The 285115-nt window shown below is 49.6% G+C and overlaps 2 protein-coding genes and 1 long non-coding RNA gene across 3 annotated transcripts; 2 read left to right on the top strand and 1 right to left on the bottom strand.

Moving 5' to 3' along the window:
• Window positions 1-55248: 55248 nt before the first annotated feature.
• On the bottom strand, window positions 55249-55968 carry LOC115892812 (ubiquitin-like protein 5). The gene is made up of 2 exons (XM_030915222.1): window positions 55820-55968; window positions 55249-55491 (listed from the first exon to the last, which is right to left on the bottom strand). The coding sequence occupies exons 1-2, from the start codon at window positions 55914-55916 to the stop codon at window positions 55367-55369; spliced, it is 222 nt and encodes a 73-aa protein (XP_030771082.1). The 5' UTR covers window positions 55917-55968; the 3' UTR covers window positions 55249-55366.
• A 10347-nt stretch (window positions 55969-66315) lies between these two features.
• On the top strand, window positions 66316-274146 carry PREX1 (phosphatidylinositol-3,4,5-trisphosphate dependent Rac exchange factor 1). The gene is made up of 40 exons (XM_010383869.2): window positions 66316-66684; window positions 147628-147699; window positions 150295-150417; window positions 160650-160754; window positions 169833-169934; window positions 187816-187977; window positions 195311-195444; window positions 203501-203619; window positions 205192-205341; window positions 207490-207637; window positions 215611-215711; window positions 217237-217340; window positions 217588-217637; window positions 221595-221670; window positions 231951-232023; window positions 237465-237607; window positions 239376-239468; window positions 240410-240558; window positions 242227-242312; window positions 244734-244870; window positions 245506-245626; window positions 246639-246826; window positions 247223-247384; window positions 248074-248284; window positions 248700-248976; window positions 252316-252522; window positions 253880-253968; window positions 255915-255997; window positions 256146-256236; window positions 258437-258565; window positions 260539-260580; window positions 261596-261816; window positions 263504-263603; window positions 265805-265948; window positions 266053-266167; window positions 267631-267697; window positions 268773-268945; window positions 270428-270530; window positions 270786-270853; window positions 272473-274146. The coding sequence occupies exons 1-40, from the start codon at window positions 66466-66468 to the stop codon at window positions 272513-272515; spliced, it is 4980 nt and encodes a 1659-aa protein (XP_010382171.1). The 5' UTR covers window positions 66316-66465; the 3' UTR covers window positions 272516-274146.
• Window positions 138665-140410, top strand: LOC115892802. The gene is made up of 3 exons (XR_004052719.1): window positions 138665-138701; window positions 139086-139249; window positions 139836-140410. It is a non-coding gene; the product is annotated as an uncharacterized LOC115892802 (long non-coding RNA).
• Window positions 274147-285115: the final 10969 nt, after the last annotated feature.

The following is a 285115-nucleotide window of genomic DNA, read 5'->3' as shown; positions in this document are numbered from 1 at the left end:
TTAGCGTTCAACAAGTAGTGGGATGACAATAGCTAGTGTGTATTAAAGCCTTCCCCCATGCAAAGCAGGGCCAGGACTAGGGTAAAGCAAGCCAGGCAAAATTTAAGGGAGCGTTAACAAACTTGGTAATTAAGATACAATATTTGTAATGCAATATTTACCAAAATCGAAATGAATACAAAAATCCATGATGAACAAAATGGCAATTTTTTTTTTTTAGACAGGGTTTCACTCTGTTGCCGACTGGAGTGTGATGGTGCGATCTCGGCTCACTTCAACCTCTGCCTCCTGGGTTCGAGAGATCCTCCCACCTCAACCTCCCAAATAGTTGAGGCTACAAGCATGTGCCACCATGCTTGGCTTTTTTTTTTTTTTTTTTTTTTGAGATGGAGTTTCGCTCTGTCGCCTGACTGGAGTGCAGTGCTGCGATCTTGGCTCACTGCAACCTCCACCTCCCAGGTCCAAGCAATTATCTTGCCTCAGCTTTCTGAGTAGCTGAGACTACATGAGCATGCCACCACGGCCAGCTAATTTTTGTATTTTTTTAGTAGCGATGGCCTGGACTCAAGCTATCCACCTGCCTTAGCCTTCCAGAGTGTTGGAATTACAGTGTGATACGGTTTGGCTGTGTTCCCACCCAAATCTCAACTTGAATTGTGTCTCCCAGAATTCCCACGTGTTGTAGGAGGGACCCAGAGGGAGGTAATTGAATCATGGGGGCCAGTCTTTCCTGTGCTATTCTCATGGTAGTGAATACGTCCCATGAGATCTCCTGGGTTTATCAGGGGTTTCTGCTTTTGCTTCTTCTCTCATTCTCTCTTGCTGCCACCATGTAAGAAGTGCCTTTTGCCCTCCGCTATGATTGTGAGACCTTTTCCAGCCATGTGGAAGTCCAATTAAACCGCTTTTTGTTCCCAGTTTTGGGTATGTCTTTATCAGCAGTGTGAAAATTAACTAATATAGCAAATTGGTACCAGAAGGGTGGGGCATTGCTGAAAAGATACCCAAAAATGTGGAAGCAACTTTGGAACTGGGTAACAGGCAGAGGTTGGAACAGTTTGGAGGGCTCAGAATAAGACAGGAAAATGTGGGAAAGTTTGGAACCTCGTAGAGATTTGTTGAATGGCTTTGACAAAAATGCTGATAGTGATATGAACAACAAGATCCAGGCTGAGGTGGTCTCAGATGGAGATGAGGAACTTGCTGGGAACTGGAGCAAAGGTGTCTCTTGTTATGTCTTAGCAAAGAGACTGGTGGCATTTTGCCCCTACCCTAGAGATTTGTGGAACTTTGAACTTGAGAGAGATGATTTAGGGTATCTGGTGGAATAAATTTCTAAGCAGCAAAACTTTCAAAATGTGACTTGGGTGCTGTTAAAAGCATTCTGTTTTAAAAGGAAACAGAGCATAATAATTCAGAAAATTTGCAGCTTGCTGATGCAGTAGAAAAGAAAAACCCATTTTTTGAGGAGAAATTCAAGCCGGCTGTAGAAATTTACATAAGCAGCAAGGAACCGAATGTTAATCCCCAAAGCCATGGGGAAAATGTCTCTAGGCTATGTCAGAGACCTTCACGGCAGCCCCTCCCATCACAGACCTGGAGGCCCAGGAGGAAAAAGTGGTTTCATGGGGTGGGCCCAGGGTCCCCATGCTGTGTGCGGCCTAGGGACTTGGTGCCCTGTGTTACAGCTGCTCCAGCCATGGCTGAAAGGGGCCAATGTAGAGTTCAGGTTGTGGTGTCAGAGGGTGGAAGCCCGAAGCTTTGGCAGCTTCCATGTGGTGTTGAGCCTATGGGTGTACAGAAGTCAGGAATTGAGGTTTGGGAACCTCTGCCTAGATTTCAGAAGATACATGGAAATGCCTGGATGCCCAGGCAAAAGTTTGCTGCAGGGGTGGGGCCCTCATGGAGAACCCCTGCTAAGGCAATGCAGAAGGGAAATGTGGGGTCGGAGCCCCCACATAGAGTCCCTACTGAGGCACTGTCTAGTGGAGCTGTGAGAAGAGGGCTACCATCCTCCAGACCCCAGAATGGTAGATCCACTGGCAGCTTGTACCATGTGCCTGGAAAAGCTGCAGACACTCAATGCCTAGGAGGATGTTGACCTCCTGACTGCCAGTCCATGAAAGCAGTCAGGAGGGAGGCTGTACCCAGCAAAGCCACAGGGGCAGAGCTGCCAAAGACTATGCAAGCCCACTTTTTGCATCAGTGTGACCTGGATGTGAGACCTGGAGTCAAAGGAGATCATTTTAGAGTTTTAAAATTTGACTGCCCTGCTAGATTTCAGACTTCCACGGGCCCTGCAACCCCTTTGTTTTGGCCAATTTCTCCAATGTGGAATGACTGTATTTACCCAATACGTGTACCCGCATTGTATCTAGGAAGTAACTAGCTTGCTTTTGACTTTACAGGCTCATAGGCGGAAGGGATTTGCCTTGTCTCAGATGAGACTTTGGACTGTGGACTTCTGGGCTAATGCTGAAATGAGTTAAGACTTTGGGAGACTGTTGGGAAGGCACGATTGGTTTTGAAATGTGAGGACATGAGATTTGGAGGGACTGGGGCAGAATGATATGGTTTGGCTGCGTCCCCACCCAAATCTCAACTTGAATTGTATTTCCCATAATCCCCACATATTGTGGGAGGGATCCAGAGGGAGGTGATTGAATCATGGGGGCAAGTCTTTCCCATGCTATTCTCGTGATAGTGAATAAGTCTCATGAGATCTGATGGGTTTATCAGGGGTTTCCGCTTTTGCTTCTTCTCTCATTCTTTCTTGCCGCCACCATGTAGAAAGTGCCTTTTGCCCTGCACCATAATTGTGAGAAATTCCCCAGCTATGTGGAACTGTAAGTCCAATTACAGTCCAGAACAACTTTTTGTTCCCAGTTTCAAGTATGTCTTTATCAGCAGTGTGAAAACAAACTAATACAACAGGCGTGACCCATAGTGCTTGGCACGAAATACCAACATTTTATTATTTATTTATTTAATTTATTTATTTTTTTGAGACGGAGTCTCACTCTGTCACCCAGGTTGGAGTGCAGTGGCATGATCTCGGCTCACTGCAAGCTCTGACTCCCGGGTTTACACCATTCTCCCGCCTCAGCTTCCCCAGGAACTGGGACTACAGGCGCCCGCCACCACGTCCGGCTACTTTTGTTTTTGTATTTTTAGTAGAGATGGGGTTTCACTGTGTTAGCCAGAATGGTCTCAATCTCCTGACATCATGATCTGCCCACCTTGGCCTCCCAAAGTGCTGGGATTACAGGCGTGAACTACCGTGCCTGGCAAACAACATTTTATTTTTATTTATTTATACGTTTATTTATTATTTTCAGTTGGGGTCTCACTCTGTCACCCAGGCTGGAGTGCAGTGGTGTGATCTTGGCTCACATCAACCTCTGCTTCCCGGGCTCAAGCGGTCTTTCAGCCTCAGTCTCCTAAGCAGCTGGGACCACAGGTGTGAGCCACCATGCCTGGCTAATTTTTGTATATTTTGTAGAGACAGGGTTTTGTCATGTTGGCCAGGTTTTGCCATGTTTTCCATGTTGACCAGTCTCCAACTCCTGAGCTCAAAGTGGTCTGCATGCCTTGGCCTCCCAAAGTGCTGGGATGACCCACTGCTCCTGGCCACCAACATTTTAAATAAAGTGCTTTCCATGTATTGACTTGCTTAATCCTCATAAGAACTCTAAGAAAGAAGGGGAAACTGAGGCACAGATGTATGTATTAACTTGTTCAAGAGTATGAGGCTGGTCAGTAATAGCTGGGATTTGAGCCTATGCCACCTGCCTCCAGAGCCTTTGCTGTTTATCATGCAACTTTGGGCAAATCACCTACCTTCTCCGGGCTTCATCTTCCTCATTTGCTGTTCCTTCATTGCCATTCCTCTTAAAGATGGTAATACCTGTCCTACCTACCTCCAATGGTTGTTGTGAGGCTTAAATGAGATACTATATTGCTAAAGGGATTTTGTAAACTGTAAAGTACTGTGTACATGGAAGGGAGAATAACAGAGGGATCAACAGGGTCTTGGAGCCAGCCTTCTTGGATTCACAACCCAGCTCTGACATCTTAACAGACTGATTGGTTTTATGGCTACTGACTTAGCCTTTCTGTGCCTCAATTTCTTCATCTGTAACATGGTGATAATACTAGTCCCTACCTTGTGGGATTCTGGCGAAAGTTAAGTGAACTTACGTTTGCAAAAGCTAAGAAGAGTGCAGACACAAGCTTAATGCAATATAAATGTTTGCTCCTGTTTTTGTCTTTTACTTACTTGTGAGACTGAGCGCCTTTGTCCCTTTGGGAACTGATTTTTTCTGCGCCTAGCTTCTGGGGGCTTTCTTTAAAAACGCCACTGCAAGGCCTGGGGAGATCAGGCGTCTGGTCACACATAGAGGCAGATAGTTTGTAAGTGCTTCTGGGTGGCCAGACCCAGCTGAGCAGTGGTTCCATGGGTGGGGGTTATTTGGCTCACTTAGGGTGGCCTGGCTAGTGCCTGGGGGTGTGCCAGGCTTCTGTTCTTAGTTTTGGCTGTGCAAGTGGCCCACTGCCAGGAGAAGGATGTGAGAAGCTCAATCTCTGGATGACCAGTGCTAGGGCACATCAGAGCACCTCCGTGTGACTGGCCTTACCACGGAGGCTTCCAGAATTTCTTCCACTAATGAATAAACTTTATTTTTAAGAGCAGTTTTAAGTGCACAATAGAATTGAGTGGAAAGTAGAATTTCTGTAGAAATTTTCAACATACCCCCATCCCTACATATCACAACCTCCCCTACTACTGACACCCTGCACCACAATGATGTATTTGTTATAACTGGTGAACCTACATTGACACATTATTAACACCCATCATTATCAGCTGAAGTCCATGGTTTACATTAAGGTTCAAGATTGCACATTCTATGGGTTTTGACAAATGTATAATGACATGTATCCACCATTATGGTATCACACAGAACAATTTCACTGCCTTAAAAATCCTCTGTGCTCCACCTATTCATCTCTCCCTTTTCTCTAATCCTGGGCAACTACTAACGTTTTTACAGTCCCCATAGTTTTGCCTTTTCCAAAATGTCATATTGTTGAAATCAGACAGGATGTAGCCTTTCAGACTGAAAGACTTCTTTTGCTTAGTAATATGCATTTAAGTTTCCTCCATGTCTTTTCATGGCTTGATAGTGTCCCCCCTGCCCACCCCCGTTTTTTAAGTTTCTGGTCTGAAAGTGTCACAGTTTATTCATCCATTCGCCTATTGGAGGACGTCTTAGTTGCTTCCAGAATTTTGGCAACTATGAATAAAGCTGCTATAAACATTATGTACAGGTTTTTGTGTGGAAATATGTTTCCAGTTCCTTTGGGTAAATACCAAAGAGTGTGATTGCTGGATCATATGGTAAGAGTAGGTTTAGTTTTGTAAGAAACTGACAACCTGTCTTCAGAAGTGGCCGTGCCATTTTGCGTTACTACTAGCAGTGAATGAGAGTTTCTGTTGCTCAACATCCTTGCCAGCATTTGGTGTTGTCATCTTCCACTTTTAAACCAAAGCTCTACTGTACCCATATTGTCTTCATCCATTCATTCATGTATTCGCTGTCATGTACTTATTCAAGAGCTATTTATTAAGCACCTGCAATATGCCACACACACTCTTTTAGGTGCTGGAGCTACGACCGTGAAACAGGACAATGTTTGTACCAGGGCTGTATCTGTTAGATCCAATGACCTATAGTGATGGTGATGACGATGATATGACTAGTGTTAGACTCCTTATTATGCTCTTCTTTATATGCATTAACTCTTTTACTCCTCAAACATCCCTAAAAGAGGTACTACTATAATTGTTTATAGACGAGATAACAAAAGCAGAGAGAGGTTGAGTAATTTGCCTGAGGTCACACAGCTAGGTATAATGGACCTGAGGGGTCCAACACAGGTGGTCAGGCTCTTTCATGCATGGCCATTATCCAGGTTTAAAATCCAGGATTTGGGCCGGGCATAGTGGTGTTGAACCCCTGGCCTCAAATGATCCATCCGCCTCAGCCTCCCAAAGTGCTAGGATTACAGGCATGAGCCACCATGCCCGGCTGGTTTATTTGTCTTTTTACTGTAGCGTTGTATTCTTTAGATATGCTGGATACAAGCCCTTTATCACATATGATTTGCAAATACTTCCTCCATTCTGTTGCTTGTCTTTTAACTTTCTTGATAGTGTCTTTTGAAACACAAGTATTTAATTTTGATGAAGTCCAATGTATCTATTGTTTTCCTTTTTTTTTTTTTTTTTTTGAGATAGAGTCTCGCTCTGTCGCCCAGGCTGGAGTGCAGTGGCCGGATCTCAGCTCACTGCAAGCTCTGCCTCCCAGGTTCATGCCATTCTCCTGCCTCAGCCTCCCGAGTAGCTGAGACTACAGGCGCCCGCCACCACGCCCGGCTAGTTTTTGTATTTTTTAGTAGAGATGGGGTTTCACCGTGTTAGCCAGGATGGTCTTGATCTCCTGACCTCGTGATCCGCCCGTCTCGGCCTCCCAAAGTGCTGGGATTACAGGCTTGAGCCACCGCACCCGGCCTATTGTTTTTCTTTAGTCACTTGTGTTTTTTGGCATCATGTGTAACAAGGCCTTGCTTTACCCAAAGTCACAAATATTTACTCCAATGTTTTCTTCTAAGAAGTTTATAGTTTTAGTTCTTATCCTCAGGTCTGTGATCCACTTTTACTTATTGTTTGCATATAATGTGATGATGAAGGAGTCCAAACTCATTGTTTGCATGTGACCACTTATTAAAAATATTATATTGTCACATCAAACTATTTTGGTTCCATTGTAATAAGTCAACTGACTAGAAATGTGTACGTGTTTATTTCTGTCCTCTCAATCTGTTCCATTGACTCATCTGTCTATCCATATGCCAGCATCACACTGTCTTGATTATTGTGACTTTATAGTAAGTTTTGAAATCAGGAATTGTGAGTTCTCAAATTTTGTTCTTTGTCAAGGTTGTCTTGACTCTTCTGGGTTGCTTATATTTCCACAAGAATTTTAGGGTCAGCCAACTAAAAAGAAACCGTGGGATTTTTTTTTTTTTTTTTTTTTTGAAATGGTGTCTCGCTCTGTCGTCCAGGCTGGAGTGCAGTGACCTCAGCTCACTGCAAGCTCTGCCTCCTGGGTTCACGCCATTCTCCTGCCTCAGCCTCCCGAGTAGCTGGGACTATAGGTGCCTGCCACCATGCCCGGCTATTTTTTTTTTTGTATTTTTCGTAGAGACCGAGTTTCACCGTGTTAGCCAGGATGGTCTCAATCTTCCGACCTCATGATCCACTCACCTTGGCCTCCCAAAGTGCTGGAATTACAGGTGTGAGCCACTGCACCCGGCCCCAGCTGGGATTTTTATAGGAATTGCTTAAAACCTGTAGATCAGTTTGGGGAGTATTGCTGCATTGATAATATTAAGTCTCTCGGTCCATGAAAATGCAATGACTTTCCTTTTATTTCGGTCTTCTTTAATATTTCAACAGTGTTTTCAAGGCTTCACAGTACAAGTTTTGTACTTCTGTAAATTTATTCCCAAGTATTTTATCCTTTTTGATGCTATTGTAAAAGGAATTGTTTACTTAATTTTATTTTCAGATTTTTTTTTTTTTTTTTTTTTTTGAGACGGAGTCTTGCTCTGTCGCCCAGGCTGGAGTGCAGTGGCCCGATCTCAGCTCACTGCAAGCTCCGCCTCCCGGGTTCACACCATTCTCCTGCCTCAGCCTCCCGAGTAGCTGGGACTACAGGCGCCCGCCACCTCGCCCGGCTAGTTTTTTTGTATTTTTTAGTAGAGACGGGGTTTCACTGTGTTAGCCAGGATGGTCTCGAACTCCTGACCTCGTGATCCGCCCATCTCGGCCTCCCAAAGTGCTGGGATTACAGGCTTGAGCCACTGCACCCGGCCCTATTTTCAGATTTTTAATTGACACTTTGTAGCGATACATTTTTGTATGTTGATCTTATATCCTGCAACTTTGCTAAACTTGTTTATTAATTCTAACAATTTTTAGTGGATTCCGTACCATTTATAATATACAGGATCATACCATCTGAAAGTAGAATAAAATTTTATGTCCTCCTTTCTAAACTGGATGCCTTTTCACCTCCCTTATCTAATTGCCCTGGCTAGAATGTCCAGTACAATAGTTAATAGATGCAATGAGAGCAGACATCCTTGTCTTGTTGCTGATTTTAGGGGGAAAGCATTCATTCACCAAGGTGGACAGATCACCTGAGGTCAGGAGTTCAAGACCAGCCTGGCCAACATGGTGAAAACCCATCTCTACTAAAAAAATACAAAAATTAGCTTGGCGTGGTGGCATGTGCCTGTAATCCCAGCTATCTGGGGGGCTGAGGGAAGAGAGTCGCTTGAACCTGGGAGGTTGAGAGGTTGCAGTGAGCCGAGATCACATCACTGCACTTCAGCCTAGGCGACAGAGCAAGACTTCATCTAAAAAAAAAAAAAAAAAAAAAGACAAACCAACTGAAGGGTGGACAAAGAATTTGAATAGACATTCCTTTAAAGAAGATATACAAATGACAATAAGCTTATGAAAAGATGATTAAATTTATTAGTCACTGGGAAAATGCAAATTAAAGCCACAATGAAATACCAGTCCATATCCACTAATGTGGATAAAATAAAAGACAGATAATAACAAGTGTTGGTGAGGCTATGGAGAAGTTGCCATCCTTATATATTGCTGGCAAGAATGTAAGATACTGCAGCCACTTTGGAAAACAGTTTGGCAATTCCTCAAAATATTAAGCATAGAATTACCACTTTGGAAAACAGTTTGGCAATTCCTCAAAATATTAAGCATAGAATTACCACTTTGGAAAATAGTTTGGCAATTCCTCAAAATATTAAACATAGAATTGCCATTTAACCCAGCAATTCTACTCCTAGGTATATATACCCAAGAGACACAAAAATATACATCCACATAGAAACTTGTACATGAAGATTCTTAACAACATTATTCATATTACCCCAAACCTGGAAGCAATGCAAATGTCCACCAATTGATGGTTGGGTAAACAAAATATATATCAAAATAATGGAATATTCTTTAGCTGTAAAAAGTTATAAAGAACTGATACATGCTGTAACATGGATAAAGCTTGAAGACATCATGTTAAGTGGAAGAAGCGCATCACAAAAACATACTATATGATGATCTGTGTGACATATACAGAACAGGGGAATGCATAGAGACAGAAAGTAGATTAGTAGTTGCCTAGGGCTGGGGGTGGGGGTGGGGAAAAGAGCATGGGTAGAGATGGGGATGGAGTTTCTTTTGAGAGTGATGAAAACATTCTGAAATTAGATTGTAGTGACGGTTGCACAACTATAAGAAACCACTGAATTGTATTGTACACTTAAAGATGAATTGCAGGCCGGGTGCAGTGGCTCACACCTATAATCCCAGCACTTTGGGAGGCCAAGGCAGGCAGATCATAAGGTCAGGAGTTGGAGACCAGCCTGGCCAATAGGGTGAAACCCCATGTCTACTAAAAGTACAAAATTAGCTGGGCATGGTGGTGGGTGCCTGTAGACCCAGCTACTTAGGAATCTGAGGCAGGAGAATTTCTTGAACCTGGGAGGCAGAGGTTGCAGTGAGCTGAAATCGCACCACTGCATTCCAGTCTGGGTGACAGAGTGAAACCCCGTCTCAAAAAAAAAAAAAAAAAAGATGAATTGTATAGTATGTAAATTCTATCTCAATAAAACTATTAAAAATAAGTTACTAAATAAGGTAAGTAGATACAAAGGCCAAAAATACGAGGGAGGAGTTATGATAAAAACCACTGGTCAATTGAACTTAAAAGCAAGTTTATTAAAAGGAGCGTTTTAAAAAAGGAATTGTTGGAAAGGATTTATTGCTGGGTTTAAATTCTTTTTTTATTATGGAAAAATGTTAAATATACACCACGGTAAAGGGAAACATATAACAAAGGAGTCTCCATCACCCAGTCCAACAACTATCAACTCGTGGCCCATCTGGTTTTCGCTATACTCCTACCCACTCCCCCATGCTGCATATTTGAAGCAAATCCCAGAATCATGTTGGTTCATTATTGCAGAAATATTGTGAGGATGTCGTCCACATGTCCCATGTCTTCCTCACAAAGACCTGTGGGTAGAGTTGCTTTTCAATCTCTGTATTGACAAAATAAGCTTTTTTTTTTTTTCTTTTTTTTTTTTTTTTTTTTTTGAGCAATGGTTTGCTTTCTTTGCTTAGATATTACATACACTTAGTATTTAGTCATGGATTCCCCTTCTGCTATCATTACTAGGATTGTCAGAGCCAATTTGGCAGCTGGACACCTTAAGGATCATTACAGTAGGCAGTTTTGTGAACCAGCTAAACGTCTCACTTTATTTCATTTTCTTACCTGTAGCAGAAATTACTAGTGGCCTACGTATTATCCATTTGCCCTTCTTTCCTAGTAAACAAGCCCTGACTTTATTTAGGGTGGCATCAGACACAGCTAAAAGATTACATTTCTCAGCCTCCTTTGTAGCTAGGACTACATTCTGGCCAATTATATGTAAGCTGAAGTTTGGGGCTGGAAATTCCAAAATGATCCTTAAAAAAAACTGGGATTACAGGATTTTTTCCTTTCCTTCTTCTTGCTGCCTGAAATGAGGCTGCAATAGCTGGAGCTCCTGCAGTCATCTTGGAGCACGAGGTGGCCTTTAGGATGGAGGCCACATTCTAAGGATAGTGAGGCACGATGATAGAAAGAGATCGTATCCTCAATTTTGTGGAGCTACCACATCAGCCCTGGATTTCCTCTCTCTAGATTTCATTTGTGTAAGAGAAAAATAAACATCTGTGGTGTTTATGCCACTGTTATTCCTGGTCTCTCTTACCGGCAGCTGAATACAATACCAATCAGATACACTACTCCTTATTTTTCCTTCTCCCTGACCACCTCATGTATTGATTTCAAGGTGTATATGTTTGTATAAACCACTTTGAGTCCTTTATGGACTTAGAATCAAAATAAATAATTTATTAAACTACAACATCACACAATTGAGCACATGGGTTCTTATTTCAAAGAGCAGCAACAGAAAACATTTGCAGACAAAAAGTTCAACTGTGTCTTGTGATTCACAAAACTGAAGTCTGAATCAGGAAGGAAATCCGTGGCTTATTACCAGAAAGATGGGCACCACATGGAAATTCAATTTCCAGCAGAGTGAGTTTTTAACATTTGAAAAGCTGAACAAAAATGGACCATATGTCCCACCATGGAGGAAGGGTTAGGCCAGCCATAGTGTATCAAAACAAAGGAATATCAGATTGCGACTAGCAACGACAAATATGACCATGATGTAGAAATAAGGGTAGAGGCTCTGTAAAGTAACAGGAGGGGGAAAGATAGGACTTGGCCTGGTGCCCATGCCTGCTTTGTCACCCCTGTGCATAATAATGTCGCTGGTATTTTCAGGATCAAAAGAGGTTACATAAGTTATCAATAATTGGCGATTTGGAGGGGAATAAGGGTCTTATTTCATGGAGCTATTGATAATTTAGTGTTTCCACTTAATACAGGCATATTGACGAGTTGACAGATGTACCCAGAGGTGATATTAAAAATATGTAGCATGAATGAGATGCTAATCATAAACAGAGTACAGGAGGCCCTGCTAGACCCGGTGTTAACCTTTTAGGTGCTGGACTGCAGAATGGGCTAGAGGGTTCCAAGAGACGGATTGGGTGCATTCTGGAGAGCCAGAGAGCACACGAGAGATTCAGAACAGTGCTGTTTATCAACTATTATGGATGCATTTCAGTATTTAAATAACCAGTATGGCTACACTGGTCCCAAGTGAATACCAGCTTTGATTATACATACGTTTAAACATTTTTTTCTTAAGTGAAAAATAGAAAAGGGAAACCAGATTTAAATATGTGTATGGAAGATGAAACCGTAAAGTAATAATGACTTCTTCTTTTGGAGCACGTATTGTACTAAACACTTCATATAATTCACCATCTCATTTAATCTTCGCAACAGCAGCCCTTCAAAATGGTCTCTTGGTTACAAGTGACTGCAACCCAAGTCATATTGGCTTGAGCAAAGAAGGGTACCTACTACAATACGTAACTGAACAGTCTAGTGTGATTCAGGCATGGCTGAATCCAGGGGCTCAAAGATATCACCGGAACTCAGTTTTCCTCTTCCTGCTTCACTGCTCTGCTTTCCCTGGCACTGATTTCACTCACAAGTGAGTTTTCTCTCCAGTGGGTGGCTCGGGAGCCTCAATACTTCCATTATCCTTCTAACAATATCAACATACAGAAAGCTTTTTATTTCTAATCATCCCAGTAAAGGTTCAGGATTGAATCTCATTAGATTGAGTTGGGTCACATGCCCATCCCTGAACCACATGCTGTGAGTGGTTCTGGAATGCTGTTGCATGTTCTGATTGGCCAGGCTTAAGTCACACATCCATCTCTGGAACTGGAATAGGTCAATACTTCCTAAAACACATGGAAGGAAGGTGTGGTAGGGCAGATACCAGTGAGTTGCCAGAAAAAGGGGAATGTGGCTGGGCGCGGTGGCTCACACCTATAATCCCAGTGCTTTGGGAGGCCGAGGCGGGCTGATCACGAGGTCAGTAGATCGAGACCATCCTGGCTAACACGGTGAAACCCATCACTACTGAAAATACAAAAATTTAGCTGGGTGTGGTGGCGGGTGCCTGTAATCCCAGCTACTCCGGAGGCTGAGGCAGGAAAATTGCTTGAACCAGGGAGGCAGAGGTTGCAGTGAGCCGAGATCCGCCACTGTACTCCAGCCTAGGCAACAGAGTGAGACTCCATCCCCCCCAAAAAAAGAAGAAAAAAAAGAAAAAGAAAGAAAAAGAGGAATTCTGGGCAGACAAAGTAGCAGGTGTCTACTAGAAGTCTACTAGAAGGGGTCTCATTTTATTAGCAAAGAAACTGAGGCTACTGCATGCATAATTTTTGTGACTATGCAAGGAGAGCAGCCTGGCTGGAACAGAGTGAATGAAGATTAGGAGGTCAGTGAGGAACTGGGGTTGGGGCAGGGTGCGTATTGGGTAGGACCTTGTGGGCCATTGTAAGAACTTGGGCTTTTTTTGTGTGTGTGAGACAGAGTCTCACTCTGTTGCCCAGGCTGGAGTGCAATGGTGTGATCTGAGCTTACTGCAACCTCCGCTTCCTGGGTTCAAGTGATTATCCTGCCTCAGCCTCCCAAGTAGCTGGGATTATAGGCATACGCCACCATGCCCGGCTAATTTTTGTATTTTTAGTAGAGATGGAGCTTCGCCATGTTGGCCAGGCTGGTCTCAAACTCCTGACCTCTGGTGATCCGCCCGCCTCAGCCTCCTCACGCCTGTGCTGGGATTACAGGTGTGAGCCACTGTGCCCGGCTCAGAACTTGGGCTTTTGTTCTGAAGAACTTGAGCTTCTGCTCTGAGTGAGGAGTATTTAGAGCAGAGGAGTCAAATGATTTGTTGTAGGTTTTAAAAAGGATCACTCTAGTTGCTCTATTGTTCAAATGTAAAATGTTTTATTGCTGTCTCTGATCTTTCCTATTTATTCACGTAAGAAATATGAAATGGACATTGGGCCTACACCGGGCCAATCTGTGTAGCCCATTTCCCTGCACAGTGATTGTATCAGAGATCAGCATGTGACCCACACTGATCCAGCCAGAGCCAATTTAAGCAATTCTATTACTATTGGGAGAAAATAAACCCAACTGGTGTTGCTAAGCTATTTTGCCACTGAGAGCCACCGCTGAGTTAGAATCTAACTAGGCTAACACAAAGAGTGCAGAAACAAGTGTTGAGGGAAAAGAAAGTCTGAGCTTGGTGATGTTATTTGACGCCTACATCCAGCCATGCCTGAAGTCATTCTAGACCTGGATTTCTCTGTTCTGTGAGTTAATATTTTTTTGAGATGGAGTTTTGCTCTTGTTGACCAGGCTGGAATGCAATGGCACGATCTTGGTTCACTGCAACCTCCACCTCCCGGGTTCAAGTGATTCTCCTGCCTCAGCCTCCCAAGTAGCTGGGATTACAGACATGTGAATCACCACACCTGGCTAATTTTATATTTTTAGTAGAGAGGGGATTTCACCATGTTGGTCAGGTTGATCTTGAACTCCTGACCTCAGGTGATCCACCCGTCTCGGCCTCCCAAAGTGTTGGGATTACAGGTGTGAGCCACTGTGCCCGGCCTATATATCATACTTTTCAATGAAGCCTTTTTGAGCTGAGTTTCTAGTACTTACAGCTGAAAGAATCCTGAATGAGGTAACAGTTCACTGAGCTGCCCACTACGTGCTTGGGTCCAGATTCAGACACCATGATGGTTCTGACTGGGTTCTGGTTCCCAAAGAGCTCACAGTTAAGTGATAGAAATAGATAAAGATCCTGTAAAAATAAAATATGGTAAATATTGTGCCTCTTTACCTGCCTCCATCTAGATTACAGACTTGTTTTGAGCAATGATAGTCTTTTCCCGTTTTCATCTTCCCAAGAACATTTAGGCCACAATGGAGCTATTTAGGGGAGTGTTCCCTAAATAGTGCCTAAGAATTTGCTTGAGGACGTGACTTCCAACAAGAAAATGTTAAAAATCCAGGGTGGCTGGGAAACCTACCTGCCTGCCAGGCCAGATTACACATCCAAGAGTCGCCCACAACCACCACCCATCCCACAGACCCCTTGCTGGCAATTAATCAGGAAGGAAAAAGAGAGAAAACAAGCAAAGCTCTATTCCCTTTCTTTGGTTCCAAGGAGCAGTTTCTTTGATAAGATAAGCAGTTGGCCACCTCTTGCCATCTTTTATGTTGCATTAGGTTTCGTTGGTGGCCTCCAAAGGGCGGATCCCACAGCCAGAACTGTCTCCAGAGGGCTCTGGTTGGCTTCCGTCCCGCCCACCTGAGTCCGGGTGGATGAGAAAAATACTTCTCCCACCTCAGTCTTAACAGCAGGCTTGGGTGGGAGCCTGCCGGGGAAAGAACTTCCTGACCTCTGGATTGGAGATAGGATTACAGGATCTGTCACCCCCATCTGCCACCGTGGCCTCCCCAAAAGGTGTGTCTTTGTGTGGAGGGAGAGGGGGAAGGGCCCCAATGACTCACTCAGGTCCCTTGGGGTGAGAGAGCACAGGAGGTGAATCTGCCATGTTATTTCGAACCATCTGATCGGGCCACTCCCTGGTTCCTATGTCAGGCATTGGAGGCTCTGCACAGCCAACGCCCAGGTGAATGGTCTAGCATTCCCCTATGCCTTTCTCCTCCAGGAGCCTGAGCTTGGATCCTTTCCACTCTCTTCCCCACACCAGCTGGGCGTGTTCCAAACACCCCACCTTGGCCTTTGCTGTGCCCTCTGCCTGTCGTCCCTTTCTTCCCAGCCTTGCTTAGCAATGTCCCATTTATTCAGCTCACCTGTCACCTTGTGACACCCTCCAAACCCAATCCCTCCCCACTTCTTCCCCTACCCTGCATTGAAACACGTCAGATTTCTCTCTTGTGCCTTTTCCAAACTCCATGAAAGGGCTTCTCAAATTTTGCTATTTGAAACACGCTTTCGAGACCTTGAGGGTTTAGCTGCAGACCCAAACAGATTCAGTCCCCTCCAGAGTCATCACACAGTGTACACAATGCTGACCCCAGCTCTGCTTCTAAGCCACTTACTGTCCTGACTATGCCCTCTTAGATGCCCAGGGAGCCACTCTTCTGTGGTCACTCTGGCACCAGCTTGTGGTCATGTCATACTTTTCCCTAAACAGCTTAGCTCAAGTCCCTGCACAGCCCAGGGACTGCCAGTCGCTCAGCCTTCTCCTTCCCTCCCCACCGTCACCCTTACACTGCTGGCCTCTTTCTGTGTCTACAATGCCCAACCTTCTCCAGCTTCAAGGCTTTCTCACCCGCCGTTCCCTCTGCGGGGATCTCTCTTCCTCTGTTCTTCAGCTGTTTCCCACTCGGCCTTTAGATTTTGGCTAGAATGTTCGTTCCCCAAGAAACTTTCCCTGACACCCAGTCTGAATGAAGCCCCCTGAGCGCACACTCATGCCACACCAGATGCTGCTGGAAACTGTAGCATTTGTCACTGTTACCACTTCATGTGAGAGTACGTTCTTTCTCCTTTCCCTCAGTCTTACCCATTTTCTGGGAAGATGGCTAAGACCTGTGTCCTCCCCAAACTCTGAGCAGGGATACTAGCTCCTGGCTGAGCTCTCTGTCAAGGGACAGCTTTGAGACAGACAGATAATAAAACTTCACATGGGTACCCAAGGCTTAAACTAGCACATCTTGCCATCTTTTCTTTTCTTTTCTTTTCTTTTCTTTTCTTTTCTTTTTTTTAAGACATGGTTTCACTCCTGTTACCCTGGCTGGAGTACAGTGGTGTAATCTCGGCTCACTACAACCTCCACCTCCTGGGTTCAAGTGATCCTCCTGCCTCAGCCTCCCCTGTAGCTGGGACTATAGCCGCGTGCCACCATGCCCAGCTAATTTTTTTATTTTTAGTAGAGACAGGGTTTTACCATGTTGGTCAGGCTGGTCTCAAACTCCTGACCTCAAGTGATCCGCCTACCTTGGCCTCCCAAAGTGCTGGGATTATAGGCGTGAGCCACCATGCCTGGCCACATCCTGCCGTCTTATTAAACTGTTTCAAGAGAGGCTCCTGGTTTCTTTGGCTTGAGGACTTGAGGGTGAGGGCCTTTCCTCCTCTTCATCGTGTCTCCCAAACTCCCGCCACAACACTGGTCATAGTGAATACTCTCCTAAATCACACGCCACCATCCACCCCCTAGACACACACACACACACGCACACACACCCTCCTTCTCTGTGGTCCCAAAGGATAAATGTAGGAGGCTGATAACAGCTTTCGTGGTGCAACCTCTTGTGCTTTTATAGAGGTAGTTCATTGTAAATCAAAAGAATTTTTGGAAAGTTGTGGGTTCGAATTCTGGTTCAGCTACGTAAGAGGTGGGTGATCTTGGATAAGCATTTTAACCCCAGATTCCTCATTTATACAATGGTGACCCCAAACGCCTAATTGTAGAGTCTATATAATAATTAAATGACTAGGTGCTTATAATTGTCAGGTGCAAATACATGTAGAATGATCTCATTGTATAAAGTAAAAGTTTCTGAGCTGGGCTGGTGGCATGCCTGTAGTCCCAGCTACTCGGGAGGCTGAGATGGAAGGATTGCTTGAGCCCGGGAGGTAGAGGCTGCATGGGCTGTCATTGTCTCACTGTAATCCAGCCTGGGTGATAGAGCAAGACTGTCTTGGCACCAAGGGGGCAAAAAAAGCTTTCTCTGTGTGTAAACACCTGGGAAAAGTGTTTACCTCTAGGGAGTGGGGGGAAGATGGTGGGATGAGAAGCATGGTGAAGTATTTTCTGCTGTTGTTGTGCTTTTATGTTTTCTTGCTTGACTTTTTTTTTTTTTTTTTTTTGAGACACAGTGTCGCTTTTTTCATCCAGGCTGGAGTGCGGTGGCACGATCTTGGCTCACTGCAACGTCCACCTCCAATGTTCAAGCGATTCTCCTGCCTCAGCCTCCCAAGTAACTGGGATTATATGCACCTGCCACCACGCTGGCTAATTTTTTTTTTTTTTTTTTTTTGTATTTTTAGTAGAGACGGGGTTTCACCATGTTGGCCAGGCCAGTCTTGAACTCCTGACCTCAGGTGACCTGCCCGTCTTGGCCTCCCAACGTGCTGGGATTACAGGAGTGAGCCACTGCGCCTAGCCTCTTGCTTGAATTTTTAATAAGACCACACTCCTGTATTACGTTTGCTGTAGATTAGACTGCCGTAGAGCAAACATTTCCCTTTTCCCCTTCCATTTCCCTGGAATGAATGGACTTCTCCATCTCTTGTCTTTGGTCTTGGCCATGTGACTTGTTTTGGCCACTGAGATAGTAGTGGACATGAACTAAACAAAGCCTTGAAATGTACAGTGGAGCTGAACTTCTCCCTTGTGTGCCTGGCTTTCATGATACTGAGAACATGCTGACTAGCCCACAAGTCCCAAAGGATGAGTGACACATAGGGCAGATCAGAGCCGAGTCCAGTGGCCAGAGGCCCTCCTGAGCTCATGAGACCAACAGCATCTCCTCAGAAAATCCACAGATCCATGAGCAAGAAATAAGTGAGAGTTTGTTATGTAGCCATAGCTGATTGGTACACGGTGTTATTTTGAAAAGAGAAAAAAAATTAAACAGAAAAAAATAAAATCAGGAAACAGAGTGCCCAGCAAATCGCTGTTGAGTAAATGTTGCTTCCTCTTTCATCCTCTTACCCTCCTGAAAGGGCTGACTCAGGAGCCTCCGGAAACACACTACTGGGGCTCCATTTGAACAGGTTGTCCTTCCTCATGGTACTTTGTACCCTTTGCTTATTTTGTTATTTATTTATTTATTTATTTTTATTTATTTACTGAGACAGAGTCTCTCTCTGTTGTCCAGGCTGAAGTACAATGATGCGATCTCGGCTCACTGCAACCTCTGCCTCCCAGGTTCAAGTGATTCTCCTGCCTCAGCCTCCTGAATAGTTGGGATTACAGGGCAGGGACCATGCCCAGCTAATTTTTTATATTTTTTAGTAGAGACGGGATTTCACCATGTTAGCCAGGCTGGTCTTGAACTCCTGACCTCTAGTGATCCACCTGCCTCGGCTTCCCCAAGTGCTGAGATTACAGGCATGAGCCACCGATCCCAGCCGCTTATCTTGTTCTATCTTGTAAAATACTTAGTTGATCTCAAGCCTGTCTCGCCAACCGGAAGACAATCCCTTCCTTCAAGGAGCATACAATCTAGTTGCATGAACATAGCAAATATAGAAAGGAATTGCTTTACATGTGTATTCAACTTACACATATCCAACTCCATGTGCTCAGTGAAAAAAAACCACACCATGGTGTAACGCGTATGGATGATTCTGCCTGCTGCTCTTGTCTCAGTGAAGGTATGTCATGGAGGAGAACAAGTGAGAGAGGCGCCCTGCATCTTGTCGGCCTTTCACAGCCTGAGTATTTTGGTGAGCTGGACCTGACTCTAATGTTTAAAGGTATATATTTTGTGTCTGCTGTGATTACAAGCACAATTCACAGAAGAGACTGTTATTATCTCCATATTATAGTTAAGAAAACTGAAGCTTAAGAGGGACAAGTAAATTACCCCAAATCATACAGCTTGCAGGAGGTTGAATCAGGACAGGCTCCAAGTCTGTCTGAATCCTAAGCTTCCTCAAGCACTTGGATGAAAGAACAGAAGTAAATATGGGTTTTTTTTTTTTGAGACGGACTCTCGCTCTGTCGCCCAGGCTAGAGTGCAGTGGCACAATCTCGGCTTGTTGCAACCTCTGCCTCCTGGGTTCAAGCGATTATCATGCTTCAGTCTCCTGAGTAGCTGGGATTATAGGCACCCGCCAGTGTACCCAGCTAATTTTTGTATTTTTCATAGTAGAGACAGGGTTTTGTCATGTTGCCCAGGCAGGTCTTGAATTGCTGACCTCAAGTGACCTGCCCGCCTTGGCCTCCCAAAGTACTGGGATCACAGGCGTGAGCCACCGTGCCCTGCCTAAATATGATTTTTATGGTTAGTTGTTACACGACACAAGCTGACATCTGAGAGCAGGGCACTTGTTGGATACAGGGTGGCACCATCCACAGGCACCACCCTCAAGTAAGATTGGAACTTTTTCAACCTTTTGAACCGACAAAGCCTCCACGTGACTTTGCAGAAGCCACAGTTTCTCACTGCCAAAGTTGAGGGATCCCAGAAGTTAGTAGTCAGCTGGGAACTGGATCAGGTGCAGCCATAGAAATCAGACAGTGCAGATTCAAGTGCTGGGTAACTTGAGGCGAGTCACTCAACATTCTGGGCTTTGAAGGGTTGGACTTGGGAAAGCTGGGACCTACTGGCTTGATGTGGCCCACACTGGCATGTTTGTTTGTATTGCACATTATTTTCATTTTGTTTAGTTTTAGTTTTTTTTTAATCAATATTAAGACAGGCCGGGCGCGGTGGCTCAAGCCTGTAATCCCAGCACTTTGGGAGGCCGAGACAGGCGGATCACGAGGTCAGGAGATCGAGACCATCCTGGCTAACACGGTGAAACCCCGTCTCTACTAAAAATACAAAAAAACTAGCCGGGCGAGGTGGCGGGCGCCTGTAGTCCCAGCTACTCCGGAGGCTGAGGCAGGAGAATGGCGTAAACCTGGGAGGCGGAGCTTGCAGTGAGCTGAGATCCGGCCACTGCACTCTAGCCCGGGCAGCAGAGCAAGACTCCGTCTCAAAAAAAAAAAAAAAAAAAAGACAATAAAGTGTTTAATTGTGAAAAAAACAGTCCCTCATACATGGCTGCGGGAACGGATCTAGGTACAACCACTATGAGGGGACAAGTAGGCAAATTGCTTACGTAATAGAAATTCACATACAGAAATTCTAATTTGGAGAATTTAGTTACAGATACATTTGCATATGTGAAAAATATATATGTAGGAGGTTATTCAGGCAGTATTGTTTATTTTATTCAACTTTTTAATTTTACGTTAAGTTCTGGGATACATGTGCAGAGTGTGCGGGTTTGTTACACAGGTATACATGTGCCATCGTGGTTTGCTGCACCTATCAACCTGTCATCTAGGTTTTAAGCCCAGCATGCATTAGGTATTTGTCCTAATGCTCTCCCTCCCCTTACCCCACAACTCCCAAAAGGCCCTGGTGTGTGTTATTCGCCTCCTGTATCCATGTGTTCTCGTTGTTCAACTCCCACTTATGAGTGAGAACATGCAGTGTTTGGTTTTTTGCCTTAGTTTTCTGTTTTCAGCAAACTAACTAGTTTTCAGTTTTCCTGTGTTAGTTTGCTGAGGATGACGGCTTCTAGCTTCAACCATGTCCCTGCAAAGGACATGATCTCATTCTTTTTTATGGCTGCGTAGTATTCCATGGTGTATATGTGCCACCTTTTCTTTATCCTGTCTATCATTGATGGGCATTTGGGTTGGTTCCATGCCTTTGCTATTGTAAACAGTGCTCAACACTATCAATACCTATGCAGCATTGTTTAAAATGCAACAGTCTAGAAAAACAATCGAAATGGGGGTGGGTTAAATCAAATATGGGTCATCCAACCAGGCAAGGTAGCTCGCGCCTGTAATCCCAGCACTTTGGGAAGCTAAAGTAGGAGGACAGCTTGAGCCCAGAAGTTTAAGACTGCATTGAGCCATAATCACACCACTGCACTCCAGCCTGGGCAATAGAGTGAGACACTGTCTAAAAACAAAAAACAAAAAAAAACTGCAAAAAAATAGATCATCCGTATGGTGGAATACAGTTGTGCAACTGTAAAAATAATGAGGATAGGCCAGGCGCCGTGGCTCAAGCCTGTAATCCCAGCACTTTGGGAGGCCGAGACGGGCGGATCACGAGGTCAGGAGATCGAGACCATCCTGGCTAACACCGTGAAACCCCGTCTCTACTAAAAATACAAAAAACTAGCTGGGAGAGGTGGCGGGCGCCTGTAGTCCCAGCTACTCGGGAGGCTGAGGCAGGAGAATGGCGTAAACCCGGGAGGCGGAGCTTGCAGTGAGCTGAGATCTGGCCACCGCACTCCAGACTGGGCGACAGAGCGAGACTCCGTCTCAAAAAAAAAAAAAAATAATAATAATAATAATAATAATGAGGATACTGTCTATGTACTAATAAAGAAAATTCTCGTCTGGCTATGGTGGCTCACACCTGTAATTCCAGCGTTTTAGGAGGCCAAAGCAGGAGGATCACCTGAGTCCAGCAGTTTGAGACCAGCCTGAGTGACATAGTGAGACCTGCATCTCTACAAATAAAAAAAATAGCCAGACACGATGGCACGTGCCTGTAGTCCCAGCTACTTGGGAGGCTGAGGTGAGAGGATCGCTTGAACCCCAGAGGTGGAGGCTGCAATGAGCTGTGTTTGCACCACTGCACTCTGGCCTGGGTGACAGTGCAAAACTCTGTCTCAAAGAAAAAAAAGAAAAAAAAAAGAATATTTAGGATAGGTTAATTAAAAAGCAAGGTGTAAAACAATGTGTTTGTGGCCGGGCGCGGTGGCTCAAGCCTGTAATCCCAGCACTTTGGGAGGCCGAGACGGGCGGATCACGAGGTCAGGAGATTGAGACCATCCTGGCTAACCCGGTGAAACCCCGTCTCTACTAAAAAATACAAAAAACTAGCGGGGCGAGGTGGCGGGCGCCTATAGTCCCAGCTACTTGGGAGGCTAAGGCAAGAGAATGGCGTGAACCCGGGAGGCGGAGCTTGCAGTGAGCTGAGATCCGGCCACTGCACTCCAGCCTGGGCGACAGAGCGAGACTCCGTCTCAAAAACAACAACAACAACAACAACAACAAAAACAGTGTGTTTGTTATGCTCTATTTTATGTAAAATGGGATAAAACACAGAAAAAAGGTATGTTTATGTTACTATTTGTATAATTATAAACACACTTTATCCACAATAAATCAGTAATTGTGGTTACCTGTGGAGTGGGAAACTGTAGTAGGAGGGAGACATTTTCTGTACCTTTTCAACTGTTTTGAATTTTGAGTATTGAAAAGTTAAGTTTAAAAAATCAGGTTTTTCTTACTTTGGGAGGCTGAGGCGGGTGGATCACTTGAGGTCAGGAGTTTGAGACCAGCCTGACCAACATATTGAAACCCCATCTCTACTAAAAATACACACACACAAAAATTAGCCAGATATGGTGACACACACCTGTAATCCCAGCTACTTTGGATTTGGAGGCTGAGGCAGGACAATCACTTGAACCCGGGAGGCGGAGGTTGCAGTGAGCCAAGATCACATCCATTGCACTCCAGCCTGGGTAACAAGAGTGAAACTCTGTCTCAAAAAAAAAAAAAAAAAAAAAAAAAAATTGAGTGTTTTCATATATAGATGATGTAGCATTCCTGCAGGCAAAAGCACATTGGAGCTGATTAGTGACTGTCTCCTAGAAGGGGTTTGGGCTTTCCTGTTTGCCATAGTTTCCACTACTCCCTCTTGTCTTCCTGGCCCCAAGAACCAGTGTCTGTTACCATTTATCACTTTGTTCACTATTGTTTTTCTTAGACAGGAGTATAAGACTTGTTTCAGGAAACTTATGTTCATGTATGTCAAAGGCAGCAGACTTGTTGCATGAAGTGTGAATGTACTTAACACTATTAAACTGTACACTTCAAACGGGTTAATGAATGGCAGAGTGGCTCACGCCTGCAATCCCAGCACTTTGGGAGGCCAAGGTGGGAGGATCACTTGAGGCAAGGACTTCCAGACCAGCCTGGGCAACATGGTGAGACTCCGTCTGTACAGGAAAAAAAAAAAAAAAAAAGGTTAAGATGGTAAATTTTAGGTTATATGTATTGTACACAATTGTTTTTATTTATTTATTTGTTTGTTTGTTTGAAACAGAGTCTCACTCTGTCACCCAGGCAGGAGTGCAGTGGCACAATCTTGGCTTACTGCAACCTCCACCTCCCCGGTCAAGCGATTCTCCTGCCTCAGCCTCTCAAGTAACTGGGATTACAGGCACACGCCAACACGCCTAGCTAATTTTGTGTACAATTATTTTTAAAAAGTGGCAGACTCTACACCTGTGGAGAGATGCAAAGATGGATGGCTCCCTTGACCAACAGAAGTTCTAAAATGGCTTCTCATTTGCCCAGCTTGGCTCAGGTGCCTGGCCTGTGGCCAGTGGAGAGGGAATAGCTGATCTGTGCCTCTTCTAGACATTCCCTGGGGGGCTCTTGAGGGTGTAACTCTGAGGTAGGTGCTTTCAAGGTCTCTCCTGCCTCTATGATTCTGGCCCTGCTTCTGCCCCTAACTTGCTGGGTGGCTTTGGACAAACCATGTCCCCTCTCCGAGCCTCTATTTTCTCACCTGTTATATGAGAAACTTTAAGTGGATTGTCTTGCAGGCTCTTCAGCTCCAAGAGCTTCCCACTTGATTTTTCCTTGAACAATTCCTCTGTTACTGTCTCCAAAGAGAGAATTAAGTGGGCTTGAGCCTGGGCTGGGGAGCAGGAGGCCTCCTTTTCTTGTTGGGGTTTTGTGGGTTGCAGTGGGAGGTTCCCTTTTCTTCCTTACTTTCTTTTTTTAAAATTTCAACCAGAAAGTTATTTTAAACCCTAAGTGGGGAGCTGCTAAAAGTCACACTCCTAGATCTCATGTGCCCCAACCTCTTATGGAGGAAGAGCAAGTGATTCTTTTTTTTTTTTTTTAGACAGGATCTCCCTCTGTTTCCCAGGCTGGAGTACAGTGGGGTGATCTTGGCTAACTGCAACCTCCACATCCCAGGCTCAAGTGATCCTCCCACCTTTGCTTCCTGAGTAGCTAGGACCATAGGCATGTGCCACCATACCCAGCTAATTTTGTATTTTGGGGGGTAGGGATGGGTTTTGCCATGTTGCCCAGGCTGGTCTCTAGTGCCCAGACTCAAGCGACCTGCCCACCTCTGCCTTCCAAAGTGCTGGGATTCCAGGTGTGAGCCACTGTGCCTGGCCAAGCAGTTCTTTTTTTTTTTTTTTTTTTTTTGAGACGGAGTCTTGCTCTGTTGCCCAGGCTGGAGTGCAGTGGCCAGATCTCAGCTCACTGCAAGCTCCGCCTCCCGGGTTCACGCCATTCTCCTGCCTCAGCCTCCGGAGTAGCTGGGACCACAGGCGCCCGCCACCTCGCCCGGCTAATTTTTTTTGTATTTTTAGTAGAGACGGGGTTTCACGGTGTTAGCCAGGATGGTCTCGATCTCCTGACCTCGTGATCCGCCCGTCTCGGCCTCCCAAAGTGCTGGGATTACAGGCTTGAGCCACCGCGCCCGGCCGCAGTTCTTAATTCTTGCTGTTCTCACTTCTCCCTGTCCCCCGCCCCATGGGAGGGGCAACCCATCCCATTCATCCTCTGCTGAGCTGAGTCAAAAAAACTGAAAAACACTTTGGTGGCCTCTATGACTGCCGTCCTCAGACCAGTACCTCTCCAACTTGCGCCTGCTTGTGGCTCACCTGGACAGCGCGTTAATACAGATTCTGCTCCAGGGGCCCTGGGCTGGGGTCCTGCACTTCTAACGGTCTCCCAGACAATGTCTGGGAGCAGCCAGGCCTTGAGCCACAGGGCCCAGGTTGCTGTTAGCTCAGAAAATCCATCTGGAAAATGGCCTGAAAATCGCTTACCTGCTCTTTCTCATTTTGATTTGGCCCTGCTACCCTATTTTAAATAATATTAAAAAAAAAAAAAATTAAAACATGCACAAAGTAAAAAATTAAAAGTTTAGCCAGAGGATCCCTTGAGGCCAGAAGTTTGAGACCAGCTTAGGCAACACAAGGAGAAGACTTTGTCTCTAAAAAAACTTTAATAATTAGCCAGGTAGGGTGGCACACACTTGTAGTCCCAGCTTCTCAGGAGGCTGAGGTGGGAGGATTGCTTGAGCCTGAGAAGTTGAGGCTTTAGTGAGTTACGATCTCACCATTGCACCCCAGAGGGGCAACGGAGTGAGATCCTGTCTCAAAAAAAAAAAAAGTTTAACACTTCGAAAAGGGCGTACACTGAAAAATTGGTCACCCCTTGTCCTATCTCCCAGTCTTCCCAGTGCCCAGATGTAGTGGCCCATTATCCATGTTTTTGTGCCTTCTTCCAGGGAGAGTTTGTGCAGAATGATAATTATTTTACAGCTATTCCTTATTGACCATTTCCTACATCCTATGCACTGAGAAATGCCTCTTGTGTAGATGACTTTATTTAATTTTTCCATCAAGCCCAATTTTACAGTTGAGGAAACTGGAGCACAGAGAGGTTGAATACTTTGATCTTCATTGCACAGCAAGGGAGGGCCAGTACTGGGATGCCAGGTCTCAGGATGCTACAAGCTCTTATGGAGGAACTCCCAGTTCAACACCTCTACAGACAGAGCCCCTGCCCACCTCTTTTTGTTTAATTTTGTTACAATCGGGACAGCATATAATGTTCTGGACCTTTCTTTTTCCCCCTTAACAGTTTATCTTGAAGAGGGCTCAATTGCAGTACATGGAGACCCATCTTCCTTTGAAGAGCTGCCGAATATTTCTTTGCAAGCATGGACCTGGTTTCTTTAACCAGGGACCTGTTGGGGGGCGGGGGAGGGTAGAAGAAAGGGGTCATTCCAATTCTTTCTACAAATTGATGTCAAGTGTAGCATTGCACATACCTCATTTTACACATGTGTGAAGTTATCTGTAGGATGAACCCCCTAGGCCTGAAACTGCTGGTCAAAGGCTGTGTTTCTTTAAAACTAGGTAGCTGACGACAATTGTTTTCTAAAACTGCTCTGGCAGCTTCCACTCCCGGGGGTGTATGGGAGTACCTCTTTCCTCAGAGACTCCCCAGTACCATTTTATAAGCTTATGGCTTCTGCTGCTGCTGATTAGAATGATCCCACAGGAAGCAGGGTTGGGTAAGACCGCCCACCCCACCTCCTTGCCTGATTGTCAAAAACTTTGCCTGAGGTGTGTGGCTTCTCTCTGCCCAGTGACTCTGTTCCCCTGGTCAGGTCAGCCTGCTCCTCTGAAGAGTAGCATGTGTCATCAGGGATTTCATGGCTTAAAAGTAAAGGTGATCTGATTGCACACAGGGTCCTGGCCAGCCATGAGCTCCAAGCCCTTCCCCCTGGTCCCCAGGGACCACAGCTAAGTAACTGGAAGAAGCCACAAAGAACAATGAAGTTTGGCTTCTCAGAACCCTGAAAAACAAGTGTCCGACACAAAGGCGTAAGAAGGTGAAGGTCAGGGATTTCCTGGGCTGTGTCCCCAACCCTCCATCTGAAATGATCTTCCCATATTTTAGAGCAGTGGTTAAGTGTATAGATGGGACCGCCACAACCTGGGTTCAAATCCTGCTCCCCTGACTTCGAGGAGCGATGTGACCTTAGTTTCATGATTTCATCTCTCTGAAGTGTACGTTTCTTTCTGATCTGCAAAACTGAGATAACAGGCTTACTTCCCAGTGTGTTTGTGAAGGCCAAATATCATAAAGTACACAAAGTTTTTCGAACAACGTTTGGCACAAAGAAAGCACACAATAAATATTAGCTGTGATTTCGTTACAAACATGATTCGTTGATTTACTTGGTTGTTGTCTGCCTGGAATACCAATCCCAGTAACAGACGTCTCTCTTGTTCCCAGTGGTGTCTCCTGTCCCAGCATAGTGCCTGAAGGTAATAGATTCTCTGTAAATATTCACTGGAGGAAGAAGTGAATGCATGAATGAATGAACAAGGGGAACCTGTCATTTCCTCTCCCTTAGCCTCAGTTTCTTTCTTTGTGAAATGGGAGATTGAAATTTCATTCTCTGTGTCCTCTTGTATTTTCCTAATCTGCAGTGATCTCATGTCATTGCTTTTTCCAATGGCAAGAAAAATTATGAAAAATGTATAAGCTTTCGTTCATAATTGCCAAAATGTGGAAGCAATCAAGATATCCTTCAACAGACGAATGAAAAAGCAAACTGTGGTATGTCCAGACAAAGGAATACCATTCATTGATTAGAAAAAAAAGATCTATCAAGCCATGAAAAGACATGGAAGAATTTTAAATGCATATTGCTAAGTGAAATAAGACAGTATGGGCTGGGCGCAGTGGCTCACGCCTGTAATCTCAGCACTTTGGGAAGCCAAGGCAGGCAGATCTCCTGAGGTCAGGAGTTCGAGACCAGCCTGGCCAATAAAACCCCGTCTCTACTAAAAATACAAAAATTAGCCGAGCGTGGTGGTGTGCACCTGTAGTCCCAGCTACTCAGGAGGCTGAGGCAGGAGAATAGCTTGAACCCGAGAGGTGGAGGTTGCAGTGAGCCAAGATCGTGCCACTGCACCCCAACCTGAGCGACAGAGCGAGACTGTCTCAAAAAAAAAAAAAAAAAAAGACAATATGAAAAGGCTGCACACCATATGGCTCCAACTATATGATATTCTGGATAAACCAAAACTATAGAGAAAGTAAACAAAACAAAACAAAAAACAAACAAGAAAACTGTGGTTGCCAGGGGTTTGTGGAGAGCGAGCAGGGAGGGATGAAAAGGTGAAGCACAGGAGAATTTTAGGGCAGTGAAACTGTTCTGCATAATAAGGTAATGGTGGATGCATGTCATACATTTGCCAAGACCTGCACACTACATAACACAGAGTCAACTCTAATATAAACTATGGGCCTTAGTTAATAATAATGTACCCATATCAGCTCATCAATTGTAACAAATGTACTGCACTAATACAAGATGTTAATAATCGGGAAAAGTAGGGGAGGGAGAGAGGGAGTATAAGGGAACTCTCCGTACTTTCCTCTCAATTTTTCTGTAAACCTAAAATGCTCTGAAAAAATAAAGTTTAGCCAAGCACAGTGGCTTACGCCTGTAATCCTAGCACTTTGGGAGGCTGAGGTGGGAGGATTACTTGAGGCCAGGAGTTTGAGATCAGCCCAGGCAACATGGTGAGACCCCATCTCTACAAAGAAAAAATAAAAAATGAGTTGGGTGTGATGGTGTGTGCCTGTAGTCCCAGCTGTTACTCAGGACGCTGAGGTGGGAGGATCATTTGAACCTAGAAGATTGAGGCTGCAGTGCACTGTGCTCCAGCCTAGGCAACACACTGAGGCCCTGTCTCAAAAAAAATAATAATAACGTTTATTAGTTTTTATATATATTTAGCCTTGGCTTTTAAAGTTTCACTAGTTGGCTTTTCAACCACACACGCATACCCCCTATCCAGGCAGTGTTGTTTCCAATTTTTCATTCTTTTTTTTTTTTGAGACGGAGTCTCACTCTATCGCCCAGGTTGGAGAGCAGTGGCGCGATCTCAGGAGCCTGCCACCACGCCCGGCTAATTTTTTGTATTTTTAGTAGTGATGGGGTTTCACCGTGTTAGCCAGGATGGTCTCGATCTCCTGACCTTGTGATCCCCCCACCTCGGCCTCCCAAAGTGCTGGGATTACAGGCGTGAGCCACTGCACCCGAACTTCTTCTTTTTTTTTTTTTTTAGTGTATGCTTTGATTTTTAGGAAAAGAGTTCAAGGAATAACAAACTATTTAGACCAGAATGATGACCTTGTACAACTTAGAGATTGAAGCCTGGAGAGAGGAAGTGGCTTGTCCAAGGTCACGTGATGAGAGATGAGAAAGCTAAAGTCTATCTCAGGCCTTCTCACCACCAATGTGCAGGTTTTGCCTCAGCTTTCTTCTCTGTAAAATGGGTTATAATAGTGCCTATCTCCTTGGATTGCTATGAAGATTCAATGAAATAATATGCATGGTGCTTAGAAGAAGGCATGGTACACAGTAAATGCTCAATAAAAGCTATCTTTTATTAGTATCAAATTATGGTGAGGAGGAGTTGGAAGGGATGATAATGTCAGTTCCCGTCCTTCCTGTCTGGGTTGTCATGAAGAATCACAAGGTTTTAATAAGGGCCTTTTTGGTTTTTGCTTTTTTATTTTGTTTTATTTTTTCTTTTGTTGAGACAGAGTCTTGCTCCATTGCCCAAGCCAGACTGCAGTGGGACAATCTCGGCTCACTGCAACCTCCACCTCCTGGGTTCAAGCAATTCTACTGCCTCAGCCTCCAGAGTAGCTGGAGCTACAGGAGTGTGCCACCACGCTTGGCTAACTTTTGTATTTTTAGTAGAGACAGGGTTTTGCCATGTTAGTCAGGCTGGTCTCAAACTCCTGACCTCAGGTAATCTGCCTGCCTCGGCCTCTCACAGTGCTGGGATTACAGGTGTGAGCCATCGCGCCCGGCCTGCTTTTTCATTTTCTCTATTTTTCGAGGGGAGGCAAGGGGGAGATGATTGTATGGAAGCCCCGCAAGGAGGCCTGGAGACTTCCTTTCCTGCTGGGAATCTCAACAAATTGAGAGGAAGCCATGGTGTGGGGTGCCGGTGGGCTTTACAGAGCCTCTTGTGGGGTCTCTCTATTTGGGAAACTGGTCTGAGGAATCCAGGGTTGGAGTTAAATAAGGAGAGGTCTCAGAGATGGTATGTCCCATGATTGAAAACCTCAAAATTGTGTTTTAGAAGAAATCTTCACCCACAAAACTCTGACCCAGCCGTCACTGAAGTTTGAGGCCCCTCCACTGTCATTTTGTCCAGGCTTTGCAAACTCAGCTGCCTGCAGAGTCCTGGCAGGGAAGTTTTGCGCCTGTGGCAGGGGGTGGAACTGAGGAGCATTGGCCCCATCCAAGGGGGAACCCCTCCAGCCAGTGCACTTCCAGACTATGGTGACCTAGGAAAAACATAGCCCCCAGGTGGCCGGACCTTCTAATGGGATATCTCTCAGCTTTTAAATCTTGTGATGGCCAAACACGTCTGGGGTCAGATATAATTCCTGGACAACTTCCGAAGTCCAACCTCCTCACTTGGAAAGATTGGGGAAACTGAGGTCCGGGGAGGTGGAGTGAACTGTTTAGGGTTCCCCAAAGTCAATGTCAGAACTCCAGCTCCATCTCGCTGGACCTCCTTTCACTGTGATGATGTTCTGGGGCAAAAGAGTGTCACTAAAAGTCTGAGATGGCTTGTTTTGGGGTCACAAAGATCTGCTCCAGGCCGTTAACATCTATAAAAGGAGCTGGGTGTGACTGTAATGCTGCTGGGGGCCCAACCAAACCCTTTCCTTCTCATCAGAAAGTGAGATCTCTTTCTGGGCCCCAGGAAGGAGGCAGCGGCATCTTATTTTTTCTTATTAAATTTTTTTTTCCTTTCTTTTGTAGAGACATGGTTTGACTATGTTGACCAGAATGGTTTCAAACTCCCGGCCTCAAGCAATTCCAAAGTGCTGGGATTGCAGGCATGAGCCACTGCTGCACCTGGCCTTGTTTCTTTTTTTTTTTTTTTTTGAGACGGAATCTCACTTTGTCGCCCAGGCCAGAGTGCAGTGGTGAGATCTTGGCTCACTGCAACCTCTGCCTCCCAGGTTCAAGCTGTTCTCCTGCTTCAGCCTCCCAAGTAGCTGTGACTACAGGCATGTGCCACCACACCTGGCTAATATTTTGTATTTTTATTAGAGACGGGGTTTCACCATGTCAGCTAGGATGGTCTCCTTCTCCTGGCCTCATGATCCACCTGCCTCGGCCTCCCAAAGTGCTAGGATTACAGGTGTGGCGCCTGGCCTTTGAAGGAATTTTTAATTGTGGTAAAATATACATAACATAAAATGTAACATCTTAACTGTTTCTGAATGTATGGTTCAGTGGCATTAAGTACATCCACATGGTTGTGCAACCTTCACCACCATCCAGCTCCAGAATTCTTTTCATCTTGCAAAGCTGAACTCCATGCCCATTAAACAACTCCCCATTCTGCCCTCCAGCCCCTGGCAGCTGCCATTTTACCTTCTGTCTCTATGATTTTGACTACTCTAGGGACCTCATCTCAGTGTAATTGTACAGTATTTGTCTTTTGGTGACTGGCTTGTTTCATTAGCATAATGTCCTCAAGGTTCACCCATGTTGTAGCATGTATCAGAATATCCTTCATTTTTAAGGCTGAAATCTATTTCGCTGTATGTAGATGCCACACTTGGTTAATCTATTCATCTGTGGTTGGACACTTGCGTTGCTTCCAGCTTTTGGCTATTGTGAATAATGCTGCTGTGAACACTGGTACACAAATATCTGTTCAAGACCTTGGTTTCTTTCTTTCTTTTCTTTCTTTTTTTTCTTTCTTCTTTCCTTCTTTCCTTCTTTCCTTCTTTCCTTCTTTCTCTCTCTCTCTCTCTCTCTCTTTCTTTCTTTCTTTCGTCTCTCTCTCTCTCTCTCTCTCTCTCTTTCTTTCTTTCTTTCTGACAGAGTAATGCTGCTATGAACACTGGTACACAAATATCTGGTCAAGACCTTGGCTTCTTTCTTTTTCCTTCCTTCCTTCCTTCCTTCCTTCCTTCCTTCCTTCCTTCCTTCCTTCCTACCTTCTTTCTTCCTTCCTCCTTCCTTCCTTCCTTCCTTTCCTTCCTTCCTTCCTCTTCTTTCCTTCCTTCCTTCCTTCCTTCCTTCCTTCTTTCCTTCCTTCCTTCCTTCCTTCCTTCTTTCCTTCCTTCCTTCCTTCCTTCTTTCCTTCCTTCCTCCCTCCCTCTCTCCTTCCCTCCCTCCTTCTTTCTTCCTCCTTCCTTTCTTCCTTCCTTCCTTCCTTTCTTCCTTCCTCCCCCTTACGTTTCCTCCTGAGGGAAGCGCCTTTTCGTTTTATATCTTTCTCCCTCCTTTCCTTCCTTCCTTCCTTCCTTAATTCCATTCACTTCCTTCCTTTTCCTTTACTTCCCTTCCTTCCTTCCTTCCTTCCTTCCTTCCCCGTCTTCCTTCCTTCCTCTTCCTTACTTCCTTTCTTTCTCCTTCTTTCTTTCTTTCTCTCTCCTCTTTTCTCTCTTTATCTCTTTCTTTCTTTCTTTCTTGACGGAGTCTCACTCTGTTGCCCAGGCTGGAGTGCAGTGGCGTGATCTCAGCTCACTGCAACCTCCATCTCCCGGGTTCAAGCCATTCTCCTGCCTCAGCCTCTTGAGTAGCTGGGATTACAAGCGTGCGCCACCATGCCCAGCCAATTTTTTGTATTTTTAGTAGAGACGGGGTTTCACCACATTAGCCAGGCTGGTCTCAAACTCCTGACCTCAGGTGATCCGTCCACCTCGGCCTCCCAAAGTGCTGGGATTACAGCCGTGAGCCACCGCTCCCAGTCAAGACCTTGCTTTCCATTCTTTTGGTTACATACCCAGAAGTGGAATTACTGGGTCATATGGTAATCCTATTTTTAATTTTTTGAGGAACTGCCGTTCTGTTGTCCACAGCAGCTGTACCATTTTACATTCCCACCAGTAATGCGTACAGGTTTGAATTTTTCCCACATCCTCACCAGCACTTGTTATTGTCTGTGTATTTTTGTTTTGTTTCACTTTTTGATAGTAGTCATCCTGATGGGTGTGAGGTGAGGCAGGAGCTTCCTGATTCACGTCTGGAAGTTCTTCCTCAAGGGTGGCTCCAGAAGAGTCACATGGGAGAATCTTCACGGGGCATTTCATGGGACTTGACTGAGTTTCTGTTAAAGCAGCCTTGGCAGACAAACTCACTGGTTCTGTTTCTGGTATTGTTACAAGGTAGCCAGCCTGTTAACATTCACAGGAATCACCAAGTTTTCTAAGAACTTTTTTATTTCCATTTGACGTAGATGTATAAATGAATTAAAATTCTAAAGTACTGGCCAAGTGCTGTGGCTCCCACCTGTAATCCTAGCACTTTGGGAGTTTGAGACAGGAGGTTCGCTTGAGGTCAGGAGTTCAAAATCAGCCTGGGCAACATGACAAGACCTTGCTTCTACAAAAAAATAAAAAAATAATTAGCTGGGTAGGGTGGCACAAGCCTGTAGTCCTGGCTACTCAGGAGGCTGAGATGGCAGGATCGATTGAGCCAAAGAGTTGGAGGTTGCAGCGAGCTATGATTCCACCACCCCACTCCAGCCTCGGTGACAAAGCTAGACCCTATCTCTAAAAATAAAAAAATAAATAAATTAAAATACTCAGTACAGTGAGTAGCACACAGTAAGTGCTCAATAAAAGTGAATTATTATTGTTAATCTCAGGACTTCAGCTGCCTACAATAAAGAAAGATAACACCAAGGAGGGTGGTCTGATGGTGATTTGATGGTAGAGTTAGAACCTGCAAAGGACCACTAGAGGCTGCCCCTGCTGCCTATTTTCAGCCAGAGTGACCCTGGGATCCTGTCTGTCACCTCTTAACACAGGAGTGAGGCCAGAGGAGACAGCTCAGACCTCTGGGAGCCTGCACCCCAGGACAGAACTGATAAGCTCCTCAGGTTATAGCTGGCCTGTGTTCTCTCTGCCTTCCTATCCAGTTTGCAGACTGATTTGCTCCTGAAAGGCCTCTCTGTTCTCTCTTTTCCCCATCCCCAATTTCTGCTGCTGTTGGAGATGGTGGGGGGAGATGCAAATTCATTTGCTGGGGCAAGGGTCCCAGAGAGTGTGACCTGGAGAGGCCGAGGAGAAGATGGGCCTGTGTGTGAGATGAGATTGATGCTGAGTGAGTTTGTGGGAAATAAGGGCTGTGGGAGTCACTTGACAGCCCAAGGCGTACATGACAGAGTCACATGTCTGGAGTATAACCAGGAACTTCCAGGGTTGACAGAGGAAGTCCTGGGACGCATAGAAGGCCAAGGGGAGTTGCAGGCGTGTGAGCCTTGGCTCTGAAGAATGAGATCTGGGTTTTAAGGCCCAGCTTTCCCACCAACCATGGAGGCCTCGACTGGCAGCCACTGCCCTTAGGATTAAATCCACATTTCTTACAGTGGCCGGGAAGGCCTGCAACGCAGCCCCTGATGCTGCCATCGGCCCGTACCCTCCCCAGGTCGGCTCTGCTCTGCTCCAGCCCCACTAGCCTTTACTTTTTGCTGCTCCAAGGTCAAGCTTGCCCCTGCCGCAGGGCCTTTGCATTTGCCACCCCTTGGCCCAGACCCCTCTGTTATCTGGCTCTGGGCATGGCTGCTTGTTTCTCAAGCTACAGGACCCGCTCATATGTCAACTCCCCCAGGACCCTTCACTGATCACCCCTAAAGTAGTCCTGCCAGTCCTACTTTTTTTTTGTTTTGTTTTGACACAGGGTCTTACTCTGTCACCCAGGCTGGAGTGCAGTGGTGAAATCACAGCTCACTGCAACCTCCACCTTCTAGGTTCAAGTGGTCCTGCCACCTCAGCCTCCTGAGAAGTTGGGACCACAGGCATGCACCACCACACTTTGCTAATTTTTGAATTTTTGAATTTTTGTAGAGATGAGGAGAGGGTTTTGCTATGTTGCCCAGGCTGGTGTCAAACTCCTGAGCTCAAGGCTGTTTTTTCTAATTAATTAATTAATTATTATTATTATTATGTTTTTTTAGACAGGATCTCACGCTGTCTCCCAGGCTGGAGTGCAGTGGTGTGATCATAGCTCATTGCAGCTTCAAACTCCTGGGCTCAAGTGATTCTCCTGCCATGGCATCTCAAAGGGCTGGGATTACAGGCACGAGCCACTGTGCCCGGCCAAGCTCTCTGGTTTATTTCGTCCATAGCTGTTGGTGTCCTCTGAAATTGCCTTTCTCATTATGTTATCTTATACGGTTTATAGTCACTTCTTTCACAGAGAAGGTCAGCTCCTCACCGTGGAGCCTGTATGTCTCAGATGAGGTGTGTTTCACTACTCTGGGCCTCAGTTTCCTCATCTGTGGAAAGGGGCCAAAGAGCCCAATACCTCCTCTGACTCTTATGCACCATGGGCAGCAAGGACCTAAGAAATTTAGGGGTAGGCTGGGCACCATGGCTCATGCCTGTAATCTCAGCCCTTGGGGAGGCCAAGGTGGGTGGATCACCTGAGGTTGAGAGTTCCAGACCAGCCTGGCCAACACGGTGAAACCCCATCTCTACCAAAATACCAAAATTAGCCAGGCATGGTGGCGGGTGCCTGCAATCCCAGCTACTCGGGAGGCTGAGGCAGGAGAATTGCTTGAACCTGGGAGGTGGGGGTTGCAGTGAACCTCCCACCTGGGTGATAAAGCAAGACTCCATCACGAAACAAAACAAAAAAAGAAATTTAGGGGAATGTTTTGAAAACCACAAAGGAGAAGTTGAGAAGTCACTTGCTGAGGGCAAAGAGACCCAACTGTGGGAGAAACTGGCCATTTAACGCATTTAATTTGGTTTGCAAACTGTTGTTCTTCCCAGCCCAACCACCCAGCAAAGAGTCTCATCCCCCTCTTGCCCTAGGGAAGTGACAACCTCTTAGGAAGAAAAGAAAAGTGATTTCACTTACTCTCATGTCACCTGGGAATGGGATGGTTCAGTATTTGCTCAGTCTTGGGCCTGATCCTGACCTTGAGGCTCTGGCAGGAACTTGCAAGGTGACCTTGGATGGTTCTCCTGCCCTCTCTAGGCCCTTCTTTTTCCATTCCTTGAAGAAGAGGATGGTAATGTTTGAAGCTTGGGCTCTCTCAGTGCTAGTATTTAGGATAACAGGGACTCACCAGGAGGGAGGAGAAACCCCTTTGTCCTATAGTGCCCCTGACATGGGCCTCGTTCAGTGCCTCCATTAATAACACTCCTACCGGACCCTGTGCAGCCTCTCAGAGCAATTTCCCATCCATTACCTCCCAGCAGCTCTGGGTTGGATGTGGGCCAGCAGGCCGCTGTCCTCACCCTAGTTTGGCAGATAAGAAAAGAGGAGACAGCAAGGCCTTGTCTGCCGCTCCAGACTCATGCCCTACCACTGTCTCCCTTGGTTCTGCCTCAAAGCCTCTGCGCCTGCCACTCCCTGTCTCCACCTGCAATACTCTTTCCCCAGTTACATGCATTTCATTAGCTCTCCTCTCTCACGTCTCCAAGAGGCCTTCTCTGATCACCTTGGTTAAAACAACAGCCGCTCCCTCGGCATTCTCCATCCCTTTACTCTGTTTTATTTTTCTTCATGGCATTTTTTGAAACTTAACATTAGATTATTTATTTATTTATTTATTTAGAGACAGAGTCTCTCACTCTGTCGCCCAGGCTGGAGTGCAGTGGCATGATCTTGGCTCACTGCAACAACCTCCGCCTCCTGGGTTCAAGTGATTCTCCTGCTTCAGCCTCCCGAGTAACTGGGATTACAGGCGCATGCCACCACAACCGGCTAATTTTGTAGTTTTAGTAGAGATGGGGTTATGCCATGTTGGCCAGGCTGGTCTCGAACTCCTGACCTCAAGTGATCCACCCTCCTTGGCCTCCCAAAGTGCTGGGACTACAGGTGTGAACCACCGTGCCTGGCCTCTTTACTTACTTATTTTCTGTCTCCTCTGCCAGAGTGTCAGCTCCATGAGATGAAGAATGTTGTCTGCCTTGTTCGGTGCTGTGTCCCCAGTGCCTAATAGATGACTGGAACAGAGTGTGTGTCCACTAAATAATTGTGGGATTGAATGAGTCTCCCAGGGATGTGGAAATGGAAGTAACCTTCAAAGAGAAATTTCATCTGTCCCCTGCCACCAGGATGGACTTGGTGCCCGGGTGGGTCTCTCTTCTGTGAGAGTCTCTCAGCAGAAATCAAGATTACTAAAACCAAAACCAAAAAATTAAGTGGTTGAAATTATGACCAAGATGGCCGGGCGCGGTGGCTCAAGCCTGTAATCCCAGCACTTTGGGAGGCCGAGACGGGCGGATCACGAGGTCAGGAGTTCGAGACCATCCTGGCTAACACGGTGAAACCCTGTCTCTACTAAAAAATACAAAAAAAGCTAGCCGGGCGAGGTGGCTGGCGCCTGTAGTCCCAGCTACTCGGGAGGCTGAGGCAGGAGAATGGCATAAACCCGGGAGGCGGAGCTTGCAGTGAGCTGAGATCCGGCCACTGCACTCCAGCCCAGGCGACAGAGCGAGACTCCGTCTCAAAAAAAAAAAAAAAAAGAAAGAAATTATGACCAAGATATACGCACTTTCTTTTCTAGCCCTATCTTGCTTTCTTAAAAGGGTTGACAGAAACAGGAAGAAAAAGCAAGATATGTTGATTACATGTTACTGATGAATGATATGGACAAACTGCTTAAGAAAGAGATTTTGATTCCTTCTTGCCCAGGATTAGGGGTTTTCTAGCTGTTTTTTATACCTTGCTCACTAGTACTGGATAATAATCGGTATGATAATCATATTAACAAGGTCTTGTGTGGAGGACGTTAAGTACCTTATTACTAACCCCTAAAACAGCCCTGAGAGGTGGATATGGTTGTGATGATCCTCATTTTAGGGGAGGAAAGTGAGGCTCTAAAATGTGAAGCACAGGAGGGAATCAATTTGCCCAGGGTCACACAGCCAGGTGCAAACACGGTTGACTGTTTCCATCATTTCACTCACTGCACTGGGCCAAATGACCTCTGGACACCCCCTTCAAGGAATGAAATTCCCTGTAGCTGAGAGGTTAAGAGCGGAGGCTCTGGAATCAGTCTGTCTCTGAACCTGGGCTATATGACTGACCTTCATTACCTGTTTTGGGCCTCGGCCTCTTCATCTGGAAAGTGAGGATGATGATGATGGTGATGGTGATACTAGTATCAATGGAGATTCAATGAGTTTAATCTTCGAGGTACTCAGGATAGAGGTTGGCACATGGTAAGTGCTTAGTACATGTGGTTTTTTTAGTTTTTATTTTTTAGAGAGGGTGTCTCACTCTGTTGCCCAGGCTGGAGTGCAGTGGTGTAATCATAGCTCACTACAGTCTCAAACTCCTGGGCTCAAGTGATCCTCCCACCTCAGCCTCCCAAGTAGCAGGGATTATAGGCATGAGCCACAGGTGCCTGGCTAGTTATTTTTAGTATCATTCTTTTGTACACTCTCTGCCCCTCCCTCTGTCAGACACGCATACACATACACACATCCAGTGGACTTCCCAGAGGAGGAATTCTTCCAGACAGGCCAGGCAGCCACTTGAGTTCCGACCTAGAGTCAGGCTTAGATCTCCTCCCCGGAACGGAAATTTCCTACTAAGTGGGGAGTAATCACGTCTTGTGGTCTTTACTACCCTCCCCCAACCACTACACTCACACCAGCTCCACACACAAGTCATGTGCCTGTCCCTCGGCCTGCGGCCTGCATGTGACTCAGCCCAGCAGCTGGACCCGATGGTGGGAGGAGAGTTGGAGATTAGCATTGCCAGGGGTTGTTCGGAGCAGCTGCCTGGCTGCAAAGGTCAAGGGATTGGGTTTCCACCTTGCAGTGACATCCTGAAAGGTGTGCACGGGACCCCATGGAGACAAGGCTAGGGGTTGCCCCATCCAGCTCACCCATCCAGGTTCATATTATAATGAGTTTTTTCATGTGTACGCTTGACAGTTTATGAAGTGTTTTCTCACCACCCAAGGTCTGCAGGGCAGCCAGGACTATTTTGATCATCCCCATCGAGGCTGAGTGTCTTGCTTGATATTACTCAGCTGGTGGAGCTGGGATCCAACTGAGGTTTGCAGAGTTTAAGCTCAGCAGGCTTTCAACACACTGTATTGACTGTCCTTAAAGGTGTATGCAAGTGTGTGTGTGCTCGTACATGTGCATGTGTATGGGATGTATGTGTGCATGGTGTACCAAGGCAGAAGGTAACCTACTGATACAGTTTTGCTCTGTGTCCGCACCCAAATCTCACCTTGAATTGTAATCTCCATAATCCCCACATGTCAAGGGTAGGACCAGGTGAAGGTAATTGAATCATGGGGGTGGCTCCCCCCAGGCTATCTCATGATAATGAGTGAGTCTCCTGAAATCTGATGGTTGTATAAGCCTCTGGCATTTCCCCTGCTTGCACTCACTCTCTCTCCTAATGTCCTATGAAGAGGTGCCTTCTGCCATGATTGTAAGTTTCCTGAGGCTTCCTCAGCCACAGAGAACTGTGAGTCAATTAAATCTCTTTTCTTTATAAATTACCCAGTCTCGGGTATTTCTTCATAGCAGCATGAGAATGGAATAATACACCTACCATGTTACCTGCAGCTCAGCTTTTCTGATGGTCTAAATTCATGTCTGAGCATTAGAAGTATGTGGTGAGTCTTTCTATTTATGTATAATTATAGTTTAAAATTTTTGCTTATTTTTAAACAGGTATCATATTCACGTAGTTCAAAATTCAAATGGGTGCAGTAAAATGTCACCCTCCCTTCCCTGTCAGCCATCCACTCAGTTTCCCTTTCCAGTTACTAGTGTCTTCTACCAGGCAATTCTGTACATTTACAAGTGAATATAAACATAGATATCCCCCACGTACCCACTCAGCCAACACTCTTTATATAAGTGGTTACCCACTCCACTCACTGTTCTCCTCCTTGCTTTTTAAATAATATGCCCTGGAGATCATTCCATACCAGTGCCTAAAGCACTGCCTTGATACTTTTCAAGGCTGTATGATGCTCCTCCTTTCTGGGATGCACCGTAATTTATTTGGCTAGTCTCCTATTGATGGACAATTGGGTTATTTCCCATACTTGCAATTACATACTATGATACAATGCATCAACTTGTACATACGTCACTGGGCATGTGTGTGGGAGATCTAGGGCCTTGCTACTCAGAATGTTCCAGGACCATCAGCTAGGCATCAAATGGGAGCTTTGTTAGAACTGCAGCATTACAGGCTCTATCCCAGATCTGCTGCATCGAGATCTACATTTTAAAAAGATGACCAGAGGTGTGTATGCCCATTAAAGTTTAAAAAGCACTGGTTTAGAAGACAGATTCCCAGAAATGGAATTGCTAGGTCAAGAGACAGGTGCATTTACAATTTTGACAGGTCCAGCCAAATTGATATCTGCAGATATTGATTCAATACATATTCCCATAATGGATAAGCATTTTAGGAGGATCTTGAAAAAAATTCCACCTCCAGCACCAGACCTATGGGAGAGTAGGTTTTGGTGGGTCTAGGTGGGTCTAGGGATCTGTGTTTTATACATTGCTTGAGTAATTTGATTTCACCAGGTTTTGGAACAACTGACCTAAATATATCCTTAACCTTTGACTGTAGAACCATTTTTGGGGTTCCTGGGTGACATGGTTGTAATGGTCTTTAACTCTCCATCCAGGAGTGGCAAACTCAAATGCCTGAAAGGGGAAGATAGATAGTACCGGTGACTAAAGTGGGCTGGGTTAGGTTTACATTGACATCTAAGTTAAAAAAAAAAAATAGGTGCAGACCCAGCAAAACATATTTGGGCTAAAACTTGGTCCATAGTCTGTGAATTTGTGGCTTATGGAATTCTTGAAAAGTCCTTTTAAATATTTTTGGCAAATAATCCCATACTGCCTGGTGAGGTCTTGGATGTCCTTCCTCCACACACTATTAGAGATCATAGGGACCAAGTTCAAGGCTCTCACAGATGAGAAAACTAGACTCAGAGTCATGAATGGGTGGCCTTCAATATTTAAATATTTAAAATATTTAAATCAATATTTACTGCCGATCAGGCAATGTGCCCCAGGCTGGGGGACTGAAGCCTACAGGGCAAGGTTCAGGTCCTTCAGGAAGGCGGGGATAAATGCATAACAAACAAGCGACAGCCAACCGGCATGCACCACGCCATACTCTGACTTGGTTCTCAGTGCTAAAGGGGCTCGCAGGACCAAGGGACAGTCATAAAGACAGAGGTAGTTTTTGTTCCTCTCAAGTAGAAATGTATTTATTTATTTATTTATTTTTATTTGTTTTGAGACAGAGTCTTGCTCTCTCACCCATGCTGGAATGCAATGACGTGATCTCGTCTCACTGCAACCTCCACCTCCCAGGTTCAAGCAGTTATCCTGCCTCAGCCTCCCACATAGCTGGGATTACAGGCACTTGCCACCATGCCCAGGTAATTTTTGTCTTTTCTTTCTTTTTTTGAGACGGAGTCTCGCTCTGTCGCCCAGGCTGGAGTGCAGTGGCCGGATCTCAGCTCACTGCAAGCTCCGCCTCCTGGGTTTACGCCATTCTCCTGCCTCAGCCTCCCAAGTAGCTGGGACTACAGGCGCCCGCCACCTCGCCCGGCTAGTTTTTTGTATTTTTTAGTAGAGACGGGGTTTCACCATGTTAGCCAGGATGGTCTCGATCTCCTGACCTCGTGATCCGCCCGTCTCGGCCTCCCAAAGTGCTGGGATTACAGGCTTGAGCCACCGCGCCCGGCCAATTTTTGTCTTTTTAGTAGAGATGGGGTTTCACCATGTTGGCCAGGCTGGTCTCGAACTCCTAACCTCAAGAGATCCGCCCACCTCAGCCTCCCAAAGTGCTGGGATTACAGGTGTGAACCAACACGCCCAGCCTCAAGTAGTGATTTAGACCAGGGATCAGCAAACGTTTCCTGTAAAAGGCCAGATAGGGAATTTTTCAGACTTTGCAGGATCCATGGCCTGTCACAACTGTTCCACTTTGCCACTGTAGCAAGAAAGCAGCCACAGACAATAGGTAAACAAAGGGGTGTGGCTGTGTGCCAATAAAACTTTATTTATGGAAGCTGAAATTTGAATTTCATATAATGTTCATGTGTCACGAAATAGTCTTCTTTTGATTCCCCCCGCCCTAGCCATTTAAAAATGTGAAAACCATTCTTAGCTCACAAGCTGTACAAAAGCAGGCGGGGGGCAGGGGGCGGGGGGCCGGATTTTGTCGACCCCTGATTTAGAAGATGAAGAGGAGGTTGCCAGGCAGACAGGGGAAGGGTACTCCTGGCAGGGAGGTTGGCAGGTGCAGAGGCACGGAGGTGGCGGGGAAGAAAAGATTCAACAGGGACGTCGGGATCAAAATGCCGGGCTCTTGGCTCCCATTCCAGCCCCAGCTCCCCTCCTCTCAGATCCTGTAGTCAAGGCTCTTGAAATAAGTTTCCCCTCTTAAACCTGCTCAGAGCTTCTCATCCTTAAAAAATCAAAATATTTTCTCTCTCCTTCAACATACGGTCCAATCTGGCCAGGTTTCTCATAAGAGCAGTTGGCGGCTCCTGGATGACTCCCTGGCCCCGGCTCAGGCCCTGTCCCTGTCCCCGTCCCTCTGAAGCTGGCTTCTGCCCCAGCGTTTCTCCCAAAGGTCACCAGTGACTTCCCCGCTGCCAAACTGCAGCCGCCTAATCTGGGTCCACACAGTTACTCCTCTGCTGGAGCTTCCGTTACTGTTTACCAGCCCTGGCTTCTGGAAACTCCTTTCTCTCTTGGTTCCTATAAAGCTGCTCCTCCCTGGATTTCCTCCTCTTGGCCCTCCGCTTGCCCTGGGTCACCCTCTACTCTGCAATAAATGTTCTAGCTCAGTGGATGGGAAAGAACCTACCCGGGCCAGAAAGGTACAGAAAATGACTGAAGGGAGCTGGATGTGTTCCTTAGATGCCAACACCCTTTGGTTGTTGAATAATAATGGTAGATAACACTTAAAGAGTGTTTAACAAGTGCCCATTGATGCTCAATAGACTTTTAATTCTCATCACAATCCTTGGAGGTTACTGTTATTATTCCCATCTTTCAGATGGAAAACTGATGCACAGAGAAGTTGAGTAACTTGCCCAAGGTCACACAGCATGACAGTGGTGGTCATGATTTGAACCCAGAACATCTGGCTCCAGAGTGAGCATAACCACCCCACTACAACTGTGATGCTACCTTTCTCCCCACAACCACCCCCACTTGCCAAATCATAAAGATTCTACCCACTTACTATGATTCCCCACCCGACTCCACCCCTGCCCCCGCCCCAAGTGGACAATGTGTTGACCTCCTTGCAGTATGTGGTGGTAGAAATCCTGACCCTTTGGCTGATTTTACTAAAAGGGATGTAAAAGACATTTTTCATATTCATATCACAGAATATGCTATGCGGCAGTTTACAGAGGGAAATAGAGCTGTTAAGTGCTGATGTGGAAAGTTCTATGAGTTATATTTATAGAGTGAAGCCAGCAAGTTGCAGAACAATACGTCCACTATCCTTTCATTCCACAGATATTGATGCAGCAGCCACCCTATGCTGGACACCGGGAATCTAGCAGTGAACAAAACAAACTCCCTGCCCCAGCTAGCTAACATCCTAGGCAGGGAATCAAACAACACGGCCTGGGTGGTAAGTACCATGAAGAAATATATAATGCAAGATTTTTGTAAACAGAGTCACCACAAAACAATACTATATATATATCCATAGAAGACATCTAGTATTGTTTTGTTTCTGGTATTGTATTTGTTTCTAGTATTGTTTTGTTTATTTCTATGGGGATACATACATACATAATCACACACATATATATATATATATATACACATCCATAGAAAACAGAGGAATACTCTCACATGTTAAGGGTGTTTATCTCTACATGGTGGAAATGGAGGTGATTTTCATTTTCTTCTATATGCTCCTCTGGGTTTCCAAGGTTTCAGCAATGCACAAACATTCCTTTTTTTTTTTTTTTTTTTTTGAGACAGAGTCTTCCTCTGTTTCCCAGGCTGGAGTGCAGTGGCACAGTCAATATATCAGGCCAGGCACAGTGGCTCACGCCTGTAATCCCAGCATTTGCGGGAGGCCGAGGCGGGCGGATCACCTGAAATCAGGAGTTCGAGACCAGTCTGACCAATACGGTGAAACCCCGTCTCTACTACAAATACAAAAATTAGCTGGGCATAGTGGTGTGCGCCTGTAGTCCCAGCTACCCAGGAGGGTGGGGCAGGAGAACTCCTTGAACCCTGGAGGTGGAGGTTGCAGTGAGCCAAGATCCTGCCACTGCATTCCAGCCTGAGCGACAGAGTGAGACTCCAACTCAAAAAAAAAAAGTTATATATCTATACATATAAATGCACAAGAAAAGGTCTGCAAAGATCTGTGAAGCAGCATCCCAAACTGCTGATGGTAGTTATTCTGGGGGGGATCGGTGGGTCCCAGGTGGTTATCCAAAGGTATATTAGCCTTGCAGGAGACTACTCATGTATTACTTGTGTAATTAATAAGTAATAATAGGCCGGGTGTGGTGGCCCACACCTGTAATCCTAGAACTTTGGGAGGCTGAGGTGGGCAGATTGCTTCAGGCCAGGAGTTCAAGACCAGCCTGGGCAACATGGCAAAAATGCCGTCTCTACAAAAAATATATATATATATAAATTAGCTGGGCATAGTAGTGTGTGCCTGTGGTCTCAGCTGCTCGGGAGGCTGAGGTGGAAGAATCAATTGAACCTGGAAGGTCGAGGGTGCAGTGAGCCACAATTTTGCCACTGCACTCCAGCCTGGATGACAGAACGAGAGCTTGTCTCAAAAAGAAACAAAGAAGAAGAAGAAGAAGAAGAAGAAGGAGGAGGAGGAGGAGGAGGAGGAGGAGGAGGAAGAAGAAGAAGAAGAAGAGGAAGAAGAGGAGGAGGAGGAAGAGGAGGAGGAGGAGGAGGAGGAAGAGGAGGAGGAGGAGGAAGAGGAGGAGAAGGAGAAGGAGAAGGAGGAGAAGGAGAAGAAGAGGAGGAGGAAGAAGAAGAGTAATGATATCAAGAAATTGGAACCCTCATACAGTACTGGTGGAAATATAAAATGGTACAACCACCTTGGAAAACTGTTGACAATTTCTCATAAAAGTTAATCATATGAGTCAGTTATCCCACTCTTAAGTATTTGCTCAGGAAAAATGAAAACCTACATTCACGCACAGACTTGACCAATATTTATAAGTGGCTCTTTCATAATAGCCCCAAAGTGCAGACAACCCAAAAGATTCTTGCAGGATGAACACATTGTGATTTACCCACACAATGGGACACTACTCAACAATGAAAAAGAACACGCTACTGATACATGGAGAAATCTAAAACCATTATTTATGTTGAGTGAAAGAAACCAGACACAAAAAAGCACATAGCACATGATTCCAATTACCTGGCAGGCAAAACTAATTTATAGAAATCAGAAGGATGGGGGCTGACTGGAAGGGGACCCGAGGGAAATTTCTGGGGTGATGGGAATGTTCTAGATCTCAATTGGAAGGGTGTATACATTGGTGTAGACATTTGTCAAAATGCATTGAGTCATATATTCCAGACATGTGCATTTCACTGCAAGTAAATTTCACCTTAATAATAACATGAGAAAACACCACCAAAGCCTGGAAAGGAATACTCTGATATGTTAAGAGTGTTTTATCTCTACATGGTGGAAACAGAGGCAATTTTCATTTTCTTCTATATGCTCCTCTGGGTTTTCCAAAGTTTCCGTGATGCACACACATTCCTTTAGAGAGCAGAAAAGAGTTTCAAAAACAACACGGCCAATACATTCATAGATAAAGAACATGTATCTCTTTTGTGTGTCTTTTATTTATTATTAGTCATTTGGGGAGGGTTTTTTGGTTTTTCTTTTTTTTTTTTTTTTTTTTAGAAGAAAAGGAAGAGGGAGGGCAGGGCAAAAAAAGGAATCCTTTCAGTTCTTTCAGAGCACTCTAAAAGGCCCCCTCCTCCATGAAGTATTCCTTGATCTCTCCCTCAAACCTCAAACCGCTGCCTCTGCGTAACTCATCTTAACTCCGCTTTGACCCAGAAGGACAGGGTGCTTTCCTATTCTCTGAGAGTCTAGAGCACAGAGATTTGCACAAGGTGTCTTCTTGGTCTGGGATCCTAGCACTGGCTTCTTAAGAAAGCCCCAAAGCAGGCCCCGGGCCTGGGTAGGTCCCTTACTGGTCATATTTTCCACCCACCGCTGAACCTATCCCAGGCTGATGAGGAACTGAGAGGGTGACCTCCTAGCCCCTGGACGGTGGGAACACATACTTAGGGGACTCCCAGAGGCTTTGTAGAAACTCCTGCCTCCCCTTGAAAGGTCAAGCAGCCATCTCTGGCCTGTCCTCTCCTACTTTTGGGTTTTCTTCGCCTGGAGTGAGGCACGTGGGTGGGTGGGGGCTGCAGCCGGCTGCAGACAGGAGTGTCCTGCCCGCACACGTTGCTTCTCTCCTGGCCCTGTGGTCCCCGAGGGAGCTCTGTTAACACCCCCAGGCGCCCCATTCATGGGGCTGGGAGACTGTGTTGACTGGGGCCACATTTGGCCGGGGAGCAACGGGGCCACTGGCATTGTTTCTGTCTCCAGCAACACAATAGAAGTTTTGCTGGGGTCCAGGGAGCGTCTACAAAGTGCTCTCCTTTGACCGCCAGGAGCGGCTGCCTGGCTTTAATCTCTGGTGTGGAGCGGGCAGGGTAAGACCAAGGTGGAGACTGTTGTACTGTAGCAGGGTCAGGCTGTTCTCAAGGAAAGGTGGTTGTGTGAGATGAACGAGGTGCCAGACAGCAGGATGGCGCAGGAGGGGACAGCGAGGACATCCCCATCTATTAATGTAAGGTGGGCTGGGAGACCACCAAGTCAGAAGTTAAGTTCAAAGACCTGCTGGAGAAAGGAGTGAGAATGGACAGAGGATACAGACCACCTGCAAGTTCTTTCCTCTTCACCGTGAAATTATATGCCGAATCCTCCCTTGTACTTCTCCCCTGGGCCAATGCAAGCCCCGCTGCCTGCAGCCCCCTTTCTGGACATGCACCATAGCCTGTAGCTAGTCTCCCTGTTTCCTTTAGGCCAGGCTCTGATTTATTGGCTATGTGACCCTAGGCAAGTTTCTATAATTCTCTGTGCCTCAGTTTCTTCATCAATAAAATGGGAATGATGATGGTGCTGACCTCATGGGGTTGTTGGGAGCACTTAATGAGTTAATAAATATGGAATATGCTTAGAACAATGCCTGGCACACAATATCTACCATCAAAGTTTAACTGTGATCATTTTTATTATGATGGGCCATCATACACCCAATAGCCTGGGAGACCATTTAAAAACCTAAGTCACATCATGTTACATCCTTGTTTAAATTCCTCCCCTGGCTGCCCAGTGCACTTAGCATAAAATCCACACATCACTTTTGAGACCCCACTGGATCTGCCTGTCTCCACATTACCACCTCACTGGTCTCCTTGCGGCTTCTGGAAAGTTCAAGTTTGGTCCAGCCTTGGGGCCTTTGCACTTGCTATTTCCTCTGCCTAGAAAGTTTTTTTTTTTTTTTTTTAAAAACAAGGTCTTGCTCTGTCACTCAGGCTGGAGTGCAGTGGCACAATCATGGCTCATTACAACCTCAGCCTCCTGGGCTCAAGTGATCCTTCCACCTCAGCCTCCAGAGTAGCTGGGACTAAAGGCACGGACCATCACACCTGGCTAATTTTTTGTATTTTGTAGAGACAGTTTTCGTCATGTTGCCCAGGCTGGTCACAAACTCCTGGCCCCAAGCAATCTTCCTGCCTTGGCCTCCCAAATTGCTGAGATTACAGCGTGAGCCACTGTGCCCAGCCTAGAAAACTCTTCTTATGCTTTGCAGAGTTGGTTTTGGCTGTGCATTTAGATCTCAGCTTATTACCTCCCTATGGGCGCCTCCCCTGATCACCTTATTTAGGTGTGTGCCTCCCTGTATTTCTCTATGAGAACACCCTGTTTATTTCTTAGCTACTGTCAGTCATGTGTTGTTTAATACCTCCCTCTAACCGGAATATAAGCTTCATGAGGGATGGAACTTTGTCTTAGTCATCCCCTATATCTTGCATAATGCCCAGTGTATAGAGGAGCTTAGTAAATGAGAGTTCGTTACATGAATGAATAAAGGAATGGAAAAATGACTTGAAGATCACTCATGACAGAAATCACATAGATGGCGATGCCCTTTATCTGGTGAATAAAAGTATTTTGGGGAATGTGGCAGATAATTGATTCAAGTTGGGACACTTTTTTTTTTTTTTTTTTTTTTTTTTTTGAGGAGTCTCGCTCTGTCACCCAGGCTGGAGTGCAGTGGCCAGATCTCAGCTCACTGCAAACTCCGCCTCCCGGGTTTACGCCATTCTCCTGCCTCAGCCTCCCGAGTAGCTGGGACTACAGGCGCCCGCCACCTCGCCCGGCTAGTTTTTTGTATTTTTTTAGTAGAGACGGGGTTTCACCGTGTTAGCCAGGATGGTCTCGATCTCCTGACCTCGTGATCCGCCCGCCTCGGCCTCCCAAAGTGCTGGGATTACAGGCTTGAGCCACCGCGCCCGGCCGGGACACATTTTTAAGATGCTTGTAGGACTGCTTGGGAAGATGTCCATTAAACATCCCACGTAGGTCTGGAGTGATGTGAGAAGGAAGCTTATGGCTGGAGTCATGTTTCTGGAAGTTTTACCATACAAGTGGTATATCCATCAAGATGACTTTTGCTATAAGTAAATGAAGACTAAACTCAATGTGGTTTATGCAATGTGTCCTGAGATAGGACAGTCCCAGGGTTGGGTAATTCAGCTTAAGAGCAGCATTGAAGATCCAGGTTCCTTGCATCTTTCCATCTACCATGATGGCACAGTCTCCCCTCATGGGTCCAAGTTGGCTGCCATAGCCCTAGACGTTGTGCTGTCACAACAACATCCACAAGCCAGAAGGGCAGAACAAGTCACTTTCCATTCCTGTATCTTGTTTTGAGAAGGAAGAAGACCTTCCCTGAAGCCTCCAACAGACTTCCATCAAATCTTATTGGTTAGAAATGAGTCACAGGCCTCTTCATGATTGGCTGAGTTTCATTATGATTTGCCTGCTGGGGGTGAGAAGGGGTTCATTCTCTCCAGAAGCATATGGTGGCCAAACTTGGGGGTTCAATCAGGAGAAGGGGCAAATATTGCTGGTTTGCAACCAATGGTGTCTTCTATGGGTGTAGAAGATAGAGTCTGAGCACATATCTGCTACCAGAGAAGGCCAGTAGAAAGTGGCTGTGCAAGGGAATGGGGGGGACAGGGTATCCCAAATATTTCCTGCAAAAAGCATGTTTTAAGAAGGAGAGAAATATCACTGTGCTGAGTGCTACTGAATAATTGAATGTGATAAGGATGGAGACACAGCTACTAGATTTTTTTTTGCGACAGGGTCTTGCTGTGTTGCCCAGGCTGGAGTGCAGTGGTGCAATCACAGTTCACTGCAGCCTCGACCTCCCAGGCTCAAGTGATCCTTCTACCTCAGCCTCTCAAGTAGCTGGGACTAGAGTTGCATGCCACCATGCCTGGCTAACTTTTTTTTAAATTAATTTTTTAGATAATATATTGCCCAGGCTGATCTTGAACTCCTAGTCTCAAGCAATCCTCCTGCCATGGCCTCCCAAAGTGCTGGGATTACAGGTATGAGCCACCATGCCAGGTCACAGTTACTAGATTTGGACATGGCAGTCCAAATTTTTGACCTCAATGAAGGCAGTTTCAGCGAAATTATGGATTTCTCTGAAATCCACATCTGCATCCCCACTCTTGCTGTCCAAACTCCATGCCTCACCATTGCTTGTCCGGATCCTTAGAACAGCTTTCTCACTGATCCCTCAGCTTGGAGAAGACAGGTATATTGCAAAGCACTTTCCACACCACGCTGGGCAAACTATAATTACTTTAGTCAGCAGCAGGGAGCCAGTGAAGGTGCTTGAGCACAGGGATAAGTAACTTGATCATGTTTGCCCTTTATAGCATTAACCTGGCAGAGTGTGCAGGAGGGAATGTAGACTGGTGAGTCTGGAGGAGCCTCTCTCAATTCTTTGTTATTGCCTAGCCAGCATCTATTTCTCTTCTTGTAGTACTAGGGCTCCAGTTAACCTTTGGGGACCATTCCTCCCTTCCTTTCTAGTAGAAAATACATGACTCAGGCCTGGCCATTCAGAGTCATAGTGATTGAACACATAACCCAATCCTGACCAATCAGAGACAGCCTTCTGAGTTAGACTCTTGGGAAAGAAGCAGTCTTTGAGCACCTGGATAGAGCCATGCCCCAAGTTAGATAGGCTTAGATGACCCAATATATTCCCTGTTTTCCCTGAACTGGTCTGAGTTGGATTTCTGTCACTTGCATCTTTAGGATCATTTAGTAATATGGAAACTAAGCAATTTGAGGAATTAGAATTCTAGAAACAGACAATACGAGAGTCAAGGTTGACCTTGGAGTGTCTTTCTGGGAGGATGGTGAGGTATCTTAAGATTAGGCAAGTATGGGAAAAATCCATTAATTCGTTTATTCAAAAAACGTTTGCTGATTATCTACATGGTGCCAGGCTCTGTGCTAGCCCCGACCATACAGTAATGAGCAAAGTAGATGAAAAACCCTTGTTTATATTGAGCATATATTATGACTAGTGGCTCAGGAAACATTACCTACCTTTATTCTGTTATTATGATTATCATCATTTTCATCTTCATTTATAGATGCAAAAACTGAGGCCCCCAAGAAGTGAAGTCACATAGCCAGTGAGGGGCCAAGTGGAGGTTTGACTTCATCTCTTCATAATTCCCAAATCAACTCTGTCTGATTTGGTGCAAAAAGCATATTTCAAGAAGGAGAGAGAGAGAGAGATCACTGTGCTGAGAACTACCGAATAATTGAATATGATAAGTATGGAGACACGGCTACTAGATTTTTATTTTGAGACAGTGTCTTGCTGTGTTGCCCAGGCTGGAGTGCAGTGGTGCAATCACGGTTCACAGCACTGCGCTAGACAGAGAGAACATACTCACGTGGAAATGACTTCACACTCCAGAAAGAAAGCTACAAATTTATCGAAAGGAGTAGAATAGGAATTTTCTACACAAAGGCTGCAGGAATACAGTGCAAGACAGAAATGAGATCAGAAGAGCGTGAGAATTAATTTGCAAATCATAGTGGTTTTAGAACTGCTCTGAGAGCTGGTCTTTGAGATTAATCAAGCTTTTCTGAAAAAAGAGGTGTGGCAGGGTCTTAAAAACTGGAAACGGTATTGGTAGGAGAATGTACAAGTGTGTGGCCACCTAAATCACTCTATGTGCCACATTCTTAATCAGACACTAAGTCCATTGTTTTTCTTTTCTTTTTATTTCTTTCATGCTGACAGGCATGGGGGAAAGAAGTCCTGGTTAGCATGACTTGACAGCTTTTGTTGTTGCTGCTGAAATCATTAGCTCCCTGTCAACAGCACCCAGACTTTGCAGGTCTGCAGGCCAGAGATATACACACAATGATGCACTAAAAAAAATTCTCCAACAGGAGCTGTGACTCACACACATTTCTGCTGGGACAAATAAAAATACTGGGAATGAAAGATGGATTAGTCACTGGAACAGTTTGCTGTTAAGAACTGAACCCCCCACCGTTGCCCTTGTTCCTCATTAACTTCTGAAATTCCGAAACTGAGCCCCTAAATGGATGCCCACTAGGGATGTGGGATAAAGCCAGGTAGGGTGGGCGGGGGGTTAGTTGTGAAGAAGGTAGTCTCCATGCAACAGCTGAAGGACAAAGAATGATACTCTGTACTCCGCTGGTTCTGTGACACAGGTTGTCTACAGCTGACTGCTGTTCTGATTGGTCTCTGCCTGGGTTGTTCATTGAGACCACCTCTGAATCAAGGCCATTCATTCATTCACTCATTCATTTATTCATTCAACCAGTCTATTGCAGGCAAGGTAATGTGTGGGGACCCCTCTGTGTGGATAAGAACAAGAGTTTACCAAGGAACTAAGATGAGGAAACATGGCATAAATGTCTACATAGAGATTTAGAGAAAGGAGATGTTTCATTTTTATCTAGCTCAGGGATTAACAAGTTATGTCTTGTGGGCCATTGTTTTTATAAATAAAGTTTTATTGGAACACAGCCACACCCATTCATTTATATTGTCTTTGGCTGCTTTACCGCTACAACAGCAGAATTGAGAAGTTGAGAGGATACTGTATGACTTGCAAAGCCAAAAATATTTATTATTTGGCTCTTTACAGAAGAAGTTTGCCTTCCCCTGAATCTAGCATATAAAAAGGGATTTACAGGCCTGGCGAGGTGGCTCCCATCTGTAATCCAAGCCCTTGGGGAGGCTGAGGCATGGAAGATCCCTTGAGGCCAGGAGTTTGGGACCAGCCTGGGCAACATAGTGAAATCCCCATATCTACAAAAAATAAAATTAGCTGGATGTGGTGGCATGTGCCTGTAGTCCTAGCTACTCAGGAGGCTAAGGCTTGAGCCTAGGAGTTCGAGACCAGTCTGGGCAACACAGTGAGACCTCCCTCTGCACAAATTTTTTTTTTGTTAATCAGCTACTAGCTACTTGGGAGGCTGAGGTGTGAGGATCATTTGAGCCCAGGAGTTTGAGGTCTCAGTGAGCCATGATTATGCCACTGCACTCCAGCCTGGGCTACAGTGTGAGACCCTGTCTTTAAATAAATAAATACATAAAGGGATTTGCAATTGTAAGCAACAGAACTTGCTCTAATTTTATTAACAGCTATGGGAGCTCACAGAATCTCAAGGATGCTTAGAAGGCCAGCCTTAAAGGCTGTGCCAAAAACAATGCCCAAAACACTCAGTGGGGTTCACCTAGCGATGAACCCTTGGTAGCCCCATTAAGCCTGCCCACCCCAACCAGCCATGCTGACTCTGGGTAGCTCAATACGAACATCTCTGCTGTCACTGCCCCACAAATCTGAATGTCTCTGCCATTGCTTTAGTCAGGTAAACAAAATATGTAGAAACCCCATGGCGCAGGCATTCCATTTCTGTTAGCTAACCTGAAAACGCTGGCTCACAGATGCATATGGAAATGTGTATGAGGAGGTTCATCATGGCATTCTTCAAGGAGTTTGGACCAACAGTGTCTAGCACTAGGAAATGGATAAATAGAATATGCTTTTTTTTTTTTTTTTTGATTAAGGTTAATACTTGCCATTGTGGTCAGGCACGGTGGCTCACACCTGTAATCCTAGCACTTTGGGAGACCAAGGCAAGAAGATCACCTGAGCCCAGGAAATTGAGACCAGCATAGGGAACATAGTGAAACCGTTTCTTTACAAAAAATACAAAAATTAGCTTGATGTGGTGGCAAGCACCTGTAGTCTCAGTTACTCGAGAGGCTGAGGTGGGAGGATGGCTTGAGTCCAGGAGGTCGAGGCTGCAGTGAGCCATGATTGTGCCACTGTACTCCAGCCTGGGCAACAGAGTGAGACTCTGTCTCAAACACTAACAAATAAAAATAATTGCAATTGTAATAAAAGGCTTTAAAGCATATAAAGGGTCAAATGTAATGGAAGTTCTATGGCTCATAATAATCCAAGGTGACTGTTAGTGATCAGTAGTCTGGCTCTCTTCCAGGCAGACATTCAGATCCAGACTGAGAGTTGCTCTGCCACCTTCAACCGTGGCTTCCAAGGTCACTGTGGGGGACGTCATCCCTATCAGCTATAAGGGAAAGGAACAAGGAGGAGCAGGTGTGGGAGAAGTTTCATGGGTCAGCACTGGGGTGATGATGCACATCTCACCTAACAGCATCCATGAGTTAAAACTCAGTTACGGGGCTCTACCCACCTGCAAGAGGCCTGGAAAATGTAGTTCGCAGCCTCGACCAGGTAGCACAAGCATGCGAAGGAACACTGAGCATGAAGTTATATCTACAAAGAGCAACAAAGCACAATCTCAGAAACAGGATATTGAGTGAAAAAGGTAACATAGTATGAGATGCGTAACTCTGTACCATTTACGTAAACATTTGAAAACACACATAAAACACTACGTCTTTATCTCTGTATATATTTTCTACTATGCCTGTTTGAATACCCATAGATCCAAACAAAGGTATGGCAGATGGATCGAAAGAACAAGCTTTAAATATATCCTAGTGGGTGTCTGTGGAGGAGCGGGAAATGGGAAGAGTAGAAGATGGGTAACAGAGGCAAAAATAAGAAGTGAAAATAAAACAAAACCTAGGCCATAGTCTAATGCAGTTGATGGTCAAATGGCCCAAGGGGTGTGATCAACTGATTCTGTGCATCTGGGGTTCAAATCAAAAGAGGGGGAAAAGCAGTGTAGTAAGGAATTAAAGCCATATACATCCATGGCAGAAAATGGGGGAAATGTGAAAAAAGTATAAAGAAAACAAACACTCATAATTCCACTCCCCAGATGTAACTACTCTTGTTATTTTAAAATATATTTCCTTGCTATCTTTTTTTTTTTTTTTTTTGAGACAGAGTCTTGCTCTGTCACTCATGCTGGAGTGCCGTGGCGCGATCTTGGCTCACTGCAACCTCCACCTCCTGGTTTCAAGCAATTCTCATGCCTCAGCCTCCCAAGTAGCTGGGATTACAGGCACCTGCCACCACATCCAGCTAATTTTTTAATTTTTAATAGAGATGGGGTTTCACCATGTTGGCCAGGATGGTTGATGGTTTTGAACTCGACTTCAAGTGATCTGCCAGCCTCCACCTCCCAAAGTTCTGGGATTACAGGCGTGAGGCACTGTGCCTGGCCCCTTGCTGTCATTTTCCTATGAATATGTAATACATGTTGACAATACTGGGATCCAGTCTGCATATAATTTATTTATTTATTGGAGGTACATGTTTAACTATCACATATAATTTATTTTCTGCTCTTTTCCTCCCCATTTATCTATCACGAGCATTTGTTTCTATTCTATTAAATATTCTTTGACATCAGACTTTTCAATGACTGAATAATTTTCCAAATTGTGGACATACTATATTTAACTATTTACTTACTTGTGAGAATTTAGGTTCTTTCAAATATAGGGCTATTATAAATGGTGCTCCAATGCATACTTTGTGCATCAAAGTTTGAATGTGTGATTCTTCTCTGTAGTTTAGATGAACAGAATGGGAATAACTTGGTTAAAGGCTGTGAATGTAGGTGTATATATATATATTTATTTATTTATTTATTTATTTATTTATTTTTTTTCAACATCTAAGTCTTTATTAAGGTGAGTTTTTACAAACAAGCATCTATCCTAGTGTGGGGGATAAGGATGGGAGAAGAGAGCGGGGCAGCAGGAAGATGAGGATTCTCATCTATTGGTAATAAAGCTCCAGGTTCATCCCATTGTGGATTTCATAGTCCCCCAGAGACACGTGGTCCTTAAAAATCGTGTACCACTTCTTCAGGACAATCTTGTTCCAACGGGTGCCAGTTTGGGCTGCAATCAGCTTCTTTTTTTTTTTTTTTTTTTTTTTTTTTTTTTTTTAGACGGAGTCTCGCGCTGTCACCCAGGCTGGAGTGCAGTGGCCGGATCTCAGCTCACTGCAAGCTCCGCCTCCCGGGTTTACGCCATCCTCCTGCCTCAGCCTCCGGAGTAGCTGGGACTACAGGCGCCCGCCACCTCGCCCGGCTAGTTTTTTGTAATTTTTAGTAGAGACGGGGTTTCACAGTGTTAGCCAGGATGGTCTCGATCTCCTGACCTCATGATCCGCCCGTCTCGGCCTCCCAAAGTGCTGGGATTACAGGCTTGAGCCACCGCGCCCGGCCTGCAATCAGCTTCTTAAGGTCCCCGATGGTATCATCCGTGTTGCATTTAACGCGGACCTTCTTCCCCAGACGGTCGTTGCAAACAACCTCGATCATCCTAGCTGGAGCTCGAATCGCCTGGAACCAGCCGACGCCACTAGCTGCTTGCGCCAGCCATATATATTTATTTTTAAGGTTTTTGATGCATCTTTAAATTGGGAAACAGAGAACACATAGGGAAAAGTGCGTAAGACATCAGTGTAAAAAACAAATGATTACAGAGTGAATCCCTGTGAAGTCACCATGTGGGTTAAGAAATAGAACGTTTCCAGCCAGGCGCGGTGGCTCAAGCCTGTTAATCCCAGCACTTTGGGAGCCGAGACGGGCGGATCACGAGGTCAGGAGATCGAGACCATCCTGGCTAACACCGTGAAACCCCGTCTCTACTAAAAATACAAAAACTAGCCGGGCGAGGTGGCGGGCACCTGTAGTCTCAGCTACTCGGGAGGCTGAGGCAGGAGAATGGCGTAAACCCGGGAGGCGGAGCTTGCAGTGAGCTGAGATCCGGCCACTGCACTCCAGCTTGGGCGGTAGAGCCAGACTCCATCTCAAAAAAAAAAAAAAAAAAACGTTTCCAGCCCCGCTCAAGCTTTTGTGCAGCTCATCTGAATCCCAGACCCCTCCCAACCGGAGAGGAAACCGCTGCCTCACTTCTTTTCTTTGTAGCTTTACCATCCAGTGCTATATTCACACTGCATCCTCTGAGCACTGTAGTTCAATACTGCTTGCTTTTGAGCTCTGTATAAATGGAATCATACATACATCATGTATAATACTTTTTTGTATCTGTCTTCGCTGGCTCAATATCATGTTTCTAAAATTCATCCATGTTATTGCATGGAGTTGTAAGTAGTTCTTTCTCTGCCACCACTCTTTTCTTTGTTTTTTCAATTTTTAAATTTCTTTCTCTCTCTCTGTCATTAAACTTTTATTTTAAGTTCAGCGGTACCTCTGCAGGTTTGTTATATAGGTAAACTTGTGTCACAGGGGTTTGTTGTGCAGACAATTTTATCACCCATATACTAAGCCTAGTACCCAATAGTTAATTTTTCTACTCTTCTCCCTCCTCCCAATCTTCACCTTCAAGTAGGCCCTAGTGTCTGACGTTCCCCTCTTTGTGTCTAAGTGTTCTCATCATTTAGCTCCCACTTATAAGTGAGAACATGAGGTATTTGGTTTTCTGTTCCTGCTTTAGATTGCTAAGGATAACGGCCTACAGCTCCGTTCATGTTCCTGCCAAGGACATGGTCTTGTTATTTTTTATGGCTTCATGGTATTCATGGCAAATATGTGCCACATTGTCTTTATCCAGTATGCCACTGATGGACATTCAGGTTGATTCCATGTCCTTGCTATTGTGAACACTGCTGCAATGAACATGCATGTGCATGCGTCTTTATGGTAGAATGACTTATATTCCTTTGGGTAGTACCCAGTAATGGCATTGCTGGGTCTAATGGCAGTTCTGTTTTTAGGTCTTTGAGGAATCGCCACACTGCTTCCCACAGTGGTTGAACTAATTTACGCTCTCACCAGCAGTGTACACGCATTCCCTTTTCTTCACAACCTCACAGCATCTGTGATTTTTTTTGGCTTTTTAGTAACAGTCATTCTGATCAGTATGAGATGATATCTCATCGGCCACTACTTCTCTTTGGGTTTCTCTGAATCTATGTAAGTTTTTTCCTCTGCTTCAGTTTCACATTTCTGAGAGATTAAGGTTAGATGGTAGGAGAAGGAACTCCTTTTCACTTTTTCTAGCATTTTTGGGTCTGTAAGGTCTTTTTATGTCGCTGTGTCCCTCAGAGAGCTGGCAGAGCGAGATTCTCGTTTATTTTTATTTATTTTTATTTTTTGAGACAGAGTCTCACTCTGTCGCCCAGGTAGAATGCAGTGGTGCGCTCTCGCTCCGCCTCCTGGGTTCAAGCGATTCTCCTGCCTTAGCCTCCAGAGTATAAATGGAATCATACATGGAATTACAAGCGTGTGCCACCACGACCTACTAATTTTTGTATTTATAGTAGAGATGGAGTTTCACCATGTTGACCAGGCTGGTCTTGAACTCCTGACCTCAAGTGATCTGCCCGCCTTGGCCTCCCAAAGTGCTGGGATTACAGGCGTGAGCCACTGAGCCCAGCCAGAGTGGGGTTCTTAATGTCCTCATTTAACAAAATAAGAAACCGAGGCTCAGGGCTCTGGAGGAAATGACAGAGCCATGGTCATGCCGCTGCACTCCAGACTTTGCCCTCTGCCTATTTCACAGGGGAACATGAGATCACAGGAGAGTCCATTGCTACGTCTAGTCTTAAAGGAGTCAGGGAACACCTGTGAACAATTGGAACTGGGCTGTCCCTCACCTCTGTTCCAGCCTCCGTTCACTGGCTGCCCCACTCTGAATGCTGGTGTGACCCAGAGCTCTGTCCTTGTCCTGTTCTTCATCCACATACCCTCCCTGGGTGATCTCGCCCGACCCCAAGGCTTTAACTATCACTTATATCCTGACAATGGCTACATTTCTATCTCCAGCCTGACCTCTCCCTGGAACCTCAGGATTGTGGATGTGACTGCCCACTCAACATCTGACCTGGGTATTTAGTTTGACATTGAACATGGCCAAAACCAAACGCTCCATCTTCTCCACCAAAGCAGCCCCACCAACCCCGCCATCTTTCCCATCGTGGTTAATGCCAACTCCAAAAATCGTAGATTATAGGTGTGAGCCACTAATAGAGTAGTCATGTTTAACTCTCTATTTCACCCCTAGTTCATCTGCGAATCCTGCTGGCTCCATCTTTACAGCATATCCAGAATCAACTGTTTCTCTCCATCTCCTCTGGTATCACCCTGGCCCAAGTCATCAATGTCTCTTGCCTGGACTAGTGCAGTATCCTCCTCATAGGTCTTACTGCTTCTGACCTCACCCCCCGGTTCGTTTACTTCCCATAGAGCTGTCAGAGGGATCCTATTAGAACCTAAGTTAGGTCATAGCTCTTCTCTGTTTAGAACCTTCCATGGCTCCCACTTCATTCAAAGAAGAAGCCAAAGTTCTATGGTCAACTATATGGCTCATACATCTGGTTTTCCTCTCCTTTCTAACCGCATCTCAACTACCCTACCCCCTTGCTGTTCCTTGAACAAGTGGACACACTCCTACCTCCAAGCCTTTGCACTTGCTGTTCCTGCTGCCTGGAACATAGGTGGGGCCCACTCCCTCACTTCTTTCAGTTCTTTGCTAAAATGTCATCTTCTCAGGGAGGCCTTCACCTGCTCCAGGCATGTGCTGGCCCCAGTGCTCCCTATTGTTTAACCCATTTTGATTTTCTCCGTAACTCTTACCACAATCTGGCAGACTCTGTTTTCAACTTATTGGGGGTCTTTATTTATTGTCTCTTCTGTCCCTAGAACATAAGCAACAGGAGGACACAGAGTTTTTCTTTGTTCACTATTCTAGTCCCAGTACCTAGAACAGTCCCAGGCATTCACGGTGAGGTTTCTCTCAACCTGGAGTCCAAAACATACTGGAGATATTGATTCATTCAACGATTATTTATTTACATGTGCCTGGTGCTGTTTCAGCACAAGGAAACAAGATTCCCACAGCCCACCTGCAACATGTGGGCGGTGGCTTGGCATGACTTGGCAAAGAATCACAGAGCCATCTGGGTGGCAAGATCGGGCCAGTAGGGTGGGAGCAGAAGTGATGTATAAAATTTCCATCTCAGGGCCAGGCAGTGGCTCACGCCTGTAATCCCAGCACTTTGGGAGGGCAAGGCTGGTGGATCACCTAAGGTCAGGAGTTCGAGACCAGCCTGGCCAACATGGTGAAACCCCATCTCTACGAAAAAGACAAAAATTATCCGGGTGTGGTGGCAGGTGCCTATAATCCAACAGTGCTTGTCACAGAGTGAGCACTCAAAAAATGGGTGTGGTGCCTCACACCTGTAATCCCAGCACTTTGGGAGGCCGAGGTGGGAGGACTGCTTGAGGCCAGGAGTTCAAGACCAGCCTGGTCAACATAATGGGATCCCCATTTCTACAAAAAAAATAAAAATAAAATTAATCAGTTATGGTGGCGTATTCTTGGGGTCCCAGCTACTTGGGAGGCGGAGATGGGAGGAGTGTTTGAGCTTGGAAGACTGAGGCTGCAGTGAGCTGTGATTGCACCACTGCACTGTAGCCTGGGTGACAGAGTGAGACCCCGTCTCAAAAAAAAAAAAAAAGCCCAAGCTTTCCCCCTTCTCAACAAAGCCTCCAGGAATGGAATTTGCCCTGGAAATTTGGAAGGCAGGGAGCGGCTTAAATGGCATTTGGAGAGGGTGTGGCTGTTTGTGTTTCTGCCGGCTACAGAGGAAACCGACAGCTTTCAGTAAAAGTTACCACTGGGGTTGCCAGGTGTCTGGATTTGGACTGGGCAGCTTTATTTTCGAGCCTTCAGTTCTGGGGGAAAAAAAATAACCCAGACATATAAATGTGTGTCCAGTATGTCTGTTGAAACCATCTGGCATTCCTGGCTGCAAAATTTCAAGATATTTCATCCAGGTCGATCTCCGGCCTTGACGAAACTGCAGAATTTACCTTCTATGTACCAATCTCTTTCTGAATGCTTTTCTCAAGTTTTACTCCCAATCCAGCCTTCAGGTTATAAACCTTAAGTCTCTCCTCCATTAGGAAAGCAACAGGGTGAAGCCCAGTACCCTTCTGAGGCATTTGCATTTTAAAAGTAGCAAGAAGTCAGGTCAATGCTTATTTGAAAGGCTGGGTCGACCAGGCCCGGCGCGGTGCTCATGCCTGTAATCCCAGAACTTTGGCAGGCCAAGGCGGGTGGATCATCTGAGATCAGGAGTTTGAGACCAGCCTGGCCAACATGGTGAAATGTGGTCTCTACTAAAAACACAAAAATTAGCTGGGCGTGGTGGCAGGCGCCTGTAATCCCAGCTACTTGGGAGGCTGAGGCAGGAGAATCACTTGAACCCAGGAGGCAGAGGTTGCAGTGAGCTGAGATCGTGGCATTGCATTCCAGCCTGGAATTCCAACTCAAAAAAAAGAAAAAGAAAGAAAAGATAGGGTGATCATATGGTCCAAAATGGTATGTGATACATTTTATTATCTTTTAATACAAGAAGTCTAGAGGAAGAGTGGTTCCGTGGTTGGTTAATTCAGGATCTCAATGACATCAAAGATCCAGATTCTTTCCATTTGTCATTCTGCACCTTCAGTTAGTCAGAAGTGTCCTCTCTCAGGGTCTCAAGATGGCTGCCATAGCTCCAGGCATCATGGCTTCATCCACTTACAATAGCAAACACCCATCCAAGGATCAGACAGCATACCATGCACTTCGGATCTATTAAATATTTTAATCTGCACAACAACTCTGTGAGGTAGAAGCTCTTACTGACCCCATTTTACAGACACAAATATTGAAGCCTAGAGAGGTTAAGTCACTTCACAAAGTGACACAACTAGGAAGCAACAGGACTGGGATTTGAAGCCGAGAAGCTGGTCTCTGGTGCTACAGCAATATCCAAAGGCTGGAGAAGAAGTCCTGCATGTTGGTGGCAGAGTGGGATTGGAACTGAGGGTCCTAGATGTTTTCCTCTCTGCTTCCTCAAAGCAGCATCTCCAATGCCTCCTGGCACAAGTATGATTTGGCAAAGCTGTGGAGCCCTGACTTAATCTGATACCTATTATGCTTGAATCAGACCTTGAACCAGAGCCCTCTGGAGAATGTGTTTCCAGCAGCAAGGCTTCCCTTGGAGACGTTTTGACTTGGGCAGCTGGGGGTAGCTCCACTATTAGGAAGACAATTATATTTTGGTCGGAAGAAGGGAACCCTGGGCTGTGTGTCCAGCGTTGGTTTGGGTTGTCCAGTTGCTCTAATTCCAAGGGTGGAGAGGCCTCCCTCTTCTTCTCAGACAGCTGCTCTTGGTTCTCAGAATGAGGAACAGCCCGGCTCTGGGCTGCTGGTCTGACTTTTGAGAACTCATTTGCATTTGGGAAATGATGGCACCCCCGGACGGTGCAGTAACTCACTTCTCAACTGGCTCATTCAACTTGGGACGGGGAAAAAATCACTTGTTGTTTTTCCTTGCTTTATCTTAATTAGTTTTCCTTTTAAACAGAGCTTGGGAAGGGGCCTTCAAATCCTCAGCCTGCAGAAGCTGACAGGGGCTTGTCAGGGAATAAGAAACTCTGATGTTTCCAAGCAGCAGAATCTTCTCCCCCGCAACTGTGAAACTTATGCAACAGAAACGAAATGGTATTTCCCACTATTTGCGAAGTACATGGCAACGGAAACTCTAAAATTGTCCCTGCAAAAGAGAATTTCCCTATCATTATCATCACTGTTTTTTTCTTCCCCCTGAACTGCAAGTTTTTTTTTTTCTTCTTCCTCCCTGTTCTTTCTGAGAACGTTACCCAGCTACCAGCTGCTTTAGGCCCTGCCCTGGCATATACGTGGGACAGACGGGCTCCCCACTAGATATCCTGGACGGATGATGGGGAAGAAGGGAGCAGAGGTCAAAGTTGAAATGGGGATAGGAAGAGATCCTCTCCAGCCTGACTGCTTAGTCATGTTTGGTTCAGGGAGTTGTCTGTGCCAGGATTAGCTGGGAGCCAGCCAGGTTTTGAAGAGAGGGAGTCCCCACTGATCCCGCCAAGGCTGAGGCCCCTGGCTGAATCCTGACACCGGGGTAGTGACCTGAGGCAGAGTCCTGGAGGTGCCACCAACCAATGCTGCTTCCCCAGGCCCATCCCTTGCAGGCCTTAAAGAAGCTGAAAGGATCTTGTTTATTCATTGTCCTTTTCTCCCCGCTCTTGACTGGACACACCAGGAGGCCAGGGACCTTATCTGTTCTGTTCACTGCTGTAGCCCTGCCTAGAGCATAGGAGGCCCTCAGTATATACTTGTTGAATGAATGAGGGGTGGAACTTGTTGCCTTTATCATCGTCCATCCCCCTTGCTGAAATAATGCTGTCCCCCTTGCTGGAATAATGCCATCCCCCCTTGCTGGAATAATGCTGGCACCACAAGGGCCTAAATTGTTGGGGTGCTCAGTGCTGCAATCTCAGGACCTTGCCCAATGCCCAGTGTGTAGCAGATGCTTGTGGCCGACACTTTCAGATGCCCACCTGTGCTAGCTCCTCTTCTCTCGACAACAGATCCCCAAGTTGTCCGGGCAGCCTTGTGCCACGGGACGAAGCAGGTCTTTTCTAAGTTGATGGTGACAATCTATGCCCTTGGTCAGGGACTTCTCAAGGGTGACCAATGGTTTCAGTGTTGACCTGCTGGGAGCTTAAGTTTATTCCCCAAAAGAGAGAAGCACAGAGGAGACAAGAGTCTTCTTCATACTTGTCTTTCCTGCACTGGAGGTGTGTGAGGAGGCAATGTTGCTGTTTCAGCAGCCACTTTGTGCCTTTGAGGCCCTAAAACTTGGGAGAAAAAGCTACCATGCTGAGGATAGGAGGGTCAAAGATGCCATGATCCTTGACAGCATCATGAAGTCCTACACCAGCCTCAGGAACCAATTGCCTCTGGACCTCTTGCTAAATAAATAATGTCCTTATGCTTTAAGCCATCAATAGCCCAGTTTTCTTCTCCTTGCAGCCAAATGCATCCTATTAGGTTCAGCACTCAATCCACACATTGTAAAAGACTTTACTTATTGAGCACTTACTGTGTGCTGTACGCACTCTCCACGTATGCACTCAGGAAACTTGCAATGACTTTATGATGTAGGTACTGGTATTATTCTTAGTTCACAGATGAAGAAAGCAAGGCACAGAAAGCTCAGTATGTTACTAAAAGCTCTATCATCTTTTAGTGTCATAATCACCACTGGGGATGGCGATGGAAGGGGAAAAAGATCCCAGTAGAATCTGAGGAAGCAATGAAGTATAAAACATTGGGGTGGGCCAGGGATGGGACCGATCCACAATGTGGAAATGTTTTTTGGCAGTGTGGGCCAATTCTTGGGTGAAGTGTGGGATTTGTGTGTGAACTTGAGGCTAACCTTCCTTGGTCATGGGCTGAGAAGGGAACTAACATTTGTTGAGCACCTACTGTGTGCCAGCTATCTGTGTCAGGTACTTCACATGAATGGTTCTCAACAAGGGGCAATTCTGTCCCCAGGGATATCTGGCAATGTCTGGAGACATTGTTTCTGTTTGTTCATTTTTGAGGCAAGCGTTATTCTGTTGTCCAGGTTGGAGTGCAGTGGTGCGATCAGAGCTCACTTGCAGCCCCCACCTCCTGGGCTCAAGCAAGCTTCCCACCTCAGCCACCCCAGTAGCTGGTACTACAGGTGTGCGCCACCATGCCCAGCTAATTTTAAAAAAATTTCTGTAGAGACAGGGTCTTGCTATGTTGCCCAGGCTGGTCTTGAACTTCTGGGATCAAACAATCCTCCCACTTGGGCCTCCTAAAATGCTGGGATTAGAGGCCTGAGCCACTGTGTCCAGCCTGGAGACATTTTCCGTTCTCAGATTGGGGAGGGAGAGGTACTGGCATCTAGTGGGCAGGGATGCTGCTAAACGTCCCGAAATGCACAGGACACGCGTCTCCCCCAACAAAGAGTTATCTGACTCCAAATGTCAATAGTCCTAAGGTTGAGAAAGTCTGTATTGCATAGATTTTGCTCTCACAAAGACTCCTCTTTTACAGATTAGACAACTGAAATGACGTGTCTTGGCCAAGGTTACCCTGCCAGTTGGATTTGGACCGGGATACAAATGCAAGCCCGCTTCATTCCATGGTCCATTATGTTCCCACTATGTTCTCCCCTCGTGGTAGACACAATTAATTTAAAGATGAGGAAACAGAGGCTGAGAGAGGTACTGTGACCAGTTTAAGGTCACAAAGCAGAGCTACTCCAGAGGCCTTTATTAGGAATAAAAATATAAATAAAAAACCAGCTACCTTTGGAGACAAATGACTCCACTACCCAAGTGTGACAGGCTCACCTACCTCATGTCCTTTACTCCTTGCCCAGGGGAACTTCACTCAGCCCAAGGCCCAGATCAAATGCTACCTTGCCCATGATCCCAAAGAAAGAAGTCAGAGAGGGCAGAAGCCACCTCATTCTCTCCCTGTGTCCTTAGGCACTTAGAGTATTGAGAGGCCAATATCCTAGGCTTTTGGAACAGTGATAAATAAGCAATAATGTTTCTGTCCATAAAATGACTATAGAAGCAGATACTATGTGAATCACTTCCTGCAGAGACAATACAATCTCTGCTCCGGAAGGTTGATTAGGAATTGTATGGGCCATTCGAGAGCGGGGCCAGGCCTAGAGGGCCGTTCACACACGCAATAATATTAAGAACAAACATTTACAGAGAACTTTCCAGGTGTTGGGCGTGTGCTAAGTACTTCCCATGGAACCCCAGGAAGGACTTTGGAGCTAGGTACCATGATCATTCCCATTATACTGATGAAAACACCGAGAATCTTGAGGCAAGGAAACCAGCCTAAGGCCACCCGGCCAGCAAGTGGGGAGCTAGGATTTGAACCTGAGCAGCTGACTCTAGGCCCCAGAGCTTCCTCCCTTCTCCATACCTCCCGATAAGGCGGGTGAGGACATTTGCCAAGCGGTTTGATGATGATCCACATCACCCAGAGCAACCTGACAAGAAGCTGGGTTTCCCAAGGCCTTATCCCAGAGGGTGGGTGGATGGAAGTGGGAGCAGGCAGGGTACCTGCCACTTGATCAATAACTCGAGAGCAGGTAATAATTTCTTCTGGGAAAGGTGGAAAGGGCAGGGTCGGGGGCAAAGAAGTTCAGAAAGAAAAGGAAGGAGGGAAAGAGATGGGAAAGGGAACGGAAAAGAGAAAAGTGAGAGCGAGCGCGCGCCACGCATATTCCTTCCCAAGGTCGTGGCAGCGCCGAGGGCACCGCGAGGGCCCGGCGCTCCCGGGAAGGGCCTTCACTGCCCAGGCAGCGGCCGCCCCTCTCTTCCCGGGGCCGCGGGGGCGCGCGTGGCGGGGCTGGCTTGCCCCCGAGCGGCTCCGCCGCGAGCTTGCCCAGCCCGGTGTTTACTCCGAGCGGCGGCCGGACCTGCAAGCGGGAGCCTGCGCGCGGCGGGTGTCGCGTGTGCCGTGTGGGAGTGGCGTAGCCCGCGGTGGCGGCGGGCTGGGGGGCGCCACGCGTCCGGGTGCGGAGTTGGTGAGCTTGGCTCGGCGTGCGCGCGGCCTGGGACTCCCGGCTCCGCGGGGCCCTTCCGGAGGTTCCCGCCCGACTCCCGAGCTTGCGACGGAGGCGCCAAGCGCTGCGCCGCGTCCCCAGGGGCCCCGTGCACGCGCAGAGCGCCTCTGCGGCCGAGCGCGGCGTGGCACTTGGCAGACGCTCCCTGGCGCGGGGGCGGGGGGCCCGCTGTCTGGGAGCCCCGAGGGCCGCCTCCTCCCGCCCCTCGCCCGGCCCCCGCGCGCAGCCTCCGCCCCCGGCCCAGCCGCCCGGCCCCCAGTCCCGCCCGCCTCTTCGGGAGCCCGGCCCGCCGCTGAGCCCGGCCCGCCGGCGCGCCCCGTCCGGGATGGGGCGCCTGGACGCCTGAGTTGCCGCTCGGCGCGACCTCCGCGCGGGGAAAGGAGCCGGCGCCGCGCGGCCGCGCGAGAATGGAGGCGCCCAGCGGCAGCGAGCCCGGCGGCGACGGGGCCGGGGACTGCGCCCATCCGGACCCCCGGACCCCTGGCGCCGCGGCGCCCAGCTTCGGCCCCGGCCCGTGCTCTGCCGCCCGGGAGTCGGAGCGCCAGCTGCGCCTCCGCCTCTGCGTCCTCAACGAGATCTTGGGCACCGAGAGGGACTACGTGGGCACCTTGCGCTTCTTGCAGTCGGTTAGTATCGCCCGGGAGCGCGGGGACAGCTTTCCCTCCAGCCGCTCGTCCCGCTGCGTTCCCCACAACCTGTGGCCGTGGTCCCCGTGGGTGGAGAGAGTCGCCTGGGGGCGCCTCGCGGGGCGCGCGGAAAGCGAGGGGGATCCAAGCTCCTCCAGAGCTGTCCCGTCGCCTCCTTCCCTGGGCGGCGCACGGTCCTGCTCCGACCGGGGCTCTCCCGCACTCCACTTCCCCGCGGCGCGCGCTGCCCTTTTGTCTTTTCTTTCCCCTCCTCGCCTTTCAAATAGTTTTAAAATTAGTTACATCCGCGATGCAGGGGCTTGGGGACCCCGGCGCCGGGAGCTCGCGCTCCTGCGTCTTTTTCCCAGGAATAACTTCGCGCCCGGTGCACCACTCGTCTAGGACAGACCGTAGGAGCCCCAGAGCCCAGCGTCCCTGTGCGTTGGTGGAGTAGGATAAAACCTGAAGTTCAGAGGAGGGACGGGGATTGACAGAACCCCAGAGTAGAACCCACCATGCACAGGTTTTTGCTGGAGTTCGGGGAGAGTGAGTTTCGAACTCACGACTCGGCAGTCCAGGCTCCCTAACTGCATCCGCCCCCCAACTCCCCACCTCCAAGTGCAAAACCACGACCTCAGACTTTGTAAAATAACAACCGAGCACTTACTATTTGCCAGGCACCTTAAATGTGTCATTAATTAGCAGGTTTAACCTTCACAGGCGTCCTATGAAGTAGGGACGAATATTTCCCCTATTTTTAATTAAAAAAAATTTTTTTTGAGACGGAGTCTCCCTCAGTCCCCCAGGCCGGAGTGCAGTGGCGCAATCTCGGTTCACTGCAACCTCCTCCTCCCAGGTTCAAGCAATTCTCGTGCCTCAGCCTCCGGAGTAGCTGGGATTACAGGCACGCGCCAGCTACCACGGCCGGCTAATTTTTGTATTTTTAGCAGAGAGGGGGTTTCACCATGTTGGCCATGCTGGTGTCGGACGCCTGGCCTCAAGTGATCCGCCGACCTCGGCCCCCAAAGTGCTGGGATTACAGGCGTGAGCTACTGGGCCCTGCCTCCTTCCGTTTTTAGGATTGGGAAAGTTTAGCTCCAGAGAGGCCGAGTAGCTTGCCGGGGATCGCACAGCTGATTAAGTGGTAGTACTGGGCTTTGAACTAGGACGATCCCAGCTAGTGTTTTAAACCCCTATTCTATGCTGCATTTTGCTTTTGCTTTTTTTTCTGTGAGAGGGAGGAAGGGGCCACTTCCCTACTCTCCTAGGAAGTGAGAAAAGTGGCTAGGGGGTGGAGGGGGTGGGACAGGGCAGAGCCTTGGATGGAAGTTAGGAGACTATAAAGGCTTTAATCTCCGTGCCTCCTGCTGGGGCCTCATTTACTCCCCTTCTCTGCTCTAGGAAGTCTTTTAATCCTGGTTCAGGAAGGGCTGGTGTGGGGGTGGCTCTTTCAAAGACCCTAGAGCCCGGCTCTGTAGCTTCCAGTCTTTGGGAGAAAGAGGGAGACTCTGGAGTCCTCTGGGGCTCCCCATGGCTTAGGGGTGCAGCGGAGGCTGTGTGAGATCAGAGTTCCAACTCAGGGAGAAGAGAGCCCTAGACTAGAGCCCTTCTGCCTGTGAAAGGAGATGTACTGGGGGAAGGGGGTTGTGGGAGAGGGGGTTGTGCAGAAGCATTGAAAACCATTTGGCCGAAGGACGCTTCTAGAAAGGGCTGTAAGAATAAGGCAAGATGGGCTTTCTTTTCCATCCCTTCTTCTCTCATAGTTTCGGGGGGTGGGGCGGGGTGAAGAATTTGTTCAGTTAGAAGCTGGCAGTTTCTGAATTAAACGTGTAGATAACCCTGGTGTCTATGAGCAATGTCAAATTCTAGGGAACTCCTGACTTCTCCTTCTGAGCCACTCCCTGCTCCTCTGCTTGGAAGAGGAACAGGAAATACAAACCAATTTTTATATTAATGGGAAAGAAAATATACCTCCCCCTCCCACGCCCCTGCCCTAGATGGTTTGTTTCATTTTAGAACAGATCTAGATTGTGTTTGAGTTAACTGTGGTTTTAAATCGTCCACGTGTAGAGTCGGAGGAAGCTGGAATAATGGAAATTGATTGGAGCCAACCGTTCTTATTATTCAAGAAACAGGAAAAAAAAAGATTTCTCTGCTTTCACATTATCTCTTTGACACTTTATCTTTGCTGACTTTATCACATTTTTCTTTTTGTATCTGATGTGTTAGTTCCGAGATGAATTGATTCTGACTTGGATGTGTGTCTTGGACCAGTCATGCTGCCTGTCCTGACCTCAGTTTCCACACCTGTGAAACAAGGAGGGGGGATCCGGACTTCCTTTCTGCCTTGTCCTTCTGTGTGTCCCCAAGCTGGTGCCAGAAACAGACAGATTGTGTAACCTGACCAGCCATACGTTGTTTGTGAGCCACCAGGAGTCCTTTCTCATCTTGGCCCCTCAGGAATGGCCCCTAAACATCCCAAGGCATTTTCGTTTTCAAAACTAACCTGGGGCTTAGAGCTTCTGGAACTGCTAATTACCAAGGCTTTCCATGGCTACAAGGCTGGCAGCCTCAGGTTGTGATTGTCTTCTGTCTTCCCACTCTCTCTTCTCAGCCTTTATATTTGCTAAGGGATTTTCTCCGCTGTCTCCTGGCTTGGAAGAATGCACGGTAATCCCTCCCTGCTTTTATTTCCATGTGGTTAGAGGCAGGCCTTAAAGGACCACCCTGGCCTCCGTGTGTCCCTGGTGTGAAGGCCCCATCAGCCCATGGAAACCGTGGAAACTAACCCCCGTGATAGGGGCCATGTGTGACTTCTGTCCTCAAGGAGAGGACAGTGTAGTGGAGGGTGGCCAAATGGGTGTTTTTAAGAAAACAATTCAAGTACAAGGCTCTGGAGCCAGACTGCTTGAGGTTAAGTCCTTGGACTTGTGACCTTGGGCAAACACCTTAACCTGTTTGAGCCTTATTTGTAAAAAGAGGGATGGTAATAGGTCCTATTTTATAGGTTTTTAAAAGAAGATAAATGAGTTATAGAAATTGATGTAAAGCACTTAGAACAGTGTCTGGCAGTAGGGTATATAAATATTTGTTATTATTGTTGTTATAGGAAAATTAAATAGTACAGATAATTAGGGTTATGGAACCTCAGCATCCAGAGAGCAGAGGTGATCAGGGAGGGCTTCCTGGAGGAAGTGAGGTCTGAGTTAAGTCAGCACTGAGAGGAGGATGGGAGCTCTGGGTGAGTTTCCGTTTGACTCCCTAAACTCCGGCCACAGGAACCAGTGGTTTTGTTTGGTTCCAGGCCGAGGGCTTTGTGGTTCCTCCAGAATCTCTCCATCTTTCCCCATCTCCTTCAGGAACTGGGTTGCACTCCCTCCCTCATCTCCAGGGGGTCCTCTGAGTTTGGTGTTTTGTGTGTGTTTATTAAAGAATCTTGAAGCGGCAAGGACAGCCCTTTCATAGAGATGCTGGATCAGTCTTGGGGGAAACAGTGCCCGGGGTTTTGACTCAGAACCTTGGCTCGAATCGTTTCGAAGCCCTGGCTATGTGGGGGTACTCCCCGTGTGCTTTGGGCAACGTTAGTCATGATGAAAACAATGACAGTCATTGCTGTGCAGGAACTGCTTTGATTCATCACTTGCCATTCTAAGCACTTTGCATGTGTCAGCTCATTTAATTTTCTCTACGAAGGGGATGCTGTTTTTATCCCCATTGAGAGGTGAGGAAACCGAGGCAAAGTGAATCTAAGTGAGCTGCCCTGGGTTAGGTGGACACCATTGCCAGGATTTGATCCTACGCTGCCTGCCCCAGAACTCATGTGCCCAGCCACTTCATAGACTGCCTTTGGCTCATCCAAGAAGGGCTTGGCACATGATTTATTAAGGTGGCAGAACAGGGATTTGAACCCAGGTCTGTGTGATGTTTCACCTCTGCCTGCGCTTCCTCCTGTTATTACCCCTCTGTGACTCCCGTTCTTGTCTCCACTGAATGGGCAGAACTGTGGACGGATAGAAATGGCAGGCTGCCGAGTTCTTGCTCTGGGCTTCGGGGCTGTTCATGGCATGAGGGTTGAGTGAAGCTCTGGAGTCAGGCTGCTGGTGTTCAAATGCAGGCTTTCCCCCACTGGGACTGTAGGTGACCTTGGGCTGATCACTGACTTGCTCTGTGTCTCAGTTTCCCCATCTGTCCAATGGGCACAGTGTAGCATCTGCGTCACAAGGATGTGGTGAAGCTTGGATGAGCCTGAGGTCAAAGCTGTTAGAACAGTGCCAGGCGCACTGGGTGTTTGGAATGCTGTGCGGTTATTTTGGGGGATATGCAGCTCTTTGGAGCTCAAAGGACCCCCCCACTCCTCTAGAAGAGGCTGAGTAGGCCTTGGGCCCACCTGCCAAGGGGAGGCACCTCAGGGGCAGGTGCCAGTCACTCCCATGATGGGTGTGTCAGCTGGGGAGTGGTCAGAAGGGAAGAGAGGGCCTGGGTGGGTGGGCAGAGGCCTGTGGGTGGGAGTCAGTCAGCAGCTCCTCAAAGGTCTCCCCGTGGCTGAGGACAGAGAGCTATAGAGACATAGAGGGCCTGCCCGGAACCGACCGGGATGGGGTCTCTGAGGAACAGGGATTGTGGGCAGAAAGCTCCCAGAACGCTTTCTGTGGTTCCGCTTTTTGGAGGGAGGAGACCAAAGTTTTTCTTCTCATTGGAGCTCCGCTTGCCAAACAAACTGTGGTTTTTTGTTGTCACTATTTTTTTCTGTTTTAAAAGATTCTGTACTCCTAGTCTCACACTAGGGAGAAATGCCACGGGTGGTGGGGGTGGGGGCAGGTCTTTGATTCCACAGTCATTGAGGCAGAGGGATCTCCCCAGTGACTTGGGGGGATTTCCACGTGGTCTTCATATGAAAAGTAGGATGCTGAGAGGTATATGTAACACAGTTCTTTTGGAAAATAAACAGTAACCATAATATACACATGTGTGTTGTATGTATAAGGTGACAGCAGGTTGGAGAAAAGGATGGAAGGATACGTATCTTAGGGAGAAAGGCAACCAGGAAGATAAGGAAGTAAAATCCTGTTTATAATACCCTTTTCATATAAAATTATACATATGTATGTGAATATATTTTTTAAGAAGCTCACAGGAAGAATTGTATTTTCAACATGGTTTTTAGATTAATGCAATAGTAATAGTGGTAACAATTTGCTAATATTTGTATACTTGCAAGCCCTGCTCATAATTCCTTATGCATTAACTCAAAAGTTGCAGGTATTCTTATGCTTCCTGTTTTACAAACGAAACAGAGACACAGAGAGGCCGAGTCAGTTTCCCAGGGTCACACAGCCTGACAGAGCTGGCAGTTGGACCCAGGTAATGAGGCTGCCTGGCCCACATTCTTCACCACTATCCTAAATTGTGCCAACATGAGGCTGTGTTCATGAGCAAAGTTACCGGCCCTGTGAGACCTCCGGGCTGCCCAGGTGGGCAAGAATTAAGTCAAAAAGTCCACCTTATTTCAGTTTTCAGATGCCAGAGAGCCTGGGACAGGCCACCTTGTGTTGGACTCATCATCGTCAGGAAGTCAGTGAAAATCTTTTGATGATAAAAACCTGAGTGTCAGCAGGATTTAGATGGGTGACATTTTTTTTTAATGTATGGCAGACAGAGAGCTCTGTACAGGTAAAACCATGAAGATATGAGACTGCTTTTCTCTGTGTGCAGGTATGTACGGAGCATCTGCTGTATATCCTGGGCAGTGTTCTGGGCCACGAGAATGAAGTCATCAACAGGTCCCTGTCCTTATAAGAAGGACAGCCCCATGGGGATTCTGTGACTCATTCTTCAGACGAGCCTTCTGGAAGCCTACCTACTTTTATTCTGGTGTTTGCCCTGGTAGCAATTTAACTGTCACTTTTAAGAAGAGGTGAATGGGGTTGGTGTCTCTGGCTTTTGAGACTTCAGGGCACCCCCTTCTTGGAGAGAAAGATACTCCTTTATCAGTTCAGAGAGCTGAAGACCTGTTGGGCTTGGGGCCACTCCCTTTGATAAAGAAACCCACATCCTATTTGCTTCACAGCCACTGTCCCTTAAAGGTTTTGCAAGAGTTAAGTGTTTGAAGCAGGTCATGCCTGGCTGCAGGAGAACCTGACCTCTCAGATTTTTGGGGCGTCTTTTCTTTTTTTCCAGCAGACGCAGGCGTGCTGGCTGGAATACTGGAGGGAGGTGGGCGACAGGGCGGGCTGCCCCTCAAACCGGTGTGCTGTGTCCCACAGCATCATTCCCCAGACATGGGGCCAGATCAGAGCTGATTCCTGCCCTGCATTTCGGAGATCTTGAACAGAAGCCAGGTGGGTCATTGGGTCTGAATCTCCTTGTTTTGCAGGTGACATGAGTTGCATCCCCGGAGGGGAGGTGAGCTCCAGTTAAGGGCAGTAGCCACTCAGTTTGTTAGAGTTCCATCCCCAGAGACCTGGGAAGAGAGCTTGGTGGCCCACATCCTTTTCAGGGGTTTGTGTTTTAGCCAGGATCAAAAATCCCTCTTTTTTTTTTTTTTTTTTTTTTTAAGATGGAGTCTTGTACTGTTGCCCAGACTGGAGTGCAGTGGCGTGATCTTGGCTCACTTCAGCCTCTGCCTCCCGGGTTCAAGCTGTTCTCTTGCCTCATCCTCCCGAGTAGCTGGGACTACAGGCACGTGCCACCACGCCCGGCTAATTTTTGTATTTTTTAGTAGAGACAGGATTTCACCATGTTGGCCAGGCTGGTATTGAACTCCTGACCTCAAGTGTTCTGCCCGCCTTGGCCTCCCAAAGTGCTGGGATTATGGGCATGAGCCACTGTGCCTGGCCAGAAGTCCCCCTTGAAGAGGCTTCACAGGGGTCATCTGTGGCCCTAGCAGTTGGTCTGGAGTAAATCCCACTAGTCTCTAAGCCTTCAGCACTATCGACATACGAGGCTGGATCATTCTTTGCTGGGGGCAGGGGTGGGGGGCGCTGTCCTGTGCATTGTAATGATGCTTAGCAGCATCCTTGGCCTCTACGTACCAGATGCCAGTAGGACCCCTCTTCCCCAGCTGTGACAACCACAGATGTCTCCAGATATTCCAAGTATCCATTAGAGGTGGTTGGGCATGAAGAATAGCCTCCAGTTGAGAACCACTGGGCTAAAAGCTCCTTTGACTACCACCTCTGCTCTCAGACTGTATAGGGGCATTAGCATGCCTGCGTAGAAATACGTGAGATGTGTTTACGTAAGTAGCATAATACGGTTTGCCCTTTTCACCCAGCAGAGTGTCTGGGAGGCTCCCTCTCTTGCGGTTCATGGTTTAGAGCACAGACTCTCGAGCCACCTGGCCTGGGTTCAGTTCCTGGCTCTTCCCCTGTGTGACCTTGGGGATGTTGCTTTGCCTCTCTGAGCCCCGGTTTCCCCATCTGCAAAATGGGGATGACCCCAGACCTCCTAGGGTTACTCTAGGGAGCGAGTGCAGTGATGGTGTGTGGGCTCACCCCTCCTCCCGGAGGAAGTCCCAAGGAAGAAGCGGAGCCCTCCAGCCTCCCAGCCCTGTGTGGATTTTTAAGCTTATTTTTATTTTCTTGGCTCCTTGAGGACCAGAAGGGTCTGTCTGCTCTTCTTTTGTCTTGTGGTTGGACACTCAATCTGTAAACACACCCGCCTGGTTCCTTCCCCAGGGTGGAACTGACAGACGATCCCTTGATTCTGGGCCAGGGGAGGCGAGGCTATTTCAGGCTGGTGGAACTGGGGCCGCTGAAAGCTGGTGCAGGCAGGTGGCCATCGGCCGTCAGGACCCAGCGTCTTGTGCTTCCCCGCTTGCTGGGAAGGTGGGTGGCTTCTGTAAGGAGCATCTCTCAGGAAGAGTGAAGCCAGGGTTGGGGTGTGGGCAGTTGATGCTTTCATCCACTAATCGACTTATTCATTCAATAAATGGCTATTCAGCACCCACTGTGTGCCAGGCACTGTGCTAGGTGCTGGCATGTGGCTGGAACAAGACAAGGTCTCTGCCCTCAGGGAATCTGCAGACATCGCAAAAAGAAATCCCTTGAGAAAAGTACCAGAGTTGTCATAATAAGGACACCCACTGAGGCCTTGCTGTGTTCCAGGTACTGTGTCACATGCTTCTTGAGCCCTTGCAACAACTCCCTGAGGTCAGTTTTGCAGATGGGGAAACTAAAGCTGGGAGAGGTTGAGTAACTTGCTCAAGTCCACACAGCTGGGGAGTGGATGCAGACAGAAGGAAATAAAATGAGGTTATGTTTGTGACAGGGATGGTCGCATCTACTTTAGATGGGATGGACAAGGAAGGCTTTTCTAGGGAGATGACATTTGACCAAGTCCTGAAGGAAGAGAAAGAGTCCCTGGTGGAAAGAGTGGAGAAAAGTGTGTTCTAGGCAGCAGGGGCAGCAGATGCAAAGGCCCTGAGGCAGGACTGTGCCAGGCTTGTTTGAGGAACAGTAAGAGGCCAGGGTGGCTGGAGGGAAGAGTAGGGGAGATGAGATTGGCATGTTACAGGGTCCAGGTTGCATGGGCCTCAGTTGCATGGTGAGCAGTTTGGGTTTTATTCCTGGTGGTGTGAGGAGCCACCAGACTGCTTTCAGTTGGATATGGCATAGGTCATTTGGTGACATGGAAACCAAGACTGTACAATGGTCTTACTAAGGTCTCAGAGGGGAATGGGTGTACCTTTCTCTCCCACAGCAGATCCCCTGCCTGCTTCCAGGCTGTTCTGTGACTTACGACTGGTTCTGTCCTCTCTTTGGATGTCAGCTTTCCTGTGGCTACTGTGTCACCAAGTAACCAGGGCAGGCTTCCTGGAGGAGGCCAGTGCAGCCAACCACACCCAGAGAGGAGTTTGGGCTCCCATCTGTGGCCAGAATGTGGATGAGATGTGAAGGCAGCTGCCTCTAGGCTGGGAGGGCTGTTGATGTGAGATGAACCTCTGCTTCCTGAGACAGAGGAAGGTGCCCCTTGTTTTCTGTTCAGGAAACTCATTTGCATAATTAAAAACTGTTTGGCGGGATCGGTACTCCACCCTCCGGGCATAGGCATCATAACAGCACTTCATCATCTGTTAGCTCTCACCTCTGCCCTGTGGGGGAGGGATTTTTCAGGCCCACTTCTTGGGTGAGGAAAACAGCTGCAGAGAGGGGAAGTGGCGTACCTGAGGACACGCAGCTGGGAATGGCCAGGACCATTGCGGTTGACTGTTTTGATCTCTCCCTGGCCTCCCACATTCTGTTCTCCTTACGCAGTCAGAGGGATCCAGTGAGACCCTAATCAGTTACATCTCACTCAGAGTAAAAGCAGCCCTTAGTCTGGCCTGGAATGTCACACAAGACCTGCCTCTCTTGGCTCTCCCAGCTCTTCTTTCATTACTCCTTTTTCCCCCATACAGTTTCAAAAACTGAGATATGATTCACACATCATAAACCTCACCCTTTCAAAGTGTACGGTTCAGTGGTTGTGAGTATATTCACCAAGTTGCGCAGTCATCTCCACTATCCGATCCCAGAATCTTCTGGGTAGCTCTTACCCCCACATCCACTTCCTCCAAGCGCATTTGCCTTTTCTCAAATGCACCAAGCATGCACCTGCCTCAGGGCCCTCGCACCTGTGCTATCTGGAATGTGCTCCCCTCCACCCCGCAGTGTCCCTGTGGCTCGACCCTCCCCCTCCTTCAGGCCTTTGCTGAAAATCCTGTTCTTGGCTGGGACTTTTCTGACACCGCACATCCCCACCTCACCATTTCTTCCTTTTCTTGCATTGCTTTTTTCCTGCTAGCTAACACACTAGACATTTTACTTATTTATTGCTTATCGTCTGCCTCCCTCACCAGCGTGTCATGTCATGGGCATGCCAAGAGGATAGAGATTTTGATCTCCAGCACCAACAACAATGCCTGCCACATAGTAGATGCTCATTAAATAATTTTTGAATGAAAAAATTGCTTCTATACGTGCCTATGTTTTGTTACGTGATGTGATTGTTTTGAATTATGTAACTGCTAAGCATTTTTGTGCAGACTTCTGGGGACTAAGATGGCCTGGTGTCTTTTGACCATGTGGGTATGTGTGAGCTGGAGGATTTGGCACAGGAGAATTTTTTACTGTGTTGTATTGTGCTCAAGTGCCAGGGGCCTAGCCAGATTGTCTGGGTCTGAATCTTATCTCTGCCCCTCAGCAGCTGTGTGACCCTGGGCAGGAAACTTTCCCTCTCTGAACCTTGATTTCCTCATCTATAAAATATATTGAAACACTTGGCTCATTGCCTGGCACCTGAGTAGGCCCCAGTAATTAGTAGAGGTTATTTTTAAGCATTCTGTTTTAGAATCTTAGTATTTCCCTACTTTTTGCACAGGGACAGTTATAGCATCTCATCTTGAGCACACTGCCTGAGATCCTTCCTGGGACTTGAAATAAGTAACTGAATTTATTTTGACCAAGTGGTCCCTTGCCCTGGACATTGGTCTCTGCACTCTGAAGGCAGTTGGGAGTAACTGGGATGGCTGTAAGTTGGAGCTAGAAGATGCTGTTCACTCTCTTCTCCAAACAACCCATCCGAAGATTGAAAAAACAGATTCGTGTCTCAAAAACACAAAACGCCACCTTCCATTGCCCTGCTGTGAAATCCCTCCATGAAGCTGAAAGGGCACAGAACATACTGCTCCCCACTTTCTGGGTGAGGCTGTTACACATCCTGTGTCGTTTATAGCCTTGCAGTTTTGCAGATGAGGAAACTGAGGCCCAGAGAGGGTGAGGTCACTTGCCTGGGATCACACAGAGATGGCATATTAGTTATCTGTTGCTGCCGAACAAGTTACCACACATTTAGTGGCTTAAAATAACGCCAGAAGTCTGGGTGCAGTGTAACTGGGTTTTCTGCTCAAGGTCTCATGAGGCTGCCATCAGGGTGTTGACCCTGGCTGTGATCTCATCTGATGCTTGGAGGGAGGGGGAGTGGGGGCATGGGAGGGATCTGCATGGGGTTGTTGGCAGAATTTAGTTCCATGTGTTATGGAGCCGGGGTCACCATTTTTTTCAGGGTATTGGCTGGTTATCACCCTCACTTCCTAGAGGTGCCCTTGAGTCTTAGGGGTGTGGTCCTCCCACAACATAGCCACATCATGGCTAGCAGGTGAATCACTTGCTCTGAATCTCTTCCTTTAGGAAGGGCCTAGAAGTGTGCTTGTACTCTTCTCCCTGCTTTATCCCCCACAGGCGTCTTTTAAGGCTTTACCTGATTAGGTCAGGCCCGCTCAGTCAGCTGATTTTGGACCCTAATTATATCTGCAAAATCCCTTCGCCTCTTCCTTTACCAAACAGTCAGCACTAACAGTCCCACTTACATGAAATAGGAAAGGATCCTCCAGGGTGCGGACACAGGGGACAGTAATCCTGGGGCCATCTCAGGGTTCCACACACCAGTGATGGTCAGTGGTGGGTTTGAACTCAGGATTGTTCTACTCCAAAGCGCATATTCGTGACCACTGTGCTTTACTTTATTTACTCCTTCTCTGGCCCTGCCCAGAGTGACCCCTGAGTAAGGTGAACTGATGGGCTGTTGGCCTCATTCTGGCTCATTCTGAGTGAGGCAGGGCAGGTGGGCTGTATTATGGGGTATGGTTTCCTCTTTGGTAAGATCTGGTCTCTCCAACACAGTACACAGACCCCCACCATCTCTCTTTTTTCTTTTTTTTGAGACAGAGTCTTACTCTGTTGCCAAGGCTGGAGTGCAATGGTACAATCTTGGCTCACTGCAACCTCCGCCTCCCAGGTTCAAGCCATTCTCCTGCCTCAGCCTCCCGAGTAGCTGGGATTACAGGCGCATGCCAATATGTCTGGCTAATTTCTGTAATTTTAGTAGAGACAGTGTTTTGCCACATTGGCCAGGCTGGTCTCAAACCCCTGACCTCAGGTGATTTTGTCTGCTCGACCGACTCCCAAAGTGCTGAGATTACAGGCATGAGCCACTGTGCCTGGCCACCCCAGCATCTCTTGAAATGATTTGCCAATTGGGTTGTTGAGGTTGAAGCCAGGGCATCTACCCCAGCCTGGTACTCCCTTTACCTAGGAGTGTGGGCTTAGACCTGGCCATGAGACAGATGCCTAACTGCTTTCTCCCAGGGGACTTTTGTGCCAGATGTTGTCTGCGCTGTTTACTCTGAGGGTGGGGTGGGGAGTGAGGAAGCCATCTGATTGCATTGATCTCCACATTTTAGGGCTTTTCCAGATAACTCATTGTTTAGTGATTTCCAATTTAATTCTCTTGTGCTCAGAGAATATAATCTGTGGGTTTTCAATCCTTTGAAATTGATTGAGACTTGGTTTATGACCCAGCAGGTAGTCTACCTTAGGGACCATTTCATGTACATTTGAAAAGAATGTGTCTTCTGCTATTTTGGGGTGCAGTGTTCTACACATGTCATTTGGATCAAGGTGGTTGGTAGTGTTGTTCGGATCTGTGTATCCTTACTGATGCATGGTCTCCTTGTTCTGGTAGTTATTGAGAGAAGGCTCTGGAAGTCTCCATCTGTGACTGTAGATTTATGTTTTTCTCCTTTGAGTTCTGTCAGTTATTACTTTTTGCATTTTAAAGTTCTGTTGCTGGAAATATGTGTTTATGGTTATGTCTTCCTGACGAATTGACCTGTTTATCATTATGAAATATTCCTTTTTATCTCTGATAAGGCTCCTTGTCTTAAAGCCTATTTTGTCTGATATTGCTATAGCCATGTCACCTTTCTTCTGCTTACCGTTTCCGTTTTTTTCCTTTCTGCCTCTGTGTCTTTATATTCCAAGTGCATCTCTTACAGGCATCATATAGTTCGGTCTTGCTTTTCTAAATCCATTCTGACAGTCCCAGCCTTTTAATTAGATGGTTTAGCTTATGTATATTTAATGTAATTACTGACAGGGTTGGGTTTAGCTCCAACACCCTGCCATTTCATTCTGGTTTGTTTGCTGGGGACATGAACAAGCACAAGGAGTCCTCTTCCTCCCCCATCCTCGCTCTGCTGGAGGTGGAACATGGAGGTTAATCGAATCTCAGCTCCTTATGATGGCTTAGAAGGTATCATGTGATCCAACTTCGGCTCACTGTGTAGACCTTGTCTCCCTGCCTAGTTCGTTCTGTCCTGCCCCGACCAGATTTTTTTCTGCTCTTGCACTATATTCAGCTGGTTCTAGCCTCTAAGCCTTTTTCTTTGCTGTTCCTATTACCTGGAGCTCCTGGAACCCTGATTTGTACCAAGGGCCCCCCTTTCTCTTTCAGCTCTCAGCTCAAGTGCCACCTCCTCAGAGAGCCTTCTAGTCCCTTTCTCTACACCACTGCACTGATTTTCTTCTTGACCCATCACTGCCTGGAATTATCTTGTTGATTTATTTGTTTAGTATCTCTCTCCCATTAGAATATAAGTCACATGGGGTCACAGCCCTTTTCTGCTGTGTTCATGGCCAAGTCCCTGACGATTTTAATGGGGACTTTGTTAGCATTTGTGGAAGAAATGAATGCATGAGCAAAAGGGGCTGAATGGGGCCCACTCTGTGGCAGAGGCCTTCCTGGCCATGACTCTGTCTTGGGAGCGTGAACCCCCCGTGTGGGGGCAGCCGCAGCCTGGGCTCCTTGGCCTCCTGCCCTTACCACACTGGGGAGGGCAGAGGGATTGGAAAGTTTTATTTGCCACGTCAGGGAGCTCTGGGTGGTCTCAGCCACCAGCCAGTGGCCCACCAGGATGTTGATTGGGTGGTTTTAAAGATTTATTTCCCCTTGAACACAAAGGTAGTAAATACAGTGGAGGTGTGAGTGTCAAAAGCACATTCCCTTATGTCTATTCAGCTACAGGCGCTCTTATGAAACTCAGTATGGTAAAATGATATTTTGTGTATATACCTGGCTGCATATATTATTCATTTCTACATACATATGGTGCTCTAGGCACAAAACCAAACATGTTGTATTTCTGGGCAATTTAATACTTTTTTTGGAGTTAAATTTTTGGTAACTTTTTATTTGATCACTCCCCCTCTCCCTTTCCTTTCTTTTCCCCTCTCCCCCTCATGTACACATGCATTATTATTATTTTGATCCATTTGAGAGTAATTGCAGACAGGATGCCCCTACAGACTTTAGCATGCATCACTTAGGAAGACAGACATTCTCTTGTGTAACAACAGTGTCTTGAACAAAATCAGGGAAGTCAACGTTTATACTAAATGATACAATGCACAGTCTATATTCAGATTTCACCAGTTTCTCCCCAAGTGTTCCCTCTACCCATCTCCTCACCCATCCCCACCACCAGTCCAGGATCTAGTCCTGGATCACGCATTGTATTTGGCAGTCCAGCTCTGGTGATTTCGATTGTCCTTGGTAGAAAGTCTCCACTGAGATGTGCTCATGCTTGTCCCAGATCCAAGCTCTGTGACCAGCTCTGTGACCTCGGGAAGCTGATTCTTGGACATCGGTTTCTTCAGCTATAAAATGGGGAAATCTCTGTTCCTACCTCATAGACTTGTTCCCTTGTTCCAACACATTGTGTTAAGCACCTACTGTGTGCCTGGCCCAGATGCTGGGATACAGCAGGATGCAGGGCAGGCCGACATCTGGGCCCTTGGGGGTGGAGTATAGTAGGTGAGTGCTGGTTGCGGAGCCAGCTCCCTGGGACGCCTGCCACGTCTGGCTGTGTTCGCAGTTACTGCACTCATTTTAGAAAATTTGGGAATTAAAGATGAGTAAAAAGATCTTACCTTTCCAAATAACTGTTTCACCTTTGGGTGTATTTCCTCTTTGTTCCTTGCATTTGGTTTGAGCCTGGTACACGACAGCAGATACTGCTTGTGCGTACTTCCTCGTGTCACTGCTAAACGCTCTCCATCAGCAAGCCTTTGATGGCTTCGGAATGAAATGTGGGGGCTGTGTGATGGCCACTGTCCAGTTCAAATCCTGACTGCCTGCCTGCTGTGTGGTGAGTGGCCAGCTGCTCCATCTGTGTGTGCCTCAGTTTCTTCATCTCCTAAAATAGCGCTCCCATCTTAGATTGATGGGGAAATTAGGTGAATTAGGACCTGCAAAGCTATCAGAACAATGCGAGGGACATATTAAGCATTCCATATGTATTAGTTATACTTATAAGAATAATTATACTAATACATAATTTAGTGATAGCATTCTAGTAAAATTATTATTACTTACCCATTCCTCTTGTATTGGGGCATTTAGGTAGTTTGCAGTTTTTCACAATGACAGTCCATGTGCATCTTTGTTGATTGCTGCCGGTTCTTGGGTCAGTTTAGTAACTGAGGGCTGAAGAAACCTGGGTTTAGGATCCTTTGGTCCTTTCTAGCCCAAAGAAATTATTGGCGCTAGAATCCTGGAAACAGGCTGTTAGAGCTGGAAGACACCGAGACATCATCTCATCCAATCATCTCACTTTTCAGAAAGGGGACATTGAGGCACAGAGCCGTTCGGTCACTTGGCCTGGGGTTCCCAAGTGAATTTGTGGTTGAGATGGAACTGAAGCCCAGGTTTTCTGACCCCTATCCCATGATAGTCTGCTTTTATCCAACAGCTGAGACTCCTTGGGGGATAGGGAGGGAGGTTTAAGTTGTATCCAAATGAGTTGGATAAATCTTTTGTCCTAGGGGATTCCCTTGTCTCTGGGAAACTTCGCTTTCAGATTCTTTGACTTCAGTGATCAGTAGTGTGAGGGGGGTGTGTGTGTATCCAGGTCTGGTCAGTAGTGTGATAGACACGTGTGTGTGTGTGTGTGTGTGTGTGTGTGTGTGTGTATCCGACTCTGGTCAGAAGTCATTGATTGCACCCTTACTGTGGGCCAGGCCTTGTACAAGCTACTGAGGCCACAGATGTGATGAAAGCAGAACCCGTCACTTTACTTATGATCAGAACCACTGGTTCAAAACCCAGGGGTCCTAAGGCCAGGTTAGGCCCATACGTGGATTTTGTCAGCCTGCACAGGATTGTTTTAAAATTTTTTGTTTAGGCTGGGTACGGTGGCTCAGGTCTGTAATCCCAGCACTTTGGGAAGCCAAGGTGGGTGGATCACCTGAGGTCAGGAGTTCGTGACCAGCCTGGCAAACACAGTGAAATCCCATGTTTGATAAAAGACTAAAAATTGTTATTTAGTTGCCAACAATGAAAAATGAAGACATTTCATACAAAAATCTATTATTTCTGGCTTCTTAGTAATCAGAAGATGTGTCACTTGCACTTTTCCAGGCAACGTTTGGTTTGGCTGGACCTGAAGAGCAGTTGCCCCTTCTGCAGGGCACAGGGCTTCAGTCTTCATTTAGCCACAGTCTCCACCCCTCCATAACATGTTCCTAACACTGAGACCAAACATTGGTTGCCATTTATTATGGCACTTGCCCTATTGGTTTTCAATTTTTTTCTTTTCTTTTTTTTTTTTTGAGGAGTCTGGCTCTGTTGTCCAGGCTGGAGTGCAGTGGTACGATCTTGGCTCACTGCAGCCTCCGGCCTCCTGGGTTCAAGTGATTCTCCTCCCTCAGCCTCCTGAGTAACTGGGACTACATGTGTGCACCACTACGCCTGGCTAATTTTTGTATTTTTAGTAGAGACGGGGTTTTGCCATGTTGGCTGGGCTGGTCGCAAACTCTTGACCTCAGGTGATCCATCCACTTCGGCCTCCCAAAGTGCTGGGATTACAAGAGTGAACACCACCACCCCTGCCTTTTTTTTTTTTTTTTTAAATTGAGGTGAGATCTTGCCTTGCTGCCTAGGCTGGAGTGCAGTGGTGTGATCGTAGCTCACTACAGTCTCCAGCCCCTGGGCTCACGTGACCTTCCCACCTCAGCCTCCTGAGTAGCTGTAACTACAATTGTGTGTCACCATGCCCAGCTAATTGAAAAAAAGGTTTTGTTTAGAGATGGGGTCTCACTATGTTGCCCAGGCTGGTCTCGAACTCCTGGGCTTAAGTGATCCTCCTGCCTCAACCCCCCAAAGTATTGGAATTACAGGCATGAGCCACTGTGCTAGGCCTGGTTTTTAATTTTTTTTAAGTGTAGAGTTAAGAGGACAGAGGAATGTTTCTTCTAACTCTTGCATATATCAGATGGAAAACTGAAAGACCAAGAGAATTACATGTTTTAAGGTGAGTGGAGGGTAGCAGGTCTCTCTTTGGAAGAGAGGAGTATTCCTGTGTGTTTACTAGATGAAGACACTCTCCGCTGTTAAAAGGATACAATAGTCATTGCTTTTACTAAGGAGACACACACAGCATCCCCTGTCACCTGCCCAGGTCCTATAGGGGTTTTAAGTTGGAGACTTGTTTTTCAGTTTGTGGGTGGTCCTTCTTGTTCTTTGAGATGAAAAGGGGAGAAGGTGGGTCTCTCTTAGAGGGTGCGATTCTGTTACCCAGACTTCCACTTCCTGTGGCCTGTGGGCAATGGCTCCCTTCTCTTTTCTGCAACATCAGCTATTAAACAGGAGGTTCCCACATGGTCCGTCCTACTTTCTGCACTCATGCCCCTTTGGGAGACCCTGGGAGGAAGTAGTGGGTTCCTCCAGGGGCGTTAGAGGGTCCCTGCCTGGGCCTCTTCTTGGGTTGCAGGACCCTGATACCATCCCGCTCAGGCTTGGTGTCTTCCGGCTGTTGGACAGCCTGTTGGTGGCCTCTCCCCTGGCCTCGTTTGTCCCTCGTCTTGAAGATTTTGAAATAACAAGAACAATAATAAAGACAATGGCGTTGCTGCCGCTGCTGAGATCGGCAAGAGCCGGCTGGTTGTCAGGATCCTTTGGTTGCAAGTGACAGAAAACCCATCTCAAACCACCTTCAGTAAGAACGGGAATTTCTCTCTGTGTCCCTGGGGTGGCTGCCTCCTGGGTGAGGGACCTAGCTCTGCCACATGGTAGTCAGGGGAGGAGGGCTTCCCAGAAGGAAGCCCCCAGAGTGCTGGGGCCAGGAGACAGGGAGGGACGCCAGGTGGGAGCATCTCTTCTCCCCTCTGCTGGTGCGTCGATCCCAGATTGGAAGGCTTTGCCTTCCCCCAAGTCTTGGGCTCCCTCCCAGGGGAGCCCTGTTGGCCCATGGCCTGCTTGCAGTGGCTCTTGGCCTTTCCACGTCTGACCTCAGAATCCTTGCTTCTATCCTACCTACCTCCTTGGGAGGCCTTCCTTGACTATTCCGGCTCTCCCTGTGGATGTCATTATAACACTGGTGCCCACATGTGTGAGGAACTGTGCCCAGTGGACACTTTCCAAGCACCATAGCCCCCCAGGAACCTGGTGGGGAAGGTGTTCCTGCATTGCCTGTTCATTGTGTCGATGCGGAAATAGAGGCTCCGAAAGGTTCCCTGACCTGCCCAGAGTCACACAGCATCCTTCTCTCTTATTGAAGACTCAGCTGTGTGCATTCTGTCTTCTCTGAATCCAGGCTCTGCCTCTTCTAGGGGTGTCACATCAGGAAAAGGACTTTGCCTCTGTCTTTATGGGGAGAGAATTCCAAGCATGGGAAATAGCAAGTGCCCTGAGGCAGGAGCCTGTTTCAGGATGCACAGGGAGGCTGGAGTGGCCGGGGCAGAGCAATAGGAGATCAAGTCAGAGAGGTGGCAGTAGGAGTAGGGAGGCTGGTGGGCAGATCGCACAGGGCCTTGAGGGCCATTATAAGGGCTTTGCTTTCTATGCCGAGTGAGGTGGTTGCCCTTGGAGCGTTTCAGCAGAGGAGGGGCAGATCTAACTCAGTTTTCGCAGGATCCCTCTGGCTACTTGTGGGGAGTAGATGATAGGAGATGGGGTGGAGGCTGAGGACGAGGCCGCCACAGCAGCCTGGGCAGGAGAGCCTGTTCTGCAGGTGGCTAGATGGCAGTCTGCCGCCCCTGCTTTGTGCTCCTGTGCTGCTCACGAGCTGTGTGACCTCGAGTCCTGGCTGCTTTTCTTGGAGCCTCTGTTTTCTCATCTGCACAGTGGTGTTAACGATGTGAACTTGCTGATGGGGCTGTGGGGATGAACTGTGTGAGTTGATAAATGTAAAGTGCTCCCGGAGCGCCTGGCACAGCCCAAGCTCTCAGCAAATGTTTGCGGAGTGCACCAGTGAGGGGATGGCAGGGAATTTGGGGCCGCTCCAGCTCTGCCCACGGTGCCTGTGCCTGAGGTCAGCCCTGGAGCAGGAAGCACCCTGTTGTTCCCCAACTCTGCCCTCCCCATCCCCACACACAGAGCTTTGAATGAACAGGATCCAGAATGTTCCAGCAACAGTGCCCCCCTCCCCTTTCCTACTGACAAAGCCATCTTTGTTACGCCCGGGTGTGAAATCCATTTCAGAAATGAGGATGGTGCAGGCTCAGGGGTTGGCTTGCAAGGATGGGGAGGAGCTTGGGAAGAAGGTGTCCCCATCTTGCTCAGGGCCCCCTAGGTGGACAGCCTGCTCCCCCACACCCCTCTAGCCTCATTTGGGTCCAGAATGCTCTGGAATTGGCAGTGTTTTTTGGAACCGTGTGGAGCTGCATTTCTGCTGAGAAACCATGTCAGTCAACATCACCTTCCATCCCTTACCATCGTCACACGTACACAAGAGGCATAATGCCCAGCGCTGGCATGGCTGCAGGCAAGCGAGCAGTCCCAGAGGACGCTGGTGGGAGTGTTCATGATGGCTGCCTTGGGGGAAAAATACGTTGGCAATGTCTTTAGAAATAAAAACCCACGATACCCTTTGATTCAGTTCCTTTAGGAACTTATCCTATAGAAACAAGAAAAAAAAAGTAGGTAAAGATGTTAGTTACAAAGATATTTATTCCAGTTTTGTTTCTTATAGCAAAATAAATCGGCAACCCTGTGAGTGGTGATTAACAGAGGAAAATCTCACTAGGATGGTTGTTGAGCCACATGTTGGGGTATCGGACAGCTGTTGGAGAGAATGAGGTTGGTCTCTATGGATGTGAGGGGCTGTACGTGCTGTACCTTTAAGAAAGGCTAAGTTGCTGAGTAAAATGTAGAGCGGGACCCCAATTTTGTAGGGAAAGAAACACAAAAAAGGCTCTGTCAGTGGGTATTTATGAGCTTGGAGAAAGATACTGCAGGATGCACACCAGATGTTAGCCTTGGTAGCCTCAGGCTGAGAATGGGGAGGAGTGTAGAGAAAGATTTTTCACTTTATCTTTGTATACTTTTTTTGCATTGCTACACGAGTTCTAATTAACACACTATTTTTTGATTTAATATAGACTAACAATAATTTAAAAAAGACAGTTCCCTGCCAGTTGTCTTTTCCCTCATGTCAGCATGGCTCACTTCCATCTTCAGCCATGCTCTGTTGAGATGTTGCCTTGTTTAAGAGGCCTTCCCTGACTGTTCCATGAATGAATGGATATTGAATTCCTTTGAGCTGTCCCTATACCTCCTCTGAGAAGCCATTCCTGCTACTCTCATGCATCTCTGACTTCCTTTCCCCCAGCCCCAGCCCTCCATACTGGCACTGAGCCCGCTCTACCTTCTGCTTGCTGTTAGAGCTGCTTGGGGGCCACCTTGACCTTGGTATCCCTGATGCTGAGCCCAGTGCCTGGCACACAGTCAGTGCTCATTAAATGCTTGTTGCTTCCTTGTCAGGGAGCTTACCAATCTGAAAGCCCAAAGTCTGAGAGGCCCTGGTATATTATCTTTCAGTCCCGGCTCCTCCTCTTATTGGGGGTGTGATCTGGGGCAAGTCATTTAACATGTTTGAACCTTAGTTTTGCCCTCAATAAAGTGGGAGTAATAGTAATCCCTTCCTTCTAGGATCATTGTACATCTGAAATGAGCCATGGTGTGCAAAAGACGTTTCATTTGGTACCTGGCACATAATAAATGTTTAATTAATGTTAGCTGTTATTAATAATAATGAACCAAGCCTGGAGTTTAGAACACACAAACAAAAATGACCATTTAGAGACACCTACTGTGGGCCAGACTTGTATGTAATATTGGGTCACATAAACCCTCCCGTAGGCCTTTGAGAATCAGGATAGCAGGTGTCTGAGCAAATTGTGAAACCAGGTCCCTTAAGTTCAAATCCAGGCCCTAGATTTGATAAGCGGACAAAGATTTTTGTCCTCCTGGAGCTGACGCTCTGGTGGGCGCAGAACGGTGGTTCTCAAACAAGGGCAGTTTGCCCCTCCCCCAAAGGGGACATATGGCAATGTCTGGAGATATTTTTGATTGTCACAACTGGGGCGGAAGAATGTCTGGACTCTTACCTGCTACTGTCATATAGGGAGAAGTCCTGGTCTAGAGCAGTGTCTGGCACATCCTGAGAGTTCAGCGCATGTTCACTGCTTTGACGACAGTGATGACGGAAGTGTTTCTGTATTTGCCACCTGTGTTGCAGTTGAGGACATCGAAGCTTGGAGAGGCGTCACAGCTGGTTTTAAGTCTCATTGTCAGTTGGCACTGGAGCTGGGATTTGAACCTGGGTCTTGATCCCCGAGGCTGAGCCCTGTGGCCGAGGTGGGAGAAGGATGCCCCATCCCTGGTGTCTCTCTCAAGAGTTGGTGGCTGCTGGAGGGCACAGAGGGGTGAGGTGGGATTCTGGGCTTGGGACTGGCCTGTAAGTCCAGGAAGAAGGGAGTCCCCGGTGCTGAGGGGACCCTGGAGACCCAGCCCTGTGTGTGGTGCTGGCTGCCTCTCTTGGCTCCCTAGCTCTCTGCCAGCTCTTGTTGTCTGCCAGTCACTGTAACACTTTGGGCCAAGACATGTTCTCAGCCCCTCCCCATGTGTCAGGTCTTTGGCAGCCGCAGAAGGCAAGGTGGAGGGGCGTCTCTCTGTTTCTGCTCCTGAAGAGCTGCACTTGGCAGAGAGCACATGGTGTCTGCAGCCTGGCCTTGGCCGGGTGGCTCAGCCAGCTGAGTTAGCCTGGATCACCTTGCACCCGCCTGCCCTTCTCTGACTGCGCCTCAGTTTCTTATCTGGGTGACGGGGTGGGGTGAGGAATGCTCATTCCTGCCCTACGTACCTCTTTGGAGCAGGCTAGACGGTGGATGTGAAACTCCATTGTCCACAGCAAGCTGTTCTAGAACAAGGAACTGATGTTCTGTTGCTGTTCATCACCCTTTCTTCTCCCCGGCGCATAGCTAGGAGGCTGGTGGGCACTGGCAGCCCGGTGGTAAGGAGATGGGGACCATTTCTTCCCTCTCTTCCTCTGTCACTTCATTATCATTGTGTGGTTGAGCTCATCTTGCTCAATCATTTAAAATGCCCTCTCTTTAACAACATTTCTCACATTTATATTGCTTGCCCTGACCTCTATCCTGACCTCTAGATCATGGCCTGACATCTCCATGAGGGCATTCAGCAGGCATCACAAACTTGCTGTCTCCTCCCTGCCACTCCTCTTGCAGCCCCCTCCTTCCAGTCACTCTGGCACCTCCTTGGGCCATCTCGATGCCACTCTTCCTCTTACATCCCACATCCAACCCATCAGGAAATCCTGTCCGCTCCAACTTGGACAAGCAGCCAGGATCTGGCCACTTCTCACCTCCCATGGGTAGCCCTGGGTCTCAGCCACCATGGCCTTCTGCTGGGACCCTTGTAGTCGCCTCCTCCCTGGTCCCATGCTTCCACCCTTGCCCGATGGTTGGTTCTCCACATGTACACTACATAAGTCAGGTCACATTCCTCCTATCTGAGCCCCCAGTGGCTCCCACCTCACTCAGAGGAAATCCCAAGGCCCTGTAGTCTGCAGTCTTCTGACTCCATCGTCAAGCCCAGCAGACTCTTGCCTCAGGGCCTTTGCACATGCTGTCCTGTTGGTCGGGCACATTCTCCAGGTATTCGTGTGCTCATGACCTCTTCAGGTCTCCGGCCTCTCCCTCTCAGCCTAGCCTTTCCTGGCCTCCCATTGAAAGTTACCCTTCCTCCCATGCTCCCCCTGTCTCTGCCTCTTCTCCATGGCACTTGTATTTGATTCACTCCTCTGCTTATTGCCTGTTCTTCCCTTTCTAGAATTTAAGCTCCCAGAGGGCAGGGGGTTTTGTCTCTCTTGTTCCCTGTTGTGTCCCAACACCCAGAACAGTGCCTGGCACATAATGGGTGCTCTGTAGATATTTGTGGAGTGAAAGAAGGATGAGCTATCCAGTCATTGTTGCGTATTCCCTGAAGATTATATTATATCCCAGGCCTTCTTCTGGGCGTCAGAAATGCAGGTGACTCAAACAATGGTGTGTCCTCAAGGGCTCCAGTGCAGGGGAGAAAATGGGCACGTAAGTGAAACATTACAGGGTGATAGGTGCTGTGACAGATGTATCACTCAGGACTGTTTGGGTTGTAAGTGACAGAAACCCTAACTTGAAGAGTCTGAAGCAAACAGACAAACAAAAAAAGACTTTCTGGGCTTACTTGACTCCGGAGTAATGGCCTCAGGCACAGTTGGATCCAGGTGCTCCCTGGCCTGACCCTGAGGTCATGGACCCACCCATGAACCGAGTATCACCCATGGAGAGGGCCCCAGAGCTCTGATTGCCCACACCTGGGTCACAGGTTCGTCAGTGTAGGTGGGGTGAGATGCCGGCTACTCCACAACCACATGTACCCAGAGCAGGACTCAGAGCGTGACTTCCAGGAGATCAGACCTCGGGAAGCCGCAGAAGGGGTGATGCTGTGTGGATCACAAGCTGTTTTTGGGGTGTGGGCCTGTGTGTTGCAGGTGGTGGGGAGGTGGAATTGGGGAGCTGCCGGTCTTGGTGACAGATGGCCCTCCCTCTCCCTATACACATCTCTTTTGCCCCCTTACCCCACTCCTTGAAAATACTCCTGGCTCTCCCTCTGTTCCCCTTCCCTTTATCACAGAGGGGCTCCAGATGGCATGGCTCTCGGGGAGTCTGCCACGCAAATCTGTTGGGTTCGTCTCCCCGTTCTCCCTCCCCCACCCTCATATGCTGGCTCTGAGCTTCTTGGATCCTATTTTGGGTCTGAGGGAGGAAGGATGCTTGGGGTCCCTGGATGGGCCTCGATGGTCTGGCCTGTGCTGCTGGGAAGCCACGTTTTGCATGAGATTGGCCTCGTGGGCCTGCCATGAGCCTTTTGGTTCCCAGGGATGCCCTGAACCAGCCATGCCTGCTATTACCTACTTATCTGGGGGTTTGAACCAGGATATCGCAAATCTGACTATACCTCTGAACTACCCGTGGATCTAGTTCCAATGCAGATTTTGGATCAGCAGGTCTGGAGTGGGGCCTGAGATGCTGCGTTTCTAAGCAAGCTCCCAGGAGATGAGATGCTGATGCCGTTGGTCCAGGGAGCACGCTGGGTGGTGGGGGTCTAAGGCACCTTCTCAGGAAAGCCCCCCTTGGCTTGCCCACTCCTCACTCCCCAGCTTGGGCCAGAGGCCCTGTTACAAGCTCGCAAAATGGCCTGGCTTCTCTCAGAGCCCTTGTTGCAAAGGGAATGTGGGATTCCCACACCGTGTCAGGCATGCTTAGAGCTCCAGGAATCTTGTTTTCTGCTGTCTTCATGCTGTCAGCAGATACTGACTAAGGTCCTACTGTGTGCCAGGTGAGGGGGAAACAGCAGTGATCAAAACAGACACAATCCCTGCTGTCATATCTCTGATGTTTGGGTCGGGGGAGATGAATAATGAACAAATAACAAATGAGAAAAATCTTGCAAGTGACAGGTACTATGCAGACAGTAATGCAGAGATATGAATTAGAGTCGGGGGGTGTTTTGGATCTGATGATCAGGGAAGGCCTGCCTGTCTGATGAGGTGGCCTTTGAGCTGGGACCTGGATGCTGAGAAGACAGCCATGGGAATTAAGGCAGGAAGAGTAGCCTGTGCAAAGGCCCCGAGGCAGGGATAAGCTTGGCCAGTTTCAGGATCATCAAGGAGGCTGGTGTGTCTGGGTAGAGTGAGTGAGGGGTGAATGGGTGGGAGAAGAGGTCTGAGCACCACGTAGGGGCTGCCTTGGGCAGGGTCTTGGAGGCCACGGCAAGAGGTCGGGCTTTTATTGTAAGAGATAGAGAAGCTGCAGGAGCTTAGGCCAGACCGTGACAGTGAATGACCTACCTTTTAAAAGAACCCCTCTGGCTACTGTGAAGAAAGTAGATGGGTTTGCCGGGGGCGTGGGGGTGGGCTTAGTTTGTTTTCTGCTGCTTATAACAGAACACCTGAAGCTGGGTAATTTACAAAGAAAAAAGATTGATTTAGCTCACAGTTGCACAGGCTGGGAAGTTCAAGGGCATGGCCATGGTGTCTGATGAGGGCCTTCCCGCTGCATCATGGCACGCCAGAGAAGGTCAAGGAGAAAGCAGACATGAGTGAAGAGACAAGACCCGAGGGGCATCCCGGCTTTTTAACAACCCACTCTTGGGGAACTAATCCAGACTTCCCAGAGTGAGAGCTCACTACTGTGAGGACGGCACCAGCCCATTCATGAGGGGTCCGCCTCCATGACTCAGACACCTCCCACTCGACCCCGTCTCTCAACACCCCCTCACTGGGAACCAGATTTCAACATGAGTTTTGGTGGGGACAAATAAGCCATAGCTAAACCATAACAGGGAACAAAGATAAGTGGGGAGACTAGTGAGGAGGTGACTGCAACAGCCCTGGGGAGAGACGCGGGTGGCCTGGCCCAGGGTGGTGGTGGGAGGAGAGGAGTGGCTAGATGCAGGATGCAGGCTGGTTTCTCCACAAAAAGCCTGTTTCCACGGAGGTGAAACTGTGCCTTGGCCCTTACCTACTGAAGGATGGTGCTCTGGCCAGAAGGGACTCCATTACAGGATGGTTTTGGGAGGCTCCTGGGGTGTCTCCGCGTGGTAGGGCTGGGCTTGCTTCAAGATGACTTAGGGCAGGCAGGTGTGTGGGTGTCAGGCCTGGTGTGGTCTCATTTTCTCAGCAAGAGGGAGAGCCCGGCTGGCCAACTTCTCAGAATTAGACATTCAAGTGTCGCCGATGCCTGAGGCATGGAGAGTTGCGGAAAGAGGAGATGTTCCTTGGTGCTTACCCAGCTTCCTTGGTTTCCACAAAAGACCATGTTGCATAGATGCTAATGCCAGCGTGAATACTGCTGCTAGTAGCTGGTTTTTCACACAAGCTAGACCATGTCTTAAGCTCTTCAGTTGCACAGTCCTGTGGGATACTCACTGCTACCTGTGAGGGAAGGATTCTTACTATCCCCATTTTATCCTGGTGATAGGCAGGAACTCTCCAAAGATTACCCAGCTAGTAGCTGGCAGATTTTAAGCTAACATATTTTTAGAAATCCCGTAATTATTTGCCTCCACAGGCTGAGTGCAGTGGCCCACACCTGTGATCCCTGCACTTTGGGAGGCCGAGGCGGGAGGATTGCCTGACGTTAAGAGTTCAAGACCAGCCTGGGCAACACAGTGAGATCCTGTCACTACAAAAAAAAATATATTAGATATTTGCATCCAGAGTGGTTTGATCATGCGTCATGTATGTTAAAGGCATTGGTCTCATTATAAAGGTCCATGTTCAGTATGTACCATGGTTCTTGGGGCCTTGTTTTAGCCCTGCCCGAGAGCCTCAGAACATGGACAGCTGGCTGCTCTTGCTATCTGAGAGGCTGTGCTCCTTTTTACGCTGTGTAGGTAAGTTCTGCAGCTTACGAGGAAACTGGTCCGCAGTTTCCTCGTCTGTGACATGAGGGAGGGAAAGAGGGAACAAAAACTCCTACCTCACAGGACCACTGTGTGGTGAGGCTTTGGGGTTTGCATGGAGCCGGGCACACATTGTAAGTGCTCAGGGATTGTTGCCCGCTGTCACTGTTACTATTATCATCTTTATTCTCACTGATAAGTCGAGTGGTAAATAGAGTGACCAAGTGCCCCGGTTTGCCTAGGACTGTCCTGGTTTTAAAACTAAAAGTCCCACATCTCAGGAAACCCCTCAGACTTCAGTAAACTGGGGCTGTTGGTTGTCCTGCTGATAACGGGCTTATCAATAAATCCAGGCCCTTAATGTCAGCTCAGCCTGCGTTTGAATTAGCCCTGCCACTTCCCAGTGGTGTGACCATGAGCAGGCTACTTAGGCTCTCTGTGCCTCAGTTTCCCACTTGTAAAACGTGGGGTAATTATAGTACCTACCTTAAAGGTTGTTGTGAAGTTTGAATGAGTATAAAGTTTGGTGAAATAGCTTTATTCAAATTGTCCAGAGTCCCACATGGACAGGAGAGAAGCTTAGACTGTTTTGAAGCCCCTCAGGCTCTCCCCTCCCCCACAGCTGGCCCACAAGTCAGGCTGGCTCCATCCTCTACCACATCAAAGCTCCCCAGGCCCCCCTTTATGGCAGGGGTCTCCTGGCCCCTGGCGCAGAGGTAGATTAGAGTGAGATCCTATCTGGATGGGTGGAGGTGCCCAGCTGGGGAGAGGCACTGGTGGCCACTGATAAGCCCGGCCCTTGTGCCCACAGCCCCTGCCCCCTCACCCAGGAGAACAGTGCTCTCTTCTTGGGTTTCAGCCCAGCTGGCCCCTCTCTGGCCCTGTTATGGGGGGACAGAAGCCTGCTTGCCTGCAGGACAACCTCTCTGTCCCCCATTTTCTACCTATCTAAAATGGGGCTGGAAAACCCTCACCCATGGGGTGCACAGGAGGCCGAGGGCCCTCCAGTCTTGGGCTGTATTATTAACAAAATGCATGTAGGATAAGACTGGGGCCCCGGAGGGTGGCTTTTGAAATATTTAACTTTGAACCAGCTAACGCTTTTAGCACATGCAATCTCCAGGGTGATAGACGGTACTGCTCGGGGCAGGGCCACAGGGTTTATAGGAGTCGCTCTTCATTTTAGGATGCTACTGACAGTGTGCTTGGGTGGACACAGGCTCAGAGTGACAGCGTGCTTGGGTGGACACAAGCTCAGAGGGACGGCGTGCTTGAGTGGACACAGGCTCAGAGTGACAGCGTGCTTGGGTGGACACAGGCTCAGAGGGACATATTGAACGTTTTCCTCTTCCAGGCCTGTCTGTGTGTCCTTGTGGTGGGCAGTGGGGATCTCACTTGGGGACTGTGAGGGGCTTCCATGCAGTAAGCCCCTGCCACCCTCAACCAAGTATACAGGAGAGTCTTGAGAATTAAATGAAAGAAAACATGTGGGCACTCAAGAAATGATAGCTGTTATATTTTAAATTAAAATGCTATTTATTCAGGGCCAGGTGGGGTAGCTTATGCCTGTAATTTCAGTGCTCTGGGAGGCTGAGGTGGGTGGATCACTTGATCAGGAGTTCAAGACCAGCCTGGCCAACATGGTGAAACTCCGTCTTTACTAAAACTGTAAAAATTAGCTGTGGGTGGTGGCGCATGCCTGTAATCTCAGCTACTCAGGAGAATTGCTTGAACTCGGGAGGTGGAGGTTTCAGTGAGCCAAGATCTCGCCATTGCACTCCAGCCTGGGTGACAGAGCAAGACTCTGTTTCAAAAAAAAAGTTATTTAATTCATATTTACAGATTTAAGTCAGGGTCTTGCACGGATCTGAAGCGATTCCAATTTAATCCCAACAGGAGGGTCAGATATACAGTTCCTTATAAATTTAGCAGATGACTGTAACACCAGGAGATGAATTTTACTGAGCACCTGCTGCATGCCAAAGCTCCTCCAAGTGTGCTCCAGGGACTTGGCAGTATCACCGTGGGAGCTTGGGCTCACCCCACATCCACCGCAGCAGAATCTGCTTTTGACAAGGCCTCCAGGTGATTGACAGGTACACTTCAGTTTGCAAGTGCACAGGCTGGGAGGTGGGAAAGGACTTGGCAGAGTTGAAGTGCAGCGGGGAGGCTGGTGTGGAGGGAGGGAAGGCTGTAGGGTAAGGAGGGTAATGGGACACAGCATGCAGGGCCTTGCAAGAAGAGGTGAGGAGCAGGGACTTCCTCCTGGTGTGGCAGGGTGCCGGGGAGGGCTTTAAGCAGGGCAGAAGAGTGGTCTGATGGATGCTTTAAAAGGGACCCCCAGGTGCAGGTATGGAGGCTGGACCATAGGAGGAGCAAGATTGGTTAGGTGGCTGCCTCAGTGTCCAGTGAGGGATGGTGGTGGCTTGAACCAGGAGGTGGATGGAGATAGAGCTGGGTTGGACTTGAATTGGTAGTGGAGGAATGTGGGTGATGAGGTTTTTCAGTGGAGGAGGGGAAACTAGACCTTGACCCATATAACCTGGAAGGCTTCCTGGAGGAGGTGGAGACTTTCAGGATAGATGCAGCAGACTTGAGGACATTCCAGAGGTAGGCACCCCATGGGCAAGGGCAAAAGTGAGTTCATGCAAAAGGCGGGAGATTGACTTATGTGACTTCTTCCCAACCCTTGAAGGTTACAGATGAGCTCAGCGTCATCCCTGGAATTGCAAAGTTAGAGAAGAGATTAAGGGTCAAAGGCTTTGGGCACCCCCTTGAATGGGGACAAGAAGGCAGCTTAGGGAAAGTCACAGAATCCAGGCTGAGGGGTTTTTAGGGTCTGAGCACTGGCTCTGTCAGGACTGCAGGCCTGTCATCGACTCTCCTGGGCCTCAGTGTTCTCAGGCATCAGTGGGGTTACAGCAGGGTGCAAAGTGGGTGTGCCGCTGGCCTGGAAAGTCGGAACAGAGCTGCCATTGCAGGCCTGGCACCCTGTGCCAGGGCCACGAGCAGCTTGCTTTGCCAGACTGTGCTTTCTGGGTGAGAACAGGGTTGTTTGAGGAAGGCGACAAGCGGGGACCGAGGGGGTGTCGTTCTCTTTCTCTCTGGGGAAGATCATTGAGAAAGAGCGGGCACACAGAGGGGCAGTGAACAGAGACAGCGCTGTGGGCCTCTTTTTTTGGGGGGATGGGGTGGGGAGAGAGAGCTAGGTCAGCTGTATGAGCCACTTAATACCCATGAACTTGCAATTAAATGCGGAAGTGAGAGACAAGAGGGGTGGTCAAAGGGGATATTGTTCCCAGCTCCTGAGGGGAGGGGGCTAGAGCCCTGGGGAAATGGCCAGCCTCCAACATGAATGGGCTTCAGTGTCCTGGGGGGGGTCTGGGGGGAGCAGGGGGCCGGCATTTGGCCCTTTGTCCTGCTCTGCTGGACTCAACCACAAAGGCCAGCTTGATTCCCATTTGGCTTTCTTCTGGGGAAGAAGTTGAGAGAGGGGCTGGACCCTAGCTTGGCCACCTCTCGGGGACCCAGGCAAAGAGCTCCCTCTGGGAAAGGGGGATGATATAATTTAAAGAATTTCTGGAAATGCTTTCCACCATGATCAGTCCTTTTTCTGCCATTAAAAATTTTAAATTGTAATTATTTTAGGTATATCTTGTATGCAAAATGTATGATACACCAAGTATACGACTTGGTGAGCTTATAATAAGATATATCTGAGTAACTGGCACTCAGACCAGATATTGCCAGCACCCTAGAGGGTGTCTTCTCCCAGTCAGTATCACAAAAAGTCACCACTGTTCTAATTTCTGTCTGCGAAGATTAGTTTTGCCTGTTTTTGAACTTTATGTAAAATGGAATTATATAGTATATGATCTTTTGTGTCTTTTAAATTAATTTAAAATGTTACAACTATGCATGTGTATATAACTATATATGTGTATGTAACTGTATGTATAACTATATATGTATATATAACTAGGCATATACATAAACTGTTTTATATACATTTTATATCACATCTGTTATATATACCATATATGACATATGATACATATAACTGGATATGTATATATACTGTATATATGTGTCTGTGCATATATAGATATATAAATACATAAACGTGTAATTATTTTCATGGTTCAGATTAAAAAGCATACAGTGATGTAGAATGAAATGTCGGCCTCCAAGTTCCCTCCCCAGAGGCAGCCGCTGGCCCTGGTTTCATACAGGCCCCTTCAGATAGTGTGGGTGTACCCCTTTTGTTGTACAAGTGGGGCCCACTATACACATGTTTCTGCATTTTGCTTTGTACCTATATCATGGCGGTTGTTCCATGATAGTACATGGAATTGCCTCATTTCAAAAATGATAGCTGCATAGAGTTCTGTTGAATGGAGGTACTGTTTTTTTTTTTTTTTTTTAAATAAATTAGTCCTCTGTTGATGGACACTGAGGTTGTGCCCATCTTTTGTCATTACAAATCGTGGTGGGACAGACTCAGGCCACCTCATACCTGTGAGTTTATTTATTTCTGGGAATGGAATTTCTGGGTTAAAGAGTGTATATGTTTGTAATTTTTCGTTAATGTTTCATAACATGACAAATACAAATGCATTCTTCTTGTAGAAAATTAAAGCGTTGTGGATGAGGTAACCTACCCCTTGGTGTTCCTGGTTGCCTCCAGCCCCAGTTGCTCTTGTTACCAGGCTGGTGTACAGCTTTCCAGATCTTTCCCTGTGTGTTGCTCATGTCGTTGCCATACATCGATGTGAACCGGCAGCAATGACATAGCACGCTTTCGAGCGTGTGCTTTTGTTTTGGTAAAAGATACAGAGCAGAGGCCTCTGGAGCAAGTGGTTACATCTGTAGGCTTGGGGCTGAGCTCCTGGGTTTGAATTCTAGGTCCTTGAGGGTCAACGTAGGATCACCTAGCATTCTGAGCTGGCTTTGCTCCTGGAATGTGCACGTCTGGATAATCTTGTTATGTTGTTTTACACAGTTTCAGGCCCTTCTTTCTCACTTCTGCCTACCATTTTGCAGGGCGATTCTGCTGGGGTTTATGCATTCATTCCCTTCTTGGTGGGCATCTTGGTGGTTCCTGCCTTTTTCTTTTTCTTCTGGATTTCTCAGCCTCAGCTCTAGTGACATTTGGGACTTTGTTGTGGGGGACCATCCTATCCTGTGCATTGTAGGATGTTTAGGAGCGTCCCTGGCTCTACCCACCAGCCCAAAACACCCTCCTCCTCAGTTGTGGCAAGCAAAAATGTCTCCAGACAATGCCATATGTCCTCAGGGGTGGGGGGTGGGAAAGCAAAATTGCCCTCATTTGAAAGTCACTGGTCTGTACTAAGCAGTGCTGCAGGGAGCATCCTTCTCTGAGCCTCTCTGTATGTGGGCAGGGTCATCATCGTTGTATTCCACAGATAAGGACATGGAGGCTTGGAAAGGTTGAGTCATTTGCCTTGGGTCACACAGCAAATATGTGGCAGAACCAGCATCCCAGCTCACGCTTCTTCCCATTTGTTGGGTACCCACCAACTGCCAGGTATAGTTCTAGGCTGAGCTGAGTGTTTAGTGGGAGATGGAACAGACTGAGCCCCTGTCCTTATGGATCTAACCCTCTGGTAAGGGGCAGACAGTAAGCCAGTCATCAAATACATACATGACACATCAGGTGTCATGTTAGTGGGTGAGGATAAGGACACAAGAGAATTACGTTAACATTGTCACCTGACATTGTTACATTTTGCGATATGTACAATACCTGACATTGTTACATTTTGCGATATGTTACATTTGCGATATTATCAAATGTAATGTCACCATTTTGCGATAATAGTTGACACGTGAGGGTTTCAGTACATTGGGAACTGTACTAAAGAGTTGCACTTGATCAACTTATAGACTAGTCACAAAAGCTCCTGTGAGATACTGCAGGGGCTCGCTTCTGTGCCTCAGTTTCTTCATCTGTAAAACAGCTTCCCCACAGGACTGGTGTCTGGCACCCAGCAAGCACTCGATAAATGTTAAATAGCACTGCTGTCTCCCCAGCATCCACGGCCCAGTCCCCGGGGACTGTAGGCAGCCGGGGCCCCTCTTGGGGACCCTGTCCCTGGGCCTCTCATCAGCCCCTCTCTTTGTCTCCGTGGCCATGGCAACCTGGCTCGGTGCTTGGCACTTCCCGGCCCAGCCCCCAGCCTGACCAGCCGGCTTCCTCCTCTGCGGAGGCTGCCCTGGCAGGCTCCGGCCTGGCTGAGAAGCCACCCTTCCATCCACTGATGGGGGCTCCTGGGCCGTGCTGGGGCTGCCCTGCAGTGTGGGAAGGACCTCTAGCAAAGGCCCCTGCTGGGCCTCCTCTCTGCCTCCTGGCCTCTTTCCTTCTGGAGTGGAGAGAGAGCTCTTGTTTTTATTGTCCTGGTTAGCTCTCTCTTCCCGGCTCTGCCTCCAGCTTCCTTTGGGACTCTCCGTCTGCCCCTTCCCTCTCTCCGTTTTTCTGTCTCGGTCTCATTCTCTGTGCCCCTCTCTTCCTCTCTTTCTCCCTCTCACTGTCTGCCTTCTGATACTTCATGCACAGGCCGGTCCCTGCATCTGAGAATGAGGTGCAGGTCACCTTGAGGTCCCTTCCATGCTCAGAGACAGGGCCTTGGTTTAGAGGGGCTCGTTTGCAGCTCCCGGTAGCTCAGTGAGAGCCTGCTGCTCCAAATTATGGGGGTGTTCATAAGGGTTCCTCCCACTCTGTGAGGTGGGGGTCCTCTTGTCCCATGGGGGCTCCTAGTGAGTGAGGGGATCGTTTAGCCTGGTGATATCATCTTCTGCCTGGTGAGTAAGGGGTCCTCCTGACCAGACACTTGGGAGGGGATGGGCTACTGAACCCCTTGCTCTGCCATCTGAGCCAGCCATGTGAAGGGCTTGGGCCTAGAAAACCCAGAATGGTTTCTTCCCATTCCCCTGGGAGTGGACCACTGTGAGTCGTTAAAATCGTCATTTATTAATGGCCAGAACTGACCCTATACGTATGAATAGGTAACGCTTCCATGTAATGCTCTAGACTTGTAGGGGCCTTGGGGACCTGAGAGGATCTAGATTAAGAAAAAAGCCATTCCTGTCTGGCCTTTGCCTCGGGCTCAGAGAGAGTAAATGATTTGCCCCGATAAGGGCTGCAATTCCAGATCCCTATGGCTGTGACCAGTAAAGCAGCCAGGTGCAAGAAAAATCACTTAACCCTCTCCCCCTGCTTTTGTCTCTCTACATAGACATGGATATAGAAGAACATCTCTTTACCCTTAATCTCTCTGTGCCTTGGTTTTCTCATCTGTAAAATGGGGATAACAAGTATACCTATCTGATAGGTGTTTCTCTTTTTAATTTTTTAATCGAGGTATAATTCACATGTCATAGATAATTCCCCAAAAGTGTCCACTCCAGTAGCTTTTAGTATATTCACAAGGTTGTGTAACTGTCACTATCTTCTAATTTCAGAACGTTTTAGTCATGCCTGAAAAACAACCCAAACCCACTTGTAGTCACTCCCCATTATTCCACTCCCTCAACCCCTGGAACCATTAGTCTATTTATTTATTTATTTATTTGGAGACAGTGTCTTGCTCTGTTACCCAGGATGGAGTGCAGTGGCACATTAGCAGCTCACTGTAGCCTCTGCCTTCTGGTTCAAGCAGTTCTCGCCCCTCAGCCTTCCAAGTAGCTGAAACTCCAGGTGCATACTACCATGGCTGGCTAATTTTTGTATTTTTAGTAGATATGGAGTTTTGCCATGTTGGCCAGGCTGGCCTTGAACTCCTGACCTCAAGGGATCCACCCACCTTGGCCTGTCAAAGTGCTGGGATTACAGGCGTGAGCTACCATGCCTGGCCCACTAATGTACTTGCTATCTCTACGATTTGGACATTTCATATAAATGGAATCATACTATATATGGAATCATAATATATATATATATTTTATATCTGGCTTCTTCCACTTAGCATGACGTTTTCAGGGCTTATCCACATTGTAGCGTGTGTCAGAATTTCATTCCTTTTTTATGGCTCTATCATATTCCATTATATGGATATACCACATTTTGTTTATCCATTCATTAGCTGGTGGACATTTGGGTTTCGACTGTTTGGCTACTATGAATAATACTGCTATGCACATATTATTGTGTACAAGTTTTTGTATGGAGGTAGGTTTTTATTTCTCCTGGGCATTTACCTAGGAATGGTCTCACAGGTTTCTTGGGAAGATTGAGTGAGGTCATGAGGTACAACTCTCAGAACAGAGCCTGGCACAGTGCGGGCGCTAGATGTGTGTTAGCTCTTGTTTTTTTGAGATGGAGTTTCGCTCTTGCTGCCCAGGCTGGAGTACAATGGTGCGATCTTGGCTCACAGCAACCTCTGCCTCCTGGGTTCAGGCGATTCTCCTGCCTCAGCCTCCTGAGTAGCTGGGATTACAGGCATGCGCCACCACGCCTGGCTAATTTTGTATATTTAGTAGAGACCGGGTTTCTCCATATCGGTCAGGCTGGTCTTGAACTCCCAACCTCAGGTGATCCACCCACCTCGGCCTCCCAAAGTGCTAGGATTACAGGCACGAGCCACTGCGCCCAGACTTAGCTCTTAGTTTTACAAAACGATGTCTCGAGCCCTGGGCCTTGGATGCTGGGGAGACAGCAGTGCTATTTAACATTTATTGAGTGCTTGCTGGGTGCCAGACACCAGTCCTGTGGGGAAGCTGTTTTACAGATGAAGAAACTGAGGCACAGAAGTGAGCCCCTGCAGTGAGTCCCCTGACCCCAGTGCCTTCTGGAGCATATGTCCCATGTCAAGCTAGCAGCCGCCTCTCAGCCCCAGGCAGCAGTCCCCGTGAGGGAACTTGAGCCCTGTATTGCCAGATCTCTTGACTTCTTAAAGACATTTTCCAACAGCCGGAAATGTGGAGTTTTCGGTATGAAATCACTCGATTTTTAAAAGTTGGCAACTCAATCACATTTTTAACAAACACTTCATGGGCCAAACCAAACATGACTGTGGGCCAAACCTGTGGGTTGCCAGTTTGCATGCTCTGCCCCCGGGTTGACTTGTTGCTGGTGGCGAGGGCTTTGCTGGACACTGAACTTGATTTCAGACATTTCTGAACCTTGGGCACCCCTCTTCCCTGGGGAGTTCTGGCTCATGTTCGTTTCAGTCATGCTGAAACCTGACCCATCTTTGGGACAGTGGGCTTGTTGAGGACCCCTGTGGCAGCTGGTCATCTTGGTATTCCTCCCTGTCACCCCCCAGGGTCATAAAATGTGACTTGCTCAGGTTGGGTGCTTACTCTGTAGTCCTTGACTTTACCCCTCACCAACAGTGTGACCTTGGGGCAGATGACCTCTGTGCCTTGGTTTCCCCAGCTATTAAACAGGGGTGATAATAACACCTCCTCTGGGTTTGATGCAGCACTTAGGACAGCGTCCAGCACATGGTAGGAGCTCAGTAATGTCAGCCACCGTTATTATTACACACAAATGCACAGACGTGCAGACATGGCAATTGCCAGGCTCTGCCATCTGGCAGCAACAGCGCTAAGGTAACAATTTATTTCTGTGTGCTTTGTCTCTCTGTGTTTACTGAAGGGAGTGATATTAATGTGTGTGTGTGCATGAATCTGAACAGTTCCAAGCCAGCTAGCTGGGTTGCTGTTTTCTGCATGCATACCTCCCTTCATAGAGTGTATGCATTATTCGTGCACATGCACACACTCTCACCCTCTCACACATTCCCAGGAATAAATACACGTTGGGGTTCTCGGGTGGTGACAGCAGCCACCTGAGCAGCCAGTAATGTTTCAACTGACTGGGGAGGGTGGGAGCTGATGGGGACAGGGTGGGTAGAGGTAGCAGATGTTCTGGAGAATCTGGGTGGTTGCTGCTGGGGATGTTGGGATGTGGCAGGGAAAGTGTTGAATGCACTGAGGGCTGGGCTGTGGGACTTGGGTGCAACCCACAGCTTGTGGCTGTGGCTGTGGGGAAAGGTGCTGGGATTCGACTTTCACTGTCTTGGCATTCAGTGTTGGGGTGGACAGAACAGCCAGGCTTCCTCTAGGGCGTGCCTAACGGGCCGCTGATCCTTCCTCTGCCTCCCTTCACCTTCCCTTTCTTCTCTTCAGCATATTGCAGGCTCTAATTTAGGCAGAAACTCCTCAGAGTCTAAGAAAAGCTGAAGCATGCAGAATGAGCACAATAGAATTTAGCTATCCTGAGAGGCAGCCTGGACCATTGAATTTATCTTTTTTTTTCCCCCCACTCACGTTGAAGACTTTTTTCCCCTGTTAAACTTCTTAAATTGCCTTGCAGCCCTCCACCCTCTTTTTTCCTTAGAGCCTAGGGGGAGTGGAGCCTTTTGTTCCCTTGTTTCCTCTCTTCCATTCCTACTTTCAGGGGAGGCCCGTGGAACTTCAGGTTGCTTCTGAAATAGAAAGGTGGTTAGACTGGGTCAGCCCTAGAATGGATTTAACAAACTTACTCATCTTACTGTTAGCTGACACTTATCAAGCACTTAGGATGCATCTGGCGGTGTCCTGAGCGTTCTGCATACATTAACTCACTTATTTCTTCTGGCTGCCTTGATGGAGGTGTTCCTATTGTCCCATTTTGCAGTCCAGGAGACTGGGGCCCAGAGAGGTTTTGTCACAAGCCCAGGGTTCCTCAGCAAGGAAAGGCTGAGCCAAGTCATGAACCAGCAGTCTGACTTCAAGACCCACACACTTAACTACAGCACTCTACTGCTTCTTTGCTAATGGGTTCATTCAGCATATTTGTTGAGCACCTGCTACGCGCCAGGCCCATTTTTCTCCTTCTTTCCTCCCCTTCTTCACTTCATTCTTTTTCTCCCTTCTTTCCTCCTTATCCATCTGACCATCTACCCACCCATCCATCTACCTACCCACCCATCCGTCCATCCATCTATCCATCCATGTGTTCGTCCGTCCGTCTGTCCATCTGTTCGTCTGTCCGTCCGTCCGTCCGTCCGTCCAGTGTTTCCTGCAATATACTCATTTCAGTATCAGTCTTATGATTTGTGTCATATTCAAATGCCACGGCCGGGCGCGGTGGCTCAAGCCTGTAATCCCAGCATTTTGGGAGGCCGAGACGGGCGGATCACGAGGTCAGGAGATCGAGACCATCCTGGCTAACACAGTGAAACCCCGTCTCTACTAAAAATACAAAAACTAGCCGGGCGAGGTGGCGGGCGCCTGTAGTCCCAGTTACTCGGGAGGCTGAGGCAGGAGAATGGCGTAAACCCGGGAGGCGGAGCTTGCAGTGAGCTGAGATCCGGCCACTGCACTCCAGTCCGGGCGACAAAGCGAGACTCCGCCTCAAAAAAAACAAAAACAAAAACAAAAACAAAACAAACAAACAAAACAAAAATCAAATGCCAGTCACAACATTGTCTATTTAATATTTTTACTCAATCTGAACCTCCTCCCTTTTTAAAAACTTTATAGTCTCAGCTTAATAATGTTCATGTATCATACCAAATCATGGATTTGATATGATAGCCATAGTTACTCATACCAACATAAAAATACTCATTTCAGGTGGCTGCGTGGGGGCTGGCTGATAGCCTGGCCCTGCCACAGACAAGCTGTGTGACTCTGGGCAGGTGACTCCGCTCCCTTATCTGTAGCATGGGGAGACTAATGATACCCACTGCTAAGGGTGTTGTATTAAATGAGATACCATATGAACATGCTTAGAGCAAGCCCACTGGCCCATCTTGAGCTCTCAGGAAGCCCTGACTGTTTATGTTATTATTACCATCATTATTATTCGGAAAAGCTCTGTGGTGAGGAGCAGAGTCAGGGCCTGAGGCTCTGCAGGTTGTCCTGTGATGAAGGTGGAAGGAGATGTTGAGGAAGCAGATGGTAGATCGCACTGTGAGGTTGGGTGAGGCTGGGAACCTTCCATGACATTGGAGGAACTTGCTCCATTCTGAATTGGTGGTTATTTGTAAGGGGTAGATGTGGCTGAACTTAGAAGGTTCTAGCTAAAATCAGGGTTTTATTTAATCCTTGCATGGTGGGCTCCCTGTGTGAGTGAGTGTCTTTGTCTTCTGTTGCTCATAGCAGAATACCTGAAACTGGGTAATTTATAAAGAAAAGAAACTTTCTTCTTACAGTTATGGAAGCTGAGAAGTTCTAGGTGGAGGGGCCACGTCAGGTGAGAACGTTCTTGGGGGTTCTAAAGAGACTCGAGGCAGTTTAGGGAATCACGTGGCAGGGGGGCTGAGCACGCTAACATGCCAGCTCAGGTTTCTCTTCCTCTTCTTATAAAGCCACCGGTTCCACTCCCGTGATACCCCATTCATCCATTAGCCCATTAATCCATGAATGCATTGATTCATTCATGAGGGCAGAGCCACTTATGATCTAGTCACCTCTTACAGGCCCTACCTCTGAATCTTGCCACGGTGGGTATTTGTTTCCAACATGTGAAATGTGGGGGGTACCTTCAAACTGTAGCAGTGACTGAAAACCCAAACCAGTCAGACTCATATAAGAGAAGAAGTATAATAGCCCATGAAGCTAGACCTTCAGCTTCAGGTAGAGTTTGATCTAGGGGCTCCATGTACAAAGAATTGGCTTCATCCTGTGCTCTGTGTGCCTCAGGTGGGGGATGAGCAACACCTTTCAAGCAGCATCAGGGTGCTTTACTGTCAAATGAAGGAGTAGAAGCTGGTGGTCAAAGAGCTGAAGCCTGCCATCATCGTCAGGGCCAGAGCTTCTTGGAAAGAGGGGAGCTTCCTGTTTGAGGGTGGTAGGTGGGCATTTGGGTCCAAGCTCTGTGTTCTGCCACTGAGATTTCTAAAGGACATTTGAGGGCTGCTTTCATGACTCATCGTTGAATGAATTCACTTCACCCAGGTTACATCATATCTCCAAACATCTGCCTCTATCCTGCAGAAGGCTCGAGGACACTGCCCACCTGTTCCCTCGGTGGCGGGGCTTTCTTAGCAGCAAAATGTTCCCGGCTTACGGAAAACTTCCCACAGGCCTTTTAAATCCATCAAGTGAATTACAAGTTCAATTTGGGTTTGCACACATTCTCTCATGGTTCCCCGCTCTATGGCTAGATGTGGCTGATTCCTGGGTGTGTTCGTCTCAAAGCCTCTGCCATCTGCAAGTGAAGTTTAGCCCCCACGTCGGCAGTTTTCCTGCCTTGCCTTTGCTTGTGTATATGTGACTTCCCTAATTTTGAGGTTTCTTAAAAACAAAGAAAATAAAACAAACCACAGCCATATTTCCCTCCTCCAGCATCTGGTGGCCACTTGTAATTTGTAATGTTTGGAGAAAAAAAGTGTTTTGATCATTTTTCAAAATTAGACTTAAAAAAATGTATTATTGGGTGTTCCTGTGTTAAAAGTTTGTTTTTTCTTTTTAGAACATTTTGCAACCAGACTTCTTTAGGGGTTTCCTTAGACCTTCTCCTGTTCTCCAGGTCTGCTTATAAAATTCCTTGCAAAAATGTTTTTTTTTGTTTTGTTTTTTTGTTTTATAGTTGCTTTTTTTTTTTTAATGTAAGGGGGACCCTCAAGTCTTCCCCCTTACATAAATCCATAATGTGGGGAGCAGCAGAAAGAAAATGAGCTCGAGAGTGCTCAGGCCTCTGAAACACTCTCTCGTGGACCCCGGCTGACCGGGGGCTGTTTGCTGCAGTGGGCATTCGCTGTTGCTTCAAACACTTGTAACGTGTGATGTTTTGGAATCAGCCTTTTTTCTTTCTTTCTCTCTCTCTCTCTCTTTCTTTCTTTCTTTCTTTCTTTCTTTCTTTCTTTCTTTCTTTCTTTCTTTCTTTCTTTCTTTCTTTCTTTCTTTCTTTCTTTCTCTTTCTTTCTCTCTCTCTCTCTCTCTCTTTCTTTCTTTCTTTCTTTCTTTCTTTTGTTTATAAAGGACCTTTATAATGTCTTTGAACAGAAATCACTAGACAGAGCCAGCTTTTACATGATTATGAGATTTATGTATTCATAGGTGCTGTGTCGTCCTGGGATCGGGCGAAGCAGACACGAGTGTCAGGGTCTGTTTCTAGGGCTAGAAGGAAGAATCCTCCCCAGGCCTTCTTAGGGAGGGCCAGGGCTGAGGGGCGGTGGGCACTGGCACCTGTCACCATGGTGAGGAAGGAGGGTGTCAGGAATGGCCTTCCAGCCTGCTTCTCACAGCCTTTGCTGGACATTTCTGGCCACCAGTGAGGGCGAGAGAATGTGTCCCCAGAGGGTCATCAGCATCTTATTCTCAAGGGGGCTCCTGAGAGATTCTTGGAGTGTGTCGTGGTGGTGGAGGGGGCGGTGGCTGGGAGGGTCAGGAGTCGCATCCCTGTGACCTCTTGTCCTTCCCATGCCTCTTGCTCTTTTCCTCCCCTCCACCTCTCCCTTTCCTCTCCTCCCCATCCTCTTTTCCTTTCTCGTTTCTCTTTTCTTTTCTTTTCCTTAGAGACAGAGTCTCACTTTGTGACCCAGGCTGGAGTGCAGTGGCATGATCTTGGCTCACTGCAACCTCTGCCTCCGGGATTCAAGTGATTTTCCCACCTCAGCCTCCCAAGTAGCTGGGATTATAGGTGCCTGCCACCACACCCAGCTAATTTTTGTATTTTCAGTAGAGGTGGAGTTTTGCCATGTTGGCCAGGCTAGTCTCGAACTCCTGACCTCAGGTGATCCACCTGCCTCGGCCTCCCAAAGTGCTGGGATTATAGGTGTGAACCACCCTGCCTGGCCCCCACCCTCCCTTTTCTACCCTATCCCATTTCGCCTGCACTTTCTTTCTCTCCTGCTCTCCCTGTCTCCCCATCCGCTTCCTGAGTCTCCTTGTTGGTCATGTCTTGGGCCCAGCTGCTAGGGTCTCTGTCGGATGGGTCCCCAAGGGGTAGGTTTGCCTAGCCCTTTAGAAAGTCTGAAACCTCCATGCCCTGAAAGGAGGCAAATAGATTTGTTGCTCATTTGTCCTCTGAGGGGGTCCAGCTGCTTACCACTCCCCCCGCCCCCAGCACGGCACCAGGACCCTCCCAGGGAGTTTTGTTCAGGCCTAGATTCCGGGTTCAACTTCGCCTCCCCGACTCACCCCCTTTCTCTGCCCAGAGCCATCCTGGTCCCCTGGCCGCTCCTCAGATGCTCGGGTCCAGCCCAGCCCCATTCTCTTCCTGCTGTGATCCATGAGCCCGCTCAGGCCTCACTGTCTTCATGGACCCCCCTCATGGCCTTTCCTGACACCCCTGCCGGAAGGCACCGGCCTGTCTATCCCAGCTCTTTCTGCCCTGTGACTTTGCCTACTGGTGTGTTGTCTGTCTGCCTTTGCTAGAGGTAAGCTGTGTCTTCCTGTGCCCTCCGTCTCCACCACCTGCCCAGTGATGGGGCTCGTCAGTGTTTGTGGAATGACATTGGTGCACTTTTTTTTTTTCCTGCTGATGCCTTGGATCAGAACCCTCTGAGTGCGCAGGCTTTCTGAGGGAAGGCAGAGGGGCTGCTGGCACCAGTGGAGGTGGTGACATCTTGAAAGTTGGAGGTAAAAGCCCAAAGAGACTGGCCAGCTGGAGCAGGTACTTCTGTGGGGTGAGAGGAGGTGTCCCCGGAGTCCAAACATCAGCAGTGAGGCCTGAGTTCAACCCTGCCTGGCCGCTCTGCTATCTGGTGCCAGGCTTTGTGGACGAGTTTGGGGAGCCTTGGGTGGTCACAGTGGCTGGAACCAAGCCTCGGCACCACCAGGGGGTCCCACCCAAAGCCAGTTTCTTGGGCAGAGTGGACAGTAGTGGAGGCACCAGTGGCGCTCAGGTTCTCTGCAGCTTTGATGAGTGGGCCCTAAAGGTGCCCTCTGGGCTGGTGTTGGCCCCCACCCATCACAGTTGTGGGGGCAGGGAAGCCACTGCTGGTAACCCTCCTGCAGGCTTGTCAGAGGAGACCCCAAGCAGGAAGTAGGCTGACAGGCAGGTCAATACTTTAAAAAAATACGCTTAATCAAAATAGAAATTATATGTGGCTGGGTGCGGTGGCTCACACCTGTAATCCCAGCACTTTGGGAGGCTGAGGCAGGCAAATCACCTGAAGTCAGGAGTTCCAGAGCAGCCTGGCCAACATGGTGAAACCCCGTCTCTACTAAAAATACAGAAATCTTAAAGTATAATAATAAAAAAAAATACAAAAAAATACAGAAATTAGGTGGGCATGGTGGCAGGTGCCTGTAATCCCAGCTACTTGGGAGGCTGAGGGAGGAGAATCGTTTGAACCTGGGAGATGGAGGCTGCAGTGAGCCGTGATCATGCCATTGCACTGGCAACAAGAGTGAAACTCCGTCTCAAAAAAAATACCAGAGAAAAATAGAAATGATATCTAGAAAAACCTACCTGTTATAAGTATATACCTCGATGAGATTGTACAAGGGGCCGGGCGCGGTGGCTCAAGCCTGTAATCCCAGCACTTTGGGAGGCCGAGACGGGCGGATCACGAGGTCAGGAGATCGAGACCATCCTGGCTAACACGGTGAAACCCCGTCTCTACTAAAAAATACAAAAAACTAGCCGGACGAGGTGGCGGGCGCCTGTAGTCCCAGCTACTCGGGAGGTTGAGGCAGGAGAATGGCGTAAACCCAGGAGGCGGAGCTTGCAGTGAGCTGAGATCCGGCCACTGCACTCCAGCCTGGGCGACAGAGCGAGACTCCGTCTCAAAAAAAAAAAAAAAAAAAGAGATTGTACAAGGGCAGGTCTGCTGGCTACACACGGGGAGCTGTGGCCGCTTCTGCCCAGCCAGTGGGGTAGGAAGGAGCTGCTGTGGGCTCAGGTGGGGTCAGGAGGACCCAGGACATTTCATTCCCAAGGTTTCATGCCCAGTCGCCCACTTGCCTTTCTCTTCCGGTGGGTTCCCAGTTCCTGTGGGCAGGTCAGCTTCTTGCCCCCTAGAAGAGGGGCTTCTTTAGGGAAGGGGGGGGTCTTTCGGTCCAGCAATGTGCAGATCAGGATGGCCTCACTGTCACAGAATAATTGTCACCAAAACGAGGCCTGCTGCTGAGAACTCATTGAAAATGGGCCCTAACGTAGCAATATTGAGAATGTGGGGTGGCGGGGGTAGAGGCTAGATGAAGCCTTCACTTTGAAGAAGAAAACCACAATTCTAAAAATAGGTGGAATTTTATCCTGTCAGTAATTGTATTTAGAATGTAATAACAACATTGTATGAATTCTTAGAATCAACAAGGAGGGAACCAAGTGTTATTTTTTACTGTTGGGGGTATGTGTAATTTTTCTGATAAAATTAAATGATTACATGGTGCCACATCATTCATGTAAGGTTTCACTTTATAGCATGACGATGAAGAGTCATTTTGCAAAACCCCTGGAGCCTGTTTTTGGATTTCTTTTGCACTCTCTGATGGTCAGAGAAGTTCCTTTGGAACTTCTTATGTGGTCTTCCTGGGCTTTCTTCACTCTCATTGTGAGCCAGTGACTCCTGGGTCTTCATTTGTTTACAGCTTTGCCTGGCACCCAGCTGTGGTTCTCCAGCATCACTTTCACCGATGTCATAAAACCCTGCATCTTTTGCAGGATTTGCACTTTCCCTTTGCAACTGATTTGCTTTCCGTTCACCTTGTGTTATGACTGTGGTATGTTTAGGAGCGTGAGATCCGTAAAGACATGGAGGGGTCATTAGCAGGTGAGCTGTTTGAGCAGGAATCACTTTAGAAGTGGCCAGCTCATTTGGGGTATTTTGAAGACAATGGCTTTTCTTCCTTGGGGTACTTGGGTAACAGGTAGTGGTGAGTGGATACTGAAGAAGCATTTTAGGATGTGTCTTTGTTCTGGGAGACGTTGCTGAGTAGTCGAGACCAATCTCACTCCTGAGACGGGATGATTGAGACACGGTGCCAGAGTGCTGTGGGCTCTCAGTTTTCCTCCCGTGCCTCTGCTTAGTTCCTTTGTTATTTCTCCTCTGCCTCCTGGGCTCCGATGGTTTGGGAGTGCCAGCCCCCACCTGTGGGCCTCTTCTCTTCCTGGTGATGTCACTTGTGTCCTTTGTACCATCCCCAACTCTGGATTGCACCCGGGTATGGCCACTGTCTCTTTGCCATTGCTACTTGGATCTAAAATAACACCTGAAACTACACATGTGCTGAACCAAATTCCTCATCTTGCCCCTGTAACTGGTTCCTCCCTATCTCTCCCATCTCAGCTAATGGCACCTCTGTTCTTCCACTTACTCAGGCCAAAAACTTTGGAGTCACTCTCCATCCTCTGTTTCTGTCTCACCATCCCATCCAGTGGCCGGTCTCATTGTTCTGCCTTCCAAGCCTCTAATCCTCACTACCCTCTCTGCCACCACCCCATCTAACAGACCTTTCCTCTTTCACACACTTCACAAATGATATTTTCTTTAATCTTCATTCAACCATATCAGGCTTGTATCCTCCTTTTTCATTTCACAAATGAGGATGTTGAAGTTCGGAGAGGTGAAGCCTCTTGCCCAAGATCACACAGCTGGTGAGTGGCAGTGCTGTGTAAACCCAGGCCACCTGGTTCCAGAGGCTGTGCTGTTAACCAGCACTCCAGTTTAAGGCCTTCCCCTCTTTTGCTTGGCCTGTTGCTGTAGCCCCGTCACCTCCTACCGTCCTTTTTGTCCACAGCAACCAGAGGGATCTTGCTAACCCCACCTTAGACTATGACACTGGCCTGCTCACCTCTTCTCCTTTGTGATGCCCCTCCTGGGGCTCCTCATCACACTGCAGTGAGAGCGAGAATCCTTTATTGACCTGCTGTTCCATGGACCCTCTAAACATGACCCGGCCTCTAGGCTTTTGACTGTGCTGTTTCCTCTACCTGGAAAGTCCTTTCCCCAGATCTGCCTATGGCTTGGTCTCCTCATCATGCTTTCAGTTCTGTGCTCAAATTTTCCCTTCTCAGAAGACCTTCCCTGGCCAGATATTATTTTAAGCCAGATCATCCCAAGCCTACCCTCTGCATTTAATGAGACTTCCTCACCTCTTTAACAGGATATGTTCATAGAAATGGATATATAGGTGTATTAGTCCATTTTCACACTGCTGGTAAAGACATACTCGAGACTGGGGAATTTATGAAGGTAAAGAGGTTTAATGGACTCACAGTTTCACGTGGCTGGGAAGGCCTCACAATCATGGTGGAAGGCAAAAAGCATGTCTTAGGCGGGCAAGAGACAATGAGAACCAAGGAAAGGGGTTTCCCTTTATGAAACTGTCAGATCTTGTAAGACTTATTCAATACCACGAGAACAGTATGGGGGAAACTGCCCCCATGATTTAATTATCTCCCACTGGGTCCCTCCCACAACACATGGGAATTATGAGAGCTACAATTCAATATGAGATTTGGGTGGGGAAGCCAAACCATGTCAGTGAGCCAGTCTGACTTTCTCCTTTGCTAACTGTTGACTGAGTCACCTATGAGGACCCTGAGACTCAGCAGGAGAAGGGCTTGCCAGACATCTGTGGCCAGGTAAGGCACAGGTGGTCCCAGAGTCCAAATCTCCTGAGCATTGGCCCCCTTGATTTTTGTGTAATACGAATTCATCACCATCTATATAATAGGGTAAGTCACTTCCTCAATTGTAACATGTTGCTGTGGTTTGAATGTGTCCCCCAAGATTCAATTGTTGGAAATTTAATCCCTCATGCAACAGTTTTGGGAGGTAGGGCCTAATAGGAGGCCACTGGGTCATGAGGGCATGCAAATTCGTAGCAAATTCACAGCCAGACATTCTCATCTGAGCTTCGTAATAGTCCCTGGAGGTGGACCCCTACCCTGTTTTCACAAGAGAAAGGGGGAGTCCCTTACCCAGGATTCCACAGTGAGTTTGTGGTAGGGCCTGGGTTCAAACCAGGCTGTGTGTTTTTCTCGCTGTAGACTCTTGGTGTGGCCATGAAAAACAGATTAGGGGATGAGACACGGGTATCTGACTTGGGGACTCTTCTCTGCACCAAGTTCAAAGTTCTTCTTGAGTCTCCTTTGGGGAGGAGTGGAGTGTCAGCTGTAGACCAGGGGCTGCATACTTGTGTCCCGTGAGTCACATTCCTCGTGGAGCTGTGCATTGTCTGGCCAGTAGGTGATTTGGTTTGGTCAGCACAGGGCTTTAAGAAACTTTTTACTTTGAAATAATTGTAGACTTACAGAAAACTTGCAAATATAGTACAGAGTTCCTGTGCATCCTTCACCCAGCTTCCCCTTACGTTGACATTTTATATTGCTGTAGTATAATTACCTAAGTACGAAGTACTTCTTTGTCGTAGAAAAAACTTAATCTTGATACAGTACTATTAAATAAACTATAAAATTCAGTAGAATTTTGTTAGTTTCCCTACAAATGTTCTTTTTGTTTTCAGGATCTAACCTAGGGCACCATGTTGCATTTAGTTAGACAGCATGGTTCCTGGGTCTCCTGTAATCTGTGAGAGTTCCCCAGTCTTTCTTTGCCTTTCATGATCTTGACACTTTTTTGAAGAGTCCTGGTTGGGTATTTTGTAGACTGTCTGCCACTTTGGACTTGAGCTTATGCGTGATTAGGAGGGGTACCCCAGGAGCGATGTGTGCCACCCTGTGCGTTTTAATCAGAGAGCATGTGATGTTGATATGTTCCAGGGGAGGTGTTAACGCTTGATTAAGATGGTGAAAGCCAGGATACTCCATGGTAAGGTTACTGATTTTCCTTTGTAATTACTAGACATTTTGGGGGAGATTCTTTGAGACTATGGAAATACCCTGTTTTTGTTTGAACCTTTGCCCACTAGTTTTAGCATCCACTGGTGGGTCTGGCCTCTGGTAGCTCTTACTGTGGTCTTCCAGTCGTGGCTTTCTATTTCCTTCACTCCTCCTACTTTTATTAACTAAAATCCTTGTGTAAAAATAAGTCTCCCTTATTCATTCCATTATTTTTATTATCATAAACCAGTATTGTCATCATTTATTTTGTTGTTCAAGTTGTCTCAACCTTGGCCATTAGGAGTTCTTTCTGGTTGACCCCGTGCCCTTTTGACATGCCTCTTTTTTTTTTTTTTTTTTTTTTTAACTTCTTTCTCTTTTTTATGAACATTTAAAAAAATTGTTTTGTAGAGATGGTAGAGATGGGTCTCACTGTGTTGCCCAGGCTGGTCTTGAACGGTTGGTCTCAAGCAGTCTTCCTGCTTTGACCTCCCAAAGTGCTGGGATTGTAGGTGTGAGCCACTGCACCTGGTCTCTTTTATGCATTTCTTTACTAGTTGAAATCTTACCACAAGATATTCTGGCTCATCTTGTATCTTCCCTGCCCCAGCCCTGAAATCAACCAGTTCTTTAAGGACCGCTAGCTCTTTTAATTGGAGAATGGTATTTAGAAACCTAATCTGGGCCGGGCGCGGTGGCTCAAGCCTGTAATCCCAGCACTTTGGGAGGCCGAGACGGGCAGATCACGAGGTCAGGAGATCGAGACCATCCTGGCTAACACAGTGAAACCCTGTCTCTACTAAAAATACAAAAAAAACTAGCCGGGTGTGGTGGCGGGCGCCTGTAGTCCCAGCTACTTGGGAGGCTGAGGCAGGAGAATGGCGTAAACCCGGGAGGCGGAGCTTGCAGTGAGCTGAGATCTGGCCACTACACTCCAGTCCGGGTGACAGAGCGAGACTCTGCCTCAAAAAAAAAAAAAAAGAAAGAAACCGAATCTGGGCACTAGTTACGCTCATTGTTACTAGATGCCGTGGTATCCAGGAATAGATGAATTTTAACACATATGTAGAGGTATATACTTGCCACTACAATCTGGATAGAGAAGACTTCCATGACCCCAAAAACACTCTCATGCCTCCTCTTAGCAGTCACACCCTCCCCCATCGTTACCCCTGACAACCACTCACCCGTTTTTTGTCCCTATATTTTTGCCTTTTATGAAACATACACATTCCATGTACATGGAATCATGCTGTACACAGCCTTTTGAGACTGGCTTCTTTCAGTCAACATAAAGCCTTTGAGATTCATCTGCATTACTGTGTGTATCAACAGTTCATTCCTTTTCATTACCGAGTAGTACTCCATTGTTTGGATGTACCACAATTAGTTTATCCATTGACATGTTGAATTGCTTGTTTCCAGTTTTTGGTGATTTTGAATAGAGCTGCTGTAAATATTTATGTATGGTTTTTTGTGTGAACATAAGTTTTCGTTTCTCTAGGGTAAACACCCAGGAGCAGGGTTGTTGGGCCATATGGTAAATAGATATTGACTTTATGGGAAGCTGCCCAAAAACTTTGTGGGAAGTTTTCCACAGATGCTGCACTAATTTACTTTCCCCACAGCAGTATAGGAGAGATTCTGTGGTTCCGCATCCTCATCAGCACTTGGTATTGTCAGGTTTTTCAAAAGCCATTTAAGTAGAAGCATAGAGGTATCCCTTTGTTGTTTTAACTTACATTCTCCTAATCGCTAATGATGCCGCGTGTCTTTTCATGTGCATATTTACAATTTATGTACTTCTTGGGTGAAGAAAATGTTCAAGTTTTTTAATCCATTAAAAATTTTGGTTTGTTTCCTTTGTTAATTTAGGGTTGTATTCTGAATATGAATCCTTTGTCAGACATGTCATTTGTAAATGTTTTCTCCCCATCCGTAGCTTGTCTTTTCATTCTCATGACAGTGTATTTTGCATAGCAAAAGTTTTCATTTTTGGTCTAATTAATCCCTTTTCTTCTTTTACGGATCTTGCTTTTTTTAATGTGACATCTAAGAACTCTGCCTAATCTCAGGTCACAAGGATTTTCTCCTGTTTTCTTCTAAAGTTTTATGTTTTGAATTTAGATCTGTGATCCATTTTGAGTTAACTTTTGTGTAAAGTGGGTAGTTTAGGTTGAGGTTCATTAATTTGCATATTGTGTGTGGTTGTTCCAGGATCGTTTGTTTAAAAGACTATCCTTTCTCTCTGGAATTGCCTTTGCATCCTTGTTAAAAGTCAAATGGCCATGCTTGTGTGGGTCAATTCCTGTACTATCTTTTCTGTTCCATTGATCCGTGTGTCTCCCCTTTCACCAGTACTATATCATCATAATTGTTGTAACTTTATAACAATTTTTTTTTTTTTTTTGAGATGGAGTCTCGCTCTGTCACCCAGGCTGGAGTACAGTGGCACCATCTCGGCTCACTGCAACCTCTACGTCCCGGGTTCAAGCGATTGTCCCACCTCAGCCTCTGGATTAGCTGGGATTACAGGCGTGTGCTGCCATCCATGGTTAATTCTTTTTTTAAAATTTTTTGTTTTTAGTAGAGACGGGATTTCACCATGTTGGCGAGGCCAGTCTCGAACTCCTGACCTCAGGTGATCTGCCCACCTTGACCTCCCAAAGTGCTGGGATTACAGGCAGGAACCACTGTGCCTGGCCCTAATAATTCTCAAAACTGGATAATGTGGGCCGGGCGCGGTGGCTCAAGCCTGTAATCCCAGCACTTTGGGAGGCCGAGACGGGCGGATCATGAGGTCAGGAGATCAAGACCATCCTGGCGAACACGGTGAAACCCCGTCTCTACTAAAAAATACAAAAAACTAGCCGGGCGAGGTGGCGGGCGCCTGTAGTCCCAGCTACTCGGGAGGCTGAGGCAGGAGAATGGCGGGAACCCGGGAGGCGGAGCTTGCAGTGAGCTGAGATCCGGCCACTGCACTCCAGCCTGGGCGACAGAGCGAGACTCCGTCTCAAAAAAAAAAAAAAAAAAAAAAAAACTGGATAATGTGAATCCTCCAACACTGTTCTTTTACAGAATTATTTTGGCTATTCTAGTTTCTTAGCCTTACCGTGAACATATTAGAATTAACTAGCACAGGGTTTTAAAAGTAGGAAATTTTTTTGCAAAAGTATGGCTTTCCAATTTCTCTAGGGAAACAGAGATCTGGCTGTACTTTGGCCTGACATTTGATTGGAGCACAGTCACAGCTTACCCTTTAGATGGATGTCTGTTCTCCAGTTTGCCACAGTCCCCACCCCTCCCTTTTGTGCTACTCCTGGCCCGATTCAGTCACTCACTTTCCTTGAATGGCTTCTGTTGGCATTGGTGTTTGTAGCTCCTGGTGTAGATGTCTTGGGCACCTCTGGCTGTGGGATCTGAAATACTGATAATCCTGATGATGCTGCTGCTGCTGCTGCTGATAGCAACTCCAGTTCCAGTCAGAGCTGTGTTTTTGGCATTGATCTTCGTCCTTGATTGGCAGCCTCTCTGCAGGTCTTTGTCACTACCGACTACTGCTGTCATTATACCCATTTTACAGATGTGGACGCAGAGTCTCAGAGAGGTACAATTGCTGGCCCCAGGCCATACAGCTTGGCTTTGCTGTGACCCTTAAGTCTTGTGGTCTTTATATCAGAGTCCATTACGTGTGGTTGTGGCTACCTTGAGACCTTAACCTCTTGAGGGCAACAGCATTTCATGTTCTTACCTCCCTGCCTGACTACTCCAGCTGTCAAGTTTTGTTCTCAGATATTTGTGATGTGACATTAGGGAGCCTTGGATTCCCCTGGAGGCCCTATCTGTAGGCACTTCTGGGTGGTAGGCATGGGATCAGCATCAACCGTAATGGTCAGTTCTGAGGGTTGCTGGGGTTGAACAGCCTTCCGTTGACTGTCTGGGTTTGGGATTCGAGCGAAAGCCTTCACGCCCTCAAGAGAATGGTGGTGTGTGGCTGGGGGCTCCTGGGCCTCATGCTGGAGGCTGGAGAGTTAGAGAATTGGGGGCATGACCAGCTCATGTTGTTCACACCTGGTCTGGTGATTGTGCTGGTGTGGTGTGGTGTTCTAGCATCAGAAAGCCTGTATTTGGGCTGCACTTCCCCCCTCCCCAGTGTGCCTTTGTGGGCCCCTTACCTCACTTCCTCATTGCTCATAAAAGTTAGCTCACTTCCCAGTTGCTAAATAGTTGCCAATAAACATTGGCAACTATTATTATTTATATTGATGAGTGGAAATACTTGTTGACTGGACCAAGGGGTGGGAGAAGCCCCTCGGGCCCTTCCCACATCACAGGGTGATGGAGTGGTTACGAGGCCGGAGCGGAGGTCGGTCTCTGGCTCTGACACTCGCTGTGTGTGACGCTTTACCTGTGAGTGTACCTCAGTTTTCTCATCTGTAAAATGGGATTAACAGTAATACCACTGACTCTAGGAGGAAAACATAGCACAGAACCTGGGACGGGGTAGCTGCTTCCTGAATGCCTGCTGTTCTGATTTTTTGTGTTTAACGCTGAATCCTCACTTGTGCCCGCATGGTAGGCATTGGTCTCCCTTCCGGAGAGAAGATTGAGTGGCCATGGGAGCAAATCCCTCAGTGACTGGACGCTAAGTAGTTTCCAGGCAGAGAGCAAAGCAGAGGCCTGTAGCCCTACAAGCAGTGTTCTGGAATTCAGGGTCCTGCTGGGTTTTCTGAGGGCCTGTGAGTCATGTGCTTTAGAAAGGGGCCTGAGAAACTCTGTCCCCAGCCCCGCCCCTGTGGACTCCCCCTCTGAAGTGATGCCTGGCCTCCAGGCTCCAACGGCTGGTTGCCAAGGAGTCCAGCTGCCATCCCCTCCCACAGCTGCTAGGCAGGCATCTGGTTGCCAGGTGCCACCTCCTTGGACACCTTGGCTCTCAGAGCGCCTGTCTCAGCTGTCTGAGGGGGGGCTGGGTCTGTGGGGGACGTTGGACTTTAGAACCTGGGAGGCTCATAGGGTGTAGGGGCCAGAGCAGCCCTGAGGTTGTGGTGCAGGATGACCCAGACTCCAGCTTCACTCTTTTAGCCATGTTCCTCATTAGACGCCCCTGCAGGAGGCTGGGCAGGACTTGTGTCCACATTTTATAGAGGGGGAAAATAAGCTTCAGGGGGTGAGGGGAGGGTCTGGCTGGGCCTTGGAGTCCTCTACCGTCCAGGGGAAAGGGCCCTATGCTCACCTCCATTGGTGAGGATGTGATGCTTGTCTCTTCCCCCTCCTTGTCAGATGTGAGGGCCCTCCTTCCTCAGGGCCTTGCCTGCTGCGCCCACAACAGAACCCTGTCTCTTTACCTGCACCTCTGGCCCCCGCCTACCTTCTTGCCCAGATTTCCAAAACCCCCTGTATTAGTCCATTTTCACACTGCTAATAAAGACATACCTGACACCGGGCAATTTACAAAAGAGGTTTAATGGACTTACAGTTCCACGTGGCTGGAGAGGCCTCACAATCATGGTGGAAGGCAAGCAGGAGCAAGTCACATTTTACATGGATGGCAGTAGGCAAAGAGAGAGCTTGTGCAGGGAAATTCCACCTTATAAAGCCATCTGATCTCGTGAGACTTGTTCACTATCACGAGAACAGCATGGGAAAGACCTGCCCCCATTTAATTACCTCCCATCGCATCCCTCCCACAACATGTGAGAACTCAAGATAAGATTTGGGTGGGGACACAGCCAAACCATATCACCCCCTGCCTGGGTCCCCTTTCCCAGTCCTTACTCTCACCTGTTTACTCTGCTTCAGCCACGGTGGTCTCCTTGTCCCTGTGCACCAAGCGGGCCCCTACTGCCAGGCCTTTGTATCTGCTGCCCCACTGCCCATGCTGTGCTCTCCCTTGGTAACCCATGGCTCACCCCCTTACCTCATCTGGGTCTCATCTGGACGTCTTATCAGGGAGGCTTTTCCTGGCCACCACATTTAAAATAGCACCCGTCTCCTCATTTCTGTCTCCCTTTCTTGCTTGATTTCCTCGTAAGGCTTCCGCAGTCTATTCTGGTGAATCTCCCTGGTTCCAGCCCCCACCCCTGTAGAATATCAGCTCCGTAAGGGCAGGAACTTTGTCTCTTTTGTTGATGCTCGTCCCCAGGGCCTATAGCAGTGCCTGTCCTTCAGGATGTGCTACATGCATCAATTGCTGAGAGAACGAATGAGTGCCTGGTGTGGTCAGGGATGCAGGAGCAGTGTGTGTGGTGGTGGAAACAGTGTAAGCAAGGGTGTGGTTCAGGTGCCTGTCTCCCCAAAGCTGAGGCCAGAAGTAGGTTTCTGTCTCCCACTGGCCAGTCCCCACTTCTCTTTTCAGAGGGTAGTTGCCCCTGCCACCCCGCAGAGCCATTTAACGCTGAATCCAGCCTAGCTCTGTGGAAAAACACCTTGCCCCATGGCAGGCTGAGGCTGTGCGTTTCCATGGAGTTCCTGTTTTGACCTGATGGAAAATCTCTGTGAGCCACTGTGTGCCTGGCCAGGGCACCAGAGGGGCTGGAGGCTCGCCTGGACCCGTGACCTCAGCCAGTGGTTTCAGCCCTGCGGGTCCAGCCACTCCCTGTCCTGTCTCCTTCCAGCTTCCCTGACAAAGCAGCTTCTCACTGAGGCTGGAAGGAGGTGCCCAGGTTGGGGGAAGAGAGGTGGGCATCATTATCTGGGGTTCCAGAGCCTGGCACATCCTGAAAACATGGCAGAATCACCCTCTTTTATGGATGTAGAAACTGAGGCACGGAGTGGTGAAGGCACCAACTTCAGGCCATGCAACAAGAAAAGGGTAAGTCTAGAATTTGAACCTAGCTGTTTCTGACCCCAGAGCTCTGAACCCCAGAAACTACACTGCCTTCATTCTTGGGCTCTGTCCCCACTGGATGTGAAGTGGGAGGTGAAGTGATGAGGAAAGTGGAAGACCCACAGAGGTAGCAGCTTTCAGCCCCTCCCTCATGTGTCCCCAGCTCCTCAGCCTTCAGGCCTCCACTCTGGTGTCCTCCTCCAGGCAGCGTTCCCTGAATGCCTCCACCTGGGTCACCCCGCCCAGCACTCAGCACGATTGTAGTTGAATCCACATTGTGCAAGGATTTGCTGACGGACGGTCTGTCTCCTTCACCAGACTGGCTTGCGTGAGGGCAGACTTAAAATGTCCCAGATTGAACTCTCTACCCCGCCCCCCAAACCACAGTCTTCCTGTCTCAATAAAAGTGGCCTTCATCCTTGCCAGTGACACAGGCCAGAAACCAGGGAGTCGGCCTCGACTTCCCTCTCTCTCATCCCCCACATCCCACCTCTCAGCAAATCCTGTGGGCTCTGTCTTGGAATACCTCTGGATTCTGACCACAGCTCACCACCACCCTGGTCAAATCCTCCATCACCTCCCTCCTGGATGATTGCAGGAGCCTCCTCCTGAGCTCCCCACTACAGTCTGTTGTTGACACACAGCCAGATGGCCCTTTAAGAACAGGTCAGATCCTGTCCCTCCCCTGCTCATTGTGGCCCATGAGGCACTGCACGTTCTGGCTCCTGGTTAAGTCTCTCACCTCAATTCTTCCTGCTCTCGCCTCGCCCCCTCTCTGCTTTCCTTGCTGTTCTTTGAACACACCGGGCTCACTTCTGCCTCAGTTCCTCTGCAGGTGGTATTCCCACTGTCTGGGACAATCTCCCCTAGATAGCCACATGTCCCCCCCACTTCATGTCAGTCTCAGCTCTTCTGCTTCTCAGTAAGTACCTGCTGAATGAATGAATGAGGGCCCAGAGATTCTGTCCCAAGACAGTTCCTTGCTGCTCTGTGTGGTGCATTGCTGGTACATCACATGCTTAGCGGTGATCAGGAAAGGGGCTAGTGTGGGGCATTTGGAGGCCAGAGGTGCCTCTGGTGGATGTGGTAGCTAGATGCCAGGATGAGAAGCTTGAACTTAATAATTGGTACGGACATTTCTTTTTCTTTCCTTTTTTGAGACCAAGTCTCACTCTGTCACCAAGGCTGGAGTGCAGTGGCGTGATCTGGGCTCACTACAACCTTTGCCTCCAGGATTCAAGCAATTCTTCTGCCTCAGCCTCCCGAGTAGCTGAGATTACAGGCACCTGCCACCTCGCACAGATAATTTTTGTATTTTTAGTAGAGACGAGGTTTTGCCATGTTGGGGAGGCCAGTCTCGAACTCCTGACCTCAGGTGATTTGCCCGCCTTGGCCTCCTAAAGTGCTGGGATTACAGGCATGAGCTGCTGCACCTGGCCAGTTATGGACATTTCTTGAGCACCTACTGTGTGCTGGGCCTTGTGCTGGTAAGCACTTTACAGGTCCTCTCTTACTTAAATCTTTTTAGTAGCTCTTGATGTGGATCCTGTTTTGCCCATTTTACAGATGAGTAAAACTGAGGTCAGTGAAGGTAGTGACCTGCCCAGGGATATGTAGTCCCTGAATACATTTGTTTTAATTTATCCAGACAACTTCACTGTCGGCCTTGGCATTCAGCCATGCGGCCATCCTGGCTGGATGGCAGTGGACAGAGCGAGCCCTAGCCCAGTCTGCGCTGCCCCTTCCTCCTTCCTCTGCCCTCAGTTTCAGGGCAGTGAATTTCCTTAGCAGACATGAAGCGTTTTGTGTACTGTCGCCTTTCATCCCGCTGAGCTGCCGACTTCCTTTTCAGCTTGATGTGGTGGGAAGTTCTGCAAAGAGAAAAAGGGAACTGCTGGGTCTGTGTCCTGTGATTGGTGGCTGGGGCAGTATTTGGGGCATTGGGGTGCTATCCTCCTATGGCACTGCTTGGGCTGTGGCATCTCTTCTGCAGGCATGGCCATGGACACGTCTCACCCAGTGTCACAGGGACAAGGGCCGGCCTGATCTACCAGAAACAGGGCTGCCACGGGCTGTGCACCTGTGCCTTCTTTGGGGCATGGGCACCCTGCTGGGCCATACCTGTGCCACCCAAGAAACCTGGCTCAGCTTTCTGGAACCCCAGTTTTGCTCAGTGATGTGGCTGGACACATCATTTTAATTTTTTTAGTTTTTATTTATTTTATTTATTTATTTTGTGACAGAATCTCGCTGTCAACCAGGCTGGAGTGCAGTGGCTTGATCTCAGCTCACTGCAACCTCCGCCTCCCAGGTTTGAGTGATTCTCTTGCCTCAACTTCCCGAGTAGCTGGGACTACAGGTGCGTGCCACTATGCCTAGCTAATTTTTGTATTTTTGGTAGAGATGGGATTTCACTATGTTGGCCGGGCTAGTCTTGAACTCCTGAACTCAGGTGATCCGCCCACCTCAGCCTCCCAAAGTGCTGGGATTACAGATGTGAGCCACCGCGCCCAGCCCTAGACACATCATTTTTAGAGGAAAATCAAATGCAAGTAATAATACTAGCAAAATGCGTGTGCTGAATGCTTCCTCTAAGCTAGTGCGTGGCATCAGACCCTGCCCACAGGGCTGTGCTGAGGATTTATGGGTTTCTGTTGAGAAAGCACTTGGAACAGTGTCCAGCATGAAGCATGAAGGAATTCTTAATTCGTCAGCTGGGCCTCGGGTTCCTCCTCTGGACGGTGATGGGGCTGCACGGCTGATAAGGCTTGAACTTGTTGCTTTTTTAAATTTTGAGGTGGAGTTTTGCTCTTGTCGCCCAGGCTGGAGTGTGATGGCACAATCTCAGCTCACTGTAACTTCTGCCTCTGGGTTCAAGCCATTCACCTGCCTCGGCTTCCCAAAGTGTTGGGATTGCAGGCGTGAGCCATCACGCCCGGCTAGAACTTGTTGCCTTTGGCATCATTTTAGAGCAATAAATTGGTGCAAACCCTCTGGCAAAACACTTAGCAGAGACAACAAGAGACTTCCCAACAGTGATTCCCCTGGAATTGCAGGGGATCCCACTGCTGAAAAGAATCCTAAGCGTAGCTGGGAAAAACCCCAGATACTTTTATGTACCAGGTTACTCATTGAAACACCACTGTGAGTACTCAAAATCGGCAACAACCTAAAGGTCGGATAGGGAAATGGTTAGGGACATGAACCACACCCATTTCCTTAGCCACTGTGGACCACTGGAAAGGTGACATGCAAAATTGTGTGCAACCTGTAATGACAGCCATGCCTAAAAACTGCAGGAGACACCATGGAAGGTGACATGTTGAAATATCGACACTGGGTACTGTCGGAATGTGTGATTTCCAGTTTTCTTCCTGTGATTTTATTAATTTTCCTGATGAAAGGCAACTGTACGTACTGAAACCAGAAGACTCAACCAGCACCTTCTAAACCTAGTGCCCCATCGCAGGCGCCTGGGGAAGCATGTTAACAATGCAAATGCCCAGGCTCCTCCCTGTCCCACTGCATTGGAGCCTCTCAGTCTTCAGGGCCCAGGAATCAGCATTTCTACTGAGTGCCCCAGGTGATTCCGACGCCTGCTGTAGCCTGAGAGGTCATGGATTAAGGGATGCCAGGGGGTTGCCTTGTAACTCCAAAGGTTTGCAAATCTGAGTCTCCAGTTTCTCTTCCTTTCTCACTTCTGCATGGCCAGATCTTTTTTTTTTTTTTTTTTTTTTTGAGATGGAGTCTCACTTTGTCACCCAGGCTGGAATGCAGTGGAGCAATCTTGGCTCACTGCAACCTCTGCATCCCAGGTTTAAGTGATTCTTCTGGCTCCCCCTCCCGAGTAGCTGGGATTACAGGCATGCACCACCATGTCCGTCTAATTTTTGTATTTTTAGTAGAGATGGGGTTTTGCCATGTTGGCCAGGCTGGTCTCAAACTCATGACCTCAGGTAATCCACCCGCCTCAGCCTTCCAAAGTGCTGGGATTATAGATGTGAGCCACCGTGCCCGGCTGGCCAGATCTTGCCTGTTTTGTCAAGGTCATGCTCAGGGTCCTCCCTGACCTCCTTTGAGCTGCTTTCCTTGCCCCGCTGCCCATTCTCGGGTTTGTGTACTTCCTGGAGCCCTTCAGGGTTATCTGGGAACTTTGGAAAAAATGCAGATTTCCTGACTTTTCCAGACCTCTTGAGTCAGACTAACACTTCCTGGTACACCTCTTGGGCAAAACATGTTTTTTGAAAAGCTCGACAGGTAATTCTTATGCCTGCTTCCTGGGCGTTGGACCCACTGACCTAGAGATGGCTCCCACCTGGCTTTTAAAACCAGATTTCTCATTGTGCTTTTTAATTGGTAAAGATAGCACACGTTCTTAGCAGACAATTGAAATCCTGAAGAAAATTGTAGAAAGTCCATTCCGTAATAAACCTCACATTTACCTCTTTGGGGTTACAAGTGATTTGTGGAGCACCTGCTGTGTACCGGGTGTCCAGGCCGCAGCAGTGCACAGTACAGACAAAAGCCCTCCCCCTCACCGTGTGTGCAGTGAAGACAGACAATGAAGGTGTCAGCCAAGGAAAATTCGTAGTGTTCTCAGGTGATAAGTGCTATGGAAAAACATGAAGCAAAATTAGAGGGGTGGGCTGCTGAGAAGATGTGGCAGTTTTCAATGGTGTGGGCAGGGCAGACTTCACTGAGGAGGTGACGTTTGAGCAGAGACCTGAAGGAGCAGAGTGAATGAACCACGTGGTTACCTGGTGACAGGCGTTCCAGGCAGAGGGGACAGCCCGTGCACAGGTCCTGTGGCAAGAACATATCTCATGTGTTTCTGCACCTTCAAGGGTGCCAGTGTGGGAGGAGTTGAGGGAGAAGGGAGTTGGGTAGGAGGTGAGGTCACAGCGTGTGAGCTCATTCTGACAGCACAGGCTCTGTTGGAGGGTTTTAAGCAGAAAGGCAACATGCAAAGGCTCTTTGAAGTATGAGGCCAGCCCCATGCCTGGTGGGTGCTGGGGCTCCTAGAGATGCCTCATTGATGACTGCAGAGCAGATGTTTGTGGATGTCCCTGTGCCTGTGGTGGGCGGGGGACACCTGTCACACACCCGGAGAGGATCCTCTCAGGATTTGAGGCATGTCTCATTCAATGGGGGAGCCCCCCGCCTCCCCTCCCCCGCACCACCACTCCCGGCCTCTTTGCTCTTTGCTTCAGAACCTGAGAGCAGACACAGGCTTCCTGTTGCCGAATCTTCTCAGAAGCAGGGTTGGGAGGCAGCGAGGGTGCGTATGTGGAGGGTGGCTCGTCTCTTTGGCAGCGGACCTCACAGAAGCCAGGGCTTCGTGGATGTACGGTTGTAGAAGGAATGGGGATGGGGTCTGCCTTTGCCTGAAGCCAGAATGATGTATTGACCCTCAGGGCTTGAGCCGGAACAACCCATGCGTGGACAGTAGACAAACCAGGGTGGACGGTGACAATCTCCTTTTAAACCCTTTGCTGAAGAAAAATGGGAATAGTTTCTGTTGCAGTAGAGTTACAAACAATGAAGTGTACAAGCTTAAGTGCACAGCTCCATTAGTGATTACCTATGCATCACCACCAGGTGAAGATCTAGAACATCTTTTTTTTTTGAGACGGAGTCTCACTCTTTTGCCGAGGCTGGAGTGCGGTGGCACTATCTCGGCTCACTGCAAGCTCCGCCTCCCAGGTTCATGCCATTCTCCTGCCCCAGCCTCCTGAATAACTGGGACTACAGGCGCCCGCCACCACACCCGGGTAATTTTTTGTATTTTTAGTAGAGACGGGGTTTCACCGTGTTAGCCAGGGTGGTCTCGATCTTCTGACCTCATGATCCGCCCGCCTCGGCCTCCCAAAGTGCTGGGATTACAGACGTGAGCCACCGCGCCCGGCCTGTCTAGAACATTCTTTGCTTCCAGAGTCACCTTGAGCCCCTTGCCAGTCATTATCCAGCCTTGAGTGACGACTTTTCTTTTTTTTTTTTTTTGAGACTGAGTCTCACTTTGTCACCCAGGCTGGAGTGCAGTGGCACGATCTCAGCTCACTGCAACCTCTGTCTCCTGGGTTCAAGCCATTCTCCTGCCTCAGCCTCCTGAGTAGCGACCACACCTGGCTAATTTTTGTATTTTTAGCAGAGACAGGGTTTCATCATGTTGGCCAGGCTGGTCTCGAACTCCTGAGCTCAAGTGATCGCCCACCTCGGCCTCTCAAAGTGCTGGTATTACAGGCGTGAGCCACCACGCCTGGCCGAGTGAGGACTTTTCTGACCTCTGTCATCAAAGAAGGGTCTTGCCAGTCTTGGGACTTTGTAGATGTGGAATCCCACAGGTTGCTATACCCTTTTGTGTCTGACTTCTTTCCCTTGGACCATGTTTTCGACATGCGTCCAGATTGCTGTGTGTGTTAGCAATTTTCTTTTGATTGTGGAATCATGTTCTGTTGTGTGAAGACGCCACCATTTGTTCATCCATTCTCCGGTTGATGGACACGGTGATTTTTAAAATTTGACTTTTTATTGTGTGCCATTCTCTGTGCTAAGCACTTTATGTTTTGTGTAATGTTTCCTTGAATCCTCAAAAGAACCCTGAGAGATAGAGGCTCTTATCCTGTGTTACAGATGTAGAAATGGAAGCTTGGAGGCTTATGGAACTCCCTCTCCTTTCCCCTCTTAACCAGTATTCATTCAGCATCTTGTGTCTACCTCAACCCATGCTGTGGATTCAGCAGGAACCAAGCAGCCAGAGATCCCCGCCCTCATGGAGCTGGCAGTGCACGGAGAGGAGGACTCTAAATTAGTGAAATGCACAAAAGAACTCTTTGTGTTACCTGCGTTACAGGGAATTAAAGCAGATTGTTGAGGTAGTGGGTGACTTGGGAGTGATTTGCAGCTTGCTGGAGGCCGCTTCAGCCAGGATGGTCAGGGGAGGCTCTCCATGGAAGTGATATTTGAGCATCCTGTGCGGTGACGATGAGGGACGGGGGACAGCACGTGCAAAGTACCTGAGGTAGGAAAGAGCCTGGGGTGACCTAGGAAGGGCAGATTAGGCAGTGGGGTTGCAGTGGAGTGAGACACATGACTCTGGGGAAATGTCGGGAAAGTACAGTGTGGTCTGTATGTTGGAGGGGGTTCTTTTATCTCGATGCACTGACAGATAAGAGCCCCATCAGTGATGGTAACATAAGTGTTGGCATTTCACTCTGGTGTGACTCTGAAGTTGGGGTTCGTTATCTGTTTCCTCCTCTGAGTTAGGTGGAAACTGAGGTTCAGAGGCCCGCGTTCCCTCCCCCGCTGACAGGTGGGGACTTGAACCAGCTCTGTGTGACACCAGAACCTCCACCTTCCAGCTCTCAGCCATCCCCTCTTTGGGGCCCGCATTTGAGGGGGCTTCTCCTTGCGTCTCTGGTCCCATCATCTCCCCTCCCTCCTTGGGGGCTCTGTCCCATAGTCAGGTCCCCCAGGGAAGGAGCCATGGAAAGACTCCCTTGCAGAATCCCTGGTGGCCTGTCTGTGGTGTGGCTGACTGTCACTGGTCTGGCTGGAAGGCAGGGCGTCGAGGTGGTTAGAATGTGTGGGCCTGACCCCCTAGCCCCAGAGCTGGGGAGTCCTTTGAGATCCTCTCATCTGACCACTGTTCCCTGTTTCACGGAAGAGGGAACAGAGTGTGGGAGCAGCTTCCTCAGGGTCCCACAGAGTCTGTGGCAGGGCTACATTTGGCAACCAGGTCAGCAGGTCCTGAGTGGTGGGCACTGTGCAGATGGGGAAACTGAGGCCCAGAGAGGCGGACTCAGTCATCCGAAATCATCCAGCTAGTGTGTAGCATTTCATGGATTACTCTTTATGGTAATCCATGAAGCTGGCAGTGTTATTACACAGTGTCTATTTTACAGGTGAGGAACTTGCCCCAGAGAAAGGGGTCTCCCTCCGTCTACCCATCCATCCAGTCACTCTCCAGAAATGAGCATATATGAAAGAAGATGGAAACTGGGACTAAGTGGGGCCTCTGAGAGGTCTCAGGCTGGTGGGCAAGCCTGCTGTTAATTGAATCATCACATGGTTAGTTATAGCCATGGTGGCACTAAGTATGGGAGCCTATGCATGGGTTTCCTGGGCCCTGACTGACCTTGGACCTCACTGGGGAGGGCAGGGAATGTGAGACTTGAAGCACTTGGCAGGAGGGAGATGAGTATTGCAGGTGGAGGGAGCACCTGTGCCGAGGCCTAGGGGCAGGAGCAAGCTGGGTGTGTTTGGGGAACAGCTGAGGAGCCTGGAGGCTGGGCTGGCTGCAGCACAGCTTGGTGGGGGCTGAGGTCAGGTCCTGCAGAGCCCTTCTGGAGGGGGTTCTCAGAGAAGTGGGAAGCGGCTGATGGGCTGGGCAGGGCAGTGGGTGACCACATTTGCATTTTGTGATGATCCCTTGGTGTCACTCCACCCAGGGATGCCTAAGTGATCTAGGCCAGGGGTCCCCAGCCGTTTTGGCACCAGGGACTGGTTTCAAGGAAGACATTTTTTTCCCACGGACCTAGGGTTGGGGAAGGGATGATTTCAGGATGATTCAAGCTCATTACATTTATTGTGTTACTTTGTTTCTATCATTATTACGTTGTAACATATAATGAAATAATTATTCAACTCACTACCATGTAGAACCGGTGGGAACCCTGAGCTTGTTTTCCTGCAACTAGACACTCCCATCTGGGGGTGATGGGAGACAGTGACAGATCATCAGGCATTAGATTCTCATAAGGAGGGCACAACCTAGATCCCTGGCCTGGGTAGTTTGCAGTAGGGTTTGTGCTTCTATGAGAATCTGATGCTGCTGCTGATGTGACAGGAGGCGGAGCTTAGGTGGTCATGTGGGCAATGGGGAGTGGCTGTAAATACAGATGAAGCTTTGCTTCTTGCTGGCTGCTCACGTCCTGCTGTGCGGCCCGGTTCCTAACAGCCCACTGCCCAGGGGTTGGGAACCCTGATCTAGGCCTCCCAACTCCTGGTCTTCCCACGAGGCTACGCTCTTCTCCTTCCCCTAATTCAATTCTCCCAATTTTTGAACTGAAGAAGCAGTATAGTCCCGTGGGAAAGAGACTTGGCTCTGAAGCCATTGGGGCCTGCACTTAGATCTGGCTCCGTCCTCCTTCTCTGCATGACTTGGAGCAAATAACTCTGTTCCTTGTCTGTGAAATGGGGATGTAGGAGTCGCTTCCTCCTATATGTGTGGTATTGGCATGCAGTAAGCACTTAATATGTGTTGTGGCTGGTTGTCGTGTCCACGCTCCATTGGAAATACAGGCATTATCTAGTTCTGACAACTTAGTATCCCAAGGTTTCCCTTCTCTGATCTTTCTAAATGGCTTCTTGCTTTCTAAACTCAGGAACTGAATAGATCTGAATAGTGAAAGATACTTGATGTTGCTGTAATTATTATAGTAATTACTGTTATTAGACCATTTGTCCTTAATGAATATTTGTTTGTAGAGACTTGTGGGTGGGGGAAGAAAGCATTTTGCAGCTTACTAAACATATGCCAATGTATGAAATGTATAGCTAGACTTTATGATAACATCTGTTTTGTAGTAATCATAATAACAGAATATTAGGATTGTGCTTGGCCATGATTAATGGAGATACGACAGGTTTGGTTTTTTTCGTGTACATGTTTCAAGCTAGCAGTCCTATTAGTTTCTTGTGACTTCTGTAATAAATCGCCACATATTTGGTGGCTTTAAACAGCACAGATTTATTATCTTACACTTCTGGAGGTCAGAAGTCTGAACTGGGTCTTACGGGGCTGAAATCAAGGTGCCGGCAGGGCTGTGCTCCTTCTGGGGGATCTGGGGAGAATCCGTTTCCTTGCCTTTTCTGGCTTCCAGAGTCCCCTGCATTCCTTGACTTGTGGCCTCGTCCATCTCCCAGCCAGCAGCATAGCATCTTCCAGTCTTCCTGTGACCCCTGACACTCACTCTCCTACCTCCCACTTTTTCTATTTTTTTTTGAGACAGAGTCTCACTCTGTCTCCCAGGTTGGAGTACAGTGGCGCTCTCTCGGCTCCCTGCAACCTCTGCTTTCCGTGTTCAAGCAATTTTCATGCCTCAGCCTTCCATGAGCTGGGACCACAGGTGTGCACCACCACGTCTGGCTAATTTTAAAATTTTTACTAGAGATGGGGTTTTGCTTTGTTGGCCAGGCTGGTCTCAAAATCCTGACCTCAAGTGATCCACCCACCTCGGCCTCCCAAAGTGCTGGGATTACAGGTTTGAGCCACTGCACCCAGCCCCTCTTTTCCTTTTAAGGATCCTTGTGATTATGTTGGGTCTACCTCAGTAGCCCAGGATAATCCCCCCCATTCCAAGATCCCTACCTTAATCACGTCTGTGGAGTCCCTTTTGCCATGGAAGGTGATGTATTCACAGGTTCCGTGGATTGGGATGTAGACATCTTTGAGGGATTATTGTTCGGCCCACCACAGTGGTCAAGGGCTGTTGGGGCCTCTCTGAGAGTCCTTTGATGTCTGCAAGCTCTGGGTCCCTTCTGTCGTGCAAGTTCTCCGTCCTTTCACGTGGGACTAGAAGGCCTGGCACTGTATTGGGCCCCAGGGACAGAGGTTTCTTCCCTTGTGGAGCTTGGGGGTCACAACTTCAATGATGTGGCCCCATCACTAGTGGGAAGTGAGTGGGTGGTCAGCGAAGCTGAGATGGCAAAAGAGGGTCAGAGTGGATGTGGCAGAAAGTCAGAGCCTGGACTCTGATGGCCTCGAGGTCAGAGGCCAACTTTGTCTGCTTAGCTGCATGCTCTGAGGCTGCCGCGTCAGCCACTGAGAGCCTCCGACTCCTTTTTTGTAAAATGGAGATGAGATTGTCTAGGATGAGGCAATTGTGGGAAGCATTGGGTACATAGTTGACATGCCCTAAACTGAAGTCCCTAAGCTGCAGCCAAGCAGCAAGTGTCTGTACTCCTAAGACTGGCCCTTCTGTTGCCAGAATTCCCTCCCTGGGGCCCGAGCAGGCGCTGGGAAAAATCAATGGGAGGAAACCTCCATGGCTGCACTTCCCTCCCCCAGGCCCAGGCCCTGAATGCCACTATTTTTACATTCTCTCACTTTTGTGCATTGTTTCCTGACTCTGCAAATACAATCCTTCACCAGCTAAGCGGGGGACTGCTCACCCTCCAGCCCCAGGAACAATTGTTTGGGAAGATGGAAACAAAATAGTTGGACTGAGGAAAAAACAAAACCTCTTGAAAGTCATTGTCTTCAGATGTCAAGTGTCAGCCCCACAGAGAGGAGACCGCATTCCACTCATTGTCCTGTTGCAGACAGGCCCAGGGACCCCAGGACGTCCAGCTACCCCGCCCTGCATCCTGGGGCCCCGAGTGACTTGGTTCTCTTTGTCCAGGACATTCCGGCGGGAAATGCCACCCAAAGCAGGGCCTGTTCCCAGCCACCACTGTCTCCGTCACTTGAGGCTTTTCCTTCCAGCCACACGCCCTTGCAGGCCCCAGATGGGCGAGGGCTGGTGCTGAGGATAAGGGCTACGGTTCGTACAGTGCTTCCTAGTGTCCTTTATCCTAACCCATCAAATTCTCACCATGCTTCTGTGATGCAGGTATCTATCTTTTTTTCTTCTTTTGGTGTAATAGTGTGAGATATAATTCAGGTACCACTATACAGTTTACCCATTTGAAGTGTACAGTTGAATGGTTTTAGGTATATTCATAGAGTTGTACCACCATCTAATTTTAGGACCATTTCATCACCTCAGAAAGAACCTTTATATCGACTGGCCACGATGGCTTACGCCTGTAATCCCAGCACTGTGGGAGGCCAAGGCAGGTGCATCACCTGAGTCAGGAGTTCGAGACCAGCCTGGCGAACATAGTGAAACCCTTTCTCTACTAAAAATACAAAGATTAGCCAGGTGTGGAGGCAAGTGCCTGTAATCCCAGCTACTTGGGAGGTTGAGGCAGAAGAATCGCTTGAACCCAGGAGGCAGAGGTTGCAGTGAGCTGAGATTGTGCCACTGCACTCCAGCCTGGGTGACAGAGCGAGACTTGGTCTCAAAAAAAAAGAAAAAGAAAAATAGAAAGAAACTTCATACTATTAGCAGTCAGGTACCATTTTTATATCCCTGTTTCATAGAGAAGGAAGCTGAGGCACAGAGAGGCTGCTTAGGGCCACACTGCCAGCAAATGTCCAAACCAGGATTTGAACCCAGAATACTTGGCTCTGTCTAGAGTCCATTTTCTTAGCTTTGCTGTAATGCAGTGTTCTTAACCAAGGATGATTTTGCCTCTAGGGGACATGGGCAATGTCTGGAGACATTTTTGATTGTCACAACTGAGGAGAGGAGGGTTGTTATTTGTATCTAGAGGGTAGAAGGCAGGGAAGCTGCTGAGTGTCTTATAATACACAGGACATCCCTCACAGCAAAGAACTATCTGCTTAACTGTCAGGATACCAAGGTTGAGAATCTCTGCTGGAATCCCACTCTGATGAGCCCATTCTTCAGGAAAAAAATCAACACCTGAGGAGCCCAAAGGAGTCGGGAGAAGTTGGGGTTTGAATGGGAAGGATTTTAGACCGTTTCTGACAACAGTGAAGGGAGATAAATTCTGAACGGTGTGGAGAAGACTCAGCAGGAAAAAAGATCTGCACTCCATTAGTGATGTCTGCCCTGGAAGAGGGTAAAGGTGAAGCAGCAGGTTTCAGGTTTGCCTTACCTGTGTCTAGGACAGAGGTCTCATATTCGGGTGCTCACAGGATGCAGCAGCAGGCTGGGTGGTGGGAAATTGAGGAGCACTTGTCCTGGGTGAAGGTGATGGCTGTGTCTCTGCTCTACAGCACCTGCAGCCCTGTGGGCATTTGAGACCCATGTGTCAGTTTTTTCAAAAGAAGCAGGGAATTTGGATTTTAATGGGAAATCTGATATTCAAACTTAGGCCCAAGTTTCTCAAACCCCTCTGCAGGCCAAGTGAACGATGCCTGTGAGTTACCAGTTTGAGACCCATGAGGTAGCCCTATCATGTAGAAGAGGCTCTGCATAAATCTCTGTGTTGAAGGAAGGATGGGTTGTTGGTGAACTCAGGGAAGATTGTAGGCCAGGCCCCAGCCCCTCGATAGGGGCTGCAGGAAGAAAAGCGTTGGGTTCCTCTCAGTGTCCCCCACTGCCTTCCCCCACTGTTGCATCAGACTTCTTCATGACAGGTTATTGCAACTTGTTTTTTACATCAACTTCCTCCCCCAATGTGGTGGGGAATGGGGCGGGGTGGGGTGAGAAGTGGGCACCTTTTACCAGGGCCTAGAAGCTGGGCGGGGGTGGGAGTAGTCTGCTCTAGATGATTGATTGACTAATTAATTAAACACATCATTTTCGAGGGTTTGCTGTGTGCTGGTTCTGATCCTAGGCTCTGGGACACCACAGTGACCTAGACAGACAAACATCCTTGCCTTCCTGGAGGTGAGATTCAGGTAGGCTAGATGGATAATAGAGTGATAATGAACACACATAATGTCCGCGGTGACACGTGCTGTGAGGAAAGCAGAGCAGGGTTAGACATTTTCGATAAGATTGTCTTGGAAAGACTGAATGTGCCTCGGGGGCTTTGTCCCGGCTGTTGACCCTGCCCATGATGCTGTGTCCTCAGATACGCACAATGCTGTTTGCTGCCTGTGTCTGCTCAAATGCCATCTTCTCAGAACGGCTTTCTCTGAACATCTCCTTGAAATAGCTTTCCCACCCTATCCTTCTCTGTTTTCTTATCCTGCTTTATGTTTCTCTGTAGCAATCATTCCTACCTGCCATTTTATTTTAAAGTCAGTGTATAGTCTATCTCTGCCACTGCTTTGTGAAGATATGGAGTTAGTCTGATTTGTTCATTCACTGATGTGTCATTGGCTGTTAGCACAGTGCCTGGCACATAATAGGTGTGCAGTAAGTATTTGCTGACTAAATAGGTGAATGTAAGAATGCATAAGCCCTTCCATGGCACGGTCATGGCTTTTATCTGTGTCTCCAGCACCCAGCTGGGTGCCTGGTGCCTGGCAGGCCCTGGTTAACACTTGCTGGGATGGTTGGTACTCGGAGAGGGCTTGTGGACCTAGAATATCGTCATAAGCAACTTCCTGCCCCCTTTCCTAGTCCAGCCTCCGTCTCCTGGCTAAGCCTCTCTGTCACTTTTTCCAGGAAGCCTTTGTAGTTACGAAGTGTTCACCTGCATCATTTCACTTAAACCTCAACAACTACTCCTCCCCCCGTTTTTGTTTGGTCCAGGAAATTGACTCAGAAGTGCGGTGACTTGCTGAGGTCATGTGGTTGGCAGTCAGCAAAGAGGATGGGGCAGGACGGAGGGGTGCGCTGGTGGTAATGAGGATGTGGGGGGCTCTGCAATTTATAAAGCCTTCCCCTTCTCACCTCAGGAGACTCGGAAGCAGTCAGTCTATAATAATAGAACTGTTTGCAGGATGGAAAAAACTAACAACAATAAGTAAAAATAATGTGGGATAAACGTGAGTGTGCTTGGTGCATGTACAAGCCCTACAGTTGAAGTTGATTCCAATCCAGGTTTCCTTAGGAAGCACCGTGGGTTCTGTCTGCCTACACCAGGGCTTGGACTCCCTGCAGACACTCTAGAAACTCAAGATGGAGAGATCATAATAGCCAATGCTTTTTTTTTTTTTTTTTTTTTGGAGGCAGGGCCTCACTTTGTCATTCAGGCTGAAGTACAGTGGCGTGATCTTGGCTCACTGCAACGTCTGCCTCTTGGGCTGAAGTGATCCTCTCACCTCAGCCTCCCAAGCAGCTTGCACTACAGCTGCGTGCCACCACACCTGGCTATTTTTAAATTTAATTTTGTTTTTTATTTTTAGTAGAGAAGGGATTTTGCCATGTTGGTTGATTGATTGAACTCCTGGGGTCAAGCAGTCAGCCTGCTTCGGCCTGCCACAGTGTTAGGATTACAGGTGTGAGCAACCATGCCTGGCCAATAGTAGCGAATGTTTTTGAGCACCTACTATGCACCAGAGACCATTCAGGTGCTGGTTATGTGTGTTAGCTTCTGTAATTCTCATTGTAATCCTGTGTACTCATTTTGTCCCGTTACAGAGGAGGAAATGGAGGCAGAGAGAATAAATAATTTACTTCAGGTCTTACAGCTTTTAAGCAGCAGAGCTGGGATTTGAGCCCACTTAAATGCTTTGCCTGTAGTATTTCTTTTTTTCTTTCTTTCTTTCTTTCTTTTTTTTTTGTTGAGATGGAGTCTTGCTCTGTCGCCCAGGCTGGAGTGCAGTGGCGCGATTTCAGCGCACTGCAACCTCTGCCTCCCAGATTCAAATGATTCTCCTGTCTCAGCCTCCTGAGTAAGTGGGATTACAGATGTGAGCCACCATGCCTGGCAAATTTTTGTATTTTTAGTGGAGACAGGGTTTCACTATGTTGGTCAGGCTGGTCGCGAACTCCTGACCTCAGGTGATCCACCCATCTCAGCCTCCCAAAGTGCTGGGATTATCACTGCGCCTGGCCTGCCTGCATTATTTCATATCAGCCTCACAGTAGTCCATGAAGTCAGCAGTTTTATGGTCCCCATCCATGTTATAGATGAGGCCCGGAGAGATGGACTCAGTTCACAGAGCTCTAGGTCACAGAGCAGTAGGTGGCTCTAGGTCACAGAGCAGTAGGTGGCAGGGGCAGGATTTGAACCAGGTGGCTGGTTCTAGCCTTTGAGTCTCGTCCACTCTTACATTCTGCTTGCTTAGGAGATAACAGTGGCCTTCTAGCAAGGAGAAGGGAGAGTTTCTAAGAGCAGGGGAGTCTTCTGAGAGTTAGGGCATGGGAGGAGGAGGTGCAATGCTGGCCATGTCTTTGGCCTCTGCAGGGGAGCGTGTGCAGGTTCCCTGCAGATGCAGCCTGGATTTAGGTGGGCTAAATGGATAATAGACTGATAATGCACACACATAATGTCCATGGTGACAGGTGCTGTGAGGAAAACAGAGCAGGGATAGACGTTTTCAATAGGATTGTCTTGGAGAGACTGAATGTGCCTCTGGGCCTTTGCCCCAGCTGTTGACCCTGCCCATGATGCCGTATCCTCAGATACACGCAATGCTGTTTGCTCCCTGTGTCTGCTCCACGTGAAGCCTGTCTCCGTGTCTGACCAGGGACTGCCTGTGGTTCCACAGCCACCTCCGCTGACCTTCAGCCCTGTACATGTAGAGATTTTTCCCCATCAGCTCAGAATTATTTTGGTGTTTTCACAGGCAGCGAGGTCGTCCTGGTGTGTATTAGGAAAACATCTGCTGGAGTGCCTGGCCTGTATGGCTGTGGTGCTGCAAAGCCCTGCCTTTCACCCCCCATGCTCGGGGGGCCCTATACCCTCTTTCTTTTTAAGGCTGCATTGCGACACCTCAACCACTCTAGGACACACCAGATGGGCGCTCCACTGCCAGCACCTGTGCTCCTCTGCCTGATGGCTTTGTCTGCTCTGAGCTGCTCTTTCAGGGAAGTGAGTGCCTCACTGCCCTTAAACCAGTGACAGACAGGACCGGTGTACAGACTCCCCAGCCTCCTTAATCTCTGAGGGTGGCTCTGAGGTGTGCATTTGACACAGTCTGTCTGGGGCCTCATGGTGGTAACTTGGTTGGTCTCGTACCCTTCGTGGGCTGCCTCCCCTTCTTGGTTCCACCTCCCTGCTGGTGTTTCCAGGGACCACCTCCCACCTCCCACCTCCCACAGAAACTACTTGTACTCCACTTCTTGCCTCAGGGTCTGCTGCATCTGGGGAACCACCCCAAGGCTCCCGTCATGGTAGACCTGCTAAGATGTACCCACGGCACATACTCCCTGCATTCTCTGTGCACATAACCACGGGCAGAGTTGGTTGGTAATTTTGTAGACATTTAAATCAAGATTTATTCATTTTGACAATACAGTTTTCATTTTGTATTTGGAGCCAGTGCACATATTTTTAAAGGCCTCCAACATTTCTGTAGGTCCAAGGAATGTGCCCAGGGGAGGGGCCTGGTCTGAGCTGGTCCAGGGGCTACATGGAATTAAAAGTGCCCACCCCTTCACTGGACATTTACTGAGGATTTATGGGGCACCTTCTGTGATCCTGGCTGGATCTTGGGAGCTGGGGGCTCCCACCGTGGGGCAGAGGCAACAAGCGGTTTACAAGCAGTGTCAGATGTAATCCTCGTGTCAGCAACTTGCAAGGTGAGGCTCCATGACACAGATTTTGTAGATGAGGCAACGGAGGTGCGAGGCTGGGCTGACTCCAGAGCCTGTCATGTGATTCATGCCTTGTTTTCCTCTTTCCTAAAAAGGGAATGCAGTAACGTACCTTGTGGTGTTGTTATGCAGGACAAACAAGCTGACCATCAGTCACCTGTTGAACCCATTGTTACTGAGCATCTGCTCTGTGTCCAGCACGGTTCTAGGCCCAGGGGGTGGACACTGCCCAAACAAGCCACCACCCTCCTGGGACTGACATTGTAGGGGACAGAGGAACAATAAGTGAAGAAACAGCTCAGTGCAGGTGGAGGGCAGTGCTGTGGGGATGGAGGAGGATGAGATAGAGCGTGCAGGGGAATGGGTGTCTCTTTCAAATGGGGCAGTGGGGGAGGGCCTCAGAAGAACTGGCATTTGATTCTAGAGGGGAATTGATATGGTTTGGCTGTGTCCCCACCCAAATCTCATCTTGAATTGTAGCTCTCATAATTCCCATGTGTCATGGGAGGGACCTGGTGGGAGGTAATTGAATCATGGGGGCGGGTCTTTCCCGTGCCGTTCTCGTGATAGTGAATAAGTCTCACGCGATCTGATGATTTTATAAAGAGGAGTTCCGAACGCTCCAGAAACTCTCTTGCCTGCTGCCATATAAGACATTACTTCTCATTTGCCTTCTGCCATGATCGTGAGGCCTCCTCAGCCATGTGGAACTGTGAGTCAATTAAACCTCTTTGTAAATTACCCAGTCTCTGGTATATCTTTATTAGCAGTGTGAGAACAGACTAATACAGGAATTAATTGAGGTCAGGGCCCTGCAGATATCTGGAGAAAGAGTCTTCCAGGCAAAGGGAACAGCAAGTGCAAAGGCCCTGGGGTGGGTGGTGCCTTGGTATGTTCCCAGGGGGTCTCAGTTGTAGGTTCTTTGTATGCTTTCAGGAAGACATTAGCCTGTTAAAGATACAATTCAAAGCAATATGTTTGTGCTATGGACTATATAATGACACAAATTATTGATACATATATGCACTTTGTAAATGTGCCATGGGAGTAAAGGAGTAGTAAGTCTGACTTTGTTTTTTTTTTTTTTTTTTAAAAGCTGTCTCTTCCCAGTCCTCTCAGAGTCTGTGACTGAATGAGTCAGTGGTGGAATCCTTCGAGAGGATGTTTCAAATCCAAAGTTTGGGCCTTTTGGGAAAGCCTCAGTTGGTTCTGAGCCAATGGCTCTCAGCTCCTGGCACGGACCTGATGAAGGAATGCTAGGTGGGAACAGAGTGGAGAGGGTTTTAATCTCAGCCTGGGCAGTGGTGTGGGCTCTGGGTGGTGGACATTCTTGTGTTCTGGCCTAGGCTGTGGAAGCTCCAGGCCAGCTTGTGGGGGTCCCCAGGTTTCCAGAGTTGACACAGAGAAGGAGGGCTGGTCAGCAGCTCAGAGGCTCTTCTGCAGAAGGAAAACCTTTCTATCTCATATTTGCCTGGCCCCTGCTCTGTTGCCCACTGGCGGGCACTGCCTTCACTGCACAGGGATACACATGCCCAAGGAGGAGAAGGGAGAAGCCAGGGGTCCTGATGATTGGGGTGGGTGATGGGGTGGGCAAGAGAGAGCCTGGTGTGTTTAGTACCCCTCCCTCCAGAAAAATAAAAACATGCATTTATGTTAAAAATGACGTTTGCTTAAAAAGTAGCATGTTCATTGTAGAAATCTGGAAAGGGAAATAAGAAAGAAGAACATGGAAATTCTTTAGAATTCCCCTCTGTCAGTTAGAATTAGGTTCAGTGGCTCTTGATAAAACCCAAATAACAGTGTCTTAAATGTGATGAAAGTTTATTTCCTTCTTCTGTAATTATAGGTGACCCAGGGCGGATATGTTGGCTGCACCATCACTAGGAACATAAATGCCTACTGAATGCTGCTCTGTCTTCCCCAACATGTGGCTTCTATCTCATGGTACAAGATGTCTGCTTCACTTCCAGGCATCGCATTTGTGATCCAGTCAGTAGGAAGAGGGAATAGCAGACTAGATTCCCTACCCCTTCCTCCCCCAACCCACAAGGATACTTCCAAGATGTCGTACATAATACGCCATGTATGCTGTACTGGCCTGAACTTAGTTGTGTGGCCACACCTAGCTGCAAGGGATGCTGGGACATACAGTCCTTATTTTTAAATCAGGAGTTCTGGTTTCTAAAGGAAAAAGAGAACGATATTGGGAGACAGCTAGTAATTTTGGCTACATTCCTACACAGTTTAGGGTGTTTCCTTCCATACTTCATTTTTCTATGCCTAGGGAGAGAGAATTTATTTAACCAAAGATGAGATTATATTTTACGTACTTGTCTGTAACTTGATTTTTTTTCCTAGTTAAGGATACATCAATAGCCCTTTTCCATCTTATTAAATAGACTTCTGCAAACTATTTTTAGCGTGATCATTCCTTGTTGAGCTGGATGGTAATTTATTTAACTAAACCCCCAGTGATGGAATTATAAATCAGATGTTGAAGCTAAAGCTTCATGACACGTATGAGATTTATTTTTCCCTGTAGGATAAATGCCCAGAACTTGGATGGATGGAGCATAGGATTTGGGCATTTGAAGGGGTCATTGGGCAATTGGGGAGCTCCCCAGACTCTGGGCTGTGTGGGGCGGCTTGCAGCAGGCTGTGTAAGCCCCTTCTGCTGTTACTATAGCGATTTTATTATCATCACTCAGATTCCAAGGCCCTTGCCGTTCCATGACACTTCACTTCTGACTCCCCGCCACCCAGATCATGTTGGGGATGGGGTCCTCAGGGCACCCCCTTTTCTTTGTCTTTGCTGTGTTCTGAAGCTCCCTCCCACCTCCTCACAAATCATTGCTTCCCTTTGCTCCCAGCCCATCCCCTGGCCCTCTCAAGTTTCACCATATGTCTGGTGAGGTCACCCCAGCCAAGGCAGAGGTGTCCTTGGGGGCAGTCGGGCCCCCTCCCCAAGCAGATCAGGTTGCCGGCATCAGTCTCAGGGAGTGACTTCAAGGCCTCTTTCTGTCCTTTTTATCTCCAGGGAGAGATTTATCCTCCCCAGGCGACAGCAGCCATGGGTTCCAGGCAGATGGTAGCTCCCCAGGGGCACCCCTAAGGGCAGCTGCTACCTGTTTTAAAGGCTGATGTGGTTCACTGTCCACAGTCACTCACCGATGGTGTGTGATTGGGTGTGTTGGGGACACGTTACCAGTTCAGACTGTCTGGGTTCAAGGCCCAGCTCGTTCACTTACCAGCTATGTGGCTTTAGATAAGATCTTCACTGTGCTGGGCCTCAGGCTCCTCTGTGGAATGGACATCATGATAACAATGCCTGCCTCCTGGAGTTTGAGGATTAAAACACCTAGAGCAGCACCTGCACATAAGGCCCAAAGGTGTAGATAGTGAGTTAAAAAAGGTGTTCTTCTTCTAGTGGCCTCTCCCAGCTCAGTATCAGTTTACTTTGTGGAGCCTGTTCTCAGTTTCTCCCCGTCTCTCCTATCCTTCCTCCACAGACCAGTCTCTTGAGCACCGGCTGTGTGCCAGCCTCTGTTCTAGGCACTGCGTAGACGGCCAAGGAAACTGTCTTCTGCCCTGAGGGAGCTGATACTTTAGTGAGGGAGACGATGCTGAATGATCAAACCTATCCATACTTAATTGATAAGAGCACAGCCAATAGCGGTGACATCTATGAAGGGTAACAGGGTTCAGGTGGCTATGTAGTGGGTGAGATCCTCTCTTATATGGGTCCAGAGAGGAGGGACCTCCCCTGCCAATTGAATGTCTTGGGAAAAGCTCTGTAGGTAAAGAACAGCACGTGCCAAGGCCTGGATGGTGGGGTCCTGGTATGTTCAAGAAATGAAAAGGAGACCAGTGTGCCTGCGGCTGAGCCAGTGGGGTGAGAAGAGCCCACATTAGACAGTCTTTGGGCTGTGGAAGAGGTTGAATTTTTTCTAGGTTTTAATCAGAGCCTCTTGTAAGGCAAGGATTTCTTGACCTTGGCACAGTTGTTTGCGGTCAGCTGTGTCTTTGTGGGGCTGCCCTGTGCACTGGAGGGTGTTTAGCAGCATCCCTGGCCTCTACATACTAGATGCCAGGAGCACCCCGTCCTCAGTTGTGACAACCCAAAATGTCTCTAGACATTGGCACATGTCTTCTAGGGGGCAAAATCACCCCAAAGTTGAGAACCACTGGGCTCAGGCTAGGTGGGACCGGGGTGGGACTAGCCTGGCATTGGGAGACCTGGTTCTAATCTGGGTTTTGTCACCAATTTGCTGTTTGACCTCAGACCAGTGTCTCATACTCTTGGTTTCTCCATCAAGTGGGAGCTTGTTGGAGATGGCAAACTCATAATCCTTCTAACCTTCTCCCTGCCACATCCATGGCAGACATCACTAATCAATCATGATGTGGCTTCCTGCTAAGTCTAGAGCTCTGGGGACCATGGAGACACTCAGGCCGGGAGCCGAGTAAACAGCCCCTCTGGTCCTTCTCTTATGCCCCAGAAGACCTGGGTATATACTTAGAGGAACTTGAACGCCTGGGCTCGAGGAAACCTGTGCATCACCTAGAGGAACTTACCCCAGTTGACTACAGCTGAAGGAACTTATACCTGAGCGCCACTGTTTACAGTAAGGATGCTTGAAACAAGTGTCTGCAGCATGGTAGTGATTACCTTATGCTGTAATTTTGACTAGTAAGCAATGAAGTGAACAACTTGAGGTCTGTCTTGTTGTGGATTCTCCAAAGAACACGTCCCGAGACTATTTCAAGGGCAAGTAGCGTACTTGGGAGGTCACCCAGGAGGCATCAATAGGAGAGTGGGGGAGTGAGGCAGGGAGGAGAAGGCAGCCAAGAAGGGTGTGTCATCAAGTGGGTTACCATGGGGGCTGCCGGAGCTGAATCCCATCAAGGCACTCGGGGAGATAGTGTCCATCGAGTGCCTCAGTTTCCTCATCTTTCTTTTCATGCCAGGTCCTGCTGGCCGTCACTGAGGGCTGCTCCCAGGCAGTCTTACTTCTTCAGCACTTCCGGCCTGCCCTGTGCATGAGAGCGGGGCCTTCAGGCCCAGAGATGCAGGCACTGGCAGCTGGATGTGGTGTGCGGTAAGGGTAGGGTCTGGATGGCAGATGCTGCCCGGTGTACATATCAACATGGGTAAATGTGGAAGATGTGATGTTGAGTGAGAAAATCAAGTTGCAGAAAGCACGCTACTTATAAAAATGTTGTGAACATGCAAAACAGTTTTCTCTCTTGCTTATAGATGCACACGGGCTTGGTAAGTGGGCAGAGGCATGTGTGGGAATGAGGAGCACCAGCTCCAAGTAGCTTGCAGGGAGGGAAGGTGCCCAGTGGCTCACCTCTCTCTGTAACGATTCTTTTCTGCCTTTTCTGTTTAATACATTGAGGTTTGATATTTGCATGGTACTGTGGGTAAACTGAACTAATCTCAAGCGCATACTGCTGGGGCTTTGCATATGCAGCGACCTGTGTCACCACTGCTCAGATCAAGATAGAGAACGTTTCCAGCACCCCCGAGAGCCTCCTCATCCCCTTTCCAGTCTGTGCCTCCCCCAGACTTGGTGAATTTCTTTTTGCAAATGGTCTCAAGCAAATTTGGTGTAGTGTTAAGATTTGCCAAAGCTGCGTAGTGATGAGTTTGTGGGTGTTTGTTGTTTCTCTCTATTCTTTTCTGTATCCTTGACGTACTTCATCATCATATTCATACAATGAGGAGGAGGACTTGGGCAGATGTGAGGACAAGTAGTCCAGGCACGGGCAAAGCTTCTGAGGCTGGAGGAGTTTCTCAGGCAGCCCTGGAAATCCTGAGAACAGTATTGAGTCTAAGGGAGGCTTTGGAGATGAGAGCTGCTTTTGACCTGAGTGTTTCAAAGCTGTCAAGCCTTGGACAAAGGAAGAGTCACGCTGGAGGGTCCCTTTCACCATTCCTGCCAGTGCAGGGGACACTGGTGCTGCCTGGAAAAGCCAGTCGTGCCTTGGGCAGCAGGAGGGCTGGGCCCAGAGCCCCTGCTGCCCATTCTTTCCGGGTCACGAGCTGCCCATTGTGGCCTTCACACCGGCTTGTTTGCAGTTCCTCAGTGGGTGGCCCGAGCCTCCCATTGTTGCAGCACAATAGCGGTGGCAGAGCTCGTGTGAAGAAACCAGGACAGGAAGCCCCAATCTAGGCCAGCAGAGTGTGGCACTCCTAGCTTCCTGCCCTCCCTGGCTGTGCTGGGCGAGGCTGTCTTTGTCTCCCTCTAGTCTGGGGAGGCTGGAGACTTGACTTCCTGTCAGTATCCCAGGCCCTGTTAAAACATCCTCTAGGAACCCCGTCCTTATCCCCCCCACCCATTGTCATTTAAAAAACAGGATCCGCAGACTTCCAACGAGCCTGAGTCCAGGTCTCTGCCATGTGTCAGGTACTGTGCCAGGCACATTCCATACCTTCCTTTGATTTTCAAGCACCTGCTGTTTGCTGAGCACTACATTTGGACCTTCAGGGAGCTTCCATTTACTTTATCCCATGACATTCTAAAAGGTGTTGTATTCCTATAATCTCTACTGGCAAGAGTAAATGAAGACTCAGAGAGGCTAGTGCACTTCCCTGAAGTCACACAGCAGGAAGGACCCGTGGTTGAAACTCAAACTCACCAGTTTCCAAACCTGGCCTCTGTTGTTGGATTGGGGGTTATGGTTTCATCCCAGCCATGATCCCTGCTTGTCCTGGCCATTCCCTTAGGATCTTGTATAGATTGCTTAACCTCAGTTTCCTCATCTGTCAAATGAGCTCTTAACGCAAGATGGGAAGATAGGAGTTTGCATTAAGAAGAGGAGGGCCTCTTGGTGGAGATGACGTTTGAACTAAGGCCAGATGGATAAGGAGGCTGCTCAGGGCAGAACGGGGGAGAACATCTTGCCAACAGGAACAGCATATGCAAAGGTCATGAGGCAGGAGTGTATTTGGCAGGTGGATAGAATCTAGAATGACAGTGTGGCTGAAGATTATTTATATTGAATTATGTGGGAGGATGAAGTACTAGAAGATGAGATCAGAGAGGTTAACAAGGACAAGGTCATGGGGACCATGGAAGGATTTGGATTTTAAGTGCAGTGGGAAGCCATGGAGATTTTAAAGGCGTGGATTAACTGATCTTTTGTACATATTTAAAGGGATCTCCCTGGCTGTGTGTGTAGAGAACAGACTTTTGGGAGGGTGAAGGGGACCAGGAGGGAAATGGCTGTGTTAGTCCAGGCAGGAGATGATGATGGCTTGGACTCGGGGGGTGGCTGTGGAGATGGGGACCAGTGATTGTAGTGTTCAGGTAAAGCTGGTAACATTTGATGTACTGGAAATGGAATGTCAGAGGAGAGGGACTAAGGACTGCTGGTGGGTTTTGGCTAGAGCCCTTGAAAGGCAGAGGTGCCATTAATCGAGTGGGGAAGAGCTCGGTATGAATTTGGGGAAGGTCAGGAATTAAGTGTTGGACAGGCTGAGTTTGGACATCCCGGTGGAGACATTGAATCAGCAGCTGGAGATAAGAGTCTGGGGTTTCAGGGGAGAAGTCCAGGCCGGGGATATAAACATGGGGGTCATCAAAAAAAGGGGATTTAACCCATTTATGCCAGAGGTTGCAATTTTTTTTTAAATAAAAAATCAGACCTTGGCAATGACCTTGAAGAGTAGGATATAAATAACTCCCACAAGCTTAGTGTTCCAGTAATGGAACTCTAGGCATAGATGGGTTAAAGCCCCAAGACTGGCTGAGATGGCTCTGCACTCTGTGTGGACAGAGACAAAGCTACCTTCCTATGTCTTGCCTTTTTCTGTGACTCGCCTTGTGGACTGTCATTGCACCCCCTCCCAAGAGGCTTGAGTCTGGGCAGGTGGCTGGGCTCCTGGGGGCAGGCATGGACGTGTTGTGTCTCTGGGTGATGGAAAGGATCTGACAGCCGTGTGTGGAGGGCCACCCTCCTCTCTGCTTACCTGCCCCGCTTCCCCTGACCCCAGCACTATCTTGGGCTGTCCCTGCCATCTCTCAGAGATCTCCCCAGACAAGCGTGGTGGGATGAGACAGGCTCTCGCAGCCCCTGTCTTAATCAGCCTGCACCTGGGTTCTGTGACAGGAAGACCAGGTGCTCACCTGGACCAGCCCCTCTGGGGACTCCCAAGCTGTCATCTGTCTTGGCAGGGCAGGTGACTGATAGGCCCCACAGCTCCCCATGGCCCTGCGGCTGTACCAGCAACGTGAATTCCTTTTCCCAGGGGTCTCCATGTGGCTGCTTCCAGGTTAGGCTACAGCCAGATCCCACATCCTGGAGTTGGGGCAAACCAGGCGGAGGTGGCTGTGGGTACTGGGCCTTGGTCTCCCTTAGGTGCTGACTCTGCTGTCTCTCCTTCCCCCAACATTGATCGCTGTGACTCTCTCACCCCATCCGTGTGACCCCTTGACAGCTCTTCTTTCTGCCATTTTTCCACCCACACCACCTGGTGCCAGGCCACCGTCATCTCTTGTTGGCACCACTGCACCCTACTGCCCTGGTCTCCCCACTTTTACACGCAACCCCTGAAATCCAGTTCCTTGCAATAACAGAGAGCTCTTTCACCAACACTTCAAAACTGGGAGATTTCTCTTTTTAAAAAAATTCTAATTTCTGGTTTCATTAAAAACAAAAAACAACAACAAAAAACACCCAAATCTGAACCTCTGGTGGTCCCGGGCCTGCGGCCTCCCCACGTGGCCCCACGTGAATGGTGCACCCTCAACTCCTGCAGCCCCTGTCGCTTCTGCCCTGGTATAGTCACACTCATCTGCTGCGTCTCACGGAGGAGAGACGTGATTTGTCTGTTCCAAGCTCCTGAAAGGGTGGTAGAAGGACTGTGGTCCATTCAAACAGTAGATTCCTGGCATCTGGAAGGAGGCTCTTCGTGAGATGATCTGGAGGGATCTCTGAGCTATATTAAGTAGAAAATCCAGGTGCAGGTCATCCAGTGTATGTTGCTATTTTTTGGTGTGTAGAGAAGTTAAAAAAAAAAAAAAAAAAGGAATAGATGTGTGTGTGTGTGTGTGTGTTTGTTTTTGCATAGATTTTTTGGAAGGATACTGAAGAAACTAGTAGCTGGGGTTCCTATAGGGGTTGGAGAGGTACTCGATGGTTTGGGCCTGGGGTAAGGAGACAGACTTTCTGTGTTTTTGCCATTTTATATTTTTGACTTTTGAACCATGTGACTGTGTTATTATTCAGAAGTTAAATTGTAAAGCAAAGTAAAAAAAATTGAAAAGGGAAATGAATTAGAGTCTGAGAGGTGCCCATGGGTGAGGAAGCAGGTGTATATCTCTTGGGGCCAGAGGTTCCTCGAGGGCAGGGGCTTTGAGATTTTCTCTGCTGTTTCTTCAGGGCCCAGCGCAGGGCCTGGTGTCATAGGTGCACAGTGTACACCCCTGGTTTCAGTGTGGAAGCGAGGGCTGTTCCAGTGTGTTTAAGGTGTAAGCAGAGCACGTTTTTCTTCATCCCCTGCCTGTGTCCCTGGACCCATGGTACCTCTCAGATCCTAGTTGGCATTTGAACTTGAGAGCCTTCTGTAGGGCCTTCCATGGGAGAGCTGGAGACGCAGACACTCACCTCTCTCTGCTTCTCTCCTCCAGGCATTCCTGCATCGCATCCGGCAGAACGTGGCTGACTCAGTGGAGAAGGGCCTCACGGAGGAGAATGTCAAGGTGTGGATGCTCGGACTGGCCCCTTTTCTAGAGCATATCTGTGTTGCTCTATGCCTTGCTCTTCCCATGCTCAGAGAGTGTGCATGCTGGCAGAGGCGTGTCACCCGCTGACTGCTGGCCACCAGCTTTGCCCTGCCCCAGCTTACTCCCTGTAGCCCCTGGAGGCCTCTTGTCCTGTGAGCAAGCTGTGCTTGGTGGACGTCAGCATGAATCAGCCCTGGGCCCCACTTTCCAGCCCAAGACTTCCCCTCTGTGCTCAGTGTGACCCGCCCCCCGTCTTCCGGGCTCCTCGTGTCGGGCCCTCAGGCTTGGAGCCAGTGGAAAATCCTCTCCCAAGTGCCCCCGGGAGCCTGGCACCTCCAGTCCCTCTTCTGGCAGCCCCGGCCCCCGCTCCCGCCCTGGGCATCCAGTGTCCAGGCAGGGCTGATGAGTAATTGGGTCCAGTTTGGCCTTGGCCGTGGCTCTGGGGAGTTTGAGGAGGAGATCAATGGGCCTTCTGTGTGCATGGCTCGGCTCCAGCCTGGCTCTCCAGGCCTGGCTTTTTGTGTGACCTCACTCTCTGAGCTGCCTTTCAGGCTTCGGGGCTCTAAGGGTCCTGGTGTCCAAGATGCCCAGTATTTGCAGCACACAAAGGACTCGGTCATAGAAGACATTCCCCCCAAACGCCCTGGTTAATCTGGACGGTGGCCTTGCATGTTGACAATGCTACACCGAATTATTTGCATAAGAAAACTGAGTCTTAGAGATGTCAAGGACTTGCTCAAGGTCTCTGCATGGCTCGTCCTGGGGGTAGGGGGTGTGTGTTCATGCAGTGGGATCCTAGGATCTAAACTCTATGCCTGCATTCATTTGTTCACTCATTCATTCGGCAAATATGACTGAGCACCGACTGTTGACTCCACTTATTTATTATACTATTTATTATAGTTTAAAAATCATTCATTATAATTGTAAACTGCGACTTAGTACAGGTTTTTTTTTTTTAATGAGGTCGAAGTGTCGTATAGTAAAGGGTGCAAATCCTTAGTGCTGAATGCAGTGTGTGTCTCCATACACATGCACCAGTGTAACCGTGACCCAAATGAAGGCAGAGAGCATTTCCCAGCCCCAGCTACCCACTCTGGGCCCCCTCAGTCAGTCCTCCCTCCCTAAAGGTAATCCCTGGTTCCAAGTACCATGGATTGATTTTGCCTGTTCTTGAAATTTATGTTAAAGTGAGCTCTTTCGAGTCCCTGCCTGCCTGTGGGATTTGCCCGTGATGTTGTGTGTAGCTGTGGTTCCCTCTTTTTCCTTGCTGTATGGTGTTCATTGTATGAATGCAACACAATGTACTTATCCATTCTCCTGGGGATGGATATTTGAGTTATTTCCAGTTTTTGGCTGTTACAACTATTCTTAAAAAAAAAAAAAAAAAAAAAAAATACGATCATGAGGGCTGGGCGAGGTGGCTTACACCTGTAATCCTAGCACTTTGGGAGGCCAAGGCGGGCAGATTGCCTGAGCTCAGGAGTTCAAAACCAGCCTGGGCAACACGGTAAAACCCTGTCTCTACTAAAATACAAAAAAAGTTAGCAAGGCATGGTGGCATGCATCTGTATTCCCAGGTACTTGGGAGGCTGAGGCAGGAGAATTGCTTGAACCCTGGAGGTGGAGGTTGCAGTGAGCCGAGTTCGCGCCACTGCACTTCACACTCCATCCTGGGTGACAGAGCGAGATTCCGTCTCTAAAAAAGAAAATAATAATTAAAAAAATACAATCATATTGTATTTTTAAATAATTGCTCATTGCGGGGGCTGTCCTATACATTGCAGGAAGGATTAATAGTATCCCTGGCCTCTGTCTATGAAACACCCCTTTTCCTCCCAATTTGTGACAACCAAAAATGTCCCTTGACAGTTGCCACATATCCCATGTGTGTGTGGCAGGGGTGGTGGGTAAAATTGCCCCTAGTTGGGAACAACTGATCAGAAGGTTAAATTCTAAAATGTAGAATTGCTGGGTCAAATTGTACTAGTGTTTTACACTTTTAGGTTGATGTGGGGAAACAGGGAATCTCATATATTGTTTGTGAGAGTTTAGGCAGCGTATTTCTAACCTCCTTCCTTACTGTGTTTTCTTCTACCACGTCGTTTTAATGGGTGCATGGAAATATACTCGTAATTTCAACATCCATCCTGTGGCTGGACACAGCAGTTGTGTCTGACTGTGATGAATGTCTGCATACTAAATGTGGAACTGCTTGCAAGACTTTGACCTTGGGAATATTATTTTATCTGAGCCTTACTTCTTCATCTGTAAATTGGGGATAATCGTAGTTTCTATCTCATGGATTTACAGTGGGGATTAGATTCCATGAATGCATGTAAAGTTCTTAACACAGAATTAGTCACTAATCCCGATGATAGTAAATAAATGTTGGCAATATTTCTGTGATTACAATGATTTCTATTAGTGGTAAACCAGTTCCGGTGGTTGAGAGTTCTTCTTTGACTACAGTGTCACCTGCACCGAGGTTTGTATTTTTTTAATGCTTGGCTTTGCTCTCCCTCCGAGCCTTGATTCACGCTGTCCCTCTGGCCTGTCTTTTCCTCACAGATCCTGTTCTCGAACATTGAAGACATCCTGGAAGTTCATAAGGATTTCTTAGCCGCCTTGGAGTATTGTTTACACCCGGAACCACAGTCTCAGCATGAACTTGGGAACGTTTTCTTAAAATTCGTGAGTACCATGCCACTGCCCCTGGTGGACTCTAGCTTTTGAGAAGTGGGCTTCTCCCTGGGTCCCTGCCCCAACCCCTTTCACCAGCTTCCTCTGTAGGTCTGTCTGGGAGACGGGGTAGCAAGTTGGGCAGGTGGGCCCAGTCTGCATCCCCGGAACTATGGGAGGTGGGTCAGGCCCAGCAGACTGTGGGCATTTTTAGTGACTCTCCTTTCCCTCAGTTTCACATAGAGGGTGGGCCCTCACTGAATGCATGTGTCCTGGAGTCCTGTGACCTCCTGGCCTGGCGGGGCCCCTCTGCCACAGTGACCATCAGAGGTAGCTAGTGGCCAAGACTTGGCATCAGACAGACCTGGGTTTGAGCAGCTCAGGTACCCACTGGCCAGTAAGGGTGTCTGATCCTTGGGTACCCCATTGGGCTGTTGTTCAGAGAGGCTGACGCTTGTTGCAGTAGCCTCTCTCTTCCTGCAGGATTACTAACGCATTTGGAATTGTGGGTGGTAGGCTGGAAGAAGGAAGGCAACTGCTTTTCCATAGCCTCTTTTTCTGTACTACCTGGGACCCCCCTCACAGATAGAAGAACTAGCCTCACGGGCACGAGATGTGAGCCAAACTCCTTTGCCTCTCTGAGCCTCTATTTCCTCCTGTGATTGCGAAGTAGGGATAGTTCCGCCTACCTCCCAGGGTTGATGGCAAGACTCAGAGGTAAAGCAATAGGATAGAGAGCCTAGAGCAGAGCTTCTCAGCTGGGGCGATTTTGGCCCCCAGGGGACATTGGACAATGTCCAGACACATTTTTGGTTGTCCCAGCTCTGGGGTGCTACTGGTTTCTAGTAGGTAGAGGCCAGGGATGCCACCAAACATCCTATAATGCACAGGACAGCCCCTACAACAGAGAATCATCTGACCTCAAATATCCATGGTGCCGAGGTGGAGAAACTTTGGTGTATCAGCACTCGGTCACTGTTCAGACTGTCATCACCATCATGATCATGATCATCATCACTAACTCACTTATCCAGGGGATCACATCTGAGTGACCAGAGCCTAAGATGATGGAGCTGTGTGACTCTGCCCTCAGAGGGCAGTGGGGGGCAAGTCTCATGTGCGATCAGGCGTGCAGAGTACCCCAGGATGCAGTCATTCAGCCAAGGGCCAGCCACTCTCTATGTGAAAGTGAGGGCAAGGAGAGCTTCTGGCCAGGCTGCTGAGCGACTCATGAACTGTGGTCCTCTCAGCAAGTTGACTGAACTTGTCTGTACCTCAGTTTCCTTTTACCCTTAAATGGGGTATAAATCCGTGACATTGTGAGGATTAAGCGAGATAATACAAGGAGCCTGCTCAGTGCAGCACCTGGCACAGTAAGTGCTCAATAAAGGTCGACGTTATCTTCCTGTTCACATGGCAGATGCTCCTCCATCTTTGGAACTGGACAAATAAGAGCACAGTGGGGCGCAGGTGGGCTGGGTGCTAGCGGAGGGCATTGGGCAGAGGAGGGACGTGGTCCACTTTGGGTTGCAGGGACCCTTTGGCTGCTGTGAGGGGGAGCAGGTGTGGAGGGAGAGCCGGAAGCAAGGAGACATCTAAGAGGTTACCCTGCCAAGTGAGGTGACAGTGCCTCGGACCAGCATGGTAGCAGTGGAGGTGGTGAGAAGGGGCAGGTGGCCACAGTGGTTCAGTAAAGGTGTTTGAATAGGAAAATGAAAAGAATGGGAGGGACAGTCTTCCCTTCGGGTTCAGAGGAGACAGGAAGTGCTTTTTTCTCTGGAGCCAACAGCCAACGTTCAAATCCCTGTTCTACTGCTCGCCAGCCCAGTGACCTTGGGCGAGTCCTTTCACCTCTCAGGACCTCAGTCTCCAACTCTGTAAAATGGGGGTAATGACAATACCTGCTCCAGGGGGCTGTCATGAGGATGAATGACCTGACTCAGCACCGAGCCAATGCCGTGTGTCAGCTGTGGGTGTTATTCCGGCCTGCTTCCTGGAAGGCATGGCCTTGGGGCTGGCTGTGACGTGATGATCTGAGCTTGGGCAGGATTGTCTGTACTTAGCAAAAGTGGGAGAAAGGATCCTCAAGGTGCACTATCCAGTTTGCCAAAAGCCCCGGCCCTCCTCAGGCCTTTTGGCTTCTCTGCCTGAGTCCCAGAGGCTGTGGGGAAGTGGGTTTAACTCGCTTGTCAGAGAGGAGCCCTGGACCTTGAGGACACAGTGGGGCTATTCTTACCTCTCTCTGTAGGATTCCTGACTTGCTCAGAGATACAGCAGAGGGCTGGGGGGCTAGGGGTGGGAAGTTCAGTGTGCATGAAGCAACCTCTTTTCCATGTCCTCTCTTCTGCTACCTGGGACCCTCCTCATGTAGCCTCATCAAACTAGGTACCTGGTGAAGGCTGCACTTGCCATCAGAGTCATGACATGTGGAGGGTGGACATTTAGGCCTTTGTGGGAGGATGTTCTGGGCTGGGTTCTTGCTGGTGTCCTCCCTAGGCCTGGGAGATCAAGCATTCTAGAGCCCAGCTGCCCGACTTTGCATCCTAGCTCTGCTACTTCCTTGCTCTGTGATCCTGGGAGAATGACCTTACCTCTCTGTGCCTCAGTTTTCTCATCTGTAAAGTGGGTATCACAAAACTCACCTTCTAGGGCGGTTGAGAGAATGAATGACGTTGGTAGAGCCTGGCACATAATAAGTGCCCAGGAATTGTTTCTCACTTGGGTTATGTGCACATCTGTTCATGTGATCCAGCGCTTTCTGGAACCTCCCAGTCTTCTCTGGAGTGTGACTTTGTGCAGGGTCCCCAGGCCTGGGATCACTGGACCCCATTCCAGGTGATTTATCATGAGCCCCCCTGCACCTCAGCGGGGCTCCTGTCCTTCCAGCCTCACAAAGCTGCTATGATGCCCAGGTGCAAGGATGCATGTAGGAGGCTTTGACAGAGATGAAGTATTTTGGAGATTGGTTCTCCCCTGAGCCACCAGAGAGAAACATCAGTCAGGTCTCTTCAGCCCCCGTCCCGGCACCCTCCAAAGGTTCCTGCGTCATTGGAATAAAATCCCCACACTCCGCCATGCCCTGTCCATTCCTTGGAACTCACTCCCCTGGCTCCAGCCACACAGGTCTCCTCGCTGTCCCAGAATAGGGAGCCCATTCCTGCCCCAGGCCACTACCTCTACTGGACCAGTTCCCTCAGACATCCCTGCGGCTCTCTCCCTCCTTGCCTTGAAAGCTTTTCAGAAATGCCGTCTTCTCCGCGAAGGCCTCCATGCCCTTCTGTTTAAGTTGCTGCACTCCTGTCCTTCCCTGCCCCTCCCCTGCTCTTGTCATTCTCAACAGAACGGTCCGCATCGCCCTTTGACACATCGGATCTTTTGCTCCTTTTTGCTTATTGTCTGCTCTCCCTAGAATGTAAACAACACGAGGACAGGGACTCTGTCATGCTCGCTGTTCTGTCTGCATCAGAAAGATTCCAGCCCCTTAGCCGGGCATGGTGATGTGTGCCTGTGGTTCTAGGTACTTGGGAGGCTGAGGTGGGAGGATTACTTGAGCCCAAGAGGTTGAGACTGCAGTGAGTTGAGATCAAGCCACTGCACTCCAGCCTGGGTGACAGGGTAAGACATTGTCTGAAAACAAACAAAACAAAACAAAACAAAAAAAATCCAGCCCTGAGCTCACTTGTCCTCTGGACATGCGAGCAAACTGAGAGAAAGGTTAAGCTCAAGGTCACAACTGTGCCAGCCGCAGAAGTGGGCTTTCGACCTTCCTAAGGGCTAAGCCAGGGTTCCTCAGTTCATTAGCTTACGTGCTAAGTTTGGAATTTCAGCTATATCTGAGTATCCTTTGTAGTATTACTTGTTTAATGCTTTAAAAAATTGATTCACTTAACACAACTTCAATAAACTTATTTAAAAAGAGAAGTTTGCATCATCATTGAAAATAGAAAATGAGTGCTGTAAATAGAAGGTAATTGTCAAAATAAGTGCGGTAGAAACCAAGCGGTGTTACCGCATTCTATCTAGAAACTATTAACTGCTTGAGCCTCTCAGCCTGAGGCTGGTTACATCACACCAGCTAAGACCCTCCTTGAGCTAACCGGACCTATTGAAAAAGGAGCCAGCGTTCTCAGTGTGTGATCCAGTGTTTTTAATTTAAAATCATCTTTTTAATTAAAAATTAAAATCATCACGCCTCTTCCTGCCTGCTCACGGAGGACAGGCTGAGTCAGTCTGTCTCAGGAGTTTTGAAGGCCGCCCCTCTGTATGTTGGGTTTCTGGAAGCTGGCGATTTGCACACAGGTGGCCTCTTGGAAGCAGCTAAAGGAGAGGTTGCGGAGACTCCACCCCAGCTGCTGATAGTCCCATCTGGAAAGAACTCTGGAACTAGGATAGCTCTTCAGATTACGCACAATTGTAGCAAGTGGGCAAGGCCTTTGCACCCTCATTGCCTGGTGGGCTGTCCTCAGGAGTGGGTGTACCACTGCAGACAGGCAGCCCTCTTAGGCTGAAGGCAACTCCAGGGAAGGGCCTTAGCTAAGGGTCATTGTCAGCCCCCACTCCCAGCACCTGGGGTAAGGGGCATCTCTCTCTCTCCGTGACAGGCATTTGAGGAGTGCACCATGGCATCCACTGCAACCCCAAAGGAAAAGCAGGTCTCAATTTTTCCTTTCCACTCTCCTTCCCCGGCTTGTTTACTCCATTTACTCCCTGCCTGGAAACATTTTCCCATGGCCATGGCAGCATCTGGGCTGGTGAGATGCTAATTGGGAACAGAGCTCTGTAGACAGGCTCTCCAGGAGAGGAAGGGGCCCTGGCCCACAGTCCAGCCCACTAGTGCCACCTAACTGAACAGATGGAGGAAGAGTCCCTAACCCCTGTTCCCCAAAACCCAACCAGTAACTACTGAGTTTATCATAAACTAGCACTGAGTGGACATTTTCTTTGCACTGGGTCCTGTTCTCTGTGCCTTACAGATATGCATTCATTAAAACTTCACAACAGTCTCTAAAGGTGGTTACTATTATTGTACCCATTTTACAGATGAGGAAACCAAGGCCCAGAGAGATTAAGTTATAAAGCAAACTTACCGAGCTAGGAAGCATCAGAGCCAGGATTTGAGCTGACACATTCAGGCTGTAGAGTCTGTGGTTTTCACTGTCTTATGTGATAAGGTCTCCTGAAATACATACTAAGCATCTCCTGTGTGCCAGGCACTGCACTAGACCCTGGGGATGCTGTACTAAATAAGACAGACTTGCTCCCTGCTGCCACACTGCTCGTAGGTGGGTGAAACAGAGGGTAATTTAACTGGTTAGGTCATTTCAGATGCCAGTGCAGACTGTGAAGAACGTAAAATGCAGATGTGGTGAAGAGTGACTCTGCCTGAGGTTGCTTTCAATCAGGAGGTCAGGGCCAGGGCTGCCACATTTAGCAAATGAAAACAAAGGACACCCAGGGAAATTGGAATTTTAGGTAAACATCAAGTAATTTTTTTAATGGAAGCATATCTTATGGAATATTTGAGACATACTAAAAAAAAAAACATGTATCTGAAATGAACATTCACCTGGGTGTCCTGGGTTTTATTTTGTATCTGGCAACCCAAGGGTGGGATGGCCTTTCTGAGGTGGTGAAATGGGATGATTTTGGGGAGGGTGATCTGGACTGAGGGGAGAAAGGGCGGAAGCCCTGAGCTAGGAGCAAGCTTAGCTCATTTGAGAGAAGAAGGGAGACCAGTGTGACCAGAGCAGAGTGAGTGATGGAGAGAGTTTGAGGGTGTCATAGTGGGGGCAGGACAGATCCTGTAGGGCTTTGCGTGCCAAGGTAAGGACCATAGATCTTATTCTGAGGCAGTGGAAGCCACTGCAGGTTTTAAGCACAGGAGTAGTGTGGTCTGATTTATGTTTTAACCCCTCTCTCTCCGCAGCTGTGTGGATGGGTAAATAAGTTGAGGAGACTGTTGAAAAATTGAGACCTGACTCTCACTTCTCTTCTCCCCGTTGGAGGATATGTTTGCATGGGCCAGCTCCTTCCCTTTTCTGGGTCTCAGTCTTGCTGGCTGTGAAATGAGTGGTTTGGAGCTGATGGTCCCTGTGGAACCACTGTCACCTGGGTATCGTGGACAGCAGCTGCCACCTCTCACAATCCTTGAGCCCTTCCTGGGGGTGAGCTCCCCTCCCCTGGCTGTCTCCAGCTGGCAGCTGTCCCCTTCTCCCCCTTCTCACCCCAAACCCACAGCCACATGTTGCGCACCCACTACATCTGTGTATGCACAACTAATTGTCCGTTTCTTCCTGGCAAAGCAATCAGAGCCCCATGTGGGGCCCCTAGGAGGAAATGGAACACTTGGACTCTGAGCTGTCAAGAGCAGCGTTTCCATATTTGCAGAGTCTCAGGCCTGCGATGCAGCTAGGGTCAGGCTGGATGAAAGGACACGGGTGTGATTGAACTGGGCACGGTGCTGCAGAGGGGATGTTGTCCTTTGCTAAATTTAACTTCTCCAAGCCTCAAGCCCTGGGCCCCTGCCCTTCCCACAGGCTGAAGGAGAGGAAAACACTGCAGACTGTGTTGTAGAGGGGGCTCAGGGGATGAGGAATGACAAACCAGTGGTGAGCTTGTTACTTACTCCCTCTCCCGCACCTGTGGCAGACATAGCTAATCAATCACAGCATTCTGCCTCTGGGCTTCCTGTGGGACCCCAGAATCCTCCTCACTAGTGTTCAGTGACTGGGGTTGGCATGTGGGAAGAAACCAATTTGTCCCTGCTTTCTGGCCCAATCCCTTGCCTTCATCTCTGTGGAGATGGACAGAGAGTCCCTGTCACCTCACTAAGATTTGGGTCTATGTATTTCATTTTCTCCCTTTCAGAGTGTGCACATATCAAAACTGTCTTTGCTGTACGTGACAGAAACACCAATTCAGATAGGCTTAAACAAATCAAGGACTTTACTGATGCATGTCAGTGAAATTGTTCAGGAGTGTAGGTCAGCTTCAGACATAGCTAGATCCAGGACTCCGTATGATGATTTCAGGACCAGGTCTTTCTCTGATCTCAGGCTCTGCTTTTATCTGTGCGGTGCTGATTTCACTCTTGGAGAATGGGAGAGGCTTATGGGGTGCGTGCCTCGCATGGTGGCAGGGGTTCAATAGCAGCTCAAAGAGAGTTTCTCTTCCCAGTGATTCTAGCATGAGTCCTTGCGGACTCTCGCGGCCCAGCTTGGGTCACATGGCCACTGTTATTAGGACGGGGAACTCTGATTGGTTTTGCCTGGGTCATGTGCTCACTTGTGGTTCCTGGGGTGGGGTGGAACCAGCTTGGGAAGAAGCACGGAGCTGGTCTGAGGGGCCCTTGGCCTCTCTTAGTTCCTCCTTCTGTTTTCTTGCTTTCATTCATCAAATAGTCATGATACCTGCTCTCTGCCAGTGGCTGCTGACCCCATTGACATCACAGCAGTGACCTCAACAGATGCAAACGCTGTCCCCATGGAGATGACAGTCCCAGGAGATTCAGGGGAGAAGGACAGTGCACAAATGAGAAGTAAAACATCCTGGGGTCAGGGACCAACATAATTCCCAAAATCTGCCTGGGACCCTCCCAAGGCTTTCCCTAAACCCACAAGTCTATCCGCTACCACCTTCCTCCTGACTCTGCCTGTCTTTTTTTTTTTTTTTTTTTTGCTGTCAGAACCTTCCCACCTACCGCCCTACCCTGTCACAGACCAGTTCAATGAAAAAGATAATGAATTTTCTGAAACAATCATGCTGGTGATAATAACAACAACATTAATAAGCAATAATGATACTAGTTAATATTTAGTGAACACTGACTATGCACCGTTGCAAGCACTGTAATATAAATTCACCTGCCAATCCCCACAACACCATTATGGTAATGATATCATTGTTGTCCGTACTTTATAGATGAGAATGCAGAGGCCAAGAAATGTTACTTGTCTTGACCAAGAGCTAGTGACCAGGAGACTTGGGCTATGAACCTAGATGGTCTGGCTGCAGAACTTCTCCTTGGCACTTACAAGGTTGATGCTGATAGTGGTTGGTGAGAGTGGTCATGGGGGCTTTTAACGTCGGTGCAGGTCTTCTCTGCAGGAGCAGGTTTCCAGACAGGCCAGTTCCTGTCACCTACAACAAAATAGTTGTTCTCTTCCTCTTCCTCTTCCTCTTCCCTGCAGCCTGCATCACCACAGTCTGCAGCTGAAACCCTGATTCCATATGTGCCCAGCAGACCCTACTCACAAGGTTTTACCTATGGCTGGGTGATCCCCTGCAGCCCAGATGCCTCCTCACCCAGCCCTTTTGGCCTTGATGGCCCCTTAGGCTCATTTGAGACAAATGGAAGTAGAAAAAGGTCTGCTTGGGCAGTGTTGGGGGTGCTGGGGGTCCCCTCTTCTCCTTCCTTGCCTTGTGGTTGTGTGTGTCTTTGTGTGTGTGTGTTGGCATCTCAGTGGACTGCAGATATTTGATGAGTGAATTGTGCTTTGTGACTCAGTGCATGTGTCCGTGTGCATGCTGACGTCGGTGGTGGTGTTTGGAGCCTGTAGCTTGCGTGCTGTGATGCTTGAGGTCATTGGGTGGTTTCTTGGAGTATGCATCAAGATTGTTTGTCTTGTGGTATGTGTGTGTATATGGAGGTGCACTGTGGGTCATTGTAACATGATTTGTCTGATATTTTCCCCCATTGATCCATGTTTATTGAGTATGTTTATGTTTGTAGTAATATTTGTAGAGTACTTTGAAGTATTGTACGGTGCTTATTGTGTGCCAGACACCGTTCTACTCATTTCACATATATTATTTAATCCTCCAGCAGCGTAAGTGTTGAAGGTCAGTTATGATGTCCGTTTTGCAGATGAGGAAACCAAGGCCTAGGGAGGTAAAGCACTTGCCCAAGGTCACCCTCTACTTAGGGAACGTGGAACTGGGTTTCTGGAGTCACTCTGTGCCCTTCAGTATTCTGATGCAGTACCCTTGGGATGCAGCTTAGTCCAGATTTGTGGCTTGAGATTTGTACCCTGGGTATTTGCCTCCCACTCCCAACCCTACCCTGTGCCATGACCTTGAGCTGATGTTGTCACTGGGGTTAAGGGAGTTTGAGTCCTGGTTCTGCCACTGCACTAGCGGCGAGACCCTGGGGAAGCAACTTTTCCTTGTTTTTTTCATGGCTATGTGGGTTTCTTACAGTAGTTGCCATGTAAGGCTGTCGTGGGGAATGAGTAAGTTAACCCCCATTCCAGGAGAGCAGCATGCAGCTTGTACTGTGTGATGGGCAGTCTGTGCTACGTGCTGGGTGTGCATTTTGTGTTAGCCATCAGCACTGACCTGGGCACTTTGTGGCTCGGAGTGTCTGCTCAGACGATGCACAGGGAGCCCCCAGAGTGAGCTGGAGTGGGCTGGGGATGCCCGTTCATTCTAAACCCATCCTCCCTTCTCTTTGGTTTCCTATTTCCTGCAGCCTCCCATCGGAAGGCCATCTGGGGGCTTGTTTAGAAACAAGATGAGCTGCTTGCTGTGTGGACCCACCTCTTCCTTCCTTAGCTTGTTCGGGTCTCCTGCACACTCCCACCCCTAGCCCAGGGTTGAGGCCTTGCAACCCTTCCTCCTCCAGTGACCTCACCCACGGCATTCTTGCTTAGGGTTTGGCGGGTTCCGTGAACCATTTGGAACCAAGAATGCTCATTTGAGAGCTTCCTGCTAAGAAGGCTCCTGTCTCTTCCAGTTCCGGAAACCCTGACTGATGGTTCTGGAACTGGTGACCCACAGGTGACCTTTAGGCTGGAAAGAGTCCATCTTTGGGCTCAGGGGTGTCTGGAGGTCAACAGAGCTAGCCCCCAGCCATAACAAGTCTGACTTAAGGACTTTTATTAATTCTACCTTACAGATGAGGAAACTGAGGCACTGGGAAGTCAGGTAACCTGCCCAGGTTCACAGGAAATACAGAGCCATGGTGCAAGCCCAGGCCACTCTTCTTGAGTCTATGCTCTTGACCCCCAAGCCACACTGCTTCCCAAAAGGTTATTCAGGCTCCTGGGTGCAGACCTGGGGCAAGAGTGGAGACTGGGAAGCTGGTAGTGAGTGAAGCCGCTCTACCCGAGATTCCTCTTGCTGTAGCCTCTCCTGGGTCAGGGGAGCCCTTTCCCACTACCCTGCCAGCCCAGCGGTAGGCACATGTCAGGGAACCTGCCTTCTACCATGACCTGCCTCCCACAGGCTCTGTCCTTGTCTTGCAGAAGGACAAATTCTGCGTGTACGAGGAGTATTGCAGCAATCATGAGAAAGCGCTGAGGCTGCTGGTGGAGCTGAACAAGATCCCCACCGTGCGCGCCTTCCTTTTGGTAAGTTGACCCGTCAGCCCTGGTGCTCCCTTGCACTCGGCCTCAGCCTTGGGCATCTGGGCACAAGGGGACTTCATGCTGCCCCATGGTGCCAAATCCCTTCCTTGGCTGGGGTGATCTCCTGCCTAAAGCAGGGATCGCCAAGCCTTTTCCATAAAGGGCCAGCTGGGGAATATTTTTGGCTCTGCATACCGTACAGTTCCTGTCACCACGACTCAGCCCATGCTGTTGTAGCATGAAAACAGCCATAGAGAATGTGTAGAGGAGTGGGTGTGGCTGTGTGGCAATAAAACTTTATTTACAGAAACAAGCAGAGGGCTGTATTAGGGTTGACTTTGCCCATTCCTGGTCTAAAGTAAGGGTTCTAATAAAAATGGCAGCAAGAGTAGTAATTATTAATACTATTGTCATTATTACGATGATTATTATTAGGATTACTAGTATTTTTAGGATTATTTAATTATAAGTGAAAGAAAATCCAATTAAAACTGGCTTAAGCGGCCAGGTGCGGTGGCTCACGCCTGTAATCCCAGCACTTTGGGAGGCCGAGGTGGGTGGATCACTTGAGACCAGGAGTTCAAGACCAGCCTGGCCAACGTGGTGAAACCCTGTCTCTGCTAAAAATACAAAAAAATTAGCTGGACATGGTGGCACATGCCTCTAGTCCCAGCTGTTCAGGAGGCTGAGGCAGGAGAATTGCTTGAACCTGAGAGGCAGAGATTGCAGTGAGCTGAGATTGTACCACTGTAGTCCAGCCTGGGAGACAGAGCGAGATTTTGTCTCAAAAAAACAAAAAACAAAACCTCAAAAACTGGCTGAAGCAAAACAACAAACACCACCACCACCACAAACTGAGGGATTCACTTTTCTGGGACGTTTAAGACCTGAGAGGGCTACAGACATGGCAGAGTCTGGGTGTTCAAATGATGTCATCAGGAATGTGTGTCGCTTGACTCTCCTTTTCTCTGCTGTGGCTTCATTCCAAGGCAGGCTCTCCCCAAGTGGTAACAGGGTGGTCCCCAACAGCTCCAGGCTTATACCTTTGATAGCTGAGCAGCTCCAGGATAGCTGAGAGAACTTCCCTTTCCCTATAGTAACAGCAAAAATCCTAGGTCTGATGCTCATTGGCTAAAAACCTCATCCCTGAACCAATTGCTGTAGACAGAGTAATTGGTGGTGGTGTTCTGATTGGTCACTTCTGGAGATGGAGGATGGGGTCAGGTCTATCCATACAGTAGAGCCTAAGGGTAGAGTGGATCCCTAAAGCAGTTGGTTTGCATTTGTGGGAATACAGGTAAGTTGGGAATGGATGTTAGTCAGGAAAAACTGTAGACATCCATGATGGTGTTCCCTACACTTGTAGAGAGCCTCGCTTATGTATAAAACGGATTCTTATTTGTGACCTCCTTTGAGCCTTTCAAACCACTATCTGTTGCGTATGAGTCAAGATAAACATTTGTCTGCTTTGTCAAAGGACAGTGCTTTAAACAAGGTGGACTCTTACTTCTCCCTCTTGTTAACAGTGTGAGTGCAGACTGTCTGGGGCTGGTATAGTGGCTCCAGTGTCAGGGGCTAAGGCCCTAGGGTATGGTGCTCATTGACCTGGTCTCAGATGACCTTTGACTACATCCCAATTCCGGGTGGTGGGGTGGAGGGAGGGCGGGAAGGAGAGCATACCCTTCTCATTTTCAGGGCGCCACAGGAAGCTGCACACATCTCCTCCCCTCACGTCCCATCGGCCGGCACTCAGCCACATGGCCACCCCTAGATCCAAGGAAGGCTGGGAAATATAGGCTTTATTCTGGGCAGCCATGTGCCCAGCTAGAAATGTGATTGCTGTGGAAGAAGAATACATTAGGGGACACTGCATAGCCTTTGTCACAGGTGATTTTGATGACTTCACAATATTAAGTGACTTTCTAGGGGTCCATCCTAGAAAAGTGGTTGAGCTTATCCTGGGTTTCAGTCCCAGTCTTTCACCTCTGAATCCCTTCTCATTTGGTCACAGGCATCTCTTCCCCCATACAGTTTGTTCTCCCAACAGCACACACCGAATTCAGCACATAAAAGTAGAACAATAAGCTAACATAACATACAGAGTGTGAACCACATTCCTACAGTGCTAAACTATAAAATAATATTCCTAATTGCACTTTTCCTTCACGCACAGTCTCCAACAAAGTGTTTCCAGAATTTCGATTCCAAATGTATGTTTCCTTCACAAGTGAGTTCATGTTGCTTGGCCCAGCTCCAGTGAACATCTGAGGAAGGGCAAATTGGCGGACTGATTTACTGATTTCCATCTTTCTCCCAAGTGAATTAAGCTTTCAGCACTGTTGCTTTTCATAGCCGGTATCTACATCTTCACATTTCTGTGTTTGCACTTATATTCATAAAATAGTCTGGGCAGAATGCAAAGACGAAGTCACGTTAGTGCAAACCCCACATGGACAGAAATGGCCATGTCTGCAGTGACCTGTCGACTTGCAGGCAGCACTACCCTGCGACAGTCCCTGCTGCCCAGGCTCTGGGCTCCCTGGCTGAGGGTCCCACCCTCTGAGGGTATTCCCTCAGGTTCAGCTGGGTCCTGGGAAGCAGAAATATGTGGGAAGGGTGTGGGAAGGGAAGGGAAGGGCTGAATTTTCTTTCTCTTTCTTCCTTGCCCTGCCCTGCCCTGCCCTGCCCTCCCCTTCCCTTCCCTTCCCTTCCTTCTTTCCTTTTTTTCCTTTCTTTCCCCCTCCCTCCCTCCCTCCCTCTCTCAAGCAGTCTTTCTGGTGGGTCACACTGCCCTGTTCCTAGCAGCAGCTGGGTGGGCCGGGCTGGGCAGGGGAGGATGCGTGGGGTGCCAGCACATGTGCCATCTGTCTCCCTCCTTGCTGGCGTCTCCCAGCTTTTGGCCACCTGCAGAAGAGCTGTCTTGAGTCTGTTATGGGACATTAAGGCTTTGGGAACAGACAGAATCTGGTTTTCCATCCACGTTGTGCTGGGCACCAGCTGAGTGATGGAGACTGGTGGAGCAGTGGCTTTATTTTTCTCTGCCTCAGTTTTCTTGTGTGTAAAATGGGGATGATTTTTCATTTACTCATCCAACAACTTCTTACTAAGCACTTATCATGTGGTAGGGATCATTCTAAGGCCTAAAGATCCGACAGTGAACAAGGCAAGAAAAGTCCCTGTTCTCATAGAGTGGCTATTCTAGTTGGGGGAACTTCAATGATAATGTGATGTTAAATTCTCTGGAGGATGTAAAATAAGGGTGACAGGATGTTTTGAGGGAGTTAGGGTGGTGGCTGCCGTTTTAGATTGGTCTTTGGGAAAACTGCATCTTACGTAACATGTAAGCAGAGATGTGGATGAAGTGAAGGAGAGAGAGAGAGGCAGAGGCTATGTAGCATTTCAGAGAGATAGACGACCTGCATGTGCAAAGGCCCTGAGGTAGGATTGTGTTTGAGGAATTGCAAGAAAGCCAAGGGAGACCAGAATGAAGGTCATAAGAGAAAAAGCAGGAGGAGATGAGGTCAGAGAGATTGAAAGAAGCCAGATGATGAAGGAGCATCTAGTCAATGGAAAGAGTCTGACATTTTTTGTTTTGTTTTGTTTTTGTTTTTTGAGATAGGATCTCACTGCATCACCCAGGCTGGAGTGCAATGGCACCATCATGGCCCACTGCAGCCTTAACATCCTAGACTCAAGCCATCCTCCCATCTTAGCTTCCTGAGAAGCTGGGACTATAGTGTGCACCACTATGCCCAGCTAATTTTTAAATTTTTTTTTGTGGAGTTGGGGTCTTGCTATGTTACCCAGGCTGGTGTTGAACTCCTGGGCTAAAGTGATCCTCCTGCTTTGGCTTCCCCAAAGTGCTGGGAGTACACTCCCAGGTGTGAGTCACTCTGCCCAGTCCAAGTATGAGATTTTAAAAAAGCTTTTTAATTAAAGTGTAGCATCCGTGCAGTAAGTGCACCTCCAGGGTGACGAATGCTTACATATGTCTATAGCATGGAACCACCAAGTTCGAAGAACATTCCCATCACTCCAGAAGGTTCCCTCTTGCCCCTTTCCAGTCATGGCCCCCAGACCTCCAGAATCCCTCTGCTAGTTTCTCTTACCAAAGCTTAGTTTTGCCTATTCTAACATCATCTGTGAACGGCATCATTCAGGATACGGTGTGTGTGGCCGCTTTTGTGCAGCATGATGTCTGTGGGATCGCTCTGTGGGATCCCTTCATGTTGGAGCTCATGGCATTGCCTTAGAGAATGTTCCGTTTTAGGCTGGGCACGGTGGCTCAAGCCTGTAATCCCAGCACTTTGGGAGGCCGAGACGGGCGGATCACGAGGTCAGGAGATCGAGACCATCCTGGCTAACACGGTGAAACCCCGTCTCTACTAAAAATACAAAAACTAGCCGGGCGAGGTGGCGGGCGCCTGTAGTCCCAGCTACTCGGGAGGCTGAGGCAGGAGAATGGCGTGAACCCGGGAGGCGGAGCTTGCAGTGAGCTGAGATCCGGCCACTGCACTCTAGCCCGGGCGACAGAGCGAGACTCCACCTCAAAAAAAAAAAAAAAAAAGAGAATGTTCTGTTTTATTCTCAGTGGGTTGGGAAGCCGTGGGAGGGTTTTGAGCAGAGGCATGACTGGAGCTAATTTGCATGGTAAAAGGCCCCCCCTGTCAGTATCTGGGTAGAAGTGCAGGTCCAGGCCGGGCACGGTGGCTCAAGCCTGTAATCCCAGCACTTTGGGAGGCCGATACGGGTGGATCACGAGGTCAGGAGATCGAGACCATCCTGGCTAACACTGTGAAACCCCGTCTCTACTAAAAAATACAAAAAAAAAAAACTAGCCGGACGAGGTGGCGGGCGCCTGTAGTCCCAGCTACTCGGGAGGCTGAGGCAGGAGGATGGCGTGAACCCGGGAGGCGGAGCTTGCAGTGAGCTGAGATCCGGCCACTGCCCTCCAGCCCCGGCGACAGAGTGAGACTCCGTCTCAAAAAAAAAAAAAAAAAAAAAGAAGTGCAGGTCCAGGGAGGGGCTTGTTTGCATTTCCTAGGGGACCGGGACAATTGCCACAGATGGGGTTGCTTAAAACAACAAAATTGATTCTCTCTCAGTTTTGGAGGCCAGAAGTCTGAAATCAAGGTGTCAGTGGGTGCTCCCTCCTGGGGCTCCAGGGAAGGATCTTGTCTAGCGGCTGCCAGTGCTCCTTGGCTTGTGGCAGCATCGCTCCAGTCTCTGCCTCTGTCTTCACATGGCCGCCTTTTGTGTCTTTCTCCCCTCATAAGGACATGAGTCATTGGATTTAGGGTTCCCCTCTAATCCAGCATCACCTTATTTTAACTAATTACCATACATCTGTAAAGACCCGATTTCCAAATAAGGTTGCATTCTGAGGTTTTGTGGGGGCCTGGCATTTTGGGGAACACCATTCAACCGACTGCAGGGCTACTGCAATGTCCGGGCAGGAAGCGATGGTGTCTGAGAACAGTGTGGTCATGGTGGGAGAGGTGGTTGGATTCACATAGAGCTTGAAGGCCTGAGCTGACACAATTTGCCTGATCATTGACTTTGGATATAAATGAACGAAAGGAATCAAATATGACTTTAGAGTTTTGTGCCCGAGCAACTGGAAGAATGGAGTTGCATTTTCCCAAGAGGGTGCAGGCTAGGGTAGGACAGGGAAATAAACATTCCCTTTTGGATGTGTGAGGTTTAAGATACCTGCAGTACATCCAGGTGGGGCGTTGGGTGGGCAGCAGAGACTCTAGTCTGGATTTTAGGGGCTGGAGAGATAAACCTGAGTGTTTTCAATATAAGGAAAGATGGTGTTTAAAGCCAAGTCAGGCCAGGCGCGGTGGCTCACACCTGTAATCCTAGCACTTTGGGAGGCCGAGGCAGGCAGATCACCTGAGGTCAGGAGTTCAAGACCAGCCTGGACAACATGGTGAAACCCTGTTTCTACTAAAAATACAAAAAATTCGCTGGGTGTGGTGGTGTGCACCTGTAATCCTACTCAGGAAACTGAGGCAGGAGAATTGTTTGAACCTAGGAGGCGGAGGTTGCAGTGAGCTGAGATTGTACCACTGCACTCCAGCCTAGGCGACAGAATGAGATTCTGTCCAGGAAAAGAAAGAAAAAAAGCTGAGTCAGGGTGGGATCAGCCGGGGGGCAGCATGGACAGAAAGGAGGACTCAGGACAGTCCAGGAACGTGCTGCCATTAGGAGGTTGGGAAGACCATGAGGTTGACGCCTCACCTGAATCACTTCTGTGAATTTTGGGCATTTAAGGACTTCTCAGAAATTCTTCCCATAGTGCCTGAAATGTAATGAGAAGAGTGAATGCTAGCTCTGTGTGTGTTTGCCTGTTTTTTTTTTTTTTAAAGAAAATAAAGTGAAACAACAATCTAGAGTGTTTGCTGGGAAGTGTCATTGGTGGCTGTGAAAATCCTGTGAAAACTCCTTGATCCTGGACCCTTCTCTCGCCAAGCCCTGGGGGCTTCTAGAAAGCACTTCCCCACCCCCAGGCACCCTGCACTCTGCCCAGAGCTGACATCACCAGGGCAGCTTGTGGCAAGTGCTGGCTCCTAGGACAAAGGCCTGAGTGTGAGCAGCGTGGGGCCCGGCATCTCCCAGCTGCCGCAGCCTCAATCCCCCATCTGTGCCGGGGTAAACATGGGTGGGGGCCATTCAGCTCAGCTAGAGCTGGGACCTGGGGTCCCCAGAATTCTGCTTCTCCAGGCAGAGCCTATTGTGATCCCTAAGAGGCAGTGGAGGGAGCTCTGAGACTTGGGCCAGCTCTTTGTGCCATGGTTTCCCCGTGTGTGGTAGGGGACAGTGGTCCATGCTTATTTCCTTAGGCTTTTGGCATGAACTTTGTGTGTATGTGAAGCACGAGGCACAGTGCCTGGCACATGGTGGGCACACGGTATGGGTTCTTACGGTCTTATTTTCACTTGAATATAAGCAGGGAATTTGTTTCGTTGGGCAGCCCCCCTGTGCTTGGAACTGTGCACAGCACACAATGTGTGTTTGTTGAATGAATGAATAAATGATAGGATGGGGATCCCTTTTCCCAAGAGTCTGGATTCATTTCCAGTTTGCCAGGGTGGTGTCAAGGAGGAATGGCTGGATGCGCTGGTGGGTTGTTCCTTCATTAGTTAGTTGGTTAGTTCATTCACTTACACATCATGGGCACATAGTAAGCCCGAGGGACCCAGGACTGTGAGGGGCATGGCAGGGAAACACCGCAGAACTCATGGTTCCTGCCAAACAAAAACAGATTCTTCAGTTGGAGCAACAGTGCCTGTAATGTGATTGAGAGCCCCATGGAACAAATGGCCACCTATGGAGGCTCCAGGAGGAAGAAGTCTTGGGAATTGAGGGCAGGTTGGGTGGCTGGGCTGGCCTTGGTGCATGGGTGGGCTTGGGGTAAGGGCACACGGGCATCATGGTTTCAATCCCAGATTCTGTATCAACCCGCCTGGCTCTAGGTCCCAGTTCTGTGACTCACTTTTCTAGGGTCCTCTCAAACCCCAGGGGTCTAAGCTGTGAAATGAGAATAATCATAGTTTTCAGTTCATAGGGTGGTTGGTGGTCAGGAGCCCTAGAGGCCTGCTGGAAACATGATTAGCTCTTGGTCAGTGTTCCTGATGGATGATGGTAGTATTATTATTATTTTTATTATTATTGGGGAAGAGAACACATTCCAGACAAGAGACATGGAATGAGCCGAGAGAGGCAAGGGGGCTGCAGGGCAGAAGTATTGACATGGACGACACTGAATTGATTCATGCGGGCAGGAGCTTGTGGGTGAGTGTGGGAGTTAGGGTAACGGTATTCCATTCCTAAGAGAGCTGCACTTTTTAACTCTGCAAGCCAGAATAGAGGTATGCATATGACAGAATCACGTACACTCCTCCCAGGTAAAGAACTAGAACATTTTCAGTAACAGATGAAGATTCCCAGTTCACTTTCCAACCCGAAACTCTCCCTCCACAGAGGGAACCCCCGCTGGAATTGGGTGCATTCCTTTAACACGCATGTCTTTATATTTGACCTCATACATGCTTTCCATAAACAGCACCTAGTTTTATGTTCCATGTCTTTAAAAGATTTCTTTTATTTATTTATTTATTTATTTATTTATTTATTTATTTATTTGAGACGGAGTGTCGCTCTGTGGCCCAGGCTGGAGTGCAGTGACCGGATCTCAGCTCACTGCAACCTCCGTCTCCCGGGTTCATGCCATTCTCCTGCCTCAGCCTCCCGAGTAGCTGGGACTACAAGCGCCTGCCACCTCGCCCGGCTAGTTTTTTTTTTTTTGTATTTTTTAGTAGAGACGGGGTTTCACTGTGTTAGCCAGGATGGTCTCGATCTCCTGACCTTGTGATCCACCCATTTCGGCCTCCCAAAGTGCTGGGATTACAGGCTTGTCCACCGCGCCCGGCAAAAGATTTCTATAAATGGTTTCATATTGTACATATCCTTCTTTGTTTTGCACAAGAGTATATTTTTGGGGTTCTCCCGTGTTGCTACTCGTGTCCCTGGTTATCTCATTTTCACTGCTATATAGCTAGCTACCGTTGTATAAATCTGCGCAAACAGACTGAAACAAAAATGCAGATGTTTCCATTCTCAGGTGATGGATATTTAGGTTGCGTCCCATTTTTTACTGTTGTAAACAAGGCTTTTTGAGTCTCCTGGTGTGTATATGTGAAAGCTTCTCTAGAAAAGGAATGGGTGAATTTTTCTGCAAAAGGCCAGATAGTCAGTATTTTCGGTTTCTCCGCTATACAGCCTTTTTTTCAACAACTCAGCTCTGCCTTTGTAGCTTGTAGGGGGCCACAGACAGTGTGATGGATGTGGCTGTGTTTCTAATAAAACTTTACCAAAATGGGGAGTAGGCAAGATTTGGCCCACTAGGCTGTGTGTTGCTTGTACATGATACACATTTTCACTTATCCTAGGGGGTGCTAAATTGCTTCCCAAGTGATTGTAGCTGTGCTCTGAGAGCGTTTCCCATGGTTGAGGGTGGCCATGTCCCTGTGCTCTCCTTGGTGGGTTTCATGAAGGTCTCCTGTCCCTTTGCAGAGCTGCATGCTTCTGGGAGGCCGGAAGACTACGGACATCCCTTTGGAAGGCTACCTGTTGTCTCCCATCCAGAGGATCTGCAAGTACCCGCTCCTTCTTAAGGTGAGACTTTCCCATATTTGAAGTGACAGAAAACACGTTGACTTCAGCATAACATAAAATTTGTTAGTTCAAGTATCTGAGAAGTCTAGCAGCAGTACCAGCTTTGGGCTGGGCTGGATTTAAACCAGGACCTTGCCTCTTTCTCTCTTGTTCACTCTGCTTTGCACCGTTCAGGCTTATTTTCAGTATGGCAGCAGGTAGGTGGCTGTGGTTCTCCTGGCCTCACATCCTCTCAAGTTTAAGGTCAGTGGGAAAGAATGAACCTCTCTACTAAGAGCTGAGGAAAGTCCTGAGATTCCTTCTGTCTTTGGCCATCTGCGGCCAGGGGAGGGTCATATGCCAAATGGTTTGGGCCCGAGTCATGTGCTTTGACCTGGACCAATCACATGAAACCTTTGCACGTATCATTTATCATCCTCCAGTCAGCTTAGACCCGTGCTTTACCCCTGAACCAATCACCTGTGCTTTACCCCTGAACCAATCACTATTGCTGTGCTCTGATTAGCTGAGACATGGTCCCACACTCCACTCTGATCCAATGACAGCGAGCAGGGCAGTGTTGTATTCTGATTGGCTGAAACCTGGATCAGGTGCTGCACTCTTGAACCAATCATTCTGAGCAAGAGAATTCTAATTGGCTCAGACTTGGGTCATGTGCTCCAACCTTGAACCAATTACTGGGTCCCACAGGCCATGAGTGAGGACAGGTGAACCCCACCTGCCCAACCTCTGAGCTGTTTGTGGAAGGCAGGGTGAGGGCAGGCGTAGGCATTGACTGGGCAAATGCAGCCATCCATACACTTGCTGTTTCCTTCCCTGCCACCAGCCCTGGCTTTGTCTTGGCTCGGCAAAGCAGGGAAGGTTTGCTGCTTGTGTGGGAATGGAGAAGTCTTGATTCTAGGCTTCATGCTGGCTGCTGGACAGTTCCTGAGCCCGTGGAATGGCTCTTCCACCTTCCTCTGTTCTCAGCCCGGAGTTTCAGCCCTTGGAAATGGCTGAACAAATGGCTGTTGGCTGGAGCCTGTCCTGGCTCTGTCCTGAAGGCAGCTGTGTTCCGGGTTCCCCGGGGGATTAATTTGGCTGGTGGGGCCTCATTCACACACCTGCTTACAGGGGCCTGTGTATTTTTGCTCCATGAACTGGAAGCAAAAGGGGAGGGGAAGAGTATCAGGGCATTCTTCATCTTGGTTTTCTGCTGGAGAAAGTGGGTGATGCTGGAGCCTCTGAGCTGGTCCAGACCCTGGGGCCATCAGCTCTGCCCACGAACACACACCTTTGCCGTGCACACCCACGGGGATGGACAGACGCAGCTCTCCCATGCCTCCTTTGGTCTGCTCCTGCTGTTGATCTCTCCAGCAAACTCGAAAGGAACTTCAGCACTTGTTCTTGCCATGGCTTTGATCCCTAAATAGATCTTGGAAATGCTGTAGCTCAGGTCTTCACCTGGGTGTGGAAGAAGCTTCGGGTGAAACTTGTAAACTGGTAGCCTGTGGACCAAATCGGTCCTGCAGATGTGCTTCGTGTGATCTGTGTGGTGTGTCTTTCAAACTCGGATTAGCTGCCAGCATTAAGAGACAGTGTACTGTAGTGGTTAGAGACAGGGTTGACAAAACTGTGGCCTATGGGCCAAATACAGCCCATGGCCTGTTTTTGTATAGCCTGTGAGCTAAGAATGGTGTTTACTCTTTTTTAAAAAGGGTTGTTCAAACAAACAAGCAAAACCCCAGAAGAATATGTAGCAGAGAGTGGATGTGGCCAGCAAAGCCTACAATATTTACCATCTGGCCCTTTACAGCAAAAATGTGCTGACCCCTGGGTGAGAGCCAGGCGTTGTAGCCATAAGCAGTCTGGGTTTGGATTTCTCTGTCATTTACGAGTGTGTGACCTTGGGCAAGTCACTATCCTTCCGTGTGCCTCAGTTTCTCACTGAAACATAGGGTTTGTGTTAATGGTACTTATGGGGTTGTTATGACAAGTAAGCATGGACTTAGTTCTAACAGCAACTCAGCAAGGTAGGCACTGTGATTAGCCCCCTTTTGGAGATGGGGCAACTGAGGCACAGAGGAAGGAAGTGGCCTGTCCAAGGCCACATAGTAGGTAAGCAGTAGAATCATGATTAGAACCCGGGCGTTCTGATTCCAGAGGGCCACCCCTACCCATATGGCTCTACTGCCTGTTGAGAGCATTTTGGGAAGTTAAACTGCCAGAGTGCCGGAGTATTAGCAATGCTGCCCTCTCAGTTCCCTAAATGGGGTCTAAGGTCGGTGGCCCTGTGTTTTGAGACTGGTCTCCTTCTTCTCTGGGTTTCAAAACCTTGAACATCTGACCCATGAGAAGAACCAGCAGCCATAGCCCAGAGCCTGAACTGAGGTTTGGTTTCTGGATCTTGCGAAAGTCTGGGTTCCAGCAGGCCCTTGGAGCTGCAGCTTCCGTGACATATTTTAACACACGGTGTGGCTGGACCTGTGTGTACTGTGGACTCTAAGCTCAGTGTGAGGCCCGGGCATTTCTGAGGCCTGTTCGCATCTCCCCAGGCGCCAGAGTTTGGTCTGGTGGGATTCCTGGGCTCTGGATTCCCGGGAGAACAGAGAGAGGGCAGGGGCAGAACCGCCCGGCGACCCGTGGAGGAAATGGCCCGCAGGAAATGGCGATGCGGTGGCCGCGGTTCGCTGTCCTGGCCAGATGGCTGTTTACCCTGCCCGCTTGCGCTTCGTGGGGGCACGCCTTGTTTCCTTGGTCTCTAGCTGTGTTTATCAAGTAGGAGATTGCAGGGTGGGGGGTGCTGTTTAGGAGAGAACAAGCAAGGCCTTAGACTCCCGTTGGGGCCATGCCTTGCTCCCTGCCTGACAGAACTGCTCAGTGTGCCCGGCCTTTGGCACCAGAGCGGGAATATTTGCATCAGCAAACACCCGGGGCTGAGGGGAGTGCTGTCCCCCGGCCTCCGGAGTTCCTCCTTTCTGTCACATTTTCCAGTGGATTTTCAAAGATGATCCCATGAACTTGAAGCAGCTGAGCTCAACCCCTCAGCCCACCCCCTCTGGCTTCTCCAGATTCCGATGCCCTTGCAGGGGTCCCCGTGGCCCTCTGAGTCCCCTTGTTTGAGCTGAACTCCCACTTGGGGTGGGCACACAAGGTTGAGGAGCCTGGGTAGGAAGAGGGAAGAGGCAAGAATAAAAGCCTTTTTGGGAACAGCCCCCAAAAGCTGAACTTGAACATTGCCTAAGAATAGCCGGAACATTCTATCTCGACTCTTCAGCCCGGGCGCGGGATAGACAGTTGGCATTTCAGGCTTTGTTGGCTTTTCCGTTCACGTTGCCAGGGAGATGATTCAGGTTTGGGGTGATGCCCCTGGTGCACAGCTGGCAGGTGCCTGGTGGGGGCCCCGACTGTCACTGATCCTCTTAGTTATTTTCTGGTGATGCACACATCTGTGTTGCTGCTCGCTCTTCACAGCTGTGAACAAGACAGACCCGGGCCCTGCCCCTTGGAGCTTCTAGCCTTGGGCTGGGCCCTGCAGGGACTTGGAGTGTGTGGCAGGGGCAGGGGCCATCCTGGGGCCGACTGCAGGGGGCACATCCTGTCTCAGGGGGCAGCTGCCACCTTTGCCCCCAGCTCTCCGGCCACTTGCTCTTGGTCTCCTCTACTGCTTCCTCATCTCTGGGGCCTCTGAGGAGAGATGGGCCCCAGGCTTAGTCCTTAGGCCGTTTACCCATCTAGACTTGCTCCTGTGGTGGCCCTTATCCACTCTGTGGCCTTTTTAAAACAAAGTATACTCAAGGGTTGTGCAACTATTACCACAATAATTTTAGAACATTTCCGTCACCCCCAAAAGAAACCCCAGACCTATAAACGCTCACTGCTCATCCGCCCCTCCTCCGGCCCCTGCTGGCCACTCGTCTACTTTCTGCCTCTGTCAGTTCTTCGCCTATTCTGGATATTTCCTCCAAGTGGAATCACACAGTGCTGCTGTTTCGTGCCTGGCTGGCTTCGCTTAGACTCATGTCCTCAAGGCTCAGCCACATTGGAGCGTGTCGGTGCCTCCTTCCTTTTTGTGGCTGAATCATCTTCCGTTGTGTGGCTGGACCACGTTGTGTTTATCCACTCATTAGCTGATGGACATTTGGGTCGTTTCCACTTTCTGGCTATTGTGAGTCACGCTGCTCTGAAGGTTCCTGTATAGGTTTTGTGTGGACATTCCCATGGCCTTAAAGTCCATCTGCATGTGGATGACTTCAGCCTGGACCTCTCCCCTAGACCCTGGACTTGTCTTCCTGCCCGTTGAGTTTCTGCATTTGAGTGTCTGGCAGGCATCTCTTGTCGAGCATACTCATGCCTTTCCCCAGACCACCTCCCCACCAACCCCTCCATCCCCAGCTCAGCAGACAGTCCCTCTGTCCTTCTGGTTGCTCAGGCCAAACCTTGGGATTACGTTTGGTGTCCCTCTTTCCCCGCCCCTATGTCTCGCCATGAGGAGGTCCTGTCGGCTCTGCTCTCAGACTTTGTCCAGAGTCCAGCTGCTTCCGAATGCCTTCAGTCCCTGCGTGCTGGGCCACTGCCACAGCCCCAGCCCCAACCGGCCTCCCTGCCTCTTCTTGTCCTCTGCAGGCTACTCCCAGCTCAGCAGCTAAACCGAAGTCAGTTCATGTCACTCCTCCCCAGACGATCCTCCCAGGGCTCTCTGCTCACTCCAAATAAGGTCCAAGTTCTTTGCCATTGCCATCTGCAAGGTCCTACGCGATCTCACCCATGATCCTCTCTGACCGTCTCTGCTCAGCCAGGCTTGCTTCCTGAAGCTCTGTGAACACAACAAGCAGGTTTCTGCCTAAGGGCCTTTGCACTTGCCCTTTCTTCTGCCAGGACATTTTACCCCATGTCTCCTGAGACGCGTTGCTCATCTTTGTCAGGCTTCTGCTGCTCCAGTGCCTCCCGCCCGAGCCCTTTCCTGGCCACCTCTGCGATAGAGGAGCTGCCTCTGCCATTCTCTGTCCCCGTCACCTTGCTTTTATCTTTCTTCATAGCTGGCTCACATTCTGTCCTGGGACGCTTGGTGTCCTGATGGATTTTGTGATGTCAGCTCCTCAAAGGCAGGGATTTGGGCCTGTATCCCCAGTGCCTGGAATGGTGCCTGCACAGGGTAGATACCCCTGGTCACTTAGTGAATGTGTGGAAAGGCCACCCCTGTCTTCTTGCCAACTGTTTCTGAATCCAGAAATTGGGACTTTTATGGTGAAAGTTAGTTATGTCCAAGTATCAGCTTGATTCAGAACTTGTTAAACATTGTGGGCCCCAACAGGGCACATCCTGGGACCTGTCTGTTCAGAACAGCTGCTCTCGTGGGGTTGCGTCCAGGGATGTTTTCTGCAGAGTAGCTGCTTGGGGTAAAGCCTTGGGTCTGGTGCACAGCCGCTGGTGTCTCCTGCACCTCCCATGTCTGTCTGTGGGTGATGCAGCTGTCACCCAAGTGCGGCGCAAGGACCTTGTCATTCGGCGGCTACCTCTGTCTGCTTGGCTGGGAGGAAAGTGGCCGATACTGAGGTCAGCACTCCTGGGATGGACTGAGTGAGGTCCATTGCCAGGGAGGTGTTGACCTCAATTCTCAGTGAAGGGGGACAGCTGGGAGTGACATGTTTCCCAGAGCGTGGACGTGTGCTACTCATAGCTTTCCAGAAAATTTTAGGCGACACCAGAGCAAACTTTATGTGGGATGGGTAGGGGGGGCGGGGAGAAGCCAACATTAAAAAGCAGTGACTCACACAGTAGAATACTACTCTCTTAGCAAATGCCTTTCCATCTTCCTAGTGTCCTCCGAGAGAGCCACAGTTGATGCTGCAGTGTTTAGGGTTTTTGAAGCCATTCATTCATTCACCACCTATTTATTGAGCAACTATTATGTGTCAGGCACTGCTTGAGGTGCTAGGGGTACAAAGTGAACAAAACCAACTTGAACCCCTGTCCCCTTGGAACGGACATTCTTCTTGGGGGAGATGGTGGCAAATGAGTAAGAAATGTGTGTGCTTGTTTAGATGGAATATTTGGATGCTGCGGGAAAAATAAATATCAGGTTCAGAAGATCAGTAAGGACCAGGAGTCACTCAGGAGGTTGCAGGTTTAGATAATGTGGTCGGGGAAGGCTGGACTGAGAAGGAAACATTTGAGCAAAGACCTGAAAGAGGTGAGGGAGGAAGTCAAGCAGGTACCTCGGGGAAAATTGTTCCAGAGGGAACAGCCAGTTCAAAGGCCCTGGGGCAGGACTGTTCCTGGTGTGTCTGGGGAACAGTGAGGAGGCCAGGGTGACTGGAGAGGAGAGGATAGGGAGAGAGCGAGGGAGGAAGGTTAGAGAGGTAATGGAGCCAGGTCAGGGCCTTTGTGAGGTCTTTATTTGCCATCTGGGTAAGGTGGGAGCCATGGCAAGGTTCTGAGCAGGGAGGAACAGGATCTGCCTTAGTTCTAACAGGGTCCCTTTGGCTGGGTGTGGAGGATGGACCGTGGGGTGGTCAGGGTGGAGTCAGGGAGACCAGGAAGTACTTGGCTTCAGTAGTTCTGGTAGGAGATGTCTGGACCTGGTGGTGGCAGTGGAGGTGGGTGCATTTCATGAGAGTTGCCTTTTCACATCCTTTGCCGGTTTGCTATTGGACAGTTGTCCTTTTGATTTCCCAGAGTCCTTCTATTATTCTGGATACTTTGGGTTATCTCTTTGGAGTTTTTGTCTGACTGATGTTACACAGCGAGTTCCTCATCTGCTGGGCATTGGGCATTGTCACTGTCTTGCTGAGAAAGTACAGGAAGTCAGAGATCTCTTCACTGCAGCCCCCTCTACCCTGACCCCATCCTTCCCCAACCACAGTGCCCACCCCTTCATCCTGTCTCTCGGGCCAAGCACCAACACCTCGCCCACAGCTGCTCCAGAGACGCAACCTGTGTCAGCCTGTGCTCAGGCTCTTTCCTGTGTGGTGAGCACTAACCTCGGGACACCCCTTGTTGGGGAGTTGTTAGTGGGGGGGCCCTGCCATCACCTCTTCCTTTCAAAGCCATGCTCAGATGCCCCATCTTCGAAGGAGCCTTCCCAGATCACCTTTTGTGGGGTCCAGCCTGGATTCTACTTTCTCCTACACTGTGTGTGGTTAAGAATGAATACAGAAATCCAAGTCTACCTCTTCTTAGCTGTGTGACCAAGGGCAAGTTGCTGAACCTCTCTGTGTCTCTATTTTCCCATCTGTAAAATGGGCATGGTAGTTACCTTCCAGGCTTGCTGTGAAGATCAGATGAGACAATGCATGAGAAAACTCATGAAAGCATTTTGCATATTACTGAGTAAATGGTCATGCTTGTTAAATGTTGGTGACTCAAATATTGTAATGGTTTTTATGCTTTTCAATCCTAGCTCCTGACCTTATTAGCATTGCCTCTTTGAAATCTGACTTAAACTCTGTATGCCTCAGTTTTCTCCTGTGAAGTACTGCCTTAGTTACTGGTTATTATAAAGATGAAATGAAAAATGTCTGTAAAATGCTGAGATGTGCTTAATATTAGCTACTTTTATTGTTTCAGCGTCTTTTTTTCCAATATTAATATAGCTACGTTAAGTTTCTTTTGACTAGTGTTTTCCTGAAATATCTTGTTTCTCCTTTTGTGGTTGACCTATCTGAATCCTTAGGCTTCAGGTGCTTTTTTTGTTAACTCCATAGAGTTCAATTTAAAATCTGATCTAATAATATCTTCTAACAGGAGCATTTAGTCCACTTATATTTATTGTGTTTATTAATTTATTTGAACTTGGTTCTGCCGTCCTTCTTTTTGATTTCTATGTATCCTCTTTTTTTGATGCTTTTGCCTCTTTCCATGTTTTATTTTGGATTGTTTTAGTTTTTTGGGGCTTAGTTGCTCTTTTTCCTTTATTTCTTTTATTTTTATTTATTTTTGCTTTCACTAAGTTGGAATTTATAGCTATCATCACCACTACCACCACCACCATTACCATCACCATCAATCACCACCATCTCTTACCATTTTACCCTTTTCTCTAGAGAAATGCCTGTATAGAGCCTGGAAGTGGGAACAAGAGGTATAGAACTTTATGGTGAGCCATGCTAGGGCCTCTTTGAAAGGCTGGATATAGAGCTCCTGAATGTCAGAGCCTGGAGGGTCAGTGGAGACCTACCAACCTAGGCTCACAAACACAGATACCTGCAGGGCAGGTGCAGGAAGTGAGTGAGTAGCTTGGTTGTAACTTAGCGAGGTGGGTGGGAACTGTGGCAGACTAGAGGGCACTCGTCCCTTCTAAGGAGCAGCCACCGCTCAGCCCAGCCAACTGTTACGGTATGGTGGAAACGCAAGCCCAGGGTGGCCAGAGCTTCTGCTTTGTTGACAGAGGCTGGCGATAACATTTAGCTTAGTTTCATCACTACCTTGCATAGCCAGGAGGCATAGACACAGAAAGGGAAGGCAACTTGTCCAAGATCACACAGCACATCCTCATCAAAGCCAGAACAGGAACTTCCTGATAGAAGCCCTCTTCCCACTCTACCCACCTTTCCTCTGAGTAGAAGAAAGGAGTTTTTAAAACCCACAAACATTATTTCCTTTCTCCTGCTAATTCCTAATTGGTGGGACTACAGTTTTCCTAGACATGCAGCAGAGGCTGAAATTGTTAAAATTGGAAATACATTTACATGAAATCTGCATATGATTTGCATGCACGGAGGGTGTTTGTGGTTTTTTTTTGCAATGCTGGGCAGCTCTTCACTTCTGGGTTCTCTTGGACTTTTTTGGACAGATGTTTTTCGCTTCTTGTTTTCTTTTCCTTTTTTTTTTTTTTTAAGTGGTGGTGGGTATCCTTAGCACCTCTTCATTTGCATTCTGCTGTCACCGTAGGTATGGCCGCAGGGGACTTCAGCACTGTGGGTACAGGAGCAAGCCAGGCTTCTGAGCTTAGATGGCAGGGCCTTGGGCAGGCCTGTGTGACTGGAGGCAAGTCACTGAGTGCAAGATCAGCCCCTTCCTGGAGCTGGCTGAGGTGTCCCCAGAAAGTGGATGTTGTTCTCCTTGACCCAGACTCCGTTGGTGACACCACCTCCCTGCCTCCATGAGATGCCTTTTTCTGTTTGTGGAGAGGACAGTATGGCTTTCCAACCCCACCAACCCCAACTCACAGGGAATAGTGCGTATTGTCACATCTTCCAGTGACAGTCGCAGCTTTGTTTTCACACTGTGGGTTTATGGATTCATTTTCTGACAATTTTGCTTGCCAGTGACTGAAAATCTACTTTATTGTTTTTATGAACTTATTAATTAAACTTGCGTTTTAAAAAAGAGTAGAAAACAGAAAAGACTGAGGGTAGGTCTGACTTCAGGCACAGCTGTATCCAGGGCTCAGGCGATACTGTCCTGGCTCCATTTCTCCATATCCTGCTGTGTTTCCCTCAGTGCCAGCTTTGTGCTCAGGAGGCTGCTTTCTCACAGTGGCATCGTTGGTCACCAGCAGCCTCAGGCCTGTGTGTGACCAGCATGCCCACCCAGGAAGAGGAGAGCATGCGTTTCCCAGCATTTGCATAGGAAGTCCCAGCCTGAGGCCCACTAGCTCAGGATGGATCCCACACCCTCCTTGTGTGGCTGGGAGAATGGAAGGTCAGGCTTTAGTCACAGATCCGCACTGGGAGCTGGCTGGGGTGGCCTCTCCTGGACTCCATGGCCCGAGAGAGGAGCAGGTGGAAGCAGTAGGCCTCTGCAGCTCGTCCTCCTCTCTCCTTGCCACCTCCTCTTCCTCTGAGCCCTTTGTTCTTCTCCCAGTCCTCTCCTGGGCCTTGGGGTGAGGCTGAGTGATCTGGGCCTTGGGCGAGGCTGAGTGAGCCAGTAGGAGCTGGCCTTAGCCACGCTTGTTTGTTGCCCTGGAATTTGAGACCCTGCGCCTCAGGCTGCCTCTTATGGCTATCTTGGGGGCTGAGTACACAGTTTTGGGGACATGAAGGGGCTGCTCAGAGCGGGCACCTTTGGACATCCTTTGAGTAAATGTGATTGCAGGGGTGAGAGGGAGGTGAGGCACCTCGCGGAAGCCCAGGCTTCTCTGCGCCGACATCCTCTCTTCTAGGAAGCCTTTGCCTGGGGCCTCACTCGCGAAACCACATAGGGCTCGAGGGGCGGATGCTGGGGAAGGCCACTCAGCCTGGCTCCTGGAGGGGTTAGTGCTGCTGGTTCACAGGGTAGCCCTGGCACACCTCGCCCTTCCCCACTCGCAGTTTTTCTGAAGGGTCCCCAGGACCTGCCCTGCTCAGACATTTTGTATTTTAAGAGTCTGATTTGGGGGTGTTCATTTCCAGCTATTACTATTTCTAGAGGGGCCTGTAGATGTGGTTGGCATCTGCCAAGTCCCACTTTCGGTCTCTGTGGCCTTGGGCAAGAGGCTTTCAACCTCTCTGTGCCTCAGTTTCCTCATATATAGAGTTGGATGATAATAGTACCGACCTCACTGGGATGATTCGAGGATGAAATGACTTAATACACTTAAATTTCGAGCAGTGCTTGGTGCACAGTAAGTACTCGGTAGATGCTGGCTATTAGGACTATTACCATGACTTCTGTTTTCACTATTACTCCTTCTATACAGAAATCATAAGAAATAGTCACTATTACCACAGACATAACGATGATGACGATGATAAATATTGTGTCCTGGCCGGGCACGGTGGCTCACGCCTGTAATCCCAGCACTTTGGGAGGCCGAGACGGGCGGATCACAAGGTCAGGAGATCGAGACCATGGTGAAACCCCGTCTCTACTAAAAATACAAAAAATTAGCCGGGCGCGGTGGCGGGCGCCTGTAGTCCCAGCTACTCAGGAGGCTGAGGCAGGAGAATGGCGTGAACCTGGGAGGCGGAGCTTGCAGTGAGCCGAGATCGCGCCACTGCACTCCAGCCTGGGCGACAGAGCGAGACTCCGTCTCAAAAAAAAAAAAAAAAAAAAAAAAATATATATATATATATATATATATATATATATATATATATAGTGTCCTTACTGGGTACCAAGATTTTTGCATTCATCACTCCATTGGATCTTTACATTCGCCTTAGGGGGTGTGTCTTAGCCTTTTTCACGGATGTACACACTTGGCTTTAGAGAGGTGAGGTCACTTGTGCAAGGCCACCCAGCTGAGATGTGGTGGAGGCGAAGTGGAGACCACGCCTCCCTTTTCCCAGCACCCATTCTCTTGACCACAGGGCTTTCCAGTTTCATGATCTGATACTGGGTTTGAGCTAGAATAAAGCATTAGTGGGCCTGAATCTATCATTGATACCTCTATTGATGAGGAACTTACTACCTTACAAGGTAGCCCCCTCTCTTATGAGAAAGCTCCAAGTGGTGTAAGAATGGATTAATCCAAACAGTGGTCTCTTGCATGGGTCCCGTAGGACTCCTTGAGGTCTTACAGATCTACTGGGCCTCTTCATCATGTAGTTCTCCCAAGATGCTTAGCGAGCAAGCAAGCATCTCTTGGGTTCCTTCCAGAAATGCTCTTCTCTGGGCCAAGTCCTGGAAGTTCACGTATCTGTTCCACTTTGGATATGGATTCCAGGGTTTTCAGTACCATAGTATGTCTCTTTTGAACGTGACTCTATTCTAATTTATTAGGACAGTCTGTTCAGTTCTGAATTGGGCAGGAGCCTCCTCACCTCCCTCCTTTCACATGTTAGACCTTTGTTAGTATCGCTCAAGCTCTCGTTAGCTTTGAAGATACCCACATTTTATGCCTGTCTGAGACTAACTGGGACACCTTTGAGATTCCATATCTGTGCACTCTCTCTGAGACTGTGAAACAGTAGCAACGTTTTCAAATAAGAGATGGAAAAACTAGCCCACGCCGACTTACACAACATATATATGTAAAATATAAATAGGCTCACATAAATGAAAAGCCATGGATAGATGGCTTCAGGTATGGCTGGATCATGGTGTCACAAGGGAATTGCCCAACTGCTTTCCTAAGCTGCTGCACCATTTTAGATTTTTACCAGCAATGTAGGAGGGCTCTGTTTTTTTCATATCCCCACCGACAGTTGTTATTCATGTTTTGGATTATAGCTGTTCCAGTAGATGTGAAATGGTATCTCAGTTTGGTTTGTTTTTGCATTTTCCCAAATGATGTTGAACATCTTTTCGTCTGCTTACTGGACATTTGTATATCTTCTTTGGAGAAATGTCTGTTCAAGTCCTATGCCTGTTTTTTACTTGTATTATTCATCTTTTTGTTGTTAAGTTGTAAGGGTTCTTTGTATATTCTGGGTACAAGTTCCTTATCAGATGTGTAATTGATACTATTTTCCTGCATTGTGCAGATTGTTTTTTCCCTTCCTTTTTAATTTTATTTATTTTTTGGCTTTCACATTGGGATAGTATCATTTGAAGCACAAAAGTTTTAAATTGTGATGAAATTCACTTTATATTTTTTTAAGTTGTTTGTGCATTTGGTCACATCTAAGAGCACTTTGCCTAACCTATGGTCATAAAGAGTTTACCCCTATGTTTTCTCTGACAGTTTCATAGTTTCAGCTCTTACATTTAGGTCTGTGATCCATTTTTAGTCCATTTTTGTGTGTGGCGTGAGGAAGGGGCCAGCCTAATTTTGTTGCACATGGATATTCGGTTGCATCATTTGTTGAAAAGACAGTTCTTTCGTCCATTTAATTGCCTTGGCGTCCTTGTGGAAAATTAACTGATCATAAATATAAGGATTTATTTCTGTACTCTTAATTTTTTTTGATATGCATTGATTTTTACTTTTGATTTTCTTTTTTTTTTTTTTTTTTAAGTTCTGGGCTACATGTGCAGTATGTGCAGGTTTGTTACATAGGTCTACATGTGCCGTGGTGGTTTGTTGCACCTATCAACCTCCCCCCCCTTTTTTTGATTTAAAGAGATAATAGAGACAGGTTTATTCTGTCTCTCAGGCTGGAGTGCAGTGGCCCAATTATAACTCACTGTAATCTGGAACTCCTGGGCCCAAGCGATCCTCCCACCTCATCCTCCCAAAAGCTGGAACTACAGGTGCACATCACTGTGTCTGGCTAAGTTTTTAAAATTTTTTGGTAGAGAGGGTATCTTTCTGTGTTGCCCAGGCTGGTCTTGAACTGCTGGCCACCGGCTACAATTCTTTTCCATTGATCTCTAGGCCTATCTTTGTACAGTACTATGTTACCTCTTTTTTTTTTTTTTTTTTAAAATGATGGAGTCTCACTGTATTGCCCAGGCTGGAGTGCAGAGGCATGATCTTGGCTCACTGCAACCTCTGCCTCCCGAGTTCAAGCGATTCTCCTGCCTCAGCCTCCCAAGTAGCTGAGATTACAGGTGTGTACCACCATGTCTGGCTAATTTTTATATTTTTAGTAGAGACGGGGTTTCACCGTGCCGGCCAGGCTGGTCTCGAATTCCTGATCTCGTGATCCGCCCGCCTGGGCCTCCCAAAGTGCTGAGATTACAGGTATGAGCCATGCTTGGCTGTTACTTCTTCAGATCTTGAGAAGGAGTGTGCCGGGAGAGGAAACACCAAGTCCAAAGGCCTGGAGGCAGGAATGGGCCCTCATTTTTTGAAGCTCAACAGAGTGGAGCCAACACACCCCTGTGAACCAAGACACCAAAGCTAACACTTCCCCTGTGGGTTTGGTCCAGCCTTGGGCCTGGCCAGGCCTTGCTTGGTTTCAATTCCCTACCCCTACCACTGACCTAGAGCAAGAATAGAGATAGAGGCAGCCAGATAGAAAACGGAAGCAGCCTTTTTTTCACTTTACTAACTGCTGGGTGTTGGCAGCCCCACGGGGAACCACTGGAGGAGAATCACTGAGATTCCAACATCCAGGGTTTGGGAGGAGCAGATGTGGCGGCAGTGCCCGTCAGAGGGGTGCCGTGGGCCCGTCAGGTGTTAGTTTCAAGAATAAAAGTGGTGAGGGCTTCCTACTTGCCGGAGGAGGTGGGAAGTGGCCCAGGGCCTCAGGCTGGAGAATCACAGAATAGTGATTCAGAAATGTGAGCTTTGGGGCTGGACCATGTAGCCGCTTAGCTGTCCATGGCCTTGGGCAGGAGACCTTGCCTCTGTGTGAGCCTCAGCTTCCTCGTCTGGGGATAGTAGAAGCACCTGCCTGCTAGGGCCATTGGGAGGCAAAGTAATTTCACTGATGGCCAAGCTAAACAGAGCCAGCAGAAGGAAGAACGCGGTTTCGTGGTGAATTTATCCCAAGTGCCACAACACAGTGGGGTCTTTTGTACTAGGATATGTTTTAGCTGCAGTGGCAGAGCTCCGAAACAACAGTGGCTTAAACAACGTCTAAGCTTCTTTTTGTCAAGGCAGTCCAGGGCAGTATGGTGGCTCCATGCTGACAGCACCAAGTTCTGCCAACCCTGAGGAGTGGCCCTCACCACCGGGGTTTCAGGTGCTCACACAATGCCCACATTCCAGCCAAGGAAGAGGGAAAGGAGAAGGGAAACTGCACCTGGCACTTCTGCTCACAGTCCATCCACGAGAACCTAGTGTCCAGGCGGACTGGGTGTGTGGCCTTTATTCCAGGTGCCCTCATGCTCAGCTAAGAATCAGTTCTGTTGCTTTTAACAAAGCACCAGCAAACTTTTCCATTAAAGGACCAGCTAGTAAATATTTTAGGCCTTGGGGTCCATACAGTCTGTCATTGTAGTGTAAAAGCAACCACTGACAGTATGTCAATGAATGAGGATGCTGGGTTCCGATAAAACTTTTTTTTACAAAAACAGGTGATGGGCTGGACTGGGTCCTCAGACAGTCATTTGACCCCTGCTTTGGATGAAAGGGATGATGGGTAGAACCTGGGGCGGGGTCTCATTAGCTGGCAGCCTCTGTTCCTGTCCACTGGGAGCTGACTAGCCACATTCATTCCCTGGCCTTGGCTGGCCTCACAGAGGTCCAGATGCCAAAAACCACTTCAGGGAACCTGGGTCTGGGGTAGCTTTGCTGAATCGAATGGAATTACTGAATACGGTCATTAGATCACGGTCTTGTATTGTAACTTTGTGGACATGCCTACAAGCAGGCTGACGACTCCAGGAGGGCTTAGGGGAGTGTCTGTCGTCATCTATGCACAACAGAGAGCCCACATGGGGCCAGGTACACTGGAGCCTGGCTGAGTGGATACATGTGTGCACGGAGTGAATGAGGCACAGAGCTTCTGTGCCACCCTCTGCTCTTGCCTGGAAGTTGGCAGTAGCCATAACTGGTCTTCCCACTTTATATTCACTGCACATTCCATCCCGTGCATCTTCCTGTCAGCAGCCAGGGAGGTCCTTTAAAGGGTGAGAGGATGGTGTCAGGTCTCTGCTCATACCCCCATCACCTCCCCATGCTCTTGGGAGGAAACCCAGACACCCCACTGTGGCCTAACATTATCTTGCCTTGGCATGCTTGTCTGAATCCATGGTCCATCCCTCTCTCTCGCTCGCTCCACTGCAGCTCCGCTGGCCTCCCTGCTGCTTCTCGCTGCCTCAGGGCCTTTGCACATGCTCTTCTCCTTCCTGGAGTGCTGTTCCTGCAGATGCGGTGCGGCCTGTGGCCTCACCTCATTCAACCTTTGCTCACAAGCCTTCTCTCCAGAGAGACCTTTTCAGACCATTGCACTTCCCTCACTCATTATCCCTTTAATTCCTATAAATTATATATTTATTTGAGAGGAAAGTATTCATACTTCACTGTCTAAAAAGTTGTAAATAGCATGGGAATTTAGAGCACAAACTCTGGAGTTAGACTGGGTGGGCTCAGATGTGCTGTGTGATCTTGAACAAACAGCCTGACCTCTCTGTGCCTCAGGTCTTGGATCTGTCAAACAAGAAGAATAACGGTGCCTACCTAATAGGGTTGATGTGAGGATCAAACGAGGTTGACAGGTGCATGAGGGCTCACTGAATATTAGCTGTTGTTACTGTTGGTAGTAGTAATAGTCATTACCTTGTTGACTGGTCTGCTCTTGACCATGAGCTCCCAGTGGACCGTCTTGTTCTCTCCCCAGCCTCCATGGCTCAGGCTCGCACCAGTTGCTCAGCCAGTATTTGCTGAGTGAAGAATGAGTCGAAACACACTCTGCATTAGCAGAGCTGGCCCTGGGTGCCCTGCCTGCTTTCGTGTTGCTTCCTCCTGAAGCCTTCTGGGCTTGCTTCTCTGATTGATCACCAGCGTTTTCAGCACATGGCGCTGCTATCTGGGCCTCTCTCAAGCCCCCAGGGAAGTGCCTTTCCAGCCTCATTGCTGGGGCCTCCAGAGGAAGAGCAGGGCTCCATCTCCCTTGTTTTGCATCCTTTGGGCACATTGCCTGGGTGCATGACAAGACCTCAGCAAAGTCCCAGGGGCCTGATGATGCAGACCAGCTGGGCCTTGGGAATCTTAGGACCTGGTCTTCAGAAAAGAGGACATTTGTTTTCAGGCAGGGCAGAAAAGAAGCGAATGGAGAAGGGATGTGTTTGGAGTTTGTTTTCTCCAGGGAGTGCTCAGAACAACACCCTTTTGTGGCAAATTGCTGTTCACGGTTACAGCTAGCCTGTTGTCATACGGGAAGGAGAATGCTAATGGCTCGCATATATTGAGTGCTTACTATATACATACTTGATACTTTTCCTATAGTGCCTCATTTATCCCTTACCACAACCATGAGAAGTACCAGACAGCCTGGGTTCAAATCCCAGTTCCTCCTTGTACTTCTTTGAGGCCTAAGGCTTTCTTTCTGTGCCTCAAAACGGAAGCTACCTTAAAAATGTAGAGCAAAGGCTCAGTAGACATTAATTGCTGCCTTCGTCATCACCATCATCCTCATCATCATGGGTTTGCAGATGATGAAGCCGAGGCCGAGGATGGAGAGAGGACTGGCCCAAGGTCACCCAGACAGTGAGGGGCAGGGTCAGCCCTTGAACCTACGTTTGTGCTCATAACTACGATGCAAGAGTGTCACATCTGTGGGGACATTATCTAGATCATCAAGGGAGCAGAGAGAGAGGGCGTAGGAGAGAGACTGGAGCTGTTAGGCGTGTTTCTGGGTCAGATGATTAAAGAAACTTCTCTCTGCCAGCACAGTTAGGGATGAAAGGCTGGCAGGGGCGGTTGGGTGATTTGGGTAATTTGGCCTGAAAAATATTCCCTGATATCTCAAGTCCCAGCTAATCCCTTCCTCCTCAGTTCCTCTCCCATCACACTTAGTGGCTGGAATCTTCCATTAAGACTGGCCTGGCCTTTGCAATGTCCCAGCCTGTGTCTGAGTTGGGAGTGAGCTGGCAGTGGGAAGTGGTGGGGGCAGGAGGCTTCTCATGGATTAAGAGCCACTTTACATGCTCAGTCCCATAGCCTTGTGAAGGCGGGGTATTTTTTATACCCATCTTACAGATAAGAAAACCGGGCCTGGGGAGAGGCAGTGTTGGGGCCACCTCCGTGACTGTGGATCTCTGTTTTTCTCTCTCTCATTTACTCCACTCCAGACACACTGCCTGCTTTCTGTTCCTCATTACATACCAGACGTGTGCCCGCCCTGGACTCTTTGGACCACGGTGCCCCCTGCCCGTCAGGTTCTCCCCTCAGGTGTTTGCAGGGCTCTCTCTCTTGCTGTATCCAGGGTCTTTGCTCAAACATCCCTCCAGAGAGGGGCCTCCCCTGACCTCCCTGTGAAACAGTGCTTCTCTCTCCGTCATTCTGATTTGTCTTGTCTTTCTAGTGTTTACCACTGCTTGACATTGGATTCTATACCTGAGTTTTCTTTGGCTCATCTCCTTTGCTAGAATGTAATGTCCACCAGGCAAGGAGTTTTTTTCTGTTTTCTTGGGTTCAGCTCTGGCCTGGGTCTCCTCTGGACTGATGTCTTGCTTTCTTCTCCCCACCTCTATTCTACCCCAGGAGCTGGCCAAGAGGACTCCCGGCAAGCACCCAGACCACCCCGCGGTCCAGAGTGCCCTGCAGGCCATGAAGACCGTTTGCTCCAACATCAATGAGACCAAGCGGCAGATGGAGAAGCTGGAAGCCCTGGAGCAGCTGCAGTCCCACATCGAAGGCTGGGAGGTGTGTACAGGACAGGAGGGGCCCTCCTGGGCTGCAGGGGGCCAGGAGGTACACAGCTGCAGGCATGAACTGAGGCCTGGGCACCTAGTTCAGTCTGCAGTGTATTTTGTTTGGCCTACGGAGTGTTTGCAAAAGATTGCTTAATTATTTTTCAATTAAATCCAAATAAAAAATCACATTTCAAGTTTCTCTTAAAAACTTGGTGACATTGGGCCCCTATATCTCATGGAAATAGTCACTTTAGCCTCTAGTTTCCTTCAGTCCCCACCATCCCCTGTTATCTCCCCACCCCTTCTCTTTCATGCATTACCTGGTATGTGGAGGCCTTTGAACTATTGATGCCAACGTCAAGGGTAGTGTTTTAGCATCCACTCCAGGACAGAATTCTGGCTTTGACACTCGTTTGCGGGGTGACTTTAGGCAAATGTCATCACTTCTCTGAACTTCAGTATCCTCATCTGTACCTGGTACATAGTAGGTACTCAATAAGTGGTAGCTATTGGTATTACTATCATGATTATTAGGGGATAGGGTTCTTGAGATCATTGGATTTAAGTCCCCATGCCTTCCTTAGATTATTAGAGGTTTCCTGTGAATCCGTAGAAGGAAATGGAAAAATATAAATAAATGAAAAAATCTGTATCAGAGTAAATACAGCTGGAATGGGAGATTAAGAGGGAAGATGAAAGGCTCTCGGGCAGGGATTGTTACGTGAATCATACGCCTTAGGCCCTTTGGATTTTCTGGCCTTTGGAGGCACTTACCATATTTGGGATTTCTAGTTATTTTCTCTGTGCTGGGGAATCCTAAATGTGAGGCTGTATTGCTGTGAGGTTATGGGTTTGGCTGCAGAAAGGAGAGGGGCTGCGTTCAGGGAGGGGTGGGTATTGTGGATCGGCCAATCCACTTGCCATGTCCCCCGCTCTCCTTCTGCTGGGCCTTCCTGCCCAGCCGAGGCTGGAGAGTGAAGAGCTCTACTTCCCAGCTTCAGTTTGGGATATGATTTGGGGTCTGGCCAAGACCAGATCCAGCTGCTTGAGATTTGGAAGGTGGAAGTGGGGCGGAGGCTACCCCTGTGCTATTTTTGCAGCAAAACATAGCCATGGTTGTGTCTGGCTTTCTGTGGTAACATTAGGAGAGGGCCCGGGCGCTAGCTTCCTGCATGTCAGATGCATGGCCTAGGCATTCCTTTTTTACTGTTGGTGGGACAGCAGCCATGGGACGGCTTTGCAGTTGACAGTTGAGGCCACAACTACTGAATCCTCGATGCCACCTGGGCCGCCTTTTCCTGGAGCCTGAGCTTGGACAGGTGATGTTCTGATTTTCCTTTCCCACCTGGGGCAGGGCAGTGGCTCCCCTGGTGGGTCAGTTCTGCAGTGAGGTTGGTTTCCTGGGACCCTTGGCCTGGATTCCTGGCTCCTCTAGTCCCTTCAGTGAGTAAGTAAAGCCCCTCCTTCCTTTTTGCTTAAAAGTACACAGCTTGGTTTCTGTTTCCTGCATCTGAAAGTTGCCTGATCCTCAGGTGCGTCAGTTAGGATGCATCCTCTAAGACTCTCATCTCAGCCTCATGATGTCAGAGCTCTGATTTGGTCTCTGGTGATCCTCTTCTTCCCCTCATGCTTCCATGAAGGCGGCAGCTCCAGGCACCATGTTTTCAAAACCGGAGGAGACAGGGGCATGGCCAGGGTAGTTAGTGGGGAGCTCTCTTCCCTGGTGGAGGAAAGCCTTTTCTGGAAGCCCCATGCAGGTGTCCCCTTTCATTACATTGGCCAGAAATGGGTCACATGGCCACTTTGAACCTCAAGAGCAAACAGAGGTGACTAATTTAAACATCTGTCTATTTGGGCTTTGAGTTTCCTAGAAGCCAACGTGAAAAGAGCAACACACATAAGTTACCTAATATTGTCCGAAAAGGAAGAAGCAAAGCAGTTCTTCTGGGAGACAGAGTTTCCTGGCACTCGATTGGAAAAGAAATTTCTCACATGGGCCCCGGAGGAGAGGGTATTGAGCAAGCTCTTCGGCAGCTGCACCAGAAGTGATTTCCAGATGCCTTTTTTTTTTCCTGGTAAGGGCCTAGGGAAATGGGAACCAAGGGTCTCTAAAACCCTTTGTGACCCTGAACATGTACAGTTTGAGAACTCAGTGGCCCTCAGTGGCCGGTGTTTCTGGATGCAATAGGAAATAAAGTGACCTAAAATAAGAATTGCTGGCAGTTATTTAGCACCTGTTATGAGCTTCCAACCCTACAAGGGAGGTGCTGTTATCCCCATTTTACAGATGAGGCGGCTGAGGCACGGGAACTGGGTTTTGAGGCCCAGCCCTGTAACTTACAGACTGCCCTGCCTCAGGTCAGTTTGTCTTGCCTGGTGGGCCTTATTTTCTCCTATTTGTTTAATTTTAGTGATAATATCTCTGAAGTTATGTTTTGGTTTCATTTGGAAGATAAAGTGAGATATGGAATATGAATGTCCTTTGAAAAACGTGAAATTGTTTTCTATGAAGTAGAAAGGTTTTTAAAATACAGTTTGTTTCTCAAGGTGACTTGTGAAAATAATACATTCTAGCTAGACAAATTAATGTCTAATAGTGGAGCTGCTTCCATGCTATCTGTTAGTTGTTACAGTCTCTGAGGACAGCATGACTTAGGGGGCAGTTCATGTTAATGACAGTGATTGCACGTCTTTATTTCAGATATTCTTCTTGGTTATTTCCCATCTTTCTCTGTGACCTCTTACTGATCTGATCCTGTGGCTGTCATCTTTCTCTTGAAATATGTCTGACAAGGGGCTTGTTTTTGGAGCAAGGGGAGTCTTGTCTTGGCCACTTTCTTGCTGTTTGCTTGAGGTTGCATCATTCATGAGTTCGATCTCCCATATGTGTGTTTTTTACCCCCTGATCGTTTGTGAGCCACTGTGTGTTGTGAGACTGGTTTAGTTAAAACCAGGTAAGTTAATCTGCGAATCCATTTTGCTGAGCACAAGGAAATGGCAGTGTCACAAAACCTTGCAAGTGAGTGAATGAGACAACCGCCTCTCTGGGGAGAGACTTCTTTGCCTCAGTTTCCCCATCTGCGAAGTCAGGATCATGGGAGTACCCCCGTCATGGGTCACTTGAGGACGGGGGAGTTGATGCTTGCAGAGTCCTCGGCAGTGCCTGGCTCGGAGAAAACGCCCAATACATGTCAGGAGGAGCCCTGGCAGCAAAGCGGGATCTCTTTATTTATTTTAGATGGAAAAAGCATCCAAGAACTTTGACTAGAACGTGTGCCCAGTGTGGGCTGCACCTCCTCAGAGGCACACTGCAGACACAGCCCCATGGACTTCCGTGTGAAGCTCACAGTGACAAAAAGGAAATGTGTGCTCTTAAGAAGAAAGAAACAGTCCTGGTGCAGTGGCTCACACCTGTAATCCCAGCACTGTGGGAGGCCGAGACGGGTGGATGACCTGAGGCCAGGAGTTTGAGACCAGCCTGGCCAACACGGCGAAACCCCATCTCTACTAAACATAGAAAAATTAGCCAGGTGTGGTGGAGCGTGCCTGTTAATTCCAGTTTCTTGGGAGACTGAGGCTGGAGAATCGCTTCAACCCAGGAGGCGGAGGTTGCAGTAAGCTGAGATGGTGCCACTGCACTCCAGCCTGGTCAACAGAGTGAGACTCCATCAAAAAAAAAAAAAAAAAAAAAAAAAAAAAAAAAAAAGAAAGAGAGGGAGGCAGGCAGGCGGGCACTCCACTTTCTGGCTCTGGATCCGGTTTAGGAGATGACCAACTGTTCACTCACCCACAAGGGAAGAGAAGGAAACAGGATTGAGGAAACAAAATCACTACAAAGCTCTCGTAGTTTTTTCCTACCCTCCCTGGGGTGCTTTGGGCCCCAGTGGGACAGGGTCTCTCCCCTTGGGGACTCCTGCTCTAGACTAACGATTGCAAAGAAAACTCTTCAGGTTGTCCTCGAAGAGCGGCCTGAGTTAGGGGTGAGCGGGTGGGGGAGTGGAGGCTGCTTTTCTGGGTTCAAGTTCCACCTCACGGCCTTACCACCTATGTGACCATGAACGAGACACTTTACCATGCTGTGCCTCAGTTTCCTCATCTATAAAATGAGAATTGTCCTGAGGATTAGCTGAGTTTGTGCAAGATATTTAGAACAGTGCATGGCATGTGGCCACCCCATGCATGTATTGGCTTCGCGTGTTTAAGGTTTTGTCATCTCCATCTCTGTCATGGTTGAGTGTGCATGTCTGGAAAGAAGGAGGTCTTGAATCCTGACTGGTCCACATCTCTTGGTGCTTAGCCTCTTGCCTGTGCATCCAACCCCTAGCACCACCCTTGACCTGGATTCAAAGATTTCAGGGAGCTTGAGAGTACGGCTGGGCTTCTCAGCAGGGCTGGGGTGGAGGGGGTATCCCCCTGTAGTGTGCTTGGCATTTCAGCTGCAGTTGGCCGGGTGGTGATTGGCCAAGGCTGGAGAGGCAGCTTCCCAGGCTGGGCACACTTCCTCTCCTAGGTCCCCCGAGATGGCCTTGGCAGCAGGGTTCAGGTCTAGGGCTGTGTGACCTTGGGGTTTGGCAGTTGGGCCAGGTACCAGATTCTTCTTCAACTGCCCCTTTGGAGCCTAGAAGGGTTGGTGGGTGGGCATGAGGGAGCCAAGGCAAAAGGAAGGAGAGGCACTTGGGCTCCAGGGACTGCCGAACCGATGTCTGCTCTGTGCTGCCCATGGGCCATGATGAAGCTCCAGGGAGTCCCTGTCACCCGGTTTGCGAGGATGCCTGGGGTCCCAGGGGCTCTTCCTCATGACAGCCCTGAGTCTTGGTGCAGCAGGCTGCTGCCTCACTGGAAACCCGAGATCTGTCTGTGGGCATGCAATCATCCATGCTCACCTGGCCTCTAGCCAAGCCGAAGGCCGTGATGTGTGATAATGCGTGCAGGCTCCTGTCCCGGCTGCACAGCTCTTCACTACAAGGAAGCTGCTTTCCCAGTCTCCAGAGGGGTCTCTGGCACTGTTGAGTGAGTGGGTTTGTTGTACCCAACTGGACCATGGGCACAGAGCAGACCAGCTCTAACACCAGCGAGAGAGTCCCTTGTAGGCCGTTAGCAGACAGCCTGGCTTCTCAGCTGCCAGAACCAGTTCCCCTTACTGGATCTCAGAAAGAATTGAGTCAGCAGATCCCAGTGGGGTAGGAACTCCATGTTGGTTCTGGGTGTTCAGTGTTTGGGGAAGGAGATTCTGTGAATAATTATCCCTCTCTCCCCAAGTTCATTTCCAGGCAGGGACAACATCACTTCTTGTTTCTTTCTTCAGTGTAATCTGCCGGTCTGTCACATGAAACTCCCTTAAAACACTGCTTTTGCATAATATTCCTTGGGCCTAAATGTCCGTGGCACCCTGTTGTCTGTGCTTTATTGTATTAATTAAAGTCCGCGGTTGACTGCTGTAGGGAAGCGATGCAGCGGCCTCAGGGAGGTGGCTCATTAGCATTGCAACGCAGTTCTCATTAGCAGCACAGAGGCGGACAGCCAGGCTAGGGTGGGCAGCTCTGCTCTGCCAGGACCCAGTTTCCCTCCAGCTCCTTACCCCACCATCTGCTGCAGTGTATCCCACCACCCCAGCGTGTGGAAAGAGGAAGGGGAGGGAAGCCATTTTCTTTCAAGGATGTGCCCTGGCAGTGAGGCACATTGGTGATAGCTTAGTCATGTGACCACACCTGGCACAAGGGGGACTGGGAGATGTAGTCTGTGGCTGGGCAGCCAAGTACCAGGCAAGACTCCATTCCCCAAAACGACAGAAGAGGGACGTGGATTGAGGGGCTGCCTCATTTGGCATTCGGTGCCCACCAAGGTCTCTTTTCTTCTCTCTTGGGGATCTCTCTGCTCTTACCTGGGTCCTCTCGGCTTCAGGGAGACCTGTGTGATCTCAGGCTCTGAAGATCCCTCCCAGCCAGGACCTTCCCATCCCTGCCCTCAGCCTCTTTATCTGTTTTTTTTTTTTTTTTTTTTTTTTTTTTTTTTAAGATAAGAGTTCCGCTCTGTCACCCAGGCTGGAGTGCAATGGCGTGATCTCGGCTCACTGCAACCTCTGCCTCCCAGGTTCAAGCGATTCTCTGCCTCACCCTCCTGAGTAGCTGGGATTACAGGCACCCGCCATCATGCCCGGTTAATTTTTGTATTTTTGTAGAGATGGGGTTTCACCATGTTGGCCAGGCTGGTCTTGAACTCCTGACCTCAGGTAATCCTCCTGCCTCAGCCTCCCAAAGGATTACAGGCATGAGCCACCACGCCCAGCCAGCCTCTTTATCTTAATTTTTGTCTTCCAAGGTCTGCTGGCTCCTCCCTGATGCCTTTCCCAGCCACTCTGCCCGGATGCTCACTGATGTTCAGTGAACTTCATGCACGTCTTTGTCACCCCTTCCCCTGCCGCTCAGCATAGGTGACCAGGTTTGGGCTTGACATGTACATCTTTAGCTTAGCTAGGTGGAATGCCCACAGGATCCTGCCCCTGATGTTTTACACATTGCATTTGTTGAGCACCTACTGTGTGCCAGAGAATGTTGTGGGTGCTGGGCATACACAGGGCACGTAGTTGATTCGGGCCCTGTCCTTACAGAAGGGGCATTCAGATGAGAGATATCTAGTAACAAGTCAAGACATAAATAAATAGTGGGGAAGGAATAGGTGAAAAAAAAAAAAACCCACAATAAAAACTGAATGAGGCCAGGCGTGGTAGCTCATGTCTGTAATCCCCGCACTTTGGGAGGCTGAGGTGGTTGGATCACTTGAGGTCAGGAGTTCCAAGACCAGCCTGACCAACATGGTGAAACCCTGTCTCTACTAAAAAAATACAAAATTAGCTGAGCATGGTGGTGCCTGCCTGTAATCCCAGCTACTTGGGAGGCTGAGGCAGGAAGAATCCTTTGAACCCAAGAGGCGGAGGTTGCAGTGAGCCGAGATCGCGCCATTGCATTCCAGCCTGGGCAACAAGGGCGAAACTCCACTTCAAAAAAAAAAAACCCAAAAAACAAAAACTGAACCAAAACATACCCAGATGCTGACTAGGACCTACTATTAGCTGTATGAGCTGGGTGAGTCATTCCTTCCTGAGCCCCAGGTTCCTCTCCTGTAAAAGGGACATGCAGTCACATCAGTGTGCCCTCCCCAGGATTTTCCTGGCATGCTCAGCAGATGGAAGCCACTAATCACATCATATTGATTTTCTGTCCATTGACAGGCTTGCTGGTGGAGTTTTTGGCGTGCGGCAGGTGGTAGTAGTAGGTTCTGTCTCTGGGAAAGGAAGGGGATGTTTCTGGGTAGGCCCATTCACTGCGTCCTCATTGCTCTCCCAGGGTTCCAACCTCACCGACATCTGCACTCAGCTCCTCCTGCAAGGGACTTTGTTAAAGATCTCGGCGGGCAACATCCAGGAAAGGGCCTTCTTCCTCTTCGACAACCTCCTCGTCTACTGCAAGCGGAAATCCAGGTGAGTGGCCAGGACACTGGGATGGGGTCTAGCCTGCTACCTTCTCCGGGTGATGCCCTGGGCTTGTCACTCCCCTCTCTGGGCCTCCCTTTCCTGTGAGGTGAGGGATTTGTTCTAAATCAGTGCTGTCTAATAGAAATACAATGCGAGCCACATGTTATGTTAAATGTTCTAGTAGCCTTTAAAAAATGTAACAACTCAAGACATAAATAAAAAAGTAAAAAAGTAAAAAAAAAGTAAAAAAAATTTACTTTTTTACCTTTAGAAAAGTAAAAAGAAACAGGTAAAATGAATTTAAATAATATATTTTATTTAACCTAATAGATCCCCAAATATTAGAATATTATATTCAGTTATAATTATACATGTAATTATTATTTAAAAAATTATTAAAGAGGTATTTTGTGTGGTGGGTTTTTTTTTTTACACGAAGTCCTCAAAATCTGGTGTGTATGTCATACTCACAAAACACCTGAATTTGTCCTGGGCATGTTTGAAGTGCTCAGTAGCTGCCTGTGGCTCTTGGCTACCATATTGGATAGTGTAGGTCTAGATGCTTGTAGAAACTGGGAGGTTCCTTGTGACACCAACATCCTGTAATTCTAAGATCTAAAAGTTGAGGGTTCGAGAGGAGTGAAGCTCTTTCACTGTTCAGTTTTTGGAGGGTCGGGATAGTTTCTTCAGCTTCTTTGTGTCTCTCACTGGTGCTTCTTGCAGTCTGTAGAGTCTAGGAGTAAGTGGATGGATGACTGAGTAGGTAGACAGAGGCAGGTGTATGTGTGATGGGAAGTGTGGTGACGGGTTGTGTGGGCACACGGGATGAGGCACAGATGGCTGGAGGTTTGGGAGGTGAATGGATGGTAGATAGAAGGAGGCAGGGAGGGAAGGAAGGAATGTGGATGGATGTTGGAATTGACGTGTGGGTGAGTGAATGAGTGTTTGAATGCTTGGAGGTTTAGGAGACGGCTGGATGGAAGAATAGATGGAAAGCTGGGGGCATGTGTGGATGTTCAGGCAGTTAGAGAAATGGATATGAAGATTGGCAGATATGTGTCTAGATGAATGGTAGATTGGGGTCTTCTGGTATGGTGTATTGAGTGAATGGGTAGATGGATGGATGGATAGGTGGTTATATAATTGGGAATGTGGGTGGGTGACAGAGGTTTGGAGATTAGTGGATGGATGGCCAGTTGGTTGACATCTTGGTGGATGGGTAAGTGTTTGGTTGATAGTTGCCGAGGTGGTTGGGCTCTGGAAGGGAAAGTGGGACAGTTGGATTACTGAGTGGGTGGATGGGTGAATGATTGGAGAGAGGGGAAATTAGGAGGTAGATGTGGGGGGTGGATGCCTGTAGTAGTTGGTGGGAACTGATGGTTGGATGTGTGAGTGGGTGGGTGGGTGGATTGGCACAGAGAGATTCCTGACTTTAAGTTTTCATATTCAGCAGTTATAGGATGGTCTCAGCTGACCCCTGCAGCACTTTTCAAAATCTCTTTGCTGTTACTTTGTGTTAGGGACAAAATAGTGATGTTTCAGAGGCTTCTTAACTCCTCTGTCTAGCAAAGACTAGAGCTGAGGCCTGAGGTCCAGGCCCTAAGCCCTACCTTCAGCATTTCCTATAACTTGCTTTGTGGTCCAGGCCATCCCACCGATCATCTCTGAGCCTCAGTTTCCTTGTCTCTCTGTGCTGGCCTCCTAGGGTGTAGTGAGAAACCTTACCACTGGATGAATAATGGATGCTCCATAGCCATTTGTGGGCTTCCCACTGTCCTCCTCTTCCCGTGGGCCTCTCTGAGCCTTCATTTTCTCTTCTGTAAAGTGGGGACGATCAGACCCTCCTTGTAGTAGAGTTTGGTTAAGAGCTAGGCCCCCCATTGGATCCCTGTTTAGCCGCCTTTGCAGCTCTGTGACTTTGCCTCTCTCTGTGCCTCAGTTTCCTCTTTTGTAACACAGAGTCAATGATCATATGTACCTCTTAGGACCGTTGAAGATCAGATATGTGAGTGTGCCTGGCATATAGTGGGTGCACAGCATAGTAGCTGCCAGCACCATTGTTGTTAACTTGGCTCTGGTGTGGTCACACAGGTACAGCTCCTGGTGCACAGGAGGCTCTGAAACCACAGGGCCTTCCCCATTGCCCTTTCCCCCCTGTTCTGGGCTTGGCCCTCCCTGTGAGGGCCTGGGCCTCCTGCTTCTGCTCTCTCCCAGTGGCTGGCTCAGCATGGCCCTTTCTCATTTGCTCCTTCATTCCCGCCCACTCCTTGAGGTCTGTCTGTCTCACGTCCTGCTGTCTGCTCATGAACGCCCCCTTCTCCTCTTTCCCTGCCTCCTTTCTGGTCTCTCTGGGGCTGTCCTCAGAGTCCTCCTTGGGTAGTTTCAGGGCTGCTGCCAATGTCCGCCCTGAGCCCTGCCCCACCACTCTGCCCCGAGCAGTCTGGAGCAGGCACTTTTCCCAGAACACTGGGGTTTGGAAAACAGAACGTCCCTTTAGGCCTCTGTGACCTGCTCCCAACTTTTAGCTGAGTTTACTCAGCCTTTGGCTTCCGGGTGCAGGCTTTGCCTCCTCTGAGGCAGTCTCACCTGTGCAGGGACAGCAGCTGATTCTGATAGTACCGGATTCCAAGTGGGCTCCCTAGGGCCTTCCTTGTGGGCGCCCTGAGCCTTTCAAGGCCATTCTCCACCTCACTTCCACAAGCGAGCTGGGCCGGCTGCAGGGAAAGGGCACATCTGTCTCTTGAGAGAAGCTGGCAGGCGGCCAGCATTCCTGCTTTTGGATGGAGAGCCAAAGGGCTGAGCTCTGAGAGGCCCAGGAGGTTGGGCAATGGTGAGTGGATCTCCCGGCCTGAGTCCGATGTGGGTGCAGGCAATGCCTGGAGTGGCTTGGTGACTGTTGACTGTGTTTGTCTTTGTCTGGGTCATGCAGGGCACCACCCATCCAGGACATGGGTCAGGGGAGGTCTCTGACTCACAGTGCTTCTGGGTGAATTCAAAAGCAGAGGCTCCTTGGGTATTTGAAGTGGAAAACGGGAAGGAGTGTTTTAAAAACCCACCTCCCATCCTCCAGAAGGGGAAACCAAGACCCAGAAGAGCAAAGTCTCATGCATCTCAACCCCCTGCTTAGCATCTTAGAGGCAGCAGTAGTGTGTCGCCATTAAGAACACAGAGGGCCGGGTGCAGTGGCTCATGCCTGTAATCCCAGCACTTTGGGAGACCGAGGCGGGCGGATCACAAGGTCAGAAGATCGAGGCCATCCAGGCTAACACGGTGAAACCCCGTCTCTACTGAAAATACAAAGAAATTAGCCGGGTGTGGTGGCATGCACTTGTGATCCCAGCTACTCGGGCGGCTGAGGCAGGAGAATCGCTTGAATCCGGGAGGTGGAGGTTGCAGTGAGCTGAGATGGTGCCACTGCACTCCAGCCTGGGAGACAGAGCGAGACTCTGTCTCAAAAAAAAAAAAAAAAAAAAAAAAAAAAAAAAAAAAAAGGAAAAAGAAAAAAGAACATAGGGGCTGTGCTTACTATCTGTGTGACCTTGAGCAAATGATGCCAGCTGTGTGCGCCTGTTTTCCTACCCGTTATATGGGGATAAAAGTAGTCCTCATTTCATGGGGTTGTTTTTACAGAGTAAAACATGTAAAGGGTAGACATGTAACGTGGTTAGAATAAGGCCTGGTACGTGGTCAAGTGGAAGAAATAGAAATATGTATCTTTATTTGGGTGTCTCACACGTAGCTCACACTTCAGTTGTGTCTGAAAAGGGCTCTTCTTTTTTATCTTACTTCTGCCCCTTGGATCTTCCTCATTACCAGTAAATGGTACCAAAATTTGTATTAAGTCAAGGTTCTCCAGAGCGACAGACCCAATAGGGTATGTGTGTGTGTGTGTGTGTGTGTGTGTGTATGTGTGTGTGTGTAAAGAGATTTAAATAAACAATTGACTCGTGATTATGGAGGCTGACAGGTCCCAAGTTCTGTCATCCGCAAGCTGAAGACAAGCCAGTAGTGTCATTCTGATCCTAGGATTGGCAGGCTCAGGACCCAGGAAGAGCTGATATCTGCTTGAGTCTGGAGGCAGGAGAAGAAATTTGCCCAGGAGCTGAAGCCAGAATCTTCTTGATTTTGAGCTATCCTTGTCCCCATACCTACTTCATCAGCAAGTCCTTTCCATCCTGTCATCAAACTTTGTCCAGAACCTCAGTGCAATTCCAATAAGTACTCTAGGAGGGGGTTTGTGTACGTGTGTATGTATGTATGTGTGTGTGTGTGTATGATCAGCGGACTGTAAAATTTACAGGAAAATCCAGAGACAGAAATAGCAAAGACAATTATGAAGAAGGTCAAAGCTAGGGGACTGTTATTACCAGATTCCAAGCCCTGCTGTAAGGTCATAGTAATTAAGACAGCGTGGTATTGGTATGAAAACAGACATGTAGAGTAATGGAATCAAATAATGAGTTAGAAATAGACCCACATGTAAGCAGTCATTTGAATTTCAACAAAAGCACTAATGCAGTACAATAAATGGTGCTTGGTCAGTTTGATATCCAGTGGGGGAAAAAGTGATTCTTGACCCTTACCTCATACCAAACACAAAAATCAACTTCAGCTGGATCATAGATTTAAATGTAAACGGTAGAACAATAAGGCTTCTAGAAGAAAGCAAAGGAGAATATCTTCATGATCTAGGGGTAAGCAGATGTCTTAAATAGGACAAAGAGTATAGTTGTGAAGGAGAACTAAATTCATTAGACTATGTTAAAATTAAGAATTTCATTAAAAAAATACTGTGAGGAGAGTGAAAAGACAAGCCACAGACTGGGAAAAGGTTTTTATAGTCTGTATAATGGCTAGAGTGTTCACATCCAGAATATATAAAGAGGCCCCGTAGCCAGATTTGGCCCTGTGCCCATTTTTGTCAATAAAGTTTTATTGGAACACAGCTATACCCATTTGTTTATATACAGTCTTAGCTGCTTTGATGCCATAAGAGCAGAGTTGAGTAGTTGTAACAGAGACCGTATGGCCTACGAAACTGAAAATGTGTACTATTTGGCCCTTTTCAGAAAAAACAATTGCCAACCTCTGCTTTAAATAATTAAGAAAATTCAACAATAAATGACAAGGGACAGTCATTTCACAAAAGAAGGCACCAGATCACTAATAAACATACAGTGGTGTTTGAGGTTATTTACTTATCAGGGAACTACAGATGAAATGTTAATGAGCTACTACTGTATACGTACCATAATGGCCAAAATGAGAAATAAAATACCAGTTATAGAGGATATGGGACAACTGGAATGTTCCTACACTGTTAGGCGTGGGAAAATCGGTACAACTATTTTGGAAAACAGCTTGGCAGTATCTCCTAAAGCTGATCATGCACATTCCTTATCACTCAGTAATTCAGCTCCTCAGGTATCTAGCCCAAAGAAATGCGCACACATGTCTCTGTCAGGCACGTGCAGGAATCTCACAGCAGCACCACACTGGAAAGAAGCCCAGTGTGTGGCCATGTCACTCCACCCGGCAGCACCAGTAACTCTCACAGCCGTGAGGCTGAGTGAAGGAAGCTGAGCACAAACGTACACACTTGTGATTCCATTTCTGTAAAGTTCAAAAACAGGCGAAGCAAATCTATGGGGTTAGACATCAGGACAGTGGTTGCCCTTGTCAGGGGAAGAGGACAGTGATGGGAAAGGGGCATAAGGGGGTGCGTATGGGGAGCTAAACATGTTGATACAGGTGTGTTCCCTTGCAAAAATTAATTGAGCCATATTAATGCTTCTTTGGGCATTTTGTTTTCTGTGTGGATTTTATACTTTAATACCAAGTTTACAAAAATATGTGTATGCACATGTGTATGTATATGTTTATAGGTATGTGTATACACACACAAACACACACATACACACCCTCATCCTTTCTCATCTTGATGATTGCGGTGGTCTCCTCTCTGGTTCTAGTCCCTTCTCCATCAGCAGATACAGGGAGTCTCTTGAAACAAGTCCATCCCATTCTGCCTGTGGTCCAACCTTCCGTGGCTCCCATCTCACACACACAGCAGAAGCCCACATCTTCACCCCTTACAACTTAGTTTTCAGAGAGTTAAGTCTCTTCCACATTCCTGAATCCTCAGCTTATCTCATATTTCATTTACCCACTTAGAGTAACAAGTACACATCAGCCAAGTCGGTGTGGGAACACCCCCATTGGCTCTTGGTGAGCATACGGCCCACCTGCTGGAGCAGAGGCCTGTGCACACCACCAAGTGGCCGTTGAGCTCTGGGAGTTCATTTTCTGCCATATCTTCACCAGAGCGTTTAGCGCCTTTGATCTAACATATGGTTTACCTTACTTAGGGACTGTCTCTGTGTCCCGCCTCCAACCCTATATTAGAAGTTGAGTTCCCATAGACGTTTTGTTCAGCCATGCAGCCCCAGTACCTAAAACAGTGCCTGGCACATTCTCCACGTGGCTTGTTGGATACACAGATAAGTGACTCCCCATGGCTCCTGACTTAGTATCCTCCTCATAGGAAGCTCTGGCCAGATGTTTGTTGAGTGACTGTTTTAGTCCCTTAGGCTGCTATAACAAAATACCAGAAACTGGAGGTTTTAAACAACAGAAATTCGGGCTGATCGTGGTGGCTCACACCTGTAATCCCAACACTTTGGGAGGCCGAGGCGGGTGGATCACTTGAGGTCAGGAGTTTGAGACCAGCCTGGCCAACGTGGTGAAACCCTGTCTCTACTAAAAATACAAAAATTAGCCGAGTGTGGTGGCACATGCCTGTAGTCCCACCTACTCGGGAGGCTGAGGCAGGAGAATCATTTGAACCTGGGAGGCGGAGGCTGCAGTGAGCTGAGATCACACTACTGCACTGCAGCCTGGACGTCAGAGCGAGGCTCCATCTCAAAAAAAAAAAAAAATAAATAAATAAATAAAATAAGGCCGGCATGGTGACTCACACCTGTAATCCCAGCACTTTGGGAGGCCGAGGCGGGTGGATCTTGAGGTCAGGAGATGGATGGAGACCAGCCTGGCTAACACAGTGAAACCCTGTCTCTACTAAAGATACAAAAAATTATCTGGGCATGGTGAGACATGCCTGTAGTCCCAGCTACTCGGGAGGCTGAGGCAGGAGAATCACTTGAAGCCGGGAGGCGGAGGTTGCAGTGAGATAAGATCATGCCAGTGCACTCCAGCCAGGGCGACAGAGTGAGACTCCATCTTAAAAATAATAAAAAATAAATAGAGTGAAATAAAGTAAAAACAGAAATGTATTTTGTACAGTTCTAGAGGCTGTGAAGTCCAAGATTAAAGGTGCTGGTAGACTTGGTGTTGGCGAGGGCCTGCTTTCTGCTTCATAGATGGTGCCTTCTTGCTGTGTCCTCCCATGGCAGAAGGGGCGAGCAAGCTCTCTGAGGCCTCTTTTATAAGGCCTAATCTCATTCATGAGGTCCTTTTCCCCCGACCTCTTCATCTCTCAAAGGCTCTGCCACCTAATACCGTTACCTTGGGGGTTAGGATATAACTTATGAATTTTGGAGGGACACCAACATTTAGACTGTAGGAATGGGTGAATGATAGAATTCACCTGAGTGAATGATTGAACTATGGGAAGGTGGATGATGGATAGATGGATGGATGGATGAATGGACCACCAAGTCCAAACCTCCTTCCATTCTGGTCCTATTTCAGGAAGTTCCTGTCTTTGAGAAACTTAATGGGCCTGTCCCCATTTTCTAGCCAAGAAGATTGGGTTTCTGTTACCTCCTGTTGGTCTCCCATGTCTCCTCTCGGCTGAAAAGTAGCTCTGTGGGGTCAGGAAGGCTATTAGCCTGTTTTCCAGATGGGGAAGCTGTGGCTGGAAGAGAAGTGACTTGTTCAGGTTACCCCAGCACCAGCCAAACACGCCCGCTCCTGAACCCTGCCTGGGGCTCCTCTCTATCCCCTGGTCTCCCCTCAGTGTTTCGTTCCCCTTTGTGCTATTGAAAACAGTTGCATCTGGGAGGTGATGTGCAGAGAACACTGACTTCTCACTGTCTTTCAGGGTTACCGGGAGCAAGAAGTCCACTAAGAGGACCAAATCCATCAATGGCTCCCTCTACATCTTCAGGGGTCGAATCAACACTGAAGTCATGGAGGTGGAGAACGTGGAAGATGGGACAGGTAGCCCCTCCCCCAGCCCTGCCTGAGCCCTCCCTGCTCCCTCACACTCTCTCTGTTTCATTTAAATATACTTTTTCTTTTATCATGAGATGTAACCTACTTAATAGAAAAGTGCCCAGAGCACAGATGCATGAAGCAAACATCTGGGTGGTTAGCATTCAAGTTAAGAAATAAAACACTGCACCCCAAATCCTTCCTCCTTGCAATGCCTTCTTCCCCCTGAAAGTAACCACTGTCTGAATTTTGTGATGATCATTTTCTTGCTTTTTAAAAACATTTTTATCTCCTAAGCATTTATGACTAAACATTTTAATTAAAATTTCTGTTTTTGAACCTTATATAAGTGGTTATATGATTACATGAGTTTAAGTGGCTTTACATATATGTGATTATATATACATGTATATATATACAACCCACCTGGTCATATAATGGTCATGACCATTTTACTTAAATGGTCATAAAATATGGTGGCTGGGTGTGGTGGCTCACGCCTGTAATCCTGGCACTTTGAGAGGTTGAGGTGGGCAGACTGCTTGAGCCCAGGAATTTGAGACCAGCCTGGGCAACATGGAGAAAACCTGTTTCTACAAAAAATACAAAAACTAGCTGGACATGGTGGCGTACAACTGTGGTCCCAGCTACTGGGGAGGCTGAGGTGGGAGGATTGTCTGAGCCCAGGAGGTCGAGGCTGCAGTGAGCCATGATTTCACCACTGCACTCCAGCCTGGGCGACAGAGCGACACCTTGTCTCCCTGCCCCAAAAATATGATCTACATTTTTTAAACAAACTGTTTCTTTCACTCAACGCCACGTTGGTGGGGTTCATCCATGTCTCTGCATGTAGCTGTTTGCAGCCTGTTGGTTTCCGTTGCTGCAGAGTGTTCCATCACGTGAACGTTCCACGCTTCATCCATTCTTTGGGTGATGGACATTTGGCCTGTTTCCACTGCTCACGGTCATGCACAGTGACGCTGTGAGGGCTCATGTGAGCATCTCCTAGTATGTGTGCTTTTGAGCTTGTCCACAGCAGGGGTTCTTGCTTGGTTTTGAGCCACAAGCCCCTTTGGCAGTCTCATGAAGCCTGTGGAGCCCTCCTCAGATTCAGGCTTTCGCTTCCCTAGATCATGCCAGCCTGTTTGAGAGGTTTTCCAGGTCCCATCCCAGCCAGCATTGGGTAGGGGTCCCATGTTTAACTTGGCTTGTCAGTCTGGCACTAAGGTTTTAAGTAACTCCAGTGCCCGAGTGAGATGGGAGGAGCCCAGGAAGCATTTTGGGGCTCCAGGCAAGTGTCTCCCCATGAGTCACTGCTGTGTTTGTGCCTAGATGCAAAGTCTTAAAATGAAGTCCCCTGTCATTGAGTGGTTGAGAGGGGTCTTTGTTTGCATAAGGTCTTCCTTGTCCACTGGACAAGGATAAGAAGTGAGTGAGTAAAGGGCTGGAAGTCCAGCTCCCCATCCTGATGCAGGCGAGGGCCCTGCCCTGTGCTGGGATGGAAAGGCTTGGTAATGGGGAGAGTTGAGGGTCACGCGGCTGAGTGTCTGCTGCACCTTTGCCTCCTGCCCCCACCAGCGGATTACCACAGCAATGGCTATACCGTCACCAACGGCTGGAAGATCCACAACACGGCCAAGAACAAGTGGTTTGTCTGCATGGCCAAGACGGCGGAGGAGAAGCAGAAGTGGCTGGACGCCATCATCCGCGAGCGGGAGCAGCGCGAGAGTGAGTGGCGGCTTTGGGGGCTCGCCTGGGATCCCTGAGCTATGCGTGGCTTCTTCTGAGTGGGGGCTGTGTCTAGGGAAGAGGCATAGGGTCCTTTTAGGGAGGATCAGAGCTGCAAGAAGCAGGTATTTGAAGGGACATGGAGCTCTGGGACTGTTCCAGCTTGGTGGTACCTCAGAGATTGCCCATTAGACAAATGGGGAAACTGAGGCCCAATAGAAGGGTCTTGCTGAAGGTCTTCACCCTTAAGGATTAGGACTCAAGATGCTCCCCTTTCCTGCACATAGCCCTATGCCCTGCACCTGAGGTTTTCTTTGACATTCACTGAATTTAATTCTAGGAGGAGGGTCCATTGGAGCTGCCCATTAACCTCAGTCAGGAGTCCCTCTGGGCATAGGCACCCCTAAAGCAGTTCATATGAGGAAGTACAGGGGCTGGATATAATTGGAGGGTGGGCTTGGGGGTGGGCATGCAACAACTGTGTGGAAGCACCGGGCTGTTTTGTGCAGAGACCACCAGGCTGGGAAAAGGAGGCTTTGGTGTGTTTTGGGACAAATTACTCCAGCTTCCCAGACCTCAGTGATCTCATCTGATAAATGGAGATCCAAGTTCCTGCTGTAGAGGGTTGTAATGCTGCTACAAGAGGTCTTGGATTTGAGCACATTTCAAAATCTGACACATAACCCTAAAAAACCTCCCCACCTCCCAGTTTTACTGAGGAGGAAACTGGGCCTCATTTGCCTCCAGATGTATATCCTGCTTCCTTGAAACTGCCACTTGGAGGTGTCGCAGATGCTCATACTTGCTGTGTCTAAATCACAGCTCTTCATTTCCCCAGGCCTTCCGCCCCAAACCTGCTCTTCCCCTTGACTTCTGTGTATCAGTCAGTGGCTCCTCCCTTCGCCCCACAGTTCCGAGTCAGACTGTTCGTATCATCCCTGGTCTCCCCTGCAACACCTGCTCCTCAAATTCAATAGATCAAGTCCCTTTAACTCTGCCTTTCGCATATATGTCATACCCATCCGCTTCTCCTCTCCTCTCCCTACTTCCACCCAAGACAAGCCACCACCCTCTCTCAGGAATATGGGCTCAGTGGGGCCAAATCCATGGATTATTTGTCTAGAGAAGCTAGACATCTAAATTTTTAGGTGACATTTTCTGATCCTAAATGTTGCATCAACACTTATTAAAATGATATTAGGCCAGATAAACCACTGAACTGGGGGCCTGGTTAGGCAGGGTTGTGACCTCTGAAATTGATCAGGGCTGAGTGTGTGGTCAGGACTGGGATAGGGTTCAGGGATGTGGCCTAGGTGAGGCCGATCAGTATCTTTGTGGTCTTTGTTGGGCACATGGGATCATGGGTGGGGGTGTGGCCCAAGTGGGTCTTGGTGGTTAGAATTGGGTGTTATCCACATCCTGAACTCAGGACTGGGTTCACAGTGGTCACGAGCACGAATCTGGAACCAACTTCCTGGGTCTAAATTCTGGTTTCACCACTTCCAATTGGGCAACCTTGGGCACAGAACTGAACTTCTCTGGACCTCAGTTTCTTCATCTGTAAAATGGGGATAATTATGGCACCTTATTATTATGGGTTTCTCATGAGGAGTACTGTCACGTAGTAGGTGCTATAAAAGCATTTGCTGTTGTGAAAATTAGATGGGAGTCAAAATAGAAAAATGTGGGCAGAGATTAGGGTCAGGTCCTGTGAGTGTTGGCTAGAAGAATGACCAGACTTTTATCACTGGGCTGGAATGAAGATACTGACAAGTTTTCTGATAACCTGTGAATCTGGAAACCCACCCTCGGGTTGGGGAAGCAACATAGGAAAGTGATTAAGAACATAGCTGTAGAGCTTGATTCCTGGGTTGAAGGCATGACCCCCTATTATCCCAGGACTTAACCTCTGTGGGTCTCAGCTTTGCTGTCTGTAAAATGGTGTTTTTGAGGTGTCATTGGCAGGTGTCTAGGGCAGTGACAGTCGGTGCCCTCTAGCTGCTGCTGGCGTGGTGGTGGTGGGGGGCAGGTGGGGAGCCAGGTGGCAGGCCAGCTTTCAGGAGCTGTGGGCCTGCCCCTTGTCTCCCCCCGACCCCTCCCTGCCCTGGGTCTGGTGCTCTCTCCAGTGCTGACCGTGCCCCTGTGCAGGCCTGAAGCTGGGCATGGAGCGTGATGCCTACGTCATGATTGCGGAGAAGGGGGAGAAGCTGTACCACATGATGATGAACAAGAAGGTGAACCTCATCAAGGACCGCCGGAGAAAGCTGAGCACTGTCCCCAAGTGCTTTCTTGGCAAGTGAGTGGCTTCACCCTGAACTCCCTGGGTCCCTGGGCTCTCCGCTGGAGGTGGGGCAGATCATCCCCATCCACCCATGCAGCCTGGCCCTGCCCAGGGGCCATCCTGGCCAGAGCCACAAAAGGACCTGAATCCTCATGGAGCAGCCCTCAGAGGTCAAGAAGGCTAGTGGGGTCCCTAAATCAGGTCTTTCAACCCGCTACCAGACATAAGTTTTCCACTGTGACCTGGTACGCCCATTCATGTAATATATGATTGAAGCTGAGGTTTCACAGAGCTTACTGTGCTTGATCCCACTCTGAGAATATCTGTTTCTATTCTGTTCTATTCCTTCTGTTCTGTTCAAGTTGCTTCTTCATTCATTTCAAAATTAATGCTGGCAAGACCCATGACATTGTTTCACAAAGCACCAACGGTTTGAAAAATGCTGCTGTAGCACTTGGGAAAAGAGAAGCCACTCTAGGTATTTCAAGCAGGGAGGTATTGAACACAGGTAATTGATTACAAAGGTGTTTTAAGGACTGGAAGAATAAAGGTAGGCACCCCCACCCCATTTTTTTTTGGCTGGGGCTGCCATAACAAAGTCGCACAAAACTGTGTGGCTTAAACAACAGAAATGTATTGCTTCACAGTTCTGGAGGCTGGGAGTCCCAGGTCAGGGTGTCGGCAGGGAGGGTGTCTCGTAAGGCCTCTCTTCCTGAGTTACATGTGAGGGGCAAGGGAAGCTTCTATAACTTTCTCAGTGCTCAGAGCCTCCACTTTCTCTGTTTGGGAAATACAGCCCCATTTTATAACTGGGGTTCAAAGGGGTCAGAACACAGGTGTGACAGGCTGGCTCTTACACTCAGGTCACCTCAGGGTGAGGGCTGGGGCATGGGAGAGGCAGAAGAAATCCAGTCCTTGTAAAATGACCAGGCTGTTTTGAGGCCCTACAACGTACTAGACACTCCGGAAAGGACAGTGCCAAGGACTTGCAACCTCATGAAACTTGTGGTGCAGCTGGGGAGAGAAGTTTGCCGGCAATGCGGGAACTTTATTTAGAATGTAAGGACTTAAACTGCCTCCACTTCCTAAAGCCTTTGCAGAGGCCTAGGGTAAAAGCTGCCGTTTTATCACAGTGTTGTGGACCAGGTGAGAGGTTGCGTGGGCCATGCTTGAGCCGGGATGGTCATTGTGGACGCGGGGAGCAGTGGCTGTGTTTTGGATAACTTGGAAGGCAACAGCATTTGCTGATGGGGTGGAAAAATAAAGGGAGTTCAGGACTGCGAGGCACTGGAAAGCTGGAGTTGCTCCTTTGAGAAGGGGAAGAAGACGGCGGGAGAAGCAGGCTGCAGGGGGCAGTGGGAAGCCCACCAGTGCAGTTGTGGACAGGTTACGGTCAGACTGATAGACACCCAGGTGGAGATGTGGGCTTGTTGGTTGGATGCAAAATCTTGACTTGGGGAGAAAGGTCTGCACTGGGGACCTACACATGAGATATGGCGTTAGATGGTCTTTAAAGCCACGAGATGGCCTGAACTGCACAAGGGAACCTGAAGGGAGAGAAGAGGCAGGCCTGGGCCCTGGGGCCCGATGATGGCATTGGAAGGAGGAGGGGGCAGAGACCCTGAGTGGAGCTGCTGGCGAGAAGGTGGTGCTCCTCCAGAAGATAGGGGGAGGAAGAGGCGGGGAGGCAGGAGCAGGTCCCTGGGAAGGAGCAGGAGCCCGGTGGAGATTGAAATGCTGATAGACATTCAGGGTGCAGTATGGATGTTGTGCAGGCCACGGAGGCCAAGTGCGGACTTGGGGACAGCTGGCACTCATGGCCTGAGGTTTGTGGTGGAGGGGCAGCAGGTGGGAGGGTTCAGACCTGCAGGGTGCCTTGGACTCAGTGCCCTGTTGCCCTCAAGGATCAGAAATTCCAACTCTGAGCTTCCATGGAGAGGAGAGTTTGGGCCCTGGAGTCCTGCTGGCTGGGCCAGGCGGGGCGGGGCGGGGCAGGACGGGGCAGCCTGGCTGGCCTTTTCAGCCAACTCCTAATCCCACAGGAAAGGAGGTTTTTCTCTCAGGAGGGGCCTGCTTCCGGGCCCCCTGGGGCCGGAGAACCTTCCTATCTTCTGCCAAACTGCCCAGTCCGGACCGATGAGGCAGCTTGTCTGTGATCAGAACTTCGAGGAGTGTTCTGCCTCCTCAGGAAGGATTAGAGAGATTTCTTTTACTGCCCATTTGAAATGGAGCCAGGATTGCAGCTTGTTTTGTAACTGCAGGTCTGAAAGGGCCAGCCTTTCTGCAGGAGATTGTTCTGATAAACGCTTCTTCCTGCACGGCTTTGCTCTACACACAGCCCTAGGGTTTGTGATCCTGCTACCCCCGCCAGGGTTCCACTACTGAGTCTTCTTGTCCAAGATGCCCCCCTGGTCCTCCGGGGTGGAAGGACTTGGTAGCCACCGAGATAATGATCAAGCCCTTTGCTGCATGTACTGGTGTTCGCCCCTGTCTTTTAATCCCCACACAACACCGTGAAACAGGCACTGCCATTATCCCCATTTTAAAAGTGAGGAAACTGAGGCACGGAGAGGGGAAGGGTTCTGTACAAGATCACAAAGCCACACTGGTGCTGTCTCCCACTGTACTCTGCCTCGTCTATTCATTTTTATTTCTACTCAGCACATTTTATTTTTCCCTAGCAGTTCCTCTCTCTACATCTGTCTCCACCATTAGGGAACTGCATGAATATAAAAAGTGTCTGATTTATCTTTTGGTTTTTGGAGACAGGGTCTCGCTCTGTTGCCCAGGCTGGAGTACAGTGGTGTGATCATAACTCACTGAAGCCTCAGACTCCTGGGCTCAAGCGATCTTCCTGCCTCCTGAGTAGCTGACTCTACAGGTGTGTGCCACTGCGCCAGGCTTCTAGAGCAAATTTTTATTATTTTTTGTACAGATGGGGGTCTTGCTTTGTTGCCCAGGCTGGTCTCAAACCCCTGGCTTCAAGCAATCCTCTCGCCTTGGCTTCCCAAGGTGCTGGGATTACAGGCCTGAACCACTGCACCCGGCCTAATTTGTCTTCATCACCCTCAAGGGTTGGGCTTTGAGTTAGATTTGGACTCAAGTTTTGGTTTGCTCCCTTTCTAGTTGTGTGACATTGGGCAAGTTTCTTAACCTCTCTGAGCCTCGGTGAATGATCAGTTAAAGGGAGATAATAAAACGTGCCTCTGAGGACTGTCAGAGGATGCAGTGAGAGAACACACGTGACTTGTGCAGCACAGTGCTGGTGAAACACGTGGGAATTGTACTGGCTGTGCATGATGAGTGTATGAAGGAGGGGCCTCTTTCTGCCCCGCTCAGAGAAAAAACTCTTAGATGCCACATTTAAAAAGCAAGGAATAAAATCTGTGTATTAATGTGGAGGGTGTCCTTCGGGGAGCACTGTGCCCTCTGGCATCCTCACATTAGCAGGGGAGACAAAACAGATTCACTCATTCATTCATCACTCAGTGTTACCGAGTCCCCGCTATGTGCCAATTGGGAATAGGACAGATGAAGTCCCTGCCCTCATAGAGGTAAGCATCCAGTGGGGGAAATCAGACAACAGAAAAGGAATCAGAAAGAAGGGAATTTCAGCCACTTGCTGAATGCGCTAAGAAAATACTTAGGTGAAGTCAGGACAAGAGGAAATGGGGCTAGTTCAGCAGGGTGGGCAGTCAGGACCTCTCAGGGGAAGTGACATTTAACCACGATCTGAAAGACAAGCAAGAGCCAGCCATGAGAGGGTGTAGGGAACGACATTCCTGGCTTAGGAAGCAGTAGGTGCAAAAGCCCTGAGAGTGGGGTAAGCTGTGAGTGATGGCAGAACAGCAGGAGGCCATTGTGGCTGGAAGTGAGTGGTCAGAGGGGCAGATGTGGCCCCAGCAGTTAAAGGGGGTCACCTCAGGCAGGGCCTTGGCAAGCAGCTCACATTTCCATCTTGGTGCTCTGGGAAGCCACTGGAGGAGTCTCGGTAGTGGAGTGAGTTGAGGATGTCACTCGTCACCCTGGCCCAGATTGAGGGTGCTGGTGGAGCTGTCGGAGCTCAGGGTGACCAGGTGTGGCGAGGCGTGTCTGGCAGGGGCCATCAGGAAAAGCTTCTTGGAAAAAGAAGGCCTTGGGTTTCACCCTTGGCATAGATTAGATGCCGTTCGGTTATGGATGTCTGCCAGAGGGAAGGCTCCAAGGTGGAAGGGGCCTTGGTGTCTTGGTCACCTGTCCCCACAGGTGCAGGGTGTTAGCATGCACGAGAGGGTCGGTAAGGATTTGTCCAACATTGTCATCTCCAGGAGGCATCCCTGAGCTGTGGAGTCACAGGGATGGGTATTCCAGTGGGTACCCCCCAGTCCCTACCCTCTTGGAGCCCACGGCCCATGGAGGGATCAGGCAAAGAAAAGGGGATTCTTGTGCTGGGTCATAAGTGGTACCTTGGGCCTGAGCTCAGGCAGCTTTCTTAGGAAGACTGCAGAGACATTTCACTGTGTATTCCCTGTGCCTTGCCCTGGCTGTGGCGCATGGTAGGCTAAGTAGATGTTTACTGGGTGAATGATTCTAGGAGGTGGGAAGGAAGGAGGGATGAAAGCTGACATATCCTAACTCTCAACTCACCCCGCCATCCCTGACTCTCAAACTCCCCATCAAGCTAGATTGCCTTCTCCCTGTGTCTCCAGCTCTCCTCACACTGTCCCGAGCTGCGTCTTTCTGGGAGCTTGGACCTAGCTGCCCTTTGCACCCCAGCACCCCTCCCCACTGGCAGATCGCTGGTTTCCTGACCTTACCTCTCAGGGCCTCTCTGCGCACTGATCCCTCTGCCCAGAACACTCCCCTGTACCCCAGAGGTGGCTAGCGGTGCCCCACTGACCTAATAAAGTTAGCAGACATGTGTTCCTCAGCCCATGTAGTGCTTTCAGAAAATGTTGGACTCAATATGAACATTTAGTGATGGGGAGATTTCACAGGAAATGCTGGATTTCCTCACTCTCCTGAGAAGCTGTTAGATGCGTTCATCTTCTAACATAATGGGCCACGATGGGCTACACTGAAGAGTAACTGCCAGCTTTAGACACAGCAGGTGCTGGCTGGTTCCGCACAGTCTCCTCTTGGCCTGTTTTGCTTGTTGACAAGTTTGAGACCCCTGCCCTAGAGATGAATTTGATTGGGTTTTTGCATACTGCCTCCCAGCTCAGGATTGCATATGACTAGAAATTTTGCCTGCTAAATCCAGAAGGTGACTGAGCGAGCCACTTGCCAGGTGAGCCTTGATGAGGCCCAGAGAGATACAAGGACCTGCCCAGCTTTGCCCACCTCCTTGATCCACCAGAAGGTGGCAAGACCCAGTTTGGGCAGAAACATAGGGCAGAGTTGCTATCCTCTGGGCTGTCTTCTTCTGTCCCAGCAGCTGCTGTGGGATACTTCCTGGCCCCTAACCCTGGCTACAGAGTTGCTGATCAGTGCCAGACGTGGCCCCCAATTAGACAGCTGGTGGGCCACCAGACGCTGGGTCGCCAGCTTCCGAGAGTGGGCACTCAAACCTCTGTTCCCCTCCTTCAGCTGCTGGCAACATTCTCCCTGTCCCTGAGTTCCAAGACTTTGAGAATGGAACTGGGGGTGGTGGACAGGACCCAGAACAATCCCCTCCCCACCCAGGGCCCCTGTCCCACAAAGCAGATGCATTTCTTCTGCACCCCACTCTGCCTCCAGCCAGGGCATTCTGAATGCTCCAGCATACACCGCTACCTACACACCGAGACAGGTCTTTGCTCTGCCAAACGCTAGGAAGCTAAAAATAGCCCTGCCCCCCTCTGGCCCTGTAATTGGAGGCAGGACAGCTGGTTTCGATAAGCAGGGTGCTCAGGCCCTGGCCAGCTGCCACCTGCTTTCATTGAACACAGATTGCCTCGGCGGAAACAGTCCCATTCCAGGCTCTCCCTTTTCCTGCTGAGTTTTTGAGTGGGTTGAGCTCTGGGCTGAGCCTGAGAAGCACCCGCAAGAGCTAGGACCTGGGGCCCCGGCTGAGCCTCTCCCCACCGGGCAGTCATGTGGGAATTGGAAAAGCTGCCTATTTTCCTCTGGCCTGGGAGCACTTCTGTCTCCCCGAGACCTTCCTGCTGACCTCAGAACATTGCTTTCTTTTTCTTTTTTTTTTTTTGAGACGGAGTCTTGCTCTGTCGCCGAGGCTGGCGTGCAGTGGCTCAATCTCAGCTCACTGCAAGCTCTGCCTCCTGAGTTCATGCCATTCTCCTGCCTCAGCCTCCCGAGTAGCTGGGACTACAGGTGCCCACCACCACGCCTGGCTAATTTTTGTGTTTTTAGTAGAGACGGGGTTTCACCTTGTTAGCCAGGATGGTCTCGATCTCCTGACCTCGTGATCTGCCCGCCTCGGCCTCCCAAAGTGCTGGGATTACAGGCGTGAGCCACCGCCCCTGGCCCAGAACATTCCTTTCTGTTGGATGGTTCGTTCCTTCATTTGTTCCATAAATGATCATTGACTCCCGCTCTGCACCAGGCCCTCTGGTAGATGCTGGGATAGTGCCATGAATAAGACAGAGAAAACGTTCTGTTCATGTCATTACATTCTTGTTGGGGGAGATGAAATAAATCTGTAAACAAGACCACTTCAGACAGTGAAAAGTGCGAAAAAGGAAGCAACACAGAGATGTGATGGGTGGGATAGGGGTCGGGGACCATTTTAAATGAGGTAGTCAGCGAAGGCTTCTCTGAGGAGGTGATGTTTGTGCTGAGACCTGAAGGATGAGAAGAAACAGTTGCATGAAGAGCTGAGGAAGGGCGTTTCCAGGCAGAAGGAACAGCAAGTGCAACAGCCCCGAGGCAGGGAGGAGTCTGGTATTTTTGAATAAGAGAAAGATGATAGGTGTGGCTAAGGCGTAACTAGTGAGAGGTATTGGGGGTGAGATCAGTCAGGGTGGGAGTGGGTCATGCTAGGCCTTATTTATGTCCATGTGGGAAGATTTGGAATTTTTTTCTGAATAATGAGCCTGTGGGAGGCTTTTGAATATGGAAATGACATGGTTTCATCACTGTTAGCTCTCCTGACTCCCCACCATCATCCTTCTGGCCCCCCTATTATTTCTTCCTGCATATTTGTCCACTCCCTCTGTTCATCTGTCCAGCCACCACCCCATCCAGCCATCTGTGATCCATCCCTGACCCATCCACCCATCTGCTCACTCTCTTCTTCATCCACCCCATATCAAGTCGTCTGTCTGTTCAGTCATCCACTTACCCACTTACCTACCTGCCCATGTGCTGGCTGGCTGTCTGGCCGGACATCCATCCATCTATCCATCCATCCAGTAATCCGTCTATCTAGTCACTCATTCACCAACCTGCCTGCCCAGCCTCCCTCCCTCCCTCCCATCCGTCCGTCCATCCATCCATCCGTCCGTCCATCCATCCATCCATCCATCCATCCATCCATCCATCCAGTAATCCGTCTATCTAGTCACTCATTCACCAACCTGCCTGCCCAGCCTCCCTCCATCCCTCCCTCCCGTCCGTCCATCTGTCCGTCCGTCCGTCCATCCATCCATCCATCCATCCATCCATCCATCCATCCATCCAGTAATCCGTCTATCTAGTCACTCATTCACCAACCTGCCTGCCCAGCCTCCCTCCATCCCTCCCTCCCGTCCGTCCATCCGTCCGTCCGTCCGTCCATCCATCCATCCATCCATCCATCCATCCATCCATCCATGCATCCATGCATCCATCTATCCAGTGAGCCTGACGCAGACCTGGAATCTGGTCACACTCTTCTCTCTGCTATTGGTAATAAGAGAAGCATGAAGCCTCAGTAAAACCCCAAGGGCTATAGACTCCTAAGCTCGGCTTCCCTGTGGGAAGGTCTAGCTGTCATTCCCAGGGGTGGATGTGGCCAGGCCAGCTGAGTGCTTGTCCCTGTGATCCCAGCATTGGGAAATCCTCTCAACCACATATTGTGTTCCTGGCAGTGAGTTCGTTGCCTGGCTCCTAGAAATTGGTGAAATCAGCAAGACGGAAGAAGGAGTCAACTTGGGCCAAGCCCTATTGGAGAATGGCATCATCCACCATGGTGAGTGGAGGACTGGGCCCAGCCGGGCTAAGCGGTAGGAACAGGTCAGACCCCAACTGTGCCACGTTTCCAGTAACTCAGGCGGCTCCTACCCTTTCGTGCAGCCACCTTGTTTTCTGGGCACAGTGCGGCCCGCAGGAATGTGGATGCCCTTGTAAAATTGCCTCTTAGGCACCAGCAAATCAGGGACACCTCAGAAAGCTGGGGACAGGGGAGTAGAATCTTTTATCCTTTCAAGAAATGTCAAGAACCCTTTGGTTAACTTTTAGTTATTCAGCAAATATTTATTGAGTGCCTATAATGTGGCAGGCACTGTTCACACCACAGAACGGGAGGAGGACAAGCTGTCGTCATGGAGCCGACCTTGTAGTTGGAGGGGACGATAAGATCTTTACAAAGCAAGATAGTAAAACATGATAGGTGCTAGGGAAGGAGGGTAAAGAGTGTGGTGTTGGGGTTCACATTTGAATAGGGGAGATGGGGAAGGCCTCACTGAGATGGTGCCATTGGAACCAGGACCTGAGCCACCAGTGAGGGAGGGACCCAGGTGGGCAGCATGGTTCCAGGCAGAGGGAACAGCCAGTGCAAAGTCCTCAGGCAGAGTCTAAGTGGGTTGTGCAGGGAATAGCATGGAGGGAGTGTGGCTGCCTCAGAGTGAGGAGGGGGCATGGTAGGAGACGAGGTCAGAGGGCACAGGACTGATGGGAGAGTCCAGGAGGCGAGAGCAGATCCTATAGAAAATTGTAGGGTCTTTGGCTTTTACTCTGAGTGAGCTGTGAAGCTGTTGCTGACCTCTGCATAGAGGAAAGTCCTGCTTGGATGAACATGTTAACAGAATTCCTCTGGCTGCCCTGTGGAGACTGTTGGGACCAAGGGTGACAGCAGGGAGCCACGCAAAGAGGCTGCTGTGATAGTGCAGGTGGGAGGCGAAGGCGGTTCGGGCCAGTGTAGGAGTGAGGTGATTGATATCTTGAGGGTTAGGGCTTTATAGGCATTGCTAATGTATCTGAAGCATCAAGGATGACTTTGTGGGATAGAGATGGCTCCGTAAATCTCAGCAGTGTGGTCTCAGGCCCCAGCATGCTTGTCCCCACCCATCCATGGGTGATCTAGATACAAGGACATGCTCAGCCAGAGGGGTCCCAGTGCAGGCTGGATCGGGGCATTTCTGGGTCCCTCAACCCTGCAGATGCCCCACCCCAAGCTGTGAGTCTCAGCAGGGCCCTGCACGTAGCAGGAGGATGGCGTATCCTCATGTGCAAAATGGGGAAGTCATAGCACCCACCTCGTGGGGTTTCAGTGAAACTGCCCAGCATAAAGCCTGGCCAGCAGTGATGGCTGAGGCTGGTGGGTGTGGCTGGGAGGGGCCGAGGGTGCGTGGCGGGCAGTGAAGGCTGATGCTGGTAGGCAAGGCCGGGAGGGGCTGAGGGGGCGTGGCCGATAGTGTGAAGGCTGATACTGGTGGGCGTGGCCAGGAGGGGCCGAGGGGGCGAGCCCAGCCTCACAGGTCCTCCTCTCTCTCCAGTTTCCGACAAGCACCAGTTCAAGAATGAACAGGTGATGTATCGTTTCCGCTACGACGATGGCACCTACAAGGCCCGAAGTGAGCTGGAGGATATCATGTCCAAGGTAGGGGCCCTCCGCCCCCATGACCCTGACTCAGCTGGCCTCGTTTACCTCCACTCTGAGTTCACCTCGGAGCAGAACTGTGCCCCTTGGCTTGTTTGCCTCCTCCACTGCCCCCACCTCACCCCTGCCCTCATCACCCTGCCCTGCCCCGTCCTGGTCCTGGAAGCCATCTCTCCCATCAGCCTGGATTTGGAGGCTCATGAAGGATGTGGCCTGATCCCAGAATACCTCCCCTTTTTTCTTTCAGGGTGTGAGGCTTTACTGCCGTCTTCACAGCCTCTACACCCCGGTGATCAAGTAAGTTACTCTTTCCAAGCTCCACTTTCACCTCTACCTCTTCTCAGCTGTGTGGCCTTGGGCCGGCAACTTAACCTCTCAGAACCACAGTCTCCTCCATTAAATGGGGCTTGCAATGGCACCTATCCTTTAGGTTTGTCGTTAGGATTAAGTGAATTAAATTATGGGAAGCACTGCAGTGCAGTGATGCAGGGTCTCAGTTCTGGAGCCAGACAGACTGAACTTGAACCTGCCTCCTAGTTAGCAGCTGTGTGACCTTGGGCAGAGTTACTTAACCTCTCTGTGCCTCAACTGTTTCCTCTGTGAAATGGGGATAATAATGGGCTCCACCTCAGGGCCTTTGTGCCTGCTGTTCCCTCTGCTCAGGATGCTTTTCCTCTGCATACCTTCATGTTGGTTCCCTCACTTCCTTCAAATGCCTGCATATCACAGGGGTCTTCCCTGCCCACCTTCATAAAGTGTCACCAACCTGGTACTTTATGTCCTCTGTATTAGTGTGTTTTCATGCTCCTGATAAAGACATACCCAAGACTGGGTAATTTATAAAGAAAAAGAGGTTTAATGGATTCACAGTCCCACGTGGCTGGGGAGGCCTCTCAATCATGGAGGTATGTGAAAGGCATGTCTTCCATGGCAGGCAAAAGGAAAATGACAGCCAAGTGAAAGGGGTTTCCTCTTATGAAGCCATCAGATCTTGTGAGACTTACTCAGTACCACAGGAACAGTATGGGGGACCTGCCCCCACGATTCAGTTGTTTCCCACTGGGTCCCTCCCACAATATATGGGAATTATGAGAGCTACAATTCAAGATGAGATTTGGGTGGGGACACAGTCAAACCATAGCAGCTCCCTTTCTTCCCTTTAATTTTCTTCTTCTTCTTTCTTCTTCCTCCTCCTCCTCCTTCTTCTTCTTCTTCTTTCTTCTTCCTTCTTTCTTCTTCTTTTTTTTTTTTTTTTTTTTTTTTTTTTGAGGCAGAGTCTCACTCTGTCGCCGGGGCTGGAGTGCAGTGGCCGGATCTCAGCTCACTGCAAGCTCCGCCTCCCGGGTTTACGCCATTCTCCTGCCTCAGCCTCCCGAGTAGCTGGGACCACAGGCGCCCGCCACTTCGCCCGGCTAGTTTTTTTTTTTGTATTTTTAGTAGAGACGGGGTTTCACCGTGTTAGCCAGGATGGTCTCGATCTCCTGACCTCGTGATCCGCCCATCTCGGCCTCCCAAAGTGCTGGGATTACAGGCTTGAGCCACCGCGCCCGGCCGTCCTTCTTTCTTCTTCTTTCTTCCTTCTTCCTTCTTTCTTCCTTCTTCCTTCTTTCTTTCTTCTTCTCCTTCCTTCCTTCCTTCCTTCCTTCCTTCCTTCCTTCCTTCCTTTCCTCCCTTCCCTTCCCTTCCCTTCCCTTCCCTTCCCTTCTTCCCTTCCCTTCCCTTCCCTTCCCTTCCCTTCCCTTCCCTTCCCTTCCCTTCCCTTCCCTTCCCTCCCCTCCCCTCCCCTCCCCGCCCCTCCCCGCCCCTCCCCGTCCCTTCCCGTCCCTTCCCTCTTTTTTTTTTTTTTTTTTTTGACAGGATCTTGCTCCCCAGGCTGGAATGCAGTGGTGCAATCACGGCTCACTGCAGCCTCAACCTCCGGGCTCAGGCAGTCCTCCCACCTGAGCCTCCCAGGTAGCTGGGACTTCAGGCATGCACCACCATGCCTAGCTAATTTTTTTTTTTTGGAGACAGAGCCTTGTTCTGTCCCCCAAGTTGGAGTGCAGTGGTGCAGTCTTGGCTCACTGCAACCTCCACCTCCCGGGTTCAAGCAATTCTCATGCCTCAGCTGCCTGAGTGGCTGGGATTATAGGTGCCTGCCACCAGGCCTGGCTAATTTTTGTATTTTTAGTAAAGATGGGGTTTTGTCATGTTGACCAGGCTAGTCTCGAACTCCTGGCTTGAAGTGATCCACCTGCCTTGGCCTCCCAAAGTGCTGAAACTACAGGCGTGAACCACTGCACCTGACCTTCATATATATATAAATATATTTATATATGTATTTATATTATATATATACACATATTTATATATGTATTTATATTATATATATACACATATTTATATATGTATTTATATATACACATATTTATATATGTATTTATATATACACATATATTTATATATGTATTTATATATACACATATATTTATATATGTATTTATATTATATATACATATATTTATATATGTATTTATATATATATATTTTTTTGAGATGGAGTCTTGCTCTGTTGCCCAAGCTGGAGTGCAGTGGCACGATCTTGGCTCACTGCAAGCTCTGCCTCCTGAATTCAAGCGATTCTCCTGCCTCAGCCTCCCAACTAGCTGGGATTACAGGCGTGCACCACCATGCCTGGGTAATTTCCTTATTGTTAGTAGAGATGGGGTTTTACCATGTTGGCCAGGCTGGTCTTGAACTCCTCATCTCAAGTGATCTGCCTGCCTCAGCCTGCCAGAGTGCTGGGATTACAGGTGTGAGCCCCCGTGCCTGGCCTAATTGATTGAAATTTAAATTAAAATGGCTACCTATTGGAGAGTGGAGGTCTAGGGACTCAGTAAAAGCTTGTCAGTGAATGTTGAAAGATGATTAACTTCTTTTGCTTCTGTTTCTGCATCTGTTAAGTGGACATAAGAATAGCTCTCACCTCTTGGGTTGTTGTGAGGATTAAATTCACGGAAGATGCTTTGAATGGCTCCTGGCATTGTATAATGAATGCCAGTGATTGGTTATTCTCTTTACCACAAAGCTCACAGTTGTGGATGAAGGGAGAGAGGGTGACCTGATTCTTATCCCAGCTGCAGATTTTTCTGTTCCTCTGACCTGATAGCTCTTATCACCTCTCCGAAGAGTGGAGAGGAAGGACCATTTCCTGGCATTTGCTGGCCCCGTGGGAGGTCAGGCGCAGGGAACCACTTTCATCTGCCATCCTGCCTCTGCCCTCCCGGGCTCCTCTGCTGCTGCTCTTATGCAAGCCCCAGAAGGCAGGTGGGGCTCCTCTGCCAGCCTCAAAGAAAGGAGCAGCTGGGGAAGGTAGCAGACACCCACCAACTGCACGTGGGGCCTGTCAGACCCCCCCCACCCAAATCCTAAAACCTGAGAGAAATCCTCCAACAAGACTTTATCAGCCTTGACATGGACTGGCCACAGAAGCTCATTTTTGTCGGCTTCAGAGGCTGAGAAATTGTTGCAGTTTGGCTGCAAGGTTAGCGGAACCCATGGGACCCAGGCTAGGCAGGGATTCAGATGCTGTCACAGGCCAGGGCAGTTACCTCAGGAAAGAACCGTGAAACTCACAGGCTTCTGCGCTGCTCGGCCCTGATAGACCACACCAGCCCCTTGCAGGGGCTTTCCATGTCGGTTTGGTTTAAACACATCAATGCCAACCACAGAACAAAAGGAAAAAAGGAAAGGAAAGAATGGAGGGTCTCCCCTGCCACTCTGTGAGAGTCAACATGGCTCCCCAGCCTCGGCGCCGGTGGTATCTTAACCAGGATAAGTCTCTGTTGGGGGCTGTCCTGGCTTTGTAGGATCTTCAGCAGCATCCCCAGCCTCTACACACGGGATGCCAGCAGCACCCCTGCCCAAGCCCCTGCAGGTCATGACAGCCAAAAATGTCTCCAGACATACCCTGAGGGCAAAATCACCCCCAGCTGAGATCGCCTGGGCTAGAGACAGAAAGTTTCCAGAGCCCTGGAGCTGCTGCCTCCTGCCTCCCACTCTGTAGGTGGAAGGACGCCTGGTTTGGAACAGCCCTGCCCTTGGTCACACTGCAAGTGACGTGTGAAGTCTGGGCTGAGACTCGGACCCCTGCCCAGTGCCTAGAGAATCTGGAGATCCTTGATTCGTGGGCACGTCCAGCAGGGAAGTCAGGACCACCCCCACCTCTGTCCTCCCTGCCCTGCCCTGCTCACTGTGCGCTCACCTTCTCCACAGAGACCGTGATTACCACCTGAAGACCTACAAGTCGGTACTTCCCGGGAGCAAGCTGGTGGACTGGCTGCTGGCTCAGGTGAGGGCCTCCTCAGGGGTGTGCGACCAGTGTTCTGCTTTGTCTGTCAGTGTGGGGCTTTTTGTTTTGTTTAAAAATTTTCTATTACTGCTTTTAATTGTGGCAAACTGCACAGAACATAAAATTTACCACCTTGATCTTTTTTTTTTTCTTGAGATAGTCTTGCTCTGGCACCCAGGCTGGAGTGCAGTAGTGCAGTCTTAGCTCACTGCAGCCTCTGCCTCCCAGGTTCAAGCAGTTCTCCTGCCTCAGCCTCCCAAGTAGCTGATATTACAGGTGCACGCCAGCACACTCAGCTAATGTTTGTATTTTTAGAGAGACGGGGTTTCACCATGTTGGCCAGGCTGGTCTCAAACTCCTGACCTCGTGATCTGCCCGCCTCGGTCTCCCAAAGTGCTGGGATTACAGGCATGAGCCACTGCGCCCGGCCATCTTGATCGTTTTTAAGTGGATAGTTCATTGGCATTAAATTCATTGATAACGTTGTGCAAGCGTCACCACCACCCATCCATGGAGCTCTTTTAATCTTCCCACACTGAAGTTCTGTTCCCATTCAACTCCCTACTCCCCCTCCTCCAGTCCTGATGAGTACCATTCTACTTTCTGTCTCTATGAACTTGACTACTCTGGTTACCTCATATCAGTGGAATTGTACAGTATTTGTCCTTTTGTGCCTGGCTCATTTTACTTAGCATTCATCCTAAAGGCTCATCCATGTTGTAGCGTATGTTGGAATCTCCTTCCTTTTTAAGGTTGAATAATATTCCATTGATTGTATGTTAGTCCATTTGTGCTGCTATAACAAAATACCTGAGACTGGGTAATTTATAAAGAACAGAAACTTACTTCTCGCAGTTCGGGAGGTTGGCAGTTCCAGACCAAGGTGCCGGCAGCTTTGGCGTCTGTCAGAGGCTGCCGTCTGCTTCCAAGACGCCGTCTTGTTGCTGTATCCTCCCGTGGGGAAAGGGATGGGGGAGCAGACTCCCTGCCTCACACCCATTTCTAAGGGATGCCTAATGCCCTCCTGACTCAGTCCCCTCCTGATGGCCATACCTCTCAATACGGTTGCATTGGGGATCACGTTTCAACATGAATTTTGGAAGGAACAAAAAACATTCAAACCGTAGCAGTGTGTCTGTACCACATTTTGTTTATCCATTCATCCCACAGTAGACCCCGGAGTTGCTTCCACGCTAGGGCTTTCTTTCAGTTTTAAAACTGGGATGGTCTTGGGCAAACTAGGCCAAGATAGTTATATCCTGGTACCAAACTGGAGCCTCTGTTTGGGGTTGGCCAGGTTATTCCTTTCAAAAAAGTTCCCAGTGGGTAGGGGCTGACCAGAAGCTTAGAAAATCTATGCATCAGTTTTGGTGCAATATCCCAAAGGTGTTTGCTCTGTTCAGGTGCCGCATACAGGCCTGTTGCCTGTCTCTTCTCCTTTATTGCTCAGGATCATGGATGCTTACCTGGATAAGGCCCCAGCAGGCATTGTGCGTTATCCTGTTGGGTCCTCTAACCTACTTGCAGATGGGGAACTGGGCCCAGAGAGGCAGAGTCCCTGGTCCAAGGGTGCACAGCTTCATAGTGGCGAAGCTGGGACTCATCCACTGTGCCTCGGTTCTGTGAATTTTTCAGGGAGTCCTCAAGAATGTCCATTTGTGGTCTGTAAAAAGAACACATTGGCTCCCAAAGATGAGAAGAAACCTGTGAAATAAAAATGGATAAATGTTTAAATATCTACAGAGTGCAGCTTTATGTTGGCCTCAATTGTTAATTAAGCATTCGTAAAAACTTCATTCGAAAACAATTTGCTGACTGGATTTTCTCGTGTTGCACAAATTCCCGATATGTCTGATAAATCACAGCCAATTTTTAAAGTGAATGTTTTTCGGCACCAAATAACTTCAAAAGAAAGTTGAGAAACATCCTTGAAAATAAGTTGTCTAGCCCAAAGAGTATATCAAATGTGAAATATGGGTGCATTTTAATATGTTTGCTATGATACGGGACCCTGTGTCCTGAGAGGTCTTGAAATATCTGGATTTGAATTCCAATTTGCATGTCTGTGAAGCACAGAGCTGCTAACCATTGTACTGCACTGCCCAGCCCTCCTGAGAATCACATGCAGTCAGCCCAGAGCTCATGCTTTTATAGCCAGACAGATGTGGGTTCAAATCCTAGCCCCGCTACTTCTAGCTCAGTGACCTTGGACAAGTTGCTCAGCCTCTCTGGGCCTCAGTTGTAGAATGAAGCTAAAACCAATATCTTCCCCTTTAGATTGTTTTGAGGTTTCGATGAGATAATTGTGTAAGTGCTTAGAATGGTGCCTGACACAGAGTAATTGCTCAATAAATGTAACTATTACTATGATTGGTCATCTCTTTCACAAAAGATTCAGGGTGGCCCACGATTACATGCAATATAGAAGACTAAAGAAATTGTGCAAGGATTTGGGGACCACCAGACCAGTAAGACCAGGAAACAAACAGAGGTGGGGGGGTTTGGCAATCTGCACAGAGTCCCGCCTTCTGAATGGGCTGCACACAGGTGACGGGGTGCCATGTGGGAGCTTCTTTCATGGTTTAGGGGCTTCAGTCAGAGCCCAGAGGAGCCTGGGTTCCAGGGCTCTCAGAGCTGCTCACTTCTCACTGCTGTGGATGTCTCTGAGGCCTCTTATTTCTCAAGCTCCTGCGGTGCCCAGAGCTGCCTGTTGGTGTCAAAGCACAGGGGAGGCATTGCTCCCAGGGGTGAATCCCATGCCTCACTCAGGGCGGGTGGGCTCACAGAGACAACAGGACATTGGGTCTGAGAGGTATTTGGAGATGGAAGAGATGGGCAGCACTGCTATGGGAATGGTTGAGAATCAAGGATGAGCCCTGGGATTTGGGTGCAGTAGGCCGATGGAAATACCGTTTCTGGAGATGGGAAGATGGGCAAGAGTGTGTGGGGAAAATGACTTTCTCCTTGGGCACGTGAGATGCCATGGGGATTTCCATCGGATGGGCGGGGAAGAGGGTAGGCTTTATATATACACACACCCAGACCTCAGGTGCCCCCCACTGCAGAGTCCGCTCCTTGTCAGCTCTTGGGTGATATCTGAAACAGGTTAGAAGAGAGTGTAGGGAAATTAGACAAGAAAGCTCATTAGCTTAACTTTTTTTTTTTTTTTAAATTATTTTTGAACACCTGCCATGTATCGGGGCTGTTTTTGGTTCTAGAGACACAGCAGGGAACAGGACAGACAGAAGCTCCTGTTCTCCCAGATCTTACATTCTCGTGAGGATAGGAGAGACACTTAATAAATAAGAATAAGTGGAATACATTACATGCCCGCTGGTGCTAGGTGTGGTGTGGTGGAGGGGACGGTATGGGAGCGGGGGCAGGGGATCGCCCCCTCACATGGGCGGGATGGTGCAGTTTACACAGAAGGTCAGGGACGGCCGTACTGAGCGGGGACATTTGAGCAGAGGGCTAATAAGGGAGGGGAGGAGCGAGCCCGGGCCACATCTGGGGAGCAGCAGCTCAGAAGCTCTGAGGCAGAGCGAACCGGGTATGTCTGGGGAGCAGAGAGAGGGCCAGGGTGACTGGATGGAGTGAGAGGGGAGAGGAGTGGTGAGGAAGCCACGTGGGCAGACCATACCAGGCCGTGTCCATCCCTGGAAGGGTCTGGACCCCTGTAGGGCTCTGAGCACAGGAGCAGTGCATGTGGCTTCAGTTCATACAGACTCCCCGGCTCTGTGTGGAGACTTTAGGGATGAGGCTGGCAGCAGGGAGGGCAGGAGGAGGCAATGCTAGAATTTCAGGCAGGGGAGGATGCTGGCTGAGAACAGGGTGGTGGGGGTGGCGGGAGAAGTGGTCAGATTCTGGATGTTTCGAAGGTGGACCTAATGGGTTGCTCATGGGTGAGTAGGGCGTGGGAGGTGAGAGACAGAAAGGAGCGGAGAATGACTCCAAAGCCTTTGGCTTGAGCTGCTGTTGACTGAGCTGGGAGGCTGTGAAAGAGGCAGGTATGCGGGAGGCTCAGGCCTTTACCCTGGAACACTCCAGCATTTAGACTGGAGGAGGAGGAACCAGTAAAAGCCACTTCCAGTGTTGGCGGCTGGTGCTGGGCATGCCGGGGGCTTTCTCGTGGCCTGTGCTGGCTGAGGAGTTGTGGGCTTGGCCAGAGGCCCCTCGGAGTAGCCTGCCTCACTGTCACTCTGTTCTGAGCCCCCCAACCCCAGGCACCTGCATCTTGTTGCTAGTGGAGGCAGGGAGAGGATGTGGATCAAAGGCTGTAGCCGACCATGGAATGTGTCCATCCACTTCAGCAGCCTGTCTGTGGCTTGGCCTGGTGTGGGAACACAGGATGGGTAACTAGAGCCCACGCAGGAGGATGACTTCCAGGAGATGGTTGGAAAGGCAGCTCACCTTCGGCTTGGGTCAGGGAAAGGGGAGGAGGGTGTGCCTGCGTGGGTCTCTTTGTGCGGGAGAGATCTGTGACAAGGATGTGACCTTGGAGCATGGTGACAGCCTGTCTTGACTTCAGGAGGCACCCCCCACCTTGTACCTTAGCAGGAAAGCAGGAAGAACACATAATTGTGTACGGCAGGAAGGTATTTTTGCTTTGGACACGTCTTCATTTCTAACTCTAGGTTTTTCTACCGCTTAAAATAAAATGTTGATTTAGTCCCTGCTGAATCAGTTACACATGCGTTTGGCTGCACATAACACATAACGGGAAATCTGACTTATTTATTTATTTATTTTTTTTTTGAGGTGGAGTCTCGCTCTATCGCCCAGGCTGGAGTGCAGTGGCCGGATCTCAGCTCATTGCAAGCTCCACCTTCCGGGTTCATGCCATTCTCCTGCCTCAGCTTCCCAAGTAGCTGGGACTACAGGTGCCCGCCACCTCGCCCGGCTAGTTTTTTGTATTTTTTAGCAGAGACGGGGTTTCACTGTGTTAGCCAGGATGGTCTCGATCTCCTGACCTTGTGATCCGCTTGTCTCGGCCTCCCAAAGTGCTGGGATTACAGGCTTGAGCCACCGCGCCCAGCCGAAATCTGACTTATTAATAAGATATTCTTCTCTCACATAATTCATTGTCTGGAGTTCGTGGTCCTAGAGCTCAACAATGCTGTCTACCCAGGCATCTCCTGCCTTTTTCTTCTGCTATCCTCGTATTTTCTCATGAGTTGCCTCACAGTCACAGGTGGCAGCCATGGCTCCAGACATCACATCTGCACAGAACTATGGCCAAAGGCCGTCCTGTTGGAGAACATTTATTCTTTCTGTGTATTGGGGAGGAAACTTCCTACAGTCCTCCCTTCCCCTGCATGGTCTTTTCCTTAGGTCTTATTGGCCAGGTGGGTCTGACATACACCCCCTAAACCAGCCGTTGGGGAAGAGAACCAGGATTGCTGATAGTGGCTTAGAATTCCTTGGGATTCATTTCTTGTGACTTCAGGAGGGGGCTTGCTAGGCATTATTCAGACAATCAGAGTTCTTTAAACTCTGAGGATGAGGTGGGCATTGGCCCTTGAAGAGACAACTTGCACTCTCTTATCAGCTCCGGATCGGTTTGGTGCATTATCTTCTTTAATCCTCAGAACAACTTGAGACAAATGCAGTTGTTCCCATTTTATTGATGAGGAAACTGAGGCTTGGGTTGTGGAACTTGCCCCAGGGCACACAGCCATCAGGATCCTCTGTGTGTATGTGTGTGGCAGGGGTTGTCCTGATGCCTTCATATTCAGTAACAATCATAACGCTCTGTATTAATGATCGCTGATTGAGTCTGAGCAGAGACCCCTCTCAGGGGTGTCAGAGGCCTAGGAGAATCAAGGGCAAATCTGAGAATGAAATAAAAATATGGGTGAGGAAAGGAAGCTCAGAGAGCCTTAAGTGATTGCCCGAGGACATGGCCAGGGCAGAGCAGGGCTTTGAACCGGGGGAAGCCAGCTCTGGAGTTCGCTCTCTTTGCCTCTCCACTGGGTGATTTCTGGGTCTGTGTCATTTGGGCTCCAGGACGCCCCAGGCTGTGACTGTCACATGCAAGGCAGGGGGTCAGAGTGGGAGAGAGCAGAGGCGGGCCAAGGAGCCAGGTGTGGGGCGGGCACAGATTTGCAAGCTTCCGTGCTGGCTCTGCAGAAGTGCACCTGGAACGCCCGCCACGTGGACTTCTACGACCAGGCAGATGGCAGGTACTGATGGCAGCAGGGTTCTCAGCAGGGGCAGGGGCAGAGAGGGGTCAGGGTAGGAGAGGCGGGGGTCAGGCTTGCAGCTTGAGGTACTGGGAGAAGAGACGCAGGAGAAATGGGAACAGGAAACTTGGCTGCAACCCTAGACAACTAACCTCCCCTGTCAGCCTCGGTTCCCCTCTCCATGGCATGGTGGTGGGGAGTGTCCAGCTTTGAGCGGCCTCCGCTGTTACTGTGTAAGCTTGAGCAACTGCCAAGTCTGTCTGTGCCTCTGTTTCCTCCTCTGTTGAGTGGAGTTAATAAGAGTGATTGTCTCCAGGTCAACCGTACAGTCTGAGTGAAATCTCGCAGCCCCTTGCACGTGGTAGGTCAGTGAGAGGCATCCTTGGGCATCTTTATGGGGTCTTGGAATTCATGGGTAAAGAGGCTGTCAGGGGTCCTGTATAACTCACACCTCTCTCCCCCATTACTCTGTCTCTCCGCCCCACTTTGCCTCCTCCATCTTCATTCCTCAGTGGTTCTCTCCAGTGAAAAAATAACTAATCAGGAACAGCTAACATTTATCAAATGCTGCCTGTGTGCCAGGCTTTGGGCCGAGGGTCTTGCACAGAGCGTCTCATTCAATCCTCACGAGAACTTGGTGGGATGGAGACACTCTCCCCACCACTTTAGAGAGGTAGAGGCCGAGACAGGGAGGTGAGTTCAGAATCAGTTTCCAAACTAGGTCCTCTCTTCTCCCTTCTTTCTGTCCCTCCTCCCTTCTCCCATCAATCCCTTTTCTTCCCTTCCTTCCACTTTTTGTGACCCACCAAGTACTAGACTTTGGGTTTTGATGTGGGATGATGATGTGAACATGGCAGGCAGCGTCCCTGCCCACATGGAGCTTACACCCGGTGGACAACAGACCTTAAGCAAAATGTATACATGAGTGAGGTAATTTCAGACTGCGACAGGGTGGCACGGATGCCTTGCCTGAGTGCGTGTGACCGGTGAACGTTTATTGAGAGGACGGGTGGAGGAAGATTTGGGGCACTACTTTCGGGTAGTTAAGAATGGCACTCTCTGAGGAAGTGGCACGGCCCTGAGACCTGCAAAGCCGGGACAGGGCATTCCAGGTGTGCAGGAAATGATGAGTGCAAAGGCCTTGAGGTGTGCAGAGGGCACCTGAGGGCGGGTTGGCAGGTGGGGGTGTCAAGGCAGGGAGGCATGGCGGGGGAGGTTGCAGGGGTCTTGTGTACGGCGGCTTCCTCTGGGAGGGGAGAAATTGCATCCTTCCGAGAGGGCTGCAGGGAGGTGGCAGGGCTTCCTGTTCAGGTGACACTTCCAGGCCTTCTGTATCTCTGTTGACCTGAGAGTCCCTACTGGCCTTGCTTTAGGAACTCCAGGACCCTGTGGGGAGGCTGGGACTGTGAGTGCCTCAGAAGGCCAGGTGGCTCCAGCTGCCTGCCGGGCCTCCCATCTGCAGGGCAAGGCCTGCCTCCCCACGCCGCCCCCCCAACCCGGCCCCAGCCGGCCCCTCACAGCGGGGGGCAGCTGCCCTGGATATGGCCTGTCATAGCCACCTCCCCTGGCAGGGTTCCCAACCACTGGCTTGGGGTCCTGTGGGAGAAATGTGTCTTAATGGAGTCAGCCACTGGCTTGGGGTCCTGTGGGAGAAATGTGTCTTAATGGAGTCAGCCACTGGCTTGGGGTCCTGTGGGAGAAATGTGTCTTAATGGAGTCAGCCAGGGCAGGCAGTGTGGTGAGATGCCAAGGCCAGAGGCTCTGCCCAGGGCCGAGTCCTGCTGCCTCTGAATAGCACCCCTGTCTCCTCTGGTGGGAAAATCCCCTCTGGCTGTGGACGGGAGGGGACAGGCGGCCTCTCAGGACTCCTCATTCTGGGAGGTGTTTCAGTGACAAGAGGTGGTGCCTGTGGCTGTCTCTTCGGAGTTGAAGCTCATTGACCTGGCTGCGAGCTCCTACACGATCTGGCCCCTGCTGACCACTCCTTTGTTCAATCAGCAAACAGCTATTGAGCAGGGACTCTAGGTCTGCCCCGTTCCCAGCACTTAGGATTGAGATTGAGTGGGGGCACAGCGGTGCTGGCTCCTGGCCCTCATGGGTCTGACTCAGCTTGTCCTCCCCCTGGCCGGCCATGCTGCCTTCTGGTTTTTCTGCGCTCCAAGCTTCTGCCCATTTCCAGACCTTTGCCCCTACTGTTTCCTCTGCTTGACAATCCCTCCCACCATCACATGCGTGTGCACACGCACACACACGCGTGTCACACACTTGGCCTGGATGTGTTGAGAGTATTTGGTTTGCAAGCAACAGAAACAGGCCCTGGCTAATTGATGGGGGAATAAAAAAGATGACTCACTGAAGCGGGGGTGGGGCACTCACAAAGTCAGGGCAGGCCTAGGAGGCCTTAGGAAGAACTGGCACCCAGAAGTGCTGAGAAGCTAGCACGTGGGGGCTCTGTCCAGCACACCACTGCGGGGGACAGTCAGCACTGCTGTTCCTTGTCCTTGGGGTCCTCCACTGAATTGTCATGTTCCCGGGGCAGGGAGCATCCCGTTGGCCTCAGCCTGACCTAGGAGGGCTGCAAACCTTGATCGACTGCCCCACCAAGATGATATCCCACCTGGGAGAGTTGGCCCCAAAGGCCAAACCCGCAGGGCCCAGCACATGGGCCGTGCCTGTTCATTCTTCACGTTTCAGGTTGGATGTCACTTCCTTGGGGAAGTCCTGAGATGAGTCAGATCGCCTTGGTTCAGATTGAATCAGTTTGGAATATTTTCATTTGCCGGGATAACAAACCCAACTGAACAGTGACTTACACAGACGCCATCTATCAAGAAGCATGGAGCTAGGTGGTTGCAGGGCTGGTGTATGGGCTCAGTAGCAGACAGAAGAACCTTCCGTTCTTCACCCCACCATCCTCAGCATCTCAGCAATGTCACTATCTTGCCTATCAGGGAGCCACTGCAGCCCCCAGCATCACTTCCTCATACGACTTTATCCCAGGCAGGGAGGGGTGGTGCTGCTTTTCCCTTTTACCTGGAGAGTGGGGGAAGGTGTTTTTCAGAAGCCCCTGGTAGTCTTCCTCAGTTGTCTTATTAACTGGTGCTTGGTCAGTTGGCAATTGAACTTGATTTCTAGTATTAGAGACACAATTATGGAGGCTGAGCCTAATTAGGGTTTGTGTTTCTGTGGCATGAGAGAAGTCCAGAGATGGGTAGTTTGAGCTGCCAGAGTGTCTCCTGATATCTTTGGGGACCACACTCTCTGTGTCTTTCTGCTCTGCCTTCCTTAGTGAGTTTCCAGCCACCAGGGCACCTTGTAGTCTAAAGTGACTGCAAGAATTCCAGCCATCACATCTTTGTTCCAGGCAGGAGGAAGAGAAAGAAAGGGCCAGGGACAAGGGGTTTTGCCAGAGCATCCCACCGGTGATTTCTGCTTATAGCTCATTGGCCACCTGTAGCTGCAAGGGAGGCCGGAGATGGATGAGGGCCTCCCATTCTCAGGGAGTAATGGGAAAGGTGTTGCTAGGCAACCAACATTGTCTGCCACTTAAAATCTCCATGTTTTCTTTGCGGTGTTGATCACAGTACAATAAAATAGTCTTGTTTGGAGTTAATAATAATCACAAACGGGGCCGGATGTGCTGGCTCATTCCTGTAATCCCAGCACTTTGGGAGGCCAAGGCGGGCGGATCACGAGGTCAGGAGATCAAAACCATTCTGGCTAACACGGTGAAACCCCATCTCTACTAAAAAATACAAAAAATTAGCCAGGCATGGTGGCAGGTGCCTGTAGTCCCAGCTACTTGGGAGGCTGAGGCAGGAGAATGGCATGAACCTGGGAGGCGGAGCTTGCAGTGAGCCGAGATTGCACCACTGCACTCCAGCCTGGGTGACAGAGTGAGACTCTGTCTCAAAAATTATAATAATAAAAAATAATAATAATCACAAACATGTTTTGGGGTTACTGCAGTAAACAAAGCAGACAAACCCTGGCCCTCATGGAGCCTACTTTCTTGGGTGGTTGTGGGCTTCTTGCTAGCCATGCATGGCCTCTCGGATGCTGCCCACCTGACACCCTCCCCTTCTTGTTCCATTCCAGGGAGACTGCCAGACTCGGGAGGAAGCAGTGGCGCTCGGCGTGGGTCTGTGCAACAATGGCTTCATGCACCACGGTAACCGCCCCCACCTGCAGCCCAGCCCTCGGGACCTTGTTCCCTGGAGCTGATGGTTTGGGGGAGTATGGGAGGACTGAAGCCAGGTCTGTGGCTCTCTAGACCCCCGGGGGTTTGGGGTGGCTCACGAATCCCACCTCCCTCCCCTTTCTGTTCTGAACCGATTGAGAAATGGTTTCTGGTGTCCACTGGGAACCAAAATGGCTGGAAGGACATGGGCTAGATTTGAAGTCCAATCCATGGGTTTCCTGTGCCCTTCCTCCTGGGCGGGATGTGGCCTTCCAGGGTAGACAGTGAGGTCAGATGAGGCAGGCCTGGCCCGAAGGCCTCCGTGGGGAAGAAGGAGCTGTGCCCTGTGGGACAGTGGGCAGGTGGGTTGTGACTTTGAGAGGCAGGAAGCCCTTCCTGGGATGTCTGCCTCTTTCCCCAGCCTCCTCCCTCAGATGAGTGGCTTTTTTTTTCACTGGGAGAGAGGCAGGTATTGGGGAGCGGGTTCTGAGATGTTCCTGAAGCAGGAAGGTGGCAAGAAGGAGGACGAAGTGGCTCCATGGACACCGGTTTAAATTACAACAAAAGTTAGTGTTCTGTGTGCCTGGGCTCTTTCTAGACACTTCACGTGTATTTATTAGTTTAATACTTTACAGCAACCCTTTGATACGGGTATTAACATCATCCCCATTTTATAGATGAGGAGATAGAAGCTCAGATAGTTAAGAAACTTTCTTAAGGTTGCATGGCAAGTAGAAGTCAGGATTAGAACCCAAGCTATCTGGAGTCAGGATTAGAACTCAGGCTATCTGGAGCCGGGATTAGAACCCAGGTCGTCTGGCTTTACAGGCTACACACTCAACTGCTGTGCTATGTAGCATCTCCCCTTGAGGGCCCTGGGGGAGCTCTGAGTCTCCTGTCCTTTCAGCAGGACAGGTAAACCTTTAACCCCTGCCAAGGTGCCATTTTCCTGTTTCTAGAACATTCCTCAGAGCCTTTGCACTTGCAGTTTCTCTTGCCAGGGTGCCCTGCCTGCCTCATCCCTGCAGGTGACTCAGTGTTTCTGCTCAGTCAGCTTCTCCCCTGTGGGGGCCTCCCCACAACCCTGGCTAAAATAGCTCCTCCCTGTCATCACTCTGCTCCTAGCTCAGATTCTCTCTCTCTGTCTTTTTTTTTTTAGACGGAGTCTCGCTCTGTCACCTGGGCTGGAGTGCAGTGGCGCGATCTCGGCTCACTGCAAGCTCTGCCTCCCAGGTTCACGCCATTCTCCTGCCTCAGCCTCCCAAGATGCTGGGACTACAGGCGCCCGCCACCACGCCTGGCTAATTTTTTGTATTTTTTAGTAGAGATGGGCTTTCACCATGTTAGCCAGGATGGTCTCGATCTCCTGACCTCGTGATCTGCCTGCCTCGGCCTCCCAAAGTGCTGGGATTACAGATGTGAGCCACTGCGCCCGGCCGGATTCTCTTTTTTTTTTTATAAGGGGCTGTTCTCTCCCTGTTAGGCGGATCCCATCCCGCCTTTCTGTCTTTGTTCATTCTGACATCACGCGTGGTGTCTTTGGTGTTCCAGGCACCATGCCAGGCTCAGGGAGCAGAGTGATGACCAGGACAGATAACAGTTCCTTATGTCTGTGTGTGTATGTGTGTGTGTGTGTGTGTGTGTGTGTGTGTATGCATGTGCATGTGGTATGTGCAGGGGAAGGAAACAGGGATGCCAGCAAGGAGGTGGTCATGATAGTCCAGGGGAAGGAGGATATGGCTGGGACTTGGTGGTTGCAAGGGGTTAGAAGTGGTCAGATTCAGAAAACCCTGAGCCACAGGAAGGCCCTTTGGCCATTTCTCCTTTCTGATGTTGGCTTTTTTAGTTCTAACTCAGAGATCTGCAAACTCTGTCACAGCTGCTTAACTGTAACTCTGCTTTTGTAGCACAAAAGCAGCTACAGACAGTATGTAAGCAAATGGGCGTGGTTCTGTGCCAATAAAACTTTATTTAGAAAAGCAGGTGGTGAGCCATAGTTTGTTTTCTGAGACGAAGTCTCAAAGTCTCTCCCTTTTGTCACCCAGGCTGGAGTGCAATGGCATGATCTCAGCTCACCACAACCTCCGTTCTCCTGGGTTCAAGTGATTCTCCTGCCTCAGCCTCCTGAGTAGCTAGGATTACAGGCATGGGCCACCACACCCAGCCAGGCCATAGTTTTTTGAGCCCTGGTCGGCCTGCTGGATTTGCGGTTCCCTTGGCAGAGTGCGCCATGTGCTGGAGAGCTGAGAGGCCTTTGGGTCTATCCCCTGCCTTGTGGCCAGCAGGTCCCTGACTCAGCTGACTCCCAGTCGACCCATGTGTCTCTCTGGGCCTCAGTTTCTCCAGTTTTCCATTGGAGGCCTTGCATTCCCCTCCTCTGCACTCAGCATGCCCAGTGTTCTGTGGGAATAGGACTCACTCTTTAGCTTCCAGTTTCCCCAGCTGAGGTGGGCAGGGCAGGGCCAGTGTGGACGGCCAAGGGCATTTTCACGCATCTACCTCATCTCACCAAAGTCCTTCATTCCCAGAAGCTGCTCTGTTTCCCTCGGGGCCCTCTGACAGCCCCGAGCCTCCCTCCAGTCAGTTGGGCACAACCTCTCATTTGTGGGTGAAGGTAATTAGGGGTCCTCTCCAGCTGCTATTCCGGGAAGGCTGCTGGCTGTGGACATTCTGCTGGGCGGTGACTCCCAGGCAATCCTGATGTCCTCAAGGCCTCTGAGGGAGAGAAATTGCAGGGCGTGGCCCTGCTCCTCTGTTCCCTGCCACGAACTCAAAAATAGGCTAAAATAGGAAAGGGCCAATTCCAGGGTTGTGCCTTCAGCAAAATACAGGGTGAGGTGCAGGATGGGTGACAGGGAGGGGCCTCTGTGGTACCTTTTGAGGCACCTCAAACTGGGGCTGAACTGAGCCCACAGACCCTAAGGTATTCCCCCCTTAGGGCTGGCCTGGGGTCTGGCCCTCTTGCTTTAGGCACATATGGGGAAACTGAGGCTTGCCATTTAATCCCCACAGCCACCCCAGCATGTTGGTCCTGTTGTTACTCTTGTAGACGAGGAAACTGAGGCTCGGAGAGGCTAAAGGGCACGAAGACAGGAAGGGGCTGAGCAGGGATTTGAACCCAGATCTGAGAGTATCCTATAAAGCCGGACCAGCAGCCTTGAGGGAAAGGTATTGAGGTCGGTAGCTCGCTTGGCTGAGCTCATGGATTTGAGGGATTCCACGCTGTTTTCCACAAATATTTTGGTCAATATGCAACATTGCAATTCTTCCTCCCACTCCTGGGATCTTCTAACTTAATGTTTATAGTGGAGTCGAAGCCAGCGGCCCCCTAGGGCCTGGCTCCCCAGCTCTGGGGAAAGTGGCAATTTGTGTGTCTGTTTTCTTAAAAAGGTAACAGGGGTGGCCTGAGAAAGGGGCTTACAAACAGGTAGAGTTCCAGGTGAAATGTCCCGGAGAACTAAGGAGAAAGAAAGAAACGCCCCCGGCTGCTTTCCACTGAGTCACCACATCCAGAAAAAGCCTCTGTCTTCAGGGATAAGGGGGATGTCTCATGGCTAAGGCAGCTGGTTTCCCTTGTTTCAGGCACCCACTGGCCTCCGACAGCTGCCTTTACCTCTCCGAGCCTTGATTTCCACCTTTGTGCACTGTTTATACTCAGCCCTGCCTCATCTAACAGGCCTGGCTGGGCAGTGTGGGAAGAGGAGGAGAGGAAGGAGGCTCGATGAGGACCCTTCTGCTGCCTGCTGCCTGCTGGCTCTGTGACCTAGGGGTCTGAGTCTTAGTCTCCCCGTCTATGAAAGGGGCACAGCAATTCTTTCCTTGTTCAAGGAGTGGTGAACTTAGCATGTCTCCCCAGTGTGCCTGGCACTGGGAGGTGCCTGGTTAAGTTGTAAGTTACAGAGATCAGATCACCAATTGGTTGATACTGGTTATTTTTATTCATTTTCCTGGCTTGTCCTAGAAAGGGGTCTGTGTGTGTGTGTATACACATAATATATATATTATATATATTATATACATGCTATATATTATACACATATAAAAATATATATATGTATCTTTTTTTGAGATGGAGTTTCGCTCTTGTTGCCCATGCTGGAGTGCAATTGTGTGATCTCACCTCACTGCAACCTCCACCTCCCGGGTTCAAGCAGTTCTCCTGTCTCACCCTCCCAAGTAGCTGGGATTACAGGCATGTGCCACCACGCCCAGCTAATTTTTTATTTTTAGTAGAGACAGGGTTTCCCCATGTTGGTCAGGCTGGTCTTAGACTCCCGACCTAGGGTGATCTGCCCTCCTCAGCCTCTCAAAGTGCTGGGATTACAGGTGGAGCCACCATGCCTGGCCAGGGTCAGTATATTTTTGTATGTAAAGGGCCACTTAGTAACAATTTAGGCTTTGTGGGCTGTACAGCTTCTGTCACAGCATTCAGCTTTGTCCTTGTGGCTCAAAAGCAGTCACAGATAATATAAGTACAAATACAAATCACTGTAGCTGTGTGCCAATAAAACTTTATTCGTAAGACCAAGTAGTGGAGCAGATTTGGCCTGCGGGGACTGAGTTTGCTAACTTTTGGTCTAAAGTGTCAGCATCATTTCATTCTGAGAGGTCTGAACGTCTTTTCACAAATTGCTGCTCATTGGAGTTTGCTTATGTTAACTAACTGTTGATATCCTTTGCCCATTTATCTGTGAGCTTCTGAGCCTTTTCTGGTTGATTTGTTAGAGGTTTTATATATTCTAAATATTTATTCCTGTTGGTTTTGGACACTATAGTTATCTTCACATCTACCATCTACCTATGGAGTTGTTATCAAATGGAGGTCCTTAATTTTAGTCTAGTACAAGAGGGTCTTATACACAGACTCCTTTTCTTCTCTAGGACAAAGATGTCATCCTATTTTTAGTTTTGTTAGCTTCAGTTTTACTGTTCATATGTAGGTTTTTAATCCATTAGGAGTTTATTGTTGTATATGGTGTGAGGTAGGGATTCAATCCCCCCCCCCCCCACCCGCAAGTCAGTTTTCCATGCATCATCTGCAGAATACCCTGTGATCATGTATCATCATCACAGACTAAGTTCCTGCGAACAGTTAGTCCTCTTATGTGATTTCTATTCCCTTCCACTGGTTATTGATCTGTTTCTACTGCAGTTCCACACTGTGTTTGTTACTATGGCTTTGTAACATATTAATATCTTTTTATAGCAGGTGAGGCAAGTTCAGGCTTTTCAAGAGAAGTCAGAAAGCCAGATCACTTTGTGAAATATCCTAATATGTTAGTGTTGGCATTTGATTCCATTTTAATAGAATAGTGTTTGCCAAACCAAATGTGTCCATGGCCTAGTTCCAGCCTGTGCCTGCCAGTTGGCAAACATGGCTGAAACTTTCCCACGTGAATCTGACCACTGAGTGCACATCTGTGGATCTGCAGTGCTGGAGAAGAGCGAGTTCAGGGATGAGTCCCAGTACTTCCGCTTCCATGCTGACGAGGAGATGGAGGGGACCAGCAGCAAGAACAAACAGCTTCGCAATGACTTCAAGCTGGTGGAGAACATTCTGGCCAAGCGCCTGCTGGTAGGAGCACAGCTGAGCTGCTGTCCCTTCCTTGCCCGAGCCCCTTGCAGGCATGGGAGCTGGGTGACCTTCTGGCTATGCACAGAGAAGGGGGCTCAGCTTGGAGTACCAGAATAGGTGGATTCTAGGTGTTAGGGGACAACTCTGCAAAGAGGCCAGGCTGTATCACTGGCTGAGACTACCCTCCTAACAAAAGAGATTGGGCTTTCAGGTCTCCCTTCCTGTTCCCTTGCCTCTCCTGTCCCCTCCCCGTACATTGTATAGAGAGGTTGGCCTCCTGAAGCAACTCATCCCGCATACCCCACGGCAGCCCCCATCTTAACACTTGGCCTGCAGCAGGCAGTCAAGACAGACGCTTAGAGAAGTTAGGTCTCTGGCTACCGCCAGGATTGGAGCTGAAGCCTGACTCATATGAAGATGGCTCCATTAACTTCTATCCCGTAGTACTGCAGGGACTGCTGTTCCCTCTGATTTCATTCCTCTCACTGTAAAGTCCCCCAGTGCTTCCTGTCACACTTAGGATAAAATTCAACCTCTCACTCCCCTCCCCTCCCCTTCCCTCTTTCCTCTTTCCCTTCCTGCTTCCTTCCTCTCTCTTCTTTTCTCTTTTCTTTTCTTCTTTCTGTCTCTCTTGCGCCCTTCCTTCCTTCCTTCCTTCCTTCCTTCCTTCCTTCCTTCCTTCCTTCCTTCCTTCCTTCCTTCCTTCCTTCCTTCCTTCATCCCTCCCTCCCTCCTTCCCTCCCTCCCTCCTCGCCTCCACTTTCTTTCTCCCCTCGCCTCCCCTCCATTCCCCTCTCTCCCCTCCATTCCCCTCTCTCCCCTCCCTTCCTCTCTCTCCCCTCCCCTCTCTCCTCTCTCCTTTCCTCCACCTCCCCAGTAGCTAGGATAATAGGCCTGCGCCACCACACCCAGCTAATTTTTGTATTTTTTATAAAGATAGGGTTTTGCTATGTTGCCCAGTCTGGTCTTGAACTCCTAGGATCAAGTGATCAACCTATCTTGGCCTCCCAAAGTGCTGGGATTACAAGCATGAGCCATTGTGGCTGACCTCCTGATCTCTTTTCTTACTCTCCAGTGCCTTGGGGCCTCCCTCAGGACTTTTGTATGTGTTGTGCCTGCTGCCTGGAGCATGTTCCTGCACTCTTAATGAAGTTTGTTTTTCATTTCTTTTAGGCCTCAGCTCCGGTAGCACCTCCTCTGCCTGCTTGCCGTGCCCTATCCCATTAAGTGCTTTAATTCCAACTATGTGTACTCCCTGCATCACATCCTATGTTTCTTTGTTTATTCGTTTATAGTCTGCCTCCCCGACTAAGCCGGGCTGGGCCTGTTTGTCTTGTTCTAAATGGTGACTCCAGCACCCATGAGAACTGCCTGGCTTGTGTGATGGGCAGCATCTCAGTCAATCTCTGTTGACAGAATGAGTGCCTTTCCCTGTATCCCCCCGACTGGGGAACCCCCAGACCTGTTTCCAGCATGCCTGCCATCCTGCCCTCGGGTGGGACCGCTGCTCCCTGAATTCCCTAACTCCACATTCTTGGTGGCTGGACACCTTTGGATCTGTGTGATTCGTTAAGCCAGTGGCAGGCACAGAGTGAGCACCAGCTCTGTGCCAGATGCTGTTTGCATTTTGCTCTGTCTCACCCGGCCTGGATCTAGCTGCTTCCCTACTAGACCTGGGACGAGGTCATGGTCCTGTGGGGGCCGTGGTGGGGCTGGCTGCAGGCCCACCTCGCTCCCCAACTGGGTTCCTTTTGTCCTGGGCCCCCAGATCCTGCCCCAGGAGGAGGACTATGGCTTCGACATCGAGGAGAAGAACAAAGCTGTGGTGGTGAAGACCGTCCAGAGGGGCTCGCTGGCCGAGGTGAGGCCCTCGGGGGAGCTGGCAGGGAATGTGTGCAAGTGGCAGGGCGGAGTGTCTGTCTTCACCGTCCTTGAGGCAGCCAAGCCCAGGAGATACTAGAATGATCGCTGGCTCCTCTTCTCTTACTGCCCACGTGGATAAACTGAGTCCATTACCCACTGTCTGCAGTGGCTGCAGGAGCTGGGAGTGAGTGCAGAGGCCCAGGGCCCTGGTGTGTTCCACCGCTGCCCTCTGCTGGACGCTGTGGGGAGGTACAGCCAAAAAGCAGGTTTCTCAGTTTTCTGCAACAAGTCACAGAGGCTTGAATAAGATAAACCTGTTGCTGTCCCATGCAAAGCCTAGAGGAGGATAGGTTAGGAGAGTGAGGGTGTGGCTGACCAAGGATTCAGCCCTGGGGCCTTCCAGCTTCTCCTGGGGCGTGTGGAGGTGGGTGGGGGAGATGCACCTGCCATGCTGGCTGAAGCCCAGCTTGCCCCTGTGGCAATTAGGAATGCTTTGGGCTGCAAGTAGCCACATACCCATGGCTGGAGCGGCTGAGCTGACCTTGCCAGTGATGTCAGCGGTTGGAAGGAGGTGGTTGTGAATCTTGGTTCAGGTCAGCATGTCTTCATCTTTCTTGGCCAGGCCCTCACAGACACAAGGTGGCCACCCTGGTGTGACTCTCATGTCCCCACACAACAGGGTCAGGCCCCAGCAGAGTTTCCCCTCAGGAGGAACACCTTTCCCAGCTGCCCTCCCATGAGCTTCCCTTTGTGGCTCGTGAGGCAGAACCAGGTGCCTTGTGCCCTTCAACTGCTTACCATAGACAGCACACAGTCACCCAGTCCTGCCAGATCCCTTGGGCCAGCACCTTTCTGCCGAACACATTTGAGCTTCCTTGATGAGGAGGGAAGGAGCTTAGTGACCGGTGTGCACGTCTGTCCCCTGCCACCCCTGCCCAGATGGCCGGCCTGCAGGTGGGGAGGAAGATCTACTCCATCAATGAGGACCTGGTGTTCCTGCGGCCCTTTTCGGAGGTGGAGTCCATCCTCAACCAGTCCTTCTGCTCCCGCCGCCCTCTGCGCCTCCTAGTGGCCACCAAGGCCAAAGAGTGAGTATCCTGGGGCAGGGTGTCCAGCAGCCCTGCCTCTCAGGGTGAGTGGTGGCCGAGGGCTGGGGGTGGCATGAACTGTCCTGGTCCCCCATGGCTGGGACCCATTGCTGGAGGCACATGACACAAGCTGAACCTTCATTCATTCGGCAGATGTTTATAGAGTGCTACTCTGTGCTGGTGGCAGTTTGGGCCCTGGGAATCCAGCCATGTGGAGATGCATGTAGTTCCTGCCATTCATAGATCTCAGATCTAGCTGCGGGAGGGAACAGGAGACAGACGATGTGCAGATAGAGAAGTAAGACACACGCTGAGCCTGTGCTGGTGAGCGTGGCGCAGATAAGTTTCTATAAACCCGGGAAAGGGGCCAGAGTGTGCAGAGGGATGTTCGTCAGGGAGACATCACTGAGAGTTGAGGTGAAGACCCGAAGCAGATCATGGAGGAGCCAAGGGGATTTCTGGATGAACAGGGCTCCAGGCAGGGGAAGCAGCCAGGGCAGAGGCCCTGAAGTGGCACTGTGTCTGGCACATTGGAGGAGCAGAAGGAAGCTGATGGGGCTGGAGCAGTGAGTGAGTGAGAGGGAGGGCTAGGCAATGAGGTCTGTGGGGCAGTGGGGTCCAGGCCCTGGAGGCTCCTGGCAAGGACCCATGGGGAGTCATTTGAAGCTTCTGATCGAAGTCCTGTGGCTGCAAGTGGAGCTCAGATTGTCAGGGGCAAAGGTGGCACTAGGGGGAGCTGAGGAGGTGGTGGTCAGCAGAATGCACCAACAGGGGCAGGAGGAGCAGAGCCATGCTAGGGGTAGGTACCGGGAAGCAAAGCATTTTCTCTTTGAAAAATTATGCATCTGGTTTTTCACTTCTCCCTTTTATTTAAGACAGATCTTCTCTTGTCAGGAGGCGTGGAAAGTTTTAAATACAATTATTTGAGTAAAAAGGCGAGCTGACTTAGGGAAAGTGTGGTTGATAGATGGGTTGGTATGTGGAAGTGGCAGAAAGCACCAAGGTGGACTGTGTCTGCTTAAAGCTGTGGAAACACCTGGGTTTGAGAGCAGGCTCCCAGCTCGGCTTTATCTGCAGGGGGGAATGGGAGGGACGATTGTGCAGCACAGGGTTGGAGACATGCCCTAGACGGGGATGTGGGCAGGGCACTGATGCTCCAGGAGCAGTGACACCCACTGCCCTCCCTGGTAGGTGCTGCCTCTCTGCTTTGGGGATTGATCCACAGAATGGCCCAGTCCTGCCTTCCTAGGGGACTTGCGTGGGTGTTTTTCTAGGGTCGGCACCAAGATGTACCACCAGGTCATTTCACACCCTCCCACCTGCGAATCTTTAGCTATTGACTGGCTGGAGTGGTGGTCTCACCTCTAAGGGCCTTAGGACAGGAGAACAATGGAGAAGGTGTGGGAGGGTGGTCTGGAGTTTCTGTGCGAGGACAGAAGCTCCAAGGGCAGGCCAGTGGGTTGTGCTTAATCAAGGATCCTGGTCAATCTGCCTGATTGACATTTCTTTCCATATTTGGGAGCTGGAAAGCCTGTGTTGCTACTACTATTTTGGGCTGAATTTCCCAGTGTTTCCAAGGCAGACACTCTCTGGGTCGGCCCCGGGATTATTGGGAGCGATGCCGGTTTTCCTCATGGCCTTTTTCCCTGCCTCTTCTACCTGCTGCAGGATCATCAAAATCCCCGACCAGCCGGACACACTGTGCTTCCAGATTCATGGAGCTGCCCCGCCGTATGTCTATGCTGTGGGGAGAGGTGAGTGGGAGCCTAGGGAGAGAAGGGAAAGGTGCAGGAGATGGTCGGTCTGTCTGTGTGGCAGGAGTTCAGAGCCTTCTGAACTCTAGGCTTCTGCCAGACAACGTACCATCAGCACTTATTTTCTTTGCCTGATGCCAAGACTTGCAAACACAAATGTCTCTTGGGATCAGGTAGGCTACAGGTGGGTAGCGATCCCAGTGGAAGACAGTGGGGACTGGTGGGGACTATGGCAAGGCGAAAAATACGTGTTCACTCTGGAAGGAGCAGTGGCTCTTCAGCTGGAGCTCCTTATTGCCAGACTGGAATGGGAGCCCACTCTCACCAGACCTGATTTTCTAAGAGAAGCCAGAAATGCAAATCTGGCGGCTCTGCCTCAATACTTCTGTGGCCAGATCCAGCCGAAAGGCCAGCAGATCAAGACCTCTGCTTTCTGCATTGCCTATTCCTTGTGTGCTATTAAAGGTGTCACTATGTCTTGGAGATGGAAGCAAGTAGGTCTATGATACTGGGCCCTCAGACTTTTCTGCATTTAAGTGCCTCCTTTTTATTTTTTTCTTTTTTTGAGACGGAGTCTCGCTCTCGCCCGGGCTGGAGTGCAGTGGCCAGATCTCAGCTCACTGCAAGCTCTGCCTCCCAGGTTTACGCCATTCTCCTGCCTCAGCCTCCGGAGTAGCTGGGACTACAGGCGCCCGCCACCTCGCCCGGCTAGTTTTTTGTATTTTTTAGTAGAGACGGGGTTTCACCATGTTAGCCAGGATGGTCTCGATCTCCTGACCTCGTGATCTGCCCGTCTCGGCCTCCCAGAGTGCTGGGATTACAGGCTTGAGCCACCGCGCCCGGCCGTGCCTCCCTTTTTAAAGTTTAAACATACATCGTTCACTTGTGTGGTCATAGTTGTGCGTTTACTAGGTATTCATTAAGAAAATGCATACCGGCCGGGCGCGGCCGGGCGCTGTGGCTCAAGCCTGTAATCCCAGCACTTTGGGAGGCCGAGATGGGCGGATCACAAGGTCAGGAGATCAAGACCATCCTGGCTAACATGGTGAAACCCCGTCTCTACTAAAAAATACAAAAAAAAACTAGCCGGGTGAGGTGGCGGGTGCCTGTAGTCCCAGCTACTGGGGAGGCTGAGGCAGGAGAATGGCGTAAACCACGGAGGCGGAGCTTGCAGTGAGCTGAGATCCGGCCACTGCACTCCAGCCCAGATGACAGAGCAAGACTCCGTCTCAAAAAAAAAAAAAAAAAAAGAAAATGCATACCATGACAGAAGGCTACTGAGAATTTGATAATATTTTAAAGTAGGTTTTCATTTTGTCCTTAAAGCAGTGATTCTCACCTTGGGGCACCTTAGCCTCCTCTCCAGAGGACATTGGCTCTGTCTGGAGACATTTTTGTTTGTCGTAACTGGGGAGGGGGTGTTTCTGGCAGTTAGTGGGTAGACCAGGGATCCTGCTAAATATGCTGCAGTGCACAGGACAGCCCCGGAGAGTCACACAGAATTATCTCACCCAAAAAATCAGCAGTGCCTTGGTGAGAAATCCTGCTTCAAAACATCTGCAGAGATATTGGTAATAGGTAGTAATAAGTGTTCATAGGCAACGAAGGTGAAAAGAATAAAACAGGTGCTATTTCTTGAGCACTCACTGAGTGCCAGCCATGATGCTGAATGCTGCATGTATTAACTCATGGGATCTCCCCAGGACCCTCTGAGTAGGGATTATGAGCGTTCTCATTTCACAGATGAGGAAGCCGAGCTCCAGAGAGTGAAGGTAGTTACTGAAGGTTCCAGGGTCGGTCTATGGCAGAGCCAGGGTTTGAAGCCATGCGAGTCCCCAGGGGCTGTACTTGGCACCACCACACCATTCGGGCCTGGTATTGCCCCATGTCTGGGCAAAGCTTGGCATTTGTTTGCATTTCCAGACCTTTCACATGAACTAGAAAAACCCCTGGGTTCAAGACCTACGGTTTGGGGATTGTGGAATAGCTGAAAAACCTTGCCCTTGGAGTGCGGTAGGCCTAGTTTGAATCCTGGCTTCTGTTCATTCGACCGAGAGAGCATGGCTTTGCCTCTCTCAGCCCGTCACCCTATCTGCCAAATGGGGCCGATCCTGGCTCAGTAGCACGAGGCGGCTGCAGGACTTTAAAGGAGATGAGGCTCTAGAGTGAAACGGATCCAAATCGGATCCCATTTGCCTTGCTGCGTGACCTTGGGCCAGCTACTACTTCTCTGAACCTCAGTTTTTTCTTCTGCAAAATGGGAATGTCAGTCCATTCTTTGCACTGGAATGGGTCAGAGGGCGACTCTGGGGTGGGAGGGCTGGAGGTGAAGTCTTTGAGTGTGTCTTGCGGGGGAACAGTGTTCAGCGGGCTGCTTGTCCTTGCCTGGCATCCAGCCTCACGCTCTCCTGTTCCCCTTAGGCTCCGAGGCCATGGCTGCAGGGCTCTGTGCTGGTCAGTGCATTCTGAAGGTCAATGGCAGCAACGTGATGAACGACGGTGCCCCTGAGGTCCTGGATCACTTCCAGGCATTCCGGAGTCGGCGCGAAGAGGCCCTGGTGAGTTGACCAGCAGCTGGGGCCATCAGGGAAGTCCTGCTGGGTCGGGGTAGGCGGCTGAGGCCTGTCCTCTCTTCTCTGGAGAAAACCTGCATGTGCCACTGGTTGTGAGTTGGGTGGGGCTGCTGACCCAACAGGGCGGAGCTGGGCCTGAACTCTGTGCTCCTGCTGCCTCCTTAAACCAGAGGAGCTGTGCTGTGATACCTGGGGGTCTCAGTTTTCACAGCTGTGAAATGGGTGTGACCAGACCCTCTCTCCTCACCACATAGGCATGTTGGGCACGTAATCAAGCGGATGGTGAAAGTGGATACTCCATTTGGTTGGGGGTCAGGGTTCTGGTGGAGGGCGAGATTCCCTCACTGGTTCATTCATTGGCTCACTCAGTGTGTGTGTTTTGGGCACCTGACCCTGGGGACACAGGAGAGACAATACGTCTGCACCCATGGCCCTGCTTCACGTTGTCACATCCCCTGGCCTCTGTAGGGAGCATAGACTGTGCACGGTGAGGGCTGAATGTGACTGGTGGTCAGTGAGTTTCCAGAGCTCTGGAACCCAGGGGCAGTTTGCACCTCGGCCCCATCCCCTCCTCCCTACCTGCTGGCACCATGGCTGTCCCTTACTCTGGCTTCTGGCAGGGCCTGTACCAGTGGATATACCACACCCATGAGGATGCCCAGGAAGCACGAGCCAGCCAGGAGGCCGCCAGTGAGGACCCCAGTGGCGAGCAGGCCCAGGAGGAAGACCAGCCTGACTCAGGTAACAGACGTGACATGGTGTGACAGGAGCTTCCAGAGGGACTGAGACTCCAGAGGGGTTGGGTCCTCTCCTGTGTCCCCTCACCTCCTCTCCTCCAGCCAGTCCACCTCCATGCCAGCAGGTTTGTTTGTTTTTTCTTTTTGGAGACAGGGTCTGGCTCTGTCACCCAGGCTGGAGCGTAGTGGTGTGACCACAGCTCACTGCAGCCCCGACCGCCCAGGTTCCAGTGATCCTCCCACCTCAGCCTCCCGAGTAGCTGGGATCACAGGCGTGCCCCATCACACTTGGCTAATTTTTTAATTTTTGGAAGTTTTTTTAGAGGTGAGATCTCCCTATGTTGCCCAGGCTGGTCTCTAACTCCTGCGCTAAAGCGATCTTCTTGCCTTGGCCTCGCAAAAATGCTGGGATTACAGGTGTGCACCACTGTGCACAGTCACGATGCCCGCGATGTTATGTCAGTTTCTGATGGTTGCTATAGCAAAGTGTCACAAACCCAGCAGCTTAAACAACACACAGTTACTACTTACAATTTTGGAGGTCAGAAGTCTGAGCCCCACTGGGCTGAAATCAAGGTGTCCACAGGGCTGCGGTCCTCCTTGGGGTTCTCAGGGAGAATCCGTTTCCTTGCTTGTTTCAGCTGCCTGGACCAAGCCCCCATTATTTCTTACCAAGACGGTGGCAATGGCCTGCTCACGGCTCTCCCTGTCCTGACTTACTTTCCTCCCAGGGGCTATTCCCCCAGATGAGAAGAGAACCTTCCGATGGCTCCCTCCATCTTCAGGGCCAGGCCTTCGATGGCTTGTGTGATCTTGTCCAGACTGGCTCTCCAACACCTTCCATCACTTCCCCACTCTCCTCTCTGCTCCGGCTACTCTGGCTGAATGTACTCCTGCCTCGGGGCCTTTGTACTTGCTGTTCCCACTGCCTGGAAGGCTTCCTCCAGAATCCTCCTTGCCTTGCCTTCCTCCCTCCCTCTGATGTCTGCTCAGATGTCACCTCTTTTGGCTTCCAGCCTTCCCACTGCTGTCCCTGGGTCCCCGGCTGAGCCTGTGTGAGGACAGCCCCATGGTCAGCCTGACTGTGGACAACGTGCACCTGGAACACGGCGTGGTGTATGAGTACGTGAGCACGGCAGGCGTCAGGTGCCACGTGCTGGAGAAGATCGTGGAGCCCCGCGGCTGCTTCGGCCTCACTGCCAAGGTCTCCTTGGGCACTGCCTGACCCTGCCCTACCCTCGGGGATTGAAGCCAGTGTCTCTTATCAGGGGGTTGGGAGAAGGAGTTGGGTGAGACACCTGAATCCCATTTCCTCAGGCTTAGCCTGGAGCCCTGAATTCTGGTCCTTGTCCTACCACTAGGTAGCATGGGACTGTGGAGAGTGGCTTGTCCCTTTAGCCTCAGTTTACTCCTGTGCAATAAGGGCCAGCAGCAGACCTGACTTCCTGGGGGGTATTACGAGTGGTACAGGAGTCACTGCGGGCGAACAGACCTGACTTCCTGGGGGGTATTACGTGTAGTACAGGAGTCACTGCGGGTGAACCGCTTAAGATCTGCCCAGCACCCGGGGAGTGCTCAGTAGCTGTTGACATTTCTGCAGATCCTCGAGGCCTTTGCTGCCGATGACAGTGTCTTCGTGGAGAACTGCGGGCGGCTCATGGCCCTGAGCAGCGCCATTGTGACCATGCCCCACTTTGAGTTCCGCAACATCTGCGACACCAAGCTGGAGAGCATCGGCCAGAGGATTGCCTGCTACCAGGAGGTGCTTGCCTGCTCCCTCCGGGGTCTCTACCACGGGTCCCAGACATAGCGTCTCAGCCTGGGATCTATGGGTTGTAAATGTCAAAGCCCATCCCAACTCAGCTGAAACAAACAGGAGAATGTATGGTGTGTATTACTGAAAAGGGCGGAGGTGAACTTACCACATCATAGCAGCGTGGCCTCTCTGCATCTCCTGGCTTCGTTTTCCTTTGTGTTGGGTTCACTCTCAGGCAGGCCCTTCTCTTGTGGTGGAGGGGGACACGTTGGCCCTTGATAGCTCTAGCCTTAGTGAGCCCAGGAAAAAATTAACTCGGAGGGAGCTCTGTTGGCTTGGCTTAGGTCATGTGCCTCATCCGGTTCCAGTTGCCATAGGGATGGAGAGGCACGTTGACCCTGAACCTCATGAACTGAGGGTGGGGCAGAGACAATGCTTCAAGGATGGCTCAGGGGCAGCCAAAATGGAGCCATGCATGAGGTGGGCACCCAGAGGCCTTGGGTTCCTCCAGGCTTTCCCTGCAGTCTGGAGCCATGAAACACGGTCCAGGGGTTCCCCTTCTCATTTGGAGCTACTGGCATTTTGTCCCACTGTGAGCATCTGGCCTAGGCCAGGATAAAGTGGGTACTGGGTGTGGGCCATTATTTCCAGATCCTGCCCTGTGACTCACAACTTTACGGCCTCCACTTTCTCAGTTTGCAGCCCAGCTGAAGAGCAGGGTCAGCCCACCCTTCAAACAAGCCCCCCTGGAGCCCCACCCGCTGTGTGGCCTGGACTTCTGCCCCACCAATTGCCACATCAACCTCATGGAAGTGTCCTACCCCAAGACCACCCCCTCAGTGGGCAGGTCCTTCAGCATCCGCTTTGGACGCAAACCCTCCCTCATCGGCCTTGACCCGGAGCAAGGTACCTGCGTGTGTCTATTAGAAACTGGGTTCAGATGTTGCACTCCAGATACTTAGAAACTTGTCTGGAGGTCAGCTGTCCAGGGCTGGAATGGTGGCTCCATGGTCATCAGGGATGACCTTCTCTGTGGGGCAGCATCTCTAGATGTGGCTTTATGCCTCGTGGATGATGATGTCTGCTGGGATACCAGCCATCATGTCTGCATTGCAGGCAGCAAGAAGATCACAGTAGTTAAGAGCATATTAGCACCAGCCTGGAACATTCTTCTTGAAGTAACCAAATGGATTAAGAGTATTTAAAGGGGAAATTTTTCTCCTTCATTGGGATCCTTGAAATGGGTTTGTATTGTTCTGCCCAGAGGCCCCGTGGGTGCTGGTGGCTGTTTTCCAGTGAGCTCTCCCTTCCTCCACTGTAGGCCACCTGAACCCCATGTCCTACACCCAGCACTGCATCACCACCATGGCTGCCCCCTCCTGGAAGTGCTTGCCTGCTGAAGAGGGTGATCCCCAAGGCCAGGGTCCCCACGATGGCAGCTTCGGGCCAGCCAGTGGGACCCTTGGCCAGGAAGACCGGGGCCTGAGCTTCCTGCTCAAGCAAGAGGACCGTGAGATCCAGGATGCCTACCTGCAGCTCTTCACCAAGCTAGATGTAGCCCTGAAGGAGATGAAGCAGTATGTCACCCAGATCAACAGGTGAGCGCTGGCCGGGGGTGTCCGGAGCACGTGGGGGGGAGGGGGAGAGGTGTTCTCAGTCCTGGCCTTATTGACACGTGGGTAGCATCATCCTTGTAGTGGGTGGTGGGAGGGGGACTGCTGTCCTGGACATTATGTAGACTATTTAGCAGTATCTTTGTCATCTATCCACTAGATGCCAGTGGCACCTCTCCCCCGATTGTGACAACCAAAAATGTCTTCAGACATTGCCAAATACCCCCTGCGGGGAAAATCATCCCGACTGAGAACCACGGTTCTAATGAAATACCATGGATATAGGCAGCACTCATCAGCGAGGCTAAAACTGTCTGCTGAAAGATTCTGGGGGGAACTTTATAATTTTCACATCACAGAAAGTGAGGACAAGCCGTCCGTTTGCTGCAATACACCAGGACACACACGCAGCCCCGCCCACGAGGCTCTTGTCCGCAGATACGGAGCTGTCATCTCATGGAGGCTCGAGGTCTCCCTACTCAGCTCTAGGATGTGATGCAGAGGGTGGTTCATTGGCACCTTGGGGAGGCATCTGGCCTAATCTGGAGGGTGGGTGATTCTATGTGGCAAATGACCTGGCTTCTTCAACGAATGATGGGGAAACAGGTGTGGGGAAGAGGAACTGTTAGAGATGAAAGAGACTCAAGAGACGGACCCGCCAGATGCAGCGTCTGAACCTGCTTAGGGATCTGTTTCTAGCTCGTCCACGTGAGGAGGCATTTTGAGACAATCAGCGATGTTTGTCCACAGACTGGGTGCTCGATGGTATTGAGGACTCCTCCATTCTCTTAGGCACGGTCGAGCAGTGTGGTCCTGTGTAAAACAGTGTCTCTCACCCTTGACACTGGTGACATTTGGGGCTGGATTATTTCTGGCTGGGGAGCTGTCCTGGGCATTGGAGGATGTTCAGCAGCATCTGGGGTCTCTACCTACGAGATACTGGTAGCAAAATTCCTCTTCAGTTGAGACAAGTAGCAGTGTCTTTGGACATAGCTAAAGGTTTCCTAGGGGGCAAAATTGCCCCCAGTTGAGAACCACATGTTTAAAAGGAAGTCTATATGTATTAGAGACATCCATGGAAGTAGGTATGGGGGAATTACATGCTATCTTGGACTTGTTTTAAATACTCCAGTGAGCTGGGCATGGTGGCTCATGCCTGTAATTTCAGCACTTTGGGAAGCTGAGTTGGAAGGACTGCGTGAGCCCAGGAGTTTGAGACCAGCCTGGGCAACGTAATGAAACCCTATCTCTATTAAAAAAAAATTCGAAAATTAGCCAGGTGTGGTGGCATACACCTGTTGTCCCAGCTCCTCAGGGTACTGAGGCAGGATGACTCGAGCCCAGGAGATCGAGGCTGTAGTGATCCATGATTGCGCCAGTGCTCTCCAGCCTGGGTGAAAGAGCGAGACCTTGTCTCAAAACAAAACAAAACAAAACAAAACAAAAATGCTCCAGGGAAATAAAAAGTGATGATGGGGATAATGGAGGAAACAAGGTGGACCCTGAGTGGCTGTTTGTTGTTGAAGCTGCCTGTTGGATAGCTGGGTTCATCATATACTCTCTACTTTTGTGTATGATGGAAATGTTCCATGATAAGGGGAAAAAAGAATGTAGGCTCTGGAGCCAGGAGGCCTGGGTTCAAATCCTGGCCCTGCTGCTTATCCATTGTGCAAACTTAGGCAAGTCACTTAACCTCTCTGAGCCTTGGTTTCCTCGTTTGTCAAGTGAGGCTAATCATGCTACTGACTTTGTGGAGACATGGTGGGATTACATCCAGCCAGGACTTACTGATCACTGCTCACTTAGAAGGCACGAGACACTGTTATTTTTTTTTTGTTTTTTTGTTTTTTTTTTTGAGATGTTGTCTTGCTCTGTCACCAGGCTGGAGTACAGTGGTGTGATCTCGGCTCACTGCAACCTCTGTCTCCCGGGTTCAAGCGATTCTCCTGCCTCAGCCTCCTGAGTAGCTGGGACTACAGGCATGCACCACCACCCCCAGCTAGTTGTTCTATTTTTAGTAGAGATGGGGTTTCCCCGTGTTGGCCAGGATGGTCTTGATCTCTTGACCTCGTGATCTACCCGCCTCAGCCTCCTGAAGTGCTGGGATTACAGATGTGAGCCACCACGCCCAGCAGAGACACTGTTCTGAGTACTTTATCCAACTGTCACCCAGGCTAGAGTGTGATGGTGTGATCATATCTCACCACAGCCTCGAACTCCTGGGCTCAAGTGATCCTCCTGCCTCAACCTCCGAAGTAACTAGGACTACAAGCACATGCCACCATGCCTGGCTAATTTTTGTATTTCTTACAGAGAGGCGGTCTCACAGCTGGTATTGAAGTCTTGGGCTAAAGAGACCTTCCTGCCTCAGCCTCCCAAAGTGTTGGGATTACAGGCGTGAGCCACTGGGCCTAGCCTGTTTACACGTTTTAGCTTCCTTAATTGTCACCGAAGCCTAAGATATAGATACTGATATGATCCCATTTTACATTTGAGGGAACTGAGTCTCCAAGAGTTTAAATAATTTGCTTTAGGTCTCTAAGCTAGGAAATGACAATATTAGGATTTGAATCTGGGGGTTTAGCTAACTTCAAAACCTGTGCTCTTAACCATCACACCCTACAGTGGGGATTGATGAACTATGGCCCAGGGCCCAGTCTAGACTTCAGTTTGTGGTTTTCTTTTCTTTTCTTTTCTTTTTTTTTTTTGAGATGGAGTCTTGCTCTGTCTCCCAGCCTTGTGGTGCAATCTTGGCTAACTGGAACCTCTGCTTCCTGGGTTCAAGTGATTCTCCTACCTCAGCCTCCCGAGTTGCTGGGATTACAGGCACCCACTACCACACCCAGCTAATTTTTGTTTTTTAGTAGAGACGGCGTTTCGCCATGTTGACCAGACTGGTCTTAAACTCCTGACCTCAGGTGATCAGCCCGCCTCGGCCTCCCAAAGTGCTGGGATTACAGGCGTGAGCCACCGCGCCCAGCCAGTTGTTTTCATTTTTAAACAAGGTGTCATTGGAACACAGCCATGCCCACTTGCTTCCACACTGTCCAGGTCTGTCCCACTGCAACAGCAGGTTGAGTGGTTGTCATGAGACCGTGCAGCCTATCGAGCTGGAAGGATTTGCTCCCAGGGTCTCTACAGCAAAAGCTTCCTGGCCCACATTCTGGGAGAGCCTTGTGTAGCTTGACTGTGAAAGAACTTGCACGTCTCCCACCTGCAACAGGAGGGCCAGTGCTCACACCTGCAGCTGCTGGTGGGATTTTCAGGAAAGTGACACAAAGGGCCATGCCTGTATCTTTGACTTCAAGGTCTTTGCTCCCGTAGGCTGCTGTCCACCATCACAGAGCCCACCTCGGGTGGGTCCTGCGATGCGTCCTTGGCTGAGGAGGCCTCCTCCCTGCCCCTGGTCAGTGAAGAGAGCGAGATGGACAGGAGTGACCATGGGGGCATCAAGAAAGTGTGCTTCAAGGTGGCTGAGGAGGACCAGGAGGACTCAGGGCACGACACCATGAGTTACCGCGATTCCTACAGGTGGGTGTCGCTGTCGGGGGGCTGGGGTTAGACGGGGATGGCCGCAGAGAGGTGAGGCCACGGATTGTGGCAACGTCAGTGGACACTTCCCAGGGTGCAGTGGGCTCAGGGTGCTGTTGTTCATAGCGTGGTTCTGGGGGATTTTCTGAGCCCCCTGAGCCCCCAAAACCCATTTAGGCTCCCCAGTCACAAAGCTGACATTTTAGGATCTGCCCTCCATGGACCCATCTGTTCTGCCTCGGTGTCACCCCACACATGCTGACACGATGTTGTCAGGCTCAAGGGCAAGATTCCGTGGTGTGTTTGAAAACTCAGTGTAAGACATGTGGTTTCTGAAACAAACACTATTTATGTTTATTTGGTCCAAGGAGGAAGAGCGCACGTCTTTCCCCTCCTAACCTGAGAAGATCTAAATTTTCTACTGGTTAATTATAACAAGATCAGTGAGGTCCTAATTAGTGGGTTAAATAGACTAAAACTCAGATTCCTGTAGGAAGCCATATAGTGGGTCAGTTTAATTCCTTCCTACAGATAAACAGACACTGTGGTCCCAGTGAATTTGCCCACAAATGTGACCTCACATTTGCCCACGGTGGTTACAGTGGAATCTTAGAAGGGTGCTTTAGTGAGCAAAAATCAGAAGTGATACAGTTTGAGAAGACAGACCTTCCCCCCAGCTCTCCCAGTGTGAATGTTCTTTCGGTTGTCAAGGGATCTGCCTGACCCCCCATTTCTGGCTCGCCTGGTGTCTGTAGAACGAGATGCTCTGGCTGCTGTGGCATTGTGTGTCCTCAGAGCCTCATGTCCGTAGTCTCAGATTTCGCCGTCTCTCTGGGATTTCATTCTTACATTTTTGGGTCCTCCAGTTTTTCCTTTAATTTTCAAAAAGGTGGAGGAAAAATATCAGGATCGTGAGTTTTAATCTCCCACACCTTCCGAGTTCCTGGGCCGTAGTGAATCTGATCCAGTCCGTGTCCTCATGAGGTTTCCAGCCAGGCTAGGGGCTGGGGAGACGGAAGACAGAGCCGTGTGGAATAGGCAGGTGTCTCAGGGCAAGGCTGTCCCTTGGGGACACTGGACAGAGTGACACCTCAGTGAAAAGGATTCACCATCCTCCTATTTCTGTGTTTCCGTGCTAGAGCCTAGAAACGTTTCCCAGCCCTCAGGCAAGGAAAACCACCAGGCCGGCCTTCCCTGCCTTTGGGGCCCGGGACCGGTGCTCGATGCCCCCTCTGAGCTGTATGTCCACCCGAGGGCCCAGGGATTTTGTCTACACTGTAGGAAGTGGGTTTCGGGTGCCAGGATCAGATGGCCTGAACTCAGGGTGACTCAGCCCCTTCTCTGGGCCCCTTTGCAGCGAGTGTAACAGCAATCGGGACTCGGTCCTGTCCTACACCAGCGTAAGAAGTAACAGCTCCTACCTGGGCAGCGACGAGATGGGGTCTGGTGAGTGGAGCGGCAGCGGCCCGTGCTCAGGGAGAGAGGTTCCTCCCCATGAGATTTAGTTTTAGTTTATTTTATTATACTTTCCCCTGCGTTATGTTGTTTTGTATTTTATTTGCGTGGTCCTGTACTTGACTTCCTTCCATTCACTCATTCAGCAAGTATTTCTTGAGCCCGTATTATGTGCCAGGCACTGGGAATGCGACAGTGAACGAAACAAACATCTCAGCCCTGTTGGAGCTGACGTTCTCCGTGAATGTCATGGAGATGGAGCAAATAGAGGCATGCGTGGTGCAATTCTGTATGCTTCATGTGTGATGAGTGTTGTGATGAGTGAGCTGACAACTAAACAGGGTGACTTCATGGTTTATGTAAAAATGATACGTGTGCAAACCAAAAATCCAAACGACACGGAGCAGTTCAAAGAAGTACCTAAGCCCGGGCATGGTGGCTCACGCCTGTAATCCCAGCGCTTTGGGAGGCCGAGGCTGGTGGATCATTTGAGGTCAGGAGTTTGAGACCAGCCTGGCCAACATGGTGAAACCCCGTCTCTACTAAAAATACAATAATTAACTGGGTGTGGTGGTGCACGCCTGTAATGCCAGCTACTCAAGAGGCTGAGGCAGGAGAATCACTTGAACCTGGGAGAGGGAGGTTGCAGTGGGCTGAGATCACGCCATGCACTCCAGCCTGGGTGGCAGAGTGAGACTCCATCTCAAGAAACAAGCAAACAAAGAAACAACAAAAAGAAGTCCATAAAAATGAATGAGAGTCTCATCATCTCCCCCGGAAATGACCCTCGCCAGCATTTGGAGCTCATTGGTGGGGCCTGTGAATGCATGGATGGGCAGGTGGGTGGATGGATGGACAGACAGACATAGACAATATTTTATAAATTAGATCATACTGTACTTACAACTTTTTTTAAAATTTTTATTTTTTTGAGACAGAGTCTCACTCTGTCGCCAGGCTGGAGTGCAAGGGCACAATCTCAGCTCACTGCAACCTCCGCCTCCCGGGTTCAAGCGATTCTCCTGCCTCAGCCTCCTGAGTAGCTGGGACTGCAGGTGCCTGCCACCACATTCAGATAATTTTTATATTTTTAGTAGAGATGGGGTTTCACCATATTGGCCAGGATGGTCTCGATCTCTTGACCTTGTGATCCACCTGCCCCGGCCTCCCAAATTGCTGGGATTAAAGGCATTACTGAAAGCCTGAAATTGCTTTTTATTTTAGTCTTGTTTACTTCAGACTTCAAAGCAGTTCATTTTGCAAGTTGGGTTGTGTATCCACATGGTGCGTAATTCAGAAGGCCCCAGAGGGTGCACGGTGACAAGTCTCCCCCAAAACCCTTGGTTCTCAGGCTGTCACTGCTGTTCCCACTGTCACTACAGTCTTGCGTGTCCTTTCAGAGATAGTCTGTGCGTAACAATTTAATTTTAATTATACTTCAATGAACAGAAGAAAAAGAAGCTCAAGTACAATGGAAGAAATTGCTGAACTTTAGATACTTATTTCATCACCTAAGACAGTCAGCTGCACAAACTGGCCCCAAGAGCCTCTAGGAAGGAGTTGGGTGTGACAGCTGATGTAACTGAACCAACTGAGCAAGGAATCAGGATACGCGGCATCCAGTTCCTTCTGTCTGTTCCTCAGTCCCTCATTTGCAGAATGGAAACAGTGCTTTACAGTCAGTGCTTTACAAAAAGCAGTGCTTTACAATCTTGTCATGCGTTAGTGCCTGTTGTCCATTTTGCAGATGAAGAAACTGAGGCTCAGAGAGGTCAGGCGATTTTCCCTGTGGCTCACAGCCAGGGCCTGGTCTTCAGACTCCAGATCCCCTGTGGGTTTGGAGTTCTGTAGCTGTATCCCCTTCTTGGGAAAGTGCTGGGGATGGTGTGAGGTGGGGCAGAAACGACTGATGGCTGTTACTTCTACCTCCCGCCAAGGAGATGAACTGCCCTGTGACATGCGAATCCCATCTGACAAGCAGGACAAGCTTCATGGCTGCCTGGAGCACCTCTTTAACCAGGTAGGAACTTTGCCCCACTCCTGGTGCAACTTTGGGTTCCTCCTGTCACACCTGGGGAGGGCCTGTGACCCGGGGGCTGTGGTTCCCAGACATCTGCAATGTGTAGGGCCATGGGGCCCAAACCAACCCGGGGCTTCTTGCCACCCAGGTGGACTCCATCAATGCTCTCCTCAAGGGACCAGTCATGAGCCGGGCTTTTGAAGAAACCAGGCATTTCCCCATGAACCACAGCTTACAAGGTGAGGGGATAGCCAGCATCCACGGAGACAGCCTGCGATGGAGAAGGGTGTTAGACGGGGGTGGGGGGGCGGGGGATGCCTGGGCTCATGCTCAGCTCTGCCCCTCTACTGCTGAACGACTGTGGGGATCATCCAGGGGACAGTGATTTTAGCCCTTGGGGCACATCCAGCCCGTGGCCTGTTTTTGTAGACTCTGAGCCAAGAATGGTTCTTTTCCTTTTTCTTTTGGTTTTCTTTCCTTTCCTTTCCTTTCCGTTCCGTTCCCTTCCTTTCCGTCTTGCTTTTTGGAGAAAGGGTCTCACTCTGTCACTCAGGCTGGAGTGCAATAGTGTGATCACAGCTCACTGCAGCGTTGACCTCCCAGGCTCAAGTTTTCCTCACAACTCAGCCTCCTATCCTAAGTAGCTGGGACTACAGGTGCACACCACTTCTCCTGGCTAATTTTTTATTTTTTATTATTTTATTTTATTTATTTATTTTTGTAGAGGCATGGTTTTGCCCTGTAGCCAAGGCTGGTTTTGAACTCCTGGTATCAAGTGATCCTGCTGCCTTGGCCTCCCAAAGTGCTGGGATTCCAGGCGTGAGCCACTGTGCCCAGTCTTCCTTCATGTCTTTTAAACCATACTCATTTTTTTCTTATTATTGATGTCACTTTTCAAAAAGTATTGCTCTTAATTTTGAAAGGACCTTATTGAACAACCTATGTATGAAAAGCCAGTATAATATGCCAAAAATTTGTGATAAACCATAATGATAAATTAAATGTGAACAACAGCAACAAAATATCATTACACTGCAGTTAGGCACTGTTGCCTGCCAAGGGCTCCTTGTTCTTCATTTAAGAGAGGGATTTGTGAATTGAAGAAGTGTTAAGGGCTTACCAGCACCAAATTGAGACTTTCTTCTTGAAATGATTGAGAGAGAAGGATTGAAATTTTGTATGTTCTCCCACTTACCTTTCCTCCCATTTACCCACCTACCCACCCTACTCATCCACCCAGCATACTATCCATCCATCCAGCCATCTACCCTCCCACCATCAATCCATCCATCCATCCATCCCTCCACCCACCCACCCATCCATCCATCCACTCATCCATTTATCATCTAGCCATCCATCCATCCATTCACCCACTCATCCACCCACCCACCCATCCACCCAGCTACCCATTCACCATCTATCCATCCATCCAACCACCCACCCACCCATCCATCCACCCACCTATCCATCCCTCCATCCATCCATCTGCTTGTCTGTCCATCCATCCATCCTTCCCTCCTTCCATCCATGTGCCCACTCTTTCACCCTTCTACCCATTCACCCATCTGCCTGTCTATTCATGCTTCTGTACATCCAGTAAATAATTTCCCAGAACCAGCTTGTGCCAGGCCTTGTACTGGGCACTGGAGACCCTGAGATGAATTTGATACTGCCCTGACCTCAAGGAGCTCCCAGTGAGATTGTAGGAGATAGAAATGCAGATGGGCACCCTTTCTTGCCACCAAGAAAGGGTGGGAAGTGGTGAGGACTTGGGGCTCCCCAGCGCAGCTGCACGTTCTGCTGTCTCAGGATCAGTCTTCAGGGATGGACCTCAGAAAGCAGAAACAGCAAACCCGCAATTATCTCCGAAACTGGGACCTTGCAGGAGGAAAGAGGCCTTTGTCTTTTGCAGGGGCCTTTGTCTTCCTGGCGTCTGAATGGTGGGGCAGAGGCAAGTCCCAGCGCTATAACTGCCCAGTTGTGTGACTTAAGGCATGTCACTTTCCCACTCTGTATGTGGGCTTCCTCCTCTGTGTAGGGAAAGGGTTAGAACTCATGTGCCGTCTCAATTGGTTGTGGCTGTGAGGAGGTAGTTCCTGAGAATCCTTCTGTGGCTACAACATCCAGGTTTAGACGAAAGGAAAGCCATGATTGATTTGTGAGGTCTGCAATGGATTGGAGGTAGCTGTGGGGAGTCCTGGTCTCAGAGAGCAGGAAGGAGTGCTGAGATTGATGAGTGATGTCTGCCATGGGTGTGGTACCATGACATAGTAGCACACTTACCCTCTGTGGACCAGATAATGCCCAGGAGTCTTGCCAGCTCCCTTGATCTAGGATTATGAGCTCTGGGATCTGTGATGGGACATAGGCCTTTGTGCCACCATTCTCCAAAGCTACCTCCGTCCCTTCCCTGGCCCTCATGCCACTTTCCTGCCCCAGAGTTTAAACAGAAAGAAGAGTGTACAATCCGTGGCCGGAGCCTGATCCAGATCAGCATCCAGGAGGACCCCTGGAACCTCCCCAACTCCATCAAGACCCTGGTGGACAACATTCAGAGATACGTGGAAGGTCGGTGGGCAGGGAGGGTGCATCATAGTGGGGAGGGGGCCGTGGCCTTTGGTGTGGAACGAGAGAATTAAGAATGGATCCAGCTCTGCGACCCCTGTTTCTCCATGCCCAGGGAGAGGACAAGAGAAGTGATGCCCTCTGTCAGCTGAGTGTCCTGCCCTGGGCAGGACATGACTTGAGCCCAGGAGTTTGACACCAGCCTGGGCAACATAGACCCTGTCTCTACCAAAACAAAAAACAGAAACAAAACCAAACTAAACAAAGCTCTGGTTTTGGAGGCTGAAAAGGCTGAACCTGGTCTTTCTCAGCTTCCAAAACAGTGGATGTGTGTGTTCCTGTTATTGTCAGGGTAGGAGGGACACAGGCTGGCAGCCCACTGACCAGATTCGGGCCCACAGATGGGTTTTGATGCTGCAGCAGCAGAAACTGTGACTCTGCTGCCAGCTTGACAGAGGTTCTCACATAAAAACTTGGATTTCCGGCTACTCTTGAATAACCAGAAGATCTGGTGATTCCAGGCCCAGTCTCCCATCCTACCTTGGTGGAGAGGAGTGGCGGCTGCTCTCTGTACGTGGGTCCAAGGTGCTTTCCAGTGCACCCCAGTCTCCACCGCTCCCTGTGGCTTGGCGTCTGCTCCACGCATCTTATGTCACCTGCCTGGCCCTTGCTGGCTTTTGTGTCTGAGATTCCTGGGTTGGAAGGATGCGGACGAGGGATATGTTTGACCAGGACAGTGGGAGATTAGAGGACTCTGGGCTGTTCCTCTGGGGAACAGCAGCCTCGAGTTGGAGTCTCTGCTGCTTCTGATCTGTCCTGTTCTCCAAAAGTGTAACTGGTGAAGAGCGTCGACTCTGGGTCCAGACCACCAGGGCTTGAATCCCAGCTCACCCACTTACTGGCTGTGCGATCATGGCGAGTTCCTTGAAGCCTCTGGCCTTAGCTCCTTCCTGTGTCAAATGTGCCCACAGCGCCACCTCCCACCCATGTGGTCGAGAGGATTAAGTGAGTCAGCACAGGTCATGTGCTCAGTGCCCTGGCTGCCTGGCGTGGTGAGTCCTGGCCTGGCTGCCTGGTGTGGTGAGTCCTGCCCTGGTGTCTGGCATGGTGAGTCCTGACAAGCACACACCACCGCAGCTGCTCTCGTTCTTACCCTGCCCAGCCCTGAGTCCTGCAGTCCTCCCTGGGAAGAAGGCACCCCAAGAAACCAAATCCAAAGCCCTTCCACATCTTTCTAAGCCCTTTCTGGGCCAAGGAGCATCTTTTGAAGAAAAGAGACCAGGATGTTCAGCCTGGAAGAAATGAACTTTCTTTTGCAGGACAGACCGTACCCATGTAGGATGAGAATATGTATGTGAGGCTATTAGGAGCGTGTGTCTGTGTCTTGTGTGTGCACTTGTGTGTCTGTTGTTTGTGTGTCTGTGTGGATGCATGTGTACCTGTGTGTGTACATATGTATGTGAGTCTGCATGTGAGTGCACGTGTGTGGTGTGCACTTGGGTGTCTGCTGTGTGTGCTTGTGTGGGTGCATGTGTGCCTATGTGTGCATATGTGAGTCTGTGTATGAGTATATGTGTCTCTGTGTGTGGCATGCACTCAGCTGTGTGTTGATGTGTGAGTGTATGTCTGGATACGTGTGTACGTAGGTTGTACATGTGAGTGTGCCCATACTTATGTGAACAAGCTGTGGGGCAGGGGCTATGGCCCAGGGGTTAAAGGGGCTGGTTCCGCCTGTGTCCGCAGCTTGCATGTGCAGATGGGCCTTATGGTTGGGGTTCCACTGCCTGAGGTCAGGGGTTCCTGGAGTTCACCTAACAATCTATAAAACCTCCTTGAGCACAGCCTTGGGTGCCAGGGCTTTGCTGCGAAGGGTCAGAGCACCTTGGGAGGTGCCATGGGGAGGGGCTGAGTCCTGCCCTCACTTCTTGCTGCCCCATCCCAGCCTGTCCCCGTTTCTCTCTCCCTTCTCCTTCCAGATGGGAAGAACCAGCTGCTCCTGGCCTTGCTGAAGTGCACAGGTGAGGGCTTTAAAGGTGTGTGTGGGGCACATGCCTGGCCTCTTCCACCGCCCAAAGCTCACCATCCATGCCCTCAGGGCCTGGACTCGGGGAGGCAACGCTTTGGCCTGGAGCCCTCCACGATCTACCTGAAACTTGCTTCTTCCTCGTGTGTCCAAGGGACAAATCTCAGGGCACTGGAGCCAGGAGCCCTGTCCTGTGGCACTGCCCAGGCCTGGGTAGATGTTGACAGGGCTCTGGGATAGAGGACAATGTTAGGGGGGCCTGTGCCAGTAGAGCCTTCAGCCCCAGCCTGGGGGCTTCCACCCAGCGGAGAGTGGGGAAGAGGAAGCGGGAGGAGGTAGTGGGAAAATCTTGGAGACCTTCTCTATCCCTCTCTTCTTTCCAGAAATTCTCAGCCAAGGGGGTGCTACTGTAGGATCTGGGTCAAATTTGGTCACTGAAAACTCACTGGCCAGAAGCCGGCCAGGGAAATAATTCCTTCCAGAAGATTGGGACGCTGAGAGAGCAATTGCTTGAAACTGGCCAGTTCCTCAAACCATGGCAAGGCCAGGGACAGGGGCAAGGGCAGAGCTAGGGGGAGGAAGAGAGCATAGTTCTCCAGTGTAGAGAAAATGCTAAATAGCATTTCTGAACACGTGGAGCTTAGCAGAAGAGCTTGGCACCATTGGCATTCTACTGGCCAAGGCCAAGGAAGCCCATAATGAGAGGAGAAATGGCTGAGGGTGAGGGTCTTGGGAAAATCACAAGGTGTTTCTTTGGTTGGTTGGTTTTCAAAGCAGGCAGATGAGTCACTGAGAGAACAGTTTTGGCCAATGGGCTTGCGTTTTGGAGAACTTATTTTTGCGGAATTGGCTTTTGGTAGCTGGGATGCCCACCAAAAATAATTTCTGACCCATTGTTCGCCCTTTGCTGGGGGTTCCATGAGGGGTCCTGGACCCAGGGCTTTGGGGTGTGGGCCTCCTGGTGGTGTGGGAGCACCCCTTCAGCGAGGCCCCCTGCCCTCTGCCCCCAGACACAGAGCTGCAGCTGCGCAGAGACGCGATCTTCTGCCAGGCCCTGGTGGCCGCCGTGTGCACCTTCTCCGAGCAGCTGCTGGCGGCCCTGGGCTACCGCTACAACAACAACGGCGAGTACGAGGAGAGCAGCCGCGACGCCAGCCGCAAGTGGCTGGAGCAGGTGGCGGCCACGGGCGTCCTGCTGCACTGCCAGTCCCTGCTCTCGCCGGCCGCAGTGGTGAGTGGGGCGGCAGGGCGGCCCCGCTGGCCCACCTGCTGGTGCCCGTCCAGGCCGGGGCGAGGGAGTGCCTGCCCACTCACTCAGGCTCCCCAGATCTTGTCATTCCCGCAGCTGCGATTTGTTGGGCACCTGTGTGCTGTTTTATGGGCACTGAAGGTGCAGCAGTGAACAAAACAGAGTCCCTGTACCAGGGATCTTCTCTCCCAGTGGGAGGGATGGAGGCACACACAGGTAATAGAATCCATGCTACATACGAGCAGGTGTCAGCCCAGGGCAGTTTCCCACTAGGGGACACTTGGCAATGTCTGGAGACGTTTTTGGTTGTGACAGCTGAGGGCCTGAGGTGGGAGTGGGGTGGTGGAAGCCAGAGATGCTCCTGCACATCCAGCCAGGCCCCCGAGAGTCACCCGTGCCTCTGAGGCTGGCTCCTGGAGCCCCTGCCACTGGCTAGTGGGGAGGCCTGGCCTTGGAGCATCCTCTGCTGGCTGCTGCTGCACGAGGTGCCTGCCTGGTGGGAGATTGGCTGTCACTTGATTCCCAGAATGCACAAGCTGGGGCCCAGGAGGAAGCAGGGAACACTCAGCCCTCCCCTTCCTCTTCTCACATGGGGACGCTGGGCCCAGTTCCCTCATTCTCCAAACACTACGATGTGCCAGGCCCTGAGCTGGCCCTGGGGGCCTGAAGCTGACTTTCTAGTTGGGGGAAGCAGCTTGAGAAGAAGAAAGGATGGAGGAGGGAAGGGAGGTGGAGAGAAGGGAAGCTCTGCAGGAAGCTTGGTGGGTGCTGTCCCCTAGATTCGGTGGTTTCAGAGACAGGCTATGTAAGGCGGTGATGCTTGAGCTGAGACCTCAGCCATCCAGGCAGACAGTGTGAGGAGGATTGTGCAGGGCAAAGAGACCAGTGTGTACCAAGGCCCCAAAGAGCGGGCGGTGTGGCCAGAGGGGAGCAGCAGGGGGCTGGGCAGTTGGGGGGACCTGATCTGTAGGGCCTGAGACTTTATTCTGGAAGCAGAGGAGCTGTTCAGAGGCTTTCAGCTGGGTGAGTGATATAATTTGGGTTAAGTTTTCAAAACAGGACATGTAGGATGTATTGTTTGTGAGCAGAGAGTGGCAAAAGGGAAACCTGGTGTCATCTTGGTGAGAGACGGTGGACCCTTGAACCCAGGTGGTGGCCGGGAAGCTGGAGGGAGGTGGGTGGGTCTGGAGGAGGTTTTAGTGGCGACCCATCAGACTTGGTGATGGACCAGGCCCAGGGTGAGCAGGAGAGAAACTGAGAAGTCAAAGGTTTGGATCTTGGATGACTGAGTGAATGCTGCTGCTATTTGTTGACATGGGACTGACTGGGGGAGGTTGAGGAAGGAATTGGGGATTTTTATTTGAGTGTGTTAGGTTTGAGAAGGTTAAGTGTAGAAGCCTGGTTGGTGGTCCAGGCAGGAGAGGCAGTGACTTTCCTAGGAGCACTCAGCGAATGAAGGCAGAGATGGGTTCTGTGACCCTTGAAGGTGCAGGACGAGCCACACAGCACACCATGATTTCACATCCACTCTGGAGAGTCACGCTTAGGACCTGGCACCCAGGGGGCCCACAGTCTGGAGTGCCAACTAGAGTTGAATTCAGCATCTTGATAGGAAACCCTGAGGCAGGATTGGCATCTGAGACTCCTCCGCGCTGTCTTCTTCCTGCAGAAGGAGGAACGGACCATGCTGGAGGACATCTGGGTGACCCTGTCAGAGCTGGACAATGTCACCTTCTCCTTTAAGCAGCTGGATGAGAACTATGTGGCCAGTGAGTGATTTCTGCCACCCCTCCACTGTGAGAGTTGGGGTCCTGGGGTGAAAGGGACAGCTCTCTGGGGTCACAGTGTCCTTCCCCTGCCTCGGGGCCAGCTGCCCAAGGTGAGCTCAGTACTCAGTGCTGTCAAATCTCATGCCTCCAACATGAGTGTGAGAGCTGAACTTTGGGGCACACATGGAAAAAGAGGGGTTTCTTTTTGTATGAACCCAGCAATCTCCAACAGCTCTTAAAAGAGAATGACACTACTGCTCAGTTCTTAATAAAATTCTTCCCTAGAGATGTGAAGACTTGTTAAGATTTTTAAAGGGCTTAACTAAGTACAGTAATTAAGTTCCATCCTCCTTTCCTCCTTTGCTCTTGTCCTCTCCTCTCCTTCCTCCACCCTTTCTCCCCTTTCTCTTTCTTTCTGTCTTTCTCTCTGTTTGTATTTTCCACTCATCCTTCCACCTGCCCACCCATTTATTTATCCATCCATCCATGCATCCATCCATCCATCCATCCATCCACCCGTCCATCCATCCGTCCATCCGTCCATCCATGCATGCATGCATCAATCCATCCACCCATGCATCCATCCAACCATCCATCCATCCAGCCATGCATCCATGCATCCATCCATCCACGAATCCGTCCATCCATGCATCTATCCGTCCATCCATGAATCCATCCATCCATGCATCCATCCATCCATCCATGCATTCGTGCATCCATCCGTCCTTCCATGCATCCATGCATCTATCCATGCATCCATTCATCCACTGATCCATCCAAACATCCATCCATCCATCCAATCATCATCCATCCATCCATCCATCCATCCATTCATGCATGCATGCATGCATCTATTCATCCATCGATCCATCCAAACATCTGTCTATCCAACTAACCATCATCCATCCATCCATTTACATGTCCATAATTATGAGCACATCATATGTGTCAGGCTGCATCTGGGGCCATGTAACACGATCGTCATTCTTGCCCTCCTGGAGCTCATAGTCTAGCCCAGTGCATCTCAGCCCTGCTTGCACTCTGGAATCATCGGGGGAGCTTTGCAACAATCCCGGTGCCCTGGGCCCTAGCAATTCTGATCAGTTCGTGGGGCGGGGCCTGGATGCTGGATAGCCTGGATGTGCAGCCAGGGCTAGGAACTGCTGGGCTTGCTTCTGAGAGCAGGGGTTCTCAGAGCACGGCTCCTGGACCAGCAGCACCTGGGGGCTTGATAGAAAGGCAGATTCTCCAGCCCAGCCAGAACTATGGCCTCAGAAACTCTGGAGGGGGAGCCCAGAGGCCTGTGTGCTGAAAGCCCTCCAGGGGCTTCTGAGGCGTGTGGGTTTAATCAGGAACCAGGCACTGGATTAGTGTTTCTCAGTTTTTTCATTTCATTAAATTTCATTTAATTTCATAAAAAAACTTTTTAGTCAATTTTTCCTAATTGCTGCACCCCCATGAAATTTTAATACTATGGATATATCCTATGTCTGTTTATCTGTGCATCTGGTGCTTATTATACATTAAAAGAGGGAAGTGTTTTCACCTCCTTGGGGACAGTGTCTGTTCTGCTGAAAATGCATGGACTAGAGTCTAGAGGAAGGGCAGGTTCTCTTTGAGTAGCAATTGGAATTGATTGGCAGCAGCTGCTTGTCTCCAGGCTGAGATTGGCTCGGGCAGAGCTTTGATCGATGAGTGATGTCTGCCATGGGTGCAGAATGGGGTCTGGGTACCATATTTTGCCCTCCCTGCCCTAAGTGCTTCCTTCTGGCTGTGAATCAGATGCATGCCCCGTTTGAGGGCAGCTTTTCCCAGGCAGGGGCCCTGGGCTACCGTGTGAAGGTACAAGGAGCACTGGGGAAGCTGTGACCCCAAATGCTGTGGACCCCCTAGCTAGGCAGAGTCCACATCAGGTTCAAGAATTAAGCAGCGGAACTAGGAGCTGATGAACAGGCAAAAGGGAGGTGTCAGCTGCAGTTCTTTGGAGAGTGAGAGGGAAGGGCTGTTGGAGGCTGTCCCTAGAGGGCAGGAGGGCAGGGAGGTCTGAGGCTACCCCTGTACAGTCGGGATTCCAGGGAGGTCCCAGGGTGCCCCCCTGGACCTGAGGGCAGAGAAGTGCCAGCTGTTCTGGAGAGGTGTGCCAGGGCTTCCCCTGGCCTAGGCCTCGGTGGTGAGTCACCCTGCCCCATGTCCTCCCGCAGACACCAATGTCTTCTACCACATTGAGGGCAGCCGGCAGGCGCTGAAGGTCGTCTTCTACCTCGATAGCTACCACTTCTCCAAGCTGCCCTCCCGCCTGGAGGGTGGGGCCAGCCTGAGGCTGCACACGGCGCTATTCACGAAAGGTGAGCTTCGGGCCTGGGGCAGGGAGGACCACGGGGGCTGGGCCAAGGCCACTAAGCACACCAGCTCCCAACCGCCTGCCCACCCGCCACATCTCCCCTCCCAGCGCTGGAGAACGTGGAGGGGCTGCCTTCTCCAGGCAGCCAGGCCGCGGAGGATTTGCAGCAGGAGATCAACGCGCAGTCCCTGGAGAAAGTTCAGCAGTATTACCGCAAACTCAGGTATCTGCCTGGGGTCCCTGTTGGGAGCAGACACCTCCACATGGAGTGAGCATTAGCATGGAGGTGCCAGACGGACCCCCAGCATGGGCAGCGGGCCACACACCCTTTCTTGAGCGCCTGCTGTGCGACAGGACTCTTGGCCTGCATGAGATTCTCATGGCAATAGGCCATGGATCCCACTTTACAGAGGAGGCGAGGGAGGCCAAGAAAGCGTACACACTTGCCCAAGGCCACACAGCCAGGCAGTGGCTGAGTTTTGAACTGGGGTCTGTTTGGTTCCACAGGGGGTCCTTCCTACTGAGAGGAGCTGGCTTCATTCTGCAGAGGGTGGGAGCTAGGACAGGGGACCTTGGGACTCTTGGGCCTGTGAGTAATTAGTGCGGCTTGCAGGGTCTTGGTTGCTCAGAAGAGAACCCCAAGGGAGAAGGGGTGAGAGCAGGGACCAGGTGGCACCAGGAGGAAGGCACAGGTTCTGGGAGGCAGCTTCTAAGTTCTGCAGCTCCTACTCCCGTCACCCTCCCCCATGGCCCTTCCTGTGTGTGTCACACCACCTCCCTCTGTGACAGAGGCAGGCCGAGAATTAAGAGCCCAGGGAGACAAGTATGGGTCTGGGCTTCATCATTTGGAAGTGGGAAAATGAGGCTTCACTCATTTGCTCAGAGAAAGCATCCAGCCCAGTTACTGAAAACTGGCATCTGCTTGTTTGATCAGGGCTGTCACCAGTCTGTTCTGCGCCATCTGTGGAATATTCTGAGCCCTGCCTGTGTGATGCTTTATTCATCACTTCATTCAGCACATGTCGAGGCCTCCTGTGGGCCAGGCACTGTTCTGGGTGCTTGTTTGGGAACCTGCAGTGAGCAAAACAAAGTCCTGTTCTTCATGGAGCTCATATTCTAGAGCAAGGGTTGTCTGAATCCGGCCCACCTTGCCTCCCTGTTTTGTAAATCAAGTTTTATTAGCACACAGCTGCATTCCCTCATTTTCGCATCTTCTGTGGCTGCTTTCGTGCTGCCATGGCAGAGTTGAGCGGCTGCGATCGAGACTCTCTTGTTCACAAAGCCTAAGATATTTACCGTTGGGCTCTTCACAGAAGTTCGCAGACCCCTGTTCTGGAGGGGGAACGAACGATAAACCAGTAAGCCCAGAGCCATGAGGCGCCAAGTGGTGAGAAATAGAAGAGAGAAAAAGCAGGACCAGGGCCTGAGGAGCAGAGGGCTGGGGCTGCTGCGGACGGACGGGGAGGGTGGTATTGGAGGAGTGCGCCCAGGAGGCCCCTGTTTCCCCCCGGCTGTTGTAGGAACAGGTGCCTGTGGGTGAGCACAGCCTACAGGTGCTCTCAGGGGTTTCCTTCTGAGGGTCGGCAGAGGGCGGAGTCACAGTGGCTGCAGGAGTTGGGACCCGGGTAGGGGCAGGAGGATGGTGGGTGTGGTGGCCCCCGCCTCATCCCCATCTTTCTCTTACAGGGCATTTTACCTGGAGCGGTCTAATCTGCCCACGGATGCCAGCACCACGGCAGTAAAGATAGACCAGGTATGTCCACCTGCCCTCCTTCCGCTGCAGGGAGCTTGGGCAGGGTGGGGTGCTCAGGAGTCAGGACTCAGCCAACAGGCTCAGGGTTGTGCCCCAGCAGATTCTAGCCCAGAAGCCCTTGAGACCCTGCAGTCTCTCCTCCTCCAGGAAGTCTTCCACGATAGCTTCCTCGTCATTCCCCGACTTCCTGGGATGATTTATTTTTGCTGGCACCCGCCCATCTCTGCCACTCCAGTCTCCCTTATTAACCACGGCATTTCTCTGAGGCTGGAGCCTGGACCTTACGACAGATGTAACCTGTATGGCATTCTTTTCATTTTGTGTGTTTCAAATTTGCTGTCAACCTTTAGAAATCAAAAGATTTCCCATAAAAGTGGAGGCTTCCAGCTTTTCTGGAGGAATGGGAAGATCTGGCTGTTGGGGACCATGTTGCCATCTGTCCCTGTTGGCCCAAGCTCGGTGCAGCTGCCTCTGAGGGGCTTTGTTAGTTCAGCTCCTTGCCTCTGACCCTCAGCGCATGTCTTTTGGTCTCGCGGTTTTCTAGGTTCAGGCAGGCCTCAAATGTGCTGATGATTTTGGGGTGCTGCCTTGGGGCTGTGAGCTGGGGGCTCTGGGAGGAGGGTGGGCACAGCCATTTGGGACTTCACACTCTGGCTGGCGGAACATCCCCACATGTCCCCACAGCACAACTCATTAGTGAACGTGGGGGTCAGGGAATGCTGGGGCAGAAGGGAAGGCTCCTCCTGGAGAGGGGGCACTTGTGTTGGTCTTGACAGGCTGGGAGAGGGCACTTTCTTCAGGTTTTGCTGGGGACACACCTGGGCAGCTGAGAGCATGTCCTGAAATAGATGGTGAACACCGACTGCCAGCATGCAGTGCAGTGGGGAGCCACAGAGGGTTCTTGAGCAGAGGTTATAGAAGATTGAATTGCATTGTCATCCCCACAGGGGGAGCTGGGAGGCAGCTGCAGGAACAGCTGGATTAGAAGGAGACGGTGGGGGAGGAGGGCCGGATGGGGGCTGAGGGGCTGTGGGGACCTCCTCCAACTCCCCGGGCATGTGTGGTGCCCCCACAGCTCATCCGCCCCATCAATGCCCTGGACGAGCTCTGCCGCCTCATGAAGTCCTTTGTCCACCCGAAGCCTGGTGCCGCTGGGAGCGTGGGCGCCGGCCTCATCCCCATCTCCTCGGAGCTCTGCTACCGCCTGGGGGCCTGCCAGATGGTCATGTGTGGCACGGGCATGCAGAGGTGAGCTGCTGCCCGCTGAGTCGGGGTGTGGGGAGGGGGTGGCCCAGCTTCTGGTCATTTTGGGGGCCTGTGGCAAGGAGGCAGGAAGGCTGGGTTCCAATCCTGGTTCTGCCATTGCCTGTGGAGCCCTGACAAGGCCTTGGCTCTGTCTACGTCTCAGTTTGTCTGTCTGTGAAATGGGATGGCAGCAGCAGGTGGTCCTAGCAGGGCCGTGGAGCCACCTGCTGCTCTAACGCCGTGGTGAATGTGCATGAGAGCTGTGCCCTGTGGTCCCGCCGGAAGCCTTGTTCAATATTAACAATAGCAATGGCCTGACTGGAGGCTCCCCTACCTCCTACCTCCTACCTCCTACCTCCATTCTTTGTCCCCACTGCTCATCCCAGGGAGGAAGAGGTCACCTTCTCCAGAGTCCTTCCTGACCTCCCGTTACAAACCGTGCCTGCTCCCCACTCAGTGCCCCCCCAACCCTCTCTTCCTCTGCAGCCCTCACCCCCTGCAGACAGCACCCTTCATTGGTGTATTCATTTCCTCACTGGGTCCCTCAGGGCAGGGCCGGATCTGGGAGGGCAGGGGCCCCTTTTGTTCTCTGCTGTTCCCCAGGGCCTAGAGCAGTGCCTGGCCTGAGGCAGATGCTCAAAAAACATTTGCTGAATAACTGTTTCTTGGGGCCAGTGCTCCCTGCCTCCTAGGTCGTTGATGTTCCATGCAGATTAACTCCTTCCCCTCTTTCTCTACCAGTGCGGTAGCAGGGCCTATTTTAGGGGATCTCACCTAGGAGCAGTTTAACCCCCGGGGAACATTTGGCAACCTCTGGACACAGTTTTGGTTGTCACAACTTGGAGGAGGGAGGAGCTCCTGGCCTCTAGTGGGTGGAGGCCAGGATGCTGCTCAGCTTCCTGTGGTTCCCAGGACAGCCCCTCCAGCTGGGCCAGGGTCCTCTGTGCACCACCGTGCTCCCTATTTCATAGTTATCTTATAGGGAAACTGAGGTTAACTTATCTACCAGGGTCATGGAGGAGTTACATGGAGGGACAGGATTGGAGTCCCAGAGGTCTTGCTATAGAATCCACTTTCTAAAACTGTTGAGAAACCCAGAGAGGTGTGAACCCACGTGTCCATCTCAGACCCACTGAGCTGGCAAGTCGTGAGGCTTCCAGGGAGTCCCCCATTCACTCAGCAGATATTTACAAAGCTCTCCTCTGAGCGAGGCACTGGGAAAGTCACAGGGAACTCAACAGGGCTTTTGTAGACGGGGAAGCACCAGAGCACCTGCGAGTGAGGGTGGTCGCTGCCTGGAGGAGGAGGAGCAAGCGGGGAGGGACAGCAGGAGGAGGTGCTGCCGTGATGGTCAGGACTGGGTCTGGGAGGCCTTGGAGGGACGGGAAGTTGCCCCAGCTCTCCCCCACTGTCCTCTTGACTCCCGTTGTCTTCCCCCCACCACTGTCCCCCCCCTCCCCTGCTGTCCTCCTTCCCCCACTGCAGGAGCACCCTGAGCGTGTCCCTGGAGCAGGCGGCCATCTTGGCACGGAGCCATGGGCTGCTGCCCAAGTGCATCATGCAGGCCACGGACATCATGCGGAAGCAGGTGAGACCACTTGGCCACAGGGTCCCCCAGCACCCTGGACTGAGGGCATGGCATGCTTGCAGCCAGGGTGGGATAAGGGGCTATCTTGGGACTGTAGCCACCAGCCCCAGACCTGAGCCTTCTCTGAATCTGGAGGGGAGCAAGGATTTTAGCTTCTGAGTCCTTGGGCTTCTGGGCCCCAGCCCGACCCCGCAGTGTGCTTCCTCAAGTGCCCTGAACCTGCAGAGGCCCCGGCCTGATGGTTCCTTCTTCCAGGGCCCGAGGGTGGAGATCCTGGCCAAAAACCTGCGAGTCAAGGACCAGATGCCCCAGGGTGCTCCGCGGTGAGTGGCTGCCTCGTCTGCCCCTTCATGTCCCCTCCCAGCTGGCCAGGACCAGGACCTGGGTTTGGCATCATGTTCCTGGCCTAACCCCTAATGCTCAGATGGGGCTTCCCCTCTCATTTATGGGGAACCTCTTTGAGGAGCAATAGACACAACTACGTCACCTCCTGAAGGAGCTCCTGCTTCCACTGGGAAGATGAGCAAGGCCCCCAGGTGTGCCATGGGCGGTGGCTCTGTGCCATCCTCCCACCTCACTACCACTGTGCCCTCAGCCCCATGCCCCGTCAGCCCTGAGCCCCCACCCCGTGCCCTCCACCCTATGTCCTATGCCCTGTGCCCCTCACCCTGTGCCCCCTACCCTGAGTCCCTGACCCCTGAGCAGCTTTAACCTGGGGTGGAGTTAAGAATGCTGTGATTTTAGCTGATCCAACCTAAGCTAACCTTTTAGTCATTTACAGAAATGCGAACTGAACAGCAGCCTGGGCCCTGGCCTTCGGTGTCTGATGTGCAGGAATGCGCTCTGTTCCTGCCGTCTTTGGCACTGGGAGTGCTGTTTCCTCCTGTCCTCCCATCCTGCTCTCTCTTGACGTGGTTTTCAGGCTTCCTCTTGGTGCCACGTGCAGGCCCTTTAGGATCATGAAGTCGTTTCCGTCTGATCCTCTCTCTGTCTCCACAGCCCTAGTTTGCTGTCGTCATCTGCCCACAAGTTTTAAATAACTCTTGTTTTGAAATAATGTGACTCCTAAGAAGTTGTAAAAATAGTCCACAGTTCCGTGGACCCTTCAGGCAGCTTCCCCCAGCAGCAAAGTCTTACGTAACTACAGAGTGCTGGCAACACCTGCTGCCAGTGGTGACGAGTCACTGCAATGCTGTGGCGCTGGGGGCTCCACACACATCTTGTTTATGTCTCACGAGTGGCACATGATCCCTTTCAATACCTTCACGGCCTTTGCTCTGTGCCAGGCACTGTCCAATCGCTTCCTCTCTGTGGACTCATTAATCCAAACAGCCGCCCTGTGAGCCAAGTCCGGCTGTCATCCCCACTTGGCAAGTGGGGATGCTGAGGCACAGAGAGGTTAAGTATCTTGTCTGACATCACACAGCTAGTAAATGGCAAAGCTGGGATTCTGAACCCAGGCAGTCCGGGCCTGGAGCCCGAACTCTTACCACATGAGACCACATGTGCAGCATTGCGGTCTGCTTGCCTGAACACCACGCAGCCTCCTGTCTGGTCCCCCGGCTCCAGAACCATCTCTGCATACAGAGGTTCCCAGGATAGATCAAGTGAAACAGCGTAAGGGGTAGAGTGCTGTGGCCAGCTGGGCGCCAGTAGTGTGGAATGTGCGCCCCACCCCCACGTAGCTGAACGCACAGGTGCACATGTAGACACGTCTTCATTTGTAAATGCCAGTCTCTGAGTGGGCAGAGACTGCCTGTGGGGAGGGGCCTGGCAGCCGACAGAAGGCGTGGGCGATATAGATATTTTTCTCTGCATCTTTTATACACCTGTGAGTTTGTGTTTCTGGGCATGAGTTACATATCCAAGTAAAAATGGAAATAATACAGATAGGTCCTGGCCCGCCCCGGCCTCTCCTCATTCTCTTTGCCTCCATCCCCAGCCTCTACCGCCTCTGCCAGCCGCCGGTGGACGGGGACCTCTGAACGCCCAAATGCCCCACGCTGGGCCATGGCCTCTGGAGCTGGGATTTGGGAGGACACAGTAGGGCAGCGCCAGCCTTCTCCAGAGATGGCCCAAGGCTTCCGTGGCTGCCCGTTCCGGGACCTGCCCAGCGTCCTCCACCAGCTCCTTCCAGGACAAGCCTGGCCACCCTCTCTGTGACGACGAGCTGGCTGATTGGCCCTGGGCCGGCCCATTCTCCACGTGCCTGCCGGAAGCTGGAGGGGTGCTGGAGACTCATAGAGCTGATGGGAGCAGCTGGTGCCTGGGCTTCTGCTCCTGCGTCCCCAGAACCCAAGGGAACGTCATGCAGGCCACATGGGCCCTGCAGCTCCCTCGGGATGGTTCCACTTGCACTTTTGCAACCCCGGTTTCCTTCACAGTCCACATTCCAGGTGACCACACGTGTCTCCTCCTCCTCATCTTAGCTTCCAGGTGCACCCTAACCCTGTACTAACCTGCTTGGTGGACTTGGAAAAGACTTGGCTCTGTCGGGAAAGGAGAGACGGGGCCTCCATCACGCCTGTTACCAGAAGGATCCCCGAGAGCCACACCAGCTCTGGACATCACCGCCCCTCGAACTGGGGCCACCAGCCCTGGGCACGAGATTTGCTCTGACTTTATTTATATGGCGTGAAATCTCTGGTTTATTTTGGGATTCTTTTTGTTGTTGGTGTTGACAAGATTTGTTTTTTCTAAAGTTGTGTGATTATATATTTGACATTTTAAATTTCAAAGAAAAGTATATTGTCTTAACAGGGGACCAAGAGAAGGTAGTATTGATAACTGTTCCCACCTCTACTAAAAAAAGAGCAAAAAAGAAAAACTAAATTATTGAAAAATTTTAAAATGTCCGTGTTTCCTGTTTGTTAATATTAGGGTTGTAAGGTGTTGTTTTTAGGTATGGACTGTGATTCCTTCCCCCACCCTCCGTTCTCCAGCGGTTTTCCCGGTGTTAGAACTCGCTCTCTTTGAGTGACTGGCTACAAGAGCCTGAGAGGTGGCCGGCCAGGGTTGGAACCGGAGGGGTCTGAGCCCCACCTGAGGTGCCATGTCATACAGGTAGAGGGCTGCTGGGAAACACCGGGCAGTGGCTTCTGTGATTTATTTTCTTGATGTTAACTTCTCAGAGCAGGGCGATTGGGACATCACCAGCCAGAGCGCAAGAAGCCACCCTGCCCACCGGGGAGGAGGGACCCACATGGGGCCCCGTTGGCAGTTTGTTCCCCCAGGTTCCATATGCCTTCAAGGAAAGGTCACAGCTGGGGAGGAAGGGAGGGGACACCTGTCCCCCCTGGCAGGTGGTGAGATCAGGTGGGGGCTCCCTGCTGCCCCCAGGCCAGGGAGCCTGAAGCCCTCGGCATCAGCATCTGAGCCTCCTGCCCTCCAGGGCGCGCTTCCCCCTCTTGCTGCAGCATACAGGACGGCAGGCAGTGACCTTGTCACTGTACTTGTATCAGAGACAAAGGAGGACCAGCTTTGGCTCTGCTGCAGGAAACGGGGGAGGGCCCAGGGCCAGCGCATTGTGCACTGGTTTACTTTAAAATGTACAGATTCTTCTCGTTAAATTCATGATAGATTTTTTATTATTATTAAAAGTCAGTTTATAATACAATGAACGAGGCTGTGATCTGCTTCATCTGCGGTGGGTGGCATGGGGCGGGTGCGTCCAGGGTCACTGGGGGATGGGCTCGTGCTTTGAAAGCCTCACGGAGCACAGTGCTGATCTCTGTCTCAGGGGCCTTGAACCAGCGACCCCGAAGTCAGTGATGTTTTCACTCTGTGCCTCAGTTTCTGCCTTGATAATGGGGTGACACAGCTTCTCTTGTGGGGTGATTGCTGAGGACTACCCGAGGTTGCACAGATTGCCTGCGACCCAGGTATACAGGAAAATAACAGGCCTTATCTGATATTTCAGCTTTTTTTTCCCCCCCTGGATTCTGAGCTCCCATTTCATCGTGAAGGTAGGAAAAACTATTTTCCCAGGAATTCCACACCCCTCCTGGGTGGCTTACGTAGGCTGAGGGGACAGCGTGGGTCCACGGGGTGCCATAGAATCCTCCTCGCTCCAACCTGCAAGGCCCATTGGATCCGGACAGGAGTGGAGTTGAAAATCCCCACAACATGGTTGTGCTGGGCCGCCAGTCAACCAGAACTTAACGCTGGCCACGAACAGGCCGAGTGAGCAGACATGAAATGCACCAATGAGAACAGAGAGTCTGCGTGCACACCTGGGCCTGGTGGCTGCATCCCAGGCTGTCAGCAGATTCTCCACCTGCCTGGGCCCAGGTGATCGTCATGAAGCTGCCTGGGTTGGTTTGCCCAGCCAGAGAAACCTCATTCCCTGGCCTGCAGACCTGTTCTGCTGTGCCTGCCCTGTGCCCCTCCCTTCTTCTTCCCCTCCTTGTCGTCCTTTTTTGTTTTTGTTTTTGTTTTTTGAGACAGGGTCTTGCTCTGTCACCTAGGCTAGAGTGCAGTGGCGCAATCATGACTCACTTCAGCTTCGATCTCCAAGGCTCCATTGATCTCCCACCTCAGCATCCCAAGTAGATGGGACTACAAACACATGCCACCAAGCCTGGCTAATTTTTAAAATTTTTTATAGAGACTGGGTTTCAGTATGCTGCTTAGCAAGTAGCTGGGACTACAGGCACACGCCACCATGCCTGGCTAATTTTTAAAATTTGTTATAGAGACCGGGTTTCAGTATGTCACCTACCACCTCTTCTTTATTCCATCTTTCCGCGATTTCCAACACGTTGGAAAATGCTGAAATCGATGGCAGTTTCCTTTGGGTCATGGCCACGCTTGGGACTCCCCTGAACCATGGTGCTGCACCCAGCCCTGCCACTTCACACTCGAGCTCCTTCTCTTTCAGTCTCTTTTCCTTCCAAACTAACCTGTCCCAGATTCCATCCTCTGAAGGCCCAGATTGGATCCCTCCCAGAGAGAGATCCTCGCATCTCTGTTACAGGCTTCAGAGGACTCGATACTGTGACAGGCAAGAGCAAAACTCCTGGTGGGGTTTCAGGTAGTCATGGGTTGATGATTTAGAATTATCTGAGGCCAGTGTTTGGATCCAGGGAAAATGACTCCGAGGGAAGACCTGTTACCTCAGTCTATATTTGAGGTCAACAGGGAGGATTTGATGTCTTTCTTCAGGCTGACACGTTTCTAGGAAGCATCAATTTCAGCCTCTCCATCCTGAGGGCCAGCAGAGGGAACATACATTCTCCTGGCAGCCATAGGCAGAGGCAGCTTGGTTTCCAGCCGGCTCTCTGTGGCCTTCAGCAAGCTGCATACGTCACAGGCTCAGAGCTGCGCCTACAGAGCTGGGAGGGAGAGCCGGGACCAGCTCCCTCTCCGGGATGTGTTTCTCCAAGTAAAAAACTAAGCATGAAGGGCCTCTCAGAGCAAGGGGACATTTTTGCAGGAGACAAGAGGTTTCAAACTGATGGTTCCGGGCTGAAACTTGGAACTAGATGTGGGTTTTTGTTTTTCCTTCTTTCCTGATAAGGTGTTTTTAAGAACAGTTTTGAATTATATTTATGAACCAGCAAATTTCATCTCCGAATTCTGATTTTTAGTTTGTTTCAAAAATCAGAAACTCTGAGCTGGGTGTGGCGGTGCGCACGTGTGCTCCCAGCTACTTGGAGGCAGAGGCAGGAGGATCGCTTGAGACCAGGATTTCAAGCTGTCCTGCTCTTTGATCACACCTGTGAATGGCTGCTGCACTCTGGCCTGGGCAATGTAGTGTGGTCCTACCTCTTAAAAAAAAAAAAAGATTAAAGAGGCCGGGCATGGTGGTACATGCCTGTAATCCCAGCACTTTGGGAGGCCGAGGTGGGCGGATCACGAGGTCAGGAGATGGAGACCATCCTGGCTAACACGGTGAAACCCCCTCTCCACTAAAAACACAAAAAAATTAACCGGGCATGGTGGCGGGCGCCTGTAGTCCCAGCAGCTCCAGAGGCTGAGGCAGGAGAATGGCTTGAACCCGGGAGGCGGAGCTTGCAGTGAGCCGTGATCGCGCCACTGCACTCCAGCCTGGGGGACAGAGCGAGACTCCGTCTCAAAAAAAAAAAAAAAAGATTAAAGAAAAATCAGAAACTCCGGTCACTCTGGTCCACATTCCCACCCGGCTACATGTCAGATGGAGCTGAAGAGCGGCTGTCTTCCTGAGGACGGTACCAGCTCTCCAGTTCCCTGGAGCCCATGTGGCCCCGAGCACTCATTTATCTGGCCTGCTCACTCTGACCTGACCTTCAGATCCTCAGCTCTGGAGTTGCCATGGCGATGTCAGCTCGGGGAGGACCTGGTGACCTGGAGTCACTGTGCCGAAAAACGGAGAGTGAAGGGGCAGGCGCAGCCACGCACTGGCGTCTCTCGGAGGCTCTCCTTCCCCACTCCTCCAGGATGAGGGCAGGGCCCAGGTGCCGGAATTCCTCTGAGCCTCAGTTTCTTCATCTGTCAAATGGTGCTGACCCAGACATGGCCCCTTGGTGTGGATTGCATCAGAGGTCACCCAGGAAGTGGAAGGTACGATGGGGTGTGTTGGCCGCTTTATGATTTTATCTAAATGTAACTGTTGATGTATTTCTTGTCCTCCTTCCCCACCGGTAAGAGCAGGAACCACACCCCTCCCATCCTCTAGCCCGGGGCTAGGCAGTGGTGAATCACGGCTAAATATTAACAGAAGAAAGCAGGGTCAGCACAGTGATCACAGCGGGTGGGCGCAAGCCGCACCCCTCTGTGGCCAAGCGGGCCCCTCTAACCTCTGTGTCTGCCACCTGGGTTCATTCATGGGGAGCTGGACTAGGACCTTTGAAGTCAGACACCCTTGCCTGCTCCTGAATCTGTCAACACCTGATACTTGCTGAGTGGCCATGTCTGAGATTGTCTCTTCCCTTCTGGGAGCCTCAGCTTCCTTCTTTGAGAAATGAAGAGTTTACGCCCACCTGGCTGCCTTGCGAGGGTACCAGGAGTCTCCTCCAGGGCCCCAAAGTGTAACTTCCCGGGATAAGTGTAGTGCCCTGTCTGTCCAGCAGGTGGTGCTGGGGACCGCGTAGTGCCCAAAGGCTGCGTTTCCCCGGGCTCCAGCCCTCGGACCGAAGGCTGCCTCCTGAGTGCAGGTATTTGGGACAGAGCCAGCCTGGAGGCGGGGCCTGGAACCTGGATAATGGGCACTGGCCCTATCCCTCTCCTGGACTGGAGTGGGCTTGCCATGAATATTTTCTCTTTTTCTCTCTCTCTTTTTTAAAACTATTCTTTGTTTCTCTCTTTCTTACTTTCATCCCCCTCATTTTCTTTCTCTCTTAGTTTTTTTCTCTTAGTATTTGTCTTTGTCTCATAACATGTCTGTGAGCTTGACTCGATTTTTCAATTCTTTCCTTTTTGGGGGCTTTCCCTTCTCTCTTTTCTTTTTTCCGTTCTGTCTTCTAATTGAAGGAGAAGGATGTGAAAGGCCCTTATATACTGTAAAGTGGGGTGCTTACGAAGCTTGTGACCAGAAACCCTGTCACTGGTGCACCCGTGTGGAAGCGACGGCCACCAGGTGGCGCTGTGGGCCAGGCCGTCCCGACCCAGCCTTGAGGGCCTCCTGGGAGGCTCCCACTGTAAGCCTGGAGCTCGGGGTTTGCAGACAGGGGAGGCTGAAAGCCAGGCCTGAAGCTGCCTCCCTCTGAGCACTGGTGGCATCCCCTGGAGGGTCGGAGTAGGGCAGGGGTGGTCAGGAGAGGGATGCAGGGCCCAAATTAGTATCTCCTGACATGCTGTGTGACCTCGAGGAGGTTCCTTGCCCCTCCACGCACCTCAGTTTCCCCACTTACAATGAGGGCATGCAACTGAATTCCTCCAAAGGGACTTCTTGTCCTCTGGCCAGCCTGGCCCTCTCCCTGATGTCCTTCAAGACCAGCAGCGGTGTTCAGAATCTCATGCACTGAACCCTTAGGGTCTCCTGGGCCCTTTGCTGGGTGGCTTGCAGGCATCGTCTCATGCAATCCTCTTGCAAACCCCTCAAGGTAGGTGCTAAAGGCGCCTCCTTACAGAGGAGGAAATGGGCTCAGATAGTAGAAGTGACTTACTCAGGGTCACACAGCTGGCAGTCAAGCAGCTCAGGAATACCAGCCGCGGATGCAGTTCCAGGTCTGAAGTAGCAACGTGACGCTTGGCAGCTGGGACATAGAGCAGCCCCAGGATCACGGGGACCCTCTGCCCTGAGGCCCCGTGGGAGAATCTGGCTTCAGTCCCAGAACCTGGAAGAAGTGGGAGCAGGAGAGGAGAGGGGTGGAAGAGGTCCAGAGAAAGGACCACAGGCTCCAGTGGGAAAGCAGAAAGGTGCTTTGTTGCCTTCTTGCCACAGGAGCTACCCCAGGACCTTTGCACGTGCTGTTCCCACAACACTCTTCCCCCATACGGCTTCTTGCCTTGCTCCTTCATTTTACTTGGGTCTACTCAGTGTCACCATGTCACTCATCTATTCCTGTTACCCTCTCTCTCCCTTACTCTATTTTACTTTTCTTTAAACATTTTTACATTAAAAAAAGAGTTTTCGTTTCCATAAGCTCCAGGAATGATTTTACTTTTTCTTTGTAGCATTTCCCACTGCCCGGAAGGGTGCCTCATCTGTTTCTTGTCCATTTTCTTTACCCTGCAGTACCAGTGAGGCTCCATCAGGGCAGGGGTTTGTGTCCATCTCGTTTATTAGTGACTGCCCCCAGTATCAGAATACAGTGAGAAGGGCCCTGTCATGACAGGGCAGCCTCCTGGGTCCCCGGGTCCCCAGTCATCCCTGTAGACATGGAGGCTACAGGCACTGGAAGGGGACTGGTGACCTCAATGCTGACAGCCGCCCTGGTTCTGGGCTGCACCCACTGCGTGTCTGGAACAGCACGCCTGTTGCAGCAGCTGTGCCGTGAGCACCTTCAGTGTGCCCAGAACGCCAGCCATGAGCTGTGAGCACCTGCCGTGTGCCCTGAACACCTGCCTGTGTGGTGAGCACCTGCCATGTTCCGGGAGCACCTGCTCTGTATGGGAGCAGCTGCTGTGTGTTGTGAACACCTGCTGTGTGCCGGGAGCACCTATCGTGTGTTGGGAGCACCTGCTGTGTGTGGGAGCACCTACGGTGTACAGGAACACCTGCTGTGTGTGGTGACACCTGCTGTGTGTGGTGAGCCCCTGCTGTGTGCTGGGAGTGCCTATTGTGTGCTGGGAGCACCTACTGTGTGCCATGAGCACCTGCTGTGTGCCAGGTGCTGCGCTGGGCGTGTTAGTATGTTGCTCAGTCAGCATTTGTTGAGGTTCTCATTCTCTGTAGAATTTAGCGATCAGAACCTCATCACGTCTTAAAGTTCCTGATATTTGCGTAGGTGCTCTATCAGTACTTGTTGCCTTCCGTGGGAAGAATCAATGAATGAATGAGCAAGTGGCTGCCGCAAGCAGGATGGCTCAGCCCCGCCGGAGAGAATTCCGGTGATTCACCTTTACCCATGCCCGTGGCAACTTCAAGAGAAAGACACAGCTATTTGTGCCATTTTACAGATGAGGAAACAGAGGCTGAGTTAAGTGACTGATACGGTTTTGCTGTGTTCCCGCCCAAAAGGGAGACCAGGTGGAGGTAATTGAATCATGGCGGCCGTTCCCCTATGCTGTTCTCGTGATAGGGAGGGAGTTCTCGCGAGATCTGATGGTTTTATAAGTGTGTGGTAGTTTGTGCGGCGTTCATTCGCTTTCCGGTCACCGTGTGAGGAAGGCGGTCTGCTTCCTTGTTGCCTTCTGCCGTGATTGTAGGTTTCCTGAGGCCTCCCCAGCTATGCAGAACTGTGAGTCAATTAAATCTCTTTCCTTTATACGTATTTTTATGAACTACCGTGTGTTGGGCAGTTGTTTGTAGAGTGTGAAAACGCACGAATACAATGACCTGCTTGAAATCATGGCGCCTTCGGGCTGGTAGCCTTGAGGTTTGAACCCAGCTCACCTGATTGCAGCGCCCCGGTAGTTTCAACGCCACAGTGGCCTGCTGGGTGAGCCTTGGGTACTGGGCGGAACAGCGGCGTGGAGGTTCTGGCCTTTTCAATCCTCCCCCCACGCCTGCCTCCTTCACTCACTGCCTGCCAGCCTCCAGGGCCGCTGTTCTGCTCCTCCGCCCTCTGTGCTCGTGCCCTGCTCCCATCTCAGGATCTCTGCACTTGCACCTGCCGTTTACTCTGCCTGGAACCCTCTTCCTGCCCCGCGATGTCCGGTCATTTCATTCAGGTCACGGTTGGAATGCCCCCTCCTCCAAGAGGCCTTCCTGATGGGATGAAGATGGCGTCACTGTTGACTGTCTAACACAGCATGCTGTTTACTTCTGCCGTGGCACAGATCCCAGTTTGTATCTGGTTTACTTTCGTGTTTGTTAACTCATGTAGGGCTGATCTACTCCGGTCAGGCTGCAGGCTCTGTGAGGGCAGGGGCCGGACCTGACTGTTCACAGCTGTGTCCCCAGCTCCTAGCACAGCAGCTGGAACACAGGAGGTGCTCAGTCAATCCTTGGTGACTTTAGCGAACTGAATCAGCAAATGCGTGGCCGAGGCAGAAGAATCCTGATCATGAAGCAGCTCACCTTTGTGTGAGGTGTTCATGTTGATGGAATCTTCAAGTTTTGGAAAGTCGGTGATCCTGTCTCTCTGCTTTCCCTGGGTGGAACAGACCTGACCCTGACTCAGCCTCCCTGGAAGCCTTTCTGCTCTATTTGTTTCCATCACTGGTGACGGAAAGCTGAGCCGCCACCCTCCTCGGAGCCTCACACCCCTTACAGGAAGTCAGGATGGAGCTGAATTGTCCCCAAGAGAATGTTCTTCCATTGGGCTGGGTCTGAGTCACTGGAGGCTGGGTCTGATTGGGAAGGAGGGGGCAGGCCAGTGGGGGCTGAGGACACCCACCCTGTCCAGAATGTGTCCCCACCCAGTGTCCTGCTGGTAGGAGGTCTGCAGAAACCCAAACACAATTCTGGGGATTCTAGGTCTGGTCCAGCAGGCCATGTGGGCCCACTGGCATCACATAACACATATTTACGAAAGGCCTACTCTGTGCCAGGCCCTGTTCTAGACGCAGAGTCACACATGCGAAGTCTGCGTGGAGCTTAAGATCTGCTGGAAGGAGGCAGGCAAAGAAGCCAATAAACATATGGGTGTGTAATATGTCAGATGGTATAAGAGCCAATCAGGAAAATCCAGCAGGTGAGAGGATGGGGACGGACACACGAGCTATTTTAATCAATGTTACAGAAGGCCTTTCTGGGAAAGACCCTTGACTGGACCTAAGGAGGAGGGATCCACGGAGATGCCTGGTTCCAGGCAAAAGACGCAGCAGGTGCAAAGACCCTGAGGTGGGATCTTGCCTGGTAAGTTGGCAGAGGAGTGTGGGGGGCAGGGAGGGGATATCGGAGGGGGTGGGGACAAGGGCACAGAGGCGATGGGTGCACCCTGGATTTTATGTCCAGAAGCCATTTGTGGTTCTGAGCAAAGGACAAGCAACTTTCTCATCTATGAACCGCAGCCACCATCGCCCCTGCCCACCAGACCCGCCATTCAACTGCTTTCAAAAATAAGCTGGAAGCACTCTCCAGAGGCAAAGTGGAATTGCAAACGTTTTATTTCTATCATATGTTGTGCTTTTCCTCTTGTCTTTTATGAAATGTGTAGCATTATGATGACATATAATTATATTTCTGTCTGTTCTCCGCAGCAGCCTTTCTGATGAACTCCAAAGTAGGGGCTTTAAGGTGCTTTGGAGAAAAATCAAGTGACTGATGGGGGGAATTTCAGGCACTTGAACTGGTCTGTGTGTGGGAGGGGAAGAGAAATTCTGCTGGAATCCTGGGGTTACAACTGTGTGGCACCAATAGTCTGGGAAGGAGGTGGACCTCGGTCTTAGAGGCAATAACGAGTGACACTGTGCTAAGCATTTGATGTGCCTGGTCCACAGCTTTCCAACGACCCCCTGGGGCATCGTCCCTGTTGCAGGGATTGGCAAAGCCAGGCGTGCCACTCATGTTCCCTGGGTCTCATGTTGCCAAGGCTGTGGCCACACGGGGTAGGGGTCCCCTCGCCACTGCCTGGGCCTCTTCCTGCTGCCTGATGCCCCATTCTTCCTGGGTAGCCACCTGCCCAACTCAGGACATGAGCAAGGGAGAGAGGGCTGACCTCTTGGGTGTGCGCATAGGCAGCTGTACTCATAAGGGCCCCAGGCTTGGCTTAAGGTTCTGCTGTTGTCATCTTGAAATTCCTAATAATTTTTGACAAGGGCCTCCACAAATTATGAATGTTCTTGGGTAGTGATGGAAGCCAATCGTGTGATCCTGCCCCTCTGCCTGTGGTTGGTGATGCTGACGCACTTCTGACCAATGAGGTGCAAGGGATGTGCTTGGGGGATTCTGGGAAAATCCTTTCTCTGTAAAGAGAGGGGGCTCATGAGGAGCATGTTTTCTCCCCGAGCCTCATCCCCTCCTGTCCTGGGCGTTGTCACCTGACCCTCCCCACCTCCGCTGCTAGCACCCCAATCCAAACACAGCATCCTGTGCTTGTTTGCCTGGAATATTCTGGTCTTTTCCTCCCTGGTCTCATGCAGCCAGAGGATCCTGCTTGAATCCAAGTCAGGCCATGTCCCTCCTCTGCTCAGAGCCCTCCAGGGACTTTCCATCTCACACTGAGTCGAAGGCCAAGACCCCATCACGCCCCACAGGACCCCACTGACCCTTGCCCCTCCACTCCCCCTCCTCTGTGTCTCTCCCCTCCACTCACTGTCCCAGCCACTCTGGCCTCCTCGCGGGCCCTCAGCCTGCCTGGGCAGCTCCGTCTCAGGCCTCTGCATGAACTGCTCCCTGTAGAGGGAATGATCTACCCCAGAAGCCCCCACGGATCCCTCCATCCCCCAGGTCTCTGTTCCTAAGTCTGCATCTCCACGAGGCCTTCCCTGACACCTGTGTCTAAAATGCAACCCACCCCATGCCCTGGGCCCCCACCTCTTCTCGATTTAGTTTCTGATACACTGCCTGGTGCACTGAGCTATATGGTTTGCTGTTCCTCTTGCCCAACCAGAACAGCAACTCTACCATGGCTTTGTCTCCCTCATGGGCCCCCACTTGGGGCCTGGGGCAGTGCTGGGCACCTGGTTGTCCCCAAATAAATAATGACTGAATAAGTGATTGAATAGACATGGGGGCCATGACAACATGTGACCATGAGGGATGCTTTGGTGACCACATGGCTTTTCTGGGGAAGAGCCAGAGGAGCCTGGACAGTGGGGTGGTGACTCTGTGGAGCCCCTGCCCGGCCATGGCCCTCCTGCCTCCAGAGTTCTCCTAAGGGGCTAAGGAAATGCCTCCATTGCCAGTACCTTCACCGGCTGCACCTCCCGTTATTGTAACCAAAGTTTGCTCATGAGTACAATGGCTGGATTTGAGCTCAGGCCGTGTGGCTCCAGACTCTGAGCCCAGGGCTCTGTCTGGGGTGTGGCCCAGCGGCAGGTCTTTGGGTGTGTGCGGGTGGCTTGACTCCGCTCCTCTCCCTGGGTCACTGCAGCGGCCCTGTGCTGTTCTGTTTTCCCATCCAGAAGTCCTGAGGGTCTCAGCAGAGGGGCCCGGGATCCAAGTCCATCCACTCCCAGGGTGGGTCCCTAGCCAGCCTCTGCCCAGAATGTGGGGTGGGCGGTGCCCTGTCCTCCTGCTTCCTGCAATGTTTCCCTTCCAGCACTTTCCAGGCCCCAGTTCCGCATGCGGGGCTGCCCGAGCACCCTCACCCTGCAGCGGGCCCTGCTGCCCTGGCTTCCACCTCTACATCCTTTCTGCTATGTCCCCTCCAATCTGAGCCAACCCACCCTGTGCCCCTCCCAGTGACTCCGCTGCCCGCTGAACACGTGCGTTGTCCTGCCATGGGGCTGATGGGTAACGGGAGATGCCCTCAGGTCCTGATTTGTGCTTCGCCAGAGCCCTCCTAGAGCTGCAGGTGATGATGAGTGCTTTCCAGACACTGGCAGGGCTGAGATGAGCTGCTCCAGGGACAGGAGGGTCATAGACGAAAGCTAGAGGGGGGCCAGCCCTGTGGGGCACACAGACTTGCGTTTCTTTTTGCTGGCTTTTGGCCCAAACAACTCTTTGGAAAAGAGCACAGGAATGGCCCCAGTAGGTGGGACCTGTTTTCATGGTGCGTGGCCGACTTTGGAGGACAATGGACCCAGGGCTGCTGGGCATCAGAGGAGGGAAGGGGCCCTGGATGTGGGATGCAGGGCTGCCCTCCATCCCTCACACCCCCTGCTGTCAGGAGGAGGGCAGGGGGTCCTGGGGCACTGAGACGGGGGGTACATGAGGGCTGTCACATGTGTGTCCTAGTCAAGTCTGATCCATGTCCTGTTTGTAGAGTCTTGGCCATAAAAAGGGACTAGGAACACCCTGCCTCACCCTCACCCTCGTACCCTCCCCTGCTCCATCTGGGTCTCTCTGGATGGCAGAGGCTCAGAAGGTCTGACCCTACCTGATGGTGGACACTCAGAATGTCTGAGCCAGAAAGGGCATCAGTGCAAGTCTAGGGTCAGGTGCTATGACTCAC

This window comes from Rhinopithecus roxellana, chromosome 13 (assembly GCF_007565055.1).
Source record: "Rhinopithecus roxellana isolate Shanxi Qingling chromosome 13, ASM756505v1, whole genome shotgun sequence".
Lineage (NCBI taxonomy): Eukaryota > Metazoa > Chordata > Mammalia > Primates > Cercopithecidae > Rhinopithecus > Rhinopithecus roxellana.
This window is presented reverse-complemented; position numbering and strand designations above follow the sequence as displayed.

Coding starts and splice junctions, on each gene's coding strand:
- PREX1 (XM_010383869.2), top strand. CDS start 66,466: ATGGAGGCGCCCAGCGGCAGCGAGCCCGGCGGCGACGGGGCCGGGGAC. Junction 267,698..268,772: donor CGGCAGTAAAGATAGACCAG/GTATGTCCACCT, acceptor GTGCCCCCACAG/CTCATCCGCCCCATCAATGC. Junction 270,854..272,472: donor ATGCCCCAGGGTGCTCCGCG/GTGAGTGGCTGC, acceptor CTCCATCCCCAG/CCTCTACCGCCTCTGCCAGC.
- LOC115892812 (XM_030915222.1), bottom strand. CDS start 55,916: ATGATCGAGGTTGTTTGCAACGACCGTCTGGGGAAGAAGGTCCGCGTT. Junction 55,492..55,819: donor CCTTAAGAAGCTGATTGCAG/GCCGGGCGCGGT, acceptor AGCTGATTGCAG/CCCAAACTGGCACCCGTTGG.